The 248,122-nt window shown below is 44.6% G+C and overlaps 5 protein-coding genes and 3 long non-coding RNA genes across 20 annotated transcripts in view; 4 read left to right on the top strand and 4 right to left on the bottom strand.

Annotated features, from left to right (window-relative positions):
- Window positions 1-113,080: 113,080 nt before the first annotated feature.
- On the bottom strand, window positions 113,081-145,702 carry LOC125704408 (uncharacterized). Its single transcript, XR_007381111.1, has 3 exons — window positions 145,628-145,702; window positions 139,237-139,309; window positions 113,081-113,309 (listed from the first exon to the last, which is right to left on the bottom strand). It is a non-coding gene; the product is annotated as an uncharacterized LOC125704408 (long non-coding RNA).
- On the top strand, window positions 141,070-178,757 carry LOC125704402 (NACHT and WD repeat domain-containing protein 2). 4 transcript variants are annotated; one of them, XM_048969883.1, is made up of 8 exons: window positions 141,070-141,137; window positions 146,568-146,739; window positions 155,732-155,820; window positions 164,703-164,819; window positions 169,307-169,510; window positions 170,331-170,478; window positions 171,234-171,823; window positions 173,135-178,757. In XM_048969883.1, the coding sequence occupies exons 2-8, from the start codon at window positions 146,589-146,591 to the stop codon at window positions 177,023-177,025; spliced, it is 5,190 nt and encodes a 1,729-aa protein (XP_048825840.1). In that variant the 5' UTR covers window positions 141,070-141,137; window positions 146,568-146,588; the 3' UTR covers window positions 177,026-178,757. The 4 variants fall into 4 exon arrangements, with proteins under 4 accessions (XP_048825840.1, XP_048825839.1, XP_048825842.1 ...); XM_048969882.1 differs by lacking the exon at window positions 141,070-141,137 and adding an exon at window positions 145,508-145,793; XM_048969885.1 differs by lacking the exons at window positions 141,070-141,137; window positions 146,568-146,739; window positions 155,732-155,820 and having other exon boundaries at window positions 164,707-164,805.
- LOC125704409 (uncharacterized) lies at window positions 164,256-166,071 on the bottom strand. The gene is made up of 3 exons (XR_007381112.1): window positions 165,959-166,071; window positions 165,738-165,856; window positions 164,256-164,478 (listed from the first exon to the last, which is right to left on the bottom strand). It is a non-coding gene; the product is annotated as an uncharacterized LOC125704409 (long non-coding RNA).
- LOC125704407 (uncharacterized) lies at window positions 170,094-183,098 on the bottom strand. 2 transcript variants are annotated; one of them, XR_007381109.1, is made up of 3 exons: window positions 182,989-183,098; window positions 179,158-179,323; window positions 170,094-170,261 (listed from the first exon to the last, which is right to left on the bottom strand). It is a non-coding gene; the product is annotated as an uncharacterized LOC125704407 (long non-coding RNA). The 2 variants fall into 2 exon arrangements; XR_007381110.1 differs by lacking the exon at window positions 182,989-183,098 and adding an exon at window positions 182,403-182,500.
- zgc:194930 (uncharacterized protein LOC557813 homolog) lies at window positions 182,531-196,442 on the top strand. 5 transcript variants are annotated; one of them, XM_048969893.1, is made up of 6 exons: window positions 182,531-182,836; window positions 183,714-183,755; window positions 188,449-188,548; window positions 189,378-189,430; window positions 193,043-193,169; window positions 193,275-196,442. In XM_048969893.1, the coding sequence occupies exons 5-6, from the start codon at window positions 193,090-193,092 to the stop codon at window positions 193,933-193,935; spliced, it is 741 nt and encodes a 246-aa protein (XP_048825850.1). In that variant the 5' UTR covers window positions 182,531-182,836; window positions 183,714-183,755; window positions 188,449-188,548; window positions 189,378-189,430; window positions 193,043-193,089; the 3' UTR covers window positions 193,936-196,442. The 5 variants fall into 5 exon arrangements, with proteins under 5 accessions (XP_048825850.1, XP_048825849.1, XP_048825853.1 ...); XM_048969895.1 differs by lacking the exon at window positions 182,531-182,836 and adding an exon at window positions 183,091-183,196; XM_048969892.1 differs by lacking the exon at window positions 183,714-183,755.
- A 1,991-nt stretch (window positions 196,443-198,433) lies between these two features.
- Window positions 198,434-219,519, bottom strand: rell1 (RELT like 1). The gene is made up of 8 exons (XM_048969890.1): window positions 219,366-219,519; window positions 209,640-209,843; window positions 202,818-202,892; window positions 202,074-202,128; window positions 201,420-201,647; window positions 200,458-200,584; window positions 200,309-200,337; window positions 198,434-200,187 (listed from the first exon to the last, which is right to left on the bottom strand). The coding sequence occupies exons 1-7, from the start codon at window positions 219,391-219,393 to the stop codon at window positions 200,311-200,313; spliced, it is 744 nt and encodes a 247-aa protein (XP_048825847.1). The 5' UTR covers window positions 219,394-219,519; the 3' UTR covers window positions 198,434-200,187; window positions 200,309-200,310.
- A 3,774-nt stretch (window positions 219,520-223,293) lies between these two features.
- On the top strand, window positions 223,294-239,268 carry bod1l1 (biorientation of chromosomes in cell division 1-like 1). 5 transcript variants are annotated; one of them, XM_048969878.1, is made up of 36 exons: window positions 223,294-223,520; window positions 223,846-223,970; window positions 224,404-224,594; window positions 224,788-225,336; window positions 228,124-228,273; window positions 228,508-228,668; window positions 228,799-228,895; window positions 229,082-229,208; window positions 229,343-229,409; window positions 229,664-231,632; window positions 231,713-231,786; window positions 231,872-231,995; window positions 232,079-232,143; window positions 232,596-232,659; window positions 232,876-232,986; window positions 233,150-233,196; window positions 233,604-233,661; window positions 233,745-233,791; window positions 233,970-234,045; window positions 234,134-234,192; window positions 234,280-234,352; window positions 234,467-234,525; window positions 235,216-235,294; window positions 235,373-235,422; window positions 235,601-235,685; window positions 235,814-235,869; window positions 236,067-236,124; window positions 236,321-236,382; window positions 236,472-236,544; window positions 236,844-236,896; window positions 237,029-237,107; window positions 237,201-237,262; window positions 237,325-237,442; window positions 237,631-237,775; window positions 237,955-238,029; window positions 238,430-239,268. In XM_048969878.1, the coding sequence occupies exons 1-36, from the start codon at window positions 223,404-223,406 to the stop codon at window positions 238,533-238,535; spliced, it is 5,511 nt and encodes a 1,836-aa protein (XP_048825835.1). In that variant the 5' UTR covers window positions 223,294-223,403; the 3' UTR covers window positions 238,536-239,268. The 5 variants fall into 5 exon arrangements, with proteins under 5 accessions (XP_048825835.1, XP_048825836.1, XP_048825834.1 ...); XM_048969879.1 differs by having other exon boundaries at window positions 232,076-232,143; window positions 233,607-233,661; XM_048969877.1 differs by having other exon boundaries at window positions 232,076-232,143; window positions 236,475-236,544.
- A 7,794-nt stretch (window positions 239,269-247,062) lies between these two features.
- Window positions 247,063-248,122, top strand: part of nkx3-2 (NK3 homeobox 2) — a 2,444-nt gene continuing 1,384 nt past the window's right edge. The window contains exon 1 of the mRNA XM_048969886.1: window positions 247,063-247,669. Coding sequence (XP_048825843.1) covers window positions 247,273-247,669 — 397 coding nt within the window. The 5' untranslated portion in view covers window positions 247,063-247,272. The remainder of the gene's footprint in view (window positions 247,670-248,122) is intronic.

Below are 248,122 nucleotides of genomic sequence, written 5' to 3'. Positions count from 1 at the left end.
ATCAGCAGGACCGGTATCTGCTCCTTTGTTCAAAGAGGAACAGGATGAGCACTGCCTGAGCCCTATAAAAAGACCTCCAGCAGGCCACTGGTGTGAATGTCTCTTACCAAACAATCTGAAACAGATTTCATGAGGGATGTCCTCTATTGGGCCCTGCTCTCACTGCCAGGCACCATGGAGCTCGATCAGCATTTGCCATATAATTTGCCTGTGCTTTTCACAAATGAGAGCAGGCTCACCATGAGCACCTGTGACAAATGTGAAAGGGTCTGGAGAAGCTGTCTAGAACATTATGATGCCTATAACATTGTTATCCTGGGCACAATATTGGCAATTAGCCTCAGCATGTTTTTAGACTCCGCACACATGTAACCCAGGCGGAGACTTGAACCTGGGTCCCAGAGGTGTGAGGCAACAGTGCTAACCACTGCACCATCATGCCACCCCCCCCCCTTTAATTTTTTTGAGCAGTTTATATACTCAGAGTTTACTACATGTACACATAAACTTAATACTTAAATGTATAATTTTATGAACTGAAAGTGGGCTAATTTAGTCCCAGGAAGTATATATATAGTACACTTATAAGAGTACTACAAGTACTTTAGTATAAACATTGGACTAATTTTATATAATAAGTATGCTAGAAGTATATAACAAGTAAACTAACAGTATACATGTAAGTTTACTATTTTTTCACTTAAAGTATACTTAAAAGTATACTTTTATAAACTAAAAGTGGGCCAATTTAGTCCCAAGAAGTACTGAAGTAGCACTGAAAAAATATACTACAAGTACACTTACACTTCAACATAAAATATACTTGAACTTTACTTAAGTATACTTAATAAAATGAACTTCAAGTATACTTTTTTTGATAAGGGTTTGCTGTCTGCCTCAGGATCTCTTCACTACATGATCACACAGTATTTTATATATTTGACCTGTGATGTATGTGTTTATTTATAGCAAATGGATGTTTAATTTTCCACAGAATAAAAATTAAAAATATATAACGTTATTTTGCTAATAAGCTGGCTAGTTGTTTCACTGTCCAGCACCGGAAATATTAGACCAAACTATATCGGTTAAGAATTGAATTTTCTGGGTATGCGGAAGGTTTGAATGTGGTAGCCCTGATGTTACTGTTGTTACAGTTCTAAATTCTGAGAGCAGATTTTCTGTGGTACTGTGCCGGAGCTAGTTTCTCTGCCCCACGGCCAATTTTTTGTGGTAAAAATGCACAGAGCTAGTTCCAGAGTGGGATAAAGTTCAATACCACACCATCACAAATGAATTGTCAGCTGTTTTTTGGGGATCATAATTGAATGGGCTGAGTATAACCCTCTTTTAGCTCAGGATTTCAAGCCCATCACCCAAAATGCTCTTCTGAGAGGAACATTTGATCCCCCCCATATAAATTTCTCGCAGCTGTATTCGGAAGCTTTTGGGGATTTCCGGGACAACATACATCTTCTTTATAGGTTCTTCACTGTTTGGCACCTATTGTCCTCAGTAACACCCATCAATCAACTTTGAAAGTTTTATGGCAAGGATGGGAGTTAATAGAGGCTGGGCCTTTGACCAATAAAACTAGATGATGAAGCGATGGAGGTTCGCGCTTCTACTTAGCAGTGGAGCATTATGAAGGTTTTGATTTTATTAGTTTAGGACTTCCTGATTCTGAGCAGCGAAAAGCTGCTGATGAGTCAAGTTGAGGAGAGGAACCATAAGCTAAAAGCCCTTCTAGAAAGAGGGGGAGGAAGAAAGCCAGCAAGGACGGCCTGGGAGATCCAGCGGCTGGCTGAGGAGGTTAACACAGCTACTGTAACTCAGACAGAGCTGCCACTGGATGGAAGGGTTTTGGAACTGTTTACCACATACGTTTTATGAGTCAAAGAACCTCTCATGCATGGGTAAGTTGAGAACAACAACTCCTGACAACAACATTGTACCACAATTAATACCAAATACCAAACTAACCAAAGAAACATATCAAAGAAAGAATGTCAGCATACGGCAGTTATGTTGCTGCCAAAACAGATGAGGCCAAGATTTTCACAGATGGGGAGTAGTGCCATGATCAGGCTGCCATCAGACAGGTGGGGTGGGGGGTAGCGATGATAAACGTTGATGACCAGGGAGTAGCTGTAACTAGGGGTCCAAGCAGCTGCTGGATCCTGTAGCATTTTGAATTTTTTATTTTTTTTGGGGGAGGGCATTTACTACATATTTTTATTTATATTTCTGTATTTGGCAGTCACTTATGTCCAAAGCAACATATGCATACATAATTATGAGTGATATAATCATCTGATTATCTAATCTGATTCATGATGAAAAGTTCTGTTTGTTGCTAACTTTAATATCCATTTATTATCCACTTTATTAGGTGCACCTGCTTGTTAATGCAAACAGCCTGCATCTACAAACAAAAAATCTATAACTATAGATTTTTTATAGACTACTAAATCTATAAATCAAAAAACTAAATACACAAAGCATGCAGACAGGATCAGGGTCAGTTACCGTGAGGCTGAGCATCAGAATAGAAAAGTCATGTGATCTTAAATGCGGTGTGATTGTTGGAGCCAGACATCATGGTTCCAGCATCTGAGAAAAAGCCACCTTCCTTGAATTTTCACAAAATACGTTGTTTAGCGATTTGAGAGAATGATGCAATGAATAAAAGACATCCATGCAGGGTGAAAGCTCCATGCCAGTAAAACTGATCAGAGGGGAAACGTGTTGATTCATTAATTAACGAGAAGTGCACAGATATATATAAAAAACAGCTCACTACAGCAATGCTCTGCAAAAAGTTTTTGATGATTGCAGAACCTAAAATTGAATGAGTGCTAAGATATTTATCGTACTGAAAATTTCTGGGAAAATGATTAGTAAAGTTATTATTGCACACACTATACCTACACATACTTCCAAATATTGTTACAATCTTGGAATAGATACAATGCAATGATACAGTGTTTAACTACTGCCTGGTTCCCTCTTTTTTTCTGGTTTCAGATAAACTTAGGATAATACAAAGGACCACCTGAGTAAACATAACACACAGATTTTAAATCATTGTTTGATTCATTGAAGGAAAGCAATTCACCAACACCCATATCACCCAAGTGACAAAGTAATTGCCCCCTTAAACTAGACAGGCTCCAGCCCCCTTGAGATGCTCAGGCGGGACCTTAAATGGGCAGTTCATAGTCTAAAACCCTATGGCTGAAATGTAAACTTTGCCATGAAAAGAGTGGGCCAGAATTTTTCCAGAGTGATGCCAAAGCCTCATTGAAGGAGTGTTAAAGTCAAGGCAAAGACTGCATTGAAGGGGGAGATAGAAGCCACAGTAATAATAAGGGCAGGGAGGACCCCCACACAGCAGAAGAGAATGGCTCACAGTCGCCTGAGTACAGCAATTTAGCTCTGATGGAGTGTGAAACCTTCCAGTCCCTGTCCTGTGTGGCTCACAAGAAAGCAGCTTTTCGTTTCCAATAAACCTCTAACTAAATACTCATGGCTGAGGTGTGGAGAAGGACAAATCTTTACACTTTCAGGTAGTTTTTGGTTATAATTATTTTGTTTAATATTTTGCCATAGGTAAAAGGAGACATCTTCATAAAATAATAATTAACAATTGTTAAGTTAAGCCGTTATGCCTGTGATCAGAAGGTCTCCAGTGTGGACCTCAGCAGAATAATTACTGGTCTGTGGGCCGTTAAGTAAGGCCCTTAACCCCCAACAGGCGGCCTGCAGGCAGCTGCCCCTTTGCTGTGCCCCTCAAGCTTGCTCTTATCTGCATGGAGAGCAAGATGGGGTAAAATGAAAAGAGAATTTCCCCAATATTCTCAATAAAGTGTTTCTATTCTATTTTATTCTATTCTATTCTATGGTTGCACTCACACAGATGAAGTGCTTCGAGAGGCTCATCATGAGGCATACTGTATTAAGACCCTGTTGCCCCCCTTGCTGGACCCACTGCAGTTTGTCTATCACCCCCACTGCTCAACAGATCCTGCCATTGCCACCGCCCTACATCTGGTCCTCATCCACCTGAATAATAAGGACACATATGTGACCCGTGCTGGCAAAATGAGTCGGAATGCGCACAGGCTGATTATGAGCTAGAGTCAAAACTGTCAAAGTTAATTTTCGTCGAAATTAAGATTTGCCCAAAAATGAGTCCATTAAGTCATCATCTATCGATCCCAGTAATCAAAATAGCAAATAAATACCTTGAACCTCTCCAGATTAATAGACGTGAACAAAACCAATCCTAAATTCCTATTTGAATCCATGGCTAAGTTAACACACAATTCTTCATTAAACTTGCAAGTCCTGCAAGCTCTTAAGAGTGATGACTTTATTACATTTTTTAATGGTAAAATAACTAAGATCAGACATACCATCTAGTGCACATCCTTAGCTACTTATGGCTGCCAGCCTCTGGCTAGTCTTATGCCTACCAATAATGAGACCTTTGAATCTTTCCTTCATATAAAACACTCAGAACTTTTGAGTTTAGTTTCCTTCTGTAAATTCTGTACTATCATCGTAGACCCAATTCCTACAAAATTCTTCAAGGAAATTGCACCACAGATTAGCACTACCCAGTTAAATGTGTTAAACTCATCTCTTAGGCTTGGATATGTTCCAAAATCTTTTAAAATGGCTGTTATTAGACCCATCCTAAAGAAACCAAATCTTGAACCTAGTGTTTTAGGAAACTATAGATTCTATCTCAAATCTTCCTTTCATTTCAACGATCATGGAAAAGGTTGTAGTTCGTCAGCTTCTTTCTCTTCTTTCCTACAGAAAAATACTGTAATACTAATGAATTATATCAGTCTGGCTTTAGACCAAACCATAGCACAGAAACCACTCTAGTCAAAGTAATGAATGATTTGCTTATGGCTTCTGACCGTGGCTGTATATCTCTGCTGGTATTACTGGATTTTACTACAGCAATCAATACTGTGGACCATAATATCCTCTTGGACCGGCTAGAATGTGTGGTTGGCATTAAGGGGACAGTTCTCTCTTGGTCCCGTTCATATTTAACTGATCGCTATCAGTTTGCCCTCATTGTCTCAGATTGACTATAAAATACTGCTGTTAACCTATAAAGCACTGAATGGCCTTGCACGGAATACCTTAGTGACCTGCTGACCTCATACAACCCTCCACGCTTGCTTCATTCTCAGGGCACAGGATATCTGTTAGTACCTATGGTAGAAAGAGCTACGGCAGGCTGCAGAACTTTCTCCTAGAGTGTATAGAGCTCCTCAGCTGTGGAATGATCTTCCTCCTGATGTGCGGGTTTCAGGCTCAGTCTCAATATTCAAGTCTAAACTAAAAACACACCTGTTTAGTTTAGCTAATAGGGACTCTAGTCCTAGATTTAGCTAATTGTTCACCCCCATTTAGATCTGTAGTGAGGTGTAGAGCTGGGTGGGGATCGGTGCCATTGGCACCTTTGGATAAACCGGACTGTCAGTGCTGTCACTCTAACTTCACAATCCCTTGTGGGGTTTTAAGTGCTGACATTTCAGGGACTCCCCATGCCTGCATTCCCACTTGCCTCTCCCTCCTACTTATGCTGCCATAGCCATATCTGCCGGAGCTTGCACTTTGCACTTCATATTGCACTCACCTAACTGTTTACACTGCCTATAGTCTCCCCTACTTTGGTTAATTGCACATTTTATTTCCCCTACTCCTCCTGGGGTCTGCTGCCTGGAGACCTCAATCAATCAAGATATGTTGCACACCCTGTTACATGCGACGTTTCCACTACCCATAACGCCCTTACATCCAGCTCGCCCTTCTGCCTGTGTCATCCTCCCTGTATTTCCGGCTGCCATACTACTGGTTGCCTGGCGATTGGAGGAAGTGTCGGCACTGGCTTGTCATCTACCCCCTGCTCCCCGATTGTGTCTCAAATTTTATAATTTGGACAGTATGACTCGGCACTTAGCCATCTCTCCAATTTGACATTCCTTGCCAGTCTCTGGAGAATGGGCTCCCCCTTTGAGTCTGGTGCCTCCCAAGGTTTCTTCCTTTTAGGGAGCTTTTCCTTGCCACTGTCGCCTATGACTTACTGGAGACTTTGGGTGGGGATGCTGTAAAGTGCTTTGAGAATGTAATGTTGTGATAACGCGCTATACAAAAATAAATTTGTTGTTTGTTAATACTGAATAAATGTGGCCTAGGCAGCTGGTTTAAGAGTGCAGTGGAAGCTTCTGTGCTGGTGGTATCTTATTTTAGCATGTGGCAAGGCCTGCAGACCTATAAATGCAGCGGCCTCCCTCAGCAAAGCCCCCACCCCAAAAAGTTTTGAAACCCCCCACCCACCACCCCCATCACCACAGCTGATGTGCAGGCAGTGTACCATATATGGCCCTGTACAGATGTATAGTTCATTTATTTGTCACACATATATATAAATATGCATATATTGTACGGCAATGTAATAGCATATGGTTACACTTAGTATATACTGAAAATATTTGCATGACACACCCATTAAATTTACAATTACCACAATGTTATTTAATCCCTCATTTGCAGTAACACTACATAACTATTCAGTGAGTTTGGCACTCATGGGCTTTACAATGCTGAGTACCCATCAAAGGTTAGACTTCCTGTGCTCTAGTTCAACCAACTTAGCAAACAGTGGTATTAAGATCCAAATGTAGATGGCAAGCAGGGCTTTAAACAACACAGATACAGAGATGACTCATCCTAGACTCTGACACCCGCAGCTGTGGCACGTGTGGCGTGCAAATGCAAATGAGGGCGTCCAGTCAAACTTGCAGAGACTAACAATTCGTTTAGTCAAAGCAATGTTAATTGTGTGTAAGTGTTTGTTGTCAGGGTGCACAGGTGATTATGCTGTTTTTGTATTGCTGCCCTGTTTTAAGTCACGTGCCATGCAATTTCAAGTAAAACTCTAGTCCATGGATTCATTTCACATCTTTGTTCATCTCAGCCTGCATTTTCATTAGTTCAGTTCATGTGGATTGATTTTCCAACCACATTTCAAAAGACAGCACTTTTGGCCTGCGTACACTCAGATATTCATTTAGTGATTCATCCATCCAGCCATTTTCCAAATCGCTTATCCTACTGGGTCGTGGGGAGTCCGGAGCCTATCCTGGAAGCAAGTCAGGGAACAACCCAGGATGGGGGGCCAGCCCATCGCAGGGCACACTCACACACCATTCACGCACACATGCGGGCAATTTAGCAACTCCAATTAGCCTCACCGTGTCTTTAGACTGTGGGGGGAATCCGGAGTACCTGGAGAAAACCCCATGACGACATGGGGAGAACATGCAAACTCCACACACATGTAAGCCAGGCGGAGACTCGAACCTGGATCCCAGAGGTGTGAGGCAACAGTGCTAACCACTGCACCACCATGCCGCCCCCATTTAGTGACTCACAATCTGTATAAGATTCTTTTGGTTTTTCAGTGTATGCTTTTTGCTCGATCCCTTCCTTTGTCTTTGTTAGCAGAAATACATGCTACAGCGGTTATGGCGTGTATTATATTATACTAAACCGAATATATAAACCTTTATGGAGGACTGACACACACACGTTAAACTCCTGTCTCTTTACCGTCAAGAAGAAAAACTTTATTAACACTTTTCAACATCGGATTAGCTCACAGCTGCCACGCTTCGGTCATCAATACAAACTCATTTACATACAGTCAGGTCCATAAATATTGGGACATCGACACAATTCTAATCTTTTTGGCTCTATACACCACCTCAATGGATTTGAAATGGAATGAACAAGATGTGTTTTAACTGCAGACTTTCAGCTTTAATTTGAGGGTATTTACATACAAATCAGGTGAATGGTGTAGGAATTACAGCAGTTTGTATATCTGCCACCCACTTTTTAAGGGACCAAAAGTAATGGGACAAATTAACAATCATAAATCAAACTTTCACTTTTTAATACTTGGTTGCAAATCCTTTGCAGTCAATTACAGCCTGAAGTCCGGAATGCACAGGCATCATCAAACGCTGGGTTACAACCCTACTGATGCTCTGCCAGGCCTCAACTGCAACTGTCTTCTGTTCCTGCTTGTTCTTGGGGTTTTTCCCCTTCAGTTTTGTCTTTAGCAAGTGAAATACACGTTCAATCGGATTCAGGTCAGGTGATTGACTTGACAATTGCATAATATTCCACTTCTTTGCCTTAAAAAACTCTTTGGTTGCTTTCGCAGTATGCTTCAGGTCATTGTCCATCTGCACTATGAAGCGCCGTCCAATGAGTTCTGAAGCATTTGGCTGAATATGAGCAGATAATATTGCCCGAAACACTTCAAAATTCATCCTGCTGCTTTTGTCAGTAGGCACATCATCAATAAATACAAGGGAACCAGTTCCAGTGGCAGCCATACATGCCCACGCCATGACACTACCACCACCATGCTTCACTGATAAGGTGGTATGTTTTGGATCTTCTCTTCCCATCACTCTGGTACAAGTTCATCTTTGTCTCATCTGTCCATAGGATGTTGTTCCAGAACTGTAAAGGCTTTTTTAGATGTTGTTTGGCAAACTCTAATCTGGCCTTCCTGTTTTTGAGGCTCACCAATGGTTTACATCTTTAGTTGAACCCTCTGTATTCACTCTGGTGAAGTTCTCTTGATTGCCTGACCTTGACACACATACACCTACTTCCTGGAGAGTGTTCTTGATCTGGCCAACGGTTCTGAAGGGGTTTTTCTTCACCAGGGAAAGATTTCTTCGGTCATCCACCACAGTTGTTTTCCGTGGTCTTGCAACTCTTTTGGTGTTGCTGAGCTCACCGGTGCGATCTTTCTTTTAAAGAATGTTCCAAACAGTTGATTTTGCCACACCTAATGTATTTGGTATCTCTCTGATGGGTTTGTTTTTATTTTTCAGCCTAATGACGGCTTGCTTCACTGATAGTGACAGCTCTTTGCATCTCATATTGAGAGTTGACAGCAACGGATTCCAAATGCAAATAGCACACTTGAAATGAACTCTAGACCTTTTATCTGCTCCTTGTAAATTAGATTATGAGGGAATGACACACACTTGGCCATGGAACAGCAGAGCAGCCAATTGTCCCATTACTTTTGGTCCCGTAAAAAGTGGGTGGCAGATATACAAACTGCTGTAATTCCTACACCGTTCACCTGATTTGTATGTAAGTACCCTCAAATTAAAGCTGAAAGTCTGCAGTTAAAGCACATCTTGTTCATTTCATTTCAAATCCATTGAGGTGGTGTATAGAGCCAAAAATATTAGAATTGTGTCGATGTCCCAATATTTATGGACCTGACTGTATATACACTTGACAATTTGAGAGCACATTATTCATTTCTGTCAACAATCTTGTTTGCCGTGCTACACCCTTAAATATTCTATTTATTACTGTAGGACTGTAGGACTGTGTATATGTCGTTGTTCCTTTAACACTTTTTGTCTTTGTTTTTGGGTTAATCAGGTCTAGTCCATTGTCTTTGAGGTTTTTTTTTATTTTGGCAAAATAGATTTTATTTTCAGGTAGAAGTGTTCTGTTTGTTGTTTTGGCTTTATCCAATTGACCGTTATTATCTGTAAATAAATCACACCGAAAGCACATTTGTTTGTTGTTCTTCCTAACTTATACACATTTCTCAGTTACTACTGAAGTATAAATCATAAACAAATCATTAACAAATATAGTTGCTACTTGAGAAATGATGTCATAATCAATTATAAATGAACAAACACAACATCAGTTTTTCACTTGTGTTATTCATGACTTCGGTAGTTCAAAAAAGATTTACAAAATAGATATAGTGACAAATTTAGTAACTGCTTGGATAAAACATGTATCATGATTCATTAAAGATGAATTAACATGAGTTTATGGTGAATTAATACATAAGAAATAGCATAATACTAAATTTTTTTGTGCCCCGTCAAGTTCAGTTTTACCAAATTGTACAACATGCCATTTTGGCAGGCACGGACAACTCAGTAATGAGCCTCCCAAGGCAGTGGCAAATTCTCCATGCCCCTCCCAGGACTGGTGCAAGTGATCTCCAGGAATCGTGCAGGGTTGGAGGAGAATAATGCCCTCACTTGCAACAGCAATCCAGGAGGTCAGGATTCTGCAAGGATGCCTTCCAGACTGCAGGTGGAGATCCACTCCTTGAAACCACTCTGCTTGCTGCTTCTCCACAGCTTTGCCCGCCTGAGGAGGATGCAGAGGAAGCAGGCTGTTCTTTTGGCCGCCGCCACACCTCCCAAGCAGGGCCCAGGAGGGGCTGCTGCTCGTCCCAATCATCGCAAGTCCCATAGCGGCTCATTCCCTGCTTGCCTCTGCCGTGGCTCCAGAGCCGATCCTTGCCTCTGCTGCACATGGCCCTGAGAGGGCAGATCCACTTGCGCTTCAGGCACCCAGCCCCAAGTGAGCTGCTCTACCTGCACTCCAGGTACCTGGTCCCGAAAGTGCTGCTCTGCCCAATTCCTAGGCTCCCACATCTCCCACACCTTGCCCAGCTTCAGTCATGCCGTCCAAACCTGACCCAGATGAGACCACTCCTCTGGTTGGGACATTATTCTGGGCTGCTTGGCCTGCTCTGCCTCATCTGCCATCACACAGGGAACACCAGTGGTCGCACTGAATCCCCCGGCTTCACCATGCTTGCCTCGTAGTGCCACCGTCTGTACCCTGTTGATCTCCCACCACCCTGTCGGCTCACGCCTTGTCTCCTGATGCCCTGCTGGCCTTTGCTTCATGCTGTACAGTCCCGCTATCGCCAGACTCCCCACTCACTGCCAGGCTGGGTATGGCTGACTTAGAAGATGCCCAGCTAGAAGACTTAAAGTAGGACCCTCTGGGTTGTGCCCTAAGTCCCACGTCCTGGGCCCCTGCCTCAGCCAAAACATTTGCACTGACCCAGTCCTAGTTCCAGTGTGGTCAGTGGTGTTGGCTGGGGCCCAGAAGAAGGGCTGGCCAAACCTCTGTCTCCAGGTGGGTGAAACAGGGACACACCAGCTGTCCAGACTCTTGATGGTCCAACGTTGTCCGCCCAGACAACTCTCCAGTTGCGACCAGCAGGAGAGGTCTTGGTGGTTCCCTGGACATGCCCCGTATCCACCAGTTGTACCTTAGTGCCAGCCCTGCTACTGTGCCTTGTCCTGCCTTTGTCTTGCCCTGGCCAGTGTTTCTTATTACCCCTCTGGTGTTTCCACCCCTGTCTCTGTTGTTCCCCCTCTTGTCTGCCCTGTTCTGGTGTGGCAAGTTCTGTCTGTCAATGTCCCTGTCTCTCTCCCTGCTCCCTGGTCCTCATTGATGTCTGGTGCTTGTCCCTCTTATCTGATGTCCTTGGTATTTTTCCATGTTTGGACTGTTTTGTCAGTGTGGTTTTCTTTGTTGGCCTCTCCTGTTGTCCTTTTGATCCCAGGTCTGCCCCCTGCCTGTTCTCTGCCCATTGTGGAGCCATGTGTCCTGTTCTGTCCAGTAGCTCTGTCCCTCTGGTCTTTGTGGTGTCTATCCCGTGTGCCCTTTGAGTCCAGCCATGCCCTGTCCTGTCAAGTATCCCATATTTCCCTAGCCTTGTATGTCCACCCTGTCATTTAGTCCCCTTCCCTGTTCACCTTTTGGGAGGGTGGGGTTACTCATACCTCCTACCCACCATGCCCACCTAACCCTCCTGTCTCCTCTCTTGTTGCTTTCTGCTCCTTGTTAGTCTTGATATTTATGTATCTGTTTGTCTCATCATCCTCAGTCTGGTCATTAATATCCCTTCTCCAGTCAGCCTGTGTCCTTCCCCATACCAGTCCTCCTATTTTTGATCCCTCATGGTCCTATTTATTTTCCAGCCCCTGTTCTGTTCAGTTTCAGTTTCAATAAAATCCCCTTTGTTTACCCAAATTCCTGCCTTTTAGCCCTTCATCACATGTGTCAACAGGATTGGATACTGCTGGTTTGACTTTGTGTCGAATGAGCAGTTGCTAGAGGCACATTACCTGCATTGAGGGAGCACCACTTACGGCACTATAACCATGTGGTGCATTTCCCTGAGGGTGATCTGGCTCACAGGATCCTCATTGCTGGGGATCCAAGCGGCTGAACCAGGCCAAGGGGATGCCCAATATTATTCGCGGATACTGGGAAATCACTGTAATAAAATGTGACCACGATATATATACACTGCTCAAAAAAAATTAATGGAACACTTATTAATGAGAGTATAGCATTAAGTCAGTTAAACTTCTGAATATTGATCTGGTCAGTTAAGTAGCAGAGGGGTTGTTAATCTGTTTCAGCTGCTTTGGTGTTAATGAAATTAACATCAGGTGCACTAGAGGGGCAACAATGAGACGACCCCCAAAACAGGAATGGTTTAACAGGTGGAGGCCACTGGCATTTTTCCCTCCTCATCTTTTCTGACTGTTTTTTCACTAGTTTGCTGTGTCTCCCAGCAGTCTCAAGGGCGTGGAGGAGATTCCAGGAGATAGGCAGTTACTCCAAGAGAGCTGGACAGGGCCGTAGAAAGTCTTTAACCAACATTGCAACATGTACAGTTGGTCCTGGGATCCTCCTGGTGCACGACAATGCCCAGCCTCATATGGTGAGAGTATGCAGGCAGTTCCTGGAGGATGAAGGAATTGATACCATTGACTGCCCCCCACGCTCGCCTGACCTAAATCCAATAAAACACCTCTGGGACATTATGTTTTGTCCATCCGATGCCACCAGGTTGCACCTCAGACTGTCCTTGAGCTCAGTGATACCGTAGTCCAGATCTGGGAGGAGATCCCTCAGGACACCATCTGTTGTTTCATTAGGACCATGCCCTGACATTGTCAGGCATGCATACAAGTACACGGGGGCCATACAAACTACTGAGTACAGTACAATGACATTTTACCTAGCCTGCCGCATCATTTTTTCACTTTGATTTTCGGGTGTTTTTGAATTCAACCCTCTGTAGGTTGATAATTTTCATTTCCATCAAACGATGTGGCATCCTTTCATTCCTAATACATTACCCAGTCCATACCAGTATAGATGTCCAGCATGATTTTTTTTTCCAATTCAGATCTGATGTGTTTTCAAAGTGTTCCTGGAACAGTACCCTGCTTGTGACATAACAATGGGAAACTTAAATGACACTCATTTATTGAATAATGTCATAAAACACCACTATAGAAACGCAAAACACCTAAACCGTGCTGTGCATGAGCACAATTAGCACACACAGCACAATAGCAAGGCACACCAGGTATAATCAACAATATAAAGCATACACATTGGTGTTATTACTTTACCACTCAAAACAAAAACGTTTGAAAAAAAATTGACTTTCATTCCAAGCAAATTCTATAATTTCTCATCTCCGTCCACTAGGGGTCACTATATCTAAAGCTATGGGATGTATTTAGACATAAACTCACAGGCCACCTCATAAGGTACACTTGTTCAACTGCTTGAAGAAGCAAATATCTAGTCAGTCAAACACATGCCAGCAGCACAATGTATAAAATCATCCACATGCAGGTCAGGAGATTCAGTAACTTTTGACATCAAACACCAGAATGGAGAAGAAAGGTGATTTAAGTAGCATTGAACGTGGCATGCATGGATGTTGGTGCCAGACAGGCTGGTATGTAATAATGCCTGGACTGGTATTTTCTAGGCACACTTTGGACTCCTTAGTACCAAATGAGCATTTAAATGCCACAGCCTACCTGAGTATAGTTGCTCCCCATGTCCATCCCTTTATGACCACAATGTACCCAACTTCTAACGGGCACTTTTAACAGGATAATACGCCATATCACAAAGCTCATATCAACTCTCACTGATTCCTTGAACAGGACAATGAGTTCACTGTTCTTAATGGCCTCCACAGTCACCAGATCTCAATCCAATAGAGCATGTAAGGAATATGGTGGAAGAAGGAACTCTTATCATGAAGGTACAGCTGAACAATCTGCAGCAACTTTGGGATGCCGTCATGTCAACATGGTCCAAAGTCTCTGAGGAATATTTCAAGCACTTTTTAAAATCTTTTGCCACAAATAATTAAGGCAGATCAGAAGGCAAAAGGGGTCCATCTCGGTATTAGCAGGGTGAGCACTATACCGTGTCCAGTGACTGTATACTTCACAGCAGTAGTTCCACAGTATGTTAATAGCTGGCTGGTATAAAGTGAAGGTCAGGTGAGTCATTGCAAATTAAATTAAACTGTTACATTTGTTTTAGAACCCAGTCTGGCCTAGATGCCCCCTGTGCCCCCCTTAGACTCACACACTTCACCCTCACCCCCCACGTACTGTACCCTTTCGGATGACCTTCTCCTCTGGCTGACTCAGGAGTCCTCTGACAAAGGCACTGCCCACCTGGTGGGCCAGTGTGTTTGCTCCAGTGAGCCAGGCTGCTTGCCCCAGAGCTCCTAAGCACCAAGGTCTGTGGCTGCTGGTGTGGAGGCGTGGCATGCCCCCCCCACCCCAAATGAAACCACCATCCTGCTGGGCCACCATCTGTCCAGGTATGGACACTCTGAGCTGACTGAATAGCTGCTGGCCAGGGAGGAGGCGAGTGGGGAGTTGTAGATTGAATGGCAGTGTGACGCTGATACCAGTCTGACCCTCTAGTACACACTGCACAGGGAATCACTGTCCATGTGCTCACTGTCAGCTACCACTGCAGCCAGAAGAGGGGAGTATCCATGTTGATCAACACAAACGTTACTGAACAAAAACTTGTTAAATGACCCCAGAGCCCTGGACAGAATTGCTTGGGAGGCTGCTGGCTATGTACCAGTAAAACATCCAAGGGAAGATAAGTCAGATTGAATAAAGGGGTCAAGTACGTGTCCAAATGCAATTTAAATCATGAATTGATATGCCTGAGTTAATATATGTGATAAAGATAGCAAAATCATTTTAAAGATTTAAAGATTATTTTCCAGCATATTTCGTAATCATTTGGACGAATTTATTCAGTTGCAGTATCTGAATTTTACCACTTGATGGCTCCATAACTCCTCGAATCACTTACCTGAAAACGGCAAGACATCTACCACAGATAATTCACAGACATTGTGAGCAAAATATTCGGGGTCTATGGTAGGGTATATGGTAAGGTATATAGAACATATATGGTGTATGGTAAGAAAGTGTCCCGGGTGTATTTTAGGGTATATGAAGTGTTCTGGGTGTATGGTAGGCTATAGAGAGCTTTCAGGGTGGATGGTAGGGTATATGAAATGTTCAGGGTGTGTGGTTAGGTATATACAGCTTTCATGGTGTATCATGGGGTATATGGTGGGGTATACAGAGTGTTCAGGCTGTTTGGTAGGGTATATGACGTGTTCAGTGTGTGTGGTTGGGTATATGGAGTGGTCTGCGCTAGGCCATAGACAACTATTTGGGGGCCCAGTTTTTCACGTGACAAATATACATTTCACTATGTGTTCCATTTTTTCTGAAAGTATTTTGAATATATGTTGATGAATGTATGTTGTCTCTGTGCACAAAAGGCTGCATGTACCAGGCATTATCAAATGTGTTTTAAAATGCAACGTATGGAAGAAGATTTCAATATTTACAGTCACAGTAAATTAAAAGTAAGCTTCAGTTGAGTTGAGTTGACTCAATTGCCTTTATATTTGACAGATATATGCTAGCCCAATAATGCAAAATGAGAATGAACCAGCAGACAGAATGTTGGCTGAATTAAGAATCAGACGAAGACCTACAGTATTACCATTGTCTTTGTGACTCATGCCTAAAAAATATTAATTCCATGAATCAATCAATTCAGAATACAACTCGCTAACATGTGGGTCTAACAGCTGCTAATTAGATTTTAAGTTTATCAATCATAAAACTATAGCATTCCGGCCTCCAGAGAGGGCAGTGGAGATGGGTTGTTGAATTTCGTGGGCCCCAAGCAGTTGTAAATGTGGACTCCAATAGGGATGAGATTCGCATGGATAGCTAATGAGGCAAGATGGCACCAGCAGGGGGCATCATTAGCACAACACAAGCGGAAGAAGACTGAGAATCACCTCATGCTAAATGTCACAGGAGGGACTCACACTGGGACAGAAATGGCTTCTTCCCAGCAGGTCCCATGAAGGTCTCTATTATTCAAAAGGCCAGGTCTCCACCATTAGCGGAAGGCATGTGTTTATTTATTTAAAGGGCTCCTCGGGCCAACAAAGCTGCTTAGTGCAGATTTCAGTCAGGTGATGTAAGTCCTCACACGTCGGCTTAACATCTACCTGGATTGCCATGGCGACCGAGGTACTTGCTCACTCACCAATGAGGTCTTAGATGGGTCTGAGGATGGGCTAATCAATCAGCCACCCGGGTTGTTGATGAAACTGAGGCACCTTCATTAGTCTGGTTCAAGAAGGACCCAGGAGTAAGACTCGTGATGAATGGTGATGTCACTTCCGTGGAGTCTAAACGCCCATTCGGCCTCCTGCTCCGGCTGTGGTGAAGAGGCACTTGAAGTTTTCCAGGATTCGAGTCGCAGAAAGAGTGAAGCTTGTTGGGCCTATAGACATAAAACTCCTAAAGAAAAAGATGCAACTTGGCAACAGCAAACCTTAGCTGTCTGTAAAGGCCTCTGTCTGTGTTTTATGAAGCATGATGCTGCTTTTCTAGAGATGCAGGCCTTGTGTCTTGCTGGGCTGACGGTGACAGACCTGCCTGTGAGTGCAGTATGCCAGTGAAGCTCAGAAGGCTTCCCTGGGTACACCGAAATGCTGCCAGCCTGTCCCTCTATGCCTTCTGCACCTTTTCAATAGGCTTCTCATTGGCACAGCAAAGGGTAAACATACGCAGGTGCACGAACCCTGCCCCCCAACCCTAGCACTCAACTCTGTCTTTCTGCGGTTTCCACGGCGTCTCCCCAGATACAGATGAAACGACCAGCTTCCTGCCTGAGGAGGAAGCGAGGGGGGGGGGGGTGTTGGAGCAGCAAGCCCTGGAATCTCATCTTTTTGCAAGGGCCCCTGGCATGTTAGTACCCGCCAGCTTTCCTGGCCTGCCTCTGCATGTGTGTGTAATTTTTTCCTGCAAGCATTAGCATGTTAAATATATCTCATTCTGTTGCAAGTGCAAAACTGCAGGGTCTCAAATATCCCCACTGCAGTTCCTCTGTGCGGCTGAAGTGTTCTCAGACCAGAGGAAGGAGAATTACAGCCAGTTGTTAATTGCAAAGCACTTTGCCCCCCCTCTTGGGGTAAAACCTTCTCCAGGGAATTCAAGTTGACCTCTGTGCCATTCATTTTGTTTGTTTATTTTGTAAATAATAATCCATGAGGATGAATAACCAGGGAAAGCCCCTGAACGGTTCTCTGTTACCACACACCTCCAGTTATAAAGCTTAGATGTCAGAGGAAGGGACCTTCATTACTCAAATAAGTTCACTTTCTCATTTTCACTTATTTTTTTTATATTTAATGTTTTTTTTGTTCTGCCTGCCATTCAAAGATGATGAAACTGAAGTAATCTTTTTCCTCTCCTCTTAATGGGGTGTTTCTGCTGTATATCTCACTTTCCTGGGGGGGGGGGGGGGGGCAATGACCGTCTCTGGCCAGGCATTTTTGGGTTATAGGAAACTAGCTTTGATAATAGAATGTTACTTTGGAAGGGTCACCAGGCCTTACTGGGCCACCAGATTTCACAGGGGACGACTGGGTATGGAGAGTGACAGAACTATGAAACTGGATTAGATCCTTCAGAAGTTAAAGGTCAAACTTGCAACTGTGGACTTGAGCAAGTCTTCAACTTGAATTTCTGCTGAAAATATAAAGTTTTAAGGATGTGGAAAAGTCCATAATATATGAGGATTCAAGAGGCTGCCCATGGAACAAGATGAGTAATGGTATCTGAAGGTTAAGAGGACGACAAGCTAATCAATGCTTGAGTGGATGTAAAGCCAGTCAAGTGGTTAAAAGACTGGCAAGATGGGGTTTAAATGTAGAGGACTTACAATAGTAGGAGCAGGGGGTTTATACATGGTGTCACCTTTGAAGGGCATCCTTTGTCGCACTTACTGAAAGGGCATTAGCAGAGGATGCTCAGAGGTAGGCTAGAAGGAGCTGATTTCTGGGCTGCGTGGCGCCTCTCTGCTTCAGCCTGCAAGGATTGTGTTGTGGTAGCAGGGCTGGGAGATCATACTATGTGGGCTGATTTAATAAGCCTGATTTATTTGGCTGCGTCGGAGGCATAATGAATTCGGTCTTTGCCGACCCACGTCTGCCTTCATTGGATGGGGCCACGGAGCTTGTTTTGCGTATTTTCTTGATGGATTGGCCGCCAAAAGTCACTGAACATGAGACACAATGATGATCTACCAGACCCTTTCCAAATCTCTGAAACTCTGCGCCCAATTGCCTCAGCGTCACATAAGCAATAACCAGGAAGATGAGAGGGTGATCACAACCCTGATCACACTGAATCAGCCCTTTTGATGATGTAATCTCGGGAAAAACCCAGAAGAAAAACCTCACCAATGCTATTGGTTCCGGAGATTAACTAGATTCTTTCTCATGGGGTGAGGGTTGCATGTGCCCATTTTCACTAGGGAATAGCACAAGTGAAATGACTAAACTCTGATGTTTTGGCAACTAAAAACTCTCCAAGCAAGATTAATCATTTGCCCGAATGGTCGACTCTATAGAGGGCTGCTCCTCCAGCTCTGACCTCAGCACCCCCCAAAGACAGCAAGCTATTACTGTAATTAACTTGAGCGAATAAGAAGGAGACGTTCTGCAGTGCAAGCAGCTCCGCGGAGCCATGGCAGCAGTTAATCCCCGAGTCATTTTCATTACATATGGATTTGATGTTTGTCAGTTATATTCATCAACAAGCCAGAGAGAAACGCTCCTATACTGTCCTCTGATATAGTCTGTAAAGCTGTGTTTCTCAACCTGGTCCTCAAAGAGCCTCAGACAGTCCACATTTTTGCTCAGAAGATGATAGGGTGCAAAAATGTGAACTGTCTCAGGGTCCCCGAGGACTGGGTTGAGAAAGACGGCTTTAAAGAACTCCAGCCTTAATGGAAAAACACTCACATAAGCATCACTTTCGGCTTCATTCCCCGTCTCTTAACATGTGCGTGTGTGTGTGTCTGTGTGTGTTTATGCATTACTCAGTTCCATTTCTTGTTGTACACAATGTTGTCGGCATTTATTTTAAGGGATACATTTTGGCTGCAGCTTTCAGATAAAACATACTTTGGGTTTTTGGGATGTCGCCTGGTTTTTAATCATCTTTAATCACGGTGTTTTTTTTCTTTAACCATGTCCATTTTAGATGCCAAATCGCCTTGACCTTCAAGAGCCTCGAATAATAATCTTTCTAACTCATTCCAAACTCTGCTGTCTGACCCTGCTCCCTACTGTAAGTACCCCATCCTAGCATCCAGTTCCCCTCCTGCTTTCTGCTTGCCTGCCCGCTAAATCCTCCCCTTAGTATTGAACTGCAAAAACACCTCTGTGACCTCAAAGGGGTCCTAAAGGGGGTGTCCAGAAGACTGAGGATGCCAGAAGCCCTAATGAGGTTCTATGTCTCACAGTGATCGTCCATATACCCCTTGCCTTTCTTTTGCAGAGTTTCCTGTCTCCCAGTGGCTGTCCCATCTGCATTCACTTTGGTCTTTGTTTGAAGTTTCCTGTCTCAAAGTTTTAGAGTGACCATATGCATGCCTGTTGCCTTTTGTTTGCAGTTTCCTGTCTCACAGTGACATTCTGCATACCTGTTGCCTTTCGTTTGCAGAGTTTCCTGTCCCACAGTGACCTTTTGCATGCCTGTTTCCTGTTGTTTGCAGTTTCCTGTCCCACAGTGACCTTTTGCACGCCTGTTTCCTGTTGTTTGCAGTTTCCTGTTTCACAGTACTCCCCTGCATGCCTGTTGCCTTTTGTTTGCATTTTCTTGTCTCACAGTGACATTCTGCATGTCTGTTGCCTTTTGTTTGCAGTTTCCTGTCTCACAGTGATATTCTGCATACCTGTTGCCTTTCGTTTGCAGAGTTTCCTGTCCCACAGCGACCTTTTGCATGCCTGTTTCCTGTTGTTTGCAGTTTCCTGTCTCACAGTGCCCCCCTGCATGCCTGATACCTTTCTTTTGCAGTTTCCCGTCTCACAGTGTTCCCCTGCATGCGTGATACTTTTCCTGTTCAGTTTCCTATCTCACAGTGCCCCCCTGCATGCCTTTTGCCTTTTGTTTGCAGTTTTCTGTCTCACAGTGACATTATACTTGCTTGTTAGTTTTCTGTCTCAGAGTGATATTCTGCATACCTGTTGCCTTTCATTTGCAGAATTTCATGTCTCACAGTGCCCCTCTGCATGTCTTTTACCTTTCCTTTGCAGTTTCTTATCTCACAGTGACCATCTGCTTTCCTGTTGTCTTTTGTTTGCTGTTTCCTGTCTCACGGTGACGATATACATGCCAGTTGCGTTTTGTTTGCAGTTCCTTGTCTTTCACTGTTCCCACCTGCATGCCTGTTGTTGTGTCCAGCTGCTCGTGTAAGATTTTCTGTGTGTATGCATCTATACTTGACGTATGTCTGATTTTGCAGGTTGATGTAAGTATATTTCTGTGCCTTCCTTGGTATTTGGGGGGTATGCTTGTGGGTAAATGTAAATGTACATGTGACTGTGTTTCATGTTCATATCTGTGGTTGTATATGGGATCACTGTACTGTATGTGTGTTTCTTTTGTCCATGTATTTTCTTTTCTTCACATACCTGAACCAGTGAGTTTCAGGACAGAGGGTCGGGGGTAAGTATCAGCATTGTATGAAAATCTACTACTGGGGAGGCACTCAAACCACAGTGCCTCATTCTGCATGGCACAGGCCCTGATCGCCAGGCCAGTGGGTCCCACTGCCGCCCATTAGCACATTAGCATGACATGGTGGAAGCGACTAACAAACTGTGACATTTTGGCTCCGGCTTTTAATCTGCCAGCTCACACAGACTGGCACGGAGAACAGACTCACTGATAGACATTTACCATGAGCAGAGTTTATACCTACTTTTAGCAAACAGGCCCATTCTTTTTACTGTATCTTCTCTCCTCTATTGTTTTCTTGCTTTCATTCTTTATTTCTGTATTCCCTTTTTTTGTTTACTGAATTATCCTATACAAATTATGTAGTAATATATTCCCACATATCCATGTCAAGCACCTTGGGCCAACTTGTGAAAGGCGATGAAAATGGAATTGAATTGAACTGAATTGAATTGAAATGAATTGAATTGAATAGGTGTGTGTAAGCATCAGACGCTCATAAAAACAGCAGCAGCCTGGTGGTGCCATGCTCCACCAGCACAGCTGCAGCTCACTAAGATGGCACAAACCATCCATCAAAAATCCTGTTTAATTTATAATAAGCCATGCCCCATACAGACCAGTCCTGATTGCGTTTTGGTTTACGGTTCAAGTGCTATGAATTGAGGGGCAGCCTGCTTTGTGGAAAGCAAGAAGATGAACAAAGTGAGAAAAATAAATCAGGACGATGAACAGAAGAAAGCAGGCAGACAGCATGGGCTGGGTGAAAATATGCAGCAAATTCAATCTGGGGAAGAGCCTCCAAACTGCCAAATTCACAACTGTGAGGAACCACACACACATGACATTAACAGACATGCAATGTTGTAAATTCACAGATATAATGACCTGAACTTATAACCTCGTATGAACCTACCACACCATCAATTGAAGTCATGGCTCACAAAGTGAATGCATTTACATTTTATAAATTGGTTATTTAGGAGACACCTTTATCCACAGTGATGTACATTTTTGAGAAAGCAGTCAGCCTCTGGAACAATTGGGGGTAAAGGGCGTCACTCAAGGGCCCAATGATGAAAACCAACCGGCACTTTAACCTGCCGGGGGGGCACAGAGTACAAACCAGCGGCCAGCAAAACAATGTTCAAATGTAATTTCATGAATATTCTGAGGGATGAGGCTTCAAGCCTGAAAAACATTCCCATCCATTTTGTATTTCCTGTCAGCTGTGGTCATTATAATGACAGAATGTAAGATAAAAGTGATGTTTCGCCAAGCTGTTTCTCATCAAAGTTTCCAAGTAAGTTGCTGTGTTCCTTTACTCCAGGGAGAGTGTACATAAAGGGGATATTTTCAGCGCAATTCAATTTATTTTGACACGCCACTCCTCACACTGTGGTTGCCCTACAGCATCAAATGCAGCAAAAACATAATAAGTGCACTTGGTACAAAACAAAAATTAGTGACAACCTGACAGAACAACAAAGCAGCATTACTCCATTTTAAACGAGTGTGGGAAATAGGAGAGACAAACCACCGTGCCGAGCGCTCACAGCACACTGTCCAGCTCTAGACTCTCAGTTAGTCTTCCCAAAAAGAAGCTCCTTTGATTTTAAAACTTTTTGTACAGATTTAAATGTAATTTTAATATTGCACTTGTGCTCATTTCTGTCCCCATTCAGTAGACAAGTTAACTCCTGTCTTACACTTCACTGCTCAGCCTGACTCCTGTCCAGCTGAGCGTTTCACTGGAACAAACTAGCACAAGAGCAGGACCCCAACTAGGCCAAGCTGCAGTCAAAACCATGAGGAATACTTGCCTAGCCACTAATTAGGGTAGCTGGGCAGCTCAACTGGTCAGAATGCCCCCCCAACACCCTCTGTGGTGGGGGTGGGGGCAGGAGGGGCAGCAGTCAAAGAGTAACAGGAATGTGTTATTTATGTGTAGAGAAAGCGGGGGGAGTGAGGGGGCTTATACCTCTGGCTCGCGTCTACACGCAACACGGGCGTCGTATAAATCTGCTTGTGAACTCTGCTCCGCTTCAGTCAGCAGCTGCATTAGGGAATTGAATGAGATTTACAGTGTGAATTTCTCACTTCACACAGGGCTGAGCTCACAGCAATCATGGGCACGAGGAGGGCGGACTGGCCAAGGCGGCCATCGTCACCATCATCATTATCATCATCGTCACCGTCATCATCGTCACCATCATCATCGTCACTATCATCATCCTCTTCATTCACAGCTCTGCATCAGCAGACACTTCGCTCTAAAGCCATATTCTGCTGTATTTATCTACCTGCATTGCACGATTAGTGTCATGAGCTTAGCATAGTGGAGGCTCCCAAGGCGTACTTGTGCATGGACAGAGATGGCCTCATGCAGGAACACGAGAAGCACGGTGAGCACTAAGATACTGCACCCACTACCACAGGATTGATTCGCTGTTCTAAACGCAGCCATGGTGAGGTGCTAGTGTATCAGCCAAATGAAAACAGCACAAGCGTCACCTTATCAAAAGAAAGGCCGGTGACTTTACAGCAGGGTGGCACCACTTTGGACCTGCCTTTCTTCACTCTCTTCTTCACGCTTTTCATTGGGTGAGCTATGGCATGCTGGCACAAAGCAACATTAGTACTTTAGCCATTAACTTGAGCTTTTTGTCCCAAGCCGGAGTTCATGATAAGCTATCAAAGGGGCAGCACATGAAAGTCAATATTTGTGTACACAGTGATTTACATCCATGAGTTTTATAACCAGCTAGCTATCAAAAAGAGTATTAACCTAGTGGGCCCACCCAAAATATCCAGGGGAGAATAGTAAAGAAAAAGATAAGTGCAGTGAGGATAAGTGGGAGATTTGGCTCTGAGCTGTTTGATTTGGCATTAAGTGCGAAAGAGAGCAACTTGGATATAAAATTTGCTAGTTTTCACAAAAGACTGCAGAAAAAACACTCAAACCTTAACCTACTTTAGCAAAGATATTTAAAACATGTTTGGGGCTTTGACTCTTTCCCTTGCTCTCATTTCATCTCTAGTTAATTTTGAAATGCACCTAAATATTTTGGCCTTCAAGTGCTTCTCTTGTTATGTTTTATATATAAATTTCTTTAGAAAGAAAGGCATCCTTTGAGTCCTAACAGTTCCTTATACTGAAATCGCATTACCTCTGTTCTCTAAACCTAATTAAACTTTATTTATGCATTATCTAGTGATTTTAATTTTCCGAACATAGGCCAAAGTGTAATAAGCAAACTGTCTATGTTATATTCATAATGATCTGAAATCTTTTATGATCTTATACTTTATTTTCACATACTGTACAGTATATTCATTACAATTAGGCTGCAGGTTAGAGAGTGCTCCTGCAGTCCAGATAAGTGCGTGTGCAGCGTCTGTGAACAGACATCACAATCCTGTTCTGTAGACAAAATATCCTGGTATATACTGTACTTTCTCCACCTTCAGTCTGGTTGAGATAAGAACTGAGTGTGAAAGTTCTGGGAAAGTCCGTTCTGTTTTCCCAGTTTGCAGTTTCTCTCACGCAGCCCTCTACAGGTCACCTTACAGATTTTCAGTTGGATTTAGGTCTGGGCTCCACCTATAAGCCAATGCAAAACTTTCATTTTCTTCTGATGAAGCCATTCTTTTGTTGATATGGATGTATGCCTGGGGACATTGCAATGCTGAAAGTTTCCTCTTCATCTTCAGTTTTCTAGCAAACACCTGCAGGTTTTGGGCCAAAATCGACTGGCATTTGGAACTGTTCATAATTCCCTCCACCTTGACTAGAGCCACAGTTCCAGCTGAAGAGAAACAACCCCAAAGCATGACGCTGTCCCCACCGTGCTTCACTGTGGGTGTTGTGTTCTTTTGGTGATGCACAGTATAGTTCTTATGCCAATCATGCCTTTTGGAATTGTGGCCAAAAAGTTCAACCTTGATTTCATCAGACCATAACACATTTTCACACATGCTTTTGGGAGACGATGTATTTTTTTGCAAAATTTAGCCAAAATTTTCCATTTGGATCAAGATACGGCTTCAGTCTTGCAACCCTACCCCATAATCCAGACAGAACATTATTTTCACATGTAGTACATTTACATTTGCTGCACTTGGCAGACACCCTTAGCCAGAGCAACTTACAGGAGTGTGTAGAAGTCCTGTAGTAATAGTTTTTTAGTTTTATATTTTCTTGCTGCATTTAAAAATATGAATTTTTAAAAAAGAATTTAGTGATCAGTTGTCATTGTTGCCACACCACAGCACAACAATGAAATGTGTCCTGTGCATTTAACCCATCCATCCATCCATCCATCCATCCATTATCCTCTGCTTATCCGGGGTCGGGTCGCGCGGGCAGCAGTCTCAGCAGGGAAGCCCAGACTTCCCTCTCCCCGGCCACTTCATCCAGCTCCTCTGGGGGGATCCCGAGGCGTTCCCAGGCCAGCCGGGAGACATAGTCTCCCCGGGGTCTCCTCCCAGTGGGACATGCCTGGAACACCTCCCCAGGGAGGCGTCCCGGAGGCATCCGAATCAGATGCCCGAGCCACCTCATCTGGCTCCTCTCGATGCGGAGGAGCAGCGGCTCTGAGTCCCTCCCGAATGACTGAACTCCTCACCCTATCTCTAAGGGAGAGCCCAGCCACCCTGCGGAGGAAACTCATTTCGGTCGCTTGCACCCGCGATCTCGTTCTTTCGGTCACTACCATAGTGCTCATGACCATAGGTGAGGGTAGGAACGTAGATTGACTGGTAAATCGAGAGCTTCGCCTTTTGGCTCAGCTCTCTCTTCACCATGACAGACCGATGCAGCGCCCGCATGACTGCTGACGCCGCACCGATCCGCCTGTTGACCTCCCGTTCCATCGTTCCCCCACTCGTGAACAAGATCCCGAGATACTTAAACTCCTCCACTTGGGGGAGGACCCCATCCCCAACCGGAGAGAGCATTCTACCCTTTTCCAGCTGAGAACCATGATCTCGGATTTGGAGGTGCTGATTCTCATCCCAGCCGCTTCACACTCGGCTGCGAACTGCCCCAGTGAGAGCTGAAGGTCACGGTCCGATGAGGCCAACAGAACCACATCATCCGCAAAAAGCAGAGACCTAATCCTGAGGTCACCGAACTGGACACCCTCAACGCCCTGGCTGCGCCTAGAAATTCTGTCCATTAAAGCTATGAACAGAATCGGTGACAAAGGGCAGCCCTGACGGAGTCCAACCCTCACCGGAAACAAGTCCGACTTATTGCCGCCCATGCGGACCAGGCTCTGGCACCGGTCATACAGGGACCGAACCGCCCTTAAAAGGAGGCCCGGTACCCCATACTCCCGGAGCACTCCCCACAGGACTCCCCGAGGGACACGGTCGAATGCCCTCTCCAAGTCCACAAAACACATGTAGACTGGTTGGGCAAACTCCCATAAACCCTCCAAAACCCTGCTGAGAGTATAGAGCTGGTCCACTGTTCCACGGCCAGGGCGAAAACCACACTGCTCCTCCTGAATCCGAGGTTCGACAATCCGGCGGTCCCTCCTCTCCAGGACCCCCGAATAGACCTTACCAGGGAGGCTGAGGAGTGTGATCTCCCTATAGTTGGAGCACACCCTCCGGTCCCCTTTCTTAAAGAGGGAGACCACCACCCCGGTCTGCCAGTCCTGAGGCACTGCCCCCGATGTCCACGCGATGCCGCAGATGCGTGTCAGCCAGGACAGCCCCACAGCATCCAGAGCCTTGAGGAACTCCGAGCGAATCTCATCCACCCCCGGGCCCCGGCCACCAAGGAGCTTTTTGACCACCTCGGGTGACCTCCGCCCCAGAAATAGGCGAGTCCACCACCAAGTCCCCACACTCTGCTTCCATATCGGAAGGCGTGTCGGTGGGATTGAGGAGGTCTTCGAAGTATTCCTTCCACCGACCCAAGACGTCCCGAGCTGAGGTCAGCAGCGCACCATCCGCACCATAAATAGTGTTGATGCTGCACCGCTTTCCCGCCCGGAGCCGCCGGGTGGTGGACCAGAATCTCCTCAAAGCCGTCTGGAAGTCGTTCTCCATGGCCTCGCCAAACTCCTCCCACACCCTAGTTTTTGCCTCAGCAACCGCCAAGGCCGCAACCCGTTTGGCCTGCCGGTAGCTGTCAGCTGCATCTGGAGTCCCACAGGCCAAAAAGGCCCGATAGGACTCCTTCTTCAGCTTGACGGCATCCCTTACCACCGCTGTCCACCAGCGGGTTCGGGGATTGCCGCTGCGACAGGCACCGACCACCTAACGGTCGCAGCTCCGGTCAGCCGCCTCCACAATGGAGGCACGGAACATGGCCCATTCGGACTCGATGTCCCCCGCCTCCCCCGGGATATGGGAGAAGTTCTGCCGGAGGTAGGAGTTGAAACTCTCCCTGACAGGGGGTTCTGCCAGACGTTCCCAGCAGACCCTCACTATATGCTTGGGCCTACCAGTCCTGGCCGGCTTCATCCCCCACCAGCGGAGCCAACCCACCACCAGGTAGTGATCAGTTGACAGCTCCGCCCCTCTCTTCACCCGAGTGTCCAAGACATGCGGCCGCAAGTCCGACGACACGACTACAAAGGCGATCATCGAACTGCGGCCTAGGGTGTCCTGGTGCCAAGTGCCTGAACATGGTGTTCATTATGGACAATCCGTGTCGAGCACAGAAGTCCAACAAAAAATCACCGCTCGGGTTCAGATCGGGGGGGCCGTTCCTCCCAATCACGCCCCTCCAGGTCTCACTGTCGCTGCCCACGTGAGCATTGAAGTCCCCCAGCAGAACAAGAGAGTCCCCAGGAGGAGCGCTCTCCAACACCCCTTCCAAGGACTCCAAAAAGGGTGGGTATTCTGAACTGCCATTTGGCGCATAAGCGCGAACAACAGTCAGAACCCGCCCCCCCACCCGAAGGCGAAGGGAGGCTACCCTCTCGTCTACTGCGGTAAACCCCAATGTACAGGCACCCAGCCTGGGGGCAATAAGTATGCCCACGCCCGCTCGGCGCCTCTCCCCGCGGGCAACTCCAGAGTGGAAAAGGGTCCAACCCCCCTCAAGGAGACTGGTTCCAGAGCCCAAGCCGTGCGTCGAGGGGAGTCCGACTATATCTAGCCGGAACTTCACAACCTCGCGCACCAGCTCAGGCTCCTTCCCCATCAGAGAGGTGATATTCCATGTCCCTAGAGCTAGCTTCTGTAGCCGAGGATCGGACCGCCAAGGTCCCTGCCTTCGGCCGCCGCCCAGATCACATTGCACCTGACCCCTATGGCCCCTCCCATGGGTGGTGAGCCCATTGGAAGGGGGACCCACGTGCCTTGTTCGGGCTGTGCATTTAACCCATAAGTGACAATGTGACATAGCAGGGTCTCAATTTGCTTATTATGAATGTCTGAGTTGCATGTCATGTATGAAAGGTGCCAGATAAAGTTTATTATGAGTAAATAAAGTTTATTGAGTAAATATTTACTGATTCTATGTGGAAATGAAAGACACTTACCATTCAGTGAAAAGACAATGCCTAAAAAAATCTACTACTTCCATAGTATCAATTACTCAGGTCTCCTACTTCCCTTGTAAGCTTTGAGATTCCAATGGGTGATTACTGCGCTGCCTACTGTAGGTCAGGCTTTCCTCCAAAAGCGCATAACATGTTCCTTCTTCGCTGCACGAACCTTTCAGCATATTTAGCTGCAGATCAGTCGTACACATACATGCAACATGCACTAATTAAAGTTAAATGTTATTTTTGGTATTCATGTTTTAAAAAAAGTCATTGAATGAAGGTGCAAATTGTGCCAAATGACTTTGTGTGACTAGTCAACGAACACAAAAACCTTTAGATAAAAGGTCTTTAGGGTGAAAAATTGGCTCCTCTACAAACAGGGAGCCGTTGAGGCACTCGAGTTTTCACTGGCATGGCATGTGTAAATGAACACAGGTCTCATTAAAGACAGCATGATTTTCACCAAAGTGAAATGTAATACACTGTAACGCTACACATCAACAGAGACATTAATCTCACCTTAAGCACCACGCAGCATAGTGCCTCTGAAGGAACAGGACTTCCGTGACCCACCCTCTGCCCCAGTGGTTATTGGTGTCACAACAAACACACTGACCTGGGTAGAGGATGAGTCAAAGATGTCTTGTTCATCCTGGGTTATTTGGGTCGCCAACACCAAGTTTTGATGCATCCTCTGCCCTGACACATGTTTTGCTGTAGTTGACCCAGCAAACACAGGGTGAAGACTTCCTTGCCCCATCCAGTGCCCAGATGATCAGTGGTCTGTTGGTGACCAGAGCAACAGCCCATGCAAGTGACTTCCTTGACCCCTTCTTGGCTTGGATGTTTAGTGGCCTCTCTGTATTCTGCTGAACATTAGCTGAAGAGGTATCCTTTTTGAGAAATCAGGCTGAGCAGGCAATGGCTTCCTGTTGACCTCCTGAACACTGTTCAAATTGTTCACAAAGCAGTCACATGGTCACATGCCAACTCGTGTGAAGACTTATAAACTGCAAGAAAGCATGTAGATGCCAGATTGGGCATCTAACCCAGATGAATTGACAGATGTTGTACTGCCTGAATTTGTAATGATGAAGCTCACCTTTGGGTGTCCTCCTTTGATACCGGAACTTAGCCTTCCTGACGAAGGAGCTCTTCACTAGGTAAGATGGCTTCAACTGTGGCACCATTACACTGCTGCTAGGTGGCAGTTTGGCAGGAGTGAATTCCTAGTGTGGTGGTTTAAGATGTTTCCACTAGTCAAATCAATTCTACAGGAGGCAAGTCAGCCTCACCATAACATCTTATAAACATTCTTACCTTTGTTGGGAATTCATGCTGGAGGATCTGATCCAACATGAGGCGATCATGTGGATTCTTCTGGAAGATCCCAGAAATAAGCTTTCGGGCTGCTGCAAAGAGACTCTTGGGCAGCGAGTATTGCACCTCTGTGACATGCCAATAGATATCCTTCAAATCCTGGCCCCAAAAGTGTAATCTCCTGAGTATCAGTGTGCACCTGGGTTGAGAGAAACAAAGACATTTGCAGCATCTTGAAGAAAATGTAATACTGGAGCTCATTTCAAACAGTGAAGAAGGAACATGAAGTCTTTGGCTACGCAGATGGTTCAGAACAGAGACATACATGACACAGTCCAGTGCCCAAACATCTGAATCTGGTTCATGTCCTTTGCCATTCCAAACCTCTAGAGCAAAACAGTCCATGGTTCAACAGAAGATTCTTGAAAGAACTTTCAAGATTCAAGAGAATTTAGAAAAAAACACGATATTTTATATCTATATAACAATAAACTAACAAACACTGTGCCACATAAACTGTTATTCCAAACAAATTGTAAACCTTCCTATTTTTGAACATGGAACTCTGATTAGATGGAAACTTCTCACAGATAAACTGAGACCATGCTTATTTCATGGTACATGAAACTCTTATCTCAACCCAACTTAAGTAAATATGAACTTTCACAGTTTACTGGAGCGCTGAAGGAAACAGGCGACAAGTGGAATTCACACGACATTTGAGGCTGGGCCATAGTGCACAGAGGTAAAATCCTCCACCTATGTGCGCTCTCTCGATATATAGTGCATATTTTCCATAGTTTCAGATTATAAACATCTTTTAATATTGGGTGGTTGAAAGCGTGTGCGATTTTAAATGGGTTCTTGCTGGGTCAGATTGGCTATGCCAAGATGCCACCAAGTATGTCCCGCTGTGACCTGAGGGGTACCTGCTGTGACCCATATCCAGCCCGAGCTTGTCAATCATGCCATTCGTTCAAATATTTATTTGCATGCTTTTGAGTTCTAGAAATGGGCAAATGACAAATTATTCTCAAATTACAGAGGTGCCACTTATTTGAACATAACTGATCAGAATTGGGTACTACCTATAAGTGGTTAAAGCATTTATCTCCTTCTGGATACAACAACTTTCGACAACATTAGCCATGTAGTGAAATGAAACACAAAATTTCTCACCTCAAAACTTCTGCCACATCAATGGTTTTCATCTTGTTGTGTGGCAAGTGTTCGGCGAGCATGTTTGTTTCTGCAAAGGACATCTGGGACCTGTATCGCGAAACCGGATTCCTTGCTTAGCCAGATAACTTTGTGCATAAGTAGAGATAACTCTACTGGTTTTCCGATATCACGATGCTGGTTCTCTTTTAAGTGGGACACAGTACCTCAGTAACTCCTGCTACATGGTGAACCCACTACGGAGGTGGTTATGTTTCAGCAGATCTTGGATTTAAAAAAGTGTTTTCAACAATCAAAGAGAAAATGCTGTATATTACCTGACGTGACAAATCAGCTTTTCCAAACTGTCCAAATGGCTTGTTGATGAGAATCTTGTGATTGCATATTCAGTCTTTCGACTGTAATATCTTTCAACAAGCAAGCCAAGCAGTTTTTAATCACAGACCTTTCATGCACACCGATCATTTTTGCATTTCGAGCCCCTTTTGCTCTATGTGCTAAATCTTGTTAATATCTAAGGAAAGAGACAATCTCTGCTGTAACAAGATATTGCTTCAGCAATTTAAGTTTAAATTGATTTTTGCACACTAACTGGTTTTAATATTATTGCTCTTATAAACATGACCCCCCCCCCGCAGACGTATGACCCTCACAAACATATGGTCCTTACAAAAATATGACACTCACTGTCAGGGTCTGCACCTGTCTGTCCCAGTCTTTCATGTTTCCTCCCCATTTAGTCGCTGGCCAGCCTGTTCCTCCTCATTGTCAAAGTCCTTAGTGAGTTCCCCTTGCTCTTCAAACTGCTGCATGGCTCAATGAGCTGAGTGTGTAGCTACTAACCTCTCTGTCACGTATTCAAATTCCACTTCATCTGTTTTTGTATTTTGTTTCATTTGTATTTCTGGTTTCTGTGTTTCGTGACTTATATTCTTTTTCGTTTTTTTTGGTTTGCCTTGGTTCTTTGTTATTTTCCTAGTGTTTAGATTCTGTTTCCTTGTTTTATTTGTTTCCCTGTTAGTTTCTGTGTTCCTTGATTTAATTATTCATTTCACCTGTTGCCCGTTTTGCCAGCCCTTCCTAATTGTTCTCACCTGTCCTGCGTTATTCTTGTTATCCCTCGATATTTAAGTTCCTGGTCCTGCCTTGTTTCTTGTGGAGTCATTGTTGTTGGTGATGTTCTTGTTGATTATGTGTTTGATTTTTGATTCCCTGCTTGTTTCTTGGTGTAACCAGTTCCATTGTACATCATTACCCTCCTAAACCTATAGCCCTCACAAACATATGATCCTTACAAACATATGACCTTCACAAACGTATGGCCCTCACACAACTATGATCCTTATAAACGTATGACCCTCACGAACGTATGGCCCTCACACACGTATGATCCTTATAAACATGTGACCCTCACACATGTATGATCCCTATAAACATATAACCCTCACGAACGTATGCCCCTCACACACACATGATCCTTATAAACATATGACCCTCATGAACATATGGCCCTTACACACGTATGATCCTTATAAACATATGACCCGCACGAACGTACGCCCCTCACACACATATGATCCTTATAAATATATGATCCTCATGAACATATGGCCCTCACACATGTATGATCCTTATAAACATATGACCCTCACGAACATATGGCCCACACGAATGTATGGCTCTCACAAACCTATACTTTGTCATCTTTAATTAAAATTAAGCACCACCCCAATGTCATTCTTCTCCACTCATTTGCTGGACATGTCCTAAACTCATCCTTAAGCCTCTGTGCTTGTGACTGGAGGGTCACCACTTCAAATCCGTTGGCTGGCGGAGTCAGGTCACTATTGGGACCTTGAGCTGGCCCTTAGCCTCACTTGCTCCAGATTCTGTCTGACCCTAATCTTTGATCCTCACTTGTACATCACTTTGGATGAAAGAGCCTGCTAAATAAGTAATCTGTCATGTAAATGTAATATCCACTGCTGCTTTACAAGTTACAAGTCAGTATTAAGAAATGTGTATTTTTGTCAGTGTGAAATACACTGATGTAAAGCTTGTAAATGAGGGTGTTTTTTTGAATGAGATGAACATGCTGCTATAAGGAGATGCTGCTACTCCACAGCACTACTTTTAATGGTGCAGATTTGCATAGACTTCAGTGTCACGTTATTCAAATATTCAGCAGACATCTTTCCATTTTCTACACAAATATATTCATAACTTTGCATTTATTAATGTAATTCCTGTATGTCTGAGTGCCTTCCTCAAGGCCTCATTGCCACTTTTTACTGCTGTTAGAAGCGAAATTAAGACCTTTGAGTGTTACACCAACTAACATAATTTTCAGCAATTTCTGTAAAACCTGAGTGATGAAAGAACCAAGGTGGACACAGAGGCTTATGCTTAGTTGCGTGCTGAAGATAAATCCCACAACAACAAGTTCTTCCAGGGAGGATCTATGGCCACTGGAGTGATGATGGGTCAAGCTGGTTAAGCGGACAGAAAAAGTTATTAAAAACATCTTCTAGCTCTGAAAACATACTAAAGGCATGGGGAATGGCGAGGTAGAGACAATGGACCTGCTGAATCTTCTGTATTCAAAAGATCTAACACAAATCTGTCCTGGCAAAAACATAAGGTTATCATCATGATTCTGGTATTATGAGGAACTGTCACATCCCGATTGTGCCGCTCCTCCTGTGTGCCACACCCCCTCGTTAACCACGTGTGGAATCCCCATGTTACCAGCTGTTCCTAGTCTTACCTGATTGCATTTCTGTATTTAAGTGCTCATCGTGTCATTGAGGTTAGTGCCTGTTTTGCCTTGTATACCTCTCTGGTTGCCTATTAAATCCCTCATTCCCCAAGCCTCCGTCTCCTGCTTCCCTGGTCTGTGCTCCTCATGTCGTAATAGGAACGAGCTGTGTCTAAGCAGACCTTCAGAACTGTATGTGAGCTTTACAGTGCCTCTCACATCCAACACAGCTCAGCTCAGCTCCCTCAATGGCTGCCTTTCAGCACTGCTACTATCCTTAGGAACATGAAATGGCTGTTACATCCATAGATGTATTGTTGAAATTGCTTTGCCATTATTCTGTTTGCTTGTTTTCTTTTTTTTTGTGTTCAGGTGTTCCTGATTGGGGGACTCTCTCTCTCTCTCTCAATCTGGTTAATTGTGCTGCTGGGAACCTTTCTGGAGCCGTATTTGGTTCCTGTGAACAGATCTTCGTTGCTGAGCTATGTGATCAATTTCTTTGTATAATTTTAAGCATTTATCAGAAGTCGTTTGTATGTTTTCCCATTGGGGAGGGTTAAACTCACTCCCTTTTTCTTTGTTATGAACCCTGAGCCAGTTCATAACAGCCCTAAATCCATATCCTCCATATTTATCCATATAAATACATACATTCATCTTGATCTTTCCTTATTGCAGACAATTACACTGATATCACTGACAGGTATTTTAGCGGCTGTTGAGGAGTCCCAGGTGAAGCTGGACTGGTTTATTCCTGAACAAGGCTCTTTATCACAATCACTTCTAAGGTGCAGAGAGTGTCACAGACACTGCTGTTGTCCTTAGAGTGTGAATAATTCATTAGGAGCATGATTGCTCAATCAGCGAGGCCCTGTTAAGGCCACTGGGAACATCACAATGGAATCTGTGTTTCGATCCATTTCGCTTCATTTTTTCCAGCTCACTGCACGCTGGAGTCTCTTTCCCTCTCCTATGATCATGTTCATTTTCTCATCGATTTTTTTTTTTTGCATATTGTGCCTCTCCTGGAGCCGACACCTTATCGTGGTGGAGAGGTTTGCGTGTTCCTGTGATCTCAGGAGCTATGTTGTCTGGGGCTTTATGCCCCTGGTAGGGTCACCCAAGGCAAACAGGTCCTGGGTGAGGAACCAGACGAAGTGCGGCTCAAATAACCCCTATGAAGAAGCAAAGCATGGACACACGATTTCCCTTGCCCGGACGCGGGTCACCAGGGCCCCCCCCTGGAGCCAGGCCTGGGGGTGGGGCTCGATGGCGAGCGCCTGGTGGCCAGGCCCACACCCATGGGGCCTGGTCGGGCACAGCCCGAACAAGGCAAGTGGGTCCCCCTTCCAATGGGCTCACTACCCATGGGAGGGGCCATAGGGGTCGGGTGCAATGGGATCTGGGTGGCAGCCAAAGGCGGGGACCTTGGCGGTCCGATCCTTGGCTACAGAAGCTAGCTCTAGGGACATGGAATATCACCTCTCTGATGGGGAAGGAGCCTGAGCTGGTGCGCGAGGTTGTGAAATTCCGACTAGATATAGTCAGGCTCACCTCGACGCATGGCTTGGGCTCTGGAACCAGTCTCCTCGAGGGGGGTTGGACCCTTTTCCACTCTGGAGTTACCCGCGGGGAGAGGCGCCGAGCGGGCGTGGGCATACTTATTGCCCCCAGGCTGGGTGCCTGTACATTGGGGTTTACCGCAGTAGACGAGAGGGTAGCCTCCCTTCGCCTTCGGGTGGGGGGACGGGTTCTGACTGTTGTTCGCGCTTATGCTTATGCAGAATACCCACCCTTTTTGGAGTCCTTGGAAGGGGTGTTGGAGAGCGCTCCTCCTGGGGACTCTCTTGTTCTGCTGGGGGACTTCAATGCTCACGTGGGCAACGACAGCGAGACCTGGAGGGGCGTGATTGGGAGGGACGGCCCCCCCGATCTGAACCCGAGCGGTGTTTTGTTATTGGACTTCTGTGCTCGTCACGGATTGTCCATAATGAACACCATGTTCAGGCATAAGGGTGTCCATATGTGCACTTGGCACCAGGACACCCTAGGCCGCAGTTCGATGATCGACTTTGTAGTCGTGTCGTCGGACTTGCGGCCGCATGTCTTGGACACTCGGGTGAAGAGAGGGGCGGAGCTGTCAACTGATCACTACCTGGTGGTGGGTTGGCTCCGCTGGCTCAAGCGTATAGTGAGGGTTTGCTGGGAACGTGTGGCAGAACCCCCTGTCAGGGAGAGTTTCAATTCCTACCTCTGGCAGAACTTCTCCCATATCCCGGGGGAGGCGGGGGACATTGAGTCCGAATGGGCCATGTTCCGTGCCTCCATTGTGGAGGCGGCTGACCGGAGCTGCGGCCGTAAGGTGGTCGGTGCCTGTCGCTGCGGCAATCCCCGAACCCGCTGGTGGACAGCGGTGGTAAGGGATGCCGTCAAGCTGAAGAAGGAGTCCTATCGGGCCTTTTTGGCCTGTGGGAGTCCAGAGGCAGCTGACAGCTACCGGCAGGCCAAGCGGGATGCGGTTTGCCGGAGCCTAGATGAATATTGCACTCAATCATTTTGCTTGCACTGCCTCTAGTTTCCTCAACTCTGGCTAATACACTATTTTCTTACTTCCTCCCCCACCCCTTCTGGGGTGTGCTACCTGGAGAACCATAACATCGAGGAATTTATGCTTCTGCTGCCTGCAAGACCACTACCTCCACTTCCGGCAACTACCCTCCAGCCTGCCTGCCCTTGGCTCATGGATGCCTCTCCTTCCTCCCCTGCTGCTGTGCCACTGTTGATCTTGCCATCATGCATTAAGCACCCCGTGCCTGCACCGGTCTGCCCCTGCATCGAGACTGAAATTTCAACCCCTGTATTAGCTTAAATTATACAATCTTGTTTTGTTTGACTCTTCTGCTGGCCCCTGGAGGATGGGCCCCCCCTTTGGGTCTGGTTCCTCCCAAGGTTTCTTCCTCTAAGGGAGTTTTTCCTTGCCACCGTTGCCTTTGGCTTACTCACTGGGGGGTCTTTACGTGGCAGAAATGTAAAGCGCATTGAGACAATGTAATGTTGTGATAATGCGCTATATAAATAAAATTGCATTGCATTGCAATTGCATTGCTGAGGCAAAAACTCGGGCGTGGGAGGAGTTTGGTGAGGCCATGGAGAACGACTTCCGGACGGCTTCGAGGAGATTCTGGTCCATCATCCGGCGGCTCCGGGCGGGAAAGCGGTGCAGCATCAATACTATTTATGGTGGGGATGGTGCGCTGCTGACCTCAACTCAGGACGTCTTGGGTCGGTGGAAGGAATACTTCGAAGACCTCCTCAATCCCACCGACACGCCTTCCGATATGGAAGCAGAGTGTGGGGACTTGGTGGTGGACTCGCCTATTTCTGGGGCGGAGGTCACTGAGGTGGTCAAACAGCTCCTCGGTGGCCGGGCCCCGGGGGTGGATGAGATTCGCCCCCCTTAAGGCTCTGGATGCTGTGGGGCTGTCCTGGCTGACACGCATCTGCGGCATCGCGTGGACATCGGGGGCAGTGCCTCAGGACTGGCAGACCGGGGTGGTGGTCCCCCTCTTTAAGAAGGGGGACCGGAGGGTGTGCTCCAACTATAGGGGGATCACACTCCTCAGCCTCCCTGGTAAGGTCTATTCGGGGGTCCTGGAGAGGAGGGTCCGCCGGATTGTCGAGCCTCGGATTCAGGAGGAGCAGTGTGGTTTTCGCCCTGGCCGTGGAACAGTGGACCAGCTCTATACTCTCAGCAGGGTTTTGGAGGGTTCATGGGAGTTTGCCCAACCAGTCTACATGTGTTTTGTGGACTTGGAGAGGGCATTCAACCGTGTCCCTCGGGGAGTCCTGCGGGGAGTGCTCCGGGAGTATGTGGTTCCGGGCCCCCTTTTAAGGGCGGTTCGGTCCCTGTATGACCGGTGCCAGAGCCTGGTCCGCATGGGCGGCAATAAGTCGGACTTGTTTCCGGTGAGGGTTGGACTCCGTCAGGGCTGCCCTTTGTCACCGATTCTGTTCATAGCTTTAATGGAGAGAATTTCTAGGCGCAGCCAGGGCGTTGAGGGTGTCCGGTTCGGTGACCTCAGGATTAGGTCTCTGCTTTTTGCGGATGATGTGGTTCTTTTGGCCTCATCGGACCATGACCTTCAGCTCTCACTGGGGCAGTTCGCAGCCGAGTGTGAAGCGGTTGGGATGAGAATCAGCACCTCTAAATCCGAGACCATGGTTCTCAGCCGGAAAACGGTAGAATGCTCTCTCCGGGTTGGAGATGGAGTCCTCCCCCAAGTGGAGGAGTTTAAGTATCTCGGGATCTTGTTCACGAGTGGGGGAACGATGGAGCGGGAGGTCTACAGGCGGATCGGTGCGGCGTCAGCAGTCATGCGGGCGCTGCATCGGTCTGTCATGGTGAAGAGAGAGCTGAGCCAAAAGGCGAAGCTCTCAATTTACCAGTCGATCTACGTTCCTACCCTCACCTATGGTCATGAGCTATGGGTAGTGACCGAAAGAACGAGATCGCGGGTGCAAGCGGCCAAAATGAGTTTCCTCCGCAGGAAGGAGAGTGGCTGGACTCTCCCTTAGAGATAGGGTGAGGAGTTCAGTCATTCGGGAGGGACTCAGAGTAGAGCCGCTGCTCCTCCGCATCGAGAGGAGCCAGATGAGGTGGCTTGGGCATCTGATCCGGATGCCTCCGGGACACCTCCCTGGGGAGGTGTTCCGGGCATGTCCCACTGGGAGGAGGCCCCGGGGAAGACCCAGGACACGCTGGAGAGACTATGTCTCCCGGCTGGCCTGGGAACGCCTCGGGGTCCCCCCAGAGGAGCTAGAAGAAGTGGCCGGGGAGAGGGAAGTCTGGGCTTCCCTGCTGAGACTGCTGCCCCCGCAACCCGACCCTGGATAAGCGGAGGATAATGGATGGATGGATGGATATTGTGCATATATTCTGGTACTGTAATAGGGGGAATAGAGGCTGCTTGATTGCTTGGGAAAATTATGTTTAAAAAATGCCAGCCAACATGAACTCCATTGTTGAAACTTTGATCTCAAACCGAACGACTCAGGCTGAATTGAAGGGTGATGTTTTACAAAGTGCTAAATCTCCTAAATGGCCTAAAGCCTGTCCTTTGTGCTGCTTTAACTTTTTAGTGCCCTGGCGTTGTCCATTTGTTTGATTAAAATGGATTTACCATTCGGTGCGTTGCTCTATGCTTGTTTGTGTGACAGAGATCATTTTAACCGGAGGGGATGTTAGACTGTAATTTCACAATATTTCAATAACTCTATAAGCTCTCCCTGGCACTCAGGGAGGGGGTATTGGGAACAGAGTAGCGATAAAGTACTCCTTTATCAAGATCTGCTGTTTATCAGCAAACTTCAGCTTTCTCACAGGCGAGCAAACTTCTACTGTGGTATGAAAGGGAAGCTGCTTGCTGGTGATGACAAGGAGGTCAGAGGGCACGTGGGAGGCTTTTAGGGAAGCTTAGCCAAGGTTAGGCAGGCTGGACCGGATCTCACATCAGGGTCCACTGTGGTGGGATTGGTAGGAGAACTCTGTGGAGTTCGGATTTTATTACAAGACTCTCTGCCTTGAGAAATGCACTGTTATAGAAACAGTGGGTTTAAGTCTTGGGCTAAGAGCTATGCTTTGAGCAGAAAGCTCTGTAATCATCTGGAGTCCATCTTTTCTGTCAGAAGCTCAATTGTCTCAGCAATAACTATTGGCAGAAAAGGTGACCACACCAGTCTGAAGCCCATCTTTGTTCTTCTGCGGGTCAATAGGTTGCTGATGATTAATCAAGGAACTCATTAATGCTTATTAAGAGTAGCTAATTCCCCTTTTATTTAGGATTGTTAAATACTCTCTAAGCATTTTTTGCAGTCCTTTAGTTGTGGGTATGTGATGATGCCTCACGCCCGATCAGTATTTAAGCGATTCTTTCAGTCTCTATACTGTTCCTGGGGGAATCCGCTTCCGAAATGCCAAACATCAAAAGCTTACTGCAAACGTCACAACCAGCACCTGGCGTAACTGAAGCGCTCCGCCTCATGCTCCACTTCACGTTATCACGCTCTTTTGTGTGGACTGAAGGAAGCCTCATGAGGGATGGGGGGGGGGGGGGGGGCGGGCATAAGGTTGTCTAGGCAACATCATATGACCTTGCTGTTGGCCACAGATTCTTAACCTTCACTGTCTCTGTCAGATTCCATCTCCAGACACAGCCATTGAAATAAAGCCGCCGGCATCATTTTGGCTGCTGAATGTCGCCTTGGTACCGACATGTGATCTCGCACCCCAGAATGCCCCTGGAATGATGTGGACTGGGACCCGCAGGTGACACTCACACAGACTGCTCTGACTTCTGTTTTGCAACAAACCATGTTCACCCCCCCCCACCATTTACAGTTTTATATTATCAAATAAATTTTCAGTTCTTGGCCTCACCTAGCTGCATGTGATAGCAAATCCCATTTTATTTCAAAGCAAATACCATTTGTTTAAATCAAAGTGCAATAGAATAGTTTCCATCTGATAGAGATCTTCATGAAAACAAGTTGAATGATTGTCTTTGAATGGCTATTCTAGACCCATCTATCCATCCATCTTCTAACCAGTCTGGGTAGTGATGGGGGGGCAGGCTGCAGCTCTCTCAGGCAGCACAGGTCACAAGACTGGGGCACATCCTGGCTGTGGTACATCAGTATTCAATGATTACTTTTCAGGGGTGAATGAGTAATAGTTGTCAATCAAAAGAAAAACCCTCCGGAAGTTTGGCTGATAACATGGTGAGAAAAACTGCTTAAATTCATTTCTAAAAGGAACCAGAGTTGTTCTCGTGGACCCACAGACATTCGGGAGATGGGAGGAAGCAAAAACCGTGGACTGTCTGGGGGTCCCCGAGGACCGGACTCAGAAATACGGCCTTGGGTAGACAAGGCGACCTGAATCGTGCCAAAAAACATCCAGCTGGGTCATTTTCATGCCCCAAATATGAATGTATGAATGTGGAGGCCGCAGCACACACTGCCTCTTCCCTGGGCTTTTCTCACACTCGTTCTGTATCGACTCACATGAGCCGCACATCCAGGAAGTGGTAGGTGTTCCAAGTTGGGTAACATGCTCTCGGTTTTGTGGGTGTCACTCGATGCTTTAACAAGCAGGAAGCAAGAATGAGAAAAATAATTTAATTAGCTGGGCTGTTTGTACTGTTTATTCAATGCTCCTTCAAATTCAGTTAAAATGTCTAGATTTCACACAAAGTGCTTTGTGTTCAAATTTTTGTTTCAAATTAGAGCGATATTTAGGCATGACCTAACTTCCCACCATTGCTGTTATTTACATCTCAGAAACCCAATTCAGGAATTAAATCATTAAAGTATCCAACATCTAAATTCAGTTTATTTCTAAGACTTCACTGGTAGTGAACACACTGACTTCTAAGGCAATTTACATGCACTGAGAGAGGATCAGATAGGATGATATAAGAGGCAATCATGGTGAACCCATATAATTGCTTTAAGTATAGCAATAGACATACAACAGTCTACAAATTGTAATATTTAAATAACAATGCACAGAACAAGTGACATAAAAATCTTACATGAGACATAAATAAATTTGAATAGTACAGTGATCTGTTGAAGAATTAAAAAAATTTAATAATTTCCCCCTGGTCCAATAAAGTATGTCTTATCTTTACTTTTCTCATCTTATCATTTTTCAAACACAACATGACTACTTTTGAAATTCTCTTAATTAATCTTGGCTACTAATAATATCAAATAAAGTTATTTTTAATTAAGGACTTTGGTTGACTTTTTCATTGGCCGTGTATCTGGCCACTTGCCGCAGTGGAGCAGCAACTTGTCCCACCACACCCAGTACATGAACATCTGTGTGAATGATTAATACACCATAGACAATCATACAGGGAAAAGTCTCAGACATGACAATTTCCATGAAGTGTAGGTGCAGGTAGTATTGCAGTAGTCAATTATGGCACCGTAGGTGGCCACCTGTGTTGCCTAATGAGTTAACCGACATCGCAGTTGCATGCAGTACCTTTTTGGGCTTGGATCCAGCCATGTGGGTAATCACCCTTCTCCACATTTAGCTGCATGCAGCACCTCTTTCGGATCCAGTTATTATGGGCACCTTTCGTTGGCTAAGCCCTACTCTCATAGCTGGGATTACTGTGTGACGGGTCAAGCTGACAGCCCCATCCTCTCATTTCTGATAATCATCCCATCACTTCTGAAATGCCTCAGATGAATTTTGCCCCATACAGTCCTTACCCAAAACAAAAAAAAATGCCAGTGAGCCCCCTCCTCTGCGCCACTGCCCCCTAGTGAATGTTCCATGACAAACAACAAACCAAACCTCCATCTCAATTCATTTGTATGTTTTATCAGTAAATCACCATATTCTTGGAAAATGGTCCACTTTTTTAAACTATGGGTAAATGAAAGATATTATGTGATCCTCAAGGGGTTTATATATTTTTTAGAAAATAAGGTACTTTCATTAAGAACCATATAAGGACTTTATCACCCCTGTGCAAACAGCATAGATGTAAAAGGGCATCGCATAATAAAACGAATTAAAAGAAGAAAAGTATCCGCCATGTGGGTCTTGTATCATTTAGTTGATATTGACATCTTGGCAGAATTACGGGATTCATAATTCTTCACAGAAGTTGCAGTGCTGATGTCATCCATCCAACTGTCATTAATGGTAGCCGTTGCTGGGTACTGATTCCTGTCCAGCTCCAAAATATCAGGAGGTCAAATGTCATTTCCGCAGGAGTTTCCATCACCTCATTAGTGCTCGGGATGTGAGTACAGACCATAACTAATTTTACATGGAATCTGCGGGATTACACATTCAGAGACAACATAATTAGAACGATGAAGTCATTATTGCTAATTGTTATTTTAACGAGGCTGACCCAGAGGGAACTCTTTCTAATAATCAAACAAATAAAACAAGCATCTGCAGCGGAACTTGATTTGTTTAAATTATGTGCTTATAGCTGTATGACAAATCATGGCTTCTTCTTATATTATATGACTCCATCCATCTTCCAAACACCCACTGAGTGCAGGGTGGTGGAGATTTACACTAATGTGGCACCATGAAACAGAGCAGTGTTTTCCAGTCTGGTCCTCAAGGATCCACAGACATTTTTGCTCTCTCCCACTTCCCTGCCAGACTGTCGAAATTTTTGCCTCCTCCCAACTCCCTGCCAGACAGTCCACATTTGTGCTCCCTACCACCTCCATGCCAAACAGTCCACATTTTTGCTCCCTCCAACTTCCCTGCCAGACAGTCCACGTTTTTGCTCCCTGCCAGACAGTCCACGTTTTTGCTCCCTGCCAGACAGTCCACGTTTTTGCTCCCTCCCAGCTCCCTGCCAGACAGTCCACATTTGTGCTCCCTACCACCTCCATGCCAAACAGTCCACATTTTTGCTCCTTCCCACTTCCCTGCCAGACAGTCCATGTTTTTGCTCCCTGCCAGACAGTCCACATTTGTGCTCCCTCCCACCTCCATGCCAAACAGTCCACATTTTTGCTTCCTCACAGCTCCCTGCTAGACAGTCCACATTTTTGCTCCCCCCCACCTCCATGCCAAACAGTCCACATTTTTGCTTCCTCCCAGCTCCCTGCTAGACAGTCCACATTTTTGCTCCCTCCCATTCCCTGCCAGACAATCCACATTTTTGCTCCCTCCCAGCTCCCGTTAAAACATGGACTGTCTGTGGGTCCCTGAGGACTGGATTGGGAAACACTACAGCAGAGTTATTTCACAGCAGCATGCGTGAAGTCCATGTGGACACCTGACCCCAGGACAGTAGTAGCTTGCTTAGAGCAGATTCTGAAAACTAGAATGAGAATTTTGAGCATAAATATTCAATCCTTTCATGTTTGATAAATTACGGTTTTGTTTTATAAAGTATTGCCTGCAAAGAGCTACAGTAGCAGAATATTTCTTTTGTAGTCACCCTGAGGTTTAGCATGTATTGTGTCTTTTTCAATTTTAACAAGAAATTGCCACACATTGTGAACATTTGACTGATCAAGCAAGTAAAATGGTCTAATGTCAAAGTAAGATGTCAGCATTAATCCATTGCCTTGGACACAAAAGCTGAAAAGTAAAAAGAACTGCTAAAAAAATCTGCCTTTGGATTTAATATAAATATAAGTATAACCTATATCAGAAAATGTGTTTCTTAGCTTTTTGATGTACACGCATTGAACACAATATCACCTCTCTGTAACGAATGGCAAGTAAAAATGGTGATTGCCAAGTGGGGAAAAAGACTGCAGATTTTTTTGCAGAAGGGATGAAAGGGAAAATGACAGTGTTTCCCAATCCAGCCCCCAGGGAGCCACAGACAGCCCCCTGCGACTGGGACTGGGAGGGAGCAAAAATGTGGATTGTCTGGCAGGGAGGTGTGAGGGAGCAAAAATGTGGACCATCTGTGGGTCCCCAAAGACCGATCTATTTTATTGATTTAAGTCAGAGAGAAGTGTAAAGTGGACCTCTGATGATGCTTTAAAGCATCTTACTTTCTTCTGTAAATCTGCAGTTTTCTGACTGAGACACTTTCTGGCGTTTATTCGTGGAGATGGAGTGCTTACCATCACAATATGGATTTCCTCTGACATCACACTTTTGGTCTTATTCCATTTATCAGCATTTGATGCCAGCATTTAAAAAGTCAAAGAAGACTCATGTACAGGGAGTGTAAGAAAGACCCATCAAAAAGGACTAATGACTATTAAATAATAGCCAAATGAAAATGACATCGGCATGACAGCATGTAATGTGTTTGATGGGTAGTAGTTTTAAATCCCACAGTATAGTATGTCAGTATAAAACTCTGGAAGTGTGACTCTCTGATGAGAGCTACAGCAGAGGGATGCTGCTAATGACAGGATACGTGTAACTGAGTCATGTTGAATTTTAATCACCAGGGTTTATAAAGCCTGCCAAAACCTGCGCTATCATCTGTGAAACAGCAAAACCAATAAAAGCATAACTGAGAAGGTCAGCATCCTAAGAGGCCAGCAGGTTGTGAGGTGTGCAGGGCAGTTGGGGATTAATTAATGGGATTGGAAAGATAGGCATCCCCACACTGATTCACATCTTCCAGGATTTGGGAGGAGAACATATTAATTTCACTCCGCTGTGTAACCTTCAGCCCACAGTAGATCATGAAAAGAGTCATTAAATGCTAAATTAGCCCACCATAATAACCATGGCAAAGCCACAATTCATCAGAGTGATTCATTCAGGTGCAGGGACACAAACAAGGGAGAATGTAGGTTTAGGAGATCAAAAGACATAAGTATTAAGTTTTGCTGTACATGTGGCTGTTGAATGTGCATTTTATTGTATTAAACAACCACAAAATGTAATGCCCATCCTGGAAATCACTGCAGATGAGTTACTGGTGACCCTATTAAATAATCACAGCCCCCCCCCCTCTCAGCTTCACAGTGAAGACAGACTGGAGTAAGACTCTCCAGTCTCCAGTGTTTCAGTACCTGGTAACAATTACATCTTTAACTTTTTAAAGCAAAATTCCCCAAAATTATCACTGTGTTGGTCATTTACCTGAGAAGAAGTGAAAAACACTATGTGGACAAAAGTATTGGGACACCTGGCCATGAAACGCACAAGAACTTCTATGACAACCCATTCTAAATCCATAGGCATCAATATGCAGTTGCTCCCCCCTTTGCAGCTATAACAGCTGCACTCTTCTGGGAAGGCTTTCCACAAGATTGTGCACTGTGTATATGAGAATTTTTGCCGATTCATCTAGAAGAGCATTTGTCAGGTCAGGCACTGATATTGGACATGAAGACCTGGCTCACAATCTCTGTTCTAGTTCATCCCAAAGGTGTTTGAGGTCAGGGATCTGTGCAGGCCAGTCAAATTCTTCCACACCAAACTCACCCAACCATGTCTTTATGGATCTGACTTTGTGCACTGGTGCACAGTCATGCTGGAACAGAAAAGGACCTTCCCCAGACTGTTGGCCCGAAATTAGAAGCATGGGATTGTCCAAAATGTCTTGGTATGCTGAAGCATTAAGAGTTCCCCATGCCAAAACTAAGGGGCCCAGCCCAACCTCTGCAAAACAGCCCCATATCATTATTCCTGTACTGTACTGTACAGTTGGCAAAACGCAGTCAGGCAGGTAACGCTCTCCTGGCATCCACCAAACCTAGACTCATCTATCAGACTGCCAGACAGAGAAGTGTAATTCATCACTTCACAGAACATGTTTCCACTGCTCCAGAGTCCAGTGGCGGAGAACTTTGCACCACTCCATCTGACATTTGGCATTATGCTTGATGATGTGAGGCTGGCATACAGCTGCTCGACCATGGAATCCCATTCCACGAAGCTCCCGGTGCGCAGTTTTTGTGCTGGGCTTAATTGTAGAAGAAGTCTGGAACTCTGCAGTTACTGAGTCAACAGAGCGTTGGCAACTTTTACACTATGTGCCTCAGCACTGCTCTGTTATGTGGCTTCCACTTCACGGCTGAGATTCTTTTGTTCCTAAAAAAAAAAAGCTTCCACTTTACAATAGTACCACTTACAGTTGACTGTGGAATATCTAGCAGAGAGGATGAAGAAATTTCATGAATTGACTTATTGCAAAGGTGGAATCCTATTATTGTACCACACATGAATTCAGGGAAGGGAATTAAGGTATCAGCTTGGGTCTGCTTTATACAAATTCATCCTCCCCCCCTCCTTTGTTCTGCTGCTTCCTGTGGGTAGTCAACCTTCTTCTGTGGTCATGATGGCGTAGGTCATTTCAGATGACTGTGAAAGCTGTAAGATCTATCACATTCGCAGTAGAAATGCCTATTTTAGACCAAGGAGCTATACAGTCACACCTGTAAAGATACACAGATAAAGCAGCATTGTGATAAATAACTGGGAAAGAAAACCTTATAAAATCATGCTTCATTGTACCCTTGAGAGAATTCCTTGTCTTTAGTTTCCTCCTTAAACATGCAGCTGAATAAATGAGCAGATTGTGTGGGCAGCACAAGTTGTCAGGAATGAAAGGGTCTGCTAAGAAAGTGAACAACTAGTTATGAAACCCGGGAATTTTCATCAGAGATGCACATATTGTGAGTAATGGCAACCAACAGGCTCACCTCTTCCCCGGGGCACCCCACCTGGCCCAGGGGTAATATAATATTTAAATGCTATACCAGAGTTTGACCTCTAGGTTACTAACAACTAAGATTTATGAAAAACAAACAAGGAATCAAGAGGGTGGCGTCAGAAGCAGATAAACGCTGACGTTATTGCGCATTTAGCATCTTAAGGACCAAGAATCAATTTTTCACACGTTCTTGTGCACAACCCCGCCGCCAACGGCCGCACTTCCTCGTGGCTGAAGCCGCCTCCGAGTTTAAGGCACCGCTCTTCCAAAAGCTATGAATCAACCTGCACTGCCCTGGCTGGGAGTGTTACCTCCCAGCCTACGAGAAAAACCAAGCAATTAGCATGAGTAGCCCAGCTGCGGTTAGCGACATGTGGGCGCAGATGCCATCCTGTAGTGTGAGGACTGGCTCGGCCGCCAATTTCATTCCCAACACACCCTCATTTCGGGGTAGGGCAGAACCACCCCCCCCAGCTTTGTCAGAGCAGGGAAAGATAATTATCCACAGATCTCGTATGTGACTTCATGCTACCACAGCTCTGCCAGAGACGTGCGCTCCTCTGTTGCCTCTGCTCATTAACGCACATGGGTACATTTCTCTGTTCTCCTTTTCTCAGGGATACTTGGAGGTCTAGATAAATGAGCCTCTTACACACATGCACACACACACGCACACAAACATATTTCACAAGGGAACATTACAGAAGACAAATTAAATCATCCTTGCTTTGGCTTTCCTTGTGTGTTGTCTGAGGCTCACGTCATTGCTCACAGTTAAAAACCAGGGGCAGAGATAATTAAGTTAATGTCATCCTGTGCAAGGTAATGTGGATGTTGTGATGCGTCGTGACCGAGCCAGGCCAGTGTCCCAGCATGCAGTGGGGCCATAATGGATCCTGCATTGGCAGGCAAGGCTTGCACAGGATTATATTAGCAAGAACAGGCTGCCGGTGGACAGATGCTGCATTGGTGAAGCAATGACTCATCAGGCCACATGGCTTATTGGATGTTTCCCTCATACATGATCATGTAGGGGTCCATATCTCTAGCCACAATGCCTGCCAGAACACGTCTGGGTCAGACATGTCTCTAGTCAGCAGGCTCTAGGCACATTTCTGACCACATCCTGAGCACGTTCCGTCCATGGGCCCCAACACTTCTTCTCTATGAAATGTGTGTTATATGGCTTACATGTAAAACAGCATACTTTTAATCTGAACTTAACTAGAAGGTTCTGATTCATATTCCACAGTTCCAAATGTTCCTTTGTCCAGAAGCTGATAGGGTTGAATCCCCTGGCTGACAGAGGTAATCAAATCATCGTTGGGCCCCAGGGCAAGGCCCTTAACACTGAAAATTGTACTAAGTGCCCCATAAAAATGGCTTATCTTGCACTCTAAGCCCGAGATCTAATTATGGGCTTGTCACAAACGACAGCAAGACTGGATATGCAAAACAAAAGAATCATACATTCTGCTGGTACAATCATTTTAATAATTTCATATTTTTAAACGGATCCTTTTGAGCCAATATATATTTGATTTGAGTACATTATATACAATGCAAAATATAGTAGATCAGAACATATTGTACATCAAAGTAGATCACATAAGCACACCTGCAAAGCTGACCTTTCTCTACACTGTGATATAGAATGTGTATTTGCTGAATTCCATAAATCATCTAGCAGTTATCTCCTGTGGGACAACAAAAATCTTATATCCTCTAAGAATTTTGTAAAAGATAAATTGCTGCTGTCATTCTTAAAGTTACCACAACACAACTTCAGCATGCATATGGCTTGGACAAAAGAGAGAAAAATCTATGTGCTCACAATGCAGCGATCCATCGCTTTCTAGCCTGGAACCAGGACATTCAAGCAAGGGACACCTTAGCCGAGGCAACATGGTACCAGCCACAATGCTAAGCATAGCACCATCCACAATGATAACTATGATACCACCTGCAATGATAACCATAACACCACCCACAATATTCACCGTGGCACCACCTGCAATGCTAACCATAGCACCACCCACATTACTAACTATGGTACCACCCACAATGCTAACCAGGGTACCACCTGCACTGCTAAGCATAGCACCACCCACAATGCTAACCATAGCACCACCCACAATGCTAACCATAGCACCACCCACATTACTAACTATAGTACCACCCACAATGCTAACCAGGATACCACCTGCACTGCTAAGCTTAGCACCACCCACAATGCTAACCATAGCACCACCCACATTACTAACTATGGTACCACCCACAATGCTAACCAGGGTACCACCCACAATGCTAAGCATAGCACCACCCACAATGCTAACCATAGCACCACCCACAATGCTAACCATGGCACCACCATCTGGGCTTGCAGGAAAATCCTGACATATTTCATATGAGAACATACACAATTTTTCTCAACCATTAATGAGCCCCTTCCTCAGCTAAAATAAAGAAGAATGAGAAAGGATTGTGTGCCAGCATTTGTGAGTCATCTGGAAGACTGATCTGGAATGAGATCCACCCTCTAAACCAAGGCTACTAATTCCTGATTCTGGAGATCTACCACCCTGCAGACCTTAAGTGTAGCCCTAATTTAACACACCTGATACAGATTATTAGACATGTTAACATAACTGGCCCCAATACTACTGAATGACCTGTTTGTTAGGCATGTGAAGCTCTGCAGGGGGTAGATCTCCAGGTTGGACAGCCCTACTCTATACATATTGGTCCATGTTACATAGATATGCCTGTTTTTTTAAGATATATGCAATTATTGCTGCTGCCATCTCTCTGTGGACACTGAAGCGGCATGCATCTCTAACAGCTCACTTTCCCCACCTTTTATTACTCTTTGGCTTTTAAGTTGAAGAATCTTACAGTTCAGCCCTTTATAAAGTAGTGCAACTTGGTTAAGTACTCAAGTAAATACATATTGTATTCAGTGAGACAGCACCTTTCAAAGCTCCATCAAGCATTTCTGACAAGCCAGCTTATTAATCTTGAGAAAATACAAACATTCGAGTCATTTAGCATGGCTGGGATTTGAGACATGAAGTGATGTTAGGTTACATATATGATAGGGTACTGTCACTGTACTCTAAAATAATCTCAAAGACAATTCAAAATAAATACAATGTGAAATGTTCAGAGCTTCTAAATGAAAGATGCCAAGGCAATTTATCACACATCCAGCTATCATAACAATATCATCCATCCATCCATCCATCCATCATCCACTTTCTATACGTACTTGTCCTACACAGAATCAAACATGCATGAAAATTGTGTACAAAAGCCACTTGAGGCAAGAATTTTGGTTCAGTTCATTTTGCTTTACTGCTAGCCAGCATTTCTAAAAGTGCATTTTTGAGTGTGAGCAATCTTAATATAAGCTAAAAGTAAAAGCCTAAATACTTAGCTCATCTCCTAAAGCTGATTATAGCCTAAGGAAGGCCAGCTCATCGCTGATGTACTTTTAAAGTGCTGTGCTTGATGACCAGATCCATGAGTGATGAGTCTGCTGGGCCTGATTCCCTTTCTGCTCAGACTCTTCTTTTAACATTTCCATGATGTTTACGTCTAACGAGTGACTGTTCTCAGCAGTCCGGTTTCACCTGAACGACATGCCTCTCCAGAGTTACTTTAACTCGGCTTATAGTATGGTGCCTCAGTTGGTCTCTGTGGATTAGGAGTGAAACTGTCTCGTGGGCCAGGGGTCTCTCACTGGTGATGGTTGTGAAAGCTACAGTAAATGTGCTTACTCCTCCGGGTGGACTGGCATTTGCAGTATCTAACACCCAATGATTTCATATTCAGTCGGGAAATAAGTATACTGACTTTCATTTCAAAGCAGTTTGATTACTAGTCAATCATGTGTCATCTTTTTGCCTTTGTTCAGAATCATTGACGTAAAATCCACATACAATTTTCAGTTTCACAAATATGAATAATTAAGAATCAAACTGACATCTGCATAGCCTGGGAGTCCAAACCCGCAATGCCACGGTGATTCCCAGAAATCGGAGAAATGCAGGCTTGAGAGGCATCCTGACTAATCTGTCCCTAAGTGTGACAATTAAAAGCCCATTATTAAACCCAAAATTAGCAAACCCATGACCAATGGCTGAAGGCTGCTGTAGGCCCAAGGAATTAGCATCACAGTGAACACTCTTTCCCTTTAGTGTCTCGTGTCATTATTGCAGAGTCAGTCAGATTAGCATTTGCCCACTCCCAGCTAGTAGGGTTGATGACGGCGGTAATGACACACCCCCTCTAATACTGAGTTCCTTATCTCCTATCCATCAGCCCATCTCTAGTTACATGTACCCTTCCGTGAGCAGCAGGCTACTTTGGTGAAAAATAAACACTGGGAAAATGGCACCCATCCCTCCATTTTCCAAACTGCTTATCCTACTGGGTCGCGTGGGGTCCAGAGCCTATCCCGGAGGCAATGGGCACGAGGCAGGGAACAACTAAGGATGGGGGGCCAGCCCATCGCAGGACACACTCACACACCATTCACTCACACATGCACACCTACGGACAATTAGCCTCAGTATGTTTTTGGACTGTGGAGGGAAACCGGAGTACCCGGAGGAAACCCCACGATGACATGGGGAAAACGTGCACACACATGTAACCCAGGTGGAGACTCGATCTGGTGTGAGGCAACAGTGGTAACCACTGCACCAGCATGCCGTCCCCGTAAATGAAACAAAGAACCAAAAATGATATTTTCAATTTAATGCATTGTAATAAACAGAAAAGCCAGGTAAATAAACACAGACAGGGCATGCTGGCAGTTTAAGGTCACCTCCAAACCCGCAGCGTCCAATGCACTCTGCTGAACAGCCTGCTCGAGGAATTTTGGGTTGCTGCTGACGCTCCGAGGTCCATGCTGATAGTGAACATTAATGCGAATGCATGTGGTTGGCTTCACGGTTTTGGTTTTGCATAGCCGCCATCTTGGGTTCACGGTTTTGGTTTTGCTTAGCCGCCATCTTGGGTTAACGGTTTTGGTTAGCCGCCATCTTGGGTTCACGGTTTTGGTTTTGCTTAGCCCCCATCTTGGGTTCACGGTTTTGGTTAGCCGCCATCTTGGGTTCACGGTTTTGGTGAGCCGCCATCTTGGGTTCACGGTTTTGGTGAGCCGCGTTCTTGGGTTCACAGTTTTGGTTAGCTGCCATCTTGGGTTCACGGTTTTGGTTAGCCGCGATCTTGGGTTTATAGTTTTGGTTAGCCGCCATCTTGGGTTCACGGTTTTGGTGAGCTGCCATCTTGGGTTCACGGTTTTAGTTAGCCGCGTTCTTGGGTTCACAGTTTTGGTTAGCTGCCATCTTGGGTTCACGGTTTTGGTTAGCCGCGATCTTGGGTTCACGGTTTTGGTGAGCTGCCATCTTGGGTTCACGGTTTTAGTTAGCCGCCATCTTGGGTTCAAGGTTTTGGTGAGCCGCGTTCCTGGGTTCACAGTTTTGGTTAGCCGCCATCTTGGGTTCACGATTTTGGTGAGCCACGATCTTGGGATCACAGTTTTGGTTAGCCGCCATCTTGGGTTCACGATTTTGGTAAGCCGCGATCTCGGGTTCACGATTTTGTTGAGCCGTCATCTTGGGTTCACGGTTTTGGTGAGCCGCCATCTTGGGTTCACGGTTTTGGTGAGCCGCCATCTTGGATTCACGGTTTTGGTGAGCCGCCATCTTGGGTTCACGGTTTTGCTGAGCCGCCATCTTGGGTTCACAGTTTTGGTTAGCCGCCATTTTGGGTTCACAGTTTTGGTTAGCCGCCATCTTGGGTTCACGGTTTTGGTGAGCTGCCATCTTGGGTTCACGGTTTTGGTTAGCCGCCATTTTGGGTTCACAGTTTTGGTTAGCCGCCATTTTGGGTTCATGGTTTTGGTTAACTGGCATCTTATTTCTGGGTTTTACAGTTTTGGTTTTAGGTTTGTTGTGGTTGTCTCACATAATGATGGAGTTCCACCTCCTTGTTCTATCATGCCTTACATTTCTGTTTTTATAACACTGTAGTTCAGCCTCCATGTTCTGTCATGCTTTACACTTCTGCTTTTATAACACTAGAGTTCTGCCGCCATGTTCTGCCAGACTGTTACTCCACAAACCCTTTCTATAAGCCTTTATTATGTTCTGCATCATTGCCTACTTTTTCAGCTCCACCCACACATTGTACAGCATTTTATCTCCATCTACCAGTTCTGCCTCTATATTCAGTAAAACTTTAAGAACTAAGCTTTGCCTGCCCCTTCTGTGAGGGTTCTGCTCCACATCTAATGGTTGTCCATCCTGGCAAATTGAGCTGGAATTCTCCATGCCCCTTGGGGGAGCCCCCATCCTGACATGCTAAACACTGTGTTTTTGGGAACAAGAGATACAGAATTTCCTGGTCAGCATGCCCCACCAAAAGATGTTACAGGATCCTGCAGTCAATGATAAACCTCTCATTAACAGAGGTACACAGCCCTCTTCTAACCTTGTGTGTCTTTCACTGCCCTCAGAATCGATCCAGGACTGCAAAACAGACATAACATTATTTCCAGCAGAGCTCAGAAAACACAGACCTGACAGACATTATGGGACTCTCAGGTGTTCAAGTTATTGTACATACTGCTGCCAGTTTACAGTCAATAAAGTAAGTACTGTAAGAGTAAAAAGCCAAGAGAGATACAGGTTTTAATTAGGTATCTAAGGACTGTAGCACTTCATTTTGAGCCATTTTTGGAAGACTAGAGGACTGCCTTTTGTGTGCAGCTTAGCATAAGCAACTTGACACACTTATATGCTAAATTTGCTTTTCAGTCAATAGTGAGTTATCTTTTCATTTCAGGCTCTCTCAGAAGCATGCAGTAATATCGTTATTGACTGAACGATAACCCATTAAGAATTATTGACTGTTTAAGAGACGTACAATTTTGAGTGAAATTCAGGCAAATTGCAGGTCTTGTTTTAGATGTGCTATACATTGCTAAGCAGAGTGTCAGTGTTGTCTTTGCCCATGCTGCTCCATCAGCAGCACACTGTGTATTTACACTGACACTGACCCTGACACTGAGGGGTGTATTTTGGGCTCAGTCTCAGCATTCTTGTCTTTTCAGCTTCTTCCCCTTTTTTAGCTTGTCTAAAGTGGGTCTTTCACTCTGCTACACTTCCACTGTAAATGATGTACAAACAGAAATTAAAGTCAGACTTTGCACCGAGCGCCATAAGCGGGTCGGCCTGCTGTTTCCACGGCGACTAGTCACCGACGGCTCTGCGTGACGTGGACTCCCCGGAGACTGAGCGACACTGCCGCGTGACAGCATTCCAGTGACATCCGTCTGCTTTGATTGGAAGAAACTATTTCACAGAAAAAGAACTTGACAGCTGCTAATTCCTCTTTCTCGTTTCTTAATTGTTCTGCGGAAAGCGCTTGGCGGTTGGTGGCGGCTTCTGGAGGCTCCATCATGCTTCATGGTAAATTTGCTGAGTAATGGGAGGCACCCTGACTGCGCTGTGGCCCGTGAGCCCTGCTGTGTTTTGCTTACGTCTCTGACAGAGTGACTCAGAGGCTTAGCCAGCCAGTGATGTCAGCAAGCTTATGCCTGTCCTTGGACTGTGCTTTCCCCCAAAGCGGAGATGCACCATGTGGACAAATACCAACCAGCAGGGACGGGCCAGGGGCAGTGAGCGTCCGATGCAGAGGAGAGCAGACAGGGCGGAGAAGTCACGCTGCTGCGAGCCAGCTTAGACCGCACTCTTGGAGGGGGAGCAGTTAATTAACAAACATGTAGCACTTTAATATGTGTCTCCAGCTATGTTTTCTCTCCCAGTTATGAATATACTGTACAGCCATTATGGGGAACATTTTGCTTATGAAGGCAGACATTTGCATGCGCTGTCAGGTCTCAGGTCAGTCACGCTTTTGCCCTTACTGTGCTGAGATGGGTACTCTACGTTATCAGGCGAAGCAGAAGGATTTACAGTACTGACATCCATGCATGACACAGTCACAGTAATTAAAGGATGTTGCCCGGGGATGCTCACTGCTTCAGCTGTGTGAGGAGGCCTCATTGGAGGAATCTTCAATGTCGTGTGAGGTGTCAATACTGAATGAAAAGATCAGATTGGAAATTCCAGCAGGGAGAAGACGTCTCAAGGGCGAACAATCAAATGCACCGTCAAATCCATATTACAGCTCTGCATTCAGCCATTCAACGGACCACACATGTGACATCAAAGGTGGAGATTAAATACTGCATCTGGTTTTCAGGAATTACATTAGCTATACCTGCTATCAAAAGCTGAAATGCAAGAGCAAATCAAACAGCGGGTTTTGGTGTCTTTATCCTGCAACATTCAGGGACTGTAACCTTCTTTTAATAATAATGACTATAGGATTTCCTTTCCTCTCATGTGAGTCATTGCTAACGCACAGAGCCGCAGGAAGGCTTCATCTTGCACGCCCTCTCTGTCGACTCCCACTGTTTGCCCGGCTGACATCTAGCAGTTTAGTTTGCTTTATCCCTTCCTGTAAACCACTTCTCATTCTCTCACTTTCATTTTCCTGTTTTCTCCTGTCGGGCTTCCAATCACGTACTTCCTTGTCTCAGTAATCTTAATATTTTGGGTTTATATTTAGTTCAGATGTGATGTCACCCCCCTCATTCCCTTCCGATGGCCACCGCTGCAAGCCCTGGGCCTGATCCCAGGGGCAGTTCTGGGGGGGGCAGTGCCCCTGTCACAACATGCACCCCTCCCCCATGCCCCCCCTAAATATGTTTGCTAATTGGGTCTGAAATATGTAAGTATATAATTATTATTACTATTATTATTTACATTTATATATGTGGGCTAAAATGTTGTGTGCTGGGAAGAAATCCGAGTGAGTTACATATTTGCAAAACCTGTAAAATGTAACTGCAAAGCATTTCAAACATAACTTACTGGTTTTCAAAATTGACTTTTTCTTCTTAATGTTGGCAATATAGAGTAAGTAATACTAATACTAAAGTCAAATGCATATGCCCCCCTCCCAACAGAGCACGGGCATCAATCAGGCCCCCCACTTGAAATGGTCAAGAACCTCCAATGCCTGATCCCACATTCAGGGCCAGATTTACTAAGCAAGGAAAATTATTGTGAGGGTGCAATCAAAGAAAAGCACCCATTGGAGTGTCCAGTTCTGCAGGTGATCTACTAAAAATGCACAAATTCATGAACACAGACGCAATCGGTTCATTTAAATAATGACCGACCCAGTCTACCAAGGGCAGCGAAAAATAAGACATGCCTTTCCAGCAAGTTGCAGCAATTTGCAAGTAAATAGCCTACTGCAAACCTTAGTAAATCATTTTGCATGATTAATTTAAATACTCCCCCAAATTTTGCACTTTGAAAGGAAACTCCTAAAAATGCATTTGCAATATGGCTAGTTCCAAAATTAACTGTGTCGATGCCTTTCCAGCACTAACTTTTCACTGCACGTCTAGTAAACCCTAACAGTACTTCTTCAATGCCAAAAGGGAGTTTGTGCTGATGCAAACTGCTATTAAATCTGGCCACTGAGTCCCCACGTGACCTTTGCCCTCAGCAGATGTCAATGACATACAACAATCCAGGCAAATTTGTACATGTGTCCAGTTTATTCATTAATTCAAAAGCTGACTCGATATGTGACCTTACCAGAGCCAAATACCATGGCAACAACTTCTCATTAGACATGTAAATGAAGCCTGGAGCTGAGCTCATGTATTGGTTCCAGCCTTGGATTTCCGTCCTCGCTCATGAATGTCTCGCAAACAGTTAAGCTAATTAAGCGCTTTTTCTGCTTGTCACTAATGACCCGTTCAGATTCAGAGCCATCCATAGGCATTTGTGGCCTGAACAGCTGTGCTAACATCTGTGATTAATGAACTCCTCACACGGAGATGCCATCTCTCTTAATCAGGAGAGGAGTGTGAGATATCGAGGGTGTCCTTAAGCAGCAAGTCAGCAGCCCTTCAAACCTAGAATGTGAAGTCAGATAGCCGAGATAAATAACACGTAAATATCTGTATCATGTATGTATGTAAATATATTTACTAATAGTTCAAATCTTAATCATTCCTTAGGTACATGCAAATGTGTTTCCTTGTTTAAGACATATGCCCTGAAACAGCAACACCAAGGAAATACAAGCTGTCAGGCTTAGAGCATGGTGATCCACAAATAGTGGATTCTGAAAAACAACCACTATAGCTCTGCTGCCAGATGTGAGGTCAGGGGGCATTTGGAGCCAGGGATTCGTGGATGGAGCACTAGACTTAACAACACACCATTAGGTCTGTGGATCACGAGTAATAACCTCCTTGAATATCGAACAGCTAGGAAGCATTTGTAACTTTAGACCTGACTAGAGTATTGTAAAGTATTTTATTGTTTTGTTTTGAACATATTGTATTTAATACAACAGTCCTTACACTGCCATATACCCCTGCACGTTATACATTTATCAACAACACATCCACACTGTACATAACAACCAGACTTTACCTGACCATTGTCTTGTGTTGTCTTAACTATGTATGTATCTGTGTTATGTATGACAGCCTGTGTGTGTGAACATACCAGGCCAAATAAACCCAGGGATGTCAAGTTTGGTAAGATTTCCAATTTGAGTCTGCAAACCCATTTACACGTACGTTAGAGTTCTATTACCTGGTAAATATTCAGTAGGGTTTGTAAACTTCCCCAATGTCAAAATCTTGCCTAGTCCTATTCCTGTCAGGACCAGAAGGTGGCGCTGCTGATTCTCCTGCACACTCCTTCCCTACCTGGCCAGTAGTATGAAATGCCCATGCCTGGCCCTTGTTACCTCCTCATTATTCAAGTATATAAATGCCTTACAGTCCTGTTATTTTCCCCTGTTTGTGTTGACTGTCTCCCATCCTGTGCCTCACATAAAGTTCCCCAACGGGGGTGAATTGCAAGCAGCTGGGTCCAGTCTTGCTGTCCTCACCTGCTGACATAGCATGCAACGCTCTTGATGTAGCTAATTTTAGGTCTATAATGGAATAATATAGATTTGCTGCAAGATTTCTTGCATGAGTGTGAGATTCTGAAAGTGTGAATGTCATGACAGATGCGTGAGAGTTGGCAACCCTGTAAACCTGATTCTGACTATAAAACCTTGGTTCTGAATAAGCTAAACATGAATGCCTTAGGGGCAGATTTACTAGCATGTTTGCGCCTGTTTCTGGTGTAGTTTCATCGCAACATGCTCCTAAAAACATGGCATGGTATATACAAGCAGACTGCACACAGATAAAATGGTGTGGCAAAGGAGCACAGAAGTTGTGCCTTTCCTACTCTTGCTGGTGAGATGGCTCTGCACAGCGGAGCCCATTAACAGCAGAGAGCATGCTGGGAGATATTGTGTAATAGCACCTTTTTGTGTTATCGTAAGTAATCGTTGTGCTCCTTATTGTTGTGTGTGCCCTTATTTTTGTCATGGGTTAATCCTGTCCAATCCTTGCGTGTCTCTAGCAATTGTATGGCTACTCACCGTGTGTGTGCCTTACCATCCAGAGTCAGACCTCTCTGTGTTTCTCCATTATGTGTTGTCAGTGTGGTGATTGATGACTGTTAGTTCTTTTAATTCAGTTTAACTTGGAAATAATAGGTTCACCCATAAACATAAATAAGAAAGTTACGTTTAAATGAACAAACGAATAATTTTCAACTATTGGAATGAGAAACACATTGAACGAACAATGGCTTTGTTTTGTTTTTTTTTTGATCATCACACACCTGGTCAGAATGTAGTGACTGAGCTGCCTTCATTGGGTTGTTAACCGGCTGTGAAATAAATAAAAACAATTCTTACCAAGCGACTATGCATCTCCAAAAGCACTGTTGCTTAATCTGTGTAGATAACACTATTTTAGAAGATAAAGCTACATATCTGACGTTAAATGGAAAGGCACAGTGTGTGCTGTCAGCAAACCAGACAAGTAAGGCCGCTGACATGCGCCGATTACGCGATCAGCCACTGGTTTAGTACATCCCACATTAAATAACAGGGCACAGTGTGTGCTATCTGTGAACTGGCTAAGTGAAAGACGTGACATGCGCTGATTACGTGATCGGCCACAGGTTTTCTACATCTGACATTAAATGACAGGGCACAGCATGCGTTCTCTGCAAACCGGCCAAGGCACTGTTTACCCGGCTCTCTCTACCCTACGTACATCTGTCCCTAAGACTTTCTACAGCAGTATAGCTATTCTGCAAGATTAGCCATCTGATGTTGGATGACTAGGAGTGATGGTTATATATAGTCTGATGGTTATATTAGCATATGCAGTGGTTGCCCATTCTTCAGAGATCCAGCCTGATTGACTTGGCCACGTCGGGCTTTTGAATTAATGGCTGTTTCTGGCAGCTGGCTCAAGCGGCTGGGTAGAGGACCCACCTGGTTCTATTGGTCCATGTTTCCTCCCGCTTGCTCTCGAGTGCAGCTCTTCTGAAGTACTGTTCATGGCTCATTCACGACCGGCAGTCGGCAGTGTTAAGAACTTCTCAAAAAGGGCTCGTGTTGCTGCCCGCCTGAGCGCAGTACTTAAATCACTGAGTAAATGTCTACAGTGTAAAATACGTAAGCAGCATTGGGTAAAAATATCTGCTCTTCCTGCTGTACACTTTAACTTTTAGCCAGAGATGTGACTGAAATCCCTTTGACTCCCTGTGCTTTGATGTCCTTCTCAGAGTGCATGGCTATCGAGTGAGCAAAGGCCTTTCCTTCAGCGGCTGAATGAACACGCCGGCTTTGGCTATTTACAGAGGACAATTCGCTCCTAGTTCTTTGCAGAAGTAAGCCTTTATCTTCTGAGCTCTGACACAGCAGCCCTCTGGGACCCCACGGTCATCCAGGTAATCACAACTTGCATTCGCACCAGGGAATCGCATGTCGTCACCTCAAGACGTGGCCTTGCCCGACAATGATGGAACCATCATCCCATCACAGGGCACACTCACACAGTTAAGGGTTTTCCAGAAAAATAAATCCTCGAGACTAGCAGAATGGCGCACCCTTTCTCACAGCTCCTTGGAGTTTCACTTCGTCTTCTTAACCTAGAATGACAATGGGTCCTATAATCACACTAACAGCTATAAAAGCTGAGAGGCGGAGGTGGGGAATTTGAGGCAGCTATATTTTACCAGCACACACTATCAGTGGTGACATTTCATTCTCAGCTATAAGCTAGATTGACAGCTTGCATTCCTTGATAAATCTGGGGAATATGCTGGGGCAGCTGCAGGTGTTGAAACAGGAGTCTAACAACAGGACCCGTCCTGGTTCACCATTTCAGTTGCTGCTCCCAAATAGTCTGGCATGTTGAGAGCAATAAAAGTCTGAACAAGCAGTGGGTCTTGTCAGTGTCAGTGAAGCTGCTCAGGAACTGAATTTTAGGACTAGAAAACATCCATCCATTCATTTTCCATAACTGCTTGTCCTATTCAGGGTTGTGGGGGGTCTGGAGCCTATCCCAGAAGCTATGGGTGCAAGGCAGGGAACCATCCAGGATGGGGCGCCAACCCATTGGGTAGAGGGCACACTCACACACCATTCACTCACACAGGCATACCTACAGTAGAGACAATTTGGTAACTCCAATCGATCTCGGTATGTTTTTGGACTGCAGGGGGAAAAACAGAGTATTGGAGGAAACCCCTTGACAAAACAGGGAGAACATACCACCTCCACACACATGGATCCAGGGTAGAGACTCAAACCCTAGTCAGAGACTATCTGAAAAGAGTTTTCAAATATTTTTTTCCAGAAAAAATTCATCGAGGGTCAAGGTCATTCTTCAAGACCCTTGACTCGCAAGGGGCCAGTGTATATGCAGGTTCTTGGGATAAGCTTTAGGTCAGCTGTGTAAAACCAGGTATGAGGACACTTTAACTAATCAGTCGTCTAAGTAGTAATTAGGGAGTTGCAGTGAAAATCCGCATACACAGCGGCCCTTTCTGGATAAGATTGCCCACCCCTGCATCAGATAATACTCCAAAGGTACGCTGCGTAGGTCTAGGCCTTCTGGGAAAGTCAACAGACACAAGCACAGCCTTCTGTTCCCAATCCCCGGTCCCCCACCGATACATTTATCTCAGCAATTCTGAGCACGAGCAGTGGGGGGGCTATTCTCCTGATGCTGAGCTGTCGCTGAGTGTTACCTGACGGGCCTTCATTAGAATATACATGGACTGTAGCTCCCTCTGGCTCTACGAGCTGTCCAAGCGGAGATGGACTATTGACTTTCTGCTGTGCACTGTGGCTGCGGAGACTGTCCCGCAGAATCCTCATTATTAGTTTTTGCCTCCTAGTTAAAGCTCTGAAAACAGCTGTCTGTCAGGCTGATGAATGAGCAGCTGAGCTTGCTGAGACAGAAATGCAAAAACTTACATCAGCACCCTCCTTAAGAATGTCCATGAGTGACCTCAGAAAGGAAATTGTCATTTACAAATAGCATATCTCTCGCTGGATACCATGTAATGCCTGGACACTGATTTGGTCATTCATAGACACTTCACTCGACTGAACACGTTTCTCTTGGTGATATTTCTTGCCCTAGCATGTAAGGGGATATTCAAACCCTTAGCCTATCCAAACAGACACGTCCTGTCCAGCTCCATGGCTGTGTAGGACCACAATCAAATCTTCTAACTGCTTTTCCTGGTCAAGGTCACGTGGAGATCTGAGGAAGCACAGGGCACAAAACAGGGGTACACCTAAAATCTTGTGGTAAATTTGACCATAAATACTGTATCAAATCCGGCGCTTATACAGAAGCAAGTTTTACTGGATTAAATTTTCAGTTTAATGGAAAATTGCTATGTAATTTCTATTAAATGCCCCCCCCCAAAAAAAAAAAACAACAATAGCCATATGTACCCCCTAGGGAAAGAGCCACCCCAAGGTGTCTGCCTGGGTATCAGCCTTGTGTTCAGTGTTTTCCCGCCTTGCCATTTGAAGCTGAGAGGTGGGGGGGGCCAGGCCCAGCATAAACCCACTTCCCCCGGTGAAGAAATTAGAAATATCCTTAGTGATTGGGCTGATGAAGGTCAGTGCCCGCTGTGCCCCGGGCCAGGGGGCGGGGGCCTGTTAGCGGCACAGTTTCCTGGGATGAGTTTGGCTTTCTTCATTAAGATCTCCGTTGAGTGGCAGAGCGGCCCAGTGTGTCACACTCACAGCTGGTGTCTGTGAGTCTGCGTATGTGCTGTTTGCACGTTTGCATCATTGAATATGACTGAACATAACTGAACATGACTACACCACACGCCTTGCCTCAAAGGAGCCGTATTACCCTGTCATTCTGCTAGTTAATGGCTATGCAATCCTAATTAGTGTTAGTCAACATAATTCAGTCCATTATTCATTGTGGATTATGTATCAGGTTTCAGACATTGGGGTTTTAATGATTATTATCTTCAGCTGATAGTACATTGGGAGTAAATATGTCTACCGAATTTGATTTTGTGAATGATACTTTTTTAATATGATTGGAAGTGTCCTATATGTCTCAGAGTATCGCAATCTTACCCAACAGCAGGAATTAAAATAATTATTTAAATGAATATTGTAAAATATCTATCCAGCCTAAGGCAAAGGAACCAAACTTGAGATGCCAGTTCATCACAGAAGGAGACCAGGGCAGCTAGAATGACCCACACCAATGCAGGGTAAACTCCGGCACCAACAGCTAGAGGGCAGCAGTCAAACCTCCACCTCCGGATTTCTGTGAGTACAGCGCTAACCACTGAGCAACATTCCAAACAAATGAAAAACATCTTTTTAATGATACGAAAGGATCACTTATGATTGCCATGACATTATTATATTATTTACAAAATACTTCATGAATCAGTAAAAGGGTCACTTCAAAATATACTTTTAATAAATTTCCAGTCCATTTAATTGATGGTAATATTAAATAATTTTCCAAACTTTATTAGACTGCTTTAATTTCATCATGGGCATTTTAGTTTCTAGTGAATGATTAAGCACGGGCGATGAACATCATGAGCGTCTCTCTGGGCCTAAGCTCCTCGGCTCGGCTCGGCTCGGCTCAGCGTCTCACCTGCAGTGTGAAGCCTGCCAGGTGGCTCCTCAGGCACTGTGAGGGGAACGGCGTCAGATAATGGGCAGATTATCACCAGGAGCTGTTAAGAGGTGGCTCTCTGATTAGGCAGGCAGATCTTTGCGGCGCTGCTGCCTTTGCCAATGCCAGTGTTTTCAGGCCTCTGTTTCATTGTCTGCTTTCCTATGGCTGTGGCTGCTAACCACACACAGCCTTAGGTGCTTTGATCGCCTTACTCAGGCTTGCGCTTGTCCATTAAAATACCCACTAATTAAAAATTGCATTTCCTCAAGGGAGAATTCCCTCCAAATATCTTATCTGCAAAACATGCTGCCACTTTGCTGCAGAAAAAGGCCTTAGTTACTCCTATTTGGACTGAATTGAAAACAGACGGCAAGTCCCTCTTTAGAGGGAAAAACCACAGTAAATAATTTAATCACATCTCATTATGAGAGAATGAAGGAAATTAATGACTGTCTTTAGCAGAATACCATTTCAAACATGAGAGAATTAAATTAATTCCCGACAAAGTTAGGTCTAAAATAAATATAATCCAAATATCTAAAGAAGACTCTGACTACTACAAGTTTTAACACTGTTTTAAGTTTTTAGGATTTAAGACAAAATTGCTCTTTTGCATAAATTCTGTGCATAGATATTTTCTTAGATCATTACTTGAAATTGAAATTCATCAGTACCTGATGAACCAGCATGGCGATTTTTGGATGGTCTATATGACAGAGATGGCAGTTATGATCACATGTCCATTCTGCAGCCTTCTCAAGATTGTCATGTGCCAAAACCTAGTAAGAATTATGAAAAATGCATGCAGTATTAGCAGGACACTGATGAAGTGCGCAGTTTCTCTCGACTGAATCCTCAGGCTTCCATCCACTCTGTATTATATTCTTGTTTACTAGCTTATCAGACCCAGTAGACACAACCTCATCTTCCGTCTCACCACCCATCTTAGTGGTGGTAGGCTATCGCAGATTGAGCACAATGATCTACTGCTTACCTCATGTCACCAGTAGTAGCCACCAAGGTTGATGGGATAGTTAGCAGCAGCAGGCAATCTCCATTGATTAGCTCCGCTTGATAAGCAGATGACACGCAACACACGTTGTGAAGTATTGCTGCCATGGTTTGGAGTCTTACTAAGCGTTCATTTGTCTCGTCTTTCCCGTTTGCCCTGCCTACTGCGTCCTGCCTGCTACCTGCTTTGCCGGCCTGCCCTCTCCCACCTGCCCTGCCGGCCTGCCCTCTCCCACCTGCCCTGCCTACTGCGTCCTGCATGCTTCTCTCACCTGCCCTGCTGGCCTGCCCTCTGCCACCTGCCCTGCCTGCCTGCCCTGTCCTGCGCTCCTGACCCATCTCCGTCGTTCCTCCTTCCCCTTCGTCGTCTCGTCCCTTGCCTGCCTGTAGGACTGACTTCCGCAGCTTTCAACCTCCTGCACCCGTCCCGACTACAATTTCGGATTTCTGATTTCCGCAATACGGGGTCTGCCTCCTGTCTGCTTTCCCATCCTCACAGATATTATATAATATATAGGCCTGTGCAAGCAAAACTACAAATACATGCTTTTAGAAATGAAATTCTCTAAAAAAGGAAGGTAGCAGGACATGGGAACAGAGCCCAGCACCATGGCTAGACTCCACAGTGGTGAGTTTACTCTCACTGTGAACTTACTGCACACATAGGTGTAAATTAAAGAGTCTTTATGCTGTTTAAATAGTGGCATGCTGGGTGGAGTGCAGGGCAATAAATCCACCTTTAAATAATTTCCACCTAATCAGCAAAGCTTAGTCTGCTCAGGTATTAATTTTTCTGCAGAGGTGTTTTTCATAAAGTCAGAAGTAATGATTTGTCCCTTTCACAAGGGTGGGTGAAAACTCATCCCCAGTTCAGCGATGGAGAGAAGGAGACTGATATGAAATGGTCTGTTTGACTGGAAATTGTCTGTTGGCTGCTGCTATGTGACTGAATTGAGCCCTGATGAGGCAAGTAGAATATGACATGGCTGTCGTCCGACTGCTCACGAATACAGTATCCTCTCGAACCCTGAGTGCTTGTTCACATGGGGACCATGGAGCACGAGTGTGAAACACGCGTGTGCTGTTTAACACACATCAAACATGCCATATGACAGCAGCATAGCACAGGCCTTTACATGGGTTAGATTTTTCAAAAAATCATGTCACATATCGTCTCTGAAAAAAATCCTTAATAGGTGTGCTGCAATGGAAGTAAATAACATATAGTTAATAAAAAACAAAGTACTGTAGCAGAAGGGGTTTGCATGACATCGAAAACCCTTTGGGCAGTTTAATGAGCTGGATAAAGTATCTGCAACAGAAAACTGCAAAAAAAATATTTTTGATCTTATATGAGCACGGCAGCTATTCTGTATTGAATTATTGAATTATTCTTTGTCCAAGGAGGATGTGAACATTGGTGCTAAAATGACGTTTCACACCTTTTGTTCAGAAACTCCACAACATGAGAATGTCCATCCTGTGCCTTACAGTACAGAGCCCTTCCATCTGTGTGTGTGTATGTTAGGTATATATTATATTGTGAGGACCAGATGCCCCCCATAATATGATAAAAACCTTTTATGTTGATGTTGTGAGGACCATTTTTCACGTCCCCACAACGATCTGTGAATGAAGTAAAAAAACTAAAAGTACCTTTAAAAAAAAGTTTAAAAGAGTCTTGTATTTAGTTTGGTTACTTATGGTTAAGGTTAGGGCTGGGTTAGGGTTAGGGTCGTCATGTTGGGATTACAGTTTTCCCCATAGAAATGAATGGAGAGTCCCGACAAAGATATAATTGCAAACCTGTGTGTGTGTGTGTGTGTGTGTGTGTGTGTGTGTGTGCGTGTGTGTGTGTGTGTGTGTGTGTGTGTGTGTGTGTGTAATTTGCAAATGCTCTCCCAGGTTTTAATGTCAGGGACTGGCATGGGAATTATCAGGGAGACACAGGAGTGACATGGTGCACCATGTGAGTTCCGTTAATGAGCTGATACAAGGTCACATGGACACATGGGGCCTCATTAAGTGTAATCAGTTGCCAGGATAAAGGGGTAGGCACAACAAAAAAGGGAGAGCCGTGGGGATTTGCATTGAGTTTGAGGGTTTTTTGAGGTGGTGCTGTATTCATGTCATGTGTCAACAAGCCTGAGGAATGCAACCAATAGGTTATGGCATCGTGTGCTGATCTCACTGTGAAGAGCATAACTAGAGGAATCTGAGTGGCTGCCAAAACCCAGAATTTTGAACAGTGGAGTACCACTAGAGCAGGAAAGAGCCGTTAGCGGGAACGAGCTGTTAGTGGGAGAGTGCCATTAGCAGGGAAGAGCTGTTACAGGGAGAGAGCTGTTAGCAGGAGAGTGGCTTTAGCAATGAAGAGCTGTTAGGGGGAGAGAGCTGTTAGAGGGAGAGAACCGTTAACAGGGAAGAGCTGTTAAGAGGAGAGTACCATTAGCAGGGAAGAGCTGTTAGGGGGATAGAGTTGTTAGCAGGAGAGTGACTTTAGCAATGAAGAGCTGTTAGGGGGAGAGAGCTGTTAGAGGGAGAGTACCGTTAACAGGGAAGAGCTGTTAAGAGGAGAGTACCATTAACAGAGAAGAGCTGTTAGGGGGAGAGAGCTGTTAGCAGGAAAGTGAACAATCTCTGGCAGAGGACAGCCATTAGCCAGGGAGACCTGTTAGTGCGAAAATGCTGTTAGCATGAGGAGAAAAGGTAGTGAAGGAGTGCCATTACAAGGAGAGCAGTGTTAGTAGGGTAACACCATTAGCATGAGAGCAGTGTTAGTGGGGGTAACGCCATTAGCAGGAGAGCAGTGTTAGTGGGGTAACGCCATTAGCAGGAGAGCAGTGTTAGTGGTGTAATGCCATTAGCAGGAGAGCAGTGTTAGTGGGGTAACGCCATTAGCAGGAGAACAGTGTTAGTCGGGGTAACGCCATTAGCAGGAGAGCAGTGTTAGTGGTGTAACGCCATTACGAGGAGAGCAGTGTTAGAGGTGTAATGCCATTACCAGGAGAGCAGTGTTAGTGGTGTAATGCCATTACCAGGAGAGCAGTGTTAGTGGGGTAACGCCATTAGCAGGAGAACAGTGTTAGTCGGGGTAACGCCATTAGCAGGAGAGCAGTGTTAGTGGTGTAACGCCATTACCAGGAGAGCAGTGTTAGTCGCGTAACTTCATTGGCAGGAGATCAGTGTTAGTGGCGTAACGCCATTAGCATGAGAGCAGTGTTAGTGGCGTAACGCCATTAGCATGAGAGCAGTGTTAGTCGCGTAACGTCATTAGCAGGAGAGCAGTGTTAGTGGCGTAACGCCATTACCAGGAGAGCAGTGTTAGTGGGGTAACGCCATTAACAGGAGAACAGTGTTAGTGGGGTGACGCCATTAGCAGGACAGCAGTGTTAGTCGTGTAATGCCATTACCAGGAGAGCAGTGTTAGTAGGGTAACACCATTAGCATGAGAGCAGTGTTAGTGGGGTAACGCCATTAGCATGAGAGCAGTGTTAGTGGGGTAACGCCATTAGCATGAGAGCAGTGTTAGTGGCGTAACGCCAATAGCAGGAGAGCAGTGTTAGTGGTGTAACGCCATTAGCCGGAGAACAGTGTTAGTCGGGGTAACGCCATTAGCAGGAGAGCAGTGTTAGTGGTGTAACGCCATTACGAGGAGAGCAGTGTTAGTGGTGTAATGCCATTACCAGGAGAGCAGTGTTAGTGGTGTAATGCCATTACCAGGAGAGCAGTGTTAGTGGGGTAACGCCATTAGCAGGAGAACAGTGTTAGTCGGGGAAACACCATTAGCAGAAGAACAGTGTTAGTCGGGGTAACGTCATTAGCAGGAGAGCAGTGTTAGTGGTGTAACGCCATTACCAGGAGAGCAGTGTTAGTTGCGTAACGTCATTAGCAGGAGAGCAGTGTTAGTGGTGTAACGCCATTAGCATGAGAGCAGTGTTAGTGGCGTAACGCCATTAGCATGAGAGCAGTGTTAGTCGCGTAACGTCATTAGCAGGAGAGCAGTGTTAGTGGCGTAACGCCATTACCAGGAGAGCAGTGTTAGTGGGGTAACGCCATTAACAGGAGAACAGTGTTAGTGGGGTAACGCCATTAGCAGGAGAGCAGTGTTAGTCATGTAATGCCATTACCAGGAGAGCAGTGTTAGTAGGGTAACACCATTAGCATGAGAGCAGTGTTAGTGGGGTAACGCCATTAGCATGAGAGCAGTGTTAGTGGGGTAACGCCATTAGCATGAGAGCAGTGTTAGTGGGGTAACGCCAATAGCAGGAGAGCAGTGTTAGTGGGGTAACACCATTAGCAGGAGAGCAGTGTTCCTGGAGTAACGACAATAGCTGGAGAGCAGTGTTAGTGGGGTAACGCCATTAGCAGGAGAGCAGTGTTAGTGGGGTAACGCTATTAGCAGGAGAGCAGTGTTAGTGGGGTAACGCCATTACCAGGAGAGCAGTGTTAGTGGGGTAACGCCATTAGCATGAGAGCAGTGTTAGTGGGGTAACGCCATTAGTATGAGAGCAGTGTTAGTGGGGTAACGCCATTAGCAGGAGAACAGTGTTAGTCGGGGTAACGCCATTAGCAGGAGAGCAGTGTTAGTGGTGTAACGCCATTACCAGGAGAGCAGTGTTAGTCGCGTAACGTCATTAGCAGGAGAGCAGTGTTAGTGGTGTAACGCCATTAGCATGAGAGCAGTGTTAGTGGCGTAACGCCATTAGCATGAGAGCAGTGTTAGTCGCGTAACGTCATTAGCAGGAGAGCAGTGTTAGTGGCGTAACGCCATTACCAGGAGAGCAGTGTTAGTGGGGTAACGCCATTAACAGGAGAACAGTGTTAGTGGGGTAACGCCATTAGCAGGACAGCAGTGTTAGTCGTGTAATGCCATTACCAAGAGAGCAGTGTTAGTAGGGTTACACCATTAGCATGAGAGTAGTGTTAGTGGGGTAACGCCATTAGCATGAGAGCAGTGTTATTGGCGTAACGCCATTAGCATGAGAGCAGTGTTAGTCGCGTAACGTCATTAGCAGGAGAGCAGTGTTAGTGGCGTAACGCCATTACCAGGAGAGCAGTGTTAGTGGGGTAACGCCATTAACAGGAGAACAGTGTTAGTGGGGTAACGCCATTAGCAGGAGAGCAGTGTTAGTCATGTAATGCCATTACCAGGAGAGCAGTGTTAGTAGGGTAACACCATTAGCATGAGAGCAGTGTTAGTGGGGTAACGCCATTAGCATGAGAGCAGTGTTAGTGGGGTAACGCCATTAGCATGAGAGCAGTGTTAGTGGGGTAACGCCAATAGCAGGAGAGCAGTGTTAGTGGGGTAACACCATTAGCAGGAGAGCAGTGTTCCTGGAGTAACGACAATAGCTGGAGAGCAGTGTTAGTGGGGTAACGCCATTAGCAGGAGAGCAGTGTTAGTGGGGTAACGCTATTAGCAGGAGAGCAGTGTTAGTGGGGTAACGCCATTACCAGGAGAGCAGTGTTAGTGGGGTAACGCCATTAGCATGAGAGCAGTGTTAGTGGGGTAACGCCATTAGTATGAGAGCAGTGTTAGTGGGGTAACGCCATTAGCAGGAGAGCAGTGTTAGTGGTGTAACGCCATTACCAGGAGAGCAGTGTTAGTCGCGTAACGTCATTAGCAGGAGAGCAGTGTTAGTCGCGTAACGTCATCAGCAGGAGAGCAGTGTTAGTGGTGTAACGCCATTAGCATGAGAGCAGTGTTAGTGGCGTAACGCCATTAGCATGAGAGCAGTGTTAGTCGCGTAACGTCATTAGCAGGAGAGCAGTGTTAGTGGCGTAACGCCATTACCAGGAGAGCAGTGTTAGTGGGGTAACGCCATTAACAGGAGAACAGTGTTAGTGGGGTAACGCCATTAGCAGGACAGCAGTGTTAGTCGTGTAATGCCATTACCAAGAGAGCAGTGTTAGTAGGGTAACACCATTAGCATGAGAGCAGTGTTAGTGGGGTAACGCCATTAGCATGAGAGCAGTGTTAGTGGTGTAACGCCAATAGCAGGAGAGCAGTGTTAGTGGGGTAACGCCATTAGCCGGAGAACAGTGTTAGTCGGGGTAACGCCATTAGCAGGAGAGCAGTGTTAGTGGTGTAACGCCATTACGAGGAGAGCAGTGTTAGTGGTGTAATGCCATTACCAGGAGAGCAGTGTTAGTGGTGTAATGCCATTACCAGGAGAGCAGTGTTAGTGGGGTAACGCCATTAGCAGGAGAACAGTGTTAGTTGGGGTAACGCCATTAGCAGGAGAGCAGTGTTAGTGGTGTAACGCCATTACCAGGAGAGCAGTGTTAGTCGCGTAACGTCATTAGCAGGAGAGCAGTGTTAGTCGCGTAACGCTTTTAGCATGAGAGCAGTGTTAGTGGCGTAACGCCATTAGCATGAGAGCAGTGTTAGTCGCGTAACGTCATTAGCAGGAGAGCAGTGTTAGTGGCGTAACGCCATTACCAGGAGAGCAGTGTTAGTGGGGTAACGCCATTAACAGGAGAACAGTGTTAGTGGGGTAACACCATTAGCAGGAGAGCAGTGTTAGTCGTGTAATGCCATTACCAGGAGAGCAGTGTTAGTAGGGTAACACCATTAGTATGAGAGCAGTGTTAGTGGGGTAACGCCATTAGCATGAGAGCAGTGTTAGTGGTGTAACGCCATTAGCATGAGAGCAGTGTTAGTGGCGTAACGCCATTAGCATCAGAGCAGTGTTAGTCGCGTAACGTCATTAGCAGGAGAGCAGTGTTAGTGGCGTAACGCCATTACCAGGAGAGCAGTGTTAGTGGGGTAACGCCATTAACAGGAGAACAGTGTTAGTGGGGTAACACCATTAGCAGGACAGCAGTGTTAGTCGTGTAATGCCATTACCAAGAGAGCAGTGTTAGTAGGGTAACACCATTAGCATGAGAGCAGTGTTAGTGGGGTAACGCCATTAGCATGAGAACAGTGTTAGTGGGGTAGCGCCATTAGCATGAGAGCAGTGTTAGTGGCGTAACACCAATAGCAGGAGAGCAGTGTTAGTGGGGTAACGCCATTAGCCGGAGAACAGTGTTAGTGGGGTAACACCATTAGCAGGAGAGCAGTGTTAGTCGTGTAATGCCATTACCAGGAGAGCAGTGTTAGTAGGGTAACACCATTAGTATGAGAGCAGTGTTAGTGGGGTAACGCCATTAGCATGAGAGCAGTGTTAGTGGGGTAACGCCAATAGCAGGAGAGCAGTGTTAGTGGGGTAACGCCATTAGCAGGAGAGCAGTGTTAGTGGGGTAACACCATTAGCAGGACAGCAGTGTTAGTCGTGTAATGCCATTACCAAGAGAGCAGTGTTAGTAGGGTAACACCATTAGCATGAGAGCAGTGTTAGTGGGGTAACGCCATTAGCATGAGAGCAGTGTTAGTGGGGTAGCGCCATTAGCATGAGAGCAGTGTTAGTGGCGTAACACCAATAGCAGGAGAGCAGTGTTAGTGGCGTAACGCCATTAGCCGGAGAACAGTGTTAGTGGGGTAACACCATTAGCAGGAGAGCAGTGTTAGTCGTGTAATGCCATTACCAGGAGAGCAGTGTTAGTAGGGTAACACCATTAGTATGAGAGCAGTGTTAGTGGGGTAACGCCATTAGCATGAGAGCAGTGTTAGTGGGGTAACGCCAATAGCAGGAGAGCAGTGTTAGTGGGGTAACGCCATTAGCAGGAGAGCAGTGTTAGTGGGGTAACGCCATTAGCAGGAGAGCAGTGTTAGTGGGGTAACGCCATTAGCATGAGAGCAGTGTTAGTGGGGTAACGCCATTAGTATGAGAGCAGTGTTAGTGGCGTAACGTCATAAGCAGGAGAGCAATGTTAGTGGCGTAACGCCAATAGCAGGAGAGCAGTGTTAGTGGCGTAACGTCATTAGCAGGAGAGCAGTGCTAGTGGCGTAACGCCATTAGCAGGAGAGCAGTGTTACTGGCATAACGCCATTAGCAGGAGAGCAGTGTTAGTGGGGGTAACGCCATTAGCAGGAGAGCAGTCTTAGTGGTGTAACGCCATTAGCATGAGAGCAGTGTTAGTGGGGTAACGCCATTAGCATGAGAGCAATGTTAGTGGCGTAACATCATTAGCAGGAGAGCAATATTAACAGGGAAGTAAGATTAGTGGAGTAGCACTGTTAGTGGAAGAGTAACGTGAGTGGCGGACCACCGTTAGCAGAGGAGCTCTGTTAGCAGGGGACAACCCTTCGCAGGATAGTGCAGTTAGCGGGAGTATGTCATTGGCGGGGGAGAAGCATTAGCAGGGGAGCACCGTAAGTGGAGTAGTGCCATTAATGGGGGACCACCATTAGCATGGGAGTGCAGTTAGTAGAGAAGCACCATTGGCAGAGAAGTATCATTAGCAGAGGAGGGCCAGTAAAGAGAGCAGTTCGGTTTGTGGGGCAGCACCGCTAGTTGGGGTTTTTCCCTGTGTAAGATCAGAAAAACAAGCCCTGCTATATGCTTCATGGCTGACTGATTGGTGGAGTTGGCTGATTTCTGCTATCTGACTGGGACGGTGGTGTCACATCTGTGAATGAACTAGTTTTCGGGAGCCTGAGGGATGTGGGTGCCCTAAGAAATTCCTATATGTGTTCTCCAGTGTATTAGGGGAAGACTGTGACTGACTCCCCAAATAACTGCCAAGGGGTGGGCATGTGGATTGGGGATGCTATGTGGATTTTTTATTTTTTTTTGGACTGGGTTGTCAGCTTGTGTTGAGAAAAATCCTGACTGGGAGGCACTTTATTGTGAGTTTACCTGCCCTGGGAGGTACGCAGCCTGGGGCTAGCAAATGCTTGAAAGAGGGGGGAGCTGAGTTAGGTACCCCATTTGTATTGCCCCTAGGGGCAGTTTAAAGCACGGGCATAGCTGAGCTGAAGACCAGGGGCCTCCGATAAATAGGGACCTTGGAAAAAGTTGGCAACTTTGATATAAAGGAGTATAAACTGGAAACAGAAAGAACTGGCAGTAAAAATCCAAAAATCAAAGCATATCGACTTGAGTTTCAACTGACAAAATGTCTTTGAGATACAGGTTAGCTGACAGTAGGCAATGCTAAAAGGTGCATGTCCCTTGTTTCAATAGAGCATGTCACCTTGATTTATCCTTGGACAATTCAACAGTAAATCGGGCCAAATTGTTAATTGCTCTGAATAAAAATATAGGTTAAGAAAAGAACAAAATCCCTTCACTGCAAGGCCATTCTGGAGGAGAAGAGCAATGTTTTTCGTCTGTTCTCACTTTGAGGTATTTATGCCTTTTCTAAGTGTGACCGTAGATGCCTGGTAATGCCATTAAAGCTGTTTGGCCATGATAAATTACCTAAGTTCCTGCATTCCAAACAATCCACGTGGAGACCAAAAGAGATGGAGCTGTCATTACAGGAGGTCTAGCAAGTCCTGGCTCAAACGAGTTACAGGAGATATTTAGAAAAAGTGAATCTCTTTACCCAAAGTTTTATAAATTATTGTTACCAAAGCTTACAATTCTACACCATTTGCCAATTAAACATAAATGAGCTGATGTACCTACCTAAAGGTACAACAGCCGTTCTCCTCCTAGAATTTAAGGGTGTTTTTACACCAGCACTATTTAATCAGGTTAAAATGGACTTTGGTTTGATTTCCCCCTTGGGGAGAAGGTGGTCTCAGTTTGGTCCCAGATGAACTCTGGCGAGGTTAATTTGTGGTGCGAATGTGATCCAACCTCTATCTGACCAAACTTCCAGGTATAGTCCATGAGTTTGAGTTAAAAGGGCTCCCGTAGCCAGATGTGCTTTGCATTCTGGGACACAAACCGAGGTCTTATTGGTCTAGCAGTGAGGTACACTCAATTTGGGCAGATGACTACATCTGTCAGCTCATAAAAACCCTGTTGAAGGAAAGGGGACTTGACGGGTCCACTGAACAGTGCCGTATGAAAGTAAAAGAAAAACAAAACGGAGGCAACAATAGCTAAAACTAATAGATATTCAATTGCAAAGCCCAGGATTGGGAAGTTTCTTCCTATATTTACTTTCATGTTTCCACCACCGACACATCTGACCAATAAACAGCATGAACATTTTCAGGCGGTTTGTGGTGATGTTTTGTTTCTTCGCTTGGATTTTTCCCTCAGTGAAAGCAAACCAAACCAAAGGAAAAAATGCTACAAGTTTACAAACTCATCAACTGATTCAGACCAGAGAAACCACACTATAGGTGTGAAAACGCCATAATCTTCAAACCACAAGTCTACTTCCAGAAGGAAATGATATCAACCTGGTGATAGCTGAACTGTACATAACAAATGAAGGGCCTTTAGTGATTTGCGTAAAAGTGACTGCATTAGTATTGTAGTTAATCTATTAGAAGTTTTATGATTTATGGGTACATTGCTTGTTTGGCTCTGCTTATAGGCACACACTGTATTTCCTGGTCATGTCTGGGTCATCCTGTCTGACCGTGCCCTTCGCGTCTCTACCATGTTTGGCCAGCAGGTGTCGCTGGCCATCCCGCCTTTTCACTCCCTGTCTCATGCTTGTATCCTCCCCTCCTCCTTGGACTGCTGCATGGCTCAGTGGGTGGAGTGGGTGGAACAGATGCTGTAAACCCCATAGTCAGGGGTTCTAAGCCAGTTTCACTGGTTCTGTTTAATTATTGATTTTTGTTGTTCCTAGTCTTTGTAGTTATTTTGCTTCTCTGTTTAGTTTGCCCTATTTGTTTCCTGTGTGATTTTAGTTTTTCTCTAGCATATTCAGCCCTCTCTGTTATGCCTCTTAGTTTCTAGTTTTGGATTTTCCTTGTTTCCTGTTCCTTGTTTGCCCTGGTGTTCCTCTGTAATTACAGTATTTTGCCAAAAGTATTGGGACACCTGTCCAAATCATTGAATTCACTTCCAATCACTTCCATAGTCACAGGTGTATAAACTCAAGCACTTAGGCATGCAGACTGCTTCTACAAAATTTGTGAAAGAATGGGTTGATCTCAGGAGCTCAGTGAATTCAAGCGTGATAATGTGATAGGATGCCACCTGTGCAGTTAGTCCATTTGTGAAATTTCCTCACTACTAAATTTTCCACGGTCAACTGTTAGTGGTATTATAATAAAGTGGAAGCAATTGGGAACAACAACAACTCAACTTCAAAATGGTAGGCCATGTAAAATCACAGAGCAGTGGAGACGTGTTCTCTGGAGTGACGAATCATGCTTCTCTGTCTGTGAATCCAATAGACAAGTCTGAGATTGGTGGTCGCCAGGAGAACAGTATTTTCCTGACTACATTTTGCCAAGTGTAAAGTTTGGTGGAGAGGGGATTATGGTGTGGGGTTGTTTTTCGGGGGTTGGGCTTGGCCCTTTAGTTCCAGTGAAAGGAACTCTTAATGCTGCAGCATTAGAAGCCATTTTGGACAATTTCATGCTTCCAACTTTGTGGGAACAGTGTGGGGATGACCCCTTCCTGTTCCAACATGACTACACACCAGTGCACAAAGCAAGGTCCTTAAGGACATGGATGAGCGAGTCTGGTGTGGAGGAACTTGACTGGCCTGTACAGAGCCCTGATCTCAACCCAACAGTACACCTTTGGGATGAATTAGAGCGCAGACTACAAGCCAGGCCTTCTCTTGAGAAATCAGTGACTGACCTCACAAATGCTCTCCTGGAAGAATGGTCAAAAATTCCCATAAACACACTGCTAAGCCTTCTGAACAGCCTTCCCAGAAGAGTTGAAGCAGTTATAGCTGCCAACTCAATATTAAAGCCTATGTACTGTATTAAGAATGGGATGTCATTAAAGTTCATGTGTGTTTAAAGGCAGGTGTTCCAAAACATTGCCAGTAGTATTGAAAGTGCCTGCCTGTGTTCAGTTCCTTAGTGAGTCATTGAGTCTGTGCTATGCTCCTGTGTGTTGGTTGCTCTGTTCCCTTGCCTGTTCTTGCTCCTGGTGTTGCCTTGTAGTTAGTTGTTTTCTTTCCCCATTTTCTTTTTTTGAACATTCATGATCCTTTTGTTTGTAGTTTTACCCAGTGTGTTCAGTTTCCTTAATAAACCCCTTTTTGTCTTGCAGCCCCAAGTGGATCATCACCCTCATTCCTGCCTACATCATGCCCCGTGCCTGTGACAGGTCTGTCTTGAAGTATTCAGGTTTTCTTGTCATACATGGATGACAATGTTCTGTTACTTTCCTGAGTATAGGTACAAAGTCTTGGACCTTCTGCAAAAAAAAATAATTATTATTTGTGGCAGTTGGTGTCAGGGTTCGCGGTAAGCGGGTAGTGAGCGGGTAAGGCAAACAGGCAGGCAAGCGGGCAGGAAGCAGACAAGGAGGCGAGAGTCGGGAAAAACTGGGGATTTAATAAAGGTACGGGCAAGGCAGGACGGAACAACAGCACTAAGACTTACTAACATCAATGATGGACGAAAACCAAGGCAGGACATGGACTGAAATAGACAAGACTGGGCGAAAATAATCAGACACAGCTGGGCAAGATCAGGGAAGCACATGTGGATAATCAGGGGCGTGGCACACACGTGGATCGGACGAGCCGGGCATGACAGTTGGTTCCTTCTGTATATTTTTCAAAATGTGGAATTCTGCTATGAACCTGCAAGCCCAGATCAACACCATAAGGGCCCTTTTCAGAGGGAATCCCGCTGCATCACTTACTGCACCCTGCCTGTAAGGCAAATCTCCGATCCACCAGAAGAGCCCCTGCCCCTTCCTTCCCCACTCCTCACCTAGCTAGTATTCCCAGCTGCAGTTTATTTTTTCTTTCAGTGATTATCCCATGCATATATATCCCAGTCAATTCCCACAACTCTTTGCGAGGGATTGATTTGATTTCTAATTACCGGTCATAGCAATATTTCCCTGTTTCATCAAAAGTGCTTCGGCACTTGCCCATTGAGTGCGATTTCTAAACCCTCTGCCGGCAGTAATGTTGTCTCTGCTTTCCCATGTTTGTATGTGCGCCTGCCTTTCTTGGAATCCCCAGGGCAAACCTTTTTCACCGTGGTTTATACTTCAGACTCCATCCTGAGGCCTCCACATTGCTCTGTATCTGTGATGCTCCTTAGTTTTGCCTCAAGCTATTAATCTAAAAATCTCACTGGGTTCCTGAACAGCTCAGTGATAGGCGGGGCCTATGTGTGTGCTAAATCGAGGCTGGTGGCTAGAATCAGCCAGTCAGGAGCTGCACACAAAATTAAAAAGCACGTTGATATAGACCTCCGAGTACCAAGGGCCACCTTTCGAATGATGACTGAAATGCCATGGGGCTGTCAGTTTATACAATGTGTCTCATTTTATACAGTGCGTCTCAGTTTATACAGTGCGTCTGCCAAACATACGCCCAGAAAAGAGTGTGTCTGCGTTTTTAAAGGATGGGTCTACTGTTCGACATTGCTCAGCCATTGTTCACACGGTCACAACAGATGTTTACGATTATGGCGCTTTGAGGTTTTATTTATTTATATCTAGAATAATGATACCGTAGTTTGAAGGAACATGCTAATTATCACACCCTTTGAGATCCTCCAGACAGTTACACAGCCAGATGCACAGTGTGCGGAGAGACCACCATAAACCTCATTAATCACAGGAATAATAAAGATGAATACACGTCTAGTTATTCTTAGGTTTGGCTTGTTATGCTGTCTCCACTATTCCACGGAATCCTGCTTTAAAGTCATCAGTAGTTTATCAGTGCTCCTCCATCACATTTCAGCTGGGTGACACATTTTATCTAGGCTGTGTGTGCTGTTTGAGCGATACTTTAGAGATGTATTCTGGTTCAGTTACAAAATACCTGTTAAAAATGTAATGAGTACACTCATCCAAGAATAACAATATTTAAATATTATTGTAAGCTGATTAAATTGCCCGTAGGTGTGCGTATGAGAGTGAATGGTGTGTCCTGCGATGGGCTGGCCCCCCATTCTGGGTTGTTCCCTGCCTCGTGCCCATTGCTTCCGGGATAGGCTCCGGACCCCCCGCGACCCAGTAGGATAAGCGGTTTGGAAAATGGATGGATGGATGGATGTAAGCTGATTACTTTTGCTAGTTTGGGATCACCTCAATGCCAAATGTGCACACAAACACAAAAGAAAAATCCCAATAACATCACTTTTACTTCTGTAAAACGTCAAAACTGGGCAGCATGCTTCAAACATTTTGACTTAGTACATTGATTAGGAGTGCCCCAGTAGGCATATTTCCATTACAAAACAGATAGTATGCAGAACTCAGTATGCAAAGCTTTTCATTGCTTACCGAATGTAACCGGTGATCGCTAGGGATGACGTCATCCGCGGATCCCGTATCCGGCGGTATGTATGAGACGCTGATTAGGTAAATGGGGGCGGTTCATGATGGCGTCTTAATTGGGATCAGCGTGGATAAAAGCGGTGGGAAGCCGCTAGTGGGGGAGGTTCGATTGCTGCCGCGATACTTCTGCGAGCGACGGAAATGGTGGTGAGCGGTTGGTTCCGTGTCCCGGCTGCGGCATAAGGTAATGAGTAATAGGGGTTGGACGGGGTGGCTGAGTGCATTTCTATTCTCTCCCGGGTATGTAAGGGCTGTTGATCTTCTTCCTAGGCTGGGTTCACTGCTGTTTTGCCTGTTTTTGATTTCGTTTTGTAAGATTATGTGCGTTGTACCGGCATTGTTGTGAATAAGGGGGGGCGTGGTTATCGGGGCTAACTGGGTGCTGGCTGGTATAGTAGGAGGTCTGGAGGGTAGTTTAGTCTCTTCCCCATTTACAGCGGAGAGCCAGTGAATGTGGTGCTGGAGTTTGGGGGTTGGAGGTTGTATTCTTGCACTGCATGGAGTGAATGTGGGGTGAGTGAGAAGTATTAACTCCAGGATGTGGTTTGCTGTGCTTTTGATATTAACTCCCACTTGGATGTGTGTGCCCTTGGGGGGGTATGTGTGTGGTGTCTCCCCTTCCTCCTTTTTCTTCTTCCAGGTAAGCACCTTCCCTGGCTGGCTAAGGGGTTAAGGCGTGATTATAGTATTGGACCACCAGCACCTGAGTTTTGCTCTCAACCCCGTTTGTGTGTTTTAGTGGTGTCATATGCTGGTAATTGTTTACTGACTGGGAGGGTTCAGTTTTAAATTATTGTTAATAAATTGTTTTAATTCTGGGATATGCGTCTCTGTGTGTTCATGCAAAGGGAAGTCGTGGGGTTAATTTGAAGTCCTGAGGGGCAGGGCCTCTGGTGGCGTAGTCGGGGTTACGTAACCTTGCAGCCCAAGGTTACAATCTGGCGTAGTCGGCAGGATTCTGCATCTTCTTACCAGAGACAAGTATTCCAGTTTTTGGTTTGTTATTAGTGGATTGATTTGAGATTGGTAGGCAAAACAGCAGTGGCCCATCGAGGGACATTACCTGTACCAGCTGGGGCTGGAATTGTGTTATATCCTGCAGTGTGGGGAGGAGCCATGTCTGAAGAGGTTCAAGGACTTAAGGACTTGGTGCAACAGCTGCAGGCCGAGAATGAACATCTTCGGCGGGAGCATACCACCGTACAGCCAAGCACCAGCGGGTCATCGGCGAGGACTGACGGGCAGTTGGTTAACACTGGGATAGAACGGTTGTATATTCCCAGGGAGCGGAGGTGCCCGGTGTTTCGGGGAACTTTTGGGATTGGGGTGGATGAATGGTTGGAGGAGGTAAAGGCTAGCGTGAGGGCCCGACATCTGAATGGATTGGAGGAAGCTTATTTTATGTATGATCATCTAGATGGGGAGGCTAAGGCTGAAATTCGGTATCGGAGTAGGGCTGAAAGGGAGGACCCTGCTGTGATCGCTGCCATTTTGAAGGACTTGTATGGTTGTGCTAAGTCCTATGTTGAGTTACAGGAGGGTTTCTTTTCACGTAAACAACATGAGGGGGAATCATTGCAGGAATATTCTCATGCTCTTTGTTCATTGATGGATAAAGTGTTACAACGTGCTCCTGATTCTGTCCCTAATTCAGATATGTTGTTGCGTGATCAGTTTGTGGAGTATGTGTATGATCCAGCTCTGCGTAGGGAGTTGAAGCGTTTTGTCCGCCAGGCCCCCCAGTTGTCCATGCTTGATGTTCGGGCCGAAGCCATCCGATGGGAGCGGGAGGGGAGGCCCAGTGAATGTGGGAGGGGTAGGAGTCATTCTGTGCCCTCACTGTGTGCTATGCATTACACTCGACCCCCACCTAAGGTTGAGTCTTTACCTCCTGCACCTACTGGTGTAGAGTTAGCAGAGCTAAAGAGAATGTTGCTAAAACACCAGGAGCAATTGAATTTCCTGACCAAAAGTGTTTCGGCCCTATCAGGTTCGCAGCAGCCGAGGGGCCCGAGTCGCTCCGGTACTGTTATTTGTCGTAGGTGTCAGCAGCCGGGCCACTATGCACGGGAGTGTGATAATGAACGGGTTGAGTTGTCAGGTTTCCGGGTTTCTGCTGGCCAGGCCGGTGTTGCGTCCCAGCCTCCGGAAAACTAGGCCCCTCCAATGTGCTGAGCCACTCATTGGAAGGGGGCAACATTGGCTCCTGTCGGCCTACCCCGGTAAGTCAGGCCTTCTCCTCATTGGTAGGCCAGTGCCCTACAGTAACTGTTAAAGTAGGGGGGGTAGGGGTGAAGTGTTTGTTAGATACAGGGTCAATGGTGTCAACACTACCGGAGAGTCTCTTCCGGGAGCATATGCAGGGCCAATTGAAGGAGTGTAATTGGTTGCATTTACAGGCGGCAAATGGTCTTGAAATACCTTATGTGGGCTATGTTGAGTTGGCAGTTGAGGTTTTGGGTAAACATCTACCAAAGAGGGGATGGTTGGTGGTTAGGGATCCTCCTGGGTCAGGTGGCTCTAGTACACCAGGGGTGCTGGGGATGAATGTGATCAGGGAATGTTATACTGAATTATTTGTCCAGCATGGTTCAGCCCTCTTTGATGGTTCCACCATTGGCCTAGAGGCTCAACGGTGGAAGGAGGCGTTCCAGTTTTGCCAGCAAGCTCCTGTTAATGATCCTCCCTCCAGGGGATTGGTAAAAGTAAGAGGACGAAAGGCTATTTATATACCTGGGGGAACAGTTAAATTTGTGGCAGCAACCTGTGCCGAAAAGCTGGGTGGGGCTTTAGGGGAAGTTGTATTTGAGCCCACCAGTGCCGCTCGGCAGCTTCCAAGTAGTTTGTTGCCCCTTCCGGCTTTCCTCAGAGTAACCAAGGGGACTGTGTATGTTCCCATTTTGAATGTCAACAAAACTATGGCCACTCTTTATCCGCGCTGTCCAGTGGGTATAGTGACACAGGCCCAAGTAGTAAGTCTGCCTCCCGGGGTGACAGAGAAGGTGGGGCCGGTAGATCAGCCCCTTGGGGAGGGGAGTACCTTGGGTGGGGTAACCCTTTCTGTGAATGCCCATATGGGTGCTTACCATTCAGTGTTGGAGCAAATTCAGGGACTTGACCTGTCAGTATTGCCCTCAGTAGAGCAGGAACGTGTTAGGGGTGTGTTGAGGCAATATGCTGGAGTGTTTTCATCATCGGAGGGTGACTTGGGATGTACTACGCTCCTGTCACATGATATTCCCCTTATGGATGATAAGCCGGTCAGACAAAGGTTTAGACGTATCCCCCCGTCGGATTATGAGGCTGTGAGGGCTCATATTCATCAATTGTTAGATAGTCAAGTTATTCGGGAAAGTTGCAGCCCCTTTGCCTCTCCCATTGTGCTGGTGAAAAAGAAGGATGGCCGCTTGAGGATGTGTGTGGATTATCGGCAGTTGAACAGCAAAACCCGTAGGGATGCATTTCCCCTGCCTCGCATCGAGGAGACATTAGACTCTCTATCCGGGGCTCAGTGGTTTTCCACTATTGACTTGTCGAGTGGATACCATCAAATCCCTGTAACCGAGAGTGATCGTCCGAAGACAGCTTTTTGTACCCCCTTTGGGCTATTCGAGTTTAATAGAATGCTCTTTGGGTTGTGTAATGCGCCTAGTACATTCCAGCGATTGATGGAACGGATTTTTGGGGATCAGAATGGGCAGTCTTTATGGTTGTACTTGGATGATATTATCATCTTTTCCTCTGATGCAGGTGAACATCTGAAGCGTCTGGAGTTGGTGTTGGGACGACTACAGAGGGAGGGAGTGAAGGCTAATCTGGAGAAGTGTTGCTTTTTTGGGAAGGAGGTGCGCTACCTTGGCCATCGGATCTCCCGGGATGGCGTCTCTACCGACCCGGAGAAGGTGTCTGCAGTAGCAAATTGGCCTAGGCCGAGGAACATCCAGGAATTGCGGTCTTTCCTGGGTTTCGCCAGTTATTATCGCCGCTTTGTAGAGGGATTTGCCAGACTGGCGGGCCCCCTACATCGCCTGGTAGCAGAACAAGGGGGGGGTAGGGGTCGTAGGGGCCAGAAATTGAGGTTGGCGGAGGTGTGGCCAGACGGATGCGAGGAGAGCTTCCAGCAGCTGAAGGTACGACTGATTAATGCTCCGACTCTGGCTTTTGCAAACTTTTCTCTGCCTTTCATTTTGGAGGTGGATGCTAGTCATCATGGACTAGGGGCTGTGCTTTCACAGGAGCAGGAGGGAAAGGTGCGTCCTGTGGCCTATGCTAGCCGGAGCCTCAATCCAGCTGAGAGGAAGTACAGTTCTATGAAGCTGGAATTTTTGGGGTTGAAGTGGGCAATGACCGACAAATTCCGGGAATATTTATGGGGCCAGCAGTGTGTAGTGTGGACCGATAATAATCCTTTAAGCCATCTGAGCACTGCCAAGTTGGGGGCCACTGAACAGAGGTGGGTGGCTGAGCTGGCAGCGTTTAATTTTTCGGTTCGCTATAGGCCTGGCAGGACGAATAGAAATGCTGATGCGCTGTCGCGGCAACAATTAGAGCTTAATTCTGAGAGTTTGGTATCCCTGTTCCCGGAAGGTGTGTTGCCATCCCCTCTACAGGAGGCCATTTCGGGAAGGGTGCCACCGGTGATGCAATCAGCTATGACAGTGCTCCCGCAGCGTTCCTCGGCTGAGTTGAGGAAGCTTCAGGAGATGGATCCTACCATTAGTGCTGTTCTTCCTTTTTGGGAGGCAGGACGTAAGCCGAGTCAAGCAGAACGAGAGGGTTTGTTGCCTGCCGCACGACTGTTGTTGCGGGAGTGGGACCGCCTCACAGTGGCAGATGGTCTCCTGCACCGTAGGGTCTTTAGGCCGGATGGGGGAGAGGGGTGGTTGCAATTCCTACTCCCGGCATCTTTAATGAGAGGTGTTGTACCAGTTGCATGATGCCCAGGGACATCAGGGCAACGAGCGGACAGCGGCTTTGGTCCGCCAGAGGTGTTTTTGGCCAGGGATGGCCAAGGACATTAGGGAATGGTGTGAGCAGTGTGAGCGTTGTATGCTCGCTAAGTCTTCTCAGACACGGGGACGAGCGCCGATGGGCCATTTGCTAGCAAATAGGCCAAATGAAGTGTTAGCCATAGACTTCTCATTTTTGGAGCCCTCTAGGGATGGGTTGGAACAAGTGTTGGTATTAACTGATGTATTTTCCAAGTTCACGCAGGTTATACCCACTCGGGACCAGCGAGCTTCTACGGTGGCTGGTGTTCTCCTCAGGGAATGGTTCTATCGTTTTGGAGTTCCAGCAAGGCTCCATTCTGATCAGGGTCGGTGTTTTGAGAGTGCGATTGTTCATCAGTTGTGTGATCTGTATAACATCCAGAAGACTCGCACTACCCCTTATCATCCACAAGGGAATGGTCAGTGCGAGCGCTTCAATCGCACAATGCATAACTTATTACGCACCCTGTCGACAGAACAGAAGAGCCACTGGCCACAGTATCTTCCACAGTTGGTGTTTAGTTATAACACGACCCTACATCAGACTACTGGTGAGTCTCCACACTTCCTGATGTTTGGTCAGGAACCTCAGTTACCTGTGGATTTTCTCTTGGGTCGGAGGTCGGACCCGTGGAGGGGTATGATGTGTGAATGGGTGCAAGAACATCAGAGGCGCCTGGAGGTGGCATTTAGTAGCGTCCAGGGGAAGTTGAAACGTGCAGCCGACCATCGGAAAGCAAGGCATGATTCAAGGGCCCTGTGTGCACCTTTGGAGGTGGGTCAATTGGTGCATTTGCGTAACCATTCAGTGCGGGGCCGGAATAAAATCCAGGATGTTTGGTCCCCAGTGGTGTACCAAGTGTTGCGAGCGCCTGCGCCTGGGGGAGTAGTGTATACTGTGGCACCCCTTCAGGATTTGGAACAAGTACAGCAGGTACACCGGATCATGATGAAGTGTGTTCTGCAGAGCAGGCATCCGCCCCCGGGGCCCAGGGAGGAACCCAGGGGACCGGGGCTTGGGGATCCTTGCCGGCTAGACATGGCCGATTTATGATGAAGGGTCAGTTTCGGGGGTGATCGTGACTGTGCCAGGGGTGTCTGAGGGGGAGTCGACAAGGGCACTGCCTAGGCCCTGTTCCACTGGGGTACAGGAAGTTGACCTTGGGGTTGAGGACCCTAGCTCGGTTGCAGGAGGAGGTGGTTGGCCCCTGGATAGTCCATCTGCCAGGGTTGAGGCTGGAGCCCTGCGCCGGAGCACTCGGGTAACGGCGGGGCAACATTCTAATCCACATCGCCTTCCAGCTTCTGTGGTGAGCACTAGCATTGGGGCTGTAACCTCGGGGGCACTGGGTTTGGCGGGGGAACCCTCAGAGGGGAGTCTTGGGGCTTCTAGGGATTGACTTGTCTGTCTCCCGGGGTGGCTACGGGAGTGGGAACGACGGGACGTCGATTCAAATGGAGGGGGTAGAATGTAACCGGTGATCGCTAGGGATGACGTCATCCGCGGATCCCGTATCCGGCGGTATGTATGAGACGCTGATTAGGTAAATGGGGGCGGTTCATGATGGCGTCTTAATTGGGATCAGCGTGGATAAAAGCGGTGGGAAGCCGCTAGTGGGGGAGGTTCGATTGCTGCCGCGATACTTCTGCGAGCGACGGAAATGGTGGTGAGCGGTTGGTTCCGTGTCCCGGCTGCGGCATAAGGTAATGAGTAATAGGGGTTGGACGGGGTGGCTGAGTGCATTTCTGTTCTCTCCCGGGTATGTAAGGGCTGTTGATCTTCTTCCTAGGCTGGGTTCGGGGTGACAAGTGTGTCCGGGTCCATGCTGATGCTCAGGAGCTGGTCACTGCTGTTTTGCCTGTTTTTGATTTCGTTTTGTAAGATTATGTGCGTTGTACCGGCATTGTTGTGAATAAGGGGGGGCGTGGTTATCGGGGCTAACTGGGTGCTGGCTGGTATAGTAGGAGGTCTGGAGGGTAGTTTAGTCTCTTCCCCATTTACAGCGGAGAGCCAGTGAATGTGGTGCTGGAGTTTGGGGGTTGGAGGTTGTATTCTTGCACTGCATGGAGTGAATGTGGGGTGAGTGAGAAGTATTAACTCCAGGATGTGGTTTGCTGTGCTTTTGATATTAACTCCCACTTGGATGTGTGTGCCCTTGGGGGGGTATGTGTGTGGTGTCTCCCCTTCCTCCTTTTTCTTCTTCCAGGTAAGCACCTTCCCTGGCTGGCTAAGGGGTTAAGGCGTGATTATAGTATTGGACCACCAGCACCTGAGTTTTGCTCTCAACCCCGTTTGTGTGTTTTAGTGGTGTCATATGCTGGTAATTGTTTACTGACTGGGAGGGTTCAGTTTTAAATTATTGTTAATAAATTGTTTTAATTCTGGGATATGCGTCTCTGTGTGTTCATGCAAAGGGAAGTCGTGGGGTTAATTTGAAGTCCTGAGGGGCAGGGCCTCTGGTGGCGTAGTCGGGGTTACGTAACCTTGCAGCCCAAGGTTACACATATAATGTTCTTAATCACCAACTTAATCACCAACTAGGCTGTTCTTGGTATTTTGGATCAAAACAACATGAAAAGAAAGCATTACTCTAAAATTACACAAGATAACTAGCTAGTTTACCTGCCCAAAAATACTTAACTAACTAGCTGTAGCTCTTTTCAAGTGAATAAAAAAAATTGGGTGTAAAATAACATTAGAGTATTTTTTAAATATTACCCAGCAATCAATTAATGAAACCACAGGAGATACCAAACTCTGATTGCCAGTTATCAAGGTGTTTAATTTAATTATAAACCTGTTAAATTCCATGAAATTTCATATTTTACCATTAAGATCCATATTTACGTCTAGATTCCGGGATTCCATCTGCGTTTTCCATGCCACAGATTGCAACATTTACAGTATGTTCACCATTTGAGTACCATTATTCGCAATAAAATATCATAGTTTTGATTCATCAAGGTAACCTCCACTAGTAGTTATAACGGCAGAGAAAATTGAAGGCATTCTTTCTACTAGGGACATTAAGTATGGCATGGGATGAAACACCTAACTAGTGCATTTAAAGTTAAAGGACTATTCCATTACCACACAACCAGGTAATAGGATGTCAGACATGCACATACTCTTTGAACTTCTAAAGGAAACTTTGATTTATATTTTCATTCCTTTGTTCACTCAACTTTCCAATACTTGCAAAAATTGCAGTTTGTGAAATAATTGGTGAAAACCAGCGGTCCACAAAATCTTTTGACTTTTGGCATATGTTACACCATTTAAACTGGTACAAGAAACATTGCAACATGAACGCACAGATGCGCACACACACACACACACACACAGACATCTGGAACGATGCAAATAATGGCAAAATTTCTATGCAATGAAAGCATTTTTTTTTTCATTTATTTCAGTAGTTGCCATGGTGAATGGTAGAGGAGAGTAATGTCTTGGGGTGTTGTGTGCTGTGTCTACAGAAAATAGGTCTTCATTTTAAGATTATTGTAAGTGTAATCCTGGTGATTCCCATTTTTAAAAAATGTATCCATAATGATTATATCTTTTACCTCTGAAGCTGTAAGGGTAGTTTTTTTGTATTCTGAATACGTAATGCCGCTCCATGTATTCTGTTACTGCCAAAGCCTGCCCGCAAAACACATCACTTCTCTAATTTGTTTAGACTGTTGAATAATTAAGTCTAAAGTCTTCACTTTGAGTTTACATTGAATATGTCAGGCTTTTAATCCATTTAGCTGCTACTTTGATTTCAGCATCCTCACAGCCCTGTAATTTATTGAATTAGCTTTGACTTTGCTTTGCATATTTCCCAGACATCTCAGGGAGCCCCATGAACCAATCAAGCTTGGCAGCGCGTGGTTTTATCAGAGGAGCTCAGCCAATGGCAGTCCTGTCAGTATTACATCACATCCTGCATAAGCACTTCCTCGGTGAGAATGACTTCATATACAGTAATATCAAGCAACAGTTATCAATTGAATAATAAGAACCAAGAACTCTGGAAGAATATTTAATTTACTAAACCACTTAGGAAAATAAATTGACCTTAGATTTCTTTAGCTCCCAAACATTCCCAGCCTGATTCCCTGTGTTTCGTGGGAAAGGCTTCACTCCATGTAACTAATGATGATGGAAGATGCATAGATAGATGGATAATACCCATTATACCCAATGATTCCATTACAGTGGACCATGCTTCATTTTGCAGTCAGTGGCATGTGTAACATACACACTGGCTACTTATTGTGTTATTCTGTCCAGAAATCAGTTTCCACATGGTGTTCAATCACGTGTAACTGTCACAGTTACATCACTTGGCAAATTAAAAACTGGAATGAATCTTTAGCTGTCATCCCTATAGGGCAAAGATGGACTGCACCCCCACGGAGATCTGAAATTTCATGGCCGCCAAATGTCACCATGGAGAAGCTGTGACTTGTTCTGCCGCCTTAAAATAGCCGTAGCAGATAGTGCTGACAGACATGACAGTGAGCATTGTGGATGTGAGGAGATGCCCGTGTAACTCTGACATCTTCTAATCCTACAGGGCTTGTGTGTCCAGTGATGGAGGCTGTACTCCTGCTCTCTCTCCTCCTTGTCCATCTCACTCTCCTCCCCTCTCCATCTCCCTGGCCCATCTCCACCCTCCCCATTTCTTCATCCATCACAGAGAGATGAGCTAAACTGCCATGACGTGGCTGCACATGAGCGACAGGTGACTGCCAGAGGGTCACCTTCCAGCAGAGGGGATGCTCAGAAGCCCTGCCCCCTTCACGCTGCGCTCCTCCAGCAAGCGTCTGAACACGAGCTCCTCTCAGATTTGATGGGGTGGGGGTTGTGATGAAGGAAGTGCCTGTAGAACAACTGTCAGCTTTCATATCCATGAGAAGCTGGAGCAGACACAGGGACATAATGATGACCCTCATGTGTTTCATAGCTGTCCAGTTTGTACAGCTATTAGAATTATTATTGATGTTGCTGTGGTCGTCATTGTGTTCTGTTAGCAAAGGCAGAATTGCAGCAGCCATTAATGAGGTCAGTCTCCCTTTCCGTCACCTTTCCCATTCCCTCCATTGAGTCTTCGCTTCACTTTTGTCAAAGCTGAGGCTGTCAAACCTCTCAAAACCCAAGATGCTCCTCACCACCTGTCCCAACTAAACAGATAAAGGCATCACGATGGAAGCGAAATTAGACACTGTAAAGAGATCAGAAAAAGGGTGTGTTTCAACTTACAGCAAAATTCGGGTTGCATCACTGTCGTAGGAACAAAACGCTGTCGTCCACCTGTATACCTCTTTTCTGTATTGTCATTTATCTTTCACTTCCTGTTACTCCTTCCCAATGTAGTGTTACTCATCTCTATGTATTATACATGCCACAGCATTTCCAAATGCTATTTCCATATGATAGCTGACAACAGGGGTGTGCCATTGGGGGGTGGAGTTAAGATGATTCCAAGACCTCTTGGGTTACAGAGCCCCAAAAAAATTTGGAACATAATTGGATTGGTCTGGGTTATGGGGCCCAGTATGATATTCTGTCTTGGGGCCCAAAATCACTAGTGGGGCCTCTGCCTGACGATCTCACATAACTGCCTCTGTCAGACGGCTCGGTTTGGCATACTTTTATGCTGACTGCTGTACCCTATGCTGTCCTGCTGTCCAGCACAGTCAGAGTGTACTGTGTCGCTATTTATACTTTCTTGTCTATTTATTTCTATGGTGCCATGCTTATCTCTTACTGAAAACTATACACTGTCACTGATATTTGTATTATGTATGGCTCTGTATATAAATAACCCATGTCCTAGGGCTAAGTGATATGGCCAAATATTTTTTTCATGTCAGTCGATATTTGTAATCATCATGATATAATTCATGTAATTATTTCTTTACTTCAAGGCTCCATTTTTCCTTAAAAGTCCCTTAGGACTCCCCTGAAACAGATTCAGAATATGGAAAGGACAATAATTTGAATGTACTGCAAGCTGAAATCTAATTTTAATAAATCATAGAAAAACTTCTGTAGGGTATAGAAAACGCTGACAGTATGGTTTGTTGCTGTGTTTTTCTCTGCCTTGCTGCTCATTCCAGGCGGTGGGTTTCGCTTTGCTGGTATAGTTGTTCCCCATCCTGCACTGAAAAATAAAATGCTGTGTTCCGTTTGAACCAATACAAGATGTGATTTGTTCCTCATTTCACGTTTTGCTCCAGAGTGAAAGTGGGAACCCTAATTGTAAGCGCTTGCATTCTGTATGTTCTAGTGGATGAAAATGCTTCACGTGGTGAAGGAAGTTTGAAATATTTGCAGTTTTTGCTGGCACACATTTCTGGCAGAATTTGCGAAACGCAGCACCAGTCTGTTGTGTGTCACACTTTAAACTGCAAAAAGTACAACCACCCCACCAACATCATTTTACCTTGTTTATCCATAATATCTTTTTTAAAAAGATGTTCTGGCTGCTGAGCTGTTGCTTTCATCACCGACACTTGAAGTTTCCTGTGAGGGAGGGCTTCTCTCTTCCATGATATTACCAAAATAGTTACGTGGCTCCGCTAACTCAACCAACCTTGCAGTGCGTTTGTTGGGCACACATTGTCCATTCCTAGAAGATATGATTGGTCAGAATTTTGTTCATTACAGTGATGTGATAGGCTGATGTGTGCTATCAAACAATGTTCCTTATTGACAGTTTATCAAAATGTATGGTTTTACTGTTTAAATTTTATGTGACAATAACACTGGTGAATACGGAGCCCCTAAGGGGACGAAGGAGGAGAAAAAAATGGCAGAAGAAAAAAAAATGTCATGTTTTGTATTATTACCCAAAACTTTTGCGCTATAACGCAAAACTTTTGCGATATAACGCAAAACTGTTGTGACTTTGACCCGGAAATATGAATAATCAGTCAGTGTAAGGAACATAATTGATAAGAAAACATGGAGCGTTTAATCGAATTTTACTTTCATCTTGGTCTACAATATAAGGACATTCAGTTTGTTCTCGGATCTAGGCATGATGTTCTGTCTGAGACAGATTAAGTGTCACGATCAGCAAACGGAAGCAGGCGAGGGGAGCCGTGGATACGGACATAGGACTTTATTGCAGGCTAGTACACGGAACAACAACACGTTAATGACCGGACTGAGGAAACAAACCGAGACACGGACTAAATACATAGAACTAATGACAGCAGCAAAAAACAGCTAGCGAACACTGGGAATCCACACGGGGTTGATGAGGAGGCGTGGCATACGGGAGGATCGGGCGAGCGGGGCATGACATTAAGAGGATTCTATGTGAAAGGGGATTATTCCGACGGAAAAACTACTCCGACTTTGGTGATGTAATTAACTTTATTCGCGAGTAGCTTTTGCACTCCGGGCAGCTTCATGGTTAAAGATGGATGTACACAAAATGCAGAATAAATGGACTTCATGTGAGAAAAGAGGATGTGCGTTTGATTTTAAAAGAGCTTGATCCAGCAGGAGTGCTTCTGGTACTCCTCTTGACCTAATGAATGATTCTAGATCCCCCCAGCACTAATATTATAAACACAAAACAACAACAAAAAATGAACAATTCTTTAGGCTTAAATCAACCTCAAAAGATTAGCATTAATTAGCAATGTTATTGAAACTTTAGCAAGGCTTTACAAATTACTAATTAAACAATCAAATCGTACCACACTGAACTCTAAAGTTTTTTTAACCGTTAAATAAGATTAATAAGCCAAGCGGGGATCAACCACATCATGCAAACAGTGGATGTTTTACTGTAAAAAAATGTCATAGAGTAACAATAAATCCTTTGCATTAACAGAAGAAATTTAAACAATACATTCAAGTTATTTCATTATTTTTCATTGTATGTAAAATTTGTATGTTTTTGACAAAAAAGGAGGGGGCGGCATGGTGGTGCAGTGGTTAGCACTGTTGCCTCACACCTCTGGGACCCAGGTTCGAGTCTCTGCCTGGGTTACATGTGTGTGGAGTTTGCATGTTCTCCCCATGTCGTTATGGGGTTTCCTCCGGGTACTCCGGTTTCCCCCCACAGTCCAAAAACATGCTGAGGCTAATTCGAGTTGCTAAATTGCCCATAGTTGTGCATGTGTGAGTGAATGGTGTGTGAGTGTGCCCTGCGATGGGCTGGCCCCCCATCCTGGGTTGTTCCCTGCCTCGTGCCCATTCCTTCCGGGATAGGCTCTGGACCCCCCGCGACCCAGTAGGATAAGCAGTTTGGAAAATGGATGGATGGATGGATGGACAAAAAAGGAGGGTACCCTGTATCATAAAAACTGGATGTGACAGCAAAAAACTGGGGGCATATCTGGATTCACCACCCAAAAAAAAAAAAAAAAAAGAATTTTAAGATCTACCAAATTTGATATATCACCAGCCCCACCCTGTCCTTTCTCGTACTTCACACCATAGTCTTGGAAACACTCATTTTTAACCTAATATGTGGTTATATATAGGTGGTATGACAATAAAGTCGACACCTTGAAAAGGAGGATTCCGGTCCAATAAAAAGCAATTAGCTGTCAGTAGGGAGCACTCAGGAGTCTGTGTGCTTTAATGCACAAGAATATGTTGGCACTTAGCCTGTGACTTTGCAGGGACCTATGGAGACTGCTGGGTGACTCTCTGACATGGTTTTCTGTGGCAGTGTTTGTGTTACACCTTTGTGCTCCTGGAGAAGTGACAAAGAGGGGGGCCTTTAACAGACCTCCATCATTAAAAGCCAAAGCAGGGCACAGTCCTTTAATTAAGCATTGCAGACGATTCATTCTCAACGAGGCAGTTAATGGGATGTGAGGATAAACTGCCAAATGGCCGGAAGCCATGCAGGTGTAAGATCCAAAAGAGACACTGGTCAGGATGGAGGCATCTAATAGTAAATCATATAATGCCACGTGAAGCTCAGCTGTACATTAGCTTAGCGGTTAGCACTGCACCTGCACACCCCCAGGGCTGTGGTTATGTGTGTGGATTAGGATTACTAAAAGCTCCCTATAATGTGTGTGTGTGTGTGTGCTTTTCGTGTTCTCCCCATGACTTTGCAGTATGCATTGTTAGGCAGTCCAAAGACATGCATCTAGGTGCATCTCTCACTATAAATTATCTGCAGCATGTGAGAGTGTCCCTGTGCTTCCTGGAATTATACTCAGGTTCTCTGTCATCATGTCTTGTGTAAACAGACATGGAAGATCTATGGATGATTTTACGATGGCTTTCCACCACATTGGCAGGTGTTCTTGGCTTGTCCCTACAAACAGGAGGTCATTGTCTCACCCCCAGTCTTATCCAAGGTGTCCCAGTGGGGCATTAATATCAGGATTATGCTTGATCACCCTGTTTCTCCTTATAAGGGCAGGTTTAAGGCGACTAGTCAAGCTCAGTACATGGGGGTAGAAGCAGGAAATCTCTGAGCTGGTGTCTAGCTGACAAGACATTGCAGTGCTCAGACCATCAAACCTGGACTGGAAGGCTCTGAAACACATTTATTTTCCCAACGCTAATCCATGTGAAATGCGACTCTCATTGAAGTGAGCAGTAAATGAGCTGAAACAAAGGGAATTTTGCATTCTGTTCTTTTCAGTGGCTAATAAAGACCCTGCTTTTTCTCAGGTGACAAATGAATCTGAATTGCAATATGTATTCAAATCTGTTTTCACACCATAATTCAGTGACAAGACTATGGGATTGTGGTAAAATTTGCTAATTAAAAAAACATTCAGGTCAACCTTCAGCCTTTGTGTTGGGAACCTTTTCATCTGTGATCCAACATTAAAATTCACATTTTGACCCACAGTTAAAAGATGCTGCTTTATTGCTAGTCAATTTGTTTTTCAGTGCAGCCATAAGTAAAACAAATCGACTGTAAAGTCCTTAAGGGTATGGATCTGCGTGACACCGGAGTGACATTTTGGCGTCCGTCTCACACCATCACTTCCCACACTTTTGCTGTGAGTGATGACCCGGAGGACAACGCAGACAGCATGCAATCGATGCGCTCGCCAGTGCTCTCTAAATCACGGCCAGCACATTATCAAAAACGGCAAGGTAATTACCCTCTCTGAAACAATGCCCGTGCCCCCCCCCCCCCCCCCCCACGAGACATGACATTTATTTGCATGTAACACGCCACTGGGAGCAGAGCTCATTGACCGGATGAGGACGTCACCCCCTGTGTGAGGTGGCAAGTGTCCAACAGCCCCCAGAGCTCAAGCTCAGGGCTGACACCCGTGGTCATGGTAGGATTAGGAAGCCAAGACAGTCATTTTTGTATCAGCAGAAGGAGAACGCAGCAGAACTCGAGCCTGAGGATCTTCAGAGTGTGTTTTATACGCAAGTGATAAAGCAAACTCAAATGTGTAGTGCTGGCACTGGCGCTTATCAGCTCCCAATATTTAATGTGGTTTGCTTGCTAATATATTGTGCATGCATTTTATCTATCTATCTATCTATCTATCTATCTATCTATCTATCTATCTATCTATCTATCTATCTATCTATCTATCTATCTATCTATCTACCTACCTACCTACCATAGATTATCTAATTAAGTCCTGTGTCTTTATGCTCCATTGTGCCCTGATCTAAGTACTGAGGGATAAGGCACGTTTTGCTCAATAATCTGTGGGACTATTTTTAGGTCAGAAGTCGAAACAGGATGTCAGAGGCTATAGTCTGCAGTTAGGGAAATAATTATTTGACCCCCTGCTGAATTCTTAATTTGACCAGTTAATGAAGAAATGAGGTCTGTAATTTCATTTGTATGTTTATTTAAACAACAAAAGATAGATTATTAACAATACAAGCAAGAAAATATCATTTTGTAACAGTTAAAAACCAATTTGTCATTTATCTAGGGAAATAAGTATGAGTATTTGATCCCTAAGAACACATGCTTTAGTACTTGGTGGAATAACCATCGTTTGGAAGCACAGCTGTCTGACGTTTCTTGTAGTTGGTCACCAGGATTGCATGCAGATCATCAGGAATTTTCATCCACTCCTCTTTGCAGACCTCCTTTAGGGTATCTTTGAGATATTTAGGCTGTCACTTGGATAGACGAAGCTTGAGTTCCCTCCATAGGTTTTCTATGGGATTAAAGTCCGGAGACTGGCTAGGGCCCCCCATGACCTTGATGTGCTTCTTCTTGAATCACTCCTTTGTTGCCTTAGCCGCATGCTTAGGGTCGTTGTCTTACTGGAAGACCCACCTGCTGAAGGGGTGGCTGAAGGGAGGAGGTTGTCATCCAAGATTTTATGGTACATGGCCCCGTCCATCTTTCTTTCGATGCAGTGCAGCCGTCCTGTACCCTTGGCAGAAAAACTCCCCCAAACCATAATGCTTCCACCTCCATGTATGACAGTAGGGATGGTGTTCCTGGGGTTATAGTCAGCATTCTTCTTCCTCCTAACACGGCGAGTAGAGCTGATGCCAAAGAGCTCGATTTTGGTCTCATCTGACCACATAACATTCTTTCAAGCTTCACTGGAATTATTCAGGTGTCTACTAGCATGCTTCAGATGGGCCTGAACATGGGCCCTCTTGAGCAGGGGTACTTTGCGAGCCCTGCAGGATTTCAAACCATAACGGCAGGATGTGTTACTGATGGTTTTCATGGTGACTGTGGTCCCTGCTGCTTTGGGATTATTAACGAGCTTCTCCCTTGTATATCTGGGGTTAGCCCTGAAAATTCTTAAGATCAGTGACATAAAGATCAGTGGCATGAGATAAAATCTTCTTTGGGGCCCCAGACCGAGGGAGATTGACAAAATAACTGTCATTCTTCCATTTGCAAATAATTCTACCAACAGTTGCCACTTTCTCACCAGGCTGCTTGCTGATGGTAATGCAGCCAATTCCACCTTTGTGAAGGTCAACAATCTTTTCTCCGATGTCCTTAGACGTCTCTTTAGTATTTCCCAGAGTGATAAGGTTGAAGATGTAGACAGGTTAGTGACCCAAGAATACTATTTAACAAAGTAATGCCATTAAATGATAATGATGGCTTGGTTTCTGTTAATACTTAATTAAGTAGTACGTGTTTTGTGTGCACATGTACTTGACCTAATTTCTTGCTGGCTTGTAGGGGATCAAATACTTATTTCCCTCACTGTATATATATAAAATGTATATTTTATATATACATATACGTGTGTGTGTGTGTGTATATAAATAGGATATATATAGTATACATAAAGAGAATGTATATATTCTGTATGGAATACAAAGCGGTGTGTGTATATATATATATATATATATATATATATATATATATATATATATATATATATATATATATATATAAACGACCACATATATATAAACAGTCGGGTAAAATAATGTATCTAATGTAATTTTTGTCAACAGAATTCGACTGGGTCAGGATGTAGATTTCCCCATTGAGTACAACTGCTATTTCAACAGTACACAGGTTTGAGATGTTATTTGTTCCAGACACTAATTCCTCTGTTGGGGTCAGGAGCGAGCAATCGGTTTTAATTGCATTTGAGGCTGACCCCACCTGTACAGCCCCCACACCAGGTCTGCCGAGCCTCTGTTTTCCACTGTGCAGGGAAATCCATTAGCGGGGCTCAGATTTATGAAGCGCTCTTGTCAGAGCATAATTACAACTCCGCATTGTTTACGATCGGCCCACTTTGGGAATATAAAATGTTTGCCGATGAGCAGCAGTAAACTGGAGATGGCTCAGAGAAAGGAAGAAAGAAAGAGAATAAGGATGGATGGCAGGACAAGGTGGAGAGTGGGTAATCAGCTGAGAGAGAGAGAGAGAGAGAGAGAGAGAGAATAGGTGAGAGGGAGCAGTTGATGATTAGGAACAACGGTGAGGCTAAAACAGGGCTTTCCCCAAACTCAGATAATTACAGAGGGGCCCAGCCCACATCTCCCGAACAAACCCAAATATTGCAGCAAGCCAATATGAGGCATCATTTTAATTTGGTAGCAGAGGGCAGTGTGTATAACATCACCACCACGCCGTGACAGGGGGGAGAGGGTTGAGCTGCATCCAGATAATGGCTGATCACGGTATGCCAGCATGGTATTGATTTTCTCATCATGGGTAGCGCTTTCTGGGCCAGGGAACGGAAGGCTGTAATTAGGGCCGGCAATGAGCCCCACTCTGAGGCCGGCACCCCCCCCCCCCACCCCCCGCCCAACCCCCGCCCAACCCCAAGACCAGCGGAAATGATGAGATGCGGCAAAATATCAGGTGATATATCATCCGATTACATACATACAGTCATTTCAAGAGGCTCTTCTCCTAATCTTGGGGCAAAATAAACCTCGTCAGTTCCTGAACAAAGTGCATTTCCTGCGATTGAGACAACGTAGCAGTTTCTAATACCAGTGCATTTTCATTACTTTTAACCTCATGTGAGTGAATTTGCACTCGACCCCTTAAACAGTGAAGTCGTTGAATCAGAAAAAAGCTGCCATCCCCCTGCTATTGCTCCCCCAGGCTCCTGTATGGCCAAACATGCAGATTCTCAGAGGTGAAAATTAAAATGCAAATTGAATTGGATGCTGATTAAAGCTGAGTTTTGTTGTGTCATGCTGTAGCTTGCTGAATGCCAGGACCCCCGTGTCCCACTTATTACACCAATAATATTTTACTCATTTTCCCAGGAAGAGTCCATTTCAAGGATCACTTATACTTCATGTACACTGAGATTTTAATTGCCTGTGTGTGTCTCTCTATATGTGTGGAAGAAGTTGTATCGGTGCTCCAACTGTGGTCAGTGATGTCTTGAAGAGGGAGACAGCTTTGCTCAGTTTATGGGTGCTGACAAAGTGACACTCCTCTGGTAATAGGTGACTTCAATACAAGCACTGGCACTTGCAAGGCTGGCTATAAGGTCAGTCCCCACGAGTCTGTGGTGAAAGTGGCTCTATGTTCCTTGACTTTACAAAAGGTCAGGGGCTGCAGGTTTCTGTATCCTGGTTTCAATGCCCTGAGCCGCATCTATGCACTTCATACCCCAGTACTGGTTGTGTGGCAAAGTAGACCAATCGCGTCCTCTTGGCCAGACGCTGAAGGCTACTACAGAATTGCATGATCCATAGAAGTGCCCAGATTGTGAATTCTGACCACAGATTTGTTATTGCTACTCTGAATATTCAGCTTAGGTTCAGCAGGCTACCATCTACTAGGGGAATGAGGTTGGACTTGGCCAGACTCCAAGATCAGGCTGTTTTTAATGAGTTTGCATGCAGTTTGAGTGAGGAACTTGCAGACTTCGGTGCAACTTTCGATTCTAATGTGATGTGAGACACCTTTCTATGACAAGACCTTGATGGTTGCTGAGGGTTGCCAGTGTTCCCAGAAGGAGGTGTTACATCTCACAGGGCACCGTGGATATTATCAAGAAGAATCACAGAGCTTGATGGCAACTCTGGTCTCCACCAAGAAGGATGGCTGCAAGGGCTCTGTGGGCAGATGACACTGCAGTTGTGACCTGTTAGGTCGGCTACTTTGAGCAGTTGTTTAAAGCTAATACTCTGGCTAGGACGTTGGACATCTCTGGGTCCACAGTTCTTGAAGCTAATCCATTGGTTGCCTGTGAACCATCCAGTCTCACTGAGATTGTACAGCTGGTGAATCGGCTGAGGCAGGCAAGGTTGCAGGGACCTGTGGTGTCCGGGGTGAACTTCTCTAGGTTGGTGGTTAGGCTGTCCTCCTGGCATTGAAAGCATTCTTTGCTTCCATTTGGGAGATGGACATCATCCCAACTGACTGGAAAACAGGACATTTTGTCCTTATCTGGAAAAGGAAGGGTGATTGCCTGGATTGTGGCAACTACAGGGGGATAACACTGCTTTTGGTGCCTGGTAAGGTCCTTGCTAGAGTCATCCTTAACAAGATCCGTGATCACTTGCTCACCTACCAATGACCAGAGCCGTCTGGTTGTATACCTAAGAAGTCTACCATCTACCGCATCCTGGTACTGAGGATGTTTCTTTTCAGCCTTTGTTGATTTTCATAAAAATTCCACTCAGTTGATTGAGCTACCTGGAGGGACATCCTGAGACTTTATGGGATCACACTAAAGTTGCTGGATGTCATGGCTGATCAGTGAGTGCTGGGCAGAGTGGGAGCAGAGCCTCTATGTTCTTCCTGGTTGATTCTGGGGTCCGTCAGGGGTGTGTTCTTGCTCTCTGTTCAGTGCTTGCATGAACTGGAAGTTAGGTAGGGTCATGGGGTCCAGTGACTGTGGGACATCTGTAGTTCAAGAAAGATTCACTGATCTTGACTTCACCGACAATGCTGTGATCTTCCCAGAGTCGATGGAAGCGCTGTTCAGGGTTCTTGAGATATTGACTGAGGAGACCCTGGGCTTTCGAGTGTTCTAGATAAAAACCAAGATCCAGGCCCTTAATGACTTCTTGAGCGCAGCCATCAGCAATACGTCTACCTGTGGGAAGAATGTCAACTGCACAGAGAGATTCACTTACCTCTGCAGTGAAATTCATGTCTAGTGATTCCTCCTATGAAATCAGTAGATGGATTGGGAGAGCATGGGGGGTCATGAGGTTGCCGGAAAGGGGTGTGTGATGCTCCTAATATCTTTGTAAGAGGATGAAGACCCATGTCTTCAGAGTGCTGGTGCTCCCAGTCTTGCTGTGTGGCTGTGAGACATGGACCCTATCCAGTGACCTGAGACAAAGACTGGATTCCTTTGTTACTGTGTCTCTTCGGAGAATCCTTGGGTACCGCTGGTTTGACTTTGTGTCGAACGAGTGGTTGCTCTGGGAGTCCCGAACAAGGCACATTACCTGTATTGTTAAGGAGGGTTGGTTACGGCACTACAGCCCGCAATGAGCTGAGGGTGATCCAGTTCACAGAATCCTCACTGCTGGGGACTCAAGTGGGCCAAGGGGATGCCAACGTAACACCTGACTGTGACAGATAGATGGCCATTTCCGAAGGGTGGGACTGGACTGCATGTTGGCCTGGGTTGTTGCCAACTAGGGTCCCATGGTGTAACATGCTTTACTAGTTCACGCTACCCAACAGAACCTGACCTGTAATGTACTTTACGAAGTTAGCACACTGCACTCTAGCACTGTGCATGTTCACCTTATCTTCCTACAGGTACATTGGTTTCCTCATCCGATCCAAGGACATGCAGTTAGATGGAGTTAGACATCTGTAAACTGCCCATAGTGTGTGTGGAAACTGCAATGGTCTGGCTAGCACACAGCAATATAGTAATACCATCCAGTAGCATAGCATGCTAGCACTCAGGACTACAACGATACCTCACCATGAAGTTTCTTTGCACTTCAGTGACACAGTATTGCATGACAGTGTTGATATAATGATACCTGTTAATAACCACCAAAAGTTCCACTGATACCCATACTGAGAGCATAACGGTAGCCTTAAAATATTACAAAGATTGTTTTTAATATGCATCTCCTTTGGCCACATGCCACATGTGGGGTTCAGGATGCTGAAAAGCAATCTGAAAATGCAGTGAAGACATATGGATGGGTGATCATGGACTTCATTAGACACCAAAAAAATGACATTAGTAGCTGGGCAACAGTGTGTGCATTTCATAAACACTAAAGGTCACTTGTGCCATTATGAGGTAATTACTGGGCACTTTGCTCACTGTGCCAAATGTCATTCCTGTAATAAAGGACATGTTTGGCATTAAGATTCCTGTGTGACAGTGTACATCTTAAAAGGAGGATGCTACTGTGTTGTCTTGATTGGTGGGGTGTTTTCCACTCTTTTCTTGCATGCAAGATGGTAGAGGAGTTAAAGGATTTCAGCATAAAACTGAAGTTTACCTACATCATACAGTAGCTGGTCTTAAGGATGCCATAAAATAAATGCATAATGACAGGTAGCCACGTTTTTAGTTTGGTGGAGCAGTTTGCATGCTTTAATGATCCAAAGAGCTATGAGGTCATGAGCTTGATGTCATACTAGCCAGAAGGACCGTGGTGAAAAGCCAAAAAAACACTATTGCAATAATGACTCCCAGTAAAAGGTATCAAAAGGAAGCATATTCCCCTGCCTGGAATAGGGTGACCAGGACCCACCCCTGCAACCAGGCCCAGGAACCCCATATAATCAGACTTGCCTCCATGCATATTGGGGGCTCTGGAACCAAACCTTTCAATCAAGGCTAGAGTGTGTTCTCCTCTGGAGTACCCCATGGGGATAGACCATAAGCAGGTGTGGGAATATTCAGAAGTCCTAGTCTGTGGTGTGCCCATCTGGAGTTTTCCCCAGTGGACAAGAGAGTTGTCTCTACAAGACTGTGAGTCGCAGAATTCTCTGTTTGTGTGTATGCGGTTCAGAGTACCCAGTATTTCTTTGAGGAATTGGTATAAACAAACAACAACATTTCACACTTTAGGACGGAAAGACAGGACCTTAATCAGGCTGGGGAAATGTTGATCATCTATGGGAGTATTGTTGTCAAGTGGTAGAATGAACACATTGAGGGGCTCCTTAATTCAGTGGTCGTACTCTCTCACCAGGGGGCAGTCTTTGAAACTCCAGGTGTATCCTTCTTTATCACTGCCACTGAAGTTTCTATGGTTATCAGAAACCACCATAAGGAAAGAGATGATGAAAGCATTGGATACCAGCAGCTGATGCAAATATTTAGTGTTAGAAGGCAGGTGAAGTAATCAAACAGAGGCAGTAGTGGATGATTTTAAAAATGAGAACTAAAGTTCTACAGTAATCTCAGTTGTCACCTATAACAGGGTCCAGGCAAGGAGACTCTAATTGATGGTTGAACTAACAACTCGGTCATGAGGAACATAGGAAGAATACGAATTCCAGCCTGGCCATGGAACAGTTGCCTCTTCTCCCTCATACAGCTGTGTGAGGATTTGTGGGATTATGCTTACACAATCTATACATGGACCTAGGGAAGGCATGTGGCTGTGTTTCTTGGCACAATGCCTTCCATTTGGTTTGGTACATCTGAACATCTGCCAGGGATGATTCTTCGGTCTTGGAAAGGAAGGTCTGATCTGACCTGCTTAGCATGCTGCAACCATCATACTGAACAGGAAAAGTAGTGTAGAGAAGATGAAGAGCAAGGACGAGGAGAAAAGGAGCAATGCAAAAGGATCTTTTCAGTGCTTCCTCTGAGCTGTATTGATCATCCCTGCCCTGTGTGAATCACTCAGCCCCGCATAATCACTGGCAATTTGCAGGCGAGCTCTGGCATTGGTGGAGGGACTCTGAAAAATTGTTAAGATACCTTTTTGATTGCCTGGAGACCAGCCCCAGCTGTCTTGACAGTCACTCCATTGCAAGAACTATGAAGCTCACAATGTACAGTATAACATTTATACACCTATATATTAGCAAGAGAAGAATTTAGCACCAAAGGCACTGCAGTAGTCCACCTTGACTGGGAACTGCAACTGCAAGCACACTCTATGAGGTCATATACTATGATGTTACACACTATGAGGTCACATCGTATGATGTCACATGCTATGAGGTCACACACTATGAGGTCACATACTAGGAGGTCACAGACTACGTGATCAGTAACCAAATCAATGTATGATTTAACATGGCTTTCTGATGCTTTTAAAAATTACAAATTGCTGTTCATTTACAGCAATGGTTCATGTTCTTCTGCATGCATACTTTTCATTAAAACCATTTAAACCAGTGTTTCCCAATACAATCCTCGGGGACCCATAGACAGTCCACATTTTTGCTCCCACCCAATTGGAAACACTGATTCAAACCATGAAAGACTTATTTGACTGCTGTAGACGCATATATTCATCTTTATGCCTGAGAAGCTTAGGAGAGGAACTGGAGACTGACCACACTGTCACATGGTCATGGAGGCCCCACCTCCACACAGCATCTGGATGCTAACAAAGACAGCTGTTCTTGCCATCATAGACGGCCTGTGAATAATATTCCCCTGAAGGTTAATTACTCTGGAGCCAAGAAGTTAATTACAGCTGACAACGTACAAAACAAAAGAGGGGAGACATGGACATAATATTTAAAGCATGTCAGTGCACCAGTTTACGTTTCAACATGCACATTCCTGTGAACAGCTATGTCATGTAAAGAGACATGCAGCTACCAAAATATTAATTAATGTGACACAGTGTTCATTGATTATTACTGATCAAATCACTTGTTTAGTTAGTCTTCAAAATGCAAGTAAAATGCCAGGAAAGAAATTAGACATTTAAATACACAAATGTCGATAAATGTAGGTCTCTACTGTTGCAGTGGCAGGTACAGTAGGTATCTATACTGATATATGTAGATTAGTCCAGTAGTGTTTGTGATACAGTGTGTGTGTGTGTGTGTGTGTGTTATGTATATATTACATTGTGGGGACCAAATATTCTCCACAATGTAATAAAAAACTGTTATTATGACATTTTTTCAGGTCCCCAGAAAGATTTGTGAATGCAATCAAAAAAACAAAAAATTCCAAAAGTCTCCTATTTAGTTTGGTTACCTATGGTTAGGGTTAGGGTTTGGGTCAGGGTTAGGTTGTCATGTTAGGATTAGTGTTTTCCCCATAGAAATTAATGTAGAGTCCTCACAAAGATATTATTACAAATCTGTGTGTGCGTTTCTATATCTCCGTGTGTACAGTCCTTACGCCAGAAAACATCATTGGCCTGTGCAGATATGAAATGCAGCTCTCCAACACCCCAGCTGGGATTTCTCTTGTCAACAAATTGGCTGCAGTCCAGCCAGCGATTGATACACCCCCAGCTCAGAAAGATCCTCTGCAGTGGAGGGCATGCCATAAGAAAAAGTAAACACACTGTAAACTGTGGACTACAACTCCCAAGAGCCTCTGCTGTAGGGCCTTTTAGATTCAGGAGGTAATAAGACATATATGAAAAATCCCCACCAGAAACACAAACACATCATGCACTTTCATTAGTGCAAGACTATGTCTGTGTGTCTCAAGAGGTCCAAGGCAGCCATTCGCTTTCATGTAGTGCCTGCCATGGACACTAATTACAGATAATAAATTAAACTGCCACACCTGGCAATGCTCTCCTTCACTCTGGTTAGTGAGACCTCACCAGTACAAAACAGCACTTCACTGGAGCCCCCATTAGTGAGATGAGCACATCAAACAAATACTGCATATCTAACAATGAGACTTAGACCCATGCTGTGCTTTGAGTGGCCGATCTTTTTGAATTGATTTTACACTCTGAACAGCAACAGGGATCTTTTAAAAGTCAGTGACAGTATTTAAAGGTAAAAAGTTGCTGGTTTAGCATATTTAGCCACTAACGTTACCTTAAACTTTGCACCTCTGTGCCTACATTTTAATGTGCTAATTTCCCTTACTTAGTGAATCTGAACGTGAATTATGAGTATATTATTTATGTTGGTACAGTATGTATTTATTGGAACACTGTTTTATACAGTGTTTTATACTTCCAAATTCCATCTATTCAGGCCTTTTCCATAAGCTGAAACCCAGTGCAGGGTCGCATTGAGCCAGGAGTTTAACCCTATAATCACAGAGTGCACACTGGGGAATATCCTGTATGGGATGTCAGGCCTAGACAATCACGTACATTCACAGTGGTGAGGCTGATACCCCAGGCTTCCTGAGCTAACCTGTCAAACAGCCAGGTACCTCTGCTGACAATAATTGTCACAGTTTTAAGAAGAAACTCAAATGAGTGAAACCAAAATTGACAGCAGCTAGCATTAGCATTTTCATTACTTTGCTGGCATAGCACCCAACCAGAGTTCCTGTCCACATTCTTGCTTTGCTTATTTTTTTCAATCGTCTCCCTTATGCTGTATAATAAAGTTTTATTTCTTTGTAAACCAACTGTACAGTCTGTATTAGATTTCATTTCTCTTATATTAACCAACTTCTGACAGCCTGCAGGAAAATGTGGACTTCGCTCTGCCGATACAGATTTATTCTGAGTGTTAATAGTAGTTCTCCATATTAAACGTGATCTGCGATTCAGTGCGGCCAGTAGTCCATAAACGGAGCAAACGAATGTCCACCTGGCTGGGGGAATAGGGTGCCGTCAATTGGGCGAAACGCTCCTATTGTGGTCACACACACACCTCCTCAGAGGTACCCCATAGAGGATCCCACGATTAGGGAGATTCAGTTGCATGTACAGACAGTTTAGGGCTTGCCAGGTGGGTGGGAGGGGAGAGCTTGGCTGCAGTCTCAAAAGCCCGAGCCCTGGTGTGCATCTTTTAAGTGGGCAAGATTCATAGAGTCCCTCAATCCAGGCCATCCATTTCAAAGCTGATGTCCTTTATGACTGGGCTCTTAGGCAGAGATTTAGAATAAAGCACCTCGACGATTCCTCATTACTATTTCAATAAACCATTAGATGTCAATTCATTAATAAAGCATTCTGTAGCTGGTGAAGTGTGTTCTATATTGAGCAGAGTGACAACGTGTGCGCGTGTCTGAGAGCGCACACGTGTGTGTATGTGTGTGTGCATGTGTGTGTACGGGTCTGTGTCTAAAGTAATTTGTTATGCATGTCCAATTATCAGATGAAGTGGAGAAGGTAATCACAGCAAAGACAGTCTGCAGGGCAGAGATTACGGTACCTGCATTTCCCGACACACCCCACAATGATTTTTCAGAAGGTATTTTTAGAGTAACTGAATCCCAATGCACCCCCACCCTATGCAGCTTTAGCAAAGCGCTAATCAATCAGGAGCCATACAATACATGTTGTAACTGCATCCGAGGTGGGGGGAGGGGGGTATCTCTAAGGAGGTTAGATTTACGGTGCTGGGGGGGGGCTTGATCCGTGATGGCAGCCCGCCAGCCCCCACACGAATCCTGCACAGTAGGACTGATGTCTCCAGTAGTTTAGCTGTGTGGGTCTCAGTCACACCTGTTACTTCCATCCTTATTCAGCAAAACAGTTGTTTTTGTTATGAGGATCAATTATTTTTGTTATATGAGCCCCTCCCCCAGGCCAGGAAACTGAGGGGTAACAGGGACAGCTGACTCAGAACAATTGTACAACATTCCAAATATTTTGTGTGCAACTTTTAAACACGGACTGTTTAGCTATACTCACAAATTACTGGGAATTGCTGACTAGTTTATGGATTTACACAGGTGTCAGACATCTTAAGCGATGCAAACGGAAAGAAAGGGATGTATAGCCACTGCTCTGCAACTAGAATGAGTAATTTTGCCTATATTCAACCATTTGTAAACAGTCGAACCAACACGGGACAGGTTTGTATCTGTGTGGTCTCTCTGGGTTTACATTGAAGTTTGTAGCCGAAGGACCACGTGGTCACACATATTGCATAAGACCAAATAGAAACGTCGACTAAATCTTGAATATTCATATAGAAAGTTAAATACAATATGCACAAAAGATATTTTCACATTTTAAAATACCTTCATCCTGAAGGACAGATTTTTACATGCAATTAATTTACATCTATAAGTCCACATCTATGAACTTTTAGACTCACACCTACAAGTCCACATCCCTGAGCTCATAGCCCTTTTACCCAGATCTTTTACGTCACCTTTTAGAGTCACACCTCTGAGTCATGAGGTCACATGACCCTCTTGCCCTTCAGGGACAGATCAGTCCCAGAATAACTGCCTGCTCTAAGCACTATTCCTCCACTCAGTATTTGTGATCTTTTCTATTCAACCTTCCAGGTCTTTATTTTCGTTTGCATCCTTAATTCACATTCATTTCTAGATCCGAAAGAGTATTGCATTTCCTGAGAGAGCCTGGTAAGAGCTGATTGGCCAGCAGCTCTGTCATATTCTAACAAGTCCTTGATCAGGCTGAATGCTTCAAGAGTTCTCATTAAAAGCCTGCTTCATTTCATTAGGTGAGACCTCAGTATCTGCTTGCACCCGGTGAACTGTGGGAACGATTTAACCATCAGTGACTAGCAGCAAGTGATCCGGGGAGCAAGAAATCCAATCAGCCCTAAGTCAGGTCAAAGATGGCATCTTCATTACGAATAGCAGTAAATGCTGCTCTATATCTATACAATGTTTTTTTCCACATTGCATCCCCTAGTGCATAATGTATGAATAATATACTAATTCACCTAGGCAACGTGTGTCATATTATCAGTATAAAAACAATTATAAAAACACAATGAAAATGTAAGTGGTTCTCAGATCTCACATCTGCAGAATTAATTAATGTGGCGATTAAGTGGAGATTAGGTTCATGAAATCATTAAAAGTAAAATTAGACTCATTTATACCTTGACTGTTATTTAATGTATTATCCTGCTGGGAAAAATAGAAAAAGTTTATTCAGCTATTTAAATGATTTATATGGAGCTTACATTTAATTGAAGAAAATGTTTTATATACATTTTATTTCTATGACTATGATTTGAACATTTCACTCCACCTTTAGTTAAAGATGAGGTAAGGACTGTGTTCTCATTGTTAGTATATGGAAAAATGGATTGGAATGTATGCTGGATTGTGATAGTGATATGTTTGGAAAATTTAAATTTTTCTATTTTGTATTTTGAGTAGTGCATTTATTTTTGTTTGCATTTTGCTTTGGATTTTGACTATTATATTTTGAGCTGCTGTTTATAAAGAAGGACTGAGTTGAAATTTTGGCTTGAAAACACAGGGTAGGTATGATAAGCTCTAGCCTACACCTTTCCGGTTTTCAGATATTGAGGAATTTTATTTGTATTATGGATTTGTAATAAGTGGAAAATATTTTCATTTGTAAAAGACCTGGAATAAGTTCATTCGTTCATTCGTTCATTCGTTCATTCATACACATGTTTTGGGGTTTGTGTTTGTATTGGGGGGTGACAGATTTATTAGAATATGAGAGGTTCTTTCAACGTGCCTGATATTTTCCTTTAGCACTGGGTCAAAGGCTTTCTGGTCAGCAGTCCTCTCCCAGATAAACCAACACTCTGCCTCTCCATTTATATCACAAGTTTTTGCAGAGCTTGGTTGAGCACTAAGACTGATGGCTTAGCGTAGCATAAAGAAACTGATAAGGTTAGAGATACACCAGAATACACCAGAATGTCAAGGAAACCATCACTGAACCAACCAAGAAAGGTGCCTTCTTGCACAAAGCATGTGTTGCCATGGTCACAGAAGTGAAATCTTGCTGCCACCGCTGTTGCTGCTGACAGGTATGAAGCATGGCAATCGGCATCAGAGGCAGCTGGCGATGGCGATCCAGAGATCTACAATAAATGTTAATGAGCAACTAATCTGCCATTCACGATCACCCTTACAACCTGAACTAGTGCATTTGAGCAAGAAAAACGCCCAAGATAGGAAGGGTATCAACAGGTTCTGACTGAGGGAGATTATACTGAGCGTTTGTTGTAATTCACCTATGAAATTAATGAACATCGTTTATGAATAAAAAAAAATCTTTCTATCACCTAAGTCTCTCTCCCCTTTGACATGAAAAACAGAATCTCAAGCCAGACCATCACTGAGCTAAGGTGACCGTCGTCATGGAGACACAGAAAAGACATTCTAATCAGCCCGTAATAATCCCATTTAAGTAAGTAACTCAAAACCACTGAATGTATTGGTTTGTAAGCAGAAAGGCAGAGACTCTGAAGTCCTGGGCAGAGAGATGTAGCATCTCTGCAGATTATCCGTCTTCATTTGGTCCCTCTATAAACGGGGTGGAGGGGGGATCTCTGGTTTTTGTACTGACATCCAAGCAATATGCACCAAACACACTGCCTATAGAGACCAACCACTAAAGTTATAACTAAATCAAATTCTAAAAAGAAGTGTAACTGTGTCTTTTATATAAATTAAAAAACTAAAATAGCCAAAATTCTCATATTTTCTTTGGTTACTTATGGTTAAGGTTGTCATGTTGGGATTAGAGTTTTCCCCATAGAAATAAATGGAGAGTCCCCACACAGATATAATTACAAACCACTGTGTGTATGTGTGTGTGTGTGTGTGTGTGTGTGTGTGTGTGTGTGTGTGTGTGTGTGCATGTATGATTGTGTCACAGGGAAGTCTCTGTAGATGTAAGATATATACAAGATGTAATAGGACATAAATGTATTTTGTTGCGAATGTCTCCTCTTGCAAAGTTGATCACAATGGCAACGGATTTGAAACGCACCTTGATCAAAGTCAAAATTCCTAAAATAGCTGTAAGCAGCTAATGAAGAACAGAATATGTGGTGGAGTTGATCAGTCCTGTTTTAAGGAGGCGGCTTTATTTTAGACATCTGACAGTAAAGTTCCTCATGTGCTACTAAGATGCAATGTCAGCATCACTTGTATTCGAGCATGATGTGAGGAGCAAGAACAGCAGGGACACAGCACTTACTTCCTATAAAAATTCGTTATGAACGTGTTTCCTAACCTGGTCCTCGGGGACCCTCAGACAGTCCAGAAGCTGGGAGGGAGCAAAAATGTGGACTGTCTGGCTGGGAGCTGGAAAGTGTGCCACACCCAGCACAGAATGAACCACCTCAGGGTTGAGAACCTGAGTGCAGCCATGTGGTAGGCGATACCTCAGCGCCATCTTAGTCCGAATGGACCAGTGTGAGTATTTTGCCAATCCTGCCACCAAGTCCCAGATTTCCAAGAAGTTGGAGGAACTCCTTACAGGGAGCAAAAACGTGAACCATCTGTGGGTCCCTGAGGACCTGTCTGGGAAAGGCTGAGTGACAAAATTAATTGAATACTGTTTGCTGGGAACTGTTTTGCATAACCGGTATTAGGGAGAGAGAAAATGTGGTCATCTACTCGCACCGGGAATTGGGACTTTGGGGAGCTCATTAGCAGATTAAGCAAGTCACAAAACACATTTTGAAGTATTTTTTATTGTTGCTAGGGTTGCACAGGGATTAGTGCTTGGTAACAGTTTGTTAAGATCATTGGACTTTAAATAACATTCCCACATAGTTTTTAGTTTGATGCATTTTACAGTAACGTTACAGTGCAGTGAAATATCACAAAGAATTTTCACTATAATAAAAAGTATAACCAAAACTGCTTTATTTTATAGGAAAAGTAGACCAGCTAAACATCAGATGAATAATATGTGGAAAAATCACCTGAGATTCTGTGTACAAGAAAAATGAAAAATGATTTCACACACTGTACTTTGTAATATCAAAGGGTCTGGGATATGGGGATCGCAGAACATCTCTGTGTTTTTAAACCAAAACAGTATTTATGTCTTTCTGGAGTAGACGCAATAAATTTGTGTGTTGCAGTCTGGAGACATAGAACTACACGTTCTAGTGCTATGAGAAGAATTAGTTTGTAATGAACATGCAGGATTTACCAAACAAAGATAATCTAGTCTTGGACCTCATTTAAGGGTCGTATTGCTGGTTTAAAGCAGTAAGTAGCTGCTATAATTACTCTGAAAAATGGTGTTGTATTATGAATAGTCCTGTGCTGTGTAAGCACTATGATTATTGAAGCAAGGGATCTATGTGTGGAAACTGTTGAATATGGCATTGTGTGGCTATGAACATTGGGGAGTGATTGATGTATAGATTTTAATTAGAGCATGACTTACTTCCACTGACAGATTTACTGAAAGAAGATATCAGCAGGAAGCCTCGTGCAAAGTTATTACATGCAGCTGTTGTTGCTCCTGGATTGAAGGATGGAGCTCAGAAGCTTTAACTTTTAATGATAACAGATACCTAGACACAGACCATCTGTCAGCACAGTTAGGGAAGCTGTCGTTGGGGCACGGGGTGTGTTTTCTGGCTGCAGGATCCGACGTGACCCAAGCCTCTCCACGCAATGAGTGCAGACTGCACCTCAGCTGAACTCTTCCTGACTGTCGGGGGGCTCATTTTAGAGTACAGAGAAGCATGCAGATCTATGGCGTCAATTAAGGTTAAAACAAAGGCTACAGCCATGTGTGTGTGTGTGTGTGTGTGTGTGTGTGTGTGTGTGTGTGTGTGTGTGTGTGCAATGGAAGAGGCAGGAAGGCTGGAGTGATGCGGCATGACAGAGAAGATCACCATGTAGCCTCTGAACCTGCTTCCTGATTCCTGAATGAATGAATAAATGGATGGATGGATGGATGGATGGATGGATGGATGGATGGATGGATGGATAAATGTTTTAAGCCCTATTTGCTTGTTGTCATTGTCCCACATAAGAAAGTGCAGTTATGGCTAATTTTTCGGTGATCTCATTTTTTTTTTGGCAGCCTAGAACTCTCTGCTCTTTCTGCATATGAAATTAAATCAGCGCCCAAGCGCAGCTCATTCCCACTTGACTTCTGTGGCTTTTCTATCACTTCATTCGCTTAACAATTTCTCTCTTAATGGACATAGGCAATTTCCTCTCAGGACGCTGACTACGTGGCCCAGAGCCAAACACTGTGGCTTGGATCACATATTCCACTTTCCATAAATATATCTCTCTTTATTGCTGAACTGCATACCCCAGAACCCCTCATCACATGCAACAAAACCTTTTCAAAACACAAGCTCCAAACAAGCTAAATAACAACCCGTTAGCAAATTCAGTTTCAGTTAAAAACATATTATGCAAGTGAGTCTAAACAGAAATTAAAAAGGCACTTATACTGTATTCTGTTTAACCATTTAACAGAATAAGCATGAACCAAGTAAAAGTAGAGCTGTTGTGTTCTGTCTTACTCTGATTAAGCGATTTTTGTACAGATAAGGACAAGACAACTGAATTTAAACTAATCTTACCATAAGCCTAGATTTACTCTATTGATTAATAAATAGTCCTTTGAAAATGGTACAACTGTATTGTACACTATTGGCATATGCCTTCCGTATGCTATATGCTCCCTACTGTTGGTTTTAGATTACAGTGACCCTGTTAGATTAACAGCAATTAAAATGCTTGGAAGGATGGATGGATAGATGGATGGATGGATGGATGGATGGATGGATGGATGGATGGATGGATGGATGGTTGGTTGTATGGATGGATGGATGGATGGATGGATGGATGGATGGATGGATGTCGGCCCGCTTGTCTTCATAGAAGAGTGTGATTGTCCATAAGGATAGAAGGTAAGAAAGTTTCTGCCAAATCCCTTCCTGGAAAGTTTCACCTATCAGAAAACACCAAGCATCTGAATGATTATTTACTTAAATTGAACATGTTCAGATTCTCCTCTTGACAGCAAATCGTCAGTCTCGACAGGAATCGTGAGTAACCAGAGCCTTCAGCCACAAACAAAAAGACTGCGACACCACCTGCCTTATAGGCCCTGTTTGCTGAGTAACATGTAAGTACCTGCCACTGCACGTGCTTCTGGTTTATCACCAGGGAATTAGGTGGTGGCCCTTGCTGAGGAGGTCGGGGATTGATCACTGCAGACTTGTAAAGTGACGCAGTAATGAAACAGCTAAAGGGATTGACTCACCTCAAGATGGACCACAAGATGGGAAACAAGTTAGGCTCTTTAACTGGTGTGGAAGTAAAATTGGACATTGGTAGGCCCGGGAGGGAGGCATACTGGGCATGTTATGTCTTAGGCCTTAGACAAGAAGAGACTGTTTCGAAAACTGTGTGACCTCCCTTCGCGATAGCTGCCTGTGGTTAGTTCTGTAGACCCTGAAGAGAGATCAGACCTTGGAGAGACAGACAGCAGAGAAAAGGGGGGGAGAAACCAAAACCACCTGCAGGAAGAGATTCGAAGCTGCCCCAACTGGTGCACAAAGAGTTATAGCTTTACAAAATAGTTGCAGTAGACAATACATAATATGTTACGTGATAGTGTAATCATCATAATTACACTAATCATATGTTAAACATGTATTTGCAGTGATTCAATGACAATACATCATCATTAATCAATGGAACACCCAAACATTAACAGTGATTCAATGTCATATAATCAATATCTATATACATATCTCAAGTAGAGTCTAGAAGCCGAGACAGATTACGGTAAATTGAGCAAAATGGGTGTATTTTACCGTGCTACCAAGGTGAACCAATAGAGCAGGAGAATTGCGTTTGTTATACATTTGAGATCAGTTTGTTGGTGTTTTGTGAGCAATCAGGACTTAGAATTCCTTGTTGGTAATTGGGAGTTATGGTTTATCAACTGGTTGCTCTTTGTGCTCGATGTGACTTGGTACCGAGTGCCAGAGTGTGACGGAAGCGCTTTGCTGGATTGCTGGAATAAAAGAGATTTTCTTTACTCACCAATCTGAGAGGTCCAGACTTTTATTCTAAGTGACTCTCTGTGTTATCAGAGAGGTTAATTTATAATTTTTCTACCACACTGGACCCTCAGATGAATGTGCTAATTAGGCCGTTTAGCATGAGTAATAATATGGGCACACACTGTAAATGGCAGTGTGCTTTGCAGCCCCTCGTATATCTCAAGCTGTAGCGAGTGCACAAAACAGCCTGAGCCAGCAACTCCCAAATCATCCATCGCTTTTTAAAGATTTCTCGTATTGTCTCCTACTCTTGTGTGCGCTTTTAGTGGGATTTTCTGCTAAACGCTACTCCCATCTCTCAAAACTTTGTTTCTACAAAGATTGCAGATCGCTGTATGACTAGTTGCTGTTAAAAGCATAAAATACTTTGTCAGCCTTTTATCTGATGTTCTTACACTCCCCATACTGCAAAGGGTATGCGCATGGCATCACAGCAGGCGAAAGTAACCGTGCTTACACCCAGAGTGGCAAAATTACTGAGTGGCAGAGTTAGGGCTCATCTAAATAAGTAAGTATCGATTATGGATCAGTCACATATGGTCGATACCCGATCCGTCAAATAGGATTGGTGCATCTCTAGATGATACCTTATGTGAATTAAGGGTATACCCTGGTAATTCCTCCTTTCTTAGTGCTGGTTACCCAAACTGGGTATCCCCGAGGATCAAAAGGCCTGGAAAGAGTAGTAATAAGGATACAAGCAGATGATACATTATGGAGGCCATACTTACTGGCACCTCTCAGCTTTATCCATGTCTCTCAAATGGGGGCTCCGGCACATGAAGGAATCATGGCCTCAGGTTTTTTGTCCAGCTTTGGAGATGCACCCTACAGGCCCTGTAATCAGTAAATACTGTGAACAGGTGAACTGCTCCCTCCAGTTATCGCCTCTAGCATTCTGCGGCAATGGAGGCACGGAGTCCCCTACTGTTAACATCGTAATTACACTCGGGTGCAGTTAGGTAGTGATAATTAAAGGTACAGAGATGCAGTCCCTGAAAGGCTCTATCTGTCCCCAAATGTTACCTCTAAAAGGACCAAGGTGTCAGGATGCCGAATGTTGGGGAAACACTTCATGTGCACTCGCCTTGTCTTTTAGGATTTGGTTAACCAGGGAAAGACATATGGCATTACTGAGATCGATGAAGGAAAGCAACCAAATAGCAGTTTGGGAATGGTAGGTCGTACACAGAATAATAGCAAAGCATCCCTTGGAATGTCTTCAACTGTGAATGATGAAAATCCAAATAAAGGGAGTGATCAGACCTGTAGCAGTAACAGAACAGAGTCAGAGGCTGTTTGCTTAAACTTTTACATTGCATGAGTCCCTCAGTGATCTGTATTTGCATGCATTCAATTCCACAGAAACTTGGATAACCCTTTTATGGAGACGTCTGACCTGACAGATAAGAAATGATCATGACCCTGCTATGAATACATAGAGGTCGGCTTTGACATGGACTGTCTTTATTCTGTCTGTATTTATCACCTTCAGTGGGAAAACACCTAGGTCGTCTGGCCCGTTTAGCAATAGCATGCAGTCAATCGTGTGTCTGCCTTCAAATCTCAAACAAGTCACTACCAGGGTAAGAGAGGTCAGAGAGTGAACACATTGTAAACACATGGAAATATGGTGCTTTGTGAGACGGTCAATGAATATGTGGGGATCTTACACGCTTTACTGTGGAAATGGTGCCAAAAACTGACCAGGGTGCAAACCTTCTTAACACCACGTCACTCATAAATTCCACTTTAAGTTGCCACTTGACGTTTTGACGTGATTCCTATTACATCCTTAGTTAAGTATACCTTCCGTAAGACATACATTCGTATAGTTGGTCTGAGCCACTCTCACCTCTCTTATCGCTGTTGTCAGCTCATACCGCTAGAGCTAGTGCTGTTACGATATACTCGGCCCACGAGACGATATGAGACACGATACTGGGTTCACGAGAACGAGACAATATTTTAACAATATTTTAAGGAAAACTTCAAAGAGGAAATCTATTACTGGAAAGCAGCCTTTTATTTGCTTAATTTGAAAGACAGAAAATGCTAAATAATGCAGATGTTTGTTGAAATGCTTTAAATAATCACCATCATCATACAGTAAAGAACAGAACAAATACCTAGCACCATAAAATATTTCACCACAAACTCAAATGACAGGCTTTACTACTATTTGACTACTCAATTGAACATAAAATAGAATATAAATAAAACAATATAAATAACAAACATATTTTTTTATGTTTTCTTCACCGGTGCAGTGGATTTAAGTAATGAGCGATGATGGTGCTGCTAATGGCTTTGCATAGCAGTAGCGTTAGCCGCTGTGTACCGCATTATATTCCTACAATGCTTACAGATGGTTCATGCTTTCTCTGTCACCTTTTCGCTGTTTTCACCCACAATGCTGTCATAAAAAAGATTTAAAAGTAGGGCACCTGCTATGGTAATTTTGTCAGACACCGAGATGCTTACAGCAGCTGATTTGCAGCACATTCGCCAAACCGCTTTTCACTCCGAGAAGCAAGCTCGTCATGTTATAATATCGCGAGATCTCGTAACACGCTACTTTTTGGACGGCACGCATTTGCGCGAACGTTTTGCCCAGGGGCCCACACAACCCATAATCCGTCCCTGCACATACCTGAAACCCAGGAGGGTCCTTCTCCACAACACACCCTGGAAAGTGCAGATGCTTCCTTTAAACACATCAGAAAGAGCTACTGTCTTTGATCATTAAAAAGAAAAAGCTTTTCTAAAAGAAAGGTTATTAAAGTTATTTGAAGTCACTAGATATCAGTTTTGCACAATTTCAGTTCATCTGGATGATTTTGCTGTCTTCCTACAATCATTTATTTTGTTGTGTGACTCATTTACAGTCATTTTGTCTGAGATCTTTGGGCTACTTTGTGAATATCTCACAACAGAAGCGTAACTTTAAAGTGGTGACTAAAGGAAGAGAACTTGATTAAATAAATAAGGTGAAGCTGTGTGTGGTGAGAATCCAGATGACAGTATATGTAGAATGTTTATAGCAGAAAAATACTGGAGTTTAGATCAAGTGATTGCGTCAGTCATCTTTCATCACTATCCATCCCTGATAAAGGCCTACCCTGCATCATTAGTGAGATGTCTGCAATTCAGGTGAGCATATATTGAAAAGAATTGGTGTAATGTATGCTCAACTTCGGCACTTTTGATTGCTTACATTCATCCATTTTCCATAACCACTTATGCAGTGCCGAGCTGCAATGGGCCAGAAGCCTGTCCCAGGAGCACAAAAATGAGACTCCCTCTGGTAGGAAGTCCCAGTCTATCGGGGGGGGGGGGGGGGGGGGGGGGGGAGGGGGGGGGGGGGGCGTCAAAAGAAATACAAACAGTATTGGTGTTCACAATTTATAGATAACATTTCACCTAGGCAAGGCAAGACAAATCTATTTATATGGCACTTTTCAAAACACATAGTCAGTGCTATTGAGGTATAAAAAGAATAGGTTTTATTAAGATTAAAACAATATAGAGCATATAAAATAATACAAAAGTTAAACAATGAAAGTGTTGTGTTCAAAATCATAAAAATGCTATAGCATTAACTAAAAACTGTTGAAAATATAAGGGTTTTCAGCTTAGCCTTAATGCTGGGTATTGGTGGGGCATCCTGATCGATGTAAGAGCCGGTGTAAGAGCCCTAGCATGACTTGTGTTCCTCAAACATTAGATTTGAGTCTTTCCTTCTAATTAGCAAAAAAATATCAAATGTACTTCTAAATATGTTTTGAGCCATCTAACCGTCTTTGGATTACTGGAAGTAAACATTCCAGAGAACGTGCAACCTACATGCACTCAGGGTTATGGTGGGGAAATGAACCCACAGCCTTTAAGGTATGAGGCCACAGTACTAAACAATGATCTGCTGCTTGTCAGGAAGCTTCCAGGTCTATTCAAGGTACCTTCACAAACGATTCAGATTAAACAGCAGCATCCTGCTTGATCATGAACCTCAGAGTTCCTGGTTGGAAGCTACCCAATTTAACCCTGTTGCTGCTAATCTGCAGTGGGCTGTGACTGGTAGCCTAGCAACCTGGCCTTTAGCTGGAGGGAGAAGATGCCCAGGACACGGGCCCAGTTTTCCAGGCCTCTCCGAAAACTTAAAAGGAAAAACTGCAAAAATCCACTCAGAGGAACATTGTTTTTCTCAGAAGTCGCCTCCAGGAAATATCAGCAGTCGTGGTACATTCTCTGTGGCAACTCCACTGTTTGGTGATCCAGGATGAGGGCAATTCGGCCTGCCTGAGAAATGCATTTGTGAGCAGCTCAGACAAACACAACGCAGTTTCAGTCTGGTGCTGATGAAATGAGATGGGAGTATTCTTAAAAAATCACAGTGTTCTGGTAGCGGTGTGATAGATAGGGGCCGGTTTTTTAGATACAGCCATTTACTAATGCAAACAACAACGAACCACAAACCACGAATCACCTGGCTGCAAATGAACATACAGCATGCAGACTGTTCGGCTAAGCATTAGTAGCCTGAGACGCATGACCTAAGCAATTTTAGAATGTGGTGTGATTGTTGGTGTTAGACATGGTGGTTCTAGCATCAGCCGCCCTCCTAGGATGCTCACCCAATACAGCATCTAGAATTTACAGAGAATGGCTCAATAAACAAAAAAAATCCTTTTACTGGCATTTCCATGGAAAAAAATTCTTGTTAACAAAAGAGGTCAGAGGAGAATGGCCAAGCTTGTCAAAGCTAACAGGAAGGCCATAAGTGCAGAAATAACAACACAGTACAACAGGGGTGTGCAGCAAGGCATCTCTGAACACACAGCCCATCTGCCCTTGAAACAATTCTAGTATTTGCTAGGTGTACCTACCAAAGTGGCAGCTATGCGTAAGTAACAAACTATATAACATTTACAAGCACATTTATCACTTTATATTTGCATTAAAAGCAGGCATACAAGGGGTGCATTTGCACCGCCCAGAGTGGGATACAAACACTGACATTCTCTAGCGATCAAAAAAGCAAACATATACACTTTTATTTGAAAATCAACATTTTATCAGAATGAAGTAACGCAAAGTGAGCGCTCAGCTAAAGCCAATGATGGCGATACAACCGGGTGATGGTGGCATGGTGGCCGGACACAGGCAGAACAGCAGCCCAACAAACCCGAACACCTCTATCACAGCTGAGCCAAATGAAAGGTATCCAGAGAAGGTCCTCCAGCACCTCGCACACAGAGGGAATAAAAAGTTTGTGGACCCTATAGAATTGTCTGGATCTCTGCAAACATTTGACCTGAAATGTGATCAGTCTTGATCGAAGTTACTAAAATAGATAAAGAGAATCCAATAAAACAACACAGAGATATTATACTACATCATTAATTTATTGATCAAAACAAACCAACGTGTAATGGATATCCATCCATTTTCTCCATCCACTTGTCCTGTTCAGGATTGTTGGGCGCCAGACCCTCTGCTGGAGGCTATACTCACAAGGCAGGGAACAATCCAGGATGGGATGCCAACCCTTCGCAGGGCACAAGCAGACAGACCATATTTTTAGACTGTGGGAGGAAACCCCATGATCACATAGAGACCATGCAAACTCCACACACAGAGCCAAAGTGGTGACTCGAATTCCAGACCCCAGTTCCAGAGGTGTGAGAGACAAGTGCTAACCACTGTACTGCTGTGCAATCCCACACACAGGGCCCCATTTTACTCGTGGAACAAAGCCGTGCCAAGGGCAACTTCAGTGTCTTTACTAGCATGAGCTCAACGTAGTTGTCATTTTCCAGTCCAGTGTCATTTAAATAGCAAATGTACACGCACCCATGGGCATGTTGGTCTTAGAATGAGGTGAAGTCTGGTGTATTGCTTGTGAATTACTTTCTTGAGGATGTGCTGAGTTTCCCCTGAGCCGAAATTGAAATTAACTGGTAATATTAACATTATGCTATGTTCTATGCTGGCATTTTGCACCTCTGCATAAGGCAGATAAAATAATAATAATGTGTGTATTAGATAACACATAAGGTAAGCAGGATACTGGTTTCTTTGCCACCCCAAGTGCAAACATTAAACTCTGCTTATGGGAAGCGGAAAGCAATTGTGCAATTGACCAACCAAGACCTGGTCTAATGTCAACAACCTACACTGCTTGTTACATAGACAGGAATGTGCAGCAGTACACAAACATGATTTATGCCCCTAGACTAAAAATAAAAAGATTACAATGTTCAAGGTCATTCAGGTGTACATCAAAATATTTTAAGAAATATGTCATAATGCAGGGGCGGCATGGTGGTGCAGTGTTGCCTCACACCTCTGGGACCCGAGTTCGAGTCTCCGCCTACTCCAGTTTGCCCCCACCCGAGTTAACCCATGCCGTATGCCTGTAGGGTACAGAAAATGGATAGATCAGCACTCCTAATTTCTATGTGTGATACCACCGCCATTCAGGTGAATAACACTAAGTCTGACTCACATGAAAGTCTCACTGCATAGTCATCCAGCTACTCCGGAATTTCACCCATATTAAATGTGAAACATTGAATGATTGGTGGGGCAGCATAGTGGTGCAGTGGTTAGCACTGTTACTTTACACCTCTGGGACCCGGGTTCAAGTCTCCGCCTGGGTCACATGTGTGTGGAGTTTACATGTTCTCCCCATGTCGTCGTGGGGTTTCCTCCGGTTTCCCCCCACAGTCCAAAAACATGCTGAGGCTAATTGGAGTTGCTAAATTGTCTGTAGGTGTGCATGTGTGCGTGAATGGTGTGTGAGTGTGCGCTGCAATGGGCTGGCCCCCCATCCTGGGTTGTTCCCTAACTCGTGCCCATTGCTTCCGGGATAGGCTCCGGACCTCCCGCGACCCAGTAGGATAAGCAGTTCAGAAAATGGATGGATGGATGGATGTCATAATGCTGAGTTTCAGGACCTTCAGCAGCAGAGCTGCATGACTTTTACGGTTCATTATTTATAACAAACATTTATTGTATGTCTTTGCTCCAGGTGTGTAATGTAAAATAATCTAATATTTTGTAAAGTATTTTGTCCTGCTCCTGCCCGCATCTTAGAAGTCTAGTCCCGTTCCCACGCGCAATTAAAAAATACATCACGGATAAACTACATACTTGCAACTACGCATGCTCAGTTTTCCAACTGCCCTGGCTTATGCAATTTTACAACTGACCCCCATGTCAGAGAGGAGCCATTCTCACCACTGGTGATGATACAGGCGGAGTTGTATTGCGTGAAGAAATAAGCATTTCATATTTCTTCATAACAAGGTAAGATTTATATTTTCGTATTATATTGTTTGTTGTAATTTTAGGGTATGTTATGTTAAAATGTATTTTATTCTGAAATGGGCAGTTTGAAAATGCAATAGGCAAAACAAGTCAGTGGTTAATTTAATTATTAAAGTCAAAATGATGTTTTTCAGTCAGTGAAATTCCACTTTATTGTTGGGTAATGTCATGGAATGTTTTATTCGTGTATTTCTTTAAAGTTTTTCTGAAGTCGTACTAAAATGTTTTTGTTTTTGGCGCCAGACAAGGGAAACTGGAAATTAATATTGCGTAATATTTCTTTTGGAGATTCGAGTGTGGATTAGACAGGTATGTCCATGACATGTCTTTTTCATTATTTGCTCATTTTAGCAATATAATGTAATGGACTATGGGGTCAATTCTTCCATCAAGCGTTTAAGTCAAAAAGCTACTCTAACGAAGACAAACAGGGGTTTTATTCAAGACATACTCTGGGCTCTGCACACGCTCGCGAGGCAGCTGCCACCAGCACTACAATATGAACAAATTACAATAGGGATGCACAATATGAAAAATGTTACCCGATACCGATAACTGATAATTATGTCCTTGTCATGGCCGATATCAATGCCGGTAATCAATAAGTTCATATTTTTATATTTACTATCATTCTCATATAATCTGCAGTTTGTGTACCCAGGAGACTAGAAAATCTAAGATGCACTGATGAAACTGACATTTCAGTAGCTCTGGCCTAGCTAACAGTAAACGGTAAAATCACATTCATTAAGAAAACGTCACTATCAATCTAAATATACATTTCTAATCAAATAAAATTTGTGGGTTATATTATGAAGGTAAATGTAAATTTCGTTTTTTGTTAATTAAAATCTTTTAAAAACATTTGTAAACATATTTTATGTAATAAAATAACCAATAAAGTAACCAATAAAACATCTCACTATTCAGCTAAAAATACAGTTGCAATTTATAAAGCTTATAACTCTGCTAAACATACATTAATAAACCAATAAAACATGTCAGTTGTACCTTTAAGCTAAATGCAAACAAGCTTTTATTAATAATTAATAAAAAAACACTTTTAAAAAAAATTATAAATGTAGTGTGCTGATGTCAACTCTTGCTGTACAGGTTAGAGTGCACTACGAAACATCAATTGCTATCGGGCGAAATGTACATTAATAAACTAATAAAACATGTGGGTTGTACTGTCAAGCTAAATGCAAATGAGCTCTTCATAGTAATTAATAAAAACACACTTTTAAAAGGACATTTATAGACATATTTTATCGATGTGTACTTGCTGCAGCGTTAAGGGTGAACTTGAATCTTTCGGGGTACCTTGAAACTTACGGGGTTCCTTGAAACGATGCATCGATTGCATCATCGGCCTAACAGCTGAGCGATATGTCACAGGCAGAAGACATTTCGCATGACAGTAGGTGTCCAAATTTGGGGGCCGGATCCTACCTATTCCTTCGAATTCCACGAAGACCGCAAAGGCCAGAAGAGAGTGGCTGTGAAATTAGACGGTCTAACCTTCAGATCTTTACATCGTAGCTCCTGCCACCCCAGCAGCTGCCTAGCAACTGTGACGGTATGTTTACACTAGTGGCAGCCAATCATGTCGTATCCCAAGTGAGAAGCAATGTGATTGGCTAAAGATTGCTATGGCAGCCACGGTAGACAAGCCAACCATCAAGAGGTGAACATACCAATTGGATAAACTTGAAAATGATGGAACCCCAACTTTTTTACATTTGCACCACTAGCTTTAGTTACATATAAGAGTGTATTCTACCTCTTCCGCTGCTACTGTCATTTTTTAAAGAATCCCAAGATTCATCGCGGCTTTGATCCACAATGAATCTTGGGATAGGGTGGGCTGTGAAGGATACACCCAACCCATCCTTCAAAAACCAGGAAACGAAGGACGCATTTGTGGACCACATCTTGAGGAATCTTCGAATTTGGACAGCCTTCATCGCATCCCTATGACATAATAAGTCTACGAATACGTCCTAGGTAGGATCCAGACCCTGAATTATGACTCACCTAACGTACTGGTGGTGTCAAACATCATGAGCATGACACGACCTCTTTTAAAAGGCTCTACCTGCCTCAAGCAATTTCACAAATTCTATTAGCCTACTTATTGGACCTATTTATTAGATTTAATTTATTTATCGGAGCAATATAAAAATATTTCATTTTTCTCCATATCGCCCGATAATTTACCTTTCCGATAAATATCATGCGTCCCTAGATTACAAAGTAATCTGAATGTCTGTTAAACGTTAACGGGGGGGCGTCTTATGCAAAGCTGATGATAGCTAAACCAAAAGAGCCCCTTTTCTATGAAAACAATAATAATAATAATAATTTAGGGGTATGCATTATTTGGTAAGCCAATTTTATAGCTGTCAAGATTTGTATCCCCCTTTTTTCAGCCAGGATAGCTACAGCATATCTGAAGTTTACACTGTTAAGCCAAAATAGCGTAAGACACATGCTAGTAACTGCATTGTTCAGCAAGTCCAATTTTACAGCTGTCCGTTTTCACGAGATGCATGCTGTTCTCAGCAGGCATGCAAAACTCGGCATAACACCTGAAGATAATACTTGATAATGTTGAACAATCATTAAAATTACAAAGCTTGCTAAGTTTTATATTATAAATGTTTTAGCAAGACGTAAACCCCTCGCTCTCGGCAAATTTTATTACGAATATTTCTAAATACTGGAACTGGATGAAAAAATAATGTTGCTTATGAATATATCTTATACTGCGGTATGATGTCTGTACAGTACGGAGGAATGCTGATTTCAACCCAGCTGTGATGTGAGAATCACCCAGCCCTACTTAGTATTTTTTTGTACTGTAACATTGCATTGTCTTGTTAATTGTCTGTAGTCTGTGGAGAAGGCATTCAGATAAGAATTTCATGGCGTGTCGTGGGCTGTGCTTCATACGATATTGCTTTCCTTGCTCAAATAGAATTCAGAAGCAGAGGAAACTTAAACTGCCATTTTATTTTGAAGACGCTGAAACACAGAGGCCCACAAATACAGTGTTGGGACTATTTTTTCTCTTTCCTCTGAAGATACTTTTGAATATCTTCTGACCACTCATTCTTAAAAGAAAAACACATGTAACTTTAATACTAATTGTTCCATATATGAACACTTAGGGGTTGATTATTTTCCCCTATGACTGCATAAAAATCTTTTAACAAAACTTTAAACCCCTGCGCTATATTGTCCGTACAGTATGAAGGTATGAAAAAGCCTGATCTTAATCTACCTTAGAATTGTATTTGGAAGAATATAGTACACTTCAGTCTTATTTGGAGGTTTGTAACCAATGAACGTTTTTAATTTAAGACGAGTAAAAAAGAGAAAAAGGTCCATGTCATGTTATCGGGTGAATTTAAACAAACTGGAATATGATGACATGTTTTGTTACTTAAATCTGTCGTACCTGCTCTTGTTTGGTAAAGTAAAATATGCCAGAAAAAGCTGAGTGTACAGCAACTCATTTTCAGGTAATTGTTATTTGTACTTTTTCCAGAGACTTTTATTTGATACTTGAGAGAAGATCCTGTGTAAGTGAAATTTGGGGGAAATAGTAGAGTTTAACAATTTCTTTCATTATGAAGATAAAATTTTGCATTGAACAAAAGTTGATTTTTGTTTGTATATGCTGTCAATTATAGTTCTTAGTAATAAAATAAGAATTGACAAAATACAATATCAGCAGGTTACAATTGCAAGCCAAGAAAATTGCAATCGGTGCTATCTGCTTAGAGGAACCCATGGTGCTGATTGTTGGAGCAAGGCCAGATGAGTCTGGGCATTTAAAACCTTTGAGATTGACAACACCGGATCTTTCCACACAATGATTGTGAACTGTCAGTGTCAGGTCTCAGCTTTCCAGAGGGGGCAGTACAAGGTATTAACTCTGCTGGGGGGCCAAACTTTTTCAGATACCATTATTTGGTTTTCTGTTATTTTGAAAGTATAAATGATGAAAATAAAATCCAACTTTTTTGACCTATAAGAATGTCTCATCTGAATTTTGATGCCTTTTGGGGATGTTTCCATCTTTCCTTGGCTTCTTTATGCACATTAATACACATTTTTACTTGGGGTGCCCAAACTTTCGATCTCCACTGTAATAAAATTTGCTACGTTACAATTATAAAGTGATTTAAAATGTGTAGATGTACAGTACAAAAAATGTATAGTAAAAATCTGTAGATGTTCGGTACAAAAGATGTGCAGTTAAAAAAGTGTAGATGTACAGTACAAAAGATGTACAATAAAAAAGGTGTAGATGTACAATACAAAATATGTACAGTACAAAAGGTGTAGTTGTACAATAGAAAAAGTCATGCAGTCATAGGAAATGTTTAAAGCTATTTATTTGTGTACTAAGTGTATAATATTAGAACATTTGCAAATTATGACTGAAACAATAACAACTAACAGGAATTTCTTCTCCATAAGTTACTGACATCTAGTTAGATGGCTCGATAAACAGCACTGTGGTTTCCAAAGTCACTAAGACATTGATTAGCCATATGGGATGTGCTGGTGCTTTAGCCAAAACTCACATGGGTATATTGGATGGTTGCTACAAATACACATACCATTCACGCACACATACACTCCTATGGGCAATTTAGCAACTCCAATTAGCCTCAGCATGTTTTTGGACTGTGGGGGGAAACCGGAGTACACGGAGGAAACCCCACAACGACATGGGGAGAACATGCAAATTCCATACACATGTGACCCAGGCGGAGACTCGAACCCGGGTCCCAGAGGTGTGAGGCAACAGTGCTAGCCACTGCACCACCATGCCGCCCGATGTATGAACGTAAAGATCATTTAAACAATCTTCTGTAACTGCCCAAGACTTTTGCACAGCACTGTACCTCTGCATTCTATAATGGTGGGCTCATTTAAAATTACTTTTCAAGTACTTTCTGCAACCTTGACTGTTAATGTTCAATCTGTTGTATTGTACTTAATGTTATGTTACATCTGGATCATTTTGTACATGCACAATGACTTTTTGAAAGAAAGTTTCTCAGCGAGGGAGCTTGGCCTTTTCCTTATTTAAATTTATTGAAAACCTTATTTTGCCTATATGATAAGAATACTTGATTTTCATTTTAGGGTTATTACTTTGGAAGTCCTTTGAAATAGTACAGTTCCATCTTGGAGAAAAACACAAAAACATTTTCAGATATGGGGTCTATTTTTGGCTTTTTTATTTAGATTTATTTCTTTGAAGAAAATGTGTTTTTTTTTCCTTTATGATGATCATCATAGTCGATTTATAATTTAATTTAATGGCTTGTAAAGTCTTACATGCAATTAATGTGCCAGCAGCCATACTGGCTGCAGTTCAGACCTGGTAGTCCATGTGAAACGAAGCAGGTTTGGGCCTATCTGGTACTTCGATAAGAGACCAAGTTGGAAACCTGGGTTGTTGCTGGAATAGGTGTTGGTCTGGCCAACAGGGGATCCCATCCTGTGGTCTGTGTGGATCCCAAGGCAGTGATGGGGACACTGTGGCCAACAGGGGAGCCCATCCTGTGGTCTGTGTGGATCCCAGTGCAGTGATGGGAACACTTTGACCAACAGGGGAGCCCATCCTGTGGTCTGTATGGATCCCAGTGCAGTGATGGGGACACTGTGGCAAACAGGGGAGCCCATACTGTGGTCTGTGTGGATCCCAGTGCAGTGATAGGAACACTGTGACCAACAAGGGGAGCCCATCCTGTGGTCTGTGTGGATCCAAGTGCAGTGATGGGAACACTGTGACCAACAGGGGAGCCCATCCTGTGGTCTGTGTGGATCCCAGTGCAGTGATGGGAACACTGTGGCCAACAGGGGAACCCATCCTGTGGTCTGTATGGATCCCAGTGCAGTGATGGGAACACTGTGACCAACAAGGGGAGCCCATCCTGTGGTCTGTGTGTATCCCAGTGCAGTGATGGGAACACTGTGACCAACAAGGGGAGCCCATCCTGTGGTGTGTGTGGATCCCAGTGCAGTGATGGGGATATTGTGGCCAACAGGGGATCCCATCCTGTGGTCTGTGTGGATCCCAGTGCAGTGATGGGAACACTGTGACCAACAGGAGAGCCCATCCTGTGGTCTATGTGGATCCCAGTGCAGTGATGGGAACACTGTGGCCAAAAGGGGAGCCCATCCTGTGGTCTGTGTGGATCCCAGTGCAGTGATGGGGACACTGTGGCCAACAGGGGAGCCCATCCTGTGGTGTGTGTGGATCCCAGTGCAGTGATGGGAACACTGTGACCAAAAGGGGAGCCCATCCTGTGGTCTGTCTGGATCCCAGTGCAGTAATGGGGACACTGTGGCCAACAGGGGAGCCCATCCTGTGGTCTGTGTGGATCCCAGTGCAGTGATGAGAACACTTTGACCAACAGGGGAGCCCATCCTGTGGTCTGTATGGATCCCAGTGCAGTAATGGGGACACTGTGGCCAACAGGGGAGCCCATCCTGTGGTCTGTGTGGATCCCAGTGCAGTGATGAGAACACTTTGACCAACAGGGGAGCCCATCCTGTGGTCTGTATGGATCCCAGTGCAGTGATGGGGACACTGTGACCAACAAGGGGAGCCCATCCTGTGGTCTGTGTGGATCCCAGTGCAGTGATGGGGATACTGTGGCCAACAGGGGATCCCATCCTGTGGTCTGTGTGGATCCCAGTGCAGTGATGGGAACACTGTGACCAACAGGGGAGCCCATCCTGTGGTGTGTGTGGATCCCAGTGCAGTGATGGGGATACTGTGGCCAACAGGGGATCCCATCCTGTGGTCTGTGTGGATACCAGTGCAGTGATGGGGATACTGTGGCCAACCGGGGATCCCATCCTGTGGTCTGTGTGGATCCCAGTGCAGTGATGGGAACACTGTGACCAACAGGGGAGCCCATCCTGTGGTCTATGTGGATCCCAATGCAGTGATGGGAACACTGTGACTAACAAGGGGAGCCCATACTGTGGTCTGTGTGGATTCAAGTGCAGTGATGGGGACACTGTGGCCAACAGGGGAGCCCATCCTGTGGTCTGTGTGGATCCCAGTGCAGTGATGGGAACACTGTGACCAACAGGGGAGCCCATTCTGTGGTCTGTGTGGATCCCAGTGCAGTGATGGGGACACTGTGGCCAACAGGGGAGCCCATCCTGTGGTCTGTGTGGATCCCAGTGCAATGATGGGAACACTGTGACCAACAAGGGGAGCCCATCCTGTGGTCTGTGTGGATACCAGTGCAGTGATGGGAACACTGTGACCAACAGGGGAGCCCATCCTGTGGTCTATGTGGATCCCAATGCAGTGATGGGAACACTGTGACTAACAAGGGGAGCCCATACTGTGGTCTGTGTGGATTCAAGTGCAGTGATGGGGACACTGTGGCCAACAGGGGAGCCCATCCTGTGGTCTGTGTGGATCCCAGTGCAGTGATGGGAACACTGTGACCAACAGGGGAGCCCATTCTGTGGTCTGTGTGGATCCCAGTGCAGTGATGGGGACACTGTGGCCAACAGGGGAGCCCATCCTGTGGTCTGTGTGGATCCCAGTGCAGTGATGGGAACACTGTGGCCAACAGAGGATCCCATCCTGTGATCTGTGTGGATCCCAGTGCAGTGATGGGAACACTGTGACCAACAAGGGGATCCCATCCTGTGATCTGTGTGGATCCCAGTGCAGTGATGGGAACACTGTGACCAACAAGGGGAGCCCATCCTGTGGTCTGTGTGGATCCCAGTGCAGTGATGGGAACACTGTGACCAACAGAGAAGCCCATCCTGTGGTCTGTGTGGATCCCAGAGAAGTGATGGGAACACTGTGACCAACAGGGGAGCCCATCCTGTGGTCTGTGTGGATCCCAGTGCAGTGATGGGGACACTGTGGCCAACAGGGGAGCCCATCCTGTGGTCTGTGTGGATCCCTATGCCTTAGTGCAGTGATGAGGACACTATGCTGTAAGAATGGTGCTGTTCCTCAGATGGGATATGAAACCAAGATTCTGAGTCACTAAGGTCATGAAGGATCCCTGGGCATCTTTCAGAAGAGTAGGGGTGGTACCCCTGATGCCCTGGCTAAAATTGCCCACTGTGTGGCCATATCAAATCTGGCTTCCTATTCATCCCCTGTATCTAATTGGTGTGTTCTTTCCTGCCCCATCACCACCTTGGCTACAGTGTGGTGAGCATACCTCTGTAGAATGGCTTGTACATCATCCAGGAGGGTGCTGTACAGTGCAGGTGGTCTCAATGGCTCCCCATAGCTTCTGCTTTGGGGGGTCTTGAAAACTGCTATATAAATGCAACATTCATTCAGCTGTACAATATATTAAACCAAGTTATGTTTATTTTACTTACGTTTCATTTTCAATTTTTCAGTTGTATATTAATTGCCTTTCAAATGTCTTATTAAATATCTGTTTCAGTTAGTAACAGTTATTGTGTCAATTTTTTTAAGGTAAGAATATAATGCGAGTCTATTTTCCAAAAGAATTATTCACATCTTTTTAAAAAACTTGGTCTGGTAATTTTATTAGGAGCTAGAACTTAAATTTGAACTTAAACCCAGCTTTTTTGAGTTGAGTCTAAAGAATATTTGTAGCTGTACTGGCACAGAATCTTGGGGATTTTCATGTTGGGGATGAGGTGTATTTAGCAAAGTTTTTCTGTTCAGTATATCTACGTTTTTGAGTTATTTGGACATTGAGTTTTATGTTTGCCGGACTACAGTATATTAGCTCATTAAAAGCAGATTTGTATATTCCATCCATCCATCCATCCATTTTCCAAACCGCTTATCCTATTGGGTCGCGGGGGGTCCGGAGCCTATCCCGGAATCAATGGGCACGAGGCAGGGAACAACCCAGGATGGGGGGCCAGCCCATCGCAGGGCACACCCACACACCATTCACTCACACATGCACACCTACGGGCAATTCAGCAACTCCAATTAGCCTCAGCATGTTTTTGGACTGTGGGGGGAAACCGGAGTACCCGGAGGAAACCCCACGACGACACGGGGAGAACATGCAAACTCCACACACATGTGACCCAGGCGGAGACTCGAACCCGGGTCCCAGAGGTGTGAGGCGACAGTGCTAACCACTGCACCACCATGCCGCCCCCAGATTTGTATATTGACTACTGTAAATGAATGTACTAAATTGTACATTAATTAAAATAAAGTTGCTGTAACAGTGCTAACCACTGCACCACCATGCCACCCCATCTATTGTTATGCTGACCCAATTACAAACTTGGTTATTATATAATTGAATGCACAATTGTGTGTAGTGTACAGTGAAAAAGAAACTCAATCTATAGTTTAATCATTGTTCAAATGTGAGACATTGAAATATAGTTGCAATTTCAGTGTTAATTCATTTTTCAAAATCGTTACATAATTCAATGTCATTTCAACATTGACACAAGACCTTAATTCATACATGTTGAAAAGACATTGCAGCAATGCCACAATATCAACGTTGATTCGATTTTCAAAATCGAAATTAAATTCGACAGTGAATCAGTCTTGATCCATAACATTGACTAAGAATAACTGTTGGAATGGCGGCTGGGTTTATAGCCTGTTTGTCTTTTATTCTGTTAAAATTTGAATGTAGCTTTCAATTCACCCATAATATAAATAATAGCTTGATATAATAACAAAAAACATATTTCAGCAATACTTATTTATTCTAATTCATTTGCAAACATATTTGTCAATTGGACTGGCGCAACAAGAATCCGGCCCTCATCTTTGGTGGCATCTTGCTGTTGCCATGGATGGTGTCCTCGTGTGCTTTCACTTTGCAGAGAAGCATTCTTTTCTACAGCCTAGCAAATCCGCCATTATAGGAGGAATCAGCCAAGATGTGGGTCTCCTTGCTTTTAAAAGGAATAATCTGATTGGTTTAAAGCATGTTACACGCCAAACACACCCATGACCATGAGGCTCAGTACAACTGTCATGGACCATGTGCCTGGCATTGTAACTCTTCTTCTGCTGATTAACTATGAAGTGAGCAGAAAGAGGAAGAGGCCGAACTTTGCTTCAACGCGGTTTAATTGGAAGTCTGCACACAAGAGAGACACGTTTCGGCACGCTGCCTTCCCTAGTGCGCAACACGCCGAAACGTGTCTGCGTTGTGTGCAGACTTCCAATTAAACCGTGTTGAAGCAAAGTCCGGCCTCTTTTTGTTCTCTTGATCGATTCCTCTACTGTGGTCCTGCACTCTGACAACTTCAGTACTAGGAGTGCGGCCAGTTCTTCTGTGCCAGATTGATAGCTGCTGGTAAAATGGGTTGGTCACACCCTAAAAGAACTTGGGCTGTATGCTTCCGACCATGTGCATTATATCGTTAAAATAGTGCCCAAAATGTCTATGTATGTGAATCTCTCTGATCAATTATGGATCATTAGAATAAGGAAGGATGCTTATTTTTTGTTCACATGGTCTACATCATTATTTACTATGTGCAATTATTATTATATTTTTTTTATTATTATTATCATCACTGTGTGGTATCTTCTGCTAACACATGTGTGAGAATTGCCGCGTCATGCAAGTATGCAACGCCAGCGGAATCAGAATTAGCTTGTATAAATTTGCATTACGAGTCCATTTTTTCAGCTGTTCTATAGTACTGCTATAAGTAAGAGGCTGAAAATTTTCAAGTTCTGAGTTTCAGGATTGCACCGGTACCTCATGGTGTGCGAAACTACTAATAATAAATAATATGTAGCATATACCCTTTTTCATTCAGATAATCCATGCACAGAACACCAGCATTTATGTGCATTTCGACCAATCAGACGGTGGTGACGCAAGCAGCTCAGCTTCGGCACGCTTTCAGCCCTGCTACTAAACAGGGCCATGTCAGCATGGGTACAGGCCCGGTACGCCTCACATACTCTGCAATATAAAACTGTTAGTTTGCAGTATGATTCGGGAATGGCTCGATTTCTGGTAGCAGTGGAGAAGCACTGTGTGATACAAGCTCTACCAACAAAAGACTGGAAAAGTTGTGTGATGCTAAAAGAAAACACCTAGTTGAATTTCTAATAACTAATTAGGTTAATTAGCAACATATCAGTAAGATGACTGGGTTTAGAAAGAGCCTCCCACAGAGGCAGAGTCTTCGTGCAGTGAAGATAGGGAGAGATTCACCCCTGTGTAAAAGACGCGGGTAAATAGTGCTACAGTTTGTGAATAGTGTTCCTCAACCTAACATTGCCAAGTATTTGGGAAGTTCACCATCTATGGTATATAATATCATTAAGAGAAATTTCTGTACGCAAGGGACAAGGCCAAAAACCAATACTGGATAACTGTGATCTTCAGGTCCTCAGGCACTGAAATAAAAACTTAACAATTTTATAATGGAAATTATTGCGTGAGCTTAGGAACACTTCCGAAAACCATTATTTGTGAACACAGTTCATCACTGCATACACAAATGCAGGATAATACTCTATCATGCAAAGAAGAAAGCGTATCTAAATATTATCCAGAAACTTCTCTGGGTCCAAGCTCACTTATGATGGGCTGAGGCAAAATGGCAAACTCCTGTAGTCTGACAAATCAAATTTTCTATTTTTTTTTTGGAAATCATGGATGCTGTGTCCTCCGGGCTGTAGAGGAGAGGGACCATCCAGCATGTTATCAGACCAGTTTAAAAGCCAGCATCCGTGATGGTATGGGGGTACATTCGTGCCTGTGGCTTGCACATCTGGGAAGACACCATTAATGGTGAACAATACATCGTTTACAAGTTTCGGAGCAACATATGCTGCCATCCAAGTATCTTTTTCAGATAAAGTCTTGTATATTTCAGCAAGACAATACCATGCATATTACAACAGAATGGCTCCATAGTAGTAGAGGTCCGAGTGCTAGACTGGCCTGCCGGCTGTCCAGACCTGTCACCCATTGAAATCATTTGGCGCATCGTGAGACAATAAATATGACAAAGGAGACCCCAAACTGGCGAGCAGCTGTAATCCTTTATCAGGCAAGAATGGGACAGCATTTCACTTTCAAAACCCCAAAAACTGGTCTCCGTAGTTCCCAAACGTTTACAGTGTTGCTTAAAGAAGAGCTTAAAGTTGCTTAAACACGCCTCTATCCCAACTTTTAGTAAACATTTTAAAATTCAAATTGAGCATATATTTTTCATAAAAAAAAAACATTTCCAAGTTATAGCATTTTATATGTTGTCTTTGTTCTATTTTCATTTAAATATGGGTTTATATAATTTGTAAACCATTGCATTCTGTTTTTATTTACATTTTACACAGTGTCCCAACTCTTTTGGAATCACTGTTATATTTAGAGTCAGGATGGGTGTGTGGCTGCGGTGTGTTCAGGATCGAGGTGTGGGGTTTATCACACGGCTCTGCATACACCCATCTCCATGGAAGGGCATTTCAGGGGATGGGGAAGCTCTATCAAGCAATAGCGGTAGCCAGAGGCGAAAGTAAAAAGGAAATATTTGTCTGATGTTTCCTTAGTGAAATTGAGTGAAGAGAGGAGCCCTCACTGCCTTTCTCTGCAGAGCCAGGCAGGAACTGGAGGGCAGCAGAGGGAGGAGCCGGCTGCAGGAACTGTCGCCTTTCTGTCTCTTTCACTGCAATGCAATTCCCCACCACTTGCCTATTCATCATATAAATATAGAGAACTGGCTCCAAATATAATATTACACAGAAATAAAATCTTGGGGTTCAAATCACACCACCAGTGTGTGTGTGTGTGTGTGTGCGTGTGTGTGTGTGTGTGTGTGTGTGTGTGTGTGGTGGGGGGGGGGGGGTGTATATATTACATTGAGGGGACCAAATGTCCCCATAATGTGATAAAAATCTCTTATTTTGACATTATGAGGACTATTTTCCAGCCTGTACAAGGGGAAATTCAGTTTCATAAAAATCTGTGACTGCAATCAAAAAACTAAAAATGCTAAAAAAAAAGATATTGCATTTTGTTTGATTACTTAACATTACTGCTGGGTAAGGGTTAAGGTGATCGTTGTTCAGAATTGGGTTTTTCCCATGGAATTGAATGGATAGTCCTAACAAAGATGTGAATATGTGAATACAACTGTGTGTATGTGTGCGTGTGCAGTTTGCATGCTCTCTCTGTGTCTCTCACGTGTCCATTGCGAATCCAGTTTCCCCCCACAGTTCACATGCAGTTAGGAGACCTGGCAGCTACATGCCCTGTTTGTACGTGTCCTGTGATGGATAAGCATCCTGTCTAGGCCATCCTGCTGCCTAGTGTCCTATGCTGCCAGGCCCCCCTTAATGCACACACAGACACACAAACCCCTTGCACCCTGCGCATACACACATACACACAACACACCAACACAGACATGCACATATGGTTAGCAAAACAAATTGTGAAATTTTGATTGCGCTGGACGCTTTACAGCTGAGCGCCATGACCCCCTGCGTTCCCTCGGAGACGTCGTCGAGCCTGTATACCACAGCGAATCACAGCGAGCGATGGGCTCACGCCAGCCCCCCCCCCCCTTGATGCATTATGGGCTGCAGCCTCATTACCTTCATTACTCACCGTGAGGACGTCTGACCAGCCTAAATGCCTGCAGGAACGATTCCATCTGCAGTTTTTCCTGACAAATTGTTCCCTCCTGGTCATTAGCTTCACAATTCCCCCTTTTGGCCTCATCTTTATTAATGAGATGTGTTTCTAAGAAGAATTTCTGTACGTGTCGCAGTCTCCTGCCACTGTCAGCATCCCTGGTTACATATTATTATATCTGCTTATTGCAGGTTGCATCTCTAACAGCCAAATAAAAGCCAATCCTGAAGCTTCTAAGTCAGCCACCCTACCTATCAAGAGGAGAAGGACGGTCATTCCTGCAGCCACTACCAGTATGGACTGTTTCCTTTGCAGGAAAGGAAATTGGCTTTTATCCAATATGGCCCGTATTGTTTGTGATTTTAATTTGGCATCTTTAATCAATTTGTCTATCCGAATGATATACATTTACCATTTCCTTAAATATTCTTAAAATGCATCCTCCAAGCTGATTAGATATCATGGTCACTTTGACATTATCTGCATGTGTTGAAGCAATCAAAGAGGCTTCTTGAAAAGTGTCGAGCAAGTATTAACCTCCCGGTGAGAATGCACAGTGAAATTTCGGTTGTTTAGCCAGGGGCATCCATCACAGATGGGAGGGGGAACACAGAGAGCTTGAATAAGCTGGGCTTTAAATTAGCACGAGCAGCTTTCTGTGTTGCACAGAAAGAGCAGCCATTACAGCCTCAGTCTCCAAGGATCCTAAACAAACAGCCCAGCATTTAACTGCTTAGCTTGGCTTTTCTTCATTTACATGCTGAGTTATTATTACATTTTAAATATTGATATAGGAAACATGAATGTTGAGAATGATGGGCTGGCCCCCCGCCACCTGCCCAAAGCTACCCCCCTAGATTAGGCTACCCCCCGCAACCTGGTAAGATAATCGGTTTGGAAAATGGATGGATGAATGGATGTTGAGAATGTCTGTTTAAGGTATAACAGAAGCTATCCTATATTTGGAAAATTTTAAAACATCTAATTCCTTAACAATGACATCAACTAGCAAACTGTGTACAAAACAGCATCTAGATGTTTTAAAAGGGATTTTGACAGGACTGAAAGGGTGAAACATCACACTTCTGGGAGAATTTTGTGCCTAAAATAACATTTAACACAATTAACAATTTTACACGTTACTCATTAGCATATGTTACACTACCACAGAGATGTGTTCCAAATTAATGAAGTATCACGCATGAGGAGAACCGGGAGTGAAAACTACTGTTCCCAGATCAGATCTTTAGCTGTCATGCTACCTGGTGACCTCACTCTGTATGGGAGTAGCACATACCCATTAGGACAGCAGCTCAAATTTAGCTCAAATGAGGTATTGGGTTCTGGGCAAGAAATGCAGGCCAGGTTCTGAAGCCCAGTGAGCAAACCCAAAGCAACTCTAGAGCTCCAAAAGCTACCATGAATTCTGAAATCTGTGCCTCAATAGAGAGTCGCAGTATAGTCAACACTCTTTTCACAGCATGGGCGTCGACCAGGGAGTATGTTGTTAAAAAAACATGCTTCGTTCATAAATGTTAACATCTTTATGTTAGTATGTGAAGCAATTGTGTCTGATGTCAATAAAGATCAGGTTATACTGCATAAGCCCATAAGCAGTAGGACCACTCCTTGCCTCCAGAACAGCTTCAGTCCTGCTTGGAATACCATTTCCCGGACTTTGCATAAAGGGATATTGGACCATTCTTCAAAAAAAAAAAAGCTTCTAGCCTTATCAGACGCAAAGAAAGCAGGAGTCTACTTTGTGTTCAGCACCACAGAGCTTCCCATAAATGTTGGAAGATGTTTAGATCAGATTTAGGAGGCCATGAGAGGCATTTGACTTCATCTTGGTGCTCATAATTCAAATGAAAATTTTCTGCAGTGTGTATGAGGGGCATTATCGTCTTGGAAAATGAGCAGAGCTTGCATCATACTGTATACTTGGTCCTGTAACGCAGACCAGGAGTGCGATCATCAGAGGTAATGGCTCCCATGAGAAGGCTTCCCAAATCACTGGTATTGTGAGCAGATGGCATCCTTCAGCTTTCTTCAAACATAAATCCATTCAGATGTGTGACAAAGACAGAAAGATGACTCATTAGGCTATATTACTTTTCTTTGTAGCGCAGAGCAGCAGTTTTGTGCTTCTTACTCTGTTAAGCGGCAGTCTAACCCTGCCTGTGAACTGCAATGGAGTCCATCCATGTTGTTTTATCCAAATTAGCGTATGATGTCATGACAAAGTTAGTAATTTTGTAGTTTTTTGGATTAATGTTCATGGGAGTTTGGACACCGACAACGTGGCCTCCTTGCAGCTGTGTAAGTTGCCATGAATTACTTTATTTTAAGTCTTTATTTCCAGACCACTGATTGACAATCGGGGCGGCATGGTGGTGCAGTGGTTAGCACTGTTGCCTCACACCTGTGGGACCCGGGTTCGAGTCTCCACCTGGGTGACATGTGTGTGGAGTTTGCATGTTCTCCCCATGTCGTTGTGGGGTTTCCTCTGGGTACTCCGGTTTCCCCCACAGTCCAAAAACATGCTGAGGCTAATTGGATTTGCTAAATTGCCCGTAGGTGTGCGTGTGAGAGTGAATGGTGTGTGAGTGTGCCCTGCGATGGGCTGGCCCCCCATCCTGGGTTGTTCCCTACCTCGTGCCCATTGCTTCCAGGATAGGCTCTGGACCCCCAGCGACCAAGTAGGATAAGTGGTTTGGAAATTGGATGGATGGATGATTGACATTCACTCTGATGTGATTCACCATTATAGCCCTGTCTATAATTGTTATTCAGTTTCTTCAAAGTTAAGTCCTTTTTCATGTCATGATTCTGTCCATCTCCTGTATTCCCCATGTGTTGTTTGACCTCACAAAAGCCCCTAAGACCCTCTTCCCACCTGGAATTAACATGAGTCCTGGGTGATCAGATCACAGATGGACAGTGTTAAATACATCCGTTCACACCTGGCATTAACCTGTGTCTTCACATTTGTCTCGAGTGACGATCTCACTTTCCTGTAACTTGTTTAAATAAGCATGTAAATCACTTCCTTAAGCAGAATCTGTCAAACATTAAAAGAAGGAGAAGAAGAAATCAAAAGCTATTTCACATATTCCAGGGTAGACAAATCACTTAAGATGTTTGCAATGAACACCATAATTCTCTAAATAAATTATCTATAAATAAATAAATTAATAAATATTTCAATTAAATAAATTAATGTGTCCTTATATTTTTAAATAACTCCATAAAGGGGGTTTTATTTCTTAATATTTCAAAACATCTTTAATAAATCACTTCTTACACAATTAATTTTTTGCATGGAACATTAATGAAACGTACTTTTGCAACCTTTGTATGCGAATGGGTCACGACAGTCTGATATTAAACCAACTTTCCAGCAGATTGAAATTTATTTTTTTGATGTTGTAGACAAAGGTTTCATTGTTCTTCACAATGCAGTTTAGTACACAGCAGCCCGTTCTGCTCTGACAGACATTTTGACATAAATCAATGTGAAATACTATTTGCGTGTTTAATACGTACATATGTTCTTCCGCTCACACGTGGATGTCAGCTGAGTAGGCGGGCCTCCAACGCGGCCCAGGACACAATTACGTTCACACTGCTATTAGAATATGGCCACCTCTGAATGTGGACTGAACGATCGGATCTCGATGCGTTTTCAGTGGGTTTTGGCTGTGTTCACACCTGTAATTGGCACTGTCCACTTGCGATCATGCAGGACGCATGTTAATACCAGGTGTGAACCGGGCATAAATGCTAGCTGAACTGTCCATAGAATGTTAACGAAATGCTTAGGAGCCCAGTGGAGCTTTACGGTAGATGTGGATGTCGTAGGGTGGGGTGAAGTCAGGTAATGAGCCGATTCAGTGAAATGACTCTGACTAGCAATAACATAAACCATAGTTCTGTTGGAACCACACAGCTAGACTTGGTTACAGAAACCTTATACCCAACTTGACCCTTCCCAAAACCTCATGGCTGGTTAGTTTTCTTCTTTGCCTTGTCCTGAAGTCTTTTTTTTCTTACTTACCCTATACGACTTTGTTAAACCTATAACCAAACAAAGCTCCTGTGCCATACTCGCTTCCCTGTGTCTAACGATCCTCTTTGCTATGTAAAGACAAGCCAACCCTTTTAAAGAAAGTACGTGTTATTAGCCTGAAATGCAAAGTGCAATTTGGTGCTTCATTATCACAGTTACAGTGCAGGAAACACCACAAACACCTGCCAATCATGAAATACAAAGCAACTGAAGTCATAGCTAGTAAGCAATGAGTTAGGATCAAAAACATTATAAGACTACAGACAACAAGAGCAGTGTTCTGGTATTATAGGCCCACAATGCATTAGCTAATTAGATAAACATAATGAGCATTGTTAGCAGTCATTAAAAAAAATTTGGTCCTGTCTCAGTTTGTCATTTCACAGCAGAAGCATGACTGCACAAATCTGAAATTAGTCTGGACTTATTTGTGACTGGTCATTGTGGGTCTGCTGTTGGGATTCATCCAATGGCTGCCATGTGGGAGTGGCTCCATAATGTATAAATGAAGTCCCCAATACCGCCTTGAGAAAGATACCTCATCAGTTAGTTGGCTAACACCCCTACCCCCTGCATGGCTGTGCTGTCGTTCCACAGACCCTGCTTTCGCTTTGCTTTTGGCTGCATTTATGAAAGCCAAAGAAGCGTTTTTTTTACTATTAGGTTGGGTACGGGATGCTGAGCTGCAGTGACTCTGCCCAATTTGAATGTCAGCACAGAGCCTGCAGGTTATAAATCCCTCTGTGGCGCTGAGTCTGCCGAATGCCTCTCCTACCTTTGTCGTTCACAAATTCGTCTTGAGGAAAGAACCTTAAATCTTTGTAAGTACAAACAGTACGTCCGTGGCACTCGCTCACACCATGTGGCCTCCCTTATCTCTCTCAATGTGGCCTTTCCTTACAGCTCCGGAAAACTTACCAAAAATACCCAGCTGGCTTGTTTTCTTCATGCCTACTTTGCATGAAAAATATGGAGGAGTTCCATCCAGAATAGAATAATATTTTAAAACAATAAGCCTATTAGGTTGTAATGCATTAGTCAGCAAACACCTGAACAAACTGTAATTTGCTCACAAGCACTGTGTGGTGTATCTTACCACTGCATCACACGATGATGTCACAGTCACCACCTGGCCTCACCTGTTGATTGTTCCTTATTCCCAACAAATCCCAGGGTCCTCGTGTCACCTTCAGGTTCGATTTAATCTGTTTAAGGACTTCCGTTACCCAACTTTTCTATCTGTGTCCTTTTCCCTTGCCCTTCAAAAGTCACCCACGCTCTGCCTGTGCATTACCACTAATTGGACTGCATTAAACTTCTTAAGCACAATTACTGTCCTTTCCCTTCATGCTCAACCTTTCACTTCAACACAGAGTGGATTTTTCAGTGCGACTGAAAATTCACCTTAAGTGTAAAACCTATAACACATATAAGTTTGGTGACCTATATATCATAGGCTGATACAGAAATGCCACTGCATTTGCACACTGTACTGAGAAAGTGTGACTTTTCTGAAATCCCGATCAAAATGTTATTTTTTTCGTTCAGTTGGTCCAGAGGAATACATTGACATTTTGGGGTGCAGCAAGATCCCTCGGCATCATGATTAGGGGCTTGTCCTCACTAATAGCTGGATTAAGTGAGCTCTGCAGTGCTAGTGGAAAGTAAATAGATTTGAAACTGCTCAGATGGAAAAAAGAAACACAACTCTGCTCACCTGACTTCCCTGAAGAACAACAGGAGGCCATCTCAAAGACCACTCTGTCATTGCCGCATTCTTCTGATGATGCCTGCAGAAGACAGATGTTCATTTACAGAGGTTTACTTGTTCATCTATGACTTACCCAGATGCTTGTCAATAAATCAAACTAATTCGTGCAACACCAGCATCCCTTCCTGCTTGCCAGCACCAGAGACACAGAAGCATTGAGACATATTTCTTATCAGAAAACAGTCCAGATGAAGCACAATCGGAAGCAAATATTCCAGGGTTCTCCTTCGTAACTCCTCCGATTAATTACCTAACCAATCATTCATCATTCAGCAGGAAATCTTATTACCCCAAGGATATGATGAATTGTTTTTCTCACTGCCTGATTGCTGATGGGGGCCAGCCTTTCCCTCAGCAGCAATGAAAGGGTGTTAGACGACAGTCCATATTTTCAAAAGGCTATGATGCCCTTCTCTCCCAAAACTGCAGCACTTGATTCCACTCACCAGTGGTCTTGTCAGAGCAATCCAAGTGCGAGTGTAATCAAGGAACTGCTGGTATTTCTGCCATCCCTCCTTCTTCCCTCATCATGAGCCAGACCATCATGGTGACCTGTCCTGCATGGTAAAATGAAGAGCTAACAGCTATCATGAGCTCTCTGGCTGCTCCCAACCATGGTAACATGTAGAGCTAACAGCTATCAGGAGCTCTCTGGCTGTTCCCAACCATGGTAAAATGAAGAGCTAACAGCTACCAGGAGCTCTCTGGCTGTTCCCAACCATGGTAACATGTAGAGCTAACAGCTATCAGGAGCTCTCTGGCTGCTCCCAACCATGGTAACATGTAGCGCTAACAGCTATCAGGAGCTCTCTGGCTGTTCCCAACCATGGTAACATGTAGAGCTAACAGCTATCATGAGCTCTCTGGCTGCTCCCAACCATGGTAACATGTAGAGCTAACAGCTATCAGGAGCTCTCTGGCTGCTCCCAACCATGGTAACATGTAGAGCTAACAGCTATCAGGAGCTCTCTGGCTGCTCCCAACCATGGTAACATGTAGAGCTAACAGCTGTCAAGAGCTCTTCAGCCACTCTTGGGCTGACGCCAAAACCTGGCAGTGTCTCTCAATGAAGCCTGTATTGGTCTTTCTTGCTCATGTCTGCTTGTTCCTGCGCCAGCCTCAGCCTCTCCCCTTCCCACAATGGCTGTGCAGTGTCCTGTGATCCATGGCATCAATATTTCTGCTTGATTTCTCTCTGATGAAAGCATTCGCGTTTGTCGGTACTTGGGGCCCAGGTCCGAGTGGATGGCGGAGGGAGGGGGGCATATTGATGTGTGGGGTTACAATTATAATGAGAACAGGGGACAGAGCAGTGTCTCTCTGGCAACAACGGAGAACAGAACCTGGCAAAAGGAATCTTAGAATAATTCAACAACTATTCTACATGAGATATGCATGGACACATTCCGGACATGTGAGCATACACACGAGTGTATTACATATGCCTGGGGAAATATACAGGCAAACAGCATAAGGCCACTAATGAAACGTGAATCGAGGTATCAGTGTTTGACTTTCAGCTTGGAAGCCTGCAATGGCAGCACTAACTGCTCGCAGGAGGACTTGACCTGATGAGACATCCCTAGCGGCTAAAATAGGCTGCTGTTCCTACAGAATGTCAGCCCCTTATATGTGCAATGAGGCTAATGTATGATTAATACGGGGAGGGATTATCATTTTCATTTATGAATGAAAAGGTTACTCTCCGCTGGATGCACGTCTAATCTCTACGGTGGTTTCCTCGAACACGCTGGTTTCACATGTGGTTGGGGTCACTTCTCGGGCATTTATAAGGAGCGATAACGGCACGCATTTCAGTGTCGCTACGATATCACACCGTCGTATAAGTAAGTTCGAAAATTACTACAGAATTAAACGGTTTTATTTGTCCATTAAGTTTGGTGCATCATTTCGTGTATGTATGTGAGAATGTATGTATGTGTGCATGTATTTTATTATTATTATTATTATTATTATTACTATTATTATTATTATTGTTATTATTATTATTTTTATTATTATTATTATTATTATTATTATTATTATTGCGGTTGTTGTGATCAGCTGTTAATAATGGCAGGAAACCGCATATTTGACGCAAAATGTCCTTGATCAGAATTAGCTATTAATGTTTTTGGATTCTTTGTGGTCTTGCTATGTCGATGACATTTTCAGAATATTCTTTTCTGTCGTACTTATCAATAAAGATTCTTAATGCTAACGTAATCTAGTTGAACTTTCTAAGTAAATTATATAGTTGTTCAGCATTTCCTCCATAACAGCAGTTCTATGCAATCAATTGCTTTTAGTGGCAATCCAATTCACTTAAACTTCCAGCTCTTAACACTAGATTTACCGAGTTTTTATTCTCTGCTGAGAGTCCCAAGGTGTTTGTCACCCCTGCTGTGATTTTCGCAGGTCTTCAGCCCCATCCTCCTCCTGCTTTTGTTGTGCAAACACACCCATTACCTGTGAGGCCTGGCGCATTTGCATTTTTTACTCAGAGTAGCTCAAATCCAAGGCAGGCTAAACCTCTGTGTGTGACATGGAAACCTTCACAAAAGTCTGCCATATCTATACCAAATATCCCACACGCTGACTGACCTGCAAATATGAAAGACGCACATTCACAAAATATATGGAAACACAAGTCTGTGTTATTTATAAAACAAATTGAGTGAAAATAGAATGAAAAGTTGCTAATAGAATGAAATGAATAAAATGAAAACATGCTAACACTTCAGTCTCCAATGCATGTTTGTATATAAATGTCATAAGCTGAGTGAAGTCACTGGTCCATGGTTTTTGACATGCTCATACACATACAGAATAAAATGTCATTTCATTTTCATTGGCCATCACTGAATTATAACACCAAAAGTGAATTTTGTTTTTGTGTGATCTCTCCAGCTTTGCATGTTTGGCTGTTCATGTAAAAATTGATGTATCCGTGCCTCAGTTCCAGGTTCATCTCTTCGTCATCTTTCTGCCTTTTGTCTCAGTGGTTACTGTCCCACACAGTCTGTCTATCTTTCAAAGTCTGTGTTTGCAGCGTTTGAAAACCCAGTGACCATCATCCCTGTATTTGGCAATGGAGTTCCTTGGCTAGAAGAATCGGAAACAATCTTCTTTTTCCTTTCCACCCTGTAGATGCTTTGTACAGAACGTAGGCATTCACCGCCACCAAGTCCAGCATGTTGTAAAACACAGCTACTGGCCACTTGCTTGTTGCTGCTCGTACTGAATACATGCGCGCCATTCTAAACACTGACGTGGAGAATTCCTCTCCCTGTGCAGTGTCCTTTGCCAATGGAGGAAGTCACGGCAAACGTTATTCACCATGCCCACTAAAGTGAAGCAGTCTGTGTGACAGTGACAGTGAGGTGAAGAAATTGTCCATTGTGACATTTCTCCCGTCATCCAGAAATGACTCCATCAGACTCATGACCACGTTCTCTGCCAGCCTTCACCAAGAACTGTGCTGAAAGTTTCACTCCAGGAGAACACATGAACATAGATGTACAGCTGTTCTCGACCAAGGTTCATTGTCCATGCAGTATATTTACATTTACATTTACAGGATTTGGCAGACGCCCTTAGCCAGAGCGACTTACATAAGTGCTTTGAGACTCTGCAATGAATTTCCGATGCTAGCTCAATAAGGACCCCAGCTACGAATACTATCTCTGAGAACGCCATTGAGTAGTGCAGAATTTTTATTTTATTTTATTTTTTTAAAACACACACCAGAAAAAGAGTCGAGTAAGAATATAGAAGTTCTACGTCAGGTATTTCTGAAAAAGAAAAGTTTTGAGTCGTCGCTTGAAGACATTCAAGGATTCAGCTGTTCGGACATCTAGGGGGAGTTCATTCCATCAATTAGGTGCCAGGACAGAGAAGAGCCGAGATGCGTGTCTTCCTTGTGCCTTGAGGGGAGGTGGGACCAGTTAGAGCAGTGCTGGAGGATCGGAGAGATCGTGGTGCAGAGCGGGGTGTGATGAGGTCCTTTAGGTAGGATGGTGCCAGAGAATTTTTGGCTTTGTATGCGAGCATCAGTGTTTTGAATCTGATGCGTGCAGCTACAGGAAGCCAGTGGAGGGAGCGCAGCAAAGGAGTGGTGTGGGAGAACTTGGGAAGGATGAAAACAAGACGAGCAGCTGCATTCTGAATCAGTTGGAGGGGACGGATGGCGCTCAGTGGTAAACCCGCTAGAAGCGAGTTGCAGTAGTCAAGGCGTGAGATGACGAGGGACTGGACGAGTAGGTAGCCTGGGTGGAAAGAAATGGACGTATCCTCCTGATGTTAAAGAGGAGAAACCGACAAGAGCGAGAAAGACTGGTGATATGTGAGGAAAATGACAACCGATCATCTATGGTAACTCCAAGGTTTCTAGCAGAAACCGAAGGACGGATCAGGGAGTTGTCAAAGGAGATCGCAAGGTCCTGGAGGGGGGATGAGTCAGCCGGGATGTAAAGCAACTCAGTTTTACTAGTTTTGAGTTTTAGCTGGTGAGTGGTAATCCAAGATGAGATGTCTGCCAAGCATGTAGAGATCTTAGTGGAGACATGAGTGTCTGAGGGAGGGAAGGAGAGGATGAGTTGAGTGTCATCGGCATAGCAGTGGTAGGAGAAGCCATGTGAGGATATAACTTCGCCAAGAGATTTAGTGTAGAGGGAGAATAGGAGAGGGCCAAGAACCGAGCCCTGAGGGACACCGGTGGAAAGACAACGTGGAGTAGATGTGGATCCATTCCATGTCACTTGGTATATCGCATCCAAGCCGGACAAATTTGGGATCAAGTTCTGGATGGCCACGGATTTGGAGACCAAATACGTCTGCAACGTGTCCCCTAACTTGGGAAAGGACCCCAGTCCCCAGAAAAGGGAGAGGCTGGCAGAGAACATGGTCATGAGTCTGATGGAGCCATTTCTGGATGACGGGAGAAATGTCACAACGGACAATTTCTTCACCTCACTGGCACTGTCACACAGACTGCTTCAGCGCAAAACAACACTACTGAGCACAGGGAATAAAGTTCGGTATGAACTTCCTCCAATTTCAAAGGACACTGCACAGCAAGAGGAATTCTCCGCGTCAGTGCTTAGAAGTGGCAGTGTCTCCTTGACAATTTATGCACCTAAAAAAACAAGATTGTGTGTGTTCTGAGTTCCTTGGACCAAGATGTGGCGATCTGTGAAGGCAGAAAGAGGAAACCCAACACGATAACAGACTATAACCACATGAAGGTATGTGAATGTGTGTATAATTTTACATCAGTGCTACAATGTTTTCTGATATGTACTATACAGGCCTATATAGAAAGAAGGTAGAAAAAAAGCAAATACACTCATGACTCTCTCTCTCTCTGCTGTTATAGTGTGGTGTAAATGTGTTGGACCAAATGGCGCGCATGTATTCCGTAAGAGCAGCAACATGCAGGTGGCCAGTAGCTGTATTTTACAACATGCTGGACCTGGTGGTGGCAAATTCCTACGTTCTGTACAAGGCATGTACAGGGTGGGAAGGCAAAAGAAGATTATTTTTGAGTCATCTAGCCAAGGAACTCCATTGCCAATTTATGCCACAAAAGGCTATGGGGACAGAGGAAGGCTGCTGCTGTGCCAGGACTTGTATGGACAACTCAGTGTCAGGTACAGGAGAACTGCAACAGAAACCGCAGCAGGTTTACCAGTGCAAAGTGTTACAAATTCACTTGCGCCAAATGCAGGGATGATGGTCACTGGGTCTGCAAACACTGCAAAGTTTGAAACACTCAATTTTTTTTATAAATAAAACAGACTTGTGCTTCCATATATTTTGTGAATGTGTGTCTTTCATATTTGCAGGTCAGTCAGCATGTGGGATATTTGGTATAGATATGGCAGACTTTTGTGAAGGTTTCCATGTCACACACAGAGGTTTAGCCTGCCTTGGATTTTAGCTGCTCTGAGTAAAAAAATGCAAATGCGCGAGGCCTCACAGGTAATGGGTGTGTTTGCACAACAAAAGCAGGAGGACAATGGCCCAAGAAACTCTCAGCAGGGATGCTAGTAGGTGTTAGGGCCCAGGGAATTTACGCAAATTTGCGTAGATTTGGCAGTTCTAGTGTTAAAGCGCATTGCTGCATAAGAGGAACATATATTGATAAGATAATTAATTCAGCCCCTCCTCCTAGAAAACGCTGTCATCCAGGCTACTCCCCACCGCAATGAAGCGGCCGGCGGTGTGGAGGAAATCCCTCTTGGTCGCGGACCTCGCAGGGAGCGGGAGCGTCGCTTGTTTTCCGTTCCGCGGCAAGATCGAAAAACACCGTTATTTCTGACGCGAGGAGACCGACCTGAGCGCCGCTGCGTCCGGGGATGCCGGCCACTAGCTTCCCGTCGCCGTCTCCAGAGGCTGATTCACAGTCCGAGAAGCCTAATGGGCGTTTATCTTAGCGATCTTCTTTATATTCTGCATCTCATTCGGATATTTCCCACGCTCCTCAAATGAAGAAGATTAATGTAAGCATAGAGGGGGGAAGTGCCTTATTTAAGAGCGTTGCTTACTCTTTTTCTGCAGAGAATCTTTTGAAAAATATTGATTAGTAAATTAATGCCGGTCTTTCAGTAATGCTAAGGAATCTTTCAACACTGGAGGAAATACTTTTTTTTTCATTTTTAATGTTTATTGGGTTTTCTTCAAATGTGACAGGATATATGAACTCCAGAGAAGGGCGACTCGGAAACATCCCAACCTGAAACGCACTGAACCGAGGCGTTATCTTTGCCAATTCTGCAGGCGCCTCGACATTCTATCTGAGTGGGATTTAAAGCGCTGAAATGCGTGGCGATTTACATTTATTTAAAAGGGTTTATTTTCAGCACATCCCGCGTCCTTCCCTTGACACTATGCAAAAGTTGAGAAGCGCGATGTGAAATCATTACGGGGATCGTACGCGTAATTGCGCTGACTATGAACGCTGATCCCGATCCGCCTGCGTATCGCCGAGCTAATTTATTCTTAACTTGATTTGGGTTGCGTTCGTTTCTATATATATATATATATATATATATATATATATATATATATATATATATATATATATATATATATATATATATATATATATATATATATATATAGATGGCGGTTGAATTTCAGCTTGGAAGCACTCGCGTGTGAGTGTATGTGTGTGTGTGTTTGTATCTATATATGATATATGTCTGTGTGTGCGGCGTGTCTGCGATGACTGACTTTACGTTTTAAAAGACATAAGGACCTCTCTGTATCCGTAGTTGCGCTGGAAATCGCCGCCCATGTGGCCATCGGGAGTGGGCAACCGACTGCCATGTCCCCGGGAGTCCGCACTCCGCAGGGCTGCCATCAGCGGCAACATCCCCGCGCTCCCGCCGCACCACGTTCCCACGGGCCGGAGCGTCCGGGTCTTCATCAGTGCCAACCCCGACGGTAAGGGAATCTAAGGCGATAAATAAGCACTTGTGTTTCGGTTCCCAAATGATATCCATCAGGCATAGTTAGGGAATGCGTTGCAGTTATTTATAATACATTTTAACAATGCAAAAGCTAAGTTTTAGTAATATAATTTGCACAAAAACACCTGTTAACGCAGCTTGTGAAATCATACGTTTTATTGTAGGCTACTTTTGGCAGCGTCGCATTTTGGCAGTATGAACACAAATGTAAGCCTATAGAAAATATTGTTTTGCATCCAGAGTTTAGCAACCAGTATAACTGTTACCTAATTTTCTACACTGCAATCTGCAAAAAAAAAAAATAATAATAATGATAAAAAAGCAGTCAACGGTTGAACGGCGGTCGTGTGTCACTGATATGATAGGCAGCAGTTATTGAAGTGGGGAAGACAGCAGTACATCTTGCGCTTCAGCCCCGGCGCCGAGAGCAAGCGATTCCCGCTAGGGACGATGTCCCTCCAACAATCGTTTAATGGCTTTGTTAGATTAAATTACCAGGGTAGGCGGCCGAGGAGTAGTGCGTGTACAATCCATTTGTCCAACGGGAGCGGAGAAGTGAGCCGCATGGAGTGGGGGCAGCCACTTCTCCATTCAGTTTTGTCTGTCTGGGTTACTTTTTTCCTTGAAGCGCAAAATGTGACAGGCAGGCAGGTTTGGGCGTTTGTGCCGCTTCCCCTTTTATATGGTAAATATCCAAAATATAGACAAATATGTCCGTTTTTTTTTTCCAGAAATCTTCTGGATATAAAACAAACGAAATACCATTAAATGACAAGGCACCACAAAATAAGAACTGGTTACAATCATGTCTTTCCTTAAATGTCATTGAGCTTCAAGTCATGAAGACACAATATGCACAATTTGAAATGTCTGATTTCCAGACTTAGGGGAGATTGTAAAAATAGCCTTTCTAAACATCCATCCAATTTCCAAACCACTTATCCTACTTGGTCGCTGGGGGTCCAGAGCCTATCCTGGAAGCAATGGGCACGAGGCAGGGAACAACCCAGGATGGGGGGCCAGCCCATCGCAGGGCACACTCACACACCAGTCGCTCACACATGCACACCTATGGGCAATTTAGCAAGTCCAATTAGCCTGAGCATGTTTTTGGACTGTGGGGGGAAACCGGAGTACCCGCAGGAAACCCCACGACGACATGGGGGAGAAACATGCAAACTCCGCACACATGTGACCAAGGTGGAGACTCGAACCCGGGTCCCAGAGGCGTAAGGCAACAGTGCTAACCACTGCACCACCATGCCACCCGCCTTTCTAAACAAATACAACAAAACAAGCCAGAGGAAGAAAGAGAAAAACCACAAATACCCTGTGTTCAAAATCATAGAAATCATATATGCTGTTCTTTTATCCTTTGCTTTTAATTTACTTGCAATAAGCAAGATAGCTTGAAACCGTTGTTTTAAAAACACCCACAAACAATCTTCGTAAAGATTTTTACAATACTAATTGAATTTTTTTGGAGAAATGAATGTTACATACTTGATTTTGAGGATTATTGGTACCTTCTGGACAATGTTATTCCTGTAACTATTTAAACCTCATTAGCAAAGAATAGAGGCAGGCATGGGGAGGTGGGATGCTGTGAACAGCTGATACAACGCTTTGTGGTGGTCTATAAATTCAGTTAATTTTAACTGTATTATGTGCCTAGGGGTCATCTGAAAATTCTTCACTTAAGATAAACCAGCAGCAGCCAGTGCTTACAGCTGGGGATCCTTGGTATTTTTTAACATGCATTAATCTTGGTTACAGACTAATCTCCATGTATTCATCCATCTCCTAACTGTTCTAGTCAGGGTCACTTGGGGCCTTGGAGCCTGTCCCAGGCAGCACGGGACACAAGGGAGGAGTACACTCTGGAGGGGATGCCACCGGGCACATCCATACTATATGCAGTATAGAGACGCCAGTTACAGAAAATACCAATGCAGAATAGGGAGAGTGTGCAAACTCCACACAGACAGAGCAGGGGTGACATTCAAGCTCCCAATGCTGAAGGTATGAGGCAACGGTTCTTCCCTCTGAGCCACAGTGTCACCTCTAAGTGCTATATATACTGTAGGCATATATAGGTCAGTATCAGCAACTTATTCTAGTCAAACTGTGGTCAGGAGAGGGCATGGAGTCTTTATGATGTTGCCAGTTTAAATCCCTGGCTGGGAATTTCGGAATCCGCTAGAATCATCCAAGGCTGAAGCTCTGTAAGCTGCAGAAGTCGTTATTTACGAAGGTCTCCACTTATGAAATAATAAGAAGTCAGCGACTGGATAACCTGGAAGGGAGAACGGATATTTCCTGTGACCAATGCGATTCCATAATGATGGAGCCCTTAGGGTCTGAAATTGGCAGCAGCTGCATGGCTGAAATGGGCTGTTTGTAATGACGGCCATGGACATGTCCGGGTGGGCTTGTGAGCTTGGAGCTCATCCAGGAGGAGCAGCGGTAAGACGTCATCCGCATAAGCGCCCTTGTGGACCCTGTGAACATGGCCCTCAGCTCCCCCCCCCTACAGGAACACCTTCCATATTCCCCCGCATGCTGCCGTGAAACCTCGCCTCTGGGTGAAGGACAGCCGATTGCACAGAAAGCCTTAGTGATGAGTGGCAGAATGCAATAACCTCCCATCCCCATGCCTGCCGTGCAGGCAGCTCACAGTCTCATGGGGATTCTGTGTTTCTCAGGAGGGGAAACACCCAGCTTTGTGGCCCCTTGCAATGTGTCCACATCACCACTAGAGGGCATGGCGAATGCACTATGAAACTTGTCATCCAAGCGACGATGGCCAGGTGTGGTGGCAATGAATGAAAGGACGGATGTCTAAGTCGAACCCATGGCACGGGCTGCAAGGATGTTACACAAAAGTACATATTCTCTTTATTTATAGTGTATGCGATGGGTTCACAAATGCAGACATCTACTGAACATCTACTGGACACCTGGAAGAGCTCGTAAAGCCAAAATGACATTCAGTCTAACTGAGATAAGGCCAGAATTTTCATGTAGTGTGTATGACCATCTGGAGAGCACTCTCATTTCCAGGTCTGTAAGGACTACGGTCCACCGTTAATGAATCGCACTGACACAGGCTTGACGAATTCGGATGGCTTTAATTCTATCCAGAGAGCAGAGTGTCGCTCAAGCTGCCTGGCTGTTTTGGTAATCAATTAAAAAGCGTTATCTTCTTCTGTCAGTCACCACACATTCAACAACAGCCAGAAAGGACAAAAGCAATTAATCATGATATCTGTCTGGAGCTTGTGCAAGTTTATGCTGTGATGTGATCGGCTCCTTATCCTTAAAAATACCAGTTATGGTTATAAATGGTTATGATAAAAGCCTTCATTTGTGAGTTTACACACTATACTGGATAAATCAAATAAAACAGCTGGATAAAACAAAGGAAGAATACATCAGGTAAGCAAATAAGGGATGAGAGAAACAGAAAACCATTCATGCGGGACATGAGAATATGAAAAGCAAGGGCTAAACACATTAGCCAGCACTAATGCTAACGACATTAATACTGACAGTGAATGATGTGCATGAAGCTCCCTGCGCACATCTACAGTAAAGATCCCCCTGCTGCTGGCTCCTTCGAGCAGGGTAGCCAATGAGCAACATGAGTCGCAAAGCCTCTCAGATCTATGAAATTCATATGGTGGTCAGAAGATCTTACATGAGAGGTGGAAGCGTTGTGTTCACAGGTGTGCTGGGGGGGGGGTCTGGCCTTCAAGATGGCGCTTGATTGGATGTGAGTCATGTTTGTATTCTACAGCCCAGGGTCCCGGTGCCCATCCCCCACAGAATATTCCATTACCATCCGTCATGTCAAGTATTTAACTTTGACATCTATAAAACTGAGCTGAATAGGGATAGAGTCTCTGAGGGGCTATACCATTACAGGGGGGCTGTAAGGTAATGCATTTGTTTTCTGTGACTGGCTGAGCTAGAAGTGGGAGGTTGTCAGTGTGGTGTCTGGGGAGGGGGGGTGCTTGTGGCTTGATAATGCCCCCTCTGATATCTGACACCTGAAGACTGAGCACGAATGCTCATTGCGGAAACGGCCTCTGGATCACTCTGGCATTTGTTCTTACTTCTGTCATTTGTCTGCCAGTGCTATTTTAAAGAATGAGTGGCTGTGTGGAGTGTTATTGAGGCACCCAGGGCAGGATAGCAATTCCACTCACCTTAGCTGTTTATCTTACATCTGCTGACAGTTGCATATTCCTTTAGCTTCCCATCCTGTGTTCGGATTCTGAATGAGTTGCTGAGACCTCTGCATCTCCGTGCTGAGTTACTTCACCTTCCCGCCCTATGTGGGTGCGTGTGACCATCAGAGATGCAGGTTACTCTCACCCTGGCCCCCTCACCCCCCATATACATGACCCAAAATCTGTCATGCGGTTTTGTGTTTCAGAAGAGACTAAATACAAATTAACAAAGCAAAAAGTAACTGTGTGGCCCAGCATTAAGATTGAATCAAAGACCTACTGTAACACATGCAGAGAGCCTGGATGTTCTGCAAATGAGGCAGCCTTCCTGGGCCCATGGTATCCAGGTCTGTAGCCTTCTCCAGCATTAACACCAAGCATTAGCATCCGATCTGAGTGGTTACACAGCCAGTAAAGGTCAGCTAGTGTCCCCTCCATCTCCAAAGCTGTGTCCCCTTATCATGAATAACGAGATTGCTTACATACTGCCTGAGAGCGGGAGATAAACTCAGGATTGGCTCTCAGATATCGACAGAGTCATATTAATTTGACACTTACACGTGAGAAAGCCTAAGAGTGAGATCCCCCCTGGCTGGATTACTTTCTAATTCGGTGTGTTTGGGAGGGAGCGGGGAAGGGGCGATGAGGGCTGTGCCTCGTCGAGTCACAGAGCACAAAAATGTAATGAGGCGTGACTCCTTAAAATAGCACTCTCCTCCTTCACAAAAATGCAGACTGTTCTTATTTGTTCATAGTATTAATATTTGGATTAAGGAGACTAATCCTGTGCGTCATATCACCAAAGTAAACTTAGCTAGTGGATTTATCTGGGAGCGACATTATGTGAAATTATTCTTAAACTGGTTTGAGGCTGGGGTGCAGGGGCTTTAGGGAAGGAGTGCCTTATCCCTTTAGGGCAACTCCAAGCTCTGACATCAGACAGGGAGGAAAGGAGAGAACAAGAATGAGGGAGCAGATAAGGGTGCACAGAGCCCGACACGCTCAGGGAGTCGTACCGTAGCCCAGGTGGCAGCATCATCGAATGCAGCAGCCCGGCTTCCGGAATGTTCTTAGTCTGAGATCTTTTGTGTGAGACAAGTATAAGGACAGTTTGACTCCCTCTGGTCTGTAACCTGTACGACCCCAGTCGGGTGTTGAATCCTTATAGCTTCTGCAGGAAACACTTGCAAAGATTCGTACTCCTTTATGTTTGGTTTGTGTATGCATATGTGCCTTGGTCCTGTTCATATGAACCTCTCATACGGGCTGACAATGCCTTCACAAGCTATTTTCCTCACAAGCTATTCCTGACAGCATGCTGTAGTTGTTCCCTTCTGTAGTATAGCTTCAGAAACCTGTGAGCTAAGCAAAACCAGACCGATTCGTCTGTGGCTGCTCCGATGTGCAATTTTAGCAGAGCTCCTGTCTTGAAAGAACAGCTGCTCTCCTTTTAGCTATATTTCCTGGAAAAGTGACAGCCTTTGTTATCAGTTTGGCACAAGTAGAACCCCAGGAAATGTGGAAGAGACCTGCATACTCGGGTTTACGCCAGGCGTGCGGTTTCTGACTTGTGTCCCGCATCGACAGTCTTGATCGACTATGCTTTTGATCCATAACACCTGGCGACAAACCCTCTGAGTGTGTGCCCGTCCCCGGGTTACACACAGATTCCCGCTGCCATCAGCTGATTCATGCCGCTTCCTGGACGCTCTCGGCTGACGGGGGAGCACCTTTCAACAGATTGCACTTCGTCGTGGAGCCTGGCGGATCAATCCCGCCCACACGAGACAAAAGGTCTACGCTTAATATACCTCCTACTGACATTATTTTGCTTTGAAGATAACATACAAATATATGTGTCAGTGTCATATTCTATACAGTACAGTACTGTGGAAAACAGCTGTGTCTCTTTCTGATTTTCTGCATGCTTGCTATCAGGATGTCAGCTTAAAGTCTCTGTTAGATAACATGGCACCAGAAGAAACGAACAAACAACTTTTCGATCCTTCTCTCATGTATTTGGTGCTTCAAGCAACAGAATGTCTCATATCTGTGATCGTTGTAAGAGTAATCCTTCTGTCATACCCACAGAATGGCTGCACCACATTTAGCAGCATCTAAACACCTCCAGTAAGATCGTATGTGTCCCTGTTAGCACTCAGGAGTGCTGCTGAATGGAGCGTTTGCATTTCAGCAGATATTATGAGCCAGTGTCAGCCGCAAAGCCCCACATGCGGCTCACCTGTCCATAGAAGATTGTGAGGATTTTCCAGGTGACTACTGACAAGCTTGAGTCTTCTTGTCCTTCTTAATGGGCAGCGTAGTGAAACAGGTAAAGTTTTATGAACAGCTTTAAAGGTATTAGTTAAGGCTTGGGCAATATTACGGTAATAAGGCAAACCACAGTATTTTGAAATCCTTACGATAAAACTAGCCGGGACCACCCCACACCTGCTCAATGAATTTTATCGCCAAGATTTAAAAATGGCAGAATAGTGCTGCTTTTTAATATACCGTATACCTCGGTATAATGTTTGGACATTGTGAAGAATTAGATTTTCAGGTACCTCCGACCCTCCTCATGCAGCTGCTCACCATAACTACTACAACAACAACAACTCTTCTTCCTCTACTCTTTCGCCATTGACCACTGATCTGTGAAAGTCCACGCTGCCACCTACTGGAAACACCTAACCAATTAACTTGCACATGCTCGGTCGATGAGCATGGATTCGCAAGGTTTACACTAGACATAAAATGCTGGGCTACACGCGCACTGACCACAATCAACCGCAGTCAACCTCTGATGATGAAATTTGCATCACGTTCCCTCGACCGCAACCGAAAGCAAGCGAGGAAAAGTGAAGTATGAATTGGGTTTAATTGTTTCCAGACTAGCATGCACTAACTTTTGATTGTGGTTCTAGAACCTGCATACAGCTTCACACTAGTGGTGAGGCCAAAGTTCATTCATATTGATATTGTGCACAGCTGACCCAAATCAGCCCTGACTGTTTGCCTTTGTATCTAAGCAGCTGGTGCTAACTGCCACTTTTATTTTTGCTCACTGGAGAAAGGGAAGTAACTTCTCCACACCTGTGCAGTGGGAACATCTTCAAAGAGAAGAATCATGCAATTTTGGTGCCATTTTTCTCTCAATCTTCCTGTACAAACTGCAACCCACAAAAAGAGCCAGTAGATGGGAAAATGTGCTTAAATTGTGTGGAGCTACAAAGACTTTTTCATAGTGCTGCAAAGGCAGATATAAAAGCATAAAAGGTCAGTTTTCTTGGTTTGCACTCAATATCAGTGTAGTTTTCTTTAATATTTAATATTAATCTTTCAATCTGTCCATCTGCCTTAATGACTTTACCAGTACAGAGCTGAGGTGGACCTGGAGTCTGTCCCAGGAAACGCAGGGCACAAGGCAGCGGGCACAAGGCAGGGGACACCCTGGATGAGATGCCAGTCAGCATTAAATATTTATCTGTTAAATTCGTGATAGGTTATGCTCTCTGAAGGAAGCCTAACAGATGTGTTTGTTGATTTGTCAAACTCCTTCAGCTATAGCCCACAAACCCTGCTCTGTGTTAAAATCTAGTTTTAGTATTTATTCGAAAAAAAGTTTTTACAGATTTTGTCAATGAAGTATACATACCATACCATGCCAAAGGCTTCTAGTGAAAATTGATTTTAGTCAAAGTGTGTTAGTTCAGTCAAAACCTCTCCTACTATCACTCCAATGTATTTGGATGATGGGTAATCAATACCTCATTTAATGACTAATTGTTAATTAACTAATTGAACTGGTGGTGAAATTTAACAAATATATGGAATGATTAGGGTGCTCCTGAGGGGAGGTTTGGGAACTAAATTCATCTATTCAGAAAACACAACAAATCTTGTTTTTTTATCGTGTTACTATTCACTTGAATATATTGGAATATTAAATTGTGTTAAGTTGTTGAGCAAATATACACTTACTTTCCAGATAAATAGCATTTAAACACTTTCTTTGATGGCCTAAGACTTTTGCACGGTACTGTACATATATTGTATGTAGAAATGTACAGATGTGTGTGGGCTGTATTGGACTGGATTCATAATGGAAGCATTCTCCCTGCTTTTTCTGAGTAAAGCTTTGGCACTTGAAGCTGATTCATGAAGGCATAAGGTAGCTCGTCTAGCTTCTCCATCACCATGGTCCAGAAATCCCCATGAGGAAGGACAATTTCCTTTCAGCGCTATTCAGTTCTTCTCCATACGTTCCTCCGCATTCCCTCGTGAGAATATCTTTATATTTTCTGCGACACCTCAGCTGGTGACAGCTATCTGCAATCACTAGGCTGCACTCTGCATGCACATGACGCTCACTCTGGGGGGGGCGGATATCTCACTTTCCAAAGGCTCGCTCTAGCCGAGTGTGACACCAGGCCGACTCTGACTGTGCTCTACAGTCTTTTGCTCAGACAGCTAAAGAGACTCGTGGGACCTCTGAAGGGGTGAATGACCCCCCTTCCTCAAACTCAGCCCTGATCTTAATCTATTAGATCTTTAGTCTTTTGTTGGTTATGGTGCAACCTATAGAAATTCTATAGAAACGATGTGTGTGAGAGAGACACAGCAGACTGTACATGCCCCTGCCGTTCAGGATACACCATCTGCTGTGGTCGTGTGACTGTAACATCCTGTGTATAATTGTCCTCCCGCCCCCCTTTGGTCCCCATGCAGACACAGAGGCGGAGAGGAACGCCCTAAAAGAGCATGTCTACCCAAAGCTGCGGGACTTCTGTCGAGAGAATTATGGGATTGAATTCCAGGTAAGGTATCTGTGTTTCCCTTTCCCGGTGTGTGTGTGTGTGTGTGTGTGATATGTTGACAGAATTAGCAGCTGCTTTTCATTTATTTCATAAACGCGACTTTATGAAACATGACAGACCGCAAACTCGCAGGAAAGGTTGTCAGGCTGGCTTACAGCTTCTCAGTCAGCTCTCCACAGCCCTCAGCTTGTCACCATGACCATCCAGTAAGATGATTAACGCACACTAGACTAAACACACCTCTGACATCACAGTGTCACAGGCCGACGCCCGCCCCTCCCTCAGGGGGGGTGGCGGGTGGTGATCAGCGTGTTGTGCGTCCTGACAGGGCTACCAGCTTAATCTGTTCTGGGAACAGTGCAAATTATGAGCAGTCAGTGACCAATATGATACACTAGTCTTATTTATGGCGCTTGATACACGTCCATTCATCTTTTGACCACTTTTAGCGGACTGGATCACAGTGGAGAGTAAAGCCCACCCCAGGTACAAGGTTGCTGTAAATATACAGATGAGATGCCAGTCTATCACAGGGCAATTTAGAGACACCAATTAGCCTCCCTGGATGTCATTGGGCTGCAGGAGGAAACAGGAAAACCGATAGACTGCAGGGGTGGGATTCAAACCAACATTGCAGGAGTAGTGAGGTCCCCCACTGGGCCAGCATGTTACGTAACATATCTCGAAGTCACTGCAATTATATACACGGTATGAAGATGAACCTACATAAATACAAACACAAATAATCAGGCAGCATTTTATGTGGAAAAAACAGGTAATCAAACAGGATGTCATATAAGAACCTACTAGTATTTCATATAGGAACATCCAATTAATGTAATGTAGTAATGAAATACAGATAATCACACAGGATTTAATATACAGAGAATCATGCAGGGTTTAGTATAAGAATATACAAATAATCAGAGTATGTATATACAGATAATCATCACACCAGTGAGACTTAACCCACAGACCTGTAGGTGCACTGGAGGCCAGAGTGAGGGCAGATCCCCAAGTGCTACTTGATGCCTCGCTGATAAGATGGTACCTGAGGTTGTTAAGTGAATATATTAGCATGAATCCTTGCAGGCTCTGATTAATACATTTGCATTTTAAATGTGTCTAGAAGGGTGAAGCTGTCTCAAAAGTCTACAGCTAGCTGCTTCTGACACACCAACCAAATAGAAGCGACTTGACTTCTACTTTCCAAAGTTTGCATGAATATTAATCACCTGATTCAATTAAGTTAATCTCAGTTCACATTATTATGAAGGTCTGATGAAGCTCCTACTTGAAAATCAGTGCAGGAATCCATAAAATACATTCATGCCATTCAGGTTACTTGAAAGCATCCTGGGAATTAAAACGGAACTGGAATCAGGTGAGAAAGCATGTTGTGCGTTCCTGCACAAACTCTGTAATTGATAGGCTCTGTTACCATGAAGGCGTCTCCACGAATCCTGAGCCTAAACCTGAGGATTAGCAGATGCTGTGCTGTTAATAAAATGTCACAAAAGACTTACAGCTCAAGCAAAGAGCTCAAGAGATGACGTGGTGTGGCTGTCATGAAATAATAAGTGCCCCCCCTGTGCGCTCTCACTGGATGGGCTCCCCAGTGTTCCTGCTTACCCCACACCCTTAGATTCGGGAATGGTAAGTGCCCCCCCCTGTGCGCTCTCACTGGATGGGCTCCCCAGTGTTCCTGCTTACCCCACACCCTTAGATTCTGGAATGGTAAGTGCCCCCCCTGTGCGCTCTCACTGGATGGGCTCCCCAGTGTTCCTTCTTACCCCACACGCTTAGATTCGGGAATGGTAAGTGCCCCCCCTGTGCGCTCTCACTGGCTGGGCTCCCCAGTGTTCCTGCTTACCCCACACCCTTAGATTCAGGAATGGTAAGTGCCCCCCCTGTGCGCTCTCACTGGCTGGGCTCCCCAGTGTTCCTGCTTACCCCACACCCTTAGATTCGGGAATGGTAAGTGCCCCCCCCTGTGCACTCTCACTGGCTGGGCTCCCCAGTGTTCCTGCTTACCCCACACGCTTAGATTCCAGAATGGTAAGTGCCCCCCCTGTGCACTCTCACTGGCTGGGCTCCCCAGTGTTCCTGCTTACCCCACACCCTTAGATTCGGGTATGGTAAGTGCCCCCCCCTGTGCGCTCTCACTGGCTGGGCTCCCCAGTGTTCCTGCTTACCCCACACGCATAGATTCGGGAATGGTAAGTGCCCCCCCCGTGCGCTCTCACTGGCTGGGCTCCCCAGTGTTACTGCTTACCCCACACGTTTATATTCGAGAATGGTAAGTGCCCCCCCTGTGCGCCCTCACTGGATGAGTTCCTCAGTGTTCTTGCTTACCCCACACCCTTAGATTCGGGAATGGTAAGTGCCCCCTGTCCGATGGTAAGTGCTGCCTGTCCGCTCTCACTGGATGGGCTCCTCAGTGTTCTTGCTTACCACGCACGCTCAGTTAATCTGTCAGATTCGGTAATGGGCTGCCTTATGAATGCAGCTCTCTTCTATGAGCCTCATTTACCAATCGTGATATTACATTACTTCCTTATTTCAGTATCCAGTCATACAACATTAATCATCATCATACTGACACACTGCTCACAAGTGCCTTAACTATGATGCCACCTGCTGGCTGTCGTAAATAACTACAGAAATTAATTTGCCAGGGTAGCTTTTTTACTTGTAGCCCCCTTTCTGTGAATTTATCCCATTTCTCCTCCCACACTCTCTCTGAAAACATTACTATGAAGTGTGCCCCCCACCCCCCCCCCCCCCCCCAACAAACACACGCACTGGGGAATTGAGGTTCCTCTCTCAGACTCCATTCTTTCTAAATGGGATTGAAACAAACTGCACGAGATGTGGGCCCTCAGCTATGGCCTCATACAGTCAGAGAGACACATGCTTTCCCACTTAAGCTGGATTGGGATGGTAAGGGGGTAACATAAAGGGTAGATGTGGGCTGCTCTGCTTCTCTGTACAGTCTCCCAGATCACCCTGCAAATTCATCATCCTTATCTCCAGTGCTACCCTTTGACACAGTTTTATAAAAAATGTTCCTTGTTGGGTTTCCTGAATCCTTGCTACCACTTTCCCATCAAAGTGTCACAGTCTGACCTCAATCCTCAGCTCTACGCACAGACACTTCCTGTAATGCTTAAGCGTCGCAGGAGCTAATGTTCAGGGCCCCTGGACAGCACTTGCTGTTGAAATTGAGGCTAATCTCCATCACTGCCTGTGAAGTTGCAGTAGCTGTAGATAGCTAGAATTAAAGCACCCTCATTACAGTTGCAGCAGGACATGCTGTCTTTCCAAGGGAGCCCCAGGGATAACAGCTAGCTGGGCATCAGACACCAGAGAAGGAGAAGATCCAGGGCCTGCTTGATGACATCATACTCCACATAAACAGGACTGAATATCTTTACAGCTCTATTACTGAGCTTCAAACAGGGCTCTTTCAAGTATCGATCAGAACAGCAAAGGTGTACATCTCAAACAGCTTTCAAGCACCGGTCCTCTTTCAGCAAGGGATCATTTACCCATGAGAACTAGACAAGACATCTGCCTAATGTATTTCAATTTGTCAGATATTTAAGCGATTCTGAGCATGTTAATCCTCTTCAAGTTAATCTCCCCGCTTGTGTGAGGGGTATGTTCCCTTCTTTGCTTCTCACAGACATCCAAAAACCGGCACTTTCCTCACGAATGTTGGGGGGATGGTGTTGCAATGTTTGTCGCTGTTTCACTGCCCTTCAGGGGGCTGTAAAAGCACTCATTGAACACAAGGCCTGTGTGTGTGCGATCTTATGCCTTTTGGGATGAAGATGCGCCCACGTCTTCCTTTGGGAGTATCAACCAACGTGCAGAGGGGCGAGCCTCTGATTTAAGATGCCCCCACTTCAACGGGAGTCCTTTGTGCATGTTCTACACGCTTCCGCAGAGACTTAGTGACGCAGATATATGAGCTGCCCCACCTAGCTGGCTTGCCGGGGGGGTCCGCAGCTTCCTTTGCCCAGGTGCAGACTCTGTGCCCCCCTCCCCAGCAGAGGTCAGACCTGGCCTCATTACACATAGGGAATGCACCTCCCCAGCCTGGAATGTGGGACAGGTGCCATTACTGTAATGTGACTGTTAAAAATATTGCCTGCCGAGGCCACTATATTCTTGCATTTTAAAGACCATATGGACTCCGTCCCCTTGAGCTGGTTTGCAGGAGGGGCACAGGCTAGGGATTCGGGGGATTCATTTAAGACTGAATAGAGAAGATACCCCCCTTAGAGGAGGGCAGTGAGTGTACCTGCGTAGTTTAAGTGGGTCTGCATGGCTTTGGCCTGGGACTGTCCCAAGGTTAGCATCACGGGCTAATTCTGCAGAGACACTAACCACATCACAAGGCTGCCGCTCTCTCCGCAAAGACACTGTCATTCTCAGGTTCAGCGTAAACATGATAATAGTCTGTACTATAAGCCGAAACTCCTCAAAATGTAAACAGCCTTCAATCCATGCAGGCTGCAAATCCTAAAAGACAAGAGCCGTCACTCACAAACTGAAGTAGAATGGGCATGTAGCTTGAAGAAAATATGTACTGATTACTGGATTATACCAGTTGGTTGGTCACTGACATACAGCGTAGATGGCATACTGTGTGGTGTCTTGCTGTGTTTGCCACCTTGTGATTGGGCGCTGTTGGTGCTTGTATCGTTATTGTCGCTGTCAGCCAGAGCACATGTTCATTACGATCGCTGAAAGTGACTGCTTTCCGTCTCCCATGGCGACGGCCTTCACCACAGCACACATTTCTCTACTCACTGCAGTCACATGTACAGCAGACCTTGGGTGTTTGTTATTTGCTGAACCAGTGCTATTTTTAAATTAAGCGGCATTTTTGGTGTTGTTGTTTACTGTGAGAGTCGGTCATTGAGGACAAGGGGGTCACGTAAGGATCATGAAACCAAACACAGATTCACCATGGAAAGAAGCAGGAGACAGAATTCTGTACTGCAGTGCTTAGGGGGAAGGGGAAGATGGCTTCTGCCGTTGAATCTCTCCATCCGTCAGCCTGTTACAGAGTCTGCTGCCTGCAATCACATTACCTACAGCTCCTCTGTCACAGTGAAGATGCCTAATGTCTTCATCTAGATTTTAATTAGACAGCTTTGTTTTGCAGCCATGCAGATAATAAACTAACCGCCTGTACCTTTTCATAGACGTGCAGTCCACTGTCCTCCAGCGATATGTTAACATGTTACGGCCCCCAGGACAGGGTTAAGTAACTGGCTAGAATGGTTATTGAGCTGGTCAGCATGCTTAAGGAGCTAGTCAACATGGTTAAGTAGCTGGTCAGAATGGTTAAGGAGCTGGTCAGCACGATTAAAGAACTGATCAGCATGGTTTATGAGCTGGTCAGCATAGTTATGGAGATTGTTAACAAGGTTAAGGAGCTGATCAGAATGGTTAATGAACTGGTCAGCATAGTTAGGGAGCCACTCAGCTCTGGATAAATATGTTAGTCAAGTGCCATCAGGAAGACAACGCTGGTGACTGGGGCTGTAGACAGTGTAGCCTCTTCCGGGAGGCAGTATTTAGTATGAACTGAGAACATGCGGAGTATAACGATCCTGTAGTGCTGTGGCAGTAAGGTTCCAGCAGCAGAGTGAGCAGACAGTCGGCACTGAGGCCTGCTGGGATCCGCCGGCTGGCCCATCCTCTCTCAGCCCCCGGGGCTCCTATTGATTTTTGTACCCACTGCCTCAAGGAAACATTAACTTCTGTGTCGATCGTGCTCTTCTCACTGAGATAGTCCACCGGGCCCCGGCAACCAGAAGCTCCCCCCCCCACCCCCGAATGGCCTCTGGGCAGGTGATAAGTTGGGCAAATGCAGAGGGAGCTGAAGGTGAAAATGAGGCAGAGTGCTGTTTTAGCAGAGAGCAGGTCCTTCGGGGAAAGACGTCCTGCTCCAAGGTGCATGGGGATGCTTTCACAGATCGTCCATGCCTGCTGTGAACAGGACTGCCCAAGGCTGAGCTCCCCAGGCATGACAGTTTACATGCAGAGGATGTCTTACAGTCTCAGCAGTGACTCCTTTACATGCCACATCTATACATTCATATCTGTACCTGTTTAATTATCATCTCTTCTTTTAATTTATTTGAAGTCTTATATATTCTGCCCTTTTCCTAAGCCTGTCTCTGTAACATCTCAGTTCAGTAGCTGACCATCTTATTTCAGCTCTCACATTAAGAGCAGTCTTGGCAGTTCTTAGGTCACAGTTGTGCTTCATTTCAGTCCTTCTATACAGGGGGGTCAGCAGCCTCTTTGTGCTGAGGAGCACAGCTGTGTAGTCAGCTCCTTTCCAAGAGTCCTTTCCACTCTTGTCAGTCAAGCCAGAGGGCCCGCCTCTGAAATGGGGCCCAATCCACTGCCAGCACTTCTTAAAAGAGATACTACACTGCTCCATCTGCCAGTCAACCTGAGGGCTCCTCCTCCACAATTGGTGACTGCACTCAAAACCACTCCCACAAGAGCTGCCAGTCAACCTGAGGGCTCCTCCTTCACAATTGGTGACTGCACTCAAAACCACTCCCACAAGAGCTGCCAGTCAACCTGAGGGCTCCTCCTCCACAATTGGTGACTGCACTCAAAACCACTCCCACAAGAGCTGCCAGTCAACCTGAGGGCTCCTCCTCCACAATTGGTGACTGCACTCAAAACCACTCCCACAAGAGCTGCCAGTCAACCTGAGGGCTCCTCCTCCACAATTGGTGACTGCACTCAAAACCACTCCCACAAGAGCTGCCAGTCAACCTGAGGGCTCCTCCTCCACAATTGGTGACTGCACTCAAAACCACTCCCACAAGAGTTGCCAGTCAGACTGAAGACATCGGTCAAGACCTTGTTAATACATTGAACCTACCCTATTTTTAATGCTGATCTTACTATTTATAAATACAAGGAAGGAACTATTACATCTGCCAGGGCACCTTGAACGAAATAGACGTTTGTATTGGTAAATGTGTTTGTTGCCTTGGTTGTTAAATCCTAAAATAGACACTTCACTGCTCCTTTGAATCTCCTTGGTATACATGGTATAGTGTAACCCCAGAAAGCGGGATTGATTTCACTGCATAGCTCAATCCACAGATCAGGACTGAATTAACCTCAGAAATATTTACTTTACATGCACCATAACTCAAAACAGAGTTTATGGGCTTAGTTAAAAGCTAATGAGGTGAAGTTTCCATAACTAGTCTTCCTAATAGCAATTGCTTTGTTTAATATTTTTGATTAGACAACACTGCTTATAGAGTGGCATGCGGTCAAAGTGTTTGTCTAATGACAGCAGTTAGCAACAATGTTGATGGTGCTACAAGATGGAATCATAGTGAATTACTTTAAAGGATAATGAAATGTAACTGACATATGGAAAAGTGTGATTTTAGGTTAGCTGTAATTTCATTTCTGGTTTGTTTTCTCAAAAGTGGAATCACCAGAATCATAACTGTGATGTTGGCACAGTAGCAAAGAGTGTCTGCACTATTCTGAATGAGAATGAGTCTGTGAATATTACCCCACACGTGCTAAAGACTGTAACTGATTCAGGGTATGGCGGCCATTTTCCCATTTCCCAGGAACTTCCGTGAGTGCATTTGCAATCAGAGTCAGAGGTAGTGAGGTTAATGCTACAAATAAATGGAATGTGTGGAGCTCATATTCTCAGGGGCAGAAGGCAAACGTGACCCATTTAGAGAAAAGAGAACATGCATTCCCATACAGGTCATCTGCATCTCCCAGCTGAGGGCAGCACTGGTCCCCAGGGACACCATTACGGCTCTCCCAGCAACAAATACTTCACATGTTTGCCGCTGAAGTCTGCGTGGCCTGCCCCTCCCTGACGCAGAGAGACGATCGCTTGGAAATTAATTTCAGGTGTTGGCAGAGCGCGCCGTAATTGAGGAGGTGTGGTGGGCCTGGGGGCAGGGCAGGTTAGCGCTTTCATTTACAGCCCAACAAGCCCACTTGGAAGCCGCTCCCCCTCCTTACCCAACAAAACTGTAGCCCAGGGCGTCTCGGCGGGATAACAGAGTGACAGAACAGCTAATGACCCATGCTGAAATTACAGCACAACCTGTGAGGCCTCACCAGAATCTCAGTCTGAGATCCTGGGGGGGGCCTTACCCCCTTCACTTCTGCCAGCTGGTCCTTGAGCTCTTTTACGCATGGTGTCCACCCTTGTGGACAGCTTAGTTAAGGCTGTTTTTGGAACCACTGGATCTGTGAAGAAGCACAGCTGCGGATGACCGGGTCTCACCTAGGCTCCTTGGAGAAGGCGTGCAGTCAGCATAGCCTACGAAATCTGCTATAGCGTAGGAGGGCCTTCTAATAAAATGGATCTGATTTTGATAATTCATACACAGCAGGGTAAATGTGCATTATATTCAGCGAGTTCAGCACTGAATGGCAGTTCTGTGATGCCGGGAGGCTGAGCTCTTCGCCCACAGTGAAGGATGAGTATCGTTGTGTGTTTGCGCGCTGGCAGGACATGTGTCAGGCCTGGCGTGGTGCTGCTGAGGTCACGCTGAGGCCTCGTGTCTGGCTGCTTCTCTCCGCTGAGGCTCGGCCAGCCGTTGAGTGGGCCTGACCCACGTGCTGGAAGGTCAAACAGAAAGCTGAAGTTCAACATTAACATGAGCATTTTACACCTGACTGCGCACCTTCCGGCTTTTTATATAGAAAACAACCCCCACATGTACAGTGCCCTGTTCTCTTGGGGCCCCGTGGACCCGTCTGGATTCAAATAGATGTTGGCTCCTTGTTTATGTGGCCAAATCTGACTGAGTGCCCCCCATACCACCCATGTGTCTCTTCCCCAGGTGGTGGACCTGTACTGGGGGCTGGACCCTGATGAGTGGGACAGCCCAGAGCTCCAGCAGATGAGGATGAAGATGCTGGAGGAATGCTTGAAGACCTCCGCAGGTCCATGTTTTGTTGTGGGTATAAGACGATATGCTTTTACGTCCTCCCCCCGTGATGCCCCCCTCCCCGTATCCTGTCCCATTGTCCATAGCACTCCACTGTGGCGTCTGGTCCCACAGTGTCTCCTGAGCCTCTGTCCAGTGCTGTTTCCTGCTTTTCCTAATTTTTCCCCTAAAAAGGGCTGTAACAGTAACTGGCTCTAACCCCCCACCCCACCCCCACCGCTACCTCAGAATGGACTGTGTCGTCTTCATGGGGATGAGAACAAAACATCCAACCCCCACTACCCCTTGTTTTTAAACATCTCACTGCAGCTGCATCCCAGCCACTTAATACCTGCTGCAGTCCGACCCACTATTCAGTATGGGGTGGGGGGGGCAGCAAAAACTGTGAGTAGAGGAATCAGAACCCTGCAAAGGTTTCGAGGTTACAGATGTGAAACAGGCAATTTTTCTGAGGTTGTTTCACATGACAGAGCAGCACTGGGAAGCACAATTTCCTGGTGAAATTGATCCCAACTGATTAAAATGTAAATGTGCTGTGTACAGAGGCAGGTGGCACTGTGACTGGAGAGCTACCAGTGCTCCGGGGTCAGGGGTGCCCCCAAACAAGACCCCCTCCTCTGATCCCTAGCTGAAACTCTAAGGCTGACTCTAAATGTGCTTCTGCATTAAATAGCATTTTACACAAAGTAGTACGGCTTCACAACATTTGCATGACCCATTATGCAAATGCACACAAATATGTGTCCTGAATTAAATGAAAACATTTAGTTGTGACATGGGCAGGGCAGTAGAGGGGTTCATCAACTGGTCAGCGCTAGAATTATTCTTCCTATCAGAAATGACACTGAGGGCAAAGCTTATGCTGTGCAGAAAGAGCATTGACATGAGCCAGCTGAAGTTACCCTCAGCCATTGAGTGCCTCCGCACCTGTTACCCTCGCCTGCTCGCGTACCAGCCGGTGTTCAGTCCCCGTGTGGCACACGACAGATGCAGGCCGTGGCAGCAGGTCCCAGCAGCATGCGTGTCATGTAAGCAGCACCTCTCATCTGTCAGACACAATGAGGCCTCTCCATCTCTCTATCCCATCTGTGCCATCACTCCTTAAAAATTCACACTCATTTTATCCATCTGTCCGTGCAACTACTTACCTACGCAGGGCACATCCTGGACAGGGCACCAGTCATTTAATGCATAAATGTAATCTGGCCTTGATAAATCATGTTCCCCGCTATCTCCATCTCCTCAATATCTATTCTTCCACGGTTCTAAAATCAACAAAACTGCACAGTTCACATTCAGATACAGCAAGTACCTCCTCCCCTCCTTTCCCCAAGCAAGCCCCACCCCTTCACCCCCCTCCTGTCGCCAAGCAAGCTGAACCCCTTACCCCTTCCCTCCTTTCCCCAAGCAAGCCCCACCCCCTCATCCCTCTCCTCCAATCCTCAAGCAAGCCTCGCCCCCTCACCCCTCCCCTCCTGTCCTCAAGCAAGCCCCAGTGCTTCACCCCTCCTGTCGCCAAGCAAGCCCCTCCTCATCACTTCCTTCTCTGGCTGGCTGACTGGACTCTGGCCCGGCCTCAGGGAGCCGCTGAGAGATGGTAAGGCAGTGCAGGGTCCTAAAATGGGCTGTCGTCAGCAGGCGTGTGTGAAGCTCCAGTGGAGCATGTCAGTCCTGCTGAGTGTGAGTCCTGCTTGTCTGCTGCTTTTGTCACCTGCCTTCTTTTAAGCTGTTGTTCACTAGACACATAATATCTATCCATTACTTTCAGCTAGATATTTCGGTATCACACAATGTCTTCATGTTTTGCCAGTATAAAATGATACAGCCATTTCTGATATGGTTTCATTTAAACATTAATCCTTCCAAAAAAATCCATAAAAATTATTTCAACTAATTATTATTTCAAAAATTACATTAAATTAATTTTAAAAAACACCCCCATAAGGGTTGCTTAGGGAGAACACCATACTTCATCAAAAACCTCTTAAGTTAAGATGGAGTTCATGTAGTGAAAGAATCCCATCGCATGTGAGATGAGGTCATAGGATGACCATAAGCTGGACACCTGCTGTTAGAGGAACACCATGTTGGATCCTCCACTGGGCTGAGGCTATGCTGCGAAGCATTTGGCTGAAACATCGACGTGGGGCAGGATGCAGAATCAGTGCTGTTTTGTTCTTTGGTTCAGACTGGTTTAGCCACTGACAGGAAAAAGAACAAGCAAACCTGGAGCAGTTTGTGCTCATCTGCAGGGATGCCGCCATCATCTTGGCTGCATTTCAAACAGCCAGCGTTGACAGCAAGCCAGGCGGACTGGGCCAATGGAGTCATCTCTCAACTATTGGGAACAGCGAGTGTGTGTGTGGGGGGCGGGGACATGTTTTTTCTGGATCGTCATCCATTGTGACTGTGTGTGTGTGTGTGTGTGTGTGTGTGTGTGTGTGTGTGAGAGAGAGAGAGTGTGAGGGAACAGAGGCCAAGGCAGAGGCCCGTTGCCCTGACAATGGCCCAAGCAGACGAAAGCTGCCACGTTTCTTGGTGATTCCCTGCACCCCATCCCTCCTCCTCCGTCGTTAATAAGACTAATCGCTGCAGATTCACGTCTGCAAGGTACCGAAGAAGCAAAACAGCAGGAAACAGCCCTGCCAGCACCACGGCACCAGAAAGGAAGCAAAAAAAGCTGTCAACAAGATGTAAACAAAAATGTTTCTTCAAAGCTGCAGTTTTCCTGCGCCAAGAAGCTGTAGTGTAGTATTACGCCATTAAACCACTTTGCTGTTATTGACTTCCAGCTTTCGCTCTAGGGAAGGCAGGGGTGCAGGACTTATTCTTGCATATTTTGTCTAACAATAAGGTTTGTTACAGCTTTCATACCACAATCAAGAAGACTTGTCTTTTCCACATTCAGCTGCAGAAATGCTAAAAATAGGAAAACTTGATGGACTGTCTTGGATAATCAACACAGGCATCCGTTAGACTTCATCTCAGAAAGAGAGATAACCTCATTTTGACAGCCTTTGTCAACACCTATTGAAAAGAAGCGTTTTTTTATAGCGTACACATGGTCCTGTGAGTGAGTTCACTGATGTGTGTGGGCTGACTCATTAACATGAAGCTTGCCTCCCAGGATCTTTATCCCATCGACTAAGAAAAGCAGCGTGCGTTTCGCATTGACGTCCACCCAAACGGCTGCCGGCATCTCTCCATTTTAAGAACGCATCTCTGCTTCCACGCCAGCGAATGTGTGCACACAGAAAAATAATAGCTCGACACCTCTTAGGCGGGATTGCTTTTGATTTCACGGCTATTGAAAGCCTCATATACCTCAGAAGCGGTATTGTCCTCCTAACAAAAGTAATGCGCCAACCATAAAGAGTGACTATTTGAAGGTTATTGGCGGAAAAGCAAAGAAAGGAGAAGACAGAGAATCAGAGGGGATGTTTCAGACATGAAACAGGAATGTGATTGGCAGTTAGAGTAGAGCACATGCATTGTTAACGGCCAAGGTTACCTGGTTTTCTACTACCCCACTCAACTGAACTAAACTGGAAAACACTGCCCCCTTTGCCCTTGTTCCTCTGCATGCTGATGGTCATGAGGCATGCCATATCAAACACACCCTCCCCTGCAAAGCAGGCCTGCTTTTCAAGGTCACTGAGGGCATCACACTCTGCCATCGGCATTGAGGTGTGAGCAATTGGGCAGTCTAGAGGATACATGGGGCTGGTTGAGCACGATGTGCTTCAGCCCGGAGGGTGAAAAGACCTCCAATGTTTTGTCAAGCTTCAACACAGCCTCCGAGCAAAATACATGCCCAGCGAGATTTTGAGATGTGGCTTTGGGTGACTCACACTGAGACCAAAGGTACCCTGGTGAAGAACAGGTTCTGAGTCAGAACTTTAGGTACTTCACAGGGCAGGATTATCACTCCACTGCAGCAGGTGGCACTACAGCAGATTTGTAGTACAGAAGTACAACGGCTGCCTTCAAAGCCAGATGTGCAGAGTATTCCAAGTTGCCGCTGTGAGTCGCATTCTTCACTCTGCAAAGGGGGGCTTATTTAAGCATTTTTCTCGCTTCTCTGTCATGGTGGAGCCAGCTATGTGCTGTGTGAAGGATCCCCTCATCTCACTGATACAGTCTCCTTTGTTAATGCAGCCCAGCTTTGAATGTCCTCATTCTCCAGTTCTCATTTTCAGTACTGTCTTTATCTTTCTCTAGGTGGAATTCCAAAAATAGTATTATTGCCAAGTGGACAGTACTAATGTTGCTCATAAGCCTCAGAGCACAACTAACAGTAATTTTCATGTAATAGACCAAAGCTACATTTCTTATATAATCACTGGCACAGTTTTGGGTTTTGGCTGGTCTACACGTCTTAGTTAACCCCTTAATTTTTAGTCTGGTTATGGACAAACGCTTACACTGCTCACAGTTTCTCATCATATGTCTTTATTTGACCTGCCCTGTCCACTCTCCCTCTTTGTCACCAACAGGGGTTGGTCGGTGAGAAGTATGGCAGCATACGTGTGCCAGGGGAGGTGGAGTCAGCCGAGTTTGAGATGATCCTGGACGCCGCCGTGGAAGTGGGGCTGGATACACATATCCTGGAGGAGTGGTACTGCCGGGACGAGAACTCTGTCCCGCCTGCCTACTACATCAAGCCCAAGGCTCAGATGCTGAAGAACTACCAGAATTCGGTATGCAGTGCCATTGAGAACAAGAAGGAATCAAAGCTTGCTTAGCTTTGCAGCTGCACGAGGACTCTCCCGTGAAGGAATTAGCAGAAATTACAGTGTTTACTGTCACAGTAATCAACAAACACCACCCACTCCCCAAAATGTATCAATGTGTTAGTCTTCCTGCTAAACACCCACATGGACACAGACACATACATATAGCACAATATAATGTAGCACCCTAGTACATTACTGGAACAAGACTTCTGAATAGCATTACACAATACTGTTCAGGTCTTTAGTTAGCAATGCTCTTTGGAGAGATGGGAGTCACTCTAGCTTCCAGTTTTTCAGAAGCTGCAACGTTATTATCCCCTGAAAGGTATGAGACATGCTCACTACCCTGGGTGCCCCCTAGAGGACGCAGAAAATATGTAAAGATAGCAGCAAGTCCACAGGATGTAAAATTCACTCTATATTTATTTGCTGCATTTTCAAAATGTCAAATCGGCAATGTATTTGGTACACTAAACTAAACATATATTTGTGCCAGTCCAAACTGAGGGTAATGTTTTTGTCTAAAAGCCTATTATACTGTGTCCAAATGTAGGCTGGGGGGTGTTATCGTTCAGAATCACTGCAGGGTGAAAATGGAAAAAGCAGCAGGCCCAGTCCACACAGAGGAGTCCTCAAAAATCCACAGCCAGTGTCCTTCTACCACACGTTCTCTCAGTCTGTCTCCGTCTCTCTCTCCATCTTACTTTCCCTCCACCTGTCCAAAAAAGGGAGACACGTGAAATGGTAAGGGCACTAAGACAGCGGGCCTGTGTTTTTCTGGTAGATGGAATCAGGCAGCACCAAGGCCAAGACAGACAGGGCCTGGCGGAGCGTGTCAGACGAGATCAAGAAGATCTTCCACACCGCCGTTCATCACCTACAGGAGAAGGGCACCATGAAAAACAACCAGGCCAAGAGGTTCTTCTGCTCTGGTATGGACAGCTGGTACAGTCACCCCTCACCCCGAGCAGCACCTGCAGCAACCAATTCACTTCTGTCATGTTCCCCTATTAGACCCCGTGAATCATGAGGAAACAATTGACTCCGTGTAGGTGGAGCAGCCTTCCAGTGATGAACAGAAAGGCAAATGCAAAGACTGCTATACCTATAACCACGGGTGTGGATTTGGGTATAGACAGTAGAGTGTGTCCCCACCAATGTCGTAGGGGTGCTGCATGTGTTTAGGAGTACAAGGGATCTGGTGCTAATTTGGTCCCTTCCAATGTTGCAACCAAACCTACACCCTTGTCTGTAACTTAGTCATAATTTGATGTGCTTTAAAATATAACTGAAGATCTGCTTCTTCCCTCACATTTCTGTGTCATGGGTATTTCAAGATTTTGTCGATTTGTAATTTAGCTAACATGCAGTGTAAACGTGAGCTGCTTAGACCAAATGTGAGGTGAAACAATCAGAAATCAATATATTTAGAGGAAAATTGTGGATAAGTGTGATTTCATCATGTTATTTGATTTTAGAGAAGGTTTAGAGAAGTACACTTGAACTTAAGAGAACAGAGCCCTAGATGTTTTCTGCAGAAGTGAACATTCGTTGCTTCTTTTAAGGGTAAAGAACAAGCTTCATGACCAGCTTGTGCTTCAGTACATCATGCGAACCTTCAGATGTTCAGTATGGGGACTGCAATGCGTGCTGTACTTTCATCTGATTGCCTGTATCATTCTCCTAGCTCTCGAGGACGAGTTAGACTTCGCCCTGGGCAAGCAGACGCCAGCCTTTCTGAAGAAATGTGTGTGCTACATCCGGAAAATCGCCAACTTTGACCGTTATGCCAAGCTGCCAGAGATGGCCCGCTACATGGATATCACACAGAATGGCGATCGCGTAATGCGTAACCAAGAGGCCTACGAGCAGCTTCAGAAGGTGCGCGATGAGTTCATCCCGACCATTGTGGCAGCCTCCAACCTGCGAGTCTACTCTTCAGTCACGCACTGCGACATGAAGCTGGGCTACTCCCAGGAGGTGGAGAGCCACTATGTCGAAGGTCTCTGCAAGCAGTTCTATGAGGATATGGTGGATATCATTCAGGCCACCGTGCAGCAGAACTTCGATACTGAGACAGACCCGCTGTACGATGAGATCCTACAGCACCTGTCCCTGTGCAAGACCTACTCATCATTGTACGAGTACAAGTGTGAGGCTCTCAGTGTGATCCACAGGTATATGCTGTCCACCAAGGCCAGCAGAGTGAGCCCCCTGGTGGTGTATGGAGGACCATGCACAGGGAAGACCCTCCTCATAGCAGAGGCAGCCAAACAGGTAAGACAGAATCAGAAGAGCGTGAGAATGGAGTTCTCAGGGACTGCATGAGGGGGGGCATATATACCACAGGAAATATTATTCTATAAGGCTATTTCATGGTGTTGGGGGAGGAGGGTCATAAATGCATTTATAATTTTAGGGTGTATGCGAGAACAGCCAAGTATAGAATTAAGATGGAGGCCAAAACAGTGAACGATATTTCTTCCTCAATGTATCACTACCTCCCTCTGTCCAATTTCCTTTTACAAATTGATAAATATTGGCATGTATATTAATACTTTTGCATCCCTGTCAGTGATACTCTTGATGCATCTGTTTGGCTTGTTGTGTACCTGTTTTGCTCGGCGTGTGTGTGTGTGCGTGCGTGTCTGGTCAGTTGAACACACACCCCAGCTGGCATGGCACTGTGCCCCAGCCACCTGGCCATCCAGATGCATTATAGTCACGTTGCAGTGCCCTGTAGTGGGAGGCTTGAGCAGTCGCCAGTTTCTTTAGCCTTAATAATTGATGCCATGACTTCCCCTTTTGTAGTGATTTACTTTGTGGGATATGGGCAGGGAGCCACAGCTTGCCTGGCTACAGTCACCATGGCGCATAGCCAAAGTGAGGCAGCTCTTTCTGCAGTGCATTAAGACTCAGCCAAAACCCCAACCTTATGATTCACAGCAGAGGACCGCAGGGAGGCAGCAAACTGATAAGGCCGATGAATTGAGGTCTGTAAACACGTAGCTTAACACCCTTTGGCAGGACAGTGTAGGACAATGGTCTGACCCACCCTTTGTCATTTAGGGCATTGTTTCCTAAGCCAGGTTACGGGAAGCCCCCAGACAGTCCAGGTTTTTGCTCTTATTGGGAGCTGGGAAGGAGCAAAAATGTGGACAGTCTAACGGTTCCTGAGGACTTGGTTGGGAAACAGTAATTTAGGGCACAGTACTCCATTCCAACAAAAACCATATCACACAGTTTAATTAGAGATAAAAACTATGAAATTTTTTTGATACTTTGGTTACTATAATGGCATTAGTTTTATTATATTTTATTTTAAGTTCATTATTTTTCCTCCTCCCTCAGCTTGCTCATTGTAGAGTAAGCTGTCTGCGGAGGGCAGTCACTTGTTTGGGCGCCCAGGGAGCTGGAGGTGAAGGGCCTTGCTCAAGGACCCGCAGATGTACCTTAGCCATAACCGTAAACCTATGCTAATGCACACTCGACATGATCCCAGTTTGTACCAGAGTTCTTCTTTCTTATGATACTTGTCAGTAATTTGGAACAAATGAAGGTCCAATAAATTTTTTTTCTTTATTTTAGGCTTACTCCTGGCTTCAGAAAGAAATGGGCCCAGAGAGTGACCCAGTTGTCATCGTCCGTTTCATTGGATCCTCAGAATTCTCCACTGACCTTCGCACACTCCTGCAGAGCATCTGTGAGCAGATCGCCATCAGCTACTGTTGTCTGATCCGCTTCCTGCCCAACAAGATCCGTGAGATGCGCGAGCTGCTGGTGAGCCTGCTGAATGAGGCCTCCTTGCAGCGACCACTGGTCATCTTGCTGGATGCCTTAGAACAGCTCTCCGAAGCAGACGAGGCACGGAAGCTGTGGTGGCTTCCGGCACACCTGCCACGGGCTGTCCGGATGGTGGTCTCTACATTACCCAATAAGCATGGCATCCTACAGAGGCTACGTTGCCTTGTCCAGGACGAGAGCCGCTATGTGGAGCTAATGCAACATGACCGGAAGATGTGTAGCCAGACCCTCAAGCACCAGCTCCTTAATATCAAGCGTAAGGTCACCTCAGGGCAGCAGATTTATGTCAATGAGGCACTTGCTAAGTGCACCCTGCCAATGTTTGTCAACCTCATCTTCCGGGAAGTGCAGCACTGGAGATCACACAAGGACGTAGATGAAACTTCATTGTGCTCAACAGTGCATGAGAGCATTGAGCAGCTCTTCTACTCCATTGAGAATAAGCTGGGTTCACGGTTTGTGTTCCGAGCACTTGGGTACATCACTATGGCCCGATCTGGACTGACAGAGATGGAGTTGGAGGACATACTTTCCTTAGACAACAGTGTCCTTGGTGACATCATGGTCAGTTCCAACCTCAAGAGCCCACTACGGATATCATATTGCCTCATCGCCCAGCTCAAAGAGGAACTCGAAGGGTACCTCATAGAGAGGCAGGTGCGGAATGTGACACTGATGGTGTGGGCTAACAGGCACTTGCACCTAATTGCCCAAAAGCTTTACCTCAGCAACGAGGAGGATGTTCACCAGATGCACAGTCTCCTGGCAGAGTATTTCTTAGGGACCTGGTCAGGTGGGAGGAAGAAAATCTTCCACTGTGATAACAATCACTTTGACTCGTTGAACATATCCCATCACAGGAACCCCCATCACCATAGCGACAAAGCTACTGCTGATAAGCACTCATATGACAGACAAACTCCAGAGCAGCCATGGGTGTTTCAGTGCAACCTCCTGGAGCCAGACATCTTCTTTGTCAACCACCGGAAAATGACAGAGCTTCTCTACCATCTCACTCGGAGTGGCCGGATGGATGATCTCACATTTGGGGTCATCATGAACTTCAGTTGGTTGTATACCATGATCAAGATTGGGCAGTTTGACAAGGCATTAGCAGATATTGACCTAGCCTACAGTTACTCACAGGAGAAAGAACTCAAATTCCTGGCTACGACACTGCGTAGCATCAAGATTAAGGTGACTCGGAACCCAAGCTCCCTGTCTGCTGAGCTTCAGCAGAGGCTTCTGCCTGTGGTCACCTCCCTGCCAAAACTCCGGCATCTCCTGCTGGAATGTGACAAAGATGGCCCTAAGTACTGCTCAATTGTGCCCCTGCACTCCTCAATGGATGTCACCTACTCTCCAGAAAGACTGCCTCTGTGCTCCAGCTACATGCAGATTGTGGACATTCTTCCGACCTTCGCCCCCAACATTGTCATCGTAGCCCTAGAGGATGGATCCGTCAGCACATGGGATGTGGAAAGTCGACAACTTCTGAGACAAATCGACACTGCACGCTCTGTTGTCTTAGGGATCAGACTCACCAGTGATGAAAAGTACTTAGTTGTGGCCACCACTAAAAACACACTGCTCATTTATGACAACCACAAGTCATGCCTGTTGTCTGAAGTGGAGGTGAAAGGCTCTAAACATTGTGGAGTTACTGGAGGGGTTGCCTTCATCAATGGCTTCACCTTGTCCAGCCATCATGCTCTCGCTTGGCTAGAAGCCAGCAAAGATGTCAGTGTCATTGATTTGCTTTATGGTTGGCCTCTGTACCAGTTCCACTGTTGGTACGAGGTCACCTGTGTTGAGTGTTCTCCAGATGGGATGTATGCATTCTGTGGACAGTACCTAAACACCACATCAATTTTCCACCTTGGCAGTGGTGACAAATTAGCCACTGTGACGTCAGAGTTCTCTGGGGGATTTGTCAAGTCTCTCCTCATCTTAGACACAATTCATCAGATGGTGATGATCGATAATGAGGGCAGTCTCTCAGTCTGGAACACAAAAGAAATCACAAACCCACGGATCATAGAGGACTATGATTGCAGAGGTGATGAGAGTGAGGTGATAGGCATTGAGCTATCAGAAGACCAGTGCTCCATTCTCATCTGCAAAGTCGAAAGCATAGAGGTTCTGGACACCAGGTTGTGGAAAATGGTTGAGAAGTTCAAAGCCAAACGCAGTGAGCGCTTTGTGGCAGCTGTACTCTCCAAGAAAGGGGAAAGCATAGTTGCATCTATGGAAAATACTTCATCAATCTTTGTATGGAGGAGGGATAGTGGCCAGTGTATGGCAAGCCTAGTGGAGATCTCAGGAGCTATTGTGAAGCTAATCAAGTCCAGTCATCACAACCTGCTCTTGTCAGTAGCCAGCAGTGGAGTGCTCTCAGTTTGGGACATTGACATCATCACTGCTATGTCAAACATTGACAAAACTGGGAAGCGCATTCAGTGTCTGCAGCTGTCCAGTAGAGAGGATTTTATTTACACAACGGATGGATCGGAGTCTGTCCACAAATGGAACTTCAGCACTGGTTTCATTGAGACTGTGTTCAAGCATGAAGGCATTGTCGATAACTGTGTCCTAACTTCATCTGGGGATCTTATGGTGACTTCTGATGACAAATGCAGCCAGTACATCTGGCAGACAACGACAGGTGAAAATATCTTCCGGATCAATGGCCAGAGGATCTCCCAAATCTTGATCACCCACAATGACCAGTTTGTGGTGTCTCTCTGTGAGCAGAATGCATCCAGGGTATGGAGGCTGGCCACAGGCCACAAGGTATGCAATATCCTGGTATTACTGCAGAATGCCTTGATCACTACAGCCAATACCTTCTTAGTGGGAATAACAAAAAACAAGTTACTTGCTGTGAGCCTCTGGTCTGGCAGCGTATCCAAGAAATTTGTCTGTGACGACGGCATCACAATCGTCAACTTCAAGTTAATCCCGGACTGTCCAGATTTTGTCGTCTTCATCACATCCACAGAGACCGTGTTCATCTGGAGCATCGCAGATGAGTCCATATGTCGAAGAGTGCAGCTCCCCAGCAACTTCTTGAAGACTCTGGAAGACTTCCAGATCTCCCCAAATGGAAAACTGGGTATTGTATCTAAGGGTGATGAGAACATCAACGTACTGGACCTGCACAGCGGCAAGCTTCGGCTTGTCCATGCTGCCGGCATTATCTGGAAGCAGAAGCTCTCACGTGATGGACGCTACCTGGTCTATATCTGCTTCCGTAACTGCGATGAGGACGACGATGCTGGTGTGGTATCTAGCCTCATCGTCATGAGGCTAGCTGATGGGAAGAGTATTGGCACCTGCTCCTTGTACAAGACCCCAACCTTCCTGTGCCTGTCCCAGCGAGCCCTCAACATCATTGTGGGCTTTGAAGATGGCAGCATTGGCACCTACACCGTAGTGGATCGTGTTGACGCTGCACTAAAGATCAAAATTGCCACGTCCAATAGCCGTCAGATAGTCAACAATGCCTCCCAGAAGGTGCGACCAAAGTGCAGCACCTTTCCCTTTAAGACCATCGCAGATTGCATTTGGAGAGAGTCCACCGAGGTCTTCTCCAGAGACAGTCCGATAAACGTCTCAGACTCAGGGGAAGCAGAAACTCCAACACCGACAAAGAAAAGTGACCTGCTACAGTGAGAGTGCAATTTTAGCAGCCAGTCCTTGTTTACAGACCCATTGTGATGCAACTGCAGATAAACACCTGGTGGCACTCTAACCATCAACAGACACTCCCCTGAACTTGGCATATGGTTTATCCACAAACTAGTGCTGCCTAGTGACTGTTAAATGTTTTCCATTTCCATTATTACTCAGTAGCATATCAGAACATCAAATGCTAGTTCATATCGTTTCTTCTGGCTCTTTATTTTGATCTTATTAGTAACATTATTTTTAACTATTTTTCCATTATTTTGTTTTTATTTATAAATACTTGCTGCAGATTTTTCAAGTTTAAGTTAAACTTGTTTTGTTAGCTGTATTAACCGTATCACTATTACACGGCATTTTCTGGTACTGTAAAAAGAGATATGTGTATATTTATATGTGTATATATCTATTTTGGCTGCTACAATTGTGCAACTCCTTAAACAAAATGTTTTGTTGTGCTTAATACAATCAAAGTGAGTGCCTGGATTTTTAAAAGGTTTTTTTTTCTCTTTTCTTGAGAATTTTGGAAACTTTGATGATGCAGGGAATTCATAAATACAGTGTTCATTCTAATAAGCATATCTTATGGATTTGGCAATTTACAAATATATACATTGAAATACTATTACCTTAGTATGAGTAAAATCAGAAAGTTAGGAAGGTTGTAAATTTCCTGTTTGATCAATCAAACCAATAAGACTGAGGCTCATATGAAGCACCTGCAAACAGGGGGACGCGACTTATTGTGAAAACTCACAGCAGGACTCCGTATCAGCAGCACTTCAGATCCTCTCGTGTTTCTGTTGTGTGTAGCAACAATGTAAAATTCCGTTGTGTATAGTCAGGAGATGAACTAGATAAAGTTAGGAACAATGCAAAAGTCTGAATAGGAATTGAATTTGCTTGGTTAGATAGATATGTGTGAATTGCAGTCTACTGTGAAACAGATTCTTCATGTGCCCTGGTGAAGGATTCAGACAGTTTATTTTAAGTTTAGGTTAGTTTGTTAGTTTGTTTCACGTTTATTTGCATTACACAAATTTAAAGGGCTACTCCGTAAAATTGTATGTTACTGTTTCATTGTTGATGCATTTCCCTCTTTTGACATATTTTCTATATCTTACAACTTGTAGCAGTATTTATCTTTCAAAAGTTTATTTTCCCATATAGAGAAAAACCACTACAAAGAACAACAATATACAGTATATTTGCCAAAGGTTCCAGTTTGTCTATTTTTATTGTGGTTGTTTAGAACTTAATCTGTTAAATAAATGGTTGGAATTTTGTCATGGCAAAGTTGTTTAGATTTCGGTATGATTCAGTGTCAATGCATTAGCCATGCAAGAGATAATGTATCATCTTTACTAATAAGTTTAAAATTAGTCCACTCACATCTTATTATATGGAATGCTAGTTCAAGAGTATATTTGAATGTGTCAATATAAAAGCCAGTATACAGTATATTATATGTTATGTAACTTGAATGACTTTTAATAACTTACTGGTTTGCGACATGTATTTAAAATGTACTGGTAATGAATGTTTCTACGGTCTTTGTATTGTCAGGACTGACTTAACTGTTTAGAGATTTATATTTTCATAAATGTTGTATTTAAATTTTGTTACAGAGTTGTATAACTGGAATAATTAAAAAAAATGTCTGGAGCAATATGAAATTGTGTGTATGGAAAATTTTAATGTAATAAAATGGTTCTCCTTTGCCTCAGAGTGGATCTTAGCTAAAAATGGCCAGTATCATTATACAGCACTTACATGTGTGTATCACAGAAAATGATTGTAATATTAAAAGACAGCCAGCAGGGGTCAGCTGTTCAGATTCATTATCTTGAATTAAACTGACACATTAGGATAGACTTCGACATGGAGATGGTGTCAGTGGCACTAACTACATCCAAGTAAATAAATAAATTAACAAATGTAAGCAAAATAGGGTCATGAGCAAATGAGCAAAATAACCTTTTAAACAAATATATTACAAAAAAGCCACAAATGCACATGGTCGCGGATAAATGCCCATACGCACCTCTTCTGTAATGATGGGCATGAGAGCTGAAATGTTCTGAAAAGCCAGGGGAAGGATGTTTAATTAGGTTACACACCTGCACTCCAGCCCTGCAGCCACACGGACGCCCCTGTAATCTGGTGGCTCAGAAGGATCACGAAAGGGAATATGGTGGCTCACACCTTCAGGTCCAGGGGCTTGAACTTCATGCCACTTCTGTGACTCTGTTGAGTTTGCATATCCTGTCTGCATTGGGTTTCCTCCTGCAGGACAAAGACGTGTGGTTAGCAGCTCCTATGCGCGAAACCCGTGTGAGTGTGGGCATATATGAGTGGTACAGTGGACTGGCATCCCATCCAGGATGTACCCCAGTCTTGTGCCCTATGCTGCCCCACATAGGCTGCAGTTCTTCTCCCCCATGACTAGGATAGTGGATAGAAGATGAATGGATGAATAATTGCTTTGGGCTCTCTTTTTTTTTTTTTTTTTTTAATTTCCCATGGTGCCAAGTGTGCGTGCTGTTTCCATAGCAATAGAAGGCCTACAGGGACCACACCTTCCAAGACTGTTTAGAGTAAGCTTATGTCCCCTGGCTCTGAGTAGATCCTGTCTTAATATGACCTTCTCACAGAGAGTCTGCCTTACATTTAAAGGTTTGCATGTATACAGCAGTGCTTTAAAACCGAGTAATTTATCAAACATATCCGCAAATTCAGATTTAGCAATACAGTATTTCCCACAGCCATAAACTAGACGATTCTCTCAGCGGTTGGCGGTTTTACGGGTCGGCTTGCTTTATTTGCCCCCCTTTTCCAAAGCAGGGACGAGGTGAGTCATCCTCATATGTTCATAGACACCATGACGCTACCGGCTGAGGGCCCAACACATTAATCTTGCTGAGAGCTGCGAGCTGGTAAACCCTAGCTGACGTGCTACATTATACCTACGAGGGAAACAAAGGGGAGGCCGGCTTTTTAATCCCGCGCACGAAAACATGCTGCACGTGACAGGTGTACTTGCAGGTATCGGCCACTTCAAGCTCACAGACATTAAAGTCCCTAAATACTGTTGACCATGGAGCATAACAAGTCAATATTCTAGAAAGGAATCTGGGGCAAAGCAATAAATTCTAAGAAGTAACTAGACAGTAAATCTTATGCTCTATAGATAAAAACTCACACAGTCTGTAGCAGGGCTGTGACTGTACATGTATGCTGTGTGCCATTCGGTTATATCCTTTTCTGTTGGGTATGCACAGTGAATGAATGAATGAATAAATACATTGACTGAGACAGGAAGAAACTAATTTCACAAGTAGATGTTCGGAAAACATTGTGCTAATTGTGGCTGAGTTAGTTACAGCTAATGCTACTTAAAGTCAATCACAGTCCAGAGTTTGGGAACATTTGGCTTTCCAATAAATTATACCAGCACTGGTTGATGTACTTGATAAGACCAAGATTGTCTGTCATGCTGGAAACACACCCAACATGCTACCTCATTCGAGACGACATCATCTGAATGTGTGTAAGACAGGAGCATGTTAGTCTCCCTGTGGTATTTAAGGTCTATTTGCCAGAAAATTCAAACCAAGCTAAAAAAACAAAAAAAAACAAAAACACAGCAATGGGGGTGTTAAACACTACAGATATGCAAACATACTCTGTGTTTGTGTTTGCATTTTTAATAACAGTTTCAAAACAAACTGTTTTCCCTGCTGTATCAAAATTGCACCGAACCCTGAACCCAAAACCAAGGTATGTAGCAAACCATGAATTTTCTGTAGTGTTGCATCTCTGGCCTGTAGGGTGGCACTATGGACCTCAAAGGTAGGGCGGTTTGAATTCCACCCCGGATCTGTGTCTGTGGAGTTCACACATGTTCTTGCAGCACATGCAGTTAGGGTTACTGAATTCTCAGAGCCTCCATGTGTACCTGCCCTGTGATGTATTGCCATCCTGCCCAGCCCCTACCCCAGGATTGTGCTCTCGGCTGCCTGGCACAGGCTCCAGGCCACAGGTCTCTGCTGACCAGGATAAGAGGTTGGAAGATTGATGTACACAGCATATTAAAAGTTACACAAAGTTTCTTTGTATCAAGTGTAGCTAAATCTTCCAAGAGCAGTCATACGTAACTTTCAAAAATGTGCTTCAAAGAGTTACTTTAATGTGTGTGTGTGTGTGTGTGTGTGTGTGTGTGTGTGTGTGTGTGTGTGTGTGTGTGTGTGTATACCCTTCTTAAACTGCTTAGGATTAAATCATTTGCAAAACACATTTTTGGTGCTGAATTAGCAACTATAAACTTCAGACGTAAAGTGGCTTTCAGTGATGCGATTTGAGCACCAGGTGGGGTGAGCAGACAAGCAAGATGGACGAACCTATAGGAGAGCTGCCAGAGTGAGGAACCATCTGTGACAGACAGTCATGCAACATCGCTTCAAACGCATACATAACGAAGGACCAATCGGATCTTATCAGCAGCCAGCTGAGAAATGTTGAAATGCGACGTAATCCAAACTGTGTAAATAGTTCATATTTCAACAGCAAAGTAGTCAGTGTGGAGAAAAACAAATAAGAGACAGAAAATGAAATTGGATACACGCTAAACCATGTTACCATCAGACATCTTCCACCCACTTATCCTGTACATGCAGGGTCATGGGGACATTTGGTATAATTAATTAAAATCCTGAGGAAATATCTTGAATAAAGCTTTCATTTTGCAGAGTCCTAAGTATTTGCCAGTTTATTTCCACTAGCTTTAAAACCTCTCGAGGAACAGTCCTAAACTGCACATTCCCTGCCTTATTCATTATATCCTGCCCGTAACTTGCTTTGTTTTGCTGTGAAGGACCCCAAAGCTACTTCTCCAATGGTCCTCTTCACCTAATCCTGGCTCCTGCAGTTTCTGCCATTGCTGCCAAAACGATCGTCATCATCTGCAAATGGGTCATGTTTCTGAGCTATAGAAATGTCTCCAGTTTCTTTCAAAGGAATATCAGGGTATTTCTATAGGGTTTTTTTGTCTAGCAGCATACATGAAAACAATATAAAGTATCATACCAATGTGCATTCCATCTTTCAGATGGTGGATCCCGATTCACTCACACAAACTCAGATGTTGTCTATGGAGATGCTGTCTATGCAAGACAATATGTCATCCATAGCATTGTGCTATATACAGTAATTCCCTACAACTTTTGGTAAAATACCAAAAACAGACACTTTACACATCATGTCAATAAAACCATTCTTCTAATTGTTAAATGGAAGGATGCAAGCAATTACTACTGTGCACAGCTTTCTATAATGAAGGCAATAACTAAATATTAAAGTATAGTACCTCATGGTTGTAGAGAGCTGGGTCATGACCTTTGAGCTTGGGAAAAAAACGTACAAATGGCCTACAGATGGTTAAAAGTTTTTTTATCCAAGGTCACATGGTATATGATTAACGCACCATGCAAAGAGGCAAAGCAGGCCCCTGGATTTCCAGCTCAAATTCAAATAGACGGGCAGGGCAGGCGACATGGGAGCTCGCGACTGCGGGAGGAGTTTCCCTGCTCACCTACGCTTACATGGGAAACAACAGCGCTCACCTACAACTCCTTTATAACCGACACCTGGCTGACGTGTGATTGGTGTCTTTCGGGCCTTTTAATATACCCTGTCCCTCATGGATGACAGTAAATATTTGAAATATAAATGAGAAGAAGTTAGTAGTGGAAAAAACAATACCTCCGGCAAGCAGGTGCCACACCTCTATCGGCGTAGCAGGTAAACCCGATGCTTCTGCTATTTTTGGCATCGTCATGATATGATCCTCTCAGAATTAAGTGCAACAACAACATTTCTGTGAATAGTGTGCGGTATACTTGTGTGTGTTTGCCTGGTAGGCTGTGATACAATGTTCAACACGTCTTCCCCACCTGTCTGATGAGGAAGTAGAGACACTACGAACGTATTGCTGCGCGATAGCTGAAATCATGGACACAGTTCGTCGGGAGCTATACTTCCAGACCTGATTATATACATTTATTTATTTATTTTTGTACTAAGTACGTATTAAACAGGGGGAAACAAATCGATATAGTTAAAAAGATACCTGATGGTGTAACGCAAATCACCTGTGCCAAGGTAAACAGCTTTGACTTGCAAACACCTGATTTCGTAAACGAGCTGTAAGTTCATGCGTGTTCATTTGCAATGTTTTTCGTGATATGACACGTTGATCTAGGACAAAATATGTTGCTGATTTGGTTGTAAACGGAGTTTAGTACACTTTGCTGGGTGGAATTTAAAAATACCATTTAAAGGTTCCATTTGTAATGCATTTAACCGTAGCGCTTATTATTGAAGTGTAATTAAATAATTTGTCAGTGAGGTGTTTTTTACTATGTGGGATTTTTGTTGCTAGTCATTTTAGAAAAATATGAGTTTAAGAAGAGTTTAACTAGTTCTTTACAGTATATCGTTCTAAAGCTTTTGATCTAGGATCTGAGCAAAAATTCCCCCGTTGGTTTTGATGCATTTTCGCGGTTGAAGATAAATATTCATCTAAACGGTGTTTAGGCAAGCATTCGTAGTGCATCCGTTCGGTATGAGTACATATTATGCTTTATTTAAAAATTGACCGGTTCTGTTTCCTTCTCAGATAACGTTTCTAAGGGGTGCCAGCTGGGAGTACAGTGATAAGGTGCAGTAGATCTCAGTCAGCTTACATATGCGGAAAATTTAATGGAAATTGCACTGTCGTGCTTGGTATTTATTGTTTTATAGTGCGATTTTGGGTTCATAGCCCACCGGGGTGTATAGAGAAATGTTGCAGATACTTTAATAACTATCATTTAAAAAGTTGCCTTCAGATGTGACTAAGTGGTTTGAACTTTCACCATACCTGTGCTCTGTTTGTTTTTACCTGGCATTGTACCACCTTTGAGAATTCTGTGCCAGTAAATGTCCATGGTGAACTTCTGAATATTTTGTAGTTAAACTTTATTTGAAGGACCACAGAAAAATCATGAAACCTTAAATTTGGCTCGGCCTAGGTGGCTGGACTGAGAGACTGCTCAGTGATAACGCAGTATTGCTTCCCAGCACGGTCTGGTGCCCGTCCTGCAATGTCTAATTACAAAATAACGAGCATCTGGTACTTCTGAGCCATTGTAGAGGAGGTGTAGATATCAACCCCCTCCATTTGGGACTGTGTTATGGCTTGAGGCGTTGGGTCACCTGGTTAAAAGGCAAAACATTAACAATTCTTCGAACAGAGCCGCACTGGCCTTCTCTGGCAGTGCTGTGTGAGCACATTACGGATTAACCTATCCGACACGAAAACACAGAGGACATGACTTTGGTTGAATCCATCTTTAATTTAGAGCTTTACTAGAGTGTGCTGTTGTTCCTTAATGGGTGTTTTAGCGAAGTGTGACAAAGGCTTGAGGGCGGGAGGAGGGGGGTCCTATGATGAATGGATGTAGCACCTTACTGTTAGAGTGGCTTCATTTAGAATACACCTCTGGTAAAATTAAATTGATACACTTTTTACTTTCATTAAGTCTAGCAGGGGAGAGAAAAAGGTACTTTATTCTAGTTACATAATCTGACTACCAAAAAGACAGGGATTAATGCATCTTTGCATTCTGCTTGAGTGGCCACTGGGGGCGCCCTTCTGGTTTTGGCTTCTTTGAGTTGCCGTTAATATTAGAAGTGTTCATTTAAAGGTAGAAGAACTGTTGCTGTTTAAACTTATGGGAAACTAGGCAAAACACTACTCCCTACAAGCAAGTGACTGAATGCAGGCTTGTAGAATTTGGCTAAGGTGTATATCAAGAGGGTGCTGGTGTTGCTGTCGTCATGGCGATTGCTTGCCTGATCCACGAGCCAAGTTTCCAGATTTGGACTCAAGGGTAGAGTGTAGTGCGAAGACTGGCCAAATTGGAGAGACGTGTTGAGCCTGTATATTTACACGGAGTGTGTATTGACATCCAAACAGCCTTGTTTCATGACCACACTTGCAAACAAACGCCATGGTATAATTATAGGGGGAAATGCTTGTGATGGTAAAGCTCATGGCTGTGAGAGACGTGGATTATTAAAATGAAACACCAACCTCCATCTAAGAGGCCTGGTGAAAATAATATGGCATTATGCAGTTCAGAAATGTCCCCAGCATGTTTTAATACAAGCTGTTATTCAGAACATTTATTTGAACCCTATAATAATGGCTGACAAGCAACACAATCAAGATGCAAAGACTATTTTCCCAAATACTGGTCTTGTTCTTTAATTTTAAATGTGGTTGAAATGATTCGATTCATCTTGCTGCCAAAACAAAATGAAAACGCTTTACTGCCATCTGTCTATTTCATCTTCCTCTTTCTCATTTCTGTGCTGAAATGCTGTTTAATGCATTTGGCCTAGAAAGATGACTGCACTCTGCCCTTGTCGATCATTTCCTGCAGCATATCATTTAGTCGCACACATGTGGAAGCATCTAATATCCCGGTACCTTTGGGTGGGGCATATGGCATCACTGCGAGACGGCCACCAATCAGAGAATAATAGATTCTTCTGCAAATCATTTGCCATATCCAATATAAAACACATTTTATAATCTAATTGCCCCAATGTAATGGTACACGAGGCTTGGCTAGTATTAGGGTAATACAAGGTGATGCTGAATTTTCACCAAGAATTGTCACCAAGGTTTCACAATACCAGAAAAGTGTTACTCTTAAATCCCATATTCCCTCAACACTAGGTACTGCCAAAGCCTAGTCAGTGTTGATGCTGGTCACGTCCAGGAGCGCCATAGTTACCTATAATGCATTTTCTCCCTCATTTTTATTAAGAAGGCATTGATGTGATGTCGCTTGGTTTGTGTGATGCACATCGTTCATTCATTTCTCAGGTAACAGTGTACATAACACCTTTTAATTTGTTTTATTAAATCTGCAGCTTCCAGGGAGATGGTGTGTTGACTGAGGATGTTAACTGGCCAGGCAGTAAGACTGTTAACTACCCGGTTGTTGTCTGTGCTTGCCAGCATGCTGGGTTGTGGTCTGGTCAATCATAAGTGTGTCACAGTGTTTGCTTTAGTCGTCATGACGAATCGTCCTGGCAACAGCCTGCTAGCCTCACCTGGCCCATTGAGAAGAATGGGCACTCTGTGAGCTAAATGAAGAGTCATTGTGAGTCTCAGTCGCTGCTGATTATTATTAAATAATAAAGAAAAAATTACATAGCCTCTTTGTCATCAGTGACAAGGCTTGTTCTCTTCATCAGCCAGAATAAGCAACATTACATGGGAAACTTGCATATAACACATTCTGTTTTATTTGTTTTGGAACCTGGTTGCAACTGGCATTTCTGAAAGGCCTCTAATCCAGTGTTTTTCAGCCCTGCCCTCAGGGACAGTAATAGTTTTTCCTGGGAAGGATCTAAAATATGGACTGTTCTAGCTGATGCAGCGCCCTAAGCGAACATCACAGCCAACCCCCCCACCCCCCCCCCCCCCATCCAAGGCAAAATGAAACTGCCAGGCAAGTTTGCAGCCCAGGTGACATCCTGTGTCGCCTACAGGATTGACTGGCCTTGGTCTGGGGGTCCCCTGTGGTCACTTTGAGAGATGCTGCTCTGATCAGGCTCTGGATGCAGAGATGGAGGACAAAGGCAGAGGCTACTCTGCCGTGCTGAGCCTGGTGAGGAAAAGGGTGTGAAAGAACTAGAAAAAACGCTGGCTGATGGGGCCGTCTGCGCACGTGGGGATCTGTGTGGTTGCTCCGTGGGGTGATCTTTGCTTCGGACTTGCGGAAGTGCATATGTGATGGGGGGTGAGATGGGGGCAAAGAGGGTTCACCCCCATCCACTCTTCCTATTTCTTGCTTCCTATTTATGTGTTTCAGGAACTCGGGAGGGGGGCAGGGTGGGGGCTCTGCAGGTTATGAAGGTTATGTTCTCAGAGTGACATGTGTACCTTGGCTTCTTTCCAGAGAACCTCCAAAAAAGCTTTAGTCCCACCCCCCACCACCATCTCCAGGCTGCGTCAGATTCTTCATCTGTTCACTAGAGTTAGTACACCTCATCAGTAAAACTGATTCAATGCATCATGGGTAGCATAGTCCTTCATGAATAAACTCTGTATGCCATATTCCTTTATCACAGTGCCATTTACTAAGTAGTGTGCTGAGGTGGGTGGCTTGGTGTTGAAGCGGCCCTGTGCCAGGACCCCCCCCCCCCCCCCTGCATCCTGGTAGAGTGTATGTGCTGTTTTGGCAGTCAAAGTAGGACCAGTGGGAGCCTCTGCAGTGCACTGCAAGCCAGTGAAGCACTTCATCACCAGGAGTCATTGTGTACATAGCTGGATCTTTATCTGAGCAGGAAAAGATTCCTTGTTTAAGCAATGAATTGCGCAAGTAAAGGTATGAAGGAAAAGGCTCCTTTTCCCCCTTATTAGTTTGAGAGAATAAACAGAGCCGTTGCCTTTAAAAGCCGCCAGCCGTAGAGTAATGCCGCAGGGGGAGTGGCTCTGTGGCTTTGCGGCTTTGCGGTTCACACTCCGTGACTCATCCAGCGCGCTGTGCTGAAATCCAAGTGTGTTGACTGGCCCCGCCCACCCCGACCAGACCCCCTCTGACAACGCAGCTTTGTGCCAGCGTCAGAGCCGCGTCACGCGGCCGCCCCATTTCCAATGGGCCCGGGCCTCCGGGGTGTCGAGCTGGAAGCAGCTTGGGGACCGAAATAACAACGGGGGGTTCGGCGGAGGCCGGTATACGTCTCCCACAAACAGTGTGTCTAGTGACCCTCCCCAGAGGCTTATGACCTGGCCCTTGTGTACAGAAACTCTGCGGTGCTGTTTGCTCTGCAGTCATCTCTTAGCCCCTTGTTTAAGTTAAGTTTATTCCATCAACCTGCAGGATTCTCACACACCTGCTGAAACAGTGAGGACTTTACCCAAACAGAAACAACCTTCCTTAAATCTAACTCTGGTAGTATTTTTGTCTAAGCTAAGATCCCAGGAGAATCGTATCCTTAATATGAAACTGGAAATAGTCTATTAAAGTTCGCAGCTCTAATTGAAAAATGTGTCCTTTAGATGGAGGATTTGACCAGACGCATTTGAAGATGCCTGAATACAGTAGAACAAATGGTTGCATTCAAAGCTCTAAATGAGGAAATTAGGGTCAGCCGAGTTTCGTCAGCGTAGGTGTGTTTACACGCGCGGTCACAATACACTGGTGTTTAGTGGCGCTGTGTCTATTCTCAGACGCAGTAGTAATCTGTAAGCCATTTGTTACAGAGGGAATCGTGACCTTTATTTCTAGCCGAGGGAGATGATGTGATGGTTGTCAAGGTGACATTTTTTTTATTATTTTTTTTCTCTTCAGAGCACAGCACCAGCCTGAACGGACTGAATGAGCTGGGTGTCCCTTATATGGGCGTCCACATTGGCTAAGAACGCTCTGCCGAGGCCCCTTGCTGTAGCAGGTAGGACATGTCAGGTGACCTGCTCACAGTGACTGCTGGATTTTTATTGGCTCTTCTAGTGCATAATGAGGAGCTCTAGGCCTCATGGGAGGGACTGCACGTTCTCTTACCGTTTACGCTGTGACGGTCACAAAACCAGTTTTGAAGATTGAGCTCTGTTGGTCATTGGCTGAAAGACCTGGTAGGCTCTAGTTTTAAAGCCTGATCAGGGTCCTGCGAGGCCTCCTCCTCACTCTCTGGTTGCGAGGAAAGCAGCCCCTGCTCCTTCCTTGGTGAAACTGACCCACCCGGGTCATGGCATTAATTATTTATCAGACCATAGGAGCAGCATGAAATGCCAAACCTCAAAATAAGTAGCCAGAGAAAAGGTCACTATATCTTCCTTGTGGAAAAATAAAGGGGTATCAACCCTGGGTCCGTCACTCCAGATGACCCCCTAACCGAAAAATATGAAGCCAAAAAAGTTTCCCATTCACAGGGAAAGCATTACATCTGTGAGCTGCCCTCACTGCAGGCTGGGATGCCCGGCACTTTCAACAGGCCTCTCACTGTATTTACAGGCCAGAGTGAGCCTGTGTATGTCTAAAATCATGAACTAATTGCGTTTGAATCCGTAAGATTTAGCCAGCCAATGAGGTGTGTGTGTGTGTGTGTGTGTGTGTGTGTGTGTGTGTGTGTGTGTGTGTGTGTGTGTGTGTGTGTGTGTGTGTGTGTGTGTGTGTGTGTGTGTGCGCGCGCGCGTGTGTGCGCTGGGGTAGCTAGAGGATGAACCTGTGCTATTGATTGAAAATGATTCCCATTGGCTGACTGAGCTCTGTCTTCCCCACAGTTGTGCTACACCACTGACCAGATGGGGTGCAGTTGCTGTAGGATGATTAAAAGGTAAGCATGGGATACAGGCCCTTAGAGACACCCGCACTGAGGGAAATTGGGGGTAATGTGGTACCTCAACTGAAGGTCCTTTATCCATCCATCCATCCTTTTACTAGCTGATAATCCCAGTAAGGGTGACAGGGCAGCCCGGAGCCCATCCCATGCACAAGGCACAAGGCTGGGGTACACCCTGGATGAATGGTCATTCTGCTGGCTGTTTAAGTAGCTTGCTACATACACAGCTGTGAATGTCTGGGACCCGTTGCACAAAACGCACACAAGTCTTTTCCTTAAGGTTCCCTTAAAATCCTCACTTTTAATTATTACGTTTTTCTTGGCCTTAAACTTAAGGAATTGCTTAAACTTCATTAAATGATTTCACAAAAGACCTTAAGAACCAAAGTAAAGAACTTGAGGTACCTCTAAGGTACCCAGCAGATACCATTAATGATGATCAAAAATCATCAATTGATTTTGCGTTAAAATCGACTGCCAGTCAAATCTATAAGATTTTATTTATGCAGCCCGTAACATTACATTATTAAATTCTGGCTAGCAGAACCACCTTTCATCTTCTGTAGAATAAAAGATGATGTAATATTGTTCCACTAATATGTGCTGCACCAACAATTTTCCGATGCAGAAATATGGAGACGCATGCAAAAATTATTCATTAATGTGTTTAATGTAATTGAGATACAAAAATAATTTGCTCAATATTTTTTCTTCTGTCTCTTCCTGCATTTCTGCGTATCTTCCGAGTTTGTGCCAGTGCTTGTGGTCAAACAGTCAGCAAAGTTTATTGCTAAATGAGCCATTCAGTAATTCTTAGTCAAGCGAAAAATACCTAGTCATCATGAACACAATACACCAGGGAAACAGTCTCTCTTTTTATCAGATAAGCATGCAGTGGTGACAAAATCAGACTTTTATTTTTATTTATATTCGTTAGACAAATCACGTTTCATTTCATCGTTGTCAAAGATACGTGTTTTTGTTTTAGTCATCATGCAAAAACCCTTCATCAGGCCTTATTTTCGTCAACAAAATTAACACCGGAGGCGATAACAGGTATCAAGCAGCCATGAGAGCAAGCAAACAAATGGTCTCCATGGATACTGTAGTTTCATTGCTGTAAAATGTCTTTCAGTGCAGTAAATTCCTTAAGGGTTTTCTTTAAGGAAATTTTTTGAAGGAATTCTGTGCAACACCCTTAAATAAATCCATCAGCTAAGGAGAAATTAAACCTTAAGTGGAAAACTTAAGGTGTTTTGTGCAACCGGCCCCTGAATCTTAAAGGCCCAGATGACTTGGGCAGGTATAAAAAATGACTGACCAGTGTAAATCTGCACTATATGGACAAAGGTTTTGGGGTACACCTCTCAAACATGGAGTTCAGGTATTTCATTCAGACCGATTGCCACAGCTGTATAAAATCCAGCACCCAGCCATGCAGTCAGGTTACAAACGTGTGAATGAATGGGTCCTTATGAATAGCTCAGTGAATTCAAGAGTAGTGCCGTTATAGGATGCCTCCTATGCAATATGTCAGTTTGTGAAGTTTCTTCCCTGCTAGATATTCCGTGGTCAAATGTAGGTGGTATTACTGCAAAATGGAAGCATTTAGGGAGAACAGAAACTCAGCCACAAAGTGGCAGGTCATGTAAAGTAACAGAATCAGTGCTGAAGCGCATAATCGGAAATGCTGCCAGTGCTCTGTTGACTCAGTAACTGCAGAGTTCCAAACTTCCACGGGCATTAACCCCGGCAAAAAACTGTGCGGTGGGAGCTTCATGGAATGGGCTTCCATGGCCGGGCGGCTGTATGCCAGCCTCACCAAGCGCAATGCCAAGTGTCGATGGAGTGGTGTAAAGCACGCCACTACTGGACTCTGGAACAGGGGAAACACGTTCTATAGAGTGACGATTCATGCTTCTCTATCTGGCAGTCTGATGGATGAGTCTGGGTATGGCAGATTCCAGGAGAACGTTGCCTGCCTGACTGCATTGTGCCAAGTGTAGGGTTTGGTGGAGGAAGGATAATGGTATGGAGTGTTTTTCAGGGGTTGGACTGGGCCCCTTAGTTAAAATGAAGGGAACACTTAACGCCTCAGCATAACATTGCAGACAATTCTATGCTTCCAACAATGTGGAAACAGTTTGGGGAAGGTCCTTTGCTGTTCCAGCATGACTGTGCCCCAGTGCACAAAGCAAGGTCCATAAAGACATAGTTGGGTGAATTTGGTGTGGTCTGAACAGAGCCCTGACCTCAACCCCATCGAAACCTTTGGGATGAACTAGAACGGAGATTGTGAGCCAGGTCGTCATGTCCAACATTAGTGCCTGACCCGACAAACGCTCTTCTGGATGAATGGGAAAAAAACTCCCATAAACACACTCCAAAATCTTGTGGAAGAGTCTGTGATTGCTGCAATGGAGGGGGGGGACCAACTCCATATTGATGCCTATGGATTTAGAATGGGATGTCATAGAAGTTTCTGTAGGTGTGATGGCCAGGAGTCCCAATACTTTTCTCCATATAGTGCATGTAAATAAAATACTTCACCCCCTAAATAAATAAACAAAGAACCTACGTTCCTGAAACTTAGTGTTTACCCTGGAAGGGAACGGGCTGCCTAATCAGGTCGTGGGGAAGCCCCATTGATCTTCCAGGGGTCTAGCCCACGTTTGGCAGCGGAGCCGATCCATTTCTTGGCTTTGGCGGGCTGGGGGTTCAGCTCGGGAGTGTGACACTGAAAATGATCAGATATGCTGTGCATCTCCCCACCACAAGCCTTAGTAAACAAGCTTTAGTGTGGTGAGCCTAAAGATCAGTAAAACTGGTTCTCATCCCAGGAGACGGGTGCTTCTGCTTTGAGCAGGTAGCTGTGTTTACAGTGTCTGTTCTTAGTAAGGAGAGCAGGATCCCCCTACGTTTGTGTGTGTGTGTGTGTGTGTGTGTGTGTGTGTGTGTGTGTGTGTGTGTGTGTGTGATACACACGGTGTTTAAGGCAGAGTAATTTGATCTGGCTTACAGTGTCACCCATTTGCACAGTCGCCTGTCTGTCTGCCTGCTTGGCCCAGGTTACAGTCACTGCTCAGATCTCTTAACTGCCTGATTTCCGTGGAGGTGGCCGGTGGAGCAAAAACCCACTCGGCACATTCCTCTCTTCTGTCTTTTTTTTCTTCTTTGCACAAAATCCCCTTTTTTCCTTTTTTTTTTTTTTTACCTTTTCAAACCTGTCTATCCTTCCTCCTCCTGTTTTCCCCACCCGGCAGGGTTGGGCCGGCTGTGTGTCACCCGGGGAGTGGATGGGGACATAAGACACCGAGGAGGATGTGCGCACGGCTCGCTACGCCATCTGTAAACAAACAAAAAGGCCGCTGGCTAAAGTCTTCTGTTTGCTCGCACTCCTCCTCCTTTTCATGACTTTTCAGATGGCACCATTGTGACCTTGCAGGTACACCGGTGGCCCAAGCATCCCCGTGAAAACAGACTTTACTGAAGCTGGCCTCTCATCGCTCCATATTTCTCTGTCCTGCTCTCTCCCAGCTCTAAGGCTGCCTCCCGTTCCCACTCAGGAGCGACCTTTGCATCCATTGTCATTGTGTCCTTTTACAGGGCTTCCAGAAAGAGGTTGTCGGATTTATTTTGTGTGTGCATGTAAAATGCGGGCACATGCAAGATGGGCCCTAGAACTGAGGAGGGGAGGCGTGGAAAATCTCTCTTCCAAACAAGATACTCAAAGGTGCCATTTTTTAGAACTTTAGTAAAGCTTGCACATGAGTTTAATATTAATCTTGCTCTCTTTTTCCCTCTCCCACTTTCCTCTCATTATTTCCCTTGTCGTTAGTTACATCTATGACCCCTCAGTTTCTGTCGACATTCCCAGGCGGAAAAGTGAGAGCTGCATTAGTACACAGTACCAGCAGAAATCCATAGTGTCTGACAGTAGCCACAAAGTACAAGGCTTTCACAACTTGGGCTACAGCAGCGGGAACTCCGAGGCGTTTGAGAGGGATCCCGATAAATTGCGGATCGACAACAATGAGATCAACCGCCTGCACACCAGTCCGGCCCCCATGGAGCCGGGCCTCGTGGGGGGACAGAACCTGTACATTCTCCAGGTGGGAAACAATCTGCAGAACTGCACGGTGCCAAACACAGCAAAAGCCTCACCCAGTGTGCCTTCAGAGTGTTCGGCCGGCACAGACAGGAGTCTGCAGGGGGACACCTGGACAGGCCTGCCTTCCGGAAAGTGGCTGGAAGGCCTGGCGCAGGTGGACAGGACAGAGTCTTATGCTAGCATGGCTAGTCTGTCCACTGTAGAAACCAGAGTGAGCCACCTGGAATCAGAGGATGCCACAGTGTTGCCTGAGCTGGACACGCAGGGTGGGGGCGACGCTCGGGAGAATGGTGGGGACTCGGAGGACCGCGGGAGTGTGCTGGACTCGGACGTGGCTGAGGCACTGGCCGCACTGGAAGCAGCTATGGCGGGTGAGGACTGTGACTGAATACAGTACTGGCTGCAGGCATCTGGAGATTACCCAGAATGCCAGCTGGCTTCCTTACTTGTGTCTATGACACAGATACTGCATGTACCCTTATGGATAAAGGATTGTCACATATGCTAAAGCATTTCACACTAGCATATGAACAGGGAATATATTCTGTCTGTCAAAAACACAGAAAATGGCATTTATTAACACTAAATTTGTATGCTTGACCGTGTGCATATAGGGCGTAACTGTATGCATGTGCATGACGGCTGAGGAATTAGCGTGGGTTTATGAATGATGCTGTGTGTTTTGACTCATTGGTCACGTATTGACTCTTCAGTGACGTATTCCTTTTTAATACTGAATGTATATATATTAAGATTGGTAGTGGACTATGTGCATGTTTTGTAGTCAGATCAAACGTTCATCTTATTCTTCCCTCTAAGCTTCTAAAACATGTTGATCCAAATACTGACCCCCGAGACTGTCTACAACATGTCTGTCTGAATGCCGGCCCTTTTTTTGGTAGAGAAGAGGCACAAATCCCATTTCCAGATTGGTTCTCCATTTCTGTGCTCCTAGCAGTGGCCATATACTGTGAATCTACTGTTTTATGTCGCTCCAGGGGTTTTTAATCGTCTGCGGCACTGAAGCCTTACAAGCTGCTGGGACGCATCCTCATCGAATGCACAAAGCTTGTTTTTTTGTTTTATATCAACCTGATCATTCTATGCGTGTCCTGTCCAGTTATTTATACTGTGCATTCATCTCTTCTGTCTAAACATGTATTTTTAAGTGTAGATTTGATTCGTAATCCCTCCATTTGAATGGGCACTGTGGCAGGTTTTGGGAGCAATGCAGTAGCCTTGGACGGTGTGTGTGTGAGAGAGAGAGAGAGAGAGAGAGAGCGAGCCCTGAATTCATTGTGATACTGAAACATCTGAATCAAAGTTGACAGATGTGCCACATTATGCGAATATTTTAGCAACTGTACTATACCCTGTCACAAAGACTTTTTTTTTTATTATCATTTTTACACTTTAGTGAAGGTCATTATCCATTGAAGGAATCTCCATGTGTTATGTCTTGTTTAACGCGTGTATGTTTGTCAGCCGCTGTGTATGGCCTATGGAGTGTGTGTGCGTGTGTGCGCGTGCATGTTTTTGTTTGCCATATTACTGCCAAGTAGTTGATTGCTTAAAAAGTCAATTAAACCCACAATGTTCCCTGACCTCAATGCTGGAATGCATTTACTGTGTTTTACTGCTCCCTGGAGCGTGAGTCTGCATGACTGTGCTTGGAGATGGTGACGCGCTCTCCTTTGGAAAGCAGGGTAGCATGAGCGTCAGCAGCTCGCAATATAACGCAGACCTGCTCCTTTCTGCACGCCTCAGATCCTTATGCTGTGATAACATCGCCTCCCCACCCCCACCGGGACACGAATATACAAATGGGCAACTTTGCAAAGCTTTCTCAAACATGCCTTTCCCCGGCATATGCAAAGTACTTTGGGTCAGTGCTGCCAGTGCCTTACACGCTGCCCGCCGGGCACACCTGCTCGCTATCTGCCAGGGAAGGAGGAGAGCAGGCCGCCGCTGGCATGTGAACTCGCTTAACGTGCTCGGTGCGGCACAGGTGTTCCGTCGGCTGAGAGTGCGGAGAGGTTTGTCGTCGTCGTCTGCTTCTCCATTTGCTCAGTCTCCCTCGCTTAGTGGGAACGGCGCTTCAGGGCAGACACATGCGGACGGCCATTCAGGGTGCCTGATTAAACGTGCCCCGCTTTCAGCATCTTGGTGCTCCTTTTCAACAACAGACGATCATTCAAAATTGACTTTATTAGGGAAAAATGTGAGCAGCACCTGCCCTTCAATGTCTTTACATGGCCCTGCTTTGGAGCGATTCAAGTCCTTCACTAACCCTGCCTGGTTATTTAAATAGCATGGGCAAGTTGAAGGTTACTTAAGTTCTCTTGTAGTCTGAATTCAACTGGGTCATCGCTTGCTATTTATAAGGTACCCACGGTGAGCTAAATGAATATTGTATCTGAGCATGTGTACGGTGTCCCGGAGCCACAGTGTTGCTCTAGTGACTGTGTGCATCTGCCTATAGGTGCAGTTCTCAAGTTACTATGTACGATCGCAACCATCTGTGTACAGTAACACTGCTCATCAGATAATGCAGCACAGAGCCGGATCCTGCCAACTGTAATGTCACCTGTGGCAAGCTTCAAATCGCAAGAAAACAAGAAAAACTCTTTAATTTCAATGATGGGATTATGCCTAGATGGAAAATCTTTTTTCGGCAACTATTTTCGACTATTGTGTGCAGGGTCTGTTCGGTAATCAATCTTCTTTCATTAAATGAATCTTAAAATGTGTGTGTTGCAATATAATTTGCCGACTATTGGAAACCTATTTAAAAACATATTGTGAAATGTCAGTTTCTGAATGTGTACCGGATAAAATTCTGTTATCCAGGTTTGTGTTTTTGAAAAGGTATTAAACATGTTATGAATTTTTCAATTTTTGCCTCAAGGTAAAATTAAAAAATGCATAAATAAGGATTAAAACATGCAAAGGAGCAATTTAATTGCTCATGAGCGTTTTGGTGAAAGGAGAGGGTTAAACCTCTAGCATCTCCTCTTTCCCCTGCAATCTGTGGAGTCAGGAACTACGAGGTGCATTGTGGGAATTTCCACTGGAGGCAACATATATTCATCTTTTCCATCATTATTAGGGAAAAATGTGAGCAGTAATTATACTACAGCAAAACCTTCAAATGGTTTATTTTCCAGGGATTAAACTACTATGGATAGTCACATGTGTTTGCAAACTTCCCCATGAACTATGTGCCAGAGCACCATATGAATGGACTGCGTTCATTTAATGCAGTTCGTCTATCAAATACACTTGAAGTGTTATATTTACAAAGTTCTTCACTGTGTAGCTACTTTTGTTAAAGAATAAAAGAACAATCAGTTTGGACACTGCAGTGATTTCAGTGACTCCTGTGTAAAGGTGTCCAGTATGGATGCCTGACTAATCAGTAAGTAATTATTAACCGTAAGTAAAAGGAAGCACCTTTTACTTGTCCCTAGGCCAAATTACTGGTTTTAAAGAGATGCTTTCAGTACGTCTTTTAATATGTATCTGCAGGCTTTAACTTTTCAGGTTACAAGTTACTAGTGTTATGGTCAGGAGAGTTCACTAAAGAAAATAATTGTGCTTATTACATTATGTCCAAGTTTGTCTTTAATATCTGTTCTCCATTGGTGGTATAATGATGGATGATTAACAGTGTTTTAAATCCATTTCATCAGGTTTTTTATTATCCTTTAGCTAAGTTGAATGAGGGGACCCACGTCTAGTTGCCATGGTAGAAGAACCTGGCTTTGACCACGGAGGTCATTTAACATTCCTGGAAACCCGTCACTCGACGCGACACATTTCACACAAAATGGAGAGATCAGGTTGGCGGTTCCCGTGACTATGGCCCTTTTCTAGGTTGATGGGCAGGACGTCCGGTCGGTGACACCAAGGCACAAGAGGAAAGCCTTTGGGAAGCCGAAGTGAATGGCCATCCTCCCTTCAAGGTGAAAGAGGCTTTCAAACCGTTTCAAAAATACCCCCCCCCCCCCCCCAAGGGGTAAAATTGCAAATATCCCTCCACTGCAAAGACCTAGATGGTGTGTGAAAAGAAACAAGGTTGGAATGTTTACTTGAACGTCACCTGGCTGGAGTGTTTACTCTAACCAAGCATTAAGGGTTCATCAATCCACATGGAGATTCTTCCAAACTTTTACACACACAAAACTATTAGAACAAACGCACTGATTTCACATGCTTATTCAGCCAAAAAGATGTTGTACAGTGTTTAACTGATACACATCCATTTCTGTGTAATGCCTAATCCACACCATACCTTTAAGCAATAGATATAACTGGTTGTATTTCATAAGACAAAGAGTGCAAAAGAAAGCTTTCATGCCATTATGTGACGCAGTATATACATGGGGTTGTACCTATTCGTTTGCTGTTAATTCTATGAAATCCTTTTGTACACAATCTGGCCACAAGGTGGCACCTGTTCAACTCCTTGCACAAAGGAGTCTAACATATCGTCAACTCTTCCTGCAGATGGCAGCATTGTTCAGCAGCTAACTTGAGGCAGGATGAGACATATTGATATGCACCAACATCATTTGTCCGTTATGCCTGGTTATAATGCCTACTTAAGTAACACCAAACTCACATTTCTTTCTAATTACTGAAATACAAAATTCAGGATGTCCACAAATACTTGGGCAACTCCCAGATGCTACCTGAATTGCGAACAGAATACAGATTCAAACATTAGTGGAGTGAAAGCAGTCACAGAAAGGCTAAAAGGCCAAATTTAAACCCTTAGTTAAATCAGTACCGAAGCGTACTTCAGAAGGCTGCCCTGACTCACCAAATGACTGGAAAAGTGGAATCCGTTCCATGTTCTCAGAAGAGTTGAAGCTCTGCAGACCAAGGGGCCAGTAGTTGTTTAATGTGTAAAGGCTTTCCACAGAAGCTCAGCAGATGACACCTTACATGAAGATTATGGTTTTTTTAATTACAACTTTAAAAACATAACTGACACATTCACCTTCCTAAAACCACTGAATACATTTAACATCTGAACAAAATGCATTGATAAATATATATATTTTTTTATAATTTGGGGACATTAGAAAACTGGGTGGCTGTATAAAATGTTTTCCCATAAAGCACATAAAATTTTTGCTTTATTCAGTTGGACCGTAACAAAACAGGTAGTATTCTTGTAGCCTGGAAAATGTTTACAACAATTTACAAATAAAAGCAAGATTCCCCCACTTCAGTGCAGTTTACTGCATCTGGGCAGATTGCAAAGAAACTAAAATGCAAGTACAAAGAAAATCATTCAAATCTGAATGGCACTGCATGGGCACAAACATCTGGAACCCTTCATTTTTGAAATTTTTTAGTATCAAATATTGGTTTTCCTGAAGTCTTAAAACCAAATCTCAAATACAGGTTCTAAAACTGTATTAAAAACAGTGTGCAAGATGTGTGTGCCCACCCCAACTGAGACATATCCGCCCGGTGAACATCCAAATACACACAGAATCCAAACAGCATCATCCATGACAGCAGGGTCACTAGCTTAACTCGGCGCTTGCATTTGCATTGCGTCCTTAAAAGCAGTACTTAATAACCTTTCATTAAGATAGTTGTTAGTGCATGATTTGAGGTTTAACACACCAACCCCACTTTAAACATTTTTCGAGTTCTTTTTTTTATTGAATAAGCTAATAATAAACTAATTAACTATGGAAGCCATAGAGGGCCAAAAAGACAGATGGATAACAAAGGAGTTGCAGTGTAGAATCTCCCTGAGTGGAGTTCTTTGGTGTGGCTGGAAGCTGTATACCCAGTGGGGATGTAGAATTTTTAGCGTGTTAAGGGCAGGGCCAAGCATAAAGAAGCCAAGGAAATGGCTTCTCTCTCTCACACACACACACACACACACACACACACACACACACACACACACACACACACACACACACACACACACACACACACACACACACACACACACACACACACACACACACACACACACACACAGTGTCATTACTAAGCATCTGTAAACCAGTACATAGTAGTGTTCAGTAAATCTGTGCTCAGTTCAGAAAAAAAAAAATTTAAAGTGTGCTTTCTCAACAATTTAATTGCAGTGATTATAGGTTAGATGGACATGCAGTGTGACCAACATTGTTCCGTGTAACTGTGCTTATTGCTGGACTTTGAAAAACGTTCACACAAACCCGTCTATGGTAATGACATGATGACATGATATCAATGATGCCTTCATCTCCCTCTTCTTCCTCTCTAATACTTTTCTGTGTTTTCAGCTGTGCAGCAGCTGTTTGAGGCCAACGTGGTGTAACATGACCCTCCGCTCGCTGGTCTGTGGCTCCGCCCACACTTGGGGCATTGGGGGGGGGGGGGGGGGGGGTGGCGAAGGTTTAGCGGGGGGTGGCAGCCTGGGATCAAGGTCACCACCGTCCACGGACCCGCTGCGGATCAGCGCCGTTGTGGGAGAAGCTGCAAAGGACCCACGCTCAGGTCTGCAGTGTCTCCCTCACCGCATCTGCCTGATTTTTGGATTAAAGTACATAAATGACTGTAGCACCTCTCCATAGGGGACAGGGGAGGGAGGCCTCCAGATCCTTCTTCAGGGTTCCTCTTGGTTCTTTGGGAGGAATTTCAGCATTAAAATCTCAAAGAAATCAAGCCTAATTCTATAACATGCATTTCCTAGCCGTACAATAGCATATCATTAACAGGGCTTCATCAGTAAAGGAGAAGCTTACCCTTAAATCGGTCCTTTGTCTTGTTTTTCCTGTACAAAAACAAACTTGATGGTAAGATGACATAAAACCCCCTAATAAGCTGACAAGGCCACAGCCCAGTTATGTCACACCAGCTACATACAAGCCTTCCAGTTCTACACTCCACTCACCTGGGACTCTGAAGGGGTTCTGCTCTTCAGCTCAGTAGGAGAGGACGGCACGGAGCCGTTCGGGTCACTTGTGCGGAGGGACCTCCTCTCCCTCGTGCTTTTGGGGTCACATTTCGTCACTCGGAATCTGAGAAGAATGTGGGTGATGTTGAGCATCCGCGGGAGCAGGATTAACTGCAGAAGCCCGTTTAAGATTAGGAGTGTTTGCTAACCATCCGTCAGCTGTGTCTACGCCAAGACAAACTTAACGTCTTTACAGCAGAGTGTTTGATGTAGAAAATCAAAGGCACTGCCTGGATGGGGATGTTTCCGTTTCTGCACTGAAGGATCCCATCAGAGGTACAAACTTACAGAGAGAGTTTTCTCCTGAACTGGAATCATTTCAAAGGCTCATCACACACACACACACACACACACACACACACACACACACACACACGCACACACACCACTCCAAGCAGTTCACAAACTTACAAACTTGTTTCGAAACATAGATTAAAATCATTTTCCAAAAACTCAAGCAGGAGTGACCCCGAACCCTCTCACTAAATCTAAATGTTAAAATACTTGCTTCAGATATCCTACAAAAACAGGAACAAGGATGGGGTTACATATAAACAGCAACTGAATCAGATGACAAAGACTGCCGTTTTCAGTGGAGGACCATGTGACCAACGGGAGATAAAGAGGCAAAGGATCACAAAGGCATTAAATACACAAAGCAGTTGGTCATACCAGATTTAAGACAAAAAAAATGACACTCGCACCCCCCACCCAGAAAAAAACAAGGCAGGATACAGTGACTAAGATCCAGGAAGGTGCAGAATGTCAGCCTCAAACGAAACCCCACGATTTCACTTGTGGAACCCTGCCCGTTACTATGATGTCACGAACAGGTCAACTCCGACTCCCTGCCTCCCCAGTGCCACTCCAGCCCAACCTCCAGAGGATGCTGCTCTTACCTGCCCACTGACAGCACGGTCACCTGACCTGAGGAACGGCCCCGGCTTGGCCTCCTCACCAGGGGCCACTTCTTCTGGTTACAGCGGCTACAGATGCTCTTCTGACCGGCCACTCCTCCCACCGTGTGCAGGTGGCTGCAGGTGTGCTTGGGCGCCCCCAGTGGTGCCCCTGGGGATAGCGGCGTATTTGTCTCGCTAGGTGACACAGGAGAGGTTGGGGTAGTTGGCCTGTGGAACAGTGAGACAAGGTTGTCATGGTTACATCCCTGGTAGGATCATCTGAAATCTGGATCCTATCAGGTATATTACTATAGTAAGCTAAAAATTACACGTTCACACTTCTCCATTCTGTTCATCAGGTTTAAAGCCTCCAGGGGTAGCTGAATGTGCTCCAAAATGTGTTATAAAACAAGCTCAACAATAAAGAAATTAAAAACCTCTATAAGATAGTATCTTACTATGTCACCACAGCATGTCATCATAAACCAACGGCATCTTCCACATCACAATATTAGCAGTAAACAACCCGACAATCTCAAGAGTGCACTCCTGCCCCCTAGTGGAGCACCAGCAAATCATTCCCCGATGGTCCACCGCACGTTTAATGTGATGTTTGTGTGCACGGCTTAAGAAAACACCTTTCAGCCATCTTACCTATCACATTCAACACCGTGATCAGCCACCATAGCCGTCAGAGCATCAGAGTTAGCTTGAAAGACAAAAAGAAAAGCAAACAGCGTTTAGTGACAACATTAAATAATATTTTCATTCAACAATTTGTATCTGAAATTCAAGTACAAGTGAGCCTTAGGAGGCAAAGCCCTGAGCTGGCTAATTACCCTCAGTCTAAATATTAAATTGCACTCTAGACACCAAGTTACCATGGCAACAGCCCGACTCTTACAGGCAGACCTAGCGATGGCTCTTTGAAGATCTTGGTTACCATCACCCCGAACAACCTGCTCTGATCAGAGAGGCCTCAAAACCCCGGATTACGCCTATCAGCAAACAGAGTAAAGCAGGGGAGTTTTCCAGCAGAATGAGTCTTTACCAATACACCTCTGCTCCCAGCAGCCCCGGAACCCGGCAATGCCCTTCTCCTGCATGCCGGCTGAGCCTGTGGAAGGCCATAGTGCAATGCTTCTCGATCCTGCTTCTTGGGGGGGGGGGGGGATGTCTTCATTCCAACCCAGACTGCTTTTAACCTGCCACATTCATTATTAGCCTGTTAAGGACCACATGAGCCTGATTGAGGTAGGGTTGGAATGAAAACATTCTGAAAGGAGGGCACCAGTAACAGGACTGAACCACAGATCCAAACCCAGGCCAGGAGGCTGACAGCACTACCGATGCGTGCCTGATGGAAGAATCCCCAATGCAACGCTCAGCTCCCCTTACCTTCATTCTTCATGATGCAGTGAACGATACGGCCCAGCGTGTCATTGTTGGCATCACTGAAGGTGTCGTTCAGCTCTGAGGGAAGAGGACAAATAAGAGCTCTCTGGTCATTAAGCAGCATGCATTTCACAACCTGCATTTAAAGGCTTACTCAACAGCATTCCATTGCAAAATCACATTGAAGATGCCCAAGTGAATGGCAGGGGAACTCAAGCAGGAACCGCAGTACAACTTGTTCAGTTCCTAGATAAAAGTCAGACAGAAGCAGCCCGAGTCCCTCACTGGGGACTCCAGCCGCCTAGCTCACACTCTTCTCACTCCTGCCCTCTGTAAAACAGTACCAGTGCCTCACCATCCACACCACCCAGTGCAGAGACAGCATCTCTCCCCAAGCCGTCCGATTGCATCCGACCTGCATCTATCCTCCACTGCACTATGATGCCATTGTTCATATTCCACCTGCACCTTGTTTATTTTCTGAACCGTGGTCCCATTACACATATCCATTATGGATTTGTTTACGCATTCTTATATTGCATGGTTTTGTCCTCTATTGCACTATCGGTTGGCCCATTGTCCCCTGCTGCCCTACCCTGCAGCTGTAGCAGAAGCATTTCACCAAGTTCCTCCAAACACACATGACAACAAAACCTGAAACTTGCACAACATTTTAGCACGCCTACCAGCAAAGGAGATTTTTGGCTTCTCCAGAGTTACTTTTCATAGTGTAATTATAATACTGATAACCCCCCTAGATGCTGACATCTCTTCTACAGAGAGCCGCACTTTGGTTCAGTACAGGACTCCCACACGGCACTCAGTACAGTCCCACAAGAGAGACAGCGGAACAAACAAAATTCTTCCTAAATGAGGACTGAGAACTGGAACCCATTCTAATGACCATACAGATCTTCATGGCGTTCCACCGAGTCAAACCTGTCACTAATGTGGTAGATGCTCCAGCTAAATCAGTGGCACCCCTTGCTGGTGGCCGCTCGCTGCCACATCATCATCTCCAAATTGTGCATATTTGGGAGCAAAATCTCACTCCTAATAGTGAGATCTCTGATCTGCCAGCACAGCTGGTTCCGGACGTTTACATGCATGGGGGAACGTCATAGTACCTGTGGATCCTCCTCCGCAAGTCTTACATTCACGCCAGAGAGGGAACATGATTCAGGAAATCCCAGGGGCCAGGCCACACTCTGCAGCTTCAGACTCCTACACCTCAGCCAGTAGGGGGCACCCTTCCAGCACCCACAGGGACCTCTGGCATGGGGAGCCAGTTGCTGTCCTGACCTCTGACAGCCGTTCACAAAATGTGCTCAAGGGAAAATCCCACACCCACACTTACTATACAGGATAGACATAAATCTTTGAAAAAGTAACTTCCTGAGAAGAATAGAAAACATTACATATGTGGTCATATCACACTTGGTCTGAAAAGATAATTTCTTATAGTCTCTGTGAGAAAACCACAGTTTCTAACATGATCCACTCCTGGAAAGAAATGTATGCTTAAAAGTAATAGATAAAATTATTTCAACATGGAGAATATCTGGGAGAAGGTCTTCCTGAAATTGGCATGATGCAAAGCTCCTAATGCTGCGGAATACTCGTACCCTCACTGAACCTCAGCAGCGAGGTGCAGTCACTCCCGGATTCAACCGCCTGCAGACAATGTACATCTTGTTCTGCCCCTGGGCTGAGAATGTTCCCCTGAAGATCCACCCACACTGAATACAGGGACCTCACAGAGGCCACGGCCACCCAGGGAACAGGGACCTCACAGAGGCCACGCCCACCCAGGGAACAGGGACCTCACAGAGGCCACGCCCACCCAGGAAACAGGGACCACAGAGGCCACGCCCAGAAGTCAGCCACCAACTCATTCCTAGAGAAGAGGAGCCTACAACCTTGCAGAGGCCCAGCCAACCACCAGTCATGAACTCTACACATTCTACAAATTCTCCACTTCACAAGCCTATCAGTATCAGAGTTTAGAAAATGAATGAATAGAATTTCTTGCATTCAAGTAATTGTCCTAAAAGGTTAAAAGTTCTTCTTGCCTAAATGGGCATGAAATGGAGACACTGCTTATTCAGCCTCTGGTTTGTCTTTGCACCATTTAACTAGGGTACATTCTTAATGTTACTACATAGTAGTAGTGAGAGGAGTCTAAATATGGAACATGTGATGGTTACTACACGTCACAATGCGTCTTCCAGGTGCTTTTCCAGCAAAATGATCACATTCATTTCAATTCCATGAAAACCGATACCCAGTTTTACCAGTGAGAATTACCAGGGGTCTAAAAGAGGGCCGTTTAGTCCAGACTTTTGACTGAGAAGATCTGTATTTTACAGCCCAGACCACGAAACAGCGGTCGTCTCTCTTCTGAGAAGCCGGCCATGTTTCCGGACCCCAACTCGGTGCCAGACAGACGCCTCTCCTGAACTCCACAATCTCTGTCTAGACAAGCATGGAGTGAAGAGCTGAATTTTAAAGAGAAACTACAGGAGGCAGCTGAGCCTCCACCCAATCTGCACCGCCCAAGACCTGACGGCCCGGACCGGCACATCCAAACACGCCACACCGCCTGCGGGCTTGGTATCGTCACCAAGACTAGAGCTGCTTAGTGCCCCCTCTCATCTAACACAAGCCCCTCCCCCAGTCCGAAGGAAGCAGGACCAATGCCCCCCCTCCCCCACAACACCAGCACCAATGCCCCCCCTCCCCCACAACACCAGCACAACAACACAATTCAGCTATCATGGTAAAATATTCATAATCTCACCATATTCACAAGAATGCAAACCACAGAACAGAAGGCAGAAGCAAACGATGTACTGCAGATAAAAACAAACCACAGATCTCCCAGTTCTGATAGGTAAAGCCAGCAAACATTCCTCACCAAAGCAAAGCACAACCTTCTTTGCTCACACAAAGAGAAAAATCGGGCCCAGTTCGCCACTGTCCTAATGCTGAACACGCTTTCATTTTGGAAAATGCTGTCGGGCACCTGTAATGTCATCGCAGTGGGTGTGACGAGGCCTGGACTGGCATTTTCCCAGTTGGCCAAAATACCCCCCCCCCCTTGTGTCATTCGCTCTCCGCTACATGCAACAGAAGCAGCATTTTCATTCACTGAAAACTTCAGTCTGTTTAAGTAAAGTTCTGAATTGATTGCTAAAAGACAGAATATGATTACAGAGTGCACAGATGAAGTCCTCATCTCAAGCAATAGATGTCAATCGTCATCAGAAAGGCAGCCCTAGAGAGCCGAGTACAAACTGTAAGAATGCGCTGGAACAAACCAGAGAGCTGTGCATGTCCAGCAGCTCACAGCAATGTCCTTCCTTAACACGTGGGCCAATGGCAGCTTTGCCACAGCAGATTAGCTAAACAACTGATGTATATTAGAAACGAGATGTTTTTGTACATTTTTATTTAGCAACTGCTTTTATCCAAAGTGACATACATTTTTCCAAAAGCAAGGTCAATCAGACAGTCCCTAGAGCAGTTTGGGAAAAAAAAGCTTCGCTCAGGGGGCTGACAGTGACATCACTCTACCTAACGGCGACCTACCAATCACAGGCACAGCATCCTAACCCAATAAGCCGTATACCAACCACCCCCCCCCCCCCCCCCATTAATTACTTAACAGGAAATGCCAAGCCAAGAAACAGACAAAATACAGTTCAAGGCGGTTTCTCCAACAGCTTCTCTAAATATTTAGTTTTACCTTGCAGAGATTTTCGCTTTTGCCCACAGGCCAGCGGAAGCAGGCGGACCAGGCCGGTTTAACATAATCAGACCATTTTTTGCCACCACAGAAACATAAACCAGTGAAACGTTCCAGACTGAAACATTAAGCTGGAATCTTTATCCCCTTCTGTCTGTAAGTACTACCCCTAACCAATTCACTAGACTCCATTCATCAAGATAGCACTCGTACTAATAATTTATTAATTACTAACCCATACTTTCCCATCTTCAGTACTCTTTATTACCTCCAACCTAAAGCAAAACGGACACAAAGAAATCAAACCCTTATCCTTTTGCCACCCCAGATGGTTTATTATATCACATTAAATTTCAGATACTCATTTCCAACAAGCCTCAGCTAGTAAGAGGCACTGCAGTGCGTTTCCAAAGTTCCTTGAACTACAAATAAATTCCATTTTCAACATTCCTGCTGCAGGCTAATGTACAGGAGAAGGACTTGACTTTCCTGGCCTGTTAACTGTAAACCAATGCTGCTGCACGATTCAAATCCAATACTGGTTAACACCAAAACCACGACATTTGTGGGAGAGCACATCAGGCAGGATATGTGGCCCACCCCTCAGAAAAGTGGAAATCCCCCCCAGTATCACTCCTAGACAAAGCGGCAACCCTAGGCGAGAATCAGCGCCAGCACCCCCATCCGAGGCAAAGTGAAACCGCTAGGCAAGTCGCCCCCCCCCCCCTCAGAAATGGGCACCCCTGGTGGAATCTACAAGACTGACCGGCCTTGAATCATACTTTCACAAGGCTGGGAAAACAGCACTGCAAGAATGGTGCAGGACCTCGAAGGCTTTCCCACACAGCATGCTTTAGCTCTGCAGGTTGCACCTCCTGGAAGATATCGGTTACTCTGCCTTTGATTTAAAACAAAAAAAATAAAATAAATATATATATATATATATATAAAAAGGTGTGAATTTCAATATGATCAACCACACCATTCCCACGACAGAGCCTATAAAGGTTGTGGGAGCAAGTCAGAATTTAGTTTTAGTTTATTTTAGTTTTAATATAGAAGGGGGGGGAATATACTTTACTGATTTTGAAAAAATAATTTAAAATACTTCAGCGGGACATTTCCAGCAGTGGTTACAATCAGAAGGTCCTCCAGTATGGATGGTCCTGTCAATGCTGTATGGTACAATCAGCTATTGACCAGAAATGGCTGATTTTCGCCCAGATCAGTGCTGACCAGCAATCAGCCAGCAATCAGCCAGCAGTCTAATGCGGTCATTTTTATGAAGCAAACTTTTGTGCAAAGTGAAGAACAAGTAAAGCAAATAGCACATTACAAACATATGCTGCTTATCCACTGGCACCAAGAACCAGGCCGTGACCACATTGGCAATTGGTCGAAATGCATGAAGATACCGGTGTTCTATGCATGGATTGACTGAAGGAAAAAGGGTATATTCCATATATTATGCAGTATTTCTGCTATCGCACATGTACTGTATTGAAGCATTCCTGAAACTCAGAACTTAATATATATAAATATCACATCAAACTAAGTTTCCCTTCCACAGTGGAAACTCAAAACAAGCTGGAACCGCGCTGTAACTAGTCTCTTTCCGCAGTATGGCTCGGACGGGTCGGTTCCTGTATGCCAGTGAAAAAGCGCCAATACATGCGGCTACGCTGAACTTCCAATGAAGAGTGAAGTGAAACAAAGCAATTTCAGTCCATATAACATGTCAGCCCTGTCTGTATATCTCACTTCCGTCAATTATCCATCTCACCTGATCTCAATTTTATTTTTTTTAAATGACGCCACAATATACACCATGAGTGTTCTGGAATGTATGCAGTAATGACAATTAATCATGTGGACCATTATTATAAACTAAAAATATGACATGACATTTTGGGCATATCGACCACCCCTTGGCCCCAAATCAGTTTCCGACTGCAGTTATGTTCCCCTCACCTTCCCTAGACTGCGTGACAGGCAGGATAAAACACTTACAGGAAACATGCATGTTGCTTGGAGGTTCTTTACAGTGTGGAACAAAGATGTTATATTTGCAGTGTGCAAGATGTGAACAAAACCTTGTCTACGAAGGAACTACCCCAAGATTTCATTTAATACTTGCAGAGTAATTTATATTTTAAAAGGTTATTTAAAATATTTTGCTTGCAGAAAGACACGTTCAGTAAAGAAGCATTAAACAGCCAGACTCAGTATCAGCAGATCAGGCTTTAAAAATAAAAATAAAAAATGCAATTTTTTCACCCAGGAAGATGCAGTTGGTGCAGCCCTACACGATACCATTAGCGCAGGGCGGCAGACGCGGCCCTACACGATACCATTAGCGCAGGGCGGCAGACGCGGCCCTACACGATACCATTAGCGCAGGGCGGCAGACGCGGCCCTACACGATACCATTAGCGCAGGGCGGCAGACGCGGCCCTACACGATACCATTAGCGCAGGGCGGCAGACGCGGCCCTACACGATACCATTAGCGCAGGGCAGCAAACGTGCGGTATTCTGACCCTTGGTATTGCAGTCAGCTGCCGATCACGGCTGAGCACCTGTTGTGGCCCCTGCTGCATCGTTACAGCAAGAAGATCCAGCTAAGATCCCACCTGTGCTGCATACCGGACTGCTACATCAGCGCCAGTGAATCTCAGATTTCACATGAGAACTGGGTGCCTTAATCCCCGTTGTAGCAATTTTACCAGTTTTTTTGACAAATTTCATGCATAGCCTAAAGCGATGACTTGTAGATGGCATACAGTCTAGGTGTTTTGCATCCTCCAGACATTTTTTTATTCCATTTTTCCTCATTTTTTGCACGCAGTTATTTTAGGGGAATGAGGTGATACATGCAAAAGAGAGGAAACAAGATACCCAAATCTGCAAAAACTAAAATTATCCCAACCATAGTCTGGTTATGCAGATATAATTACTCAAATCGGTCATTTTAGAATTGAATACCTCACTGTAAACATTAAAAATACGATCTTCGGACATGTATTTTGTGTGGTGTCCACAGTCAGCCACCCAAGGACAGAGAGGCATAGCGCTCACCTGCGGCACATTCGGGGTCCTTCTCTGCATCTGCCAGCGCCTCATTATCTTCGGCCTCAGTGGTGCAGCGGTAACCCTTGCGCTTCAGGATGTGGCAGATGAGCACTCCCAGAAGGCCGAGCAGGAAGAAGACGGGCACCAGGGACAAGGCGATGTACTGCGCATGACCATTGGAGTCTGAATCCGTCTCTGGTCTCTCAGTTGCTGGAAGAGAGCATACAGAGTCAGCGGTATGTCCGCTTCACAAAGAGGACTTTTCCTCTGCAGCAGGTCCCATACCCTGGTATATAAGAACCAAAAGTTATTCAAATCACGGTCCTCAAGGTCCAAGCACTGCTGGTTTCCCAGCCTTCCTTTACCTGTGAGCCAGGTGTGAAGCCTCTGACCAATCAGAATCAGTAATTATTAAACTAACTACCTGGGAGAACTGAAAGCAAGACCTGGATTTGGAATTATACCAATGTAGCTTAGCACTTCTACGCTTCACATGAACACTGGCTGAAGCGGCCAACATGAACAGTTGATTCCGGTTAGAGAATCAGGGACCAGAGGTCTTTTATATTTACTGAACTTTAATTAGCTCTGAAAGCAGATGAATTATTGTGCGGATGACAGCTAGCTGTACAGCATGTGAGATGCACATCTGTACTGTATGTGTGTTTGGTCTATGGGATCAGAAATAAAGTTTACATCAGTATTTAGCCAGGTTACAGATATTACAACAACAATGTCACAACAAGTATTACAATAGTACTATTAAAACATGTTACCTATGTAACAGCTACGTCGCTACTTATAGCAATAGGAAAACTACAGCAGTAAGTCTAATTAACGTTACGTGCTAAATACTGCTCGTGTAATGCTAGGTAAACGGTAACCGGCAAACTGCAGTTTGAAAAAGTGAGAAAAAGTTCTCTTACTGCAGAACTTTAAAATCAAATAATCAGTGAAAGACTGGACAGAACAAGCAGGGTACTAACAAGCAGAACAAGCAGTAAGTACAAGCAGGGTAATAATAAAAATAAAAAAATTAAAACATGAAGAAAGAAAAAAGTAGTTCCACCTTCAATCTTTCTGACACAGCTGTCCCCAATTGTCTGTCAGAAGAGTTGAAGAAAGACTGTCTGGGGCATCATCCGCCTCATCATTGAACTGGGGAAGCTGAATCAGTCTGATGACTGGACGTGCATAGGTCTTATTCCTTAATTTCACTGTGGGAGTACACACCCGACCATCTGACCCAGAGAAGGTCTGAGTCGCATTATCTACAGGCCAGGGTGTGCGTGGAAATTGTGGATCTATGATGACTACTACCTGCCCCATAGTGAGTTCCTTGCCATCGGTCTTCCACTTCTGGTGATCCTGTAGGCCCGGCAGATTGGTCATCCGACAGCAGTCCAGAAGTGCTTCGCCAGCACCTGGCTGTGCCTCCAACGTCATTTTCCGCAGCAGGTCCTCATTGTCATACCAGGCTTGGGGAAGGGATGAGTCTTGGCATCCCATGAGTAGCAAATTCAGTGTTATGGGGTCTAAGTCAGCCACATCGGCTGATACGTAGCCATGGGGTTTGGCATTCAAAATGCCCTCACCCTCAGTCCATAGAACTGGTTCGGGGACTGACTGCTCTTGCAAGGTGACCTTCAGTGCTGCCTTCTCTGACTCCAAAATGTGGTGGAGCTAGTGGGATGAACTGAGATCGAATTTTCTGTTCTGCAAGTTGCTCCTGCAAGTGAGGGGCCATGGCCTTGAAAGCCTCCTGGAGCTCACAACATCCTCTGGTGAAGTTGGTGCCATTGTCAGAGTAGCTCGAATGGCTTACCTCTGCGAGCCACAAGGCTGCGCAATGAAAGCAAGAAGGCATCAGCATCAAGACTTTCCAGGAGGTCTAAATGCAGACATTTCGTCCTCATACACTTACACAACCATCTCTTTTCTTGGTATGACCGACCTTCACCAAAAATGGACCAAAGTTGTTGTCGTAGCCTGGAAGGGGGCTGATCCGCCATTTGAGAACCTTGAGGTTTGACACACCACAGATGGCATTCTCTGCAGGCATGCTGGTGCTTGCAGATGGCTTCGACCCAAAAAAAATCCAGTATCGACGACAGAGTTCGGCCAGAACACGTTCCACACCTGGGTGATGGAGTGTCTCATCACAGTCCATAATCAGTAGCTTAGTGACGTGATGCCCCCACTGTCATCTGTAGTGCGCAGGTAGGCTACAGAGCCATATGCTCTCTCTGATGCATCGCAGAAAACATGGAGCTCCCTGATGGCAGTATGTGTATCAGCATATGCTGGGGTGTAAGGTCTTGGGAACTATATCAGAAGGAGATTTGGGAGTTCTCCCACCCAATTAAGCCATGTTTCTCCAAAGAAAGCGCAAGACTGATCGATCACCAGGAAATAGGCGTACCAAGTCAAACGTACTTCGCATGTCACCACTGACTGCAACTGTGTGCTGGTGGAACCTCAACAGGATACCTGTTGGGTCAGGCATCAATTGTTCATTGAGCAACTGACCCTGCTATTGGAAGGAACTGGTAAAGACAATCCTGTCCTTGCCATTGTGCTGCACCATGTGGTGCAGAATATACCAGGGGTCTTACCAGCTTCCTCAGGTGTGATCTTGGCCACATGCCCAGCTTGTTTCCTTGTGGGGTCTCATACAAGCCCAGAGACTGGGCAATACTACTTCTTTCAGCACATGAATAATGATAACTGGTGAAAACCGAAGATGAGGTGTTGCACAGCGCTGTACACTCTGTGTTGACCCTTACAGTTGCGGTTTGCAGCAGGATGGAAGCTCGCTGGTCTAGCTTTGATCAGGTTACCGCTTTCTCACAATATGGCAATGTGTCAACTTGCCATAAGTGCTACACATGTTGAAGCAGCTTTGCATTGGGTGAAGCAGTTGTAATATGCAGACATTGTAGCTCACCACCTGAGTTCTGCATAAGACTCATTGGGCCTTGAAGTGACCATCAAAATCGGGTGCATATTGCGATGGGTCTACTAGTGGGCTTTGACGAATGGGCTGAATAGGAGTGAGTAGGTGAGGCATGTCAGACCCAATGAGCAGTAGCGGCTTCACATGGTCCACTGGAAGTGGGGGTAGGCCCTTCAGGTGGTGGTAACTCCGCTGGAGTATAGCTGGTATTGGAAATCAGGTTTTTTAAGAAGGCCTTAATAGCAATGACACCTCAAATGAGACGGTCATTCCCTCTAGCTGTTTTATGTTGTGGTGGACTTTGTGGTTGGTGAGCTGATCATCAGGACTGCATTGGATGTCTCACTGACTGAGTCATGCAACACAGTGAGGTATGGTTCCTTACAGACCTTGCATGGGCATTTGAGGTTGCAACTCTCTGAGGCATGGCTATACCTACACCTCCAGCATTGTTTACCTTCCTTTATCCATGTGACAATCTGACTAGTGCTAAGCTTCTTAAAGTTATCACTGGAGTTGAGAAAGGGGTCTATTGTCACAGTGGGGACAGTAGGGCTTTAGCTTGGAGGCTGGCTTATTGTGAGCAGGCTCAGTTTCAGTGGCCTCCTTCTTGAGGGTAAGGCGTACTGGGGTTGACCTTTCCTTATGGTGTCGTGGTTTTTTCTCCTTCCCCGCCAAATCAGAAGTCAGAAGTCCGCTTGTGCAGTATCCAGAATTCAGTCTTTATTGCAACAAAGAAGTTACAACCAAGGCTGGACACGTAAAAGTGTGTCCAGTACTGTTTTACACCAATTTTTATATAAGTTCTTATCATTTAACAATATCTCGTCACTTAAGCATCATCATTCCTTCAGCCATTCACAATAATTGTTTTTTCCCTTAATCCACACCCCTAGGTGATAAGTTTGTCCATCATTTCTTTTACCGTTTGGTCTCTCGGCTGAACATAATGGTGGCGCGAGCAGCTCCGCTTGGTTTTTTAAAAAAGCTCAGCCGTGAACTTCTGGTGAACTCAGGCGAATCCCTTCCTTCAGTAGTAAACCTAGGCAGTTTCAGCCTTTTACACATTGTCTAACTAAAAGGTTGATAATATATTTGTCCTTTAACATTGTGATAAAATATACGTTAATAAAAGTGAATATTCATAGATTCAGGACTAACATAAAGTAGCTAACAGAATCTCAGACTAACAAAAGGTGCAAATACATACTCAGTTGATTACGTTGTGTTGATTACATTATAATGTTTATATTGTAATGATTACATCATGGATATTTGACATACTTTTTAATAATATCATAATACTTGTATTCTATGTTATATAGTGCTAAATAATATTCGATAATGGTAAGTGATTCCTTGGCCTTTCTTGGTTGGCCTAGGAACGTCAGTTGGGAATAGGGCTACAGCACGACTGGGGATTCATTTTGCTTGTGATTTCACTTGTAACCAGTGCAGCCAAGTCTGGGAAGGTGCAGGTTCTATCTGTGCCTGATTGCAAAATACCACGATTTAGGCAGTACTCTAAAGCTGTCTCAAGAAGTGCATGGCATCTTGCTAAGCGGCCTATCAACATGAGACCCGCACATGAGTTCATACCTATTCTGTCGTTCAAGGGTCCGCAGCATGTCCACTAAGGATTGAACAGACAGAGCGAAGGTGTCAAAGTTGTATGTATCACCCATTTTAAGTGCTGGGGTATTCAGGATGGGGTCCAGCTCTGGCTGGACTAGCTGTCTTGGTTGGTCATATTTCGCTTGCAGTGCCTGAAGTGCAGCAGTGTATGGGTATGGGTGGTGCATGTAGGCCTTTGCTAACGGAATAGCACTGGACAGCTTCAGGTGGCTGAGTAACACCTGATATTTATATTGCTCACTATGGTAGCTCTGCTAAGGTTGTGGTAGTAAACCAGGCAGGGAAGTAACTGTTGCTGAGAATGTCAGAATGCTGTGGGGAATGGTGTCCGACACTGTGGGCTCCAGGCTCATGGCCAATGAATACACTGGATAAATTGTTGGGACCTGCAGGCTGCACAATGTAATGCTGAATTTGGGAGAGGTTGTGCATCATAAGATGGGACTGCGTTAATCATGGGATGCTGTGCTGGTGGACCACAGCAGAGCAGTGATGCAGCTGGGGCTCTGCTGAACATGGCACTGTAGAAGGTAGCACTGACACTGATACTAGAGCATGACCTGGTACTTGATTAGCCATGCAGGTGACAGTATTTGATGGCATTGTAGCCGCCAGTGAGGACTGCATTACTGGATTTATGACTGATGCTGCCATCACAGTCCGGGCTGGTGGGACTGGTACTATTGATTACCATAGGGGCTGTGGGATAGAAGATGGTAATACAGGGTTCTGTGATGCAGGAAGTGCTGCAGTAGATGGCACACTTGAGCTCCTGGCTGGTGGTGTCGCTGCAGATGGTGTTGGAGCTGGGTGTCCTATTGTCACTGTCAGTTGTATTGCTGGGACTGTGTACATAGCCAGTGTAGCTGTGACAGTGGGATGAACTGAAGGTTGCGGAGAACTCACTGGTGATGATGGGGGTTCAGAAGATGCCTCACTGGTGTCAGCTGTAAGGATGGAGGTGACTAGTTTGGCTAGTTCTAAGTCAGACTCAGCCTGCTTCAGGCGGCGATTCCTCTCCAGGCATTTAGTTAAGGCTTCTCTGGCCTGGAGTGCCTCCTCTTGGGCTTGCTGTGCTGCCATCGCCTGGGCCTGAAGCCGCTGGTGTTCAAAATCAGCCAGTAAGTCCTCCTCCATTTCATGGCGACGATTCTCAGGTTCATGCTGTCTAATATTCTCCTCCAGGATTGCAGTGTGGACAGGAGAGAGGGCTTGAGGTGGGTAGAACCCAGAGGAGCGTATGGAGTGCCTTCCGGACGCTACTGGAGCCGTTCCTCATGTCGCTTCTTTATTTGCTATCAGCATGGGAAGAAGCTGTTGGAGGCGGGACATCAGAAGGGTGGTAACCAACTTCATAGTCCACTAAGCAAAGGGCGAGGTCACTCACTCTGAGGGGCCTGTTGGCCTCTTCCCTCTCTATAACTGCGTTATCCATATTGTATTGACTTGCTAAATACTGCTCGTGTAATGCTAGGTAAATGGTAACCGGCAAACTGTACAAGCGTCGTTTTCTTACTGCAGAACTTTTAAATTAAATAATCAGTGAAAGACTGGATGCGTTCTTTCCATGAACGCACTTAAGGGATAACAGGTAGCGAGTCTCACGGCATTTAATGTACATTAAACGGGAAGAAAAAACTGGTACTGGCGTAAAAACTGGTACTGGCAGCTCATGACATCACAATGCGAGGCGGGGTATTTTGTACTGAATTCGAAAAAAGTTCGTAACTTTTTTCAAGGTGCTAGTTGTATTGTTTTTCAGAGGCAGGGTATTTGGATAACCAAATTGACAAAGTCCCACCCTAAACTAAAGAAGTACTAAAAAAATACCCCAGTTGGTTTGGTACTTTAGGTACTGGAACTTTTGGTACTGGTACTCGACCAGAAGTCAATGGAAAAGGGAAACACCAAAAGCACATGGGGGAAAGTGCACTATAAGCTTATAAATGGCACAACACAGGCTGATTTCCCATCTTCACCATCTTCCTCTTTTACACCAGACTCCTAAGACGAAGTCTCCCATGTCGCCTCATGTTAGGTCTCAAAGTAATCAGAGAAGGAATGTCCTTCATGTGAACCCAGTTATTAACCAGGGTGTTGAAGTTTCACAGAACAGGAGGGATGAGTTTTGCATGGCAGAAACAGTGCGTGCTGTATGTGTGTGTGGTCTATGGGATCAGCTCTCTGAGGCATGGCTACGCCTACACCTCCAGCATTGTTTATCTTCCTTTATCCATGTGACAAGCTGACTAGTGCTAAGCTTCTTAAAGGTATCACTGGAGTTGAGAAAGTGGTCTCTATTGTCACATTGGGGACAGTAGACAGCACCGTTCAGGCCCATAGCAAGACTTTAATTACAATGAATGCAGATGGACAGATTCCCTTCAGAAGTGCAACCTCTCCAGTGGACGCTGTTCAATTATGTAATTTATGTTTATGTCCTTTACAAAACATAGCTGAAACTAACAACATTGCAAACACTGTTAATCGCGTAATTCAATGGGTAAAAGATATTTTTGTGTATTAAAAAGTACAGCCCCTCAAACAGCTGAGTACTCAAGACCCCAACCTGGTGAAAGTGCATCCCAGAAGTCAGTCTGACAATCAAAACTAGTCAAACAATAATCCATCTACTAGCATACACTTTCTGGCAACATAAAAGCCATTGAAATCACAGAAGCTCATCATTTACAGACACCAAAGCTGAGAGAGAGAGAGAGAGAGAGAGAGAGGTTTGCTGATGAGCTGCAAGTTTGTTAAACCAACCAGCAGTCAGTCACTCAGGATTACTGTGCAATTAAAAATAATACTGAGACTAAACCTGTTTCAGTGAGAAATAACAACATAGCATAAACAGGAATGAAAATATGAGGACAGCTGTTTAAATCCTTCCAAGGTGGGGCACAGAACACTGAATATAATAAAAGGAAGGAAAACAAGACACGAGAGAGAAGTAAACCAGGCAGCGATCATGACAACATCCAAAGTCATGCGAGTCCCTGATGCTGCAGATCTACCAATCAACTCTGAGTTTCTGTACACAGCTCAATAAAATGACACACTCACCGAGTTTCCCGTGACTACAGAAAACCAATCAGACCATTTCGCTGATGGCTGAATCGGATAAGATACAGCAAACAGTGCAGTGAACAACAAACAGGGGCCTGGATTTAAAGAATTATTATTAAGCTAGTTTAGTGTAACATAAACACTAGATATAATGAAAGATCACATGCATAAATGTGTAAATGTTCATCAGCGAACTTGACATATTTCACCTAAAAGGACTGACCCTTCCCCACAACAAGACAAAAATGGCTTCCTCATCAACACACTGCCACTCCAATTTAAGTAATGCCCTGGACAGTGAGGTAACTCTACACTAAATCAAACAGGCAGGAGAGAGCTGAAAGCGCGGCGATTTGAGACATAGACATGAAAAGGGAATTATTCTGTTTGGTTTCCAGGGACTGTATGCTGCATCTTTAACACTAAAGTGGGAATGTACATTAAAATTGATTACACTTCTACAGCACACAAATAAAAAGCACCCAAACTAAACAAAGGGGCAAAACATTTTACACCAGGTGATGATGCTCGCACGTCTGATTCATACGTCTAAACTGTATCCATTTCAGAAAGCATAAACTGACTGACATCCAGCCACTCCCCATCGCCGAGGCATATGTGGAGAGCGTCCCGGTGTTTGGGTTCCTGGGTATTGAATTGGAGGACGACCTGACCTGGCGTGCGAACACTAAGGAGCTGCTGAAGAAGGTGCAGCAGAGACTGTATATTCTGAGAATCCTCAGAAAGAACCGTCTCCCCAAAAATCTGCTCCTTGCCTTTCACCGCCGTTCCATCGAGAGCATATTTACATACGACACTTCCTCAGACGCGAAAGCTCTCCACAGGGTCATCAGAGCAGCAGAGAAAACAACTGGCTGCCCTCTCCCCAACCCTGAAACAAATCTACACCTCCTAATTCCAGAAAAAAGCTATGGACATTAAACATGATTCATCACATCCCGATCACTGTCGCTTTCAGCTTTGCCATCAGGAAAGAGATACAGGACAATGAAAATCAGCTCAAGCCGCCTGAAAAGCAATCATGGCCTTAAACTCTAAACAGAACTATTCATTTTTATAAGTGCAATTTATATATCCAGTGCAATATGCATAGTCAGTGCAATTTGTATATTTTTTATATTTTCTTTTATTACTTATGCCTCATATTGAGTTGCCTGCACTCTCAATTTCATCGTCAAGTGACAATGACAATAAAGATTATATTATCTTACATCCAGGTACTACTTTAGACTGTAGCCGTGAGACAGAACCTGCACCCTCCCTGTCAGATTACACAGGAACCTAATCAATGTGCTTCATCTTTAGTGCCTGCTGGACTCTAGTCACTGACACAATAACTGCTGCTGTATACTGTTAACTAAATTCTGAAACCGAAGGGAAAAATCGTGCTCAACGTATCATTAATTAAAAAGAAAAAAAAATAAGCATGCTATGGAGAAACCTTTAGTGACCATAAATGTATGCAGGATACAAAATGCATAGAAGTGTTAGGGTGGATACACCATGGTTTACGGTAGGCTACTGTACCTGGCGTTACTATCCCTGGCTACAATGAAGCCGAAGAATGATACATTTCAAACGATCAGCTAAACCCCACACTGTTTGCAAATAGCATTCAAAAGATCATAAGCATTAACCAGAAGATCTACTGAAACACACAAACACTGGCCCAAACAGCATTTATTACCTGGAAGCTTCATTGTCCTAATTTGTAACTTTTGATCAAATCGCATCCGTGTTAGAAGTACTAAGTTAACACGCAAGTCAGATCTTTCACACACGGCGACTGGCGCGCTTTAGTAGTCTTAGTCACCCGTTTCTTCCGTAGCGATTAGATGTTCAAAAATAGCGTGGAAAAAAACTAAAACAAAACTTATTAATCGAATCGTCCTTTGCAACACCCTTCAACACCAATGCTGGCAATATCCGTCTTTTCTATCCCAACTACCAAACTCAGTGGATGGGGAAAATGCAGCCCTAAATATAAACCCCGAGTTTAACGCTGTTGGAGACGGAGTAAAAGTTCATAATAATGTTAATACGGGGCTTACCGCTCTGGACCGGCGTGGTATCGACCATGGCTGCAACAGCGCGGTGCTCTTTCTGTAGGGACTGTGAGCCAGCAGGTCCCTTAACGCCCTTTTCCTTCCCTCTTTCTTTTTGTCGTGACGCCGTCCCGTTTCCTCATTCTTATGGAGCATACGGAGGAAACACCCCCCTTAAAGCTGCAGCAGATCCCCCATGCGACCCAGCTCATTGACGGCAACTTGGTGCAAGATAAGACAAGATAAATCGCTGGAAGGATACTTAGATTTAAAAAAAAAAAGAAAGATACGACTCTGAAGTCATAGTTTAGTGATGTGTTCACTGGGCAGATAAGAAGACGATGAGATTAATTTCGTGTACAGGGAACATTACACTTGTGTCATTCTATGATTGTCATGGTGCTGGATTACGAGGAATTCAGCTAAACGATACTGAGTTTACGTTTTATTTTCATTCTCTTGCCAAATGAACTGATGATGCTGCTTTTGTGGGCTGTGTCATAATAAGGCTGGTCACAGACATTTGAAGGTCTAAGAATATTAGACTGAAGGCTCGCTTTCCGGATGGACAGAAAGCACTCATGAACCTCGCACAGCGAGTTCATTGTACCCTGGCAGACAGACCCTCTGCTAACAGAATGAATGGTACCCAGGAACCTCACTCTCCAGTGGACAAACTAGGGAAGTCTGTCTGTATGTGTGTGTGAGTGTGTGACCAAGAGACAAGGGCTTTTCTGGAAGGAATGTGCAGTCAATGGAATTGTGTGTAAACCAGTGTGTGTGTGCAGAGTCCTGTCTCTGGTCTCCATCGTGAACCAAGTTCTGAACTGGAAACTAGGGCAGCATCCATGTCGACTGCCTCAGGTGGTGTGAGGTGTTTGTTTGCATTCCTCTTCTGACTCCCCAGTCTTTTCTCATGTCCTCATGCCAGTTGCATGGCAGAGAACTGACCTGTGAATTCTAGTCAAACCAGATCCATCTACGAGAGCCAGTAACCCGCACACATGCCTGTTTGTTTTTCCCCATCTACGATTCACACACCCTGTTAACTACATTCCTTGGTCTTTTTTTTTTTTTTAAGCTGAATTAAATTTCAAAAATGTCAGTGAACAAGTACACAGATGGGTGGTGTTTGCAATGCAGATAGAATAATTGCTTTTGTTGTACTATGTTGTACTGTAGACAGACCGGTCCCGGCGATGCACCATGGAAGGTCATTCACTGGTAGCAGGAACGGCAACACAGTGCCACAGAAAGGAAACTGCTCAGAAATGAACGGGAATCAGCGCTGCCAGGTGTGTGGTCCCCAAGTTGGGCGATCAAGGCTGCATCTTATATGGAACGAGTATCTTCTCCATCCATCCATTTTCCAAACCGCTTATCCTACTGGGTCGCGGGGGGTCCGGAGCCTATCCCGGAGGCAATGGGCACGAGGCAGGGAACAACCCCAGATGGGGGGCCAGCCCATCGCAGGGCACACTCACACACCATTCACGCACACATGCACACCTACGGGCAATTTAGCAAGTCCAATTAGCCTCACCATGTTTTTAGACATGTATCCCAGGCGCAGACTCGAACCCGGGTCCCAGAGGTGTGAGGCAACAGTGCTAACCACTGCACCACCATGCCGCCTCCTGTACTGTCTTATTTCTTATATTTACAAATCTGTGAAAGAAAAAAAGGAAAGATGATTGAGGCTATAGCAATCAGAGAGGAGGAAGCTCGTGTCTGGATGGGAGACCCTTCAGCTTTGAAACTCACAGCTCACATGGCTGTATCAGTTTAAAAAATGGGGGAAAGGTTAAGTTTGGGTTAAACGCTGTTCTGCTTACGGGTTGTGCCACATCACCCAGTTCATAAAAAGGTCTTTTAACGGATTCCAGTGACATGACAAAACTTCGACTCTCACTTTAGATGAGGCAATTTACATGTTTTTTTTGTGAAACACAGGGTAGAATAAAAAACACAAAAGGTAGAATTAGTACAATAATTTATCCAGCTATTTATTTAGCCAGAGGACACATGTAGTCATTCTCCCTGAAATGCAGCTTCTCTGCTATCCAGCAGGGGCAGGAATCAGATCCATAGCCCTGCAGCTGTGAGGCTACACATACCTGTCACATTCATACTGTAGATCTCCAAGCAGTGCCGCCCATTTCTACGACATTCTTTAAAAATGTCATTCCCCATTTCAGATACTCCACTCTACTTAACTCATCAAAAGGAACCACACAGACAGGAAGAGGACACCGTGAAACTCAGCGCGCAGTAGAGTTGCCTATTTATCGATCTTCCAAAACTAGGAATCCAATACAGGAACATCACCACCCCTTGCATACAAGACAGCATGATGTAGTAAACATGCTGCCAAGAGACAATAAGCAAATGTGGAGATTTTATAATGTCTGGCGGGACAAAGAGCAGGGAACTGCTCCTCAGACAGGGCATTTTCCATATTATTATGCTACATCATTGAAATAATGCTTCTATTGTCCTTGCATTATGTGATGATTGTTAAGCTAAATATGCTGTACTATATCACATAAAAAAACACTACTGTGACATACCTCTTGGGTAACTTTCTACTGCAGCATAACGAGCCAGTTAGGTCATTCATACAAGTCACACCTTCAGGTAAACTCAGGTAAAGTCATTTCCCTGTTGTCTGAAGGTTATAAATTTTGCTTCCCTTTTTATTGAAACTTATCAAAGGTGCAGGTCTAACAGTACACTTGTAACAAGGCCACTGGTAAAACCCCGGGATGATCAAGAACAATAGAAGACAGATAACATAGAGATGAGCATTTGTGTCACAGGGAGTTCCCTATTTATTTCCTGTCACATGGCTGTGACGAACTGAACAACTGTACTCTCCTCTACCCTGTATTTCAGGGCTGTTGAGAGTGGAATCTCTGAAAGACACATAAACAAAACAAGGTTTAAATTAATCATGCTACCTTATACATTTTACATATATAAGGTTAATTTAAATATGCAAAAATATTTTTACTAAAAAAAAAATTACATTTAAGTAGCCCCTTATTGCCGATATTCCATTACCACTATGTTCTCTCTTGGATGAATTCGCAGAAGATCCTCCATGTTGTCATTTAAAGTGTGCCGAGACTTCTGCTATAGGTGTCAATGTCTATGTATGGGCTGACGTCTAACAATTAACATGGTATCACGTTTCAGTTGCAGAATATGGGTTATCTGGCTAAATGTCGCCATCTGGTGGTCAGTTTTGATAAACAGTTTCAACCCCAAACTTTTTGTTTGATTAGCAGTCAGCTAGATTGCCGAGCAGACTCAGCATTGCTTTTATACTGTTCATTAACTGTAGTAAAATTATTAACATGAAATCGTATCTCATTATTTACATAGGTTGAACGCAAAAGAAAATGGATATAATCACATGATACATGAGGATATGAGGATTAATCAATATAAAAATCTAATAAAACTCTCTGTTTTGTGTGTACTTTGCATGTTCATCCGGTGTTGCGCGGGATTCCTCGTGTTCTTTGATTTCTGTATGATCGCCTATCTAAATCTTTGTGGCGCGAACAAAACTATCAAGGTCACTGTAGAAATAGAACACATTATTTTACAAGCTTATTTGAGGATGGTAAGATGTATACATGTAATATAAACTCAGATGCGAAAATGCCTTCCTTATGTACACCCTCTTTAAAAATCTGTATGTATTAATGTGTATGTGTTATCTAAATGTTACTGTTTGTTATAAGAAACATCATTGTTTGTTATAATAAACAAACAAAAAAAACATCATTTTTCTGTCATTCATTTTTTATTTTTAAACATGGAAAAACAGTTTCCACTCCCATCCAGTAGGTGGAGCGTCGTTACGGGCACAACGAAAGCTGTAAATGGGACACTTCCTGTAATTTAGTTAAACTTCCGGGTCATCGAGGTTAGAGAAGAATCAAAATATAGCTCGAGAAGGGGGGTGTGCCAATTGAATGATTCTCGTGTTTTTATATTATTTTCTTTTTTCAGTCTAGTCGTTTGGGATTTACAATGGCGGGTTTACCTCCTGGAGACCCACAGCTGGTCTCTATGATTGTGAATCATTTAAAAACCCAGGGCCTCTTTGACCAGTTCAGACGTGACTGCCTGGCGGACGTGGACACAAAGGTATGAATGAAACTTGTTATTAAAAAGCGGGGGGAAACGTAAATAATATTTATGAAAACATATCCGCCCTGCAAATGTAGTTGTTTATTAGACCGTTAACTGCGTCAGTGGTTATGGTTTATTATGGTTATTTGGTATGGTTATATTTATGATTATTCCCTGATATTGAAATGCATTCATTTTGACGTGTGGGTGTAGTGTATAGCTAGTGTATATTTGCTGATTATCTGGTTCGGAAAGTATTTGTGCGGATAAGTATTTGCCGATGGTTATGAACTGTTTGCTGTCTAGTTGCTATGGTTTAATCGACGCTATTTATTTTCAGCCTGCCTATCTGAATTTAAGGCAACGTGTGGATAACTTTGTATCCAACCACTTGTCCAATCACACTTGGAGCCCTCACCTGAACAAGAACCAGCTAAGGAACAACATCAGACAGCTGGTCCTACAGTGCGTATGCAAAAAAAAAAAAAAGTTATGCAAGAGCTACAAATGTGTTTTAGCATTAATCATGGTGTTACATCCATGTAACAGCAAAATTGTTGCTATTACTAAGAAAGAGGGTGCGTGATGTCATGGGCATTTATGAATATTTAGGAAGAAGGCATGTGATACCCCAAAACTGTCTGCCCCAACAGTTTATGGGATTTGGATAAGTCGTGACCCTCTCTGTGTCCCACTCATCTTTTTCCCTGTGTTCCTTTAAATTGATCTATAATGCCTTTTGTTTCTTTGAACTGATCTATACTACCCTGTCTGTCTCTTGCTTCAGTTTCTCTATGTTGTTGTCAGTTACTTCCTTCATTTTATGTAGATCAGTCAGGAATGATTTATACATTTGATCACCCCTCGTTGACCTGTTATTTCTTCCTTCAATTATAAGATCTGGAATGCTTGAACAAGGAGTCGACCGCATTGTGGCCCAAGTAGTGGATCCCAAAATCCACCACACCTTCAGACCCCAGGTGGAGAAGGTTGTCCGCGAGTTCCTCTCACCAGGGCAGGCTGCCGATGAGTCTCCAGTGTATTTGGCTCAGCCAGAAGAAAAGCAGGAGCACCACCTGATGGCTCTAGGTAGCAGGCCTCTCAGTTACAGGATGGTTTCTTTGGGTGGCTTGGCATTTTTGAGGCATGCGTGTAGCAGACAGAATGATAAATGTTAGCAAAATGGAATCTCTTTTGGTGAGATTATGTGACAGATTGGGTAATACTGCATGCAGACACCTGCACCCTCCTATGAAGTACATTAATTCCTTGTCATGTACAGGGCCATCTTCCACACCTGCTACGTCGACAGCCAGCGATGCCATGTCTATCTTAGATACCATCACCTCCCTAAACCAGGAGGCCAATGCTTGGACCTGTGGCGAAAGGCCAGCAGATAAGGCTGGCAGGCGGAGCGGCCTCCAGGGAGAGCAGCCCCTTGAGGAAGAGTTTGCGTTGGAGGCTGAGCCTGGAGAGTTGGACATGAGCCTGGTGGAAGAGGAGGAAGAGGGTCAGGGGGAGGAACAGAAAGTGGAGCTGGGGACTCCAAAAATGGAACCTGAAATCGGTGACACTCCTGAAGGGATCAAGGAGGAGTTTGTTGGTGAGGCAGAGCAACAGGCAGAGCAGCAGCAGCCTCCACCACCTCAGCAGGAGCAGCAGGAAGGGGAGGAATTCAAAGAGTCAGCAGAGGAAGCACCAGATGTCAAAGGAGAAGATGGGAAAGACAGGGCTGCCAAAACTCCCAAGGAGGAGGCTCCAGCCAGGGATGGAGAGGCCCCCAGTGAGAAGCAGCACATACGGCAGAAGGCCAGGGAGAGACTCAAAGAGGGTGCGTGATGACCTGAGCATTTGGCTCTGTATTAATATTCAGAGATAGGAGACATGCTGTCCTAAACTTTTGGCACTTTTTTAATACTCATAAAGAGGGGCACGAAGCCCTGGGTGTTTGGCTATTTATTAAGGCTCAGAAAGAGGGGGAGTGATGTCTTAACCATTTGGCTCTCTGTTAATACTCAGAAAGAGGGGGACTGATGTCCTAACCATTTGGCTCTCTGTTAATACTCAGAAAGAGGGGGACTGATGTCCTAACCATTTGGCTCTCTGTTAATACTCAGAAAGAGGTGGAGGCTATTTATTAATAGGGATAGGTGGATTCACATTTTTTAGTTCCAATCTGATTCCAATACACAACTGCTGATACCGATACAGATTCCAATACAAGAGCTCTTTTTACTTTCATATTTTAAGATAATAAATATCTATATAAATTTATATTTATACTCTATATATAAACATTTTTGAACCAGTAAATACAAATAAGAATATGTATGCCAAAAAATTAATTAACCTACTAGAAACATGCATAAAGTGCTGTTCCACCTTGTTTGTAGATCTTGTTTTAAGTGTTTTTGAGGAATTTCCAGGAAGTGGCAAATGCTTAAAATGCCCAGAGTTTTTCTCCCACTGGCAACAGTGTCACCTCCTTGCGATGGCAGCCCCTCGTGTATCACAAGCTCTAGTGACTGTGCAAAACAGCCCAGGCCAGTGACTCCCAAAGCATCTGCTGCATCACCAACATCTTTTTACCTTGTTTTACCACAATATCTCTTAAAAAAATATTATGGCTGCTGATCTGTCCCTTTCTTTGTCGCAACTTCTGCGCTTATTGCTTGTATCGTATGTGGCATGCTCCCCTAACCTAATTCATTAAGCATGAGGATACAGATTTATACAGATTATTAACTTTTGGGCATCACAACAAACATCTGTTTAGTAGTATGCCTAAAACTATTAATCTGCTTGTCAAACTGCAGGTGAAAGTAATGTCTGTATAGTCCTGAAAAACCGGCGTACGTTGTCTAAAGCCCTGAAAGGCACACAAGTTTGCTGTTGTCAAAATAAAATTAAATTAAATGGTGAAGTTGATTTTCTGGAGGAAAAATTATTTATATTGGCCAACAAATTGATAAAATAGTCGATAGATTAATCTAGAGAAAAATAGTCGTCAGCCCTCGGTCACAGTACAGTATACATTCGTATCCATGTGAGTCTTAGCAGCTTTATAATAATGAACTAAAAAACATGGTGATAAAGGTTAACCAGAAGAATATGACTTCAAGATGATATCATTTTGCTGTACATTTATTTTGTATATACAATAAAGAGCCGACATGTCCAGTCAGTCGGAACCAATCACAGTCGCTAGTTGACAACAACCTGTACTCAGAAGATGGTGCAAGTTGTCCTGGGTGTTGACTGCTTTATTAATATTGAGAAAGAGAGTGCGCAATTCCCCAAGCATTTGGAGCTTCATCAATACTCAGAAAGAGAGTGTGTGATTTCCTGAGTGTTTGGAGCTTAGTAATACTCTGAAAGAGGATGCACAACGCCCTGAGCGTTTAGCAGTTTATTAATACTCAAATAGAAGATGCGAGATGCCATCATTCAGTGCATTATTAGTTTTCAGAAGAAGGGTGCATGATGCTCTGAGCATTTGGTGCTCTATTAATACTCACAAAGAGGGGGCGTGATGCCCAAGAGCGTTCAGTGTTTTGTTAATACCCACAAAGAGGGGGCGTGATGCCCTGAGCATTCGGTGCTTTGTTAATACTCACAAAGAGGGGGCATGATTCCCAGAGTTTTTGGTGCTTTGTTAATACTTACAAAGAGGGGGCGTGATGCCCAGGGCATTCGGTGCTATATTAATACTCACAAAGAGGGGGCGTGATGCCCAGAGCATTCGGTGCTTTATTAATACTCAGAGTGTTTAGAATTTTATGTTGCCTTTTTTATATGTTGCGAGTGTCATTGATGCTGCCACATACATACAAATAGCTTGCATAACTGGCACAGCTTAATTGCTTTTTGTAGCGATCACTCTTTACTGTGTAACTTAGAGAAGGATTTGTCAAGCTTTCCAACCCAGGAGGAGATCATTTATCACACTGGCAGCTCAGGGGAGGGCAGCGTTGGTCCCCTTTGTCAAATTTCGTCTTTTGTAATTTTCGCTAACACATCAGTATGTTTTTGCAAATTTCACATCTGTACAGATAGAGCAGCCTGTTACGGACCGGCACGTTTCCCTTCCACAGTTTTGCAGCCTGCTCCTGGCCTGCAGTCCAGTGGTTGATAAGTACTGCAGTAAGCGCCTGTAACCCAGGAATTAAGTCAGTTCAGATCACGTACCAGAGCTACAGAATAGTGGCACTTACTGAAGACCTATATCGACACAGGTGCTTTAGAAAACCAAGTCAGTTTTGGGATTTACAAAAGAGCCAGCTATATCCATTAAAAGTGTGAATATAATCAAGACACTCTAATGTGTACAGCAGCATACACCTCTGTCGATCCATCATCCAACTGCTTATTCTAGCCAGAGTCTCAGGGGGTTTCTGAATCTGTCCAAGCCAGCACATGGCATGAGGCAGGGGTGCGCCCTGGGTCCATTCCGAGGGCACAGACACGCTCTTACATGCGTACAGTACACTGTGGGCAGTTTACACAAGTGAAGTTGTTTCTGTCATGTAAGAGTACAGGGTGCTGGACTTCTCTGGTTGCTGTCACGATGGTCTCTGTTGGTCGTCTCATGTGTGATGCGTGTTCCTGTCCATTCCAGAGTACTCCTTGGAGGACTCAGACCTTGAAGGTCTCAGTGACATCACGGTGAGCTCAGTTCACACCAGCGACCTGTCATCCTTTGAAGAGGAGAGCGAAGAGGAGCCACCAGTGTCTGACAGCACAGAAGAGGGGGAGATCATCTCAGAAGGTGCGCATGGTCTTCTCCTGCCACTGACAGGTCTGCCAAAATGGGCACTTTACATCAGAAGTATACACTAGCATTTCATGAGAACGTGTCACTCTTCAGAAGACTTTAGTATTTCAAAAATATATCTCAAGAATTATTTGACAAAGGGCTACACTAAGGTTTCAGCTGCTGTTTATATTTATTGTGGGGTTGGTTTGTGAGTTGTGTTTGAAATCTCCACCTCTGCACGTGAAGATGAGAAGGAGGTTGAGAAGAAGGTAGCCATGGAAACGGAGACCAAAGAGCGCAAGCCCCGGGCCGGTCGACAGGCCTACGTCCACAAGCCCTTCCTCTACTCCCGTTACTATAGCGACTCAGACGATGAGGTCACCGTGGAGCAGAGGCGTCGCGATGCGGTGAGTGGGCCATTTGGTGCCTGGCTGTCCCAGTGACCCATGGCAATGCCCAGTCACCCGTCGACTGCTATCTCCTCTCATCATGGTGCTTGAGGTTAATGACAGTGTGTGCTCTCACCTTCACCCCCAGGCCAAGGACAAAGAAGAGAGGCTGCTGAAGAGGCAGCAGAACCGGGAAAGGATGGAGGAGAAGCGACGGCAGAAAATGTCCCAGCAGGAGAACCACGGTACTGCTGGCTTACAGACCCACTGTCACTTATACTACAGCTGTGTATTAGGCCAGTTTCTCTTTCTTTACTGTATTAAACTTAAGAATTCAGCAAGGGGTCAAATACTTATTTCCCTCACTGTACATACCGATGAAGTGCTTCTGTCCTGAAAAGCATGTCCCTCTCCCACCCTGTCCTCCACAGAAGAGAAGATGGAGATGTCCCCTCCAAGCCTGGAGGTCCCAGGCACATCTGGAAAGGAGGCACGCAAGGAGAAGAAGGTCCTGGAGAAGAAGGTAGCCATCAGCAGGAAGAGAAGAAAGCATTCAAGGTGAGTGTGTGTCTGCATGTACGTGCATGTGAGAGTGTGAATGTGAGTGTGCTGCGAAATGGAGAGCCTATGAGGCTCTGCGCGTCTGTGACCCAGTGCTCCCTACATCAGTGAGGTCATTTGTCAATTGGCAGGAAGGAGGATGAGGTTGGCAACAAGAAGAAAGGAGATGCAGAGGAAGAGCTTCTGAAGAAGCCTGATGCAAGTAGCACATTTCTTTATGTAGATATGCTGGTTGGCTTAATGAGTTTGGGCATAACGATGTAATCGTTACAAGTAAATGGACTGCTTTTTAAGTAACATTGCCACTGTTCTTATCAGTAGTGGATTATTTTTAAGCTTTAAGATTATACTGTAACTTTTTTTTAATGGCAGTAATTTTTAAATGAGTGCTCTTCAAGCATACCTAGCGGTGACTTTTGCATATTGCTTCATGGATGTTTGTGTTGACACAGGAAATGAAGGGATCCTTCTTAAAGGGTCAGCAGCCCAGGTCCATCAGGAAAATTTCTGAATCGGCTGCATCAGATGAGGGATGGAGGAGAAAGAGCAGTGGGGAAAGCCCATCTGAGGCCCGAGATCCCAGGAAGCTGCTCGATAGGAGCAAGACCCATTCATTCATTCTGGACTTGGAACAGGCGTCCGAAGAGCTGCTTCGACAGAGAGCAGTCGGGAAGTTTGACAGGCACCCCCGCAGAGAACAAGGGGACATGCCCAAACATGCTCGAGAAAAGGACAGAGCTGAGAAGGAGCGCAGTCTTTCTGATGAGCGCAGCAAACACAAGCCAAAAGCTGAGAAGGCTGCAGTATTTGGTCGCAGCAGTAACGATGCGCATATGGAGGAAAGCTCTCAGAAGGATGGAGCTTCTGTGAATAAGGCAAATCCGGACGAGAAGGCAGAGAAGAAGAGCAAAGCCAGAGGGGATCGACGGACTTCCTTATCAGGCCGCGAGTCCAGGGTATCTGTCTCAGAGGCAGGGGCCCTGGAAGAAGGCTCTCAAAAGGATGTCCCTAAGAAGGCAAAGGTGTCATCCTCAGCAGATGCCTTGAAGATCGAAAAGACCAAAGTGGAAAAGGTTCCTCTGATAAAAAGTGATACCAAACTTCCATTCTGCCTGGACTCAACAGGATCTTCTGAGGACAAGTTAGACATCGAGCCTGGATCTGAGAGTGGGAAGAAGAAGGATAAACATGCCAGAGAGGTTGCAAAGAGATCCAAAAGCCTCACCGAAGACAAGAATGTGGAGAAGAGCCGGCCTAAATCAGAGACTAAGGACATGAGGTCTAGTGAGAGAGATGCTGACCGCAAACCAAAAATGGATCAAGCTTCCCTTGAACACCTAAAGCCTGAGAAACCTGACACAGACCTTGACCACAAGACTAGGGATGCAGAGTCTGGGTCAAAGGTCAAATCCACCTCTACAGAGAAGTCTAGATCCAAATCCAAGGAGGAACCCAAAACCCAACCAGTGCCTAAAGCAGAGAAGAAAGCTCTGAGTTCAGAGAGCAAGAGCAAAAGTGCCAAAATCAGCAGCAGGTCGGACTCATCCAAGGAGAAGAAGAAGGATGGGGGTTTGAAGGAGGACAGCAAAGCTTCTACTGAGACCTTACACGAGAAAAAAGAGAGTAGGGACTCCAAAAATACTGCTGAGAAGCTGGGTAATGATGCAGCAAAAACAGAAGAGGCCCAGTGTGAGAAGAAAAAGGAGTCTTCAGTTGGTGTCTCAGTCTCCCCTTCTGTGCCAGAGACTCCACCACCAAACAAGCTCCAAACTCAAGAAGACAACATGGATTGTGAGGTTGTGGGTTCTGCTGCCACCACAAGTACAGTAGATGACACTTTTGATGCTCTGAGTGACATCACTCCTGAACTTGAGGATGACGACACTGCAATGCAAATTGACGATGACCTGACCCTTCAGCCGGCATCCGCAGAAGTGAATCGCCCACCAAGTCCCACAGAAGAGCCATCAGCAGACACTCCGCTCATCCACAGTACAGATAAGGACTTTGGAGTAGACCAACAAGAACAAGTATGTAACGTTCCTCAAGAAGTGGGGAGCATGGAATTGGCATCTTGTGCCTCCTCTTCCACCATCAGCCCCGAGATGGGACAGCTGCTCCCAGGCATCTCCCTGCAAGAGGCAGACTTGAAGATGCAAGAAGCAGCCTTGACCCTTCTCTCCATGGATCCTGACATGTCGGTGTGTCACAGCCTGACTGCAGTTCACCCACACTTACCTTTGACTATCACCTCATCTGAGCCAGAGCAGCCTGAAGCGGCTTGTCCTCCAGAAGTTAGTGGGAATTTTAGCCACGAGGCTACTGATGGCATCACAATAGCCGTCGAAACTGTGGAAATGTCACCTCCAAAGACCTCGCAAGAGACTGACTTCTCTGAGACCGTCCAGCCAGTTCTTGAAGGTATCTTCACTCTGTCCCCTCTCATCCTGTACTGTTTGCATTGTGGTGATAGCAGTCTCAGAGTAATGGTGTGTTTGCAGGTGTAGGCTCTAAAACACCAGGTGACCAGCTGGTTGGTGATTTGGGGGATGACAACTGCTCTGAAAAGTTGGAGGTAAACTCTACTAGTTTGTCCATCCAGTCTTTCTGGAAAGAAGTTTACTGATTCTTACATCTTCCACGTGCCCGTGTTTTGAAAGGAGGATGAGGCTGTTGGTGAAGAACTGGAAAATCCAGACAAGAGTGACAATACTCCAGAAACCAAAACGGAGGAGCAGCCTGATCCTGTCGTGAACGCCGCGTCGCCCGAGCCACTACACCTAGGTGAGAGCTGTAATTGGTTGCACTGTCCTCCCAGCTATAGGCAAGATGTCTTACTAATGTGTCTTCATCCCCTTTTCCAGAAGACGTGCCTGCAAGTCGCAGTCCTGAGCCTGCTGTACCCACAGAGGTCTCCAAAACTGGATGCCATGTGAGTTTTCCGTGTGATTGCCCATGGCTTTGACTTTGCCCATCATATCGACTTGCACACTGCTTAGGTAGAAGTACTGTTTGTCTCCTGATACATCTTTCTGAAATCAAGGGCATGTAGTCACTTGGTGGTTCGTGTTGGCTTTTACATCCAAGCTGGTAGTAAGTTTCTTTTCGGTTAAAATAAGCCATGGAAAGAATTATCTCAAGTCTAAGCAGGCAGTGCCAATGCTTTATGGCAGGGGTGGGCAATGTTATCTGCAAAGGGCCGGTGTGTATGCGAGTTTTTGGGATAACCTTTAGGTCAGCTGTTCACACCCAGGTGTGAGGACTCTTCAGCCAATCTGTCCTCTAGTTAGTAATCTAATTAGGGAGTCGCAGGGAAAACCTGCACACACAGCGACCCTTTCTGGGTAAGATTAGCCACCCCCTGCTCTATGGCTTCCTGTGTAGGATGTCGAGCTGGAAGTAGCAGGACATAAAAAGGAAGAGGATGTGATCGTACCACCAGAAACAGGTAAGAAGCTGTCACTCTGTGGTGCCTTTCGGCTTATTAATGGCAGTATGAAAGTTTCGGAACTCTACCTTTTTTCGAAAATGTCATCAGCTGCTCTGTCCAGTCTGGGATTCAAACACATGACCTGTTTGAAGCCTTTGTCCCAAATAGCAGATGTCCCCATGACTTTCTGTTTTTGGGGTCAGTCGCGACCTGTCGACCTTTTTCTATGTGTAGGTGATGCCTGCGTTCCCACAGAGGAGGTCAGAGTGAATGCTGAGGCAGTAGAGGCCTATACTTCAGAAAAGTCTCTTACTAGGGAGGGTGAGAACATGCAGAGCTCAGTAGGTAAGCTCCGTCCACCAAAGCACAATCCCGCTGGTTATGTAAATACGTGGTGAGCGGTTATTTGCTGCCTCAAATTGAAGCAGCTAAATAATTGCAAAATGAGATGTAAAATCCTAGGGGGCATCTAGCTGCACTGAAGCCTTGTGATCCCCTCTCTGTGCAGGCGGGGAGCAGCCGGGACCATCAGGCCCTGCAGGGAGAGCCGAGGAGGTAGGGCTCCAGCTCCATGACCGGCGGCCAGCCGGCCGTGTCTCGATGTGTAGCCAGTGCTGTAATGGGCTCGTTAGTCTCAGACTGCCTGTCTCTCAGTGCCTCTTTGAGGGCAATGAGTGGCTGAGCGGCCAAAGCCTCTGTGCTTGTGATCAAAAGATCGCCGGTTCAAGCCTGGTGTCAGCAGAACAGTCACATGTCCATGGGCCCGTGAGGAAGGCCCTTAACCCCCAGCTCTATGGGTGGCACTTGCAGGTGGCTGCCCTTCACTGCCAAGCTTGCTCTCACCTGTATATGTCTCTGCATGTCTCGGAAGGCAGGATGGGGTAGGCGAAAAGAGAAATTCCCCACAGAGATCAATAAAGTATTATCATTCTAGAGCATTGCTTTTGTTCCCTGTCTTACAGCAGCCTGGAGATGCTGAACGTGATGGAGAGCCATCCAGTGCAGCTGCTGAGGATACCAGTGAGCTCTGTGTGGCGTGCTTTGCTTAACTAATGTTCCCAGTGAAAATGCTCACGTTTTGCTAATTTACTGTATGTCTGTAGGTACAGGAAGGGACGCATCAGACCATGACTGCAAGGAACCACAAATTGTAAGTCTAATTGTGCAGCACTATAGCCGTTTAATGGTGGTGATTACAGTAATTTGTTTTAAATATTTTTTTTTCTTTCATTTTACTAGTATATAATTTGTATTTGAGCAGAAAGAAACCTGGTTAAACCAGGCAGAAATATAGATGTTAAGCTGGGATAAATGTCTCCTGTCCGAAGGAGGATCAGGCGGAGAAGCAGCAAGAGGTTAAGGAGGCTCGTCGAGGCCGGCCGCCCAGGCTCGTTAAACAAGCCAGTGAGTGACACCTGCCGTCTGCGCTGCCGTCTGCGCTGCCGTCTGCGTGACGCTGTGCAGACAGCCTGAGCTGGCTCCTCTGTTACAGGTAGCGCTTCAAAGTCAGATGGGCTAGAGGAGGAGACGGGAGCAGATCCAGTGGAGCAGGTAACCCCGGTGTGCTGGCCGCACTGGCACCGTATCGGCTACGCTGTCAGGGCACTGATGAAAAGGCCTGTTTGCTGGGCTGTGTAGGAGGACCGAGCAGAGGGCAGGATGACGCGCAAGGGGAGGCCGGGCCAGAAGCTCACTGCTGCCAGGGATGCCAGTAAGCTGCCCTGTTTCTGCACCCGAATGCGGGAAATGCCATTCTGCTGTTTTGTTCTTGTATATAGGACATATATAGTTACTGATGAAATGTGATGCTGTCTGTTTTCTGCAGGTAAGATTTCACCAGGGGAGGGTGAGCTTAAAGAGACCGGAACAGAAACCCAAGAAGAGGTCAGTGCTTGTGTTTGGATCGTTGCCCCACCCCCCAGCACCTTCTAAACTAAGCAAATTCTAAGTCTGCTAGGTCTAGATAGCGTACATATAAAACTGTATCAAACAGCAGGCAATGTAAGCTGAACTGGCATCAGATTTTTTGCGTTCCCATCGCAGGAACTCTCCTTAGAAGTGGTTCCAGAACCTTTTTTTAGTCCCTTTTACTGGGAGGAGCTTATACCAAATAGTTTTGCCCCATATTTTTAAAACGCTTGAGCAATCTCCCCAATAACTAATAAATAACTAACAAAGCAATTTCTTCATTGTCTTGGGGTGGCGGTGTACTTTCGACTTATGTGTGAAGTTTAACCTATTAGCTTTTTGCATCTCCCAAGCTTATTTAGCATAAAGTTCACAGTTTCTGTTGTGTGGTGGGAAAGTGACAAAAAATTGACCTGGAGCTAGATGGCTCAAGACACTAGGACCTAGTCGACTAACCTTCGGTGTGAGAACGCCTATAGATGCTCGGCATCATGGAAGCTTAGGGTTCGAGCTGTGGCCTCAGACTTCCAGGGCTGGCTGTGTGTGACTGACCGCATGTCAGCATGTGCTGTGCTGTGCTGTGCTGTGCTATGCTGTGTTTCCCGGGCTCCCCACTGCACCATACTGGATAAGCAGTTGACATTATGTATGTTTACTCTTAAACAGGAAGAGGAAGCAGACGATGTGAAGGAAACTCGCCCCCGCAGGGGCAGACCGCCCCTGAGCACCCCCCGGGGAGATGCCGGTAGGTCTACCCCCTCTAAGCCAAGGGCTTTTGGGAAGGACCTCTGTGACCCCCTGACTCTGTACCCCCCCCCCACAGGAAAGTCACAAAAGGCAGAAGGTGCAGTGCCAGGCCCCAAACCCGAAAGCGTGAGTGGAAGCCCCTCCCATCTCTTGTGATGTCAAGAGCGTACATGCCAGCTCTTGGGAAGGCGTTGATCACTATTTTAATTAATGGTTTATAGCTTGCGTGATTAATGCACAGATCTCTTATCTGCTCTCAGCCTGCATGCTTGACTAAATTGAATAAATTGAGCATCTGCTCTAGGATAATGAAAGCGAGAAATCTTCAGGGTCCAAGGTGCCACGTCGCAGAAGGTCTTCAAAGACAGCGCCCCCTCTGGAGGAGATGCGTAAGTCCTTCATCCACAGATCATTAGATAACTAACAGATGTAAACAGATGTGTGTGGGTCAAGGTCATGTGACTCTGACAGCGGGAAACCGGCTCTTCCAACACATATCTGATGTGTCCTTTACTAGGATCATCATCTCAGGAGCCCGAGGAGGATGAGGAGGAAGGAGAGGCTGTGGAAGGGGTCCGTCTCTCTCATTGTTACCTAGAGATGAAATTTCTGCACATTTATGAAATGCATCAGTCTCTAATGTGAACATCCCATAACAAGCAGTCATTTAAAAAAAATGACGTTGACGTGCGTGTGAATGCATAATCAGCACACGGGTCTGTTTAGGTTTGCAACTCAGTCAGCCTGTGTTCTTGTGTCCCATCATGAAGGAAGTGGAGACAGCAGGAACACCGGGGCGGAGAGGACGGCATCCTGGATCCAGTAAAAGTGAGTGTCCTCGGAACTCGTGACTGGAAACTCGTACATGTAGTGCGTCCTGCACAAACGGGGCACAAACAGCCACCTGTGCACGCAGGAGAGGAGCTGCTCTGCAGAGTCAGGGCATCAGATGAGGGCTCGCCTGAGTTTCCCTTCACAGGGGGACTCGCAGTGTGTGCTGTAAGACTGGCTTCTTCTCAAACAGGCACCCTGCAGAGGAGGAGTGATGCTGAGGGGCTCGGTGACACAGAGGGCAAAGCAGGGGAGGTGAGACGCCGAGCTGTCAGTGAGAGTCTCTGGGCTGGTGTCCCAGAAACAGCTCCCCGCTTTAAAGCACTTTCTCCTCTCTGTCTCAGAAGGAGGTGGAGGAAAAGAGTGGCGGGAAGAGGGGCGGCCGTCGCGGACGAGTGGGCCGGCCTCCAGGCACAGGTGGGAGGGACTTCCATTTCCCTTTCCCATAGGGTTGTGTGCTAATATCTCATGGCCAACAGCTTGATTATATCACCAGTGGGGCTGTTGGGTGAAACCCTGAACCCCAGCTGCTCCAGATTCTGGCTGACCTTGCTTTCTAATCCTCTATTTGGGCAAAAGCATCTGCCAAATAAATGTATTCATGTGTTTCCCAGGGTGGTGTGCAGCTGGTTAGGGATCTGTCTCCATACCCATAAGGTTGTGGGCTCAAATCCCATGTAAATGTTCATGTGTTTCCCATAATGTTCTCCTCTCAGGCAGGGCAGCTTTAAAGAGGAAGAGATCTGAGGAGGTCCCAGAGTCTGGAGAGGTGAGTGTTTCACGCTGTCCTCTTCCACACCTAGGTAGATGCACGTCTTTATTATTACTGTGTGGTGTTGGTGTTCTGATTGTATTGGAGCTCTTTTGCGGGCTTTGTGTTTGACTCTGCCTGCTGCTGAAGGATTCTCAAGCTGAAGAAGCAGAAGACAAGAGTGACGGTGCGATGAGGCCAAGAGAGAGACTCCCGCGAGACACCAGCGGTAAGACCATTCGCCGGGGTGACGCATCGCTGCCCCTCATACCCATTAGAGAGTTGAGCTATTTCCCTAATGTGTGTCTCTGAATTCGTCCAGCGAGCCAGTCTGATGACCAGGAGGATGAGAAGGAGGCTGGCGCTGACAGCAAAGCCCAAAACGTAAGCCTCCTGCGAGGGAACGAGTGAGCTGGGTGAGGACAGAGATGGGAAGTCACCTTTAGCTTTACCATGACTCCCTGCAGGATGAGGAGCGGGAAGCCCCCCCAGAGAAGAAGCCGGCTCGTAGGGGACGACCCCCCAAGGCTGCTGCAGCCATCAGCACAGTGACTGAGGACACAGGTAGAGAACGCAGCCAGCAGGCACATGCACCCTTGTGAGAGGAGGCCCCTTCAGCTGTGCCCTGAGTGGGGTCTTTGGGGAGGCCTTTACCCAGGGGCATACTTCTGCAGTCCCCGCTTTCCTTTCCGAAGGGGGGTGGGGCTTATGTGGTAAGCAAGGAGCCCGACGTGCCAACTCTTACCACGCAGAAAAGACCATGTCTGAGAGGAAGGACAAGAGAGCGGCCGATTGGGTGGGAGAGATGCAGGTGGACGAGGAGGTGGAGGATGAGGAGGACGAAGAGACTCAGACGCGAGCCACAACGCGGTCAGCGACCCGTCTGGAGGCCCAGAGGTAAGAGCACACTTGGGGGTGCCTGTAGCCTGGGGGTGCCTGGGGACGCTCTCAGTCTGCATCTTGGGCACCCAGCAGGAATGCTATCCACAGGCCAAAGGCTCAGCAGAGCTGCTCTTGGTGCCCATATATACGGCCTCCAGCTTACAAGAGAAATCCCCCCCCCCCTTACCCCCCAGGAACAAGCCACCTAAACCATCCACCCGCGCCTTGAGTAAACTCAGTGGGAAGGAGGACACCCCCCCAGCCACGCGGTATGGAGATGTGTGTGTCTGCATGCTGCACATGTGTGTCTGTCTCTCTCTGTGTTTCTCTTTGTCTGTGTGTCTGTTTCTGTGTCTCTCTCTCTGTGTGTCTGCCTGTGTCTGTGACTGTCTGCGTGTCTGTCTCTGCGTGTCTGTCTCTGCGTCTCTGCGTGTCTGCGTATCTGTGTTTGTGTGTCGGTCTGCGTGTCTGTTTCTGTGTGTCGGTCTGCGTGTCTGTTTCTGCGTGTTTCTCTGCGTGTCTTTGTGTGACTGTCGGCGTGTCTGTCTGTGTATCTCTGCGTGTCTGTCTGCGTATCTGTGTCTGTCTGATTGTCTGTATGTGTAGTATTTACCTTTTCACTTCATATTTTCTCCATGTGACCAACAAACTACTGCGTCTCCTTTACAGGGCAGGTAGGGGCCAAGGACGCAAACGTGAGGCCAGCCCCCCTGCAGTTCGCACCCGAGGGGGGCAGAAGTCAGAGGAGCCTCCCACCAAGAGAACAAAGCGATGAACTTCAGTGGCGCCAGTGACTTCCCTCGTAAACCAGAACCGTGCTGCCTAGTTACAGATTTAGGTCTATGCTACTCGTTTTATTTTTAAAGTTCACTGGCTGTTTTATCTGTACATATTCAGCATATTTTCACCGTCCTGCTTCCAGAGTGAGTTCTTCTCTGGGTTTAGGTTAACCTAACGGTAGTTCTGTGTGTTGTGCTAGTTAATCCCAGGATCTGTACACTCTGCTGGTAGTTACCTGAGAAGGGGGAAGAGTCATTACCGTTATTAACAGTGTCATCCGCTAAGTATGATGCATTTCACGTCTGAGTATTTTTATTTTGAAGGGGTCTGCATCCATGATACTGCCCATGTTTGTTTATAATCCTGTCAAAAAGGCTCAGATTCTTCATGCCAGTTAGATTGGTGACATGCAGATCTGGACCGTTATTATTTTATTACTATTATTGAGTTTGTCAGTTGCAGTTTTAAGTTACATATTTGCATTACTCGTTTATGAGGGTGTCGACTTCCACCTCTTTAGATAATGTTAAGGTTTATTCTTTATGTATGACGTTCGTCACATTTTTATCATGTATCAAATATCATTTAAGCAGATGTTTTCATATTCATTCTGTGAATGTAAAGAAAAACATAGTCCATTTTCTCTGTTTGTTGCTTGTCCTGAACTTGCTATTTTTATTTCGTATAGAAAGTCACAAAACACGTGTTAAACCTGCACTTTGCAGTGATTGTTGTCTGGCGTTGATTTAGGTCAGGTTTCCTGCAGCGATGTACTCGTTGTTTTAGCGATGATGCGAGCGCAGTTTTAGCTCTTTAAAAGCCATTTGAGCCGCGCTGCTTTTTATGTGTTCCTCTTAAGTAGCCAGCCCCAGCTTCGCGATTTTCTACCTGCTGGCATTCAGCTAATACCAAGGAAAAATATTTTAATATAATTAGGGAAAATAAGCGCCATTTATTTGTGAACCATGGGCATAAATCATTTGTAGAGAACTGTGAATATGTACTGGGTGCAATTTTAAGTGTGTGTTATTTAAAACTGTCATCAAACCGATAGACCGCCTCAGACCTGTGAACAGCCAAGTATAATTATAGTCTTCGGTGAAACCTCGCGGCATATATAATGTCCACACCAGGTCTCTGTATGGCCGTCTCAGGCATTTTTAACAACGCAGTTCGTTAAAAGTTTAGCTGCTGCTTTTTGGAGGAATCGGTGGAATTTAAGTTGAGGTGAATAAACATTTTAATGCATAACGAAAGAGGACGAAAAGCGAAGCACTATGATTGAAATAAACTTATTTTTTGCATATGAAATGCCAATAACCGCTGTATTTAAGTGATCGTTTGCGCGCAACGAGCAAATAAGCGGAAAGGGCGAAACCGGGATTTTTCCAGTACTCTGGAGAACTAAATGCGATTCATCTAGGTGTTCTCCACAGCTATTTCCTGGTGTGAAAATCCAGTGCTAAATATTAGTCTAACACCTTTTTAAAGTTCTTGGATGCTTTTCTCGTCGCCACCTGAACTGGCAGGCGAACAATGCTCCGTTCAGTTACCGCCAGCCGCTTGTGTGCTTCTGTTAAGACATTACATCCTCCAGCGTTAACAATCCCAAATCGTTTAAGTTCATACTGGACCAATTATTTTGTTTTTTTTTTTGTTTTTTTGGTATTTTATGTCTTGAAGAATGAGCAGAGCAGTAATGGTAACGCCACACCAGAAGCGTTTCCCGAGTCTCTCGTTGGGCGCCGTTATAAATTGGGCGCTATTTATAGGCAGATCTAAGACGGCGGAGCCGCCTTAAGGGTCCCGCTTCTGAAACACGAAAATGATGCCGCTGTTTTTCAATGACTGGTTTATTAACCGGTTTTTGCTGGCGTCTTCATACAAGCAACTTGAAAAGCATAATCATAAAAAAGCAACAAAAAAAGATACATCAAAAGCAACTACATGTAGAAACCTAAGCAAGTCGGGAAAGGGATGCACTTATAAAGGACAATAACAACAGGCATTATTATTATTACTATTATTATCATCAACGTCATCCTTTAAATTCTACTCTATTCACCCATGAAGCCGAGTCCATCCCTTGAACCTTTGGTTGACATGAGGGCGTGATAGTTCACTTGATGGATAATGTCCTCCTCAGTACGTGAGCAGTGCCAAAGAGGACGATCTTTTGGACCTCTTGTATCCTGATACAGACGCTCCTCTACAAATTTTCAACTTACGAACTTTCAGACATACGAACGTAGAGGACTGTAAGTCTAAATCGTGTTCCTTGGACTCCCGATTCCTGTCCGCAACATCCTTTTTTTGCGCACCAATTCCGCCCAGTATGACTTTTGGCCGCTACTCCCGCCGCGCAGCATCGTAGCGTACGTACTCCCAGCATACTAGGTCTTAGTACTTGCCTATACCCTTAAAATGATGTCGAATAAGGACTTACGAACATTTCAAATTACGAACGGCCGTTCGGAACGTAACTCATTCGTAAGTAGAGGAGCGTCTGTATTACCCGGGATTTTGTTGGTTACTTTTCTATGCCATTCTTGAGTTTCTTGACTAGAACGAAAGCACCTATTACCACTGGTATCCGGATAAGGAGGGGGTAAGTTAGGACAATTCCAACGGCCTATGGGTTACAGGGGGCCTACAAAATTTGGAAAATACCTGGACTGGTCTGGACTGGGAGTCCAATATAATACGCCTTCATGGGGCCCAAAATCTCTATAGCAACGCTCCTGACTGATGTGGTTTTCATGCCCCACATCTTCTCATTTTCTATTTCTGAATTTTTGTATTTGGACAGTTTTTCTGTATCTTTCAGTGAGATGATTCTTTCAGTAGGACAACCATGTCGATGAGCAGACAAATCCTCTCCAGTTATCATTCACTACTATACGGCTCTGATAGTCTTGATTTCTTTATTAGTTTAGTTTAGTTCAGTTACCGCTATTTGTACTAGTAGTAGTAGTAGTAGTACAGTAGTAGTAGTTTTTGACTTATAGAAAATACTAAGTAAATATTGCTCATTATTTTAGCACAATTGATGCTGCATAGGACCGACTGGCTTGAAAAATGGGTGCATGAACAGCGCTGCCTTTTTTCCGTTTCCGCGACATTTATATTACGCACTTAAGACGCCAAACACCTGTTAACTCGTAGGTCTAGCTGAGCTGGGCGTGTGAATGCACGAAAATTAAGTCACTAAGTCTGAGATATAGGGAATGCCGTTCTCAAGTGCTTTCTTATTACGCTGGGCGATGCGGAAATCACATCACGCTGTACTGTTTCTTACAGCGTAACGATGCAATAAAATTTTATTGTTCTCTGACAGGTTGGGTCCTAACCGACTGAAAACTGTATACTCCTACATCATAATACAACGTACTGAACCCTTAATATTAAGAAGTAATGATATGTTTTGACATTCCCAAAACAGATGTGTAGTAGCCTAGACTATAAACCACTTTTAAGACTGCAGTTTAATGACCAAATTCTATGTCTCATTCAGCGTCCGTTTCCTCTGAATTGCACCTAAATTGTCTGGAGAAATTCGTAAATGACCCACTCAATGAATGCAGAATAGTTCATAGGTTTATGAAAACGTGAAGTATTCATTCAAAATGGTCCGTGCGAATTGCAACTCAGCGTCTGCATGAAACATTTTGATGTAAAGCCTTTCTGATCGTGTCGGAGATTTTTAAGGTAGGTGGGTGAAGCCAGAACCCAGCGAACCTCATGTGTTCGCAGTATCATGCCCAAGAAGCAGACAAGGTTTACCTAATGTTAATGGTTTGAAATAAATGAACCTGCAAGAGCAGAATCTCTGTCTAAATTAAGAAGTGTCCTGTTTAAACAGCCTATTCGTAACAACACTTTAGAAGCGTTTTTTTTTCTTTGAATGACGTTTTTATTGAAGTAGAGTGTATAGAAAGCACGGCTGGAAAGCACTTTGACTCTAATGCACCTGCGGAATAAAAGCCTCGTATAAATCTCTTAACAATTCTCGTTGTCTTGGCCCGCGCCAAGACGACGGTAACTCATTTGTCAAGAAAATAGCTTTCTAGATTCTGCAATAAATCACTTCTATAGTATCTACACATATTAATTGGACTGTAACTGTCTCCCCTCCGAAATGGGTTCCTTGCTGTCGAGTCTCTTGTGGTAAAGTAGCCTGCTCTGAGCTGTTTTGAATGGTTTCCAAGAAGCAGTCAGCTCGATCCGTTTCCCCCTCATCTCACGGTTCAATTTACAGTATTAAGGTGCTGCCCCAAAGAATCGTTCCATTTAGCATCAATAGCATGCAAGGATCATTTTTCTTTAGGAAAGCAGCCGTTGTTACTTAGAGGGCTAAAAGCATACTGAGATTTTTTTTTTTGGTTCATTTTTTTCGGCATAGTATTTGATTAAGGGTAGCCTACTGTCCAAGTGGATTTCTGGATTTGATACTTGGAAAGACACAAAAACAAGACTTCAGAGCATTTGTTTAAATGACACTTGGCAATACCCTTACACACATTTACATCTGAACACAATTTGGAAAGAGCTTGCTTTGGGAGAGAGGAGTGCATTACGATCTGTCCACATATATCTCACTTCGTCAAGGATAAGACCTCCCGACTAACACAGCGTAGAGCTCGTGGTAATGCAGACCTGTGAAGATCAATCTAGGAAGCGAAGCACCTCCATTACATCGCCCGTATTGTTACTTTACAATCACTGATAGTGGTCACGGGGCAGTGTTTCTTATGCATTTCTTGACTCATACCAATTCCACCGTGTGCCAGTTAAACGACGTTCAATTATATAGAGGGTGAATTATTTGTTCCATTAAAAAAGGTAATACTTTTCATTTAGTCTAGTACAGCAGCACCAGAAGGTGTAAACAAACCAAATTAAATAGTTTAACTTTTTCTATAATTTGTTGCAATATGGCAGAAGGAAACGGTATACTACATATTCCTTTGTTCACTTAACACCATAATGAAAAAACATTGTACTTAATACTGCGCCTATATTAAAAAGATGCATAATGTACATGAAGAGCTCCGAGTGTAATTAAAAACAAAGCAGATGTTAAATGTGTGATAAAACCCGCATAACAATTTGTCATGTAGGCGTCACGGACTGGTAAACAAACAAAGAAACGGAAAAAAATCTGCGAGGAATTAAGGCTTTACAAGCTATTTGTACAGTCGACGCACTGAGTGTGCTGTCATTTTTCATCGTTTGGGTGGTTGCGCTTGTTTGGAAAAAGTCAGATCAATTGTTTACATCATTACAGCGGGCAAGTTGACTTACGTTTTAGACGTTTTGTTTTTATATTGAATGGTCTGTTGACATAATTTCCAATAAAGAAAAAATACGAAACGACTGCTCTCCTGGAACGCACCCCAGTCAGTGCCCTGAAAATGGAGAAGGATTTAGAAAGGAATAATACCAGTTTGTGTGACATACAAGGCACTGCCCGTCAGAATCACCCCCTGTGCATCCATCCACTTCTACAGAAGCACTACGGCGCCAATATTTAAACCACCTTGCAGAAAGCGAGGGGCCCTCGTTCCGTCCTATTTTACCACCCGCGCTGTCCATTAATTAGGCTTAAAATGAAAGGAAGACGAGCGGCACGAATGAAGTGAACGAATTAAGGGTCAATTTTCCTTATACTGTTAGAGGGCATATCAAGAAAATCTCGACGAAAATCAGTTGGTTGGAATTATACAGAAAAAATATATGCAAAAACTGAAAGACGCCGTTTAATTATGTTAATTTTTATATTAAATTTGGTCGAAATGTTTAACTGAAACAAACAGACGTAAATTAAACATATCTAAAACTTTTTAATATTTCAGCTATATTGATAACTGTCCTCTGGCGGCAGTTTATAGAATACTGAAAATATCTGCTGCACACACTTGCTTAAGATTAATCCCACCGTACTGCAATTAAATCCTGAATGCTTTTTTTCAATTACAACTATTACAATTATTACCCAATGAAATCTGTGCTGTCTTACGTTTGGTTAAAATATATGACAACAGAAATTATAAGAGACAAACCGCCAACTATATATTTTTATCATTGGTATACCGTATTATTAAGGACGATTTAGAAAGCAAACGGAAATCATAACAGTTTATTTTTTGGGGAAATCCCACAGTGGAGCCCTAGTCGACAATGCGTTCAACCTGCAGGACGTATACGTCTAAAACGATCTACAAATTTAAATAGTTTTAAAATCTACTCGGAAAACTGTTCGAAATTGGCTACTTTCTTAACACTAGATGGCAGGATATCCTTGAAAGTCGAATTTTACATTTATCATCCCAGCAAACATTTCAGTGCGTTGCATTAAGGCGCATGTAAGGGAAATTTTTGTGCACAATTATTAAGTATGAACCCGAGGATAAATATAATATTAATGGTATAATATTTCCGAAAGTGAAGTAATATTACTGTGGGCGTGACAATTTTTTTTTAATAACTAATAAATCCTAATACAGTATTAGTGTATCAATCCTGATGTGTAAATATCAATAGCGTACAGGTACTCAGTAATATTATATAATCATAACATGATATAACTATTTTTATTTTATTTATAAATATTATTTACAAGATAGTCTATCCCTGCGACCCAGCCCACGGTTAGCGGTCGCAAGATAGATGGATAAACCGTGTAATGGGTATGTGAATTTTGTTGCCTGAATTGTATGAGAAACAAAATTACACTTCACCATTTAGCAAATATGTCCGGTTGTTTAACTGCATTAAATGTAATAATTAAACACAACAACGACAATGACATTAATAATAATAATAATAATAATAATAATAATAATGAAGAAGAAGAAGAAGAAGAAGAAGAAGAAGAAAAGCGCTGTTGGAATCCCCACTCCTGTTTATGTTTAACATTTAAATTAAACATACATACTCCACGCACTTTCCTGACAATTTCCACGTTGTTATTATTATTATTATTATTATTATTAGTAGTAGTAGTAGTAGTAGTAGTAGTAGTAGTAGCAGTATTGGACTGCTTCGTGGCTTTAATTGATTTGAATACAGTGATACATTCGCCGATTTTCGCGCTGCACCCATATTGCATTTTTGGCAAAAAATAGTTTCTCTCAGACTGAATCAAAAATAAAACAACAAAAACATATATCTCTAGATCTACATCGTTGTGTTTTGCATGAAACGTAGGCTAATTGCCAACGTCATAGATACAGAATTTCAACATTCTAAATTTCTTTCGAAAACAAACTTCTGAGATCTACTTACTTAACGAGAAATGCAATTTCGTAAATATATATATTACAATACTGTGATTTATTTTTACTTTGTTATTCAGCTGCATGCTAGCTATATATTTTCATTTTTCAATCGTACGTATCATATTATTTAATATGATATATTGTGTTTACATAGTGATTGCGCAACTAGTTTGTTTTACGTAGAATCCTACACATTTCATAATATTTTATTTATTTGTACTAAAAATAGAAAAAAAAATCGAGGAATATATTCTTAATGTCGTTCGGATATTCTTATTAAGCAGAGACGACGAAAATCTCTACCTCTGTTTTACAATAATACAATACAAATCTCATCTGTATACCGTGCACTTTTTTGATAGGCCCATACTCTGGATTAGACTTTCCGCAACAATGCGTCGACGGATTGTTTCCATTAAATAAACGAATGTTTCTAGTGTTTCATTGTAGCCTATTAATACATTAAGCTTCTTAATCATTAAATTCATTGTTACGGACAATAATTACCGCGCAATAATTGCCTGGAAAATATTGGCATCAAAGTTAGAAAAAAAGGTTTTATTATTCGCCGAGAAAGACTTTTTGTCACTTTGCGTTGGAAATTCACGGTCTCTGGAGTAAAGTTGTTTCTGTATCATCTTCTGCAGATCGATTTACAGCGCTACATGTTATGCGACCGTCTTTTAATATAAAGCAACACAATAAATTAACTGCAAAGCTGGTCGTATAATATATATATATATATATATATATATATATATATACACACACACACACACACACACACCTGTAACCCAATATATACACGCACTTGTAGCCCAACCTTTTATACACCCAAAGTCAGAAATACATCAGTAACTGATTTCAGTATCCATTTTCCATATACCTATATAACTATTTACCGTTGTTTTCATCGCCTTCACCGACAAACATTTTCAAATGTAATCAAGGATGCATTAATAAATTGAGGGAAAGAATATAAAAGAAATACTTACAAGTAAGGAACCTACGTTAAAGACAATGGAATAAAAGATGTGAATGATTCCTCAGTGATAGGTAAAGGGTTAACATTTTACAAGACAAATTAAGTGCCATGACATACAATTAGTTCGCAGTCGTGCAGCCGACCAATCAGAAAACAACATTTTTATTTCTTATCCAATAGAAAATCGCAAGGGATTCCTGTCAGTCACAGGTGAGGGACTTTAGCAGTACTGGGTGAAAAAGGGCAGGAAACAGCGAAGGGGTTTGACTAGAGAGCAGTTTGGCAAAGGGGAGGGATCGCGCAGAAGTACGCATTGCTCAGCACGTTGTTTGAAAGATTCGGGGACGCAATGAAACCCCGAACCCCATCAGTGAAAAAGTAGGATCCAGGGTTTGATGCGGAGTAAAATGGTCTTGAACTAATCTGTGAAATATCGCCGGTTTTAAAAAGAAAACACTTATAATAAAATGGCCGTTCGCAGCAACACTTTAACGCCTTTCTCCATCCAAGCTATACTGAACAAAAAAGAGGAGAGTCGGCACTTGAAAGATCTGGACGTATACTTTCCCAAGGCGACGTGGAAAATATTTGGGGACATGGACAGCACGTCCGAGGACTTTCCATCTCCATGTAAGAACGAAGACGGAACTTGCATGACAAGCGACAGGAAAGGTTACGACTCAGACTCAGGTCTGAGCGATGAGAATGACAGCAAGAAAATGACGGTGTGTAAATCGGAAAAAGACCTGGATCTGTCGGCTTCAGACGCTCTGGATGGCAGCGTGCAGGACGACATGGATGAGTCCACCGCTGGAGACATGGCGAAAGGTCTTAGCGACTGTGAACTTTCAGCGAACGTCTCCGGTGAGTAAGCTGTGCATGATGAAAAAGTATATTACAGGGCAAGAGTACCAAAATAAAATAAATAAATCGACAAAAGTAATATACACATATATTTGTTTGATTGTGTTAAATTATATTACTTATCTACCAGTGTTGTTTTTATTGTGTTTATACATTTGGGATGAATTCTGGGTTTTAGACGCAAAATTATTAGATGCAATGCCTGACATGTTATCAGATAAAAGAATCAGTTCTCAAAATAACCCTTTATCATAACTGATCAAATATGACAGTGTATATATAACTGCTGTGTTTGATGGTTAGTTTTCCAATTTGATATGCTGGACAATTAAACTTTTATAAAGAGACAAACATTTTTGCAGAGGCCTTGCAGAGAAAGTCGGTGTAATTCTGTCGTTTTTGAAGTTTTTAATTTTAATTTAATTTGTTGAAATAAAACGCAATTCCGACAGT

Source organism: Brienomyrus brachyistius, chromosome 12, assembly GCF_023856365.1.
Source record: "Brienomyrus brachyistius isolate T26 chromosome 12, BBRACH_0.4, whole genome shotgun sequence".
NCBI lineage: Eukaryota > Metazoa > Chordata > Actinopteri > Osteoglossiformes > Mormyridae > Brienomyrus > Brienomyrus brachyistius.
Note: the sequence above shows the minus strand (reverse complement) of the source record. Positions and strands in the feature narration are given on the sequence as shown.

Excerpts from the sequence above, each read along its gene's own strand:
- LOC125704402 (XM_048969882.1), top strand. Across the intron at positions 155,821-164,702 it reads ATTATGGGATTGAATTCCAG|GTGGTGGACCTGTACTGGGG; the intron begins GTAAGGTATCTG and ends TCTCTTCCCCAG. Across the intron at positions 171,824-173,134 it reads TAGCAGAGGCAGCCAAACAG|GCTTACTCCTGGCTTCAGAA; the intron begins GTAAGACAGAAT and ends TCTTTATTTTAG.
- zgc:194930 (XM_048969892.1), top strand. The coding sequence starts at position 193,090 with ATGCGGGCACATGCAAGATGGGCCCTAGAACTGAGGAGGGGAGGCGTG. Across the intron at positions 193,170-193,274 it reads TCCAAACAAGATACTCAAAG|TTACATCTATGACCCCTCAG; the intron begins GTGCCATTTTTT and ends CCTTGTCGTTAG.
- rell1 (XM_048969890.1), bottom strand. The coding sequence starts at position 219,393 with ATGGTCGATACCACGCCGGTCCAGAGCG. Across the intron at positions 209,844-219,365 it reads TACCACGCCGGTCCAGAGCG|CAACTGAGAGACCAGAGACG; the intron begins GTAAGCCCCGTA and ends GCTCTCTTCCAG. Across the intron at positions 202,129-202,817 it reads CTGCATCATGAAGAATGAAG|CTAACTCTGATGCTCTGACG; the intron begins GTAAGGGGAGCT and ends TTGTCTTTCAAG.
- bod1l1 (XM_048969876.1), top strand. The coding sequence starts at position 223,404 with ATGGCGGGTTTACCTCCTGGAGACCCACAGCTGGTCTCTATGATTGTG. Across the intron at positions 231,996-232,075 it reads GCCCGAGCCACTACACCTAG|AAGACGTGCCTGCAAGTCGC; the intron begins GTGAGAGCTGTA and ends CCCCTTTTCCAG. Across the intron at positions 236,897-237,028 it reads AGGTCCCAGAGTCTGGAGAG|GATTCTCAAGCTGAAGAAGC; the intron begins GTGAGTGTTTCA and ends CTGCTGCTGAAG.